The sequence below is a fragment of the Dryobates pubescens genome, chromosome 16 (genome assembly GCF_014839835.1).
Source record: "Dryobates pubescens isolate bDryPub1 chromosome 16, bDryPub1.pri, whole genome shotgun sequence".
NCBI lineage: Eukaryota > Metazoa > Chordata > Aves > Piciformes > Picidae > Dryobates > Dryobates pubescens.
In genome coordinates this window covers 17,452,666-17,741,023 of record NC_071627.1, presented here as the reverse complement: position 1 = coordinate 17,741,023, position 288,358 = coordinate 17,452,666, and the positions used below count along the sequence as shown (strand labels likewise).

General features: G+C 42.0%; 1 protein-coding gene across 1 annotated transcript; it reads right to left on the bottom strand.

Annotated features, from left to right (window-relative positions):
• Positions 1–69,572: 69,572 nt before the first annotated feature.
• MSX2 (msh homeobox 2) lies at positions 69,573–74,346 on the bottom strand. The gene is made up of 2 exons (XM_009904711.2): positions 73,992–74,346; positions 69,573–70,213 (listed from the first exon to the last, which is right to left on the bottom strand). Exons 1-2 carry the CDS (start codon positions 74,344–74,346, stop codon positions 69,789–69,791), a joined length of 780 nt encoding a protein of 259 aa, XP_009903013.2. The 3' UTR covers positions 69,573–69,788.
• Between the last annotated feature and the right edge of the window lie 214,012 nt (positions 74,347–288,358).

The following is a 288,358-nucleotide window of genomic DNA, read 5'->3' as shown; positions in this document are numbered from 1 at the left end:
AAATACAACCAAACTGCCATGGCTTAGCCCCAGCTGCCTACTAAGCCCCACACAGCCACTTTCTTGCTTCCCCCAGTGGTACAGGGGAGAGAGTCAGAAGAGTAAATAAGAAAATTCGTGAGATGAGATAAATGGTTTCATAGGTAAAACAAAAACCATGCACACAAGCATGAAAACATGGAACTAACTCATGACTTCCCATAGGCAAGCATCCGTTCAACCATCTCCAGGAGAGCAGGACTTCGTCAAGTGTAATGCAACTGTGACTTAGGAAGACAAACACCATAACTACTAATGTTCTGTCTTTGTTCTTCGTCTCCCAGCTTTATGTGCTATGCATGATGTCATGTGGTATGGAATATCCCTTTGGTCAGTTGGGGTCAGCAATTTTGTCTGTGTCCCCTCCCAACTTCTTGTACACCTTCACTGCTGGATAGAGAGAAGGGGCAGAAAGGACTCTCTGAGAGCACTGATCAGCAGTAATAAAAACATCCCTGGGTTATCAATATTGCTTTCAGCACAAATACAAAACACAGGACATGCCAGCTACAGTGAACAAAATTATCTCTGTCCCAGCCAAAACTAGCACACAAACCTATCTGGGATTCTCTGTGGCTCTGCCACTGAGTAGCTATGGAAACATGGGAAGATCCTAGATCTCTTCCCTTCCCAGCTTTCACCTGCAGTTCCCAGCTCTTTGTCAAGCACTTTGACATGCCGAGTTACTGGCATTACACAAGTGACAGTGAGTAATTGTAATAGACTTAATGGTCTTTAATGAGGCATAAGCCATTTGACAGTGAAAATGGATTAATCAGATCTAAAATTTCAAGTTTAATCATCTGTAGAACCAGGTTAGCCCAGCAAATTGGTTCTGATCCTATCTTGTTTGTTCCTGTAGAGAAGACAATCACTTTGTAAAGGTCTGTATAAATTAAAGAAAAATAATAAAAAGGACATTTCACATGGTGGTATAAGAAAGACTACACTATGTTAAGAGAATAATGTTTTATTATGCAGCAGTATTTAAGATCTCATGAAATTTCTGCTTGGAAATGGCCACAGAATCCCTAATTTTTTTCAAGACAATTTTGCTGACATTTCCCAAATCCCTAAAGTACTGAATAAATACCTGGGAAAGGAAAGCAGATGATATTCTGAGTGTGAAACTAAGTGCCCTGTTGTCAACTGTGTACAGATTATATAGGTCCCTACAGGTGATTTTTAAGACATGGATTAAACTCATGCATTTTTATGATCAGTCATTTGTAAGTTCTAGTTGTGTTGAAGGCTTGTTGTGTGCAAGGATAAAAGGTATGATTTTCAGAGAGAAACATCTTTTATCAGACAAACCAGATATCTTTTCAAGCACAACCGCTCTTCTTTAGTAGTTCTTGCTGGTTCCTCTTAAATATTGCAGTGTGGTATGTTAGCATTACCAGCTGTTTCTCTGTGTATAATCTCAAATCACCTAGTTGCATGCAGAATAGAATAGAATAGAATAGAATAGAATAGAATAGAATAGAATAGAATAGAATAGAATAGAATAGAATAGACCAGGTTGGAAGAGACCTTCAAGATCATCGCATCCAACCCATCACCCAACATCACCTAATCAACTAAATCAAGCACACTATCAAGTCTCCTCCTAAACACCTCCAATGGTGGTGACTCCACCACCTCCCCAGGCAGCGCATTCCAATGGGCAATCACTCTCTCTGTGTAGAATTTCTTCCTAACATCCAGCCTAAACCTCCCCTGGCACAGCTTGAGACTGTGTCCTCTGGTTCTGGTGCTGGTTGCCTGGGAGAAGAGACCAGCCCCTGCCTGTCTACTTCCACTGTTTCAGCCATGCTCTTCTTTAGGCACTGCACATGACAAGATGCATTTTTAGATACAGATGCTCAAGTATTCAAATAAAAAAAAGGCAGAGAATTGTATTGACTAACTTTTGGTCAATAAGCATAGAAAGCTGACAGATCTGCTCAAGCAAATGAGAAAAGCCACCCATTTTAACATGTCTCTGGCTTCTCACAGACCTCAGGTTTATTTAGGTTATTGCAGTGTCTCTGACAAGTAGAAGCTAGAGTATCTATGGCATTTGGGATTCTTGTAATGCAATCTGTTAGGAAATATTTAAGGCTATTGATTGTTTCATTTATACCTACCAAAACCACCAAAGGATAGAAGTCAAGAACTGAGCGAGACTTAGCCACCCTCAGTACAGATGGGATTCAGACCTGCAGGCACTGGGCTTTGTGCTGCACTGCCTGTTACTGACTTACTGAGAACAAAATGGTTCTGCTATTTTTAAACAACACTGTCTTTTGCCAACTGCTTAATCTAGTAGACTCTGATTTTCTTCTCATGGAGATTTAAATGCTGAGAGTTTTGCTAAAGTTAATGCCAGCAAACATAATGCTTAAACATTATTTTCATATATGAAAACACGCAGATATCCCTTAGGGGGCATTCCTATTTGGTATAGCATTTGTATGTCACTGCAAATAATCAAACCATATTATTTTAATCAAAGGATAAGAACAGATAATGTAACAAAACCTCAAGGAACCAAACCATGTTTAATGTCAAGAGACTGAGATACAGCTCAGTGTTCTTAAATGAAGGCAATGGGGATGCATTTGATAATGCTTTCCAACAATCCAGTAAGCTCCAGTTTAATATGAATAAAGCCACTTGGATAAAAACTGATGAAAGAGAGGTTAAATACTAGGAACAGACCTCACTGCATCAAGAACAACTGTCCATTCATTTAAAATCAGTATAAAAACAGTGGGCTCAGTTGTAATTACATTTACTTTGGATTAACTCTGGAATAACTCCACAGAGGTCAACGTAATGATACTGGTGTTAAACAAAGGACAAGAGATCAGGATCACATTGAGATGTCTCCTGTTTCAAATACTCCTCTCCTATTCCATCTGCATGCAGGATGCTCTGAATTTTTTGTAAATGGATCTACAACATGTTAAAGGGTTTGTGCACCATTAAGCATTAACATAATGAAACAATTCAAAACAACACTAATTGTGCAAACTGGGGCAATTTCAAGCCATATATGATGGAAATACTACTCTCTCCTTAGAAGAATTTTGAGGTTCTATACAAGGTGTTTCTAGTGTAAAGGTTTTGTTTCCTTTTGGTCTGGTTTGTTGGGGCTTCTTTATTTTATTTTATACGTGTAAAAACAGCATCATTTTGCCCTCAGATATCATTCTTATACTTTCACCCAATTACTCTTCCTGAGCAATCTTTAAATCAATCAAACCCTGCAAACAATTAAGAAGCTCTCTCTCTGAATTGTGCACCTTGTCTAACTATTCATGTTACATCCAATGGTTCTGGAAAAAGCTTTCTAGAGCAGCTTCAATTTTAGCAGAGCTTAATAATCACTTGGTACAGAATGGATGGCAGAAAGGGGGTGATTTGTTAAAGTGATATACGCCCTCCTGAAGTACTTGCTGAACAGATGGAACTTATGTTTGTTTGAAATCTTCAGGATGAGGCAAGCCTATGTGAAGAGCCAAGACCGATTTGCCAGTTTACCTCAATGCAATAGAAACACAATCAAAGTAGTGGGTTGAGAAGAGTGAATTCAAACCCTCCTGTGAAAAGGGGCTAATCATTAGCAGTAGTTATCTGTGGCATGAATATTTCACAGGATTTTTGCATTAAAAGTAAGCATACTACTTCTCTTCCTCCTTCTCCAAGGCTGTCCCACGTTTCTTTCTTTATCCTCTCTAAGGACTGCAGCGATTACTCAGGTCAGCCCAGCAATGCCATCCTAGCAGTCAGCAGTATTTGGGAAGATGGAGCAGTGAACAAACCTCAGTGCTACTGCACAGCTTGGAAGTGGGCCACTGAGGGCTACACAGAGGACAAAGCCAATTACAAAATCTAAGTCAGCACCCAAAAGGTCAGGAAGAAATCTCTGTTGTGTTAAGCAGTGGGTAATTGTTGAGGTATTTTATGACCATTGGAATCCACCAGAGCTAGAAAATGTAACAACAACAACAGCAACAACAAATCTGGGGTAGATTTGTGTTCCAGAGCAAGTTTTTTTTTTAATCTCTACATAAAAAGGTATAATAACACTTTGCAACATCATATAAATATTTACTTGGTTCTCAGAGTCAGCCCTTGATTAGCGTGCATATAATCCCTTAATGTAAGCAATGAAGTTCTCTGCGTACTTCACTGGCAACAAAAACAGTCTTTGAAATACTCTCAGATGCAGAAAAATACATTTTGCAGGTACAAAATGACTGTAAGAGCAGCAGGAATGGAGATAAGGCTTCAGAATTATACTCAGCCTCATTTCCTTTTCACAGCACACATGCAGAATTTGGAATTCACATAATAACCGTAAGAGAAATGAACTTCTGTTTTAAACCCCTGTTTTCTACCAATAGCATTTTCAAGCACAAAACTTGCGAAGCATTTGTGAAAGTTGGATTCTCCTATCAAAATACCTCGAGATTTGTGAGGACTTTCATGAGGAAGAACTTCTGTAGAGGTCCCATCTTTGGTAGTGATTTGGTTTGGTGTGGCAACGAATTTTTGAGAAGCACTGTTCTGATCACACAGCTCTAGGTTTCTTTTTCCATGCCTCATCTAAAGAAAGCATTGAAAACATGACTTCTCTGAGTGAATCAATTGCAACTCTGTCTAGTCAATTAAAATCCCTTCAACTGTAGCCTCTCTTTTCATCAACACCTATAAAGGAAAAATAACAATTTGGGGGACGGCATGGGGGATGCCACTGAACCGTAAACTTTATTTTCTAAGAAAGCATTTTGCTGCAAGTGAAATGCATATGTTAGAGGTCAGCTTCTTTAAAAACAATTTACCTATTTCCTTCTTTCTGTCCATAAGTGGAATAGCATTTATACCATTAGCTAGGGCAATCTACAAATGAAAGAGGAGGAATTAGTCCTCTGATTGCGTGACAGTTAATGCCACTCCTTCTGCCTGAGCTCCTGAGCTCAGTCCTGTGATTACACTTACTACTAATGCACTGAGGATCTCATTGGCTCAGGGTCACATTCAGCTACCACTTTTCCTCCACCATGTAGGAAGGTGTAAAAATTTCCACCTGAAAGAGGAAGGGACATCGGTGTGGAGGACACTCAGCCAGAAGTTTGTCTTCGTCTTTTCAGTACGAAGGGGAGAAAGAGGCTAAATAAAAGTTCTCAACTGCATTCCTGCTTAGTCTAATTGCACTGACCTCAATAGATGTGTACATGTTTACTCCATCTGAGGATCTAGCTCATGATTTATAAGCTGAAACAAAATTGTCCTAACAGCCTTTATTCAAAATTATAGATTGTGCAACTCGGTTCTGCAAACATGCTAATGAACTACACAATCCCCGAAGAAAACATGTATGAATTAACTGCCTTTGCTAAAGAGGGACTGAATTTTCATCCACTGTAAACTGACCAGATGTTTTGGTCCAGTTGCACAACCCCTCCATTTGGAAACTCGCTGCCATCCTCTTTTTGATCATTTCCCTGAGAAAACCATCTGCTCTCTGTTTTCCCCTTCTTCTGCTCTTTGTCTCCACAGGCTTCCCTCAAGGCTTCCCTCTGCACAGTGTTATTTTGAGCCTTGAGTCTAAGGAGGATATATGGTAATTTCATCTACTTTCAAAAACTGGTCAGGCAGGATCTGTTTTCCCTGATGTAACTCCATAAAAGCCATAGGGATATCTTCTCAAAGTGCCATGCAGACATCTATGCTTTCCATCCAGCTTTTCCTACTTTCATGCCTCAGATTTGTGCAGACACCTATAGCCACAGGACCCCTAGAGACCCAAAAAGAAATCCAGCACATTACAGTCTCCAACACCAAAGAGAACACCCCAGCATTGCCCATTGGTTAATGAAATTAGAATCAGGTGAGTTACTGGAGCTGAAATCACCACAATTTTATCTCTTCAGAGGCTGATGATTGTGGAAATGCTCTTGAGGAGCTTCCTGTTGCCAGAATTTGTTTTATCCTCATCTGAAGAAGCTTCAGTGACTTTGCAAGCCAAATGTCAGTGAATGGACTGCAAGGTCCACTTACAGTTACCAAAAGGGCAACTAATGGATGAGAGTTGAGAAACGATTTACCAGGGAAGGTTTGGGCAATATCTGAAGTAGAGTTGCTTGTTTGCATTACACTGCAATGTCTGTGTTGGAAGTAATCTGCATGCCTCAGAGGGGTGCAAGGGATATACACATTTATTTTTTAAAATGGTAAATAGCACTCTGAAGAAAACTCACATAAAATTGTTCACATAAAACTTCTCCCTGCTATGTTGTAAAGATCGTTATAGTGTCCATCATTTTTACTGTGATCCGTGGAAATGAAGATAAACTGAGTATATTTTATCTTAACAAAAAGCAGGAGGAAAGTGAGGTGACTGCTGAAATTCCTGGGCAGGCTTCTGGGATGATGAGTGGGAAATGTTGCTAGTCAGGCCACCCTGAACTCTGCAAGGAGCCTTGTGGAGGTATATAGTGGGAATTCTGCTGCAAAATTCTGATTCCAAGAGCAGCAATGTGACTTTTGCCAACCAGCTTCAGAGGACGCTCAAATTAGATGCATTCAGGAAAGCTCTTTATCACATATCCCACTAGCAAGTATTGATGCATTGATTTAAGCAGTTTATTTTTAAGTCAGTAACGATCTTCATTACAGAAACAGATTTGATCAAAGGAGTCATCTGGACAAAATATGAAAGGCAAAGAAGAAAAGTTGTAAACTACTCAACTGGAGGGACAAAAAAATCTCACTAGCAAAAGTTCCATCTTCTGCCTTCTGTGTAATTCCTGTTTTTTTTTCCAACCTCCTCCCCATTCACCTCATCCTTGGAAACTACCATCAGCCTTTTGGTCACAGCTTAGTCTTTTTAATGCCATTGATGACAATGCTGCACCCATATTGATTGTTGAGTTTAATTAGCATGGAGTGCACCGGGAGGAATGAAATTAGTTTGTTCAGTTTCATTACACTCATGGCATTATGTGATCCAAGTGTCAATAAATTATCTTTTTTTTATTAAACAACAATAACAACAAAACCTCTCTTTATTATCTTAATTACAAAAGGCTGCACCTCTTGGTTGCAAAAGAGAACTTGCACATTAATAAAGGGATGTAACAGTAATCTCTCAGCAAGGTTGAATAGGAAAATGTTAATCATCCCCCCATAAAGCACTACTCTTGGCATATTTTATTTCAGTCTTAGAATGAGCTATCCACATTTGACCTCCTCAGCAACGTAAGTTTAAAGAGCCCACAAGGCCATGTGACAGAGCAATCCATTTGTAGAGTTTATTAAAAGCATACAGGTATATAGTAATGAAAAGTTACATAGAGTTACTGTTTATGACTGCCTTAGGCAGATTAGGTGGAAACAAAACAGCTTGTCAAGCCATTGTGTTTCATGGAGATTTTTGCCTGCTGAAGTGGTGTCCAGATTCAATTTCTGGTAAACATGATGGCCACATCCTTAACTTTGACATTCCAGTATGAACTGAAAGAGAGCTAGAAAATAGCAGCTGGTAGAGCATCTTCAGAGACTTCTTGCTCCCACCAAAATACCAGGTGAGTCCTGGGGATGCCAGACCATCTTGAAAGAGTAGGAGCCATACCTGCAGGTTGGTATTGTTCTGTGCTTTAGCACAGGGTATAGGCTCTGTGCTTGCAGAAGAGAGGGCTTTATACTGAGGTGGCAGAAGAGAAAGGAACAGTAAAAAAAAGAGAATGGTTGAGAACCATGAGTCTCAAAGAGAGAACCCCTAAGAAATGGCTCTAGCTGAAAGCAAGACTTTCTTTACATGCCATTATTAAATTAGGGTGCTAGCTGGTTTTCTTTCTGAAGGCACAGTACTAGTTGGGTTTAGACTGATGCAGAGCCAATCATGTTTGCTTGAATTCAGGCCACCACTGTTGAAAGGTATCTGTGAAACAACCTAACAGAAAACACTTCTAGTTTTCTTAAGATGGAAACACAACCTCTTCACACCACAAAATCTGCATCCAAAGTGAAGCCCTAAGTATCTTCAGGGGGTCAGTGTACATGACTTACCTGTTTCCCAAGATTCAGAGTTCTGTGGCGTGTCATTTCACAGATGAACAAGTCTCTTCACCAGGTAAAGGTTTCCGTATCATTCTTTTCATTATTAGCTCCATTTAGAAGATGGTTCAAAGGTCAATGAGGACTCAAGCACAAGCCCTGTGAGGAGAGGAGCTGGGGTTGTTCAGCCTGGAGAAGAGGAGGCTCAGGGGAGACCTTATTGCTGTCTACAACTACCTGAAGGGTGGTTGTAGCCAGGAAGGAGTTGGTCTCTTCTCCCAGGCAATCAGCACCAGAACAAGAGGACACAGTCTCAAGCTGCACCAGGGAATGTTTAGGCTCGAGGTGAGGAGAAAGTTCTTCACTGAGAGAGTTGTTAGCCATTGGAATGTGCTGCCCAGGGTGGCGGTGGAGTCGCCATCCCTGGAGGTGTACAAGAAGGGATTGGATGTGGCACTTGGTGCCATGGTAGAGTAGGCACGAGGTCTGTGGTGACAGGTTGGACTTGATGATCTTTGAGGTCTTTTCCCACCTTGTTGATTCTATGATTCTATGATTCAATATACTTTTCAAAACTAACTGTACATATTGCTGGCTGTAAACTAACAAACCAAAGGTTAACTAACATTTGCATATTTATATTACTTTGGAAAACATCTCTATTCCCAGTATCAGTATGGAAACATCATACATCTAAATGAGTTTACATATTCCTTTTCTTTCAAGGACTGTGTTAATTTAGTGTAAGCAACATTACAAAAAATAATACAAATTAATTGGAAATAAGGGTGGAAGACAAATAGAATTAACCAGCTTATTGGGAGTGGAATAGTCCCTGGAATAGGGCTTTAAGAAATCAAAAATGACACAATAGATTAATAATGCCTGTTATTAATTAGCTTCCATCTTGTCAGTAACATATGATTAATCAACATAATTGCAAGTCATGCTGTGAGTAATGCAGAAGTTTAATTTGTATAGGCTTGGTGATGAAGTAAGCCAAATGAGTCTTTCACCTTTGTTCAAAGGCTTTGTTTCAGACAGAGGGTTAACTACGATTGTCTCATCCTATTCTCTCTTGGGGCACATCAAAAAAAAACCTACCAGCAAATTAGAGAAGTTACTGGCACATACTCAGAAGTATTGTGATAGAAAAAGATGTGTCAGGGGGAGCTGTGCATGGGAAGATTATGAATTACCAGGCAGGATTGCTCCTGAAATTCATCTCTCTTTTTTTTTGGTCTAAAAAGTACAAGTGAAAAAACCCAAACAACTATTTCAGAGCAAATCAATAATCAGAGATTTAATATTGATTAAAAAAAAACCCAAACCCCACCCATCTTCAAGTAGAATCTCCAGAAGTAAATCTACCTGTGTGAGTATTACCCTGGAGTGGGGTAGAACTGCATGTACTAGTGAAGACAAACATTATCAGTCAGAAACAGAATTATTCCAGCAATACCAGGGTACGACAAATGCTGCTAAATTAATTTGGAAATGCACTATTCAAATGACACTCTGGGAAGAGTCCATTCTGTTTCAGACACTGCAGAAATCATGGGTTTGTCAAACAGAGAAGCATATAAATGCTGTGAACAGGAAATAAAGATTCATTCTGTAAGTATCAATGTCCAAACATTAATGCAGAGCTGTTGCTTTGAAAAAATGGTGAATAGTGAATAGTCTTCAAAAGCTGCCTCATAACGCTGGATGAACCTTCCTGCATTCACATATTTAAAACCAGACTGACAGTTTGGTTAATTTTCTTAAGGAAAAAAAACCCTTATCCTGCCAGGAGGAGGAACTAAGAGGTCTTGCGACACTGCCTTCCATGTGAGCCCACTGGTGGCATTGACACCAGCGACAGGAAAGCACATGCTTATGTCTGTGCACACACAGAGAGATGTATGTTGAAAATTACTTGGGGGAATAAAAAAATAATAAACCAGAAACCTGCATGGAAAATTGTTAGAAGGGAAAAAAAATTCAAAGCCAATGCTTTTTTTCCAAAGCTAAGAGATTACTTCTGTTCCTTCTGTTCCACTAGGCTACCACGCTACTGTTTTTAAACTCCAGGCACTCCAGCTGGAGCCCACAGCCCAGGATGCTCAGCATCTTTCCATGGAGCAGGAGACTGTGGACATGAAGCAGATGACTGATAGCTCTTGTCAAGCATCACAACAGCAATCCCAAATGGCAGTACTGACTGAAGTTTCATCAATGTTTTCCTTTTCTGAGGAACATCTCTTCTGGGGGGGAACATCGAAGGAAAGATTGCCGAAACAAACCCCAAAGCGGGAATTTTTCAGGGAAAAATAGTTTGCTGGAAAAGTAGCTTCCTACATAAAAGGTGCTGCTGTTCTCCAGTAACTCCAACTATACCTGGTGGTGAGTGATTTTGTAGTGCTCATTCAGCTCACCAGAAATGCAGGCAGAGCAGGCTCACACTGCAGCATGGAAAGCTAACACAGTTCTGAAACTGTGGTGATCCAAAGCAAGAGAACAAGTTCCTCAGGGTCATCCTTAGAAAACAAGATACCTGTCTACTGTCAAAACTTTATTAAATTAAGTATACAGCAACATACCTCAGACACAGATTACAAAAAGACAACCACCTCCTGGCAGATTAAGATAAATTCAACCAAGAGAACAAAAGTAATTAATTTTTTTTTTTGGTCAGGTTCAGGCATAAAATCTGCTAAATTTTCAGGCTTTACAGATTTGTAATTGGTTGAGAAAACACCTGTAGAGCAGCCATGCTGCTCTTATCCAAAGGAAGAAAGTTTAGCTACTGAAAGACACTCAGCAACCTGACTGCATTAAAGCGCTACCAGATCTGCTGTAATTAATTTTTCTTGTCATTTAATGAAGACAACAAAGCTGCATTAAAATAAGTTTCATCAAAGTTCATGAATTAAAGTGCTGTGCATTCTAAACAGTCTGTGGTTTGAGAGCCTTCTGTAATAAATAACAAGGAATGTGCTTGCACCGAGGGTGTTTGGGCCAACATAATTGCTATAAAAATAATTACCAGCAATTTTCCTCTTGCATTAGATCAGTTGATGAAGAAGAATAACAAAACCCTTTTCTTCTCTTTGTAGTTCAACACACGCAAAACAATAGCATTGAAATTCAAATCAAATGGGCAGATTCAACCTTCATGGGAGGATCAGCTGATAATACATGATTATTTTATTTTTTTAATAGCTGTAGTTAAGTGCTCACAGCAGAATGAAGTCCAGGGGGGCTTGAAATGTGCATAAATGTTTCTTTCTAGCTCCTTTCTGCGTTTTGATTTTAGAGGGATTTCAGATGGGATTGATCAGAGAGAAACCTGTGTCCTGGTTAGTTAGCTCCTTCTTCAGACTGCTGTGTATAGATTCACATTGCTGCTGTTTGATGCCTACCTATTCTCAGAAGAAACAAATTTAAGTTTCACATTAAACTCCATACCAGCTGGCTGGAATGTTCTTGTGCCATCTGCATTAAAACATAGTGAGGAAACAGCTAAACCTAGTCTCAATACTAACATTTGGCAAGGAGCTGGGGGTGGATGGCTGTAGGGGGAAGGGGTATTCTAGTAGTGAGGAGAATTCCCTGGACCCCAAACACTAGAAATTTTCTGAGCTGGGATATTATGAGAGACCAAATAACCTTCTGGAAAGAGCTTCTGCTCTGAATAAGTAGTGCTCAGTGCTCAGACCATCCAGCTTCCTAGGGAAGTGCCTGGCAGAGGAAATACCTGTTTGGAGGTATTATTGCAAAAATCTGTAATGTCTTGAAAGGGAAACATTTCTTCAGAAAGCATGGTTTCAAACTGGTATTACAAGAACCCACAACTGCCTTTGAAAAGCCCAGAGCACTAGTGGGGATCAAAAAAGGCTCTTCTAGTTGTGAGTGGGTCCTGAGCAGACACCAGCTTGGACCGGTGAAAACTTTTGCAGTGATTTCAGCAAATACAAAATCAGACTTACAGGCTTTGGGTACCAATTCTTCACAGCTGGGAAGGAGGGAGGTGACTACACTTGCAAGCAGTTAGTCAAGAAGTGCAACCACCTGGAAGCTGTGAAAGGGAGACTATTTTTGCTGTGTTTCAGTTACACGGGCACAAGTAGCACAGAACGCACCAAGAACTTCTCTCCTGGAAGCTGTGCCAGTGCAGTGCACAGGATCTCACCTAACCTGGCTTTAGACATGTTGTTTCAGAGGTTGCTGGGGAAATTGAGCAGCTACTGGGACAACTTGCTGGGGCAGTTGTCTTCTTCCAGATAATGTGCAACATTGAGAAATGCTGTCATTCCTGGGAATTAAGCTCTAGTACTGGCTGGGCACCTTGCATAAAGAATTTCCCTACTGCAGAGGTAACTATCAGCTTTATGAAAGCTGCTGATGGTTCAAAACTTCTCCTTGTCAGATCTGCAGCCAGGCATGTATCTGAGCCATTTTGCTCCAGGGAAAACCCAGATTTTTATAGAAGTGCTCTTCCTCATCCAAAATACTGAGAAGAAAAAAAAAAATAAAAGCGGGGGGGGGGGAGGGGGAGGGGAGAAAAAAAAAGAAAACCAGATGGAAAAGTGCAAGGATTGGATAATTAGGAGTCACAGAGCAAGAGAAAGCCAAAACAATTTCTCCCATTTCTATCATGTGGATAAGATCCACATGTAACAAAGGAAGTAAACCAAAAGAAACAGATAGTCATTCCAAGTCAAACTGTATATATTACATCATATATGACTTCTAGAAGCCATGATGATATATATGGAAGCTATATAAAATCTTGAATCTCATATTAAATACACATTCTAGGTGCATGTGTGAAGCTTTCACAAATGTAACTCACATTTATTTCCCTGACTTCCAACCTGCAACTGGGTTTACCAAGTGTATGGTTCATGTTTGCTCAGGAATGCAGTGTTGGAAAGACAAGAGTGGATATTTTGCTGTAATTTTTTTTTTTCTCTCTCCAAGTTATTGAAAAGATTCAAACTTGAAAGAAATTGGACACCTAGGCTCACTTTGGGTTTCAATTTTATACCTGGGGATTAAGCCTCAGAATAATCCTTTCTTCTTCTTTTTTTCTTTTTTTTTTCCTCCAAAGAAATGAAAATGATCCAGGGACCAGATTTGAAAACACTTGGATATGATTTACAGGTGCAATTATGGCACTTAATAAGCTGGATTACATTCTTAAAGAGTTGCCAGCACAGAAAAGCAAGCCCAATTAAGAGCAGACTCCAAATCTGGCCCTTCTCCTAAGATTCCTGCACTGTTTTTACATATAATTCAAATATATTCTTCATTAGCCACTTAGCCCATAAAGGATTTGAGGGAGGAAAGGCTGGGTTAGTCTGCAGCAGAGGATTGCAGAGTCCCAGCTGGCACAGAAAAACAAAGGAAATTATGCCTGTGCACACCTAAAGATTAACAATAAACTAAATACCTTTAGCCTTTGAGGAGTGGCAGGTCAAAATCTCCTCTCAGCAGCCAGCACTGTCATTACCATAAACTACAGACCATCCCAGCTCTAATCCCTCAGAATTTGGGAATAATGCAGACTATTACCCTTTTCAAACTGTTTTCATATGGAAGTGAAGTTGATATAGTCACGCTATGTATATGTGAACTTCCCACATGCATGCATATGGGTCTGCCTCCTAGAAATCTTTGAAGCCCTGGACTAATATTAAACCAGTGTTGACAAAAATTTGGAAGGCAGAAAGGTATTCCTGTTTCTTCCCTGATTTTGTGCAAGGTGGCTGCCCAGTAGTATTCAGCAATACCATCACTGGAGGCAAAGTTCTACAGAGGCACCAGGTAAAGCACAGGGAAGACAGGACAGAAATGTCTTTCCCATGGGAAATATACTGGTTAAAACTCAGCATGCCACAGACTGCTTAACAGGAACCTGAGAGGTGCAGACCCAACAGTCCTGCCAGCCTGGCCCTGCAGTCCTCTGCAAGCAGCAAGTTTTTCCTGTGGAAAGCTGTGAACCCAGCTCTTCCTTTAGTGCCCTTCCAGTAGGCCTAAAGCTCTTGTGATGGGAAAAAAAAACAAAAAAAACCAAAACAAGACACCTGAGAACACAGCACAGGCTCTGATCTTTGCTATGTCACAAGAAGCTCCCCTGAAACACAAATGCTGGCGGCACCACAGCTCACCATCACAGAGCAGCTGTCCCAGGGCCCACTGGTCCTTTTGACCAGTTTTACAGCCCTCCAAAGTCATTATAATTTTCTTATTAATTCCTTGCACTGGGTCAGAAGTTTCAATAAAGCAGCACAACCAGCACCACCCCACAGAGCACCAGTGGAAAAAAATGAGACAGTTAATGCCTGTGGTCACAAATCACACACTAGCACTGTTCATTTTGGAAATGAACTCAAATTAACCAGGAACCACTATTAGGGAATGATTTATTATTTTATTTTTTTTTAAGTGTTGCTCATTTTTTCTCAGCATATGAGAAAATAACATTTCAAATCCATTCAAGGAACCCCCCCCCAAAAATGATCACTGCTTTCAAAGCCCTACCTAGCCAGAATTGGTGCAGACAGCAAAGACAAGACATTAATAGCAATTATGGCTCAATTAGCTGCTGTCAGATCTGGCCGCCTAGGTGTTTGCTGTTGGAGACAACTGCATACATTTCTTCTTTTTTACTGTGCATCTGAACTATTAACTTGACATTTAAGTTCATTTGTACAGTAATTTATTCACGTCTCTTCTGGTTTTGGTGGGAAGGACAGGCAGGCGTGCTCTTTCTCATTGTTAAATTTTGCCTGCTTTCTTAAGAGCCGGAAGGCTCACAGATATACTGTGGAAAACTCCAAAGAAACTCTTTGTCATTAAAGGTTTAGCTGCAGAAGGGTGTTTTCAAAGAAGCTTATTTGTTAATATCTCCTCTTCTGTGTGAGTAACACTGTAAAGCCCTTAATGTTTAACTTCTTTACATCTAAGGCGTATTAGTCATGGCGACAAAAAGCTTCATTTTCACTAAGGGCTTAAGCCAGGCATGATGTGGTCAAACTTAAATAGAACAAATCACTCCCTTCCGAAAATTAAGAAATGTGACAGGAAATGGCAGGAAAATAGCAGATGAAGTTTTGAAAATTAATATATGCATAGTTTTTAATACTGTGACAGTCACCGTTGTATGAGCCTGTTCCAGCAGTCCATAGAGGAATACAACTGCACATCACTGTGCCTCTTCAGTCCCTAGAGGGCAAGAGGTGTGATCTGAGGGGCATCAAGGTTTGGATTGACTTTAAAATATCTACTTGTTTCCTATGACTTAATGTTTGTGAAACTAAGTCTTTGCTGTCTCTTGCCCTTCAAGCAAAAAATACTAAGTTGTGTGATGGTTTAAGAGGTCATAGCCCATTACCATTTACAAAAGTCTTTCTCTGACACAACAAGGGTTTCTTTATGTGAAAGAAGTGTTTTACCCAGCCTTAGATTCATTTTGGTTTTTTTGAGCAAGGCCATATTTTGAAGATAACCATGATAATCCCACAGATGCCTCTGTAAAGTTGAGTGTTAGGTGGAGTCTCTCAAAAACTTCCTTCTGAAAGACATCACGCTGCCCTACCCATGTGCAAACTGTCAAAGACCTGGGCAACAGCAGCAAAGTTATTCACTGACAGGATGAGAGTGTCATCAGTGTGTTTGGAAGTTGAATACATATTGGTGTTTCAAAAGATGGGCATGAAAATCTGTTTCCAGAATTCATTTCTCCCACTCTGAGCACAGCCTGTTGCACCATAGCCTCTGGTAACTGTCTCTCAATTTGTGTCCAGAGGACGGTTTTGGAAGAAGCTATGTAAAATAGTCCTTCCAGTTACGCTAAAATAAACAAAAGGCAAGGACAAGGGGCCAGAGGAATGAAATCTCAATTATCTGCTACTCCTAAATACTTCCTGCTAGAACAATTTGTAAGTTGACAAACTTAATTAGCTTCTTTACCAATATTTTCCAGATGTTCAGATTTTTGTTGGACTACTTAAACCAGATGTTTTCCATATTTAATCATATGACTGTGGCAATTTTTTAAAGTCACCAACAGACCAATAGGCTACGAAAACGAAGCTCATCCAAGCAGCTAATGCACAGAGCAGTGCAATATATCAATGAGCTAATCTCCAGGAAATGTGATTGTGAACTGTGATGAAGTCATGCATATGTGACTATGGAAACAAATAGCATAGTGGTCAAACAGTAAAAGAAGCAAAGGTTTGCACAAGCGGTATCAGTGGCAAAAGCTCATGGATTTTAATGCTGTCAGCTTTGTATTAAAAAAATAATGTAGGATTTGCAATGGATCTCTGGAGAGCAATAAAATATTGCTTTTTGAGACACTGAACACTTGAGGCAATAAATAAATAAAACTGAATCTTTTCCCCCATGATGGTTGACAGTGGAAGAGAGATTTGACACAAGCTACAAAGAGAAAGAGTGCAAAAGCCATTTTCTTCTTCTTTTTGATAAACTTAATACATCCAAAAGGACAGTATTTCATATAATTTTTCATCTTTAAGACAGGGGAAGTAGAAGGGGTGTCATACAAGACATGACTACTTCCAAGTAGCTGCAAAAGTAATTGCTGGCATGAATTCCAACTTCTTTCCGTTAAATGTTTCACTGGCTAGCATCATAAGCAATGTCAGGCAAAACTTAAGGCATCATTATTTGTGTTGCTGACAAACACCAGAAAGTTAAAAGCCAGTGAAGGTTGTGCTGTCTCTATATCAAAGTCACACACAAGCTTCAAATCAGATTGCATGTGGAGAACTCTCAAACTTAAAAGTGCAGGAATGCAAATCAGAAGCCTCCACGCATCAACATGAACTGAATGTTTTCTTTCTCATCCACTGGACTGCATCATTACACTCTTCAAATGTCCCTACCTATCTTTTCCAGTTCACTGTTTGTTGTATAGACTCATACCCCAAGCTTGTGCTGATCAAGATGCAAATGAAGTACATTTAGACTGCACAGAGAAACCTGAACTGGCTACGCACAGATCACCTCCTGGACCAGAATTTGTAAAGACACTTGAAAAGGTGATGGGGTGTTTGAAAACAGCACAGACCCAGCAGAGCCAGAGCCATGTAAACAGAAGTGATGAAATAGGGTAGGGTGCATCAGCTGGAATAATCTCTGTCATACCCTGAGCCTATGGATCCTTTCTGCCTTTTTCTGTGGGGCAACCCCAAATTTCTGTTGTGTTCCTCAAACCTACATAGCGGAAGAAAGAAATGTGAACAGTACCTCAGACTCTCAAGCATGGACAGAGATTAGAAGGGAAAAAACCAAACCAAACCAAACCAAAACAAGCCTTTGAATTTTCAGCCTTTTTGAATTCTTCTGAAGTTACAGGCTTACAAAGGTAATAATGAAAACATTATTGCAGGGTGTGGTGCTACATTTTACCCTGGGAATTGGAGGGAGGGAAGACAAAAGAGACACAAAAGAAAAATATTTCTTTTATTTGAAAAAGCCACATGCATAGAAATATAAGGAAATTAAATGATGAGTGAGCTACTGGAAAGGTCTCAATTTTCTTTTAAAAAGGGCATCATCCCTTCCATCAAACCTGGTAGCAGTTAACAGAAAATGTTTTAGAAATTGGTCTCATCTATCACTAATAAAATGTGCTACATTCTGAAAGGGTTGTCATTTTCCAAACAAGGAGTGAATTCTTCCACCTCCTCTAGGTGAAAACAATTAACAAAACCAGAAGGCTAATGATATGTAAATTGTCTCCATGGAAGAGTGGTTCATTTGCAATTCTTTCTCAAAACATCTTTCTTAAAGAGATCTCCAAACCAAGGTCTTCCCCTACTCTACAGTCCCTGGAGAAAGAGGTCTTTTTGTTGGGCATGCTAATATTCCTCCTACTATCTCTGGAATGCTTCCACTGCAAAGCTGCTTACCAGCTGAATGATTTAATGATTATTTCAATGCAAAATATAGCGTCCACCCTCTTGACTATATTATTAAGTTTTATCAAGCAGCTTTCAGACATGGTCAGACCATCCTGCCAAATTAAATTACACTCTACAGCAGAACAAATTTTGAAGTGTAGGATTAAATGGCTGCACAAGAAAATATTTTGCTCTAGCAACAAGTTACTGTGGCGTGTAAGGGGCAGATCGACTCAGTGGCACACAGACTCTGAGGAAAAAAGCATTTGAATAGAAACTATTTCATGGTGACACTGACAGAGCTTAAAAGCCTCCTTTAATACCATCTGCACGCCCTTCTAAAATCTGCACTGTGTTATCATCTTGAAATGAAAGACACTAGTAACTCCGAAGAGCAAATCATAAATGCATTTTACTGTGGTTCTACAAGGTTGTGTTTGAAACCTGCACTCAGCAGCCCTTCCAACGCTGATCCTAAAGTAGAAGCTGGGGGGTGGGGTGGGGTTTGAATGCAGCAACCACCATTTATGAATGCCCTGACCATCATATTTAATTAGAAAAGAATTGGAATAAGAGCTGGTTCATTTTTTGTCATCTCCTTCACTTCGAACACTGCAGGACATGGATCCAAGTGGTCTCTCTTTTACAGTGCCTGTCAAAAAGTAAAGGAAAGAAAGAGAGAAAACACACACTCAAAACCAATGTGAACTGTCCTGGCTTGGGTTATCTACATGATAGTTTCTTCAATATTTTATACTAACTAGTCCTTTCTACAGCACATTCTTCAAACAAAACAAAACAAAACCAAACACAAACCAAAGCAACTAAGCTATGGTTCTGTAGCACACAACATGTATGAAGTAGGGTCCCTTTGACTCTGCCTGTATAAAATATTCCTTATGGACACAGTGGTGTGCTATGAAATAACAGCCCTGGTCAGTGAGACAGAAATTTAACTTAGATTTGCTAGAAAAGGCAGCAAAATAAATTCTTCCCACACAGCATCATCTAAACTGTTGTGAGGAGTCCAGTTTGCAGTAAATTCCCAGCAGTTAATAGCCAATCTTCCCTGCTTAGCTTAGAAACTCCTTGTTCTCTGTGTGTGTATATTTGGAATAGTGTGTGTGCCAACCTGCACATTTATCAAGGAGCAGCCTTTCCCTGTCAGTGCTGCAGTAAGCTGCATGCCCACCTTCACCTTGCTGCAAAGGTCTCTCTGGAGCAGAATCGTCCATGAAGCTATTCTCTGCAGCCTCAAGGTAGCACAGTGTTCGTCAGACCCTCTGCCCCACTGCACATGTTACCAGTGCTGTGCCTTGCTGAAAAGCACATTCAGTCCCACTCTGCAGGACTTACTTCTCCCAGTGACTGGTACTAGATTTTTTTTTTTTTTATGCAGCTGCCAGCGTGTCTTGTGAAACATTTGGGGAACTTTGAGGCTCTACAAAAGTGTTTAGAGACCATTTCACAGTCCTACTGGTGCCATCTACTGCTGAATTTCATCTCTTGCAGAGTTTGCTTTCAAGAGAGGAGCTGGAGGTCCTGCCTGCTCCCAAGAGCACTGTACCTGCCCCTCTGTATCATTTTTAACACTCAGACAGAAATGCAACACAAATTGCACTTGCACACTCCACTGCCTTGCAGAAGTAAGCACCTCCAGGGACAGCCCTGTCCTGCTTTATGGCCAAGTAGCTAGAGTAGTTAAAAGTCTTTCAGATGTGAAAATACCAATTCAGAGAAACAACACTGATGGAAGATATGCCCAAAGAGCAGACCTACCAGAGTTTTTCTTGCATCTCTAGCTTGTCACCAAACTTTCTGCACTTTTCTTTGTGTTCCTAATCTGTTCAAAATCTCAGTCTTGAGAGACCAATTTTTTTCACAGCCAGTCAGAATGATGGATCTCCTCTGAGTCAGGTCACATTGCAACACCCACCTGTGCATGAAAGGTACAGAATGCTTCAAGTCAGCTCAGCTTAATGAGGTTCAGGCACTAGACTCTGGCCCAGGACAGTAAGGGGTCAATACTGTGACCCAGAAAAATAAACAGGCATTCACAGAACTTGTGCTGTCACACCTGAGGCTGAGCAAAGGTACAAAATACAACATCCACCAACCAGACAGTTCCAGAGACTCTGTTCCCTAGAGCTTTCAGCATAAGCCAGAAGGGCTTACTTAAAGCTTTTCTGTCCTCCCACCTAAAAGTGCTCCTCATCTCACAGTTCACAGGGAGTCAAGCTGTCAGAATATCAGACAATTTCTGTTCTAGCTGCTTTTAGACATTTATAGCATCTGTAGTTCACAGGAAAGAGCACAACCCTTCACCCAATGGACTGGAGGAGGAAAGAATTGCATGTAAAACATAAATGCCACCTATTACTCTTTGAAGTGCCAAAAGGTGCTGTTAATGAATCTCTTTTGTGATCCAGGAGTACATGACGACTAATGGGATCAAAGTAGAATTATTTCACCCTTCTGCCTATTCAACCTGCAGTCTGTCTTTGAGTGCTTTTGTTGGAGCACAGTATAGAGATCCAGATGGAGGTTTGATTGTTTTATGAAAAAGATTATTGGACATTGGCTGCTTAAAATAGTAGGGGACTAGGTTAGATCTACGGGGCTGAAAGATGTTATGTGTTGGGATGGAGATGGCTCTATAAACCTTCTTCCCAAGTGCAAATGCTCCTGTTTGCCTTCAATATTCTATGTTCTTTCCTCATTCAAATAGCAACATGTCATTCTCCCAGTGCCTCGATGTGCGCTAAAGGGACTGCTCCAAACCCACCTGAAGCACTGGTGGTTGCTGAAGTGCTCGCACCAGTCAACAGCACATCTGCTCCAGTTTCTTCAGAACGGCTGGAAGCTAAATTGCCAGCAATGCTTATGATGAGTTTATTTGAAAAGGAAGCCCTTAAAGTCTCTCACTGGAAAGACAAAGAATGGTCACATCCAAAGGAGATAGATTTTCATTCCTTGCTTTCCTGTTACAGCTACATTTTCATGAAGAAAGAGCAAAGCATGAAGGAAAGCTGTCTGGAAGGCTAGCGTGCTTGGAGGTGCAGATAGGAAAGGATGCTTTGCTCCTGGACCTTACTAATGTGAGACAAGCAGGAGCACAAGCAGTGCTCTAACCCAGCTAAAATCCCTAGGCTGCTTCGTTCTGGGCTGAGTTCAGCAGTCTCCACCTTCCATCCCCAACCAGCAGCTGTTTATCTGTTCACAGAAGAAAAAGAGCAAAGGGAGCTGAGACACTGTGTCTCTGATGCCACAAGTGTGTACTCCAAATGCTTGTATCTTATACATTTAAATAATCTTGCTTTGCCCCGGGCTCTGCAAACACTGCTCTAGACAACAAGCAAATGAAATTAGAACAGCCGAAATAAATTATCTGTTGTTGACAAAGCCACCCACCATGGGCTGGTTCAGGTGGGCTGAATGATGCTGAGAACTTAATTGTCTGCAAAACTAAGCGCCAGATAATTGAGGCTGCTTAAATTAATTTCAGAACAACAAAAAAGGGGTGAGCGTCCAAACAAAATCCCAGAGTTTGCAACCGCGATCTTGCAGCCGGTACACCCTCTAGTGGCAAACAGCCTTTCCTCTGCCTGTAGGATCCAAACAGATGGAAGCTTTTCCTTTTTATTCCTGCAAACACCTCTCTGCCCCTGGGGATCATGGCTACACCGTTCCAGGAGGAACATTCCTGATGTGCTGTGGTTCACATGTTGCTTTTGTTATACTGCTCTGGATTAGTTTTGCTACTGAATGTCAACAAAAACACAAACGAGCAACTTGGAGCAAAAGGCTCAAACCCAAGTACAAATGGAAAAGGATTACTTTGCTGCACCACACAGTCCAATAGTAAGCAGCCCAGTAGAAGCCTCTTAGCTAAGCTGTGCAATATAATAAACTTGATCTCGTTTTTAGAGCGCCAGAACTATGCAAGAGCTGTATTTATTGCTTTGCAGCAGCACAGTCAAGTGCTGAACAAAAGGCAAACACCAGAGCCAGCTCATTTAGTTCACACAAAACCCAAAGCTGCAGCAAGAACTCCTCTTCTTCCCCATCTGACCTCAATCTGTACACACTGACACTTCTTTGAAGAAAGTCATGCTCGCTGTTTGAAGAACCTGGTTATTTGGTTTAGAAGCCAATGAGAGCCTTTGGTACATTCACCATTACCTGCATTCCTCTCCAAATGAATAGCTCAAACTTCCAGGCTAATAACAGCAATGCTTTTAAGAGTCTGCCCCTTTTGTGAATGTAAGGCTTCATCTGCCACTTGGGAATTTCCCCCTTTCTTTCTATCATAACCATTACATCTTTGATACAAGAATGTCTGCAAGCTATTTTCTAATGGAAGCCTACAATATTTGATTTTTTAAAGAGCAATCTGCTTGTTCTAGGCTCCATACATTCATCCCAGAAAGAGTCTTTGTAGTGTAAACCCCGTTTTTTAAAGGAAGGCAGTTGATTCTCACAGAGCCCACAGCCCTATAGAAGTCCCTCAGAAAAATTCCTTTATTGTTTTCACAGCTTGCTCAACAGAGAAAGCCCACAGCAGAAATCAGCACAGCACATCTATGTAAAGCCTGTCCCCACTCTTCTGCTTAGGAAAGTGTCTCCCCTGCTTAACTCCATCCCTGGATGACCTTTCTTCGGGACTCTTGAGCAGGTAAAGAAACTGCTCTTCAGGGTCCCACTTTCCCAAAGTTGAGAACCTTAAAAAAGACCCTTAAAGTCTGATGGTGAGGTTCTTTTTGGACAACCTCCTAAGAAAATTTTGTATGGTAGGATCTTCATATATAGGGAAGGTAGTTTGTAACCTCAACATCCAGCATGGCTAAGGGACATTGTCCAGTCAGTTTGTTTAGCATAAGCAAGGCAATCCAGGAGGAAATTATATGTACAAAGACAAATCTGGAATAAGACAGGATTTTTTTTTAAAGGAAAAAAAAAAACCAAAGCCATAATCTGTCAGCATTTCTTAAGTTTCACTGTCATATCCAAACCTTGGTTGCTCTTTCCTAGCCAGATCTTATCTTACAAACCACATGCTCTCACTCAAGATAGAGCCATAAAATGCCTGGCGAATGAGGTATGCCTTGCATGGAGCCTTGAAAGTCAAATGGTCAGGTTATCCAGGCTGCAGGATAATGACAGCTTCCAGAGAGGAGAACTGTCCTGTGTCCATGCCTGGTTATCAGAACACCAGAGCTGTAAAATTCAGCCCTCTATTTGATCCGAGCATCCTGACGTTAACATACAAGGAGTCAGTTGGTCTCCAAGGAGCGCCGAACCAAAACATAATGAGTTTTAAAGCTCAAACCACAAACTCTGAATTATGCTCCACCTGCATTTCATAAACAGGATTATGCTGGACTAGCCTATTTTGAAATATGACCACTTCTCACATGGCTGGGCTGCCTCAGGCCTTGGATGTCTGCCTTCATGAGCTCTTGCTAGTTTGTTCCACCTTCATCATCGACTCATGTGAAAGAATGGTCATTAGGTTTCTTGTGAGTTTTCCCTCTGCTGTGCAATGAGTATTACAGAGGTTTCTAACAGTGGTTTTTATCAGTATCAGTTTCTACTTAGGGTTTGGGGGTAAAAATTTGGACTGATTTTATTCTAGCCTGTAGGACATCTCTCATTTGAAGAAAACCTTTCCCATCTGGAACAAGGATATACTTTGCAGCCCTTCAAATTTGGGCACCATTTTGACAAGTTATGTTATTTGACCAAAATGGTCCGTGAAATGTTGGCTAATTGCTACAAGATTTAAAAAGGAAGAGAACAGACCTGTTCAGTTGGGTTACCCTGAAGCATTTTTACTCAGAGTGGCATGGTGGTGGAACAATTCAAAGTGTGCCCTGCTCACTGAACACCAAATTACTGTGATTATTTTCTAACAGTGAAAGAAAGAAAAATATGTAAAGGTAATTATGCCATTTTTCATTGTTTTCAATAAATTTAAGCCTCTAATTACCCAAGCTATTTATGGGAAGGTTTAGATGAAGTGTGTTAGTTCTCTCTTTCCTCCGGGCTCAACAGTTAGAGGGCATGTTTCAGTAATCCCAGGTTATTTTCACATTTTACCTGTCCCCTTGCTCCACTAACCTGTTTGCATTGAGAGAGCTGTATAAAGAATTTTGCAGCACTTACTAATGCTATTGATACAGAAATTACTTGAGTCTGTTTCAGTTTGTTAGCCTGACAACAGAATATTGTGTTTCCAGGAGCAAGTATTTACCATGCAAGATCCTTCTTAAATTCCTGATTTTTTAATACCCTCCCCTTGAATTTCCATTAATTTCAAGTAGCAGTTTGGTATCCAGTTGATTTCTGTATCAGCTTAGTAACCAAACTATTAACCCAAGTGAATCAAAACCAGATCCTAAGAGTGGACATCCTTAAGGCCCTTAAATGGGTACAGGTTAATTGGAAACTGGCTTTCTAGAAAGATTTTTCTGCCTAAAGAGAACCAAGTTCAAACCCAGAGATGAGAGAGGATGTTTCCATTTTCAGGTGCTTTCATGAGTCTCTTACTGACACACCAGACTGCAAGTGCCTCACAAGCCCATCTACCTTCATGGCAAGGTGTGATGGGTAGCTGGGAGTAAGGGGCAGTGCTGCTGAACAGGACCTTTGCAGAGGCAATGGTAAGATTTATGCATCTCATCTCTTCAGCCACTTTAGACATCCCTTCTAGGTAGGTGTCTTTGGCATACAGGTCTCAGGGACTCCCCTGTTGTCACATCAAAGGATCAGTGGAACCAGGCTTAGACTCCAGGAAGTAGAGAACTCTCTACAGCGATGTTCCCTACGTTTCTCAAGAGTTTTTCATCCCAAGGCATCAACACTGCATGTAGGTTATTTCACATACAGGTTCCTCTTTAGCAAGCAACTGTAGCAGGGAGACAGACCGACTAAGGGACAGCACACATGAGTTTTCAGACAAACAGGCAATCCACATTGCCTGGCCTGGAGGCCATAGGATGAAAAGATGCAAAATACATGCATTGTAAGCAAGGCCAATAAAAGGCTTAGAGTAGCTACTGGGCTGTGCCTCCAGTTGAAATATAAACTCTGTGTCATGGATTAGGCTCTAACCAGAATAAACTAGTAATCAGATTTTCAGAGATAGGGATCTGTTTTATATGGTGCTAAGCACTCCGGCCTTGATCAAGCAGATTATTTCTGAACGACTTTAAATCAATTGGAACAGTTCCTGGATAACCCAAAACCTCATTTATGTGCATCTGAAAGATTGCTCCAATTGCATCAGATGGTTTAATAAAAAACAGTAGCTCTACCTACCAACCCTGACTTGCTTATGTCCTTAGACCATCATGGTTAAATTGCTGCTACCACTGTAACACAGTAGGGCATGTATATCTGCAATCATATGGAGCCAATTAGGTGACTCATTGACCATTAACACCCATCATTTGGATAAACACACCTACATAATCCTGTAATTTAAACTATTGAAGGGACAGGTCTGAGGGAACATAGCAAAGAGTTTATTCCCACCAGAAAGACCACGGTCCTCCTTCACTCCTTCCTCTACAACCTACTGGACTCCTGGTTCCTGCTCTCAGCAAACCTCCACGAAGCGAAGAAGTGTCTCATCTCCTGCTAATCCTGGTCCACACAAAGGATGCTTGAATCCTAACAGCTCTCAGTGGTGCTGTTGGCTCCCCCTCAGATGAAATTTTTAATGAGTTTTAAGATTACCCTGGAAATCAGCCAAAATTTAAAAACAAAAAGTCATCTCTGTGTTTCCCATAGTCAAAGGTTGTTAAGGCTGCAAAGACAAACAATAAAATTTAGGAAAAAAACAGTATTACAGTTTGTAGGAGCCTTTTGATCTGCTCTCTCTGTACATACACTGTACATATAAGATCACAGGGCAGCTGCCTTTTTGGTGCCCAAGACAGAATTGCTCTGGGGTTTCATCAGGGATGAACATCAAAGCAAAACCTTGTCTGTAAGATCTCTGCTTCATTTGCTGCAGTCGGGGAAGCTCTCTGGTGAATGAGGCAAAACGTTGAAGAAAGGACAGCTTTGGGGATGAAAGCAGTTGCATATTGTTCTGGAAAACTGATTCTATCCCTGTCACTGACAAGGATTTCCTTTAAGCAAAGTGATTTCCTTAAAACAAACTTATTTCTTTAAAGTGATCATCCATTATGTTGATCCTTTTAGGGACACAACACACAATTTGTGTGTTAATTTGCAGGAGTGCCAAGCACTAGTACTGATAAAATCAGCAGCAATTGCATAAACAAAATGGTTAGTTGCAGCCCAGAGATATGGAGGAGCCATTATTTATTTTATGGAGATAGATGGTTTCATATGTCCTCAGAGCTCTGGATAAGAGAAAAGACCATCAAAGAATCATATATCTGACAAGATTAGCACTTTAGAACTTATGGTTTTCTTCTTAGGTGAAGAAGTCAGTCTCCACAGGAGAAGAAAAGAACGCAAAACTCAAATATGGGGACACAGTACAACAATTTCTGCTAAATTAGACAAACTCTTCTTTGAAAAAAAGTACTTTTAGAAAGGCACAAGAAATTGTTAAATACCTTCACAGGCAAGAAAAAGAAACCAGTGAATCCACTGTTTATTTTGCAAACTGAAAAACATTTGGGTTTGTTCACCCAACTATGAACAAAGTGTATGTTCCTGATTGAGTGACCCCTTACAAGGGCTATCCTTCATATGAAGAAACTCAGGGCTCAGAGTTCTAACTGCCATGCTCCAAAATGGTTATTGCATTTTTAAGATCTGGATCAGCCTGGGCTGATTGAAGAACTGACAGCTGATCTTGCTCCAAACCAGGCCACTAAACAACCTTCTCCCTGCACTAAGTGAATTCATTTTTGTGGATCCCTTATTTTCCTTGTTGTTCTGACGCAGTAAAAAGTCACTGCGGCCAAATCAAAAAGGCACAACTAACTTATTTGGTTTGGCAGAGGTGATTGGTTAAGGTTTTAAAACAATATTTGACTTAGTTTAATTTATTTTGAGTTTACATTGTTATTTTGTCCATGGTTTGAAGTCCTGGACAGTTTTTCAAAGAACACTTTTACGTTATCACCATTTTCATTCCTGCTAGTATTGATCAGGCTCCAGGGAAATAACAAGCCTTTCTCCTGTGTGGAACTGTAAAGGCAAAATAGCATTCTGTTGAAATACATAAACCTTTTGCATCTCATGATATTCTGAGGATTATTAGCAGGGGCGTATCCTTTAATAACTTTGAAAAATGAACACACTTATAACAGCTGAGAAAGGTCCTAACATACAGCTGTAACAGGATATTTGCTGGAATTCGTGATTCACTTCTGAATTTAGAGGCTGGATGAGATTAAACATTTCACACAAATGGATCTTCATATTGACATATCTTGGATTCTGGCTTTTGAACAAAAGTTAGGCTGATGTCTATAATCTGAACGCTGTTATGGGCAAAGGAAAGGGAATTGTGAAATTGCTTTCCATAACCTTTGTTCTAATTAAGTTTCCCCTTTCTCGTTATAATAATGGATAGTCCACAAAGACTTTAAAATTGGTATTTGTTTCCTTCACCCTCTGAATCTGTACTGTCCCATTATGTATGCTACTTCAAGCCATATGGCAGAATAAAGGGTACAGCCAAATACAGGCCGGCAGAATCAGACTACATTTACAGGTGAGTGTATACCTGGGTGAAGCTGAATTCCCTTTGTGCAAATCTGGAAGTGCTCTCAGTTGACAGCCAAATCCTGCACTAATTGTAAAATCTATACCACTTGCAGCAAAATTAATACCTTGAAGGTGCATACTTGAGGTCATCAAAGAAGTCCTTTCCTTTTACAAAGCTGTATGGAAATGAGTTTGTTGTGCAAGCAAAGCCATAACTTCAGCACAGACAAGGATGAGAAAGTGCTAGAACTGTAAAGGTGAGCAGGGCATTGACACAAGGATTGACATGTGCTCTGTTTATCTTCAGCTCCTGCTTGCCTGTCCAGATCCTCATCTTTCCTCCTCACTCTCACAATTTTGGGGCTCAGGGGTTGGCTGGTGGAGCCACAACTGCAGCAAACTGAAGAGCCATGGTAGTGACAGGAAGAGTAATGCACAGAAAAGAAGAAAACACTTCAAAAGTGAAATGCAAATGGTGAGCAATTAAGTAAGGATAAAATGGACTGTTTTAGCAACAAGCTTGCTGATGGATTGCAGTTGCTCTGAACTGCTCTGAGAAGATTTTTGCTGACATTAGTTGGTGGTTCTCTTCCTTCCATCCTTGCTTCTACAGGGACTGCTGAAACTTGTACGTTTCCTCGATTTATGGCCCCAGAAACCTTCAAATCCACAGTGCCTTCTATGTTGGCTCAGAGCTATGATACAGAGCTCCCCATGGCCCAGAGACATACACATGCTCTAACCTTGGCTGAACTCTTCTACCATCAGTCTTGATAATTGATGGAACCCAAGGAGAAATGACTGCAGTTTAATAACATTTGATGGTTTCTGGGTGACTAGTGGTGTGTGACTAAAGCAACATTTAGGTTGGGCATTACCCAATGCTTTTCAACAGAGGCCACAAGGGTAAAGGAAGGCAGGAAATGTGGAGGAAGAAGGTCTCAAAAAAGGGGAAAATAATTTCTCCATACCCCTATCCTGAGTTTCTTCCTTGCAAATATGGCATTTTCTGACCTGCTGATGTGGCAGATGATAGGCTATGGAGAGTGTTCCTCAGGTCTGAAATCATTGATTAAAACTTGCATAAATAAGCAAAGCAATTTTACATCTGTCTCCCAGGTACAGCAGGACTTAAATCTTCTTGTCTCATTTTCTGCTGACATAAGAGCAAAAGTAGATCCAACAATAATTACAGAAAATCTTAAGGAAACAGATTTATTAAGATCCATTATGCTGGTGACCTGTTTGCAATGTCTTGCAGGACCCAAGCTCAGTCATGTGGAATACACACTCCCAAAGCCTCAAATACACCTAAAAAAATGATGATATTACTTCTTAACTTTGCACTGCCATTATTCATATCTGCCATGTGTAGATGTATCATTGTTCATGACCACACATTCAGTCAGATCACACAGAGCTGATCAATATTTAGTGATCTAAATATTCTTCCTTTAGCCTACCCATATTACTGACACTGCATTACTATCTTCAATCAGCATAGCAAGAAAGTCAGGCCAGGTCTCAGCTAGAGGAGGTTTTTCAATCTAGCTATAGTTGTACTGTCCCTTGAATAAATGCTGCTCACACTGGCCTCCTAAACTGTTCAACCAGTATGGTATGTAAGAATCTAAATGAGCTATCTGTGGTTTATTCTGCAATAACCATATTCTAATGACATAGAGACAAAAGCCCACATTTTTGCACTGACAAATTCCCAGGAGATGCTCCTCTCTGTATGAGCAATTTTCCACCCTACCAGAAATGATCTGGTTCCAAGAGAGAGTATCAAAGATACTACAACCTAGAATTTAGTAACAACAAAAATAATACAGATTAATATTCTGCCTCAAATACATAAAGTTGGTATCTTTCCAGCTGAAGGAAGAAAATACCAGTGATTGATAGTGGCTGAGGACCATTAACATGCAGATGGCAAGCTCCGCTGACCAGCAGCATAAGGCAATGATAGCTACCCAATTGTAACCATTCCACTGCAGAAGTTCAGATCTCTTCAGTCCTTTGCAGCTATATAATAGGTATTTGGTCCAGAAAGTTGGTAGGACAACCCATATACTGGAAGCTATGAAATACACAGCCCACAATACTCAGAAAACACCTACTGTAAAACCTTTGCAATAGACGCCGGAGCTGCTTAATTCATAAGAACAGAGCAAATGATACCACCAACTTCATCATTTCCTGCAATACTGGAGAATGTTTTTCCCTTTCTGGAGAGCATTTTCCCCTAACCTAAAGAATTTTGCCATCATGGAAAGCAAACTATAGGATCCTAAGAAATCTTAGAGGATCTTATGGCCAATATATTACCATGAGCTCCGGTGAATGGAATGGTGCAGTGGAATGGTACTCACGGCCAGATTCTTAGGAGCTCAACATGCAAAAGGGCAAGTTGCTTTAACATCAGACTGCTTCTTCTGGAGCCTAGCTGGGAGCTGATTTCTTTTGAAAATCTGGCTGCAATAATGTACACACAATGTTCTTCCAGTAAAAGAGCCACTGTTGGCTGCATGTTTAATTTATGTGTATTTAATCATCCATGATAATACAGTTTGTCTTGTTGAATGCAAGATGTGAGATCAGACTGCTGCCCATATGTAGAGAACAAATTCACATTAACCACAGCAACACATATGCCTAACTTGGCCAAATCTTTTAGCCAAAATCTGGGGATTGCTAACATATCAATATGGAAGACATCTGTTCTTCAGGATATAAATTATGATGCTTTTCACCATATTACTTGTGCAGTTCAGTTTATGGACTAAAGCAGCTTAGCAGAGCTTGTTTGGATGGATGAAAAAAAAAACCCCATGAATCATGAGTGAAATTCCCATAGCTCTTGTTTGACTGGCACCTAGTTACTCTGGGCAATGTGAGTTAATAGAGCTAAACTAATAGTCAAGATGAGCAAGCCTTTCCTTGCTGTGTGCCACCTGGAAACACGGGTGACACAACTTGTCTGTCACAGACTTGCTGCCTTTATTACGTTCAGTTTAATCAGAGAAATCAGAACTTCTGTAGAACAGCTGTTGTAAAAGCACTTGTATACATTTCACTGGACAGTTATGAGTCTTCCTTGCATTATTTCAATGGTTGTGGCAAGCATTTCTCGAGTGAAGCAATTAATTAAGTTGCTGGCTTGAAATAGACAAGTCCTGTGCCTTGAGTTTAAATTTTCCTTCTTTATGCTATTTATGTGCTGAATATTATAGTGCTGGGGCAACACATTCCCTCAGTACTACTGGAAATGTGTGCTCACTTTCAGGAAATTTCTTGCACTGCTTCCTTTAAGCAGCGTTGCATCTCCAGCCTGAAATCCACACTACTGTTCCTCACAAATAGCTGTTAATTCTGAAGTACTACATATACTATCTGCAGTTGCCATTACTTCAGCTGAGCAAGACCATCACATATGGATGAAAAACATTCCATGTCACTTTTATGGTGTAAGAAAAGCTAGCAGTGCAAAGCCTTAATTTGGTGTTAGCTTGAGTAGAAGAAAGAAATTCACGCTGTGGGTATTGCCAACTATGCTTTGTTAAAAAAGGCAGGAGCTTACCATTTATCCAGCCCAGTACTATGGACTTTATGCTCATTATGCAGGATTTGCAGCATAAAATGTAAAGTCCAGATGGGCAGTCCCCAACTCCAGTCCGTATTCAACTGGAATATATTTACCAAACGTCCTTCTTCTTGAAGAACACAGACAGATAAAAATGTTGATTTTATTAACATTCTTTGCTGTAGATGCTCAGCAGAGGCTAGGGTTAAGATGGGATGGGAAATGAGGGAGTGTTGTATGCACTTTCCTCACTGCAGATACTTTGGCAGGAGAGTTTGCAAGCAAAGCACAACTCATCCTCCAGCATCAACCCAGAGCTCAAACCATGGGGCAGCTCAGAGCAGAGACCCAGGCAGTTCGGGTCTTATGAGCCAGGTTTGAGTCTGGCTGCAGTTTCTGTTAAATGGCATTCATAGGAACTGTTAATCCAGAAACTTCCTCTAGCATGACAAGTGGCTTTCCCTGTGCATTAAGGAGACCTACTGAGAGTATGAGCTGTGCCGTGGTGGAGCTAATGAATATGTAGTGCGAGTTCATCACCTCCTATCTCTGCAGCTTTGAGCATCTCTGTGCAATTCCCAGCTTTCCAGCATTTTTGAGCCCTTGAAAACTGACATGTCTCCTCACCTTGCTCAGCCTGTTTTGTTGGAGATTCAATTCTGTGAGCTTTTAAGCTCAAGAAGTTTCCTTGGTACAGAAGAGGTGAGTAGCCTTACAGCCGTGAAAATACCTGTCATTTGCTTCAGTGTCCAGTCCACCTTCAGCTCCTTAGTTGAAGTAGGAAACATCCTGAACACAACAGGGTTAAAACCAATCTGACAAATGAGGCAAAGCATGGAAAATATGAAGACAGCTATTTGGTAGCACATCTGAACCCTAGCACAGCAATACCATCTGCAATCACTTAGAGGTGCCCCAGTAAAGCACAGCCCGGAATGCCTGGCTAATAAAGTGTCAGCAGCAGGGGGATTACGAGGGAGATTTACAAGAGTGCATGAGTTTAGTTGCTGCTGGAGACATCCGATACACTCTGTGTTTGATTCCAGGCTTTGAGACAGCAATGAAATAAGCCTGCGGACTTGTGTCGAAAAGTATTCCAAATCGAACACTTCTATGCTGTGTACCTGCAGGAGTCCTGGCAATGCTGCATCTCAGTGCCCCGTTTCCAGGTGGCCCCCAGGCAGGGACTGCTCGCATCTCATGTTTTAAACAGCAGCAGAGGTAGGCAGAGACACAAACTGCCTGACTCTGGCTCCTGGGATGACAGTCCTAAGGGAGGACTCAGGGTTAATGCTCTAATGTGACACAGCAGCTTACTCCTTTACTCACTCCCTTCTTAAAGCTTGTGTGCAGCAGAGTATAAACTCTTACATTTGGGCCAAAACTTGGAGGAGCTATGAGGAGGTAAGATCTGAGGACTTTTTTTTTTCAGGCTCTTTTCTGACTTTTAAATAATGGTCTTAAAAAGACATGTGATTGTTATTTAAAACTAAATTAGATGAAGCATGAGTAAACATACTGTAGTGAACACATCAGCCCTGGAAATTTGATTAGGGGAACAAATGCTGCTTTTTCAATTTATAAGTGATGAACATCCCAGCTATGTTTTCAAATGTGTTTTCCTTTTATGAAGTGGACTTTCCAGGAGGCAATTAGAATTATTTGGGGAAAAAAACAAAGAGCAAAATATTTTCCCTTCATTGTCTAGGACAACATAAATAAGTACCAATTTTATTACTCACTCCCTTAGTAAATAAAAGGAGAAAATATTTTGTGCTTTGTTTCTGCATCTGACACATTGATGTAAAATGGGTAATAACCTCAGCCACAGCTATGTCACTTATGACAAACCTGGCCTATGGCTCCACTGGAATGACCTATATGATAAAGCTTTGTATGTGCTGAAGTGTTTGCAGGATGAAGCTCCTCACCACCTATATATCAGACTGCCTCTTGGCAGTTCATCACACTGACGGTCCAGCAGCCCAAGTGCCCTATTGAAGATGTGAGGGACTTTGAAAGCAGAAAAGGAATGGGAACAAGGAATGCACTTGCCCAACCTAAGAAAGTAATTGGAGATATTGTTCACTTTGGATATTCATCAAGCCTGGAGGTGAAATTCTGGCCCCATGGGAGCTGGTGGCAAACCTCCATTTATTTCAGTAAGGTCAGGATTTCACTAGTGATTTATGGAATGAAGGAACATGACATTTTAACAATCAGTTTTAGTAGCTGGAAGTGTTATTCATTGCAGAGGTAAAGCATTGTTTGATTTTATGTGACAGTGTACCTTTAAAACCAGGCAGCCTGCAAAGAAAGTAACAATATAAAATGCAGCGCTTAAATTACCTTATGATGAGGAATGACACCAGGGAATGAAACCAGCAAATGTTCCCTTTCATTCCTATCATACTTTCAAAAATCAGCAGATATGAAGACAGTGTTACTGGTAAATTTAAATCCCCTTTCCTTGGCTTTAGAACTTTTTGTTTGTAGTTTCTTTCACTTCTGTCAAAACACAAGGGCTTGGTTTTCAGTATGGATTTTTCTGAGCAAGCACAATGATCCATGAACACATGTGAGTTGTTCATGAGCTGTTACATGACGGAGAAGAAAAACCAGTCCTCCTATCCAAACATATGTCTGGCTGAATACATGCATTAATAATACCTATAATAATTTTTTCATAAACACTGTTGTTAATGCTACCATTCATAATCATTTCAGTTTTCAGCTCCAAGTTAAAACAACAGCAGGGAAGTTGCACAGTAGGTCTTGGGACAACTTCAGAATTTTTCAGCTCTTTATAGAAGAATCACTTGCTTCCTGTAAAAATCTCTGTGACTAGAGTTTTTCTGCTGTCATGAACCAAGAGGTGCTCTAAGGAAGGACATAAAAGCATATTTATAAATAGACAATAATAGGTTTTATTATAATAGCATGGGTTTATTTCTGATTTGATTTCCCTTTGCTCTGTTTTGTTTTGGTGTGGTTTTGGTGTGGGGTTTTTTTTTGAGAGTATATATTTATCACATAGAATGTGACTGCAGGAAGAAGATTGGAAGGTAGATCCCTTTGAATTCCCTGGCTACAGATCAGGACCAGAATACATTTATCCCATAAAAGTAGATAGATTTGCCTGTTTCTCCATGCTCAGGGTAGATGCTGGTTTGATGTTGAAGCTTTTCTGCAGACTTTCTGAACATTGTCAGCTCTGCTGGTTGCTCTGTGCCTGCCAGATGCAGCCCTAGCTCTCCAAAGTAACACTCCCCTGGTTACGGCAGCAAGACAGAACGGCACAGACCCAACCAGCTCTCAAACATGCTTTGGCATTTGAGAAGTTCAATGCCCATTTTTATCATTGCCTCTTGAAATCAGCATTTTAAATTGGTGAACTTGGCCTGAAATTTGCACAGAGCTGATGGATAGGACTGTTGGTGCTGTGTGTGATGCTTTCTTGGTAAGTTTGTTTTGAGGATTTGAGCATGCAGCTCTGGAGACAAAAAAAAGCAAAGCAAAGCAAACAAAACAAAACAAACCCCCCAAACATGTCACAGTAATGGGAGAAGACCATGGTTTTTTTAAGATTTCTTTTCTTAACTGAATGTGTTGGGAAATTAGCTTCTAAAGACACAGAATCAGGAAAGCCCTTCATTCTGCTTTAATTTTTAAGTCAGCAGTGTTCCCCATTCTCCTTTTGCATGCATGTTAGCTTTGTTTTTGCAGCCCCACTATCACGATTCTTTGTGCTAAGCCGTTCCCGATCATCTGTGCTGCAATTTGCATCAGCACAAGACAAAGGATCCAGCTCTGTCAGAGGCTCAGAGCTTCCTCACTCTTAATAAGCACTCTCCGGGCCAATGCAGCCGATGATTCAGAGGATGCAGCCTTGCAAGCATGTTGATTTTTTTAAATTGTTCCTTTCTACCAAAGCAGGAGCAATTCAAAGCAGTCACAGGTATGCCTGGATTCACTCAACAGACTGGTTCTCCCAGTCCTTCAGAATCGTCATTTTGTAATTGTCTAGGAAAATTTATTGTTTCATTCCAAACAATGGGGGAAAATAAAAGCCTCGTTCAAAATCAAATAAGTTTTAATAACCAGCTTTGCACTACGGCAAACTGCAGCCTGATTACCCTGGGTTTGCATTGACCAAAAACATCAGTTCTGTTAGTGGGTAAGTGACCCCTCCAGACTTTAGATAATTAGGGCTGGTTGAAATTTCCCGCTTGAAATGTTTTTATTTCTATTCAAAATGACCCCTGGGAAACAGCCAAAACATCCTTAGAAGATTTAACTTTTCTTTGTCAAAATATAAGCTTTGTGATATTTTTACTTTGACAATACCAGAAGACTAAATAATCTTATTTATTTATTACTTTTCTTTTTCTTGTTTTGCTTCTTTTCCTCTTTTTTTTTTTTTTTGCCACTCTCTAACTTTCCAAAACTGGCCAAGTTTGGGACAGTCATCAAACCTGAAACAGAAGGGAATTTATCTAAAACCCATCCATTTAGTGATACGGGTAAAGGAAGATGAAGTAATACATTCACAGCATCTCAGATCCCAGAAAACTTTGTGAAATATTGAAAACACTGTTAAGTTTTATACTGAACAGAGTACAAGGAATTTTAGGCTTTCAAAACCTTCGGCTTGAGAGCTGCTGAGATCATAATATTCATGTAATTTCTTATGTGTTCAGAAAGAGACCTGTGCTTGAATGTTTTCTTCCATTAAACAGGAGAGGGTGGGGAAGTGTTACCACAGAGGCTTTTTGGTCTGGGGCCAAGTCCAGTTTGGGGTCCTCAGTTTTTTTATACCAGTCATTGGAGTCAGTGGGGTGACTCTTAGCAGAGGCATAGGAGAGGGATGAAGATACTTTGGTGGTGGTTTTTGAAGTTGTACGCCAAACAGCCAAGAAATGCATCCCCTGCTCCTCACCATCCATCGTAATGCTTGACCCTCACCCAAAAACCTGTCCCACTTGTTACTTTCTGCACTTTTCCTCACACCTTCAGTCAGGCTCACAAGCTTCTTCAGATCTCCAAGCTCATGCCCCAGCTACATCATCTCTGCTGTTTTACTGGAAGGAAGTATTTACATCTTCATGGCTCAGTCCCTTTGGAGGACTTTTTTCTCCCCTTCATTTTTCTTCTCTTTTTCTTATTCAGTAGCACCTCTGTGCTGCTCAAAACAGACGTTTGCCAAGCAAGCCATTTCCTACCGTAGGCTGGCAGACAGGCCTCACCAGCGTGCCATGCAGTCTCTCCACTGGTAAGACCAACACTTCTCAGACCTGTGAGTAGCTCCTCATTTTCACCACTGACACCACTGAGCAGTAGGGAAGGCCCTGCTTCCCAGCCCCTGGAGACTTTCTGACCACCCCAAGGCACTTAGGGAGCATCTGCAAACTAATCCAGATTTGTCCGTAAAGTTTCCTTTGTTCTTTCCCTCTGGCCAAGGAAAGACATTCACGCAAACCCAGCTTGATGCCAGAACAAAGGGATTCAGACGAGCGCGGATTCCCAGCGGCACAAAGCGTCGGCACCATCAGGAGATGACACGGCAGCTCGCCGGGACTTCCGCTATCTGATCAGACAACTTCTTAATCAGCAGAGACAGTGCTCGCTGTCAGAAAAAACGTTGCATGAATCAGCTCTCATCTGCGGGGAACAGGTTCTGCTTTTGCAAAACTCCTGGGTGTCCAGTTGTCTCCCAGAGCCGTCGTGCCGCGCAGCACTTTCCTGCCATTCCCAGGCTCTCCGCGGCTGCGGAGGCTCAGCAAGCGAATGCAAACGAGGTTTAACCAAAGGAAATCAAAACTAGCCACGGCAAAAATTACTCTTGTAAGTGGAAGCTGGGTATTCGAGCACGGTGGAAGGCTGTGATTATAAGGACCAGAATCAGCTTTTTCGAGAGTTCAGCGACAGATTAATACCGGGGGGGGGGGGGGGGGGGGGGGGGGGGATAAAAAGAAAGGGGGGAAAAAAAAGGGGGGGAGCAGCCTCTTATTTAAAACATTTAAAAAGAGAGTTTTAAACAACAGATTTGATATCAGAAAAAAGTACATGCCAATAATGTCCATAACAAACATCATCCATTTAGAATTAGGAGCAGAAACTGCCAGCTTAGTTCAAATAAAGACCTGACTTCTCAACTCCTCCTGGACTTCGTGTTTTGCTGAGGTAGCTCATGACCCACACTCTCCTCTAACACAGGACGTGTGTTTGCGTATCACGACCACAAGAGAGAGCTTTAGTGTTGGATGTCGCACACAGCTGTGGCACAGGATTCAGGCGATTCAGCGTTTCCAGCTGTCACTTTTAAAGCATGATGAAGATACCAAAGCAAAACATCTAATACAGACAAGCAAAACAATTCCTCCTTTTCCACTACGCGGGCAAACCCCACGTGTCCTGAAGCGAAAGCGTTTGAGAGGCAGGCTTTCAAAGCTGTGACATTTAGAAACTCTCACTTTATGGCCAGTAGAACAAGTTCCTCTGAAAACCTGATCCCAAAAATTTACAAGCAGCCTCGAGAAGATGAGACTTGATGAGTTATTTGCAAAAAGAAGGTGTGACACTCATTTCAGCTCTATCTTTACAGGTTGGGCTGGGTGATATAATCTTTTATATAACCTTCTCTATGAAATTTGTATATAGCCATATGTAAGTGTATGTATATCTATCTATATGTATGTATATCAAATCTTTTCCCTACACCACCCTTCCCTGCTTAAACAGCCTCCTAGTTCTAGCCTGCTAAGCAGCTAGTCTCATTCCATTCAAATCCTTACCTCAGACTAATTTCTCCCATGATATCCATAAGGACTTTAATAATAATGATTATACTACAGTTCAACCATCTGAAGCTCTCCACCCATCTCCTCCCTATTGTGTGTTACCTTCCACTCATTTTCTCCCAGATAAAACAAACTCTTGAGGGCAGAGGCCTGCTGGCTCTTCTAGTCTTCTTCTGAGTGTTGTAAAAGTAATAAGGCAATATCACACATAAAGCACAGTATTCAAATGACACTGAGTCAGATGTAAATGAGGAAAAGCAGGTCATTCAGAGTTACCTCACCATGAAGTGTCTAGATGTGTTGCATTCCTGCAGCTTCCTGGATATGGCATGTAATGAAAATGGTGAATAATCTTGTGTGTGTATTATACCTTTCATCCCAAAGAGTACTCAATTACTTTGCTAATTGACTGTGCGAAGTGTCTACATGAGAACCTCTTTGCTCATCAGCAAAATGCAGCCGGAGTGCTGGCAGGAGCGCAGGGCCAACACAATTCCCAGAAAGTCTTGAGGCAAAATTAGAGGCTCTGGGAAAAGCAAAACAGAGAAAGAAAATGAGAGATTCAAAGATGACCTTTAACTTGATTTTTTTCTCTTTTAACCCATATTCAGCACAACAACCACTTGATAGTGTGCAAAACCTGCATTTGCACACAGCCACTTTTGGACAGACCCCATCTGCAGGAGCTGATGTTATACTGGGAGTCACTCCTTCCCTTTGCATTGAAATAAGAGTTCTGGGCCTGATCCTGAAACGTGCTGAGCACTTAGAGTTCCCTTGGATTCAGCAGGACCAGCCCCAACTGCAGCACTTGAAATACCACAAGCAGCGGTAGTGCAGCAAGTGGTGGCAAAAGTTGTTACTCGCTATAGCTATGGATTGATTTCTTTTAAAAACACAGCCCCTGGATGTTTTCCAACTAATTTATTTATTTGTTTGTTTGTTTATATATATATATGTAATTAACTATTTTTAACTAATAGGTCAAAAAGCTTCCTTAAACTTGCAGTGGCCTATTACACGTCCAGAAATATGAGAAGAGCAAAACCATTCCCTAGACAGAGCATGTTTTCAGTACCAAAGCACTTGATGATGCAAGTGATTTTACTATCTGATTTACAAACAGGGAAACTGAGGCACACAAGGTGAAATGACATATACAAAGCCAGTCATATGCTAAAAGGTGTCAACACTAGCTTTTGAAAAGATGTGCATCTTCCAGACATGTAGAGTACCAGTGGCTGCTTCAGAAAGTGCCTCCATCTCTTCCTCGAGTCCTACTTACAGCAACAGGATTTTGAACAGTTAAAGGAATCTCTGCATGGAGCCAGATGTATCCTCTCATTTTATAACATGCATATGCATCTTCTAACAGGCATTGTCTATCTCTTCATCTGTACCACACTCATCAGATTACACTATCTGAAACTTCTTTTTTCCTCAAGAGATCATAAAAGTTTCAGCATCTGCTCAAAATGTTTTGTCGTGTTTTCAATTTGACAGACTGTGCAATGGCTCCAAAGATAACACAGTAGCTGCCAACGCTTCTCATGTGTTGAGCTGAATTGTAGATGCCTGTCTACAATGGCATGTTTCCTCAGTAGCTTTAGATACTCTGGAACAGAATTTTCCAGTCTTCTCAAATATGTAAGGTACAGGATGGCCAGCAGCTATTCAGGTTACACAACAGTGACATTTTTGAAAGCTGAGAAGAGGCAAAACAACAGTCCTTGTGGTGCAGAGCCTCCATCAGAACCCTCCTCCAAAGCATTCTTGGTTTCCTCACCTCTGTGCTCTGCTCAGAGATCTGAATTAGTCCCTGCTTGCTTCTTTGCCTTCTTTCTTGCTCTCGAAGACTGGTTTTGCTCAGTCCTGTGGCTCTGGCAGGAGACTTGTGGCCTTGAACTGAGGATCTCCAGCACAGTCTCTGAAGGTGCTGAGACCGGGATGCTCAGAGAATGAGTTGTCAAGAGCCAGAACTGCCTGAGATGTTTTCTGCTGCTACCCAACCCAACATAACTGCCCAGTAATTTCTCCAGCTCCTGGAAGTCCTTCTGCCATCACATGGAAAAGGACTGTTTTCATTTATACATCTCTGGTGCAGGCAGTTCAGCGTGGAGGCAGAGGGCAGGGTGCAACAGTAATTTACACACTATAAACTTTTGTAGGTTTTATTCACCTCATTGGTCTGGTATTAAACAGCATTGCATGGCAACTGTGTAAGCTGGGAGCAATGGTGCTGGCTGTGGACTCAGTGCATGCCCTGCCATGCAGCAGTTTACACCACCCTTTTCTGTCAGCTTTGGCAGAGCAGCAGGCAGCAGGAGAGGTGGTGAACAGAGGAGAAGCTTGGGATGGAAAAGAGCTGGGAGCAGAGCATCCACCATATAATCAGTCTTATATATTTATTACTGTAATAGCTAAAACTCTGCTAGGAGCTGAATGTATGTAACTTTCTATATGCAAAGATGCAGTCCTTGCCCAAAACCAAAACTATGCAGAATCTGCCAGGAGCTAATGATGAAAATAAAGGGAAAGCCATTAGGAAGTGTAAGACAGTGACTCGTGTGAAAGATGTCTCAGGACAGGTCTTACCTAATCAGTGCAAACCCCCTTGGGAACAGCACTATTTTGTCATCTATCTGAGGGTTGTAGAGTGTGTTAGAAACCTAGAGCAGTAAAGAAAGTGTGATTCAGACTGTTTATCTGAATCTTACAGAGTACACAGTGATTTGCTTTCAGGGAACCCATGTATTGATTCTTTTGTGCCCTGTATGACAGGCTGAGTTTAATAACAAGGCCAGAAAAATAAAAGCAGAGTAAACCAGACTTCATTTAGGGGCATCATCAAAGGAGCAAACCTGCAGAGGAAATGCAGAGATTTACCATCTGCAAAAAACAATGAAAAGTCTTCTGCTGGAAAGGCTCCTGGTCCAGCAGCTTCAGTTCCTGGTGGGCTCATTCCCTTCCAATTCCCATGAGACAGGTCCCAAGAAATACTGTCCTGACTTAACAGGTTAGGACAGTGTGAGTTGCAGATAATCTTTTTAGAACTTGATTTCAGCCAGTAGAACAGGTAATGAGTTAATCCACAGGCACAGGCTTTATGCTTTTTTTTTTAACCTGTTATATCCAGCTAGCAGCAGAGGGTTCTGTTGTGAACCCTGAAGACATTCTTGCCTAGATGAAATTGCACTGAATAAGTGTCTTGGGTTTGGGGTTTTTATTGCTATTATTTTAGGCAAAGAAAGGGAAAATGTCGAAGTATTATTAACAGCTCAGCCTTCTCTGGACCAAAAAACAACTCTAACATAGAACAGCTGCATCTGAAAACACCGTTTTTAATGCTCCTGCGTTGCTTCACCTGAATAATATCATTCAGGGCTTTGTTTCAGGGCTTAATTTGTTATGGGAAGTTTAAAAAAAGACGTGCATGCAAACAACCCTGTGGAAACTTTTGCCTACAAGAAGTGTCAAGCAGAAGGAATGTTATTGATTGCAATAGATTTACACCCATAATGAATTTGGCCGGCTGGTCAAAAGTCTAGTGGGTGTGTAAATGGGGAGGTGAAGTGGGGAATGACGTACATGGTGGTTTATCTGGAGAGCGGAGCCGCAAAATGTTGTAGTTACACTTAAGTTTTATTAAAAATGCCATTCTAACGAGCTCTAGTGGCCCCAGCACATGGAAAGTGGCTTGCTGTGTTTTGAATGGCACTGAGTAACACCCCAGGGCCTTAAATCAGTTCAAGATGTGTTGGTGGCGTCTGATGTTAAGCACAGAAGGGAAATTCAAAGCAATATAGATTTAACCTAGGGACCCTTCTTTTGCCTGATGCTTATCAATAATGCAAGCGCAAGTAAAAGCCAGGAGAAATTTGGTCCTGAAGCAGAGTATTGTATGAATGTGTCAGTTTATTAGTAATATTTTTACTGTGGGGTTTGGATAAATCAATCCAAGCAGCAAGACACTGAAATGTGGGCAACGAAGAGATAAAGTCAGATATTGTGTCCTTTCTGCAGACACCGCTTGATGTACTGTGCCCAGGGAAAATGAAACTGGGGGGGAGGGGGTGGGTGGTGCAGAAACATCTTTGGGGTTTTGGTGTTTTTTTTCTACAGGGCAAAGAGAGGAAGAAGAAACAGTTATGGACTGAGTGAGCAGCAAAGTCCAGCTACGTATTTCAAGTCAGGGAGATGGTGGAGGGATTTGTTTCACAGTGACAGCTGACCACAGGGGACACTAAAGACGGGGGGGTGCAAGAAATTTAGAAGTACTTTTAAACCCAGCCATAAGGAACTCAGCTTTCTTTGCATGTATATGCAGTGCCTTGCTAAGAGGTTTAAATGGAGTACCTGTGTTATGAAGGATGGATAAGACAAGCTCTATGTATTTAATCCAGGGCTGTGCTTCCAAACCTTGTCATAGCTGGGCTGTTTCTACAAGTACATCTCAATGTTTCATCTGTTTTGATGGGACAGTGAAAATTATGGTTTCAGGGGTATTACTACTGCCAAGAAGGTCTTGCCAGATACTTGAATTTCACATAAGCTGCACTTATTTACCACCTGCCAGAATCAAACTTCACATTCTGGGCTCTGTCATGAAAACCAGAAGACTGAGATGCGCCTCTAATGCCATGATAAACTTAGATGGTTTAATTTGTCAATGGCCACAATGACAGCAGGAATTTGAAATCTGCTGAAACCCTGAATGTCCTTTGCTCTCCATCTATGTGGTCTGGAGAGAGACCACTGAGTCAGGAACAGCAATCACTAACTTATGAGATGTAATTAGATGGGAACCCCAACAACCACCTAATGAAATGCCAAGGACTTGGCACAAGTACCTCTGATGATACAGTGAAGGAGTCTTAAACTTTTACCTTAAGCACTGCTTGCTTCCTTCCCACACTGACAGCTTTAGCAACAACGTGACTTAGAGTGTCTAATTATAGGATAATTATTGTTGTTGCATTTGTAAAGGTCAGTCAGTAGAAGCTAGGACCCTAAGGGAATGGAGGCAAGAAAGGTGAAGAAGGAAGTGGGAGGAACAAAAGTTCATGGACTTCTTGACAAAGTTAAAACAGAGGGAGAAATTATTTTTCTCTGTAACTGGACCATGATTTGTAGTCTGGTAACATTAATGGTTTGTGCTCACAACTGAAGCCAATTGTCTCCTGATATAAACATGAGCTAAGATTCAGACCATGTTTCTTGCCTTTCTCCATACCTATGATGCCAAAGAATGAAGCCACTGTGGTGATATGGCTAATTACAGATAGGTCACTGCACATGAAACTGTTTACTCTCCTTTCCTGCTTCCAAACTGCCTCAATACAAGGGTGGCAGTTTCTCGGCTGAAGCTTGATTTTTGCTCCTAAGATTAAGATGACAGTAAGAACTGGTGAAAGGAAAAAAGAACAACTGCAAAGACAGCTGGCATAAAAGCACAGAGAAGGTAGACTCAGAGACTGGATAGCATAGTATTATTCCCATGTTCATTGAGTACCATCTAAGAAAGCGGGGAACATAGCTCAGATTGATAAATTCAATCTGCTTTCAAATCCACAAGAAAGAAATCAGCCATGCTCCAGACACACAGCTGATCTTATCTTGTCAGTCTTTTTTCTCTCCGAGCTTTCTACCCATTTTTTTGGCAGAGATATGAGGCCATCAAGCAGAGGATCAACCACGCTTTTCAGCACATTTGACTCTCAGGGAAGGCTAACATTTGTCACTTGGGTATTGAGTGTTTCCTGTAAACTATAATATATTCTCAGACACTGTTTCATTGGAAGGAAGACTTCTGTGATCCTAACCAGTATATAAATAAAGCAACATCCACCTCCAGAACTTCAGCTTCCACTAAGAGAAAACACGAAGCAAGACTGATGGAAAGGAATAACTGGCAGTCATCAGGACAGAAGTAGGAGTTGGACTCCTACCCCCTGCATGAATATTTACCTGATCCTGGAACAAAAATGAATTTATTTGATGGCTACAACAAAATCATAAATTGGCAGCAATAATGTTGTCAGGAATCTTGAAACTCTCCTGTGCAAATGGGATTGACACACTTCATTTATTTTTTTTGTAAGACTTCAAAGAAAATAGGTCAAAATTCCTCACTGCAATTAGTTCAGCTTAATGTATGCATCTTTGATCTGTTAAAATACAATTATACTTTTCTACATTATCCTCATTTCATTGAAACTGGCAAGATGTGAAACTGTGGATGAAACTGAACTTAACTGAGGTTCTCCAGGGAATTACCGTGTTATAAACCTGTGAGGTGACAGCCAGAGTTAAGTCCGTTGCCCATGAGCTAATGCAACTTCTTTGCTCCTGCAGTATTCATTCAGTGTTTCTGTCACTTCCACATTAGTCAGATGGAAAATCTTTCTAGAATTGGAAGTGCATAGATTTTATGGTTGTCAAAAATAGGTTGAACATTAGTTTAGCTCAAATCCACCTGTACGATTTTAGCACCCCATAGCATTTGTTTCCTAAGTACAGGGAAAATTCCAGGCATGGTCTTCAGAATATTCATTTCAGAGCACTGTAGGAATTGACTTTAACAAGAATCAGCAAATCACTCAGACATAAATTCAAGCCCTGTTGCTGTCCTCCTCAGACCTCCTAAACTTTATTCCTAATTTCAGCTGGAATTCTAGGGACATTCCTAACCTTCAGCACTGGACAATATTACACAAGTAAGGAGAGGAAGTCATCACCATAAAAGTAAGAGCAAGAAAACCTTTAAAAGTAAAAAATTAAGAGCTAAAATGACTCAGTGGGGAAAGTAACAGAAAGGTTCTGGATAGATTGGTGAAGTCAAGGAGAGAAAAACTTGTATCCAGTTTTCATGATTCTTAGCAAATGTATGGGAATGAGACCCAGGATTAAGAAATAAACTCTTTATATATGTGTGAATAGGATAAACAAAGTTGATCAGAAAGCTGAGTGAGAAACAAGTATTCTCATTTCCAAATATCAGAAGTTATTTATAGAAAGCTTTTATATATATATACATACACACACACACACACATATATATATATTGTTTTGAAGAGGCTTTACATGTAAGAAATATTTACAGCTGTCACCTTACAGATAAAACTGTAGGGGAGGGAGATTCTAACCTATGTTTGGCATTTCTGAGTTCACTTCAGGGCTCTCCCTTGGTACCCTTATGTCTGTGTCTAAGTAGGGAAAGGGAAAGAGTAAATGACCCAGGTAAACAAGCATGTTGCACAATGCTGCATCTGGAAAACTGTGTCAGCCTTTAACTTGTTTAACTGGCCCTCCTATGGCAGTAACACATCATTACCACTTTCCGGTGTTTATTAATGTCATTTTTATGGTTTATTTGTAGCAAGGTTCAAATTCCATGCAAATAGATGCTTAAAAAAAAAATAAATCAGGGGTTTCATAGTCTTCATTATTATTACATTGTTAACAACAACAACAAGACTGCCTTGGGTATGGATGGGGCGTAGAGGCTAATGGAGCAGATTTTTTAACAGATTTGTGGTCTTACACAGGATCCCTACCTCATCAAATTCCCCCCAAATCACATAGCTACCAGAATAAATATTCCAGCCAAACCTGCCATTTCAGACTGAAGATGCTCAATTCTGCTGTACTAAGGGGTTTTCTCTACACTGAAATAGTCAACAAGCTCTGAAGAAAATTAGTGGAGATTCACTCCCAAGCGTGGTCAAATGTCCAGGACTCCTCAGAATGAGTAGTCATCATTCCTTTAATAATAGTGTCTAAAGCAAGACTGTCACTCCCAAGCCACTCCTGGCCTGCTGGCACAGACTGCTGCAGTACGCAGTAATGTGATGTGTCTGTTCCCTCTGAAGGAAAGGATGCTGAAGACTCAAGCATCCCAAATGACTAAGCACCCACCAGAAAGGAAAACTAGATGATTAGTCATGAAACTGAGAGCGCAATCATTCTCTCTGACTTACCAAGCTCAAACTTAATATCCAAACTCTGTGGTGAGCAAACAGGGATCTCACTGGCATTTTTTGCCTCTTTTTAAAAGTTCTCCTGTGAGGCCTGACATATGAATATATGAATGCCATCTTCTGCTCAGCCTAAAGGTTTTCTCTACAGGAATGCATAATGAAGCATTTTTTAAGTGCTGTATTTGATTTAATTTGAACCAATGTATTCAGCGAGTTCTCCAAATACCTAGAAGAGGTACTGAGACTTTTCCTTTTCCCCAGACAACTTCCAACATAGTTTCACTGTTAAGTTCTCAGCCCATAGGTTGACCATGGTCTGGTTTCATAAATGAAATCCAAGCCTCAAAGTGGGAATAGGTTACAAGAGGATTAAACAAGTGACTCTTGTTAGTGGTATGAAGATTCATCATTGCATCCCAAAGGGACAGTCTTGTTGCAAAACTTGTTTCTCCTTTTAGTCTTCTCATTGCAGTCAAAAGAGGGACAATGCATTTATGGAGCTTTCTTTACAGCTGGAGCAATCTGTAGTATTGGTTCTTGGTAGTAAGACTGAGCTGGGACAGGTAGGGGGAACCAACTGGGCAAAACCTGTAAAGGAGGACAGCACTAGGCTTATAAACTGAGGAAGCTGTCTTCTTCCTACGTTCATGGCTCAGTAGCTGTCTTCTTCCTACGTTCATGGCTCAGTTTGGACAGAAGACTGTAATGATGTAGATTTTATTGTGGAAAGGGGGCTTGCAATACTGTCTAGAGCACAGCCTGAAAATTCAATAGAGAGGTTTGCTACATCCTAAAAAAACTTGGATAGATGGGAGTTTTGCTTTAGCAATTCTAGTCATCTATTTCAGGACTTCCTTTAGCAGTTTACATCGGGTTTTGAAGATCATTTCCATCTCAGGAAAAGAGTTAATCCTAAGATAGTCAGTTAAATGCTGTCAGAGAGCTGTCACTATGACTGTGAGAGGCATTTCCTTAGACTGAAAACTGTCAGGTTTGGCAAGTGAAACTACTATTTTTTGTTATGGCATCTTCAGTGCAAATATTAATTTTCTCTTTTTGGGTTACTTGAGATACCTATAAGCCCACAGATCTTCACATACTGTTTTCACTCTGACTTCAATGTAAAAGGTGCTCTCAGCTGGCAGGAAGGAGAGGCACTTTGACCTTATGATAGCTGAATATATAATTTAGGCTCATGTTTCTCCTCTTGTTTCTTGTTAAGAAATCACATTTCTGTTTCTATGAATATTCTCTGTGCCTCTTCCCAGTTACCTGCCAGATTACTCAACAGTATAATTGAGTATAGACAGCCAAAAGAATATGAATGAAGACAATGAAAATAGGCTGAGAATTTTCAGGCATGCCTCTCAGGTATGATATGACCCCCTGGTCTGGCTGAAGGCTGCATTGGTCAAGAAGGCAAATGGCATCCTAGCCTGTATCAGGAATAGTGTTGCCAGCAGGAGCAGGGAAGTCATTCTGCCCCTGTACTTAGCACTGGTTAGGCCACTCCTCAAGTACTGTGTTGACTTGCTGGAACGTGTCCAGAGAAGGGCAACAAAGCTGGGGAGGGCTTTGGAGCACAAGCCCTATGAGGAGAGACTGAAGGAGCTGGGGTTGCTTAGCCTGGAGAAAAGGAGGCTCAGGTGAGACCTTATGCTCTCTACAATTACCTGAAGGGAGGTTGTAGCCAGGTGGGGGTTAGTTTCTTCTCCCAGGCAACCAGCACCAGAACAAGAGGACACAGTCTCAAGCTGCACCAGGGGAGGTTTAGTCTGGATGTTAGGAATAAGTTCTTTACAAAAAGAGTGATTGGCCATTGGAATGTGCTGCCCTGGGAGGTGGTGGAGTCACCATCACTGGAAGTGTTTAAGAGGAGACTGGGTGAGGCACTTGGTGCCATGGTTTAGTTGATTAGATGGTGTTGGATGATAGGTTGGACTTGATGATCTTGCAGGTCTTTTCCAACCTGGTTAATTCTACTCTACTTTACTCTACTCTATTCTATTCTGTTCTTTCACGATGTAAATGTCCATTTGCTCACAGGCAAGCACAGGGAGTTTGCAGAAGTTGTGCTAGGAGGACTGAGGCAGGGAAAGAATAGCAGCATGTTGTAAGGCACAGTCCTGGCTGTGAAGGCAAGATGACCTATGTATGTCTCCTCTTAGGATGAAATAGTGCTGGACCTCCTCCCAGATCCATCAGCATTCCATCGGCAGCCTTACTGACTTCACTGTGACTATTCAGACTGGTTAGAAGGCTTACAATCTGACCCTAATTTCTCTACTGCTTAATTTAGGGACTTAGTCAAAATATTTTAAAACCCTAGACGGTTACTACCAATTGCAACAGAAAAACTTTTCAAAAGTAGATCAAATCTGGCCCTGTCAGCCCTTGCCAGCCAATGTTTTGGCTCTGTGTATTTTTTAAGTTCCTTTCTTGTCACTCTAAATCAGATGATTCACGCTGGTAACATGTTGTATCGCTTATCCAGTAATGCAACCTAATAAAACCCTGCTTAAAACCATTTTCCTTAAAGAACCAGAAGAATTTGTTCCTTGCAGAATCAAACCTGTGTTCTTAATAAAGGCAGATTGAATAAAACAAGCCCTGTGAAGTAAGGGGACTAATTTAACAGCTCGCTGATGAAAATCTGCGGCTAGCTTTCCCCTCCCTCACCCCTTGCATGAGAACAGATGGTTTAACACAAGTTTTGAATGCAAAGTTAATTAAAAAAAAAAAGAATCCATTCCTCTTACAATCCTTGGGCTAAGACTTTAAAAAAAAGTTCCCTGCTAAATCGGAATGCCAATGCTCTTATTTTGAGCTCTGTAATAAGGAAACAGACTCATTAATGTTCTGCAATTATTGAAGTAGAGTGATGGTCATGGATTAGCCCTTGAATTGGGCACGGCAGGCTCCCCTGGCAGCTAGACATCAGAATGGAATTCAAAACCCTCTGTTTGGTTCCATTTTTCTCCACTGCTCTTAATCTGGTGCTGGAAGCAGGTACAGTCACCTTGATGGCAATGCCCCCAGAAGGAAGGAGAAAGCATTCGAAATGCAAGATCATTTCTTATAATGAGAACAGCAACTTACACGTTAGCATTTGATTTCAATGAGCTCTGAAAAACAACAACAAACAACAGCAACAAAAAAACCCCAAACAAACAAAAAAACACCTAAATTATTTCACCTGAGGCTGGGTGCACCTATTTCTGGGATGGAAGGTAATAGTTTGTTAATGACAGCAATCAAAATCAGCAGAGGATGTGAGAAAACTAATATTAAATTAGTTTCTAGTATTGCTGTAAGCTCCTGCCCCAAAGACTTTCCACTCTGAAAAGACTCTTTAAATGACTGGAAGGAATTTGGGGTAAGTTAAAAGTAATTGTCTGAATAAAATCATCTTGGCTTGATGCATTTAACACTTTCACACGTCAAGCATCAGAAGATCTTTAAACAACCAGATGGGCCTGAGAAAGTATTTTGTTTTACGTCTCTTATACAACCAATCCATCTCCCAGCCCTGTTCCTCAAGACTAACTCTAGATGAAAAGTCCTCCATAAAGACTCAAAAATGATTTCTCCTGTCATTTTCTTCTCCCATCCCAAACATCCTTAGTACCAGCTCTTGAGAAATGAAAAATTCCCAGGCCTACAGGGATGGCTTCTGATTATAACAGGAGTCCAAATTTATGGTGACTTTGCATAGGATCAGGTAATTCTGATCTTGTTGGGATCCTAATCACAGTATGACCAAAGCTATTAGTTAGTGAAGTCACCCTTCCATCCTTGTTGAAGTGTAACTTGGAGGGAGATCTAATTAGCTACTGTCCTTCTAGTTACCTTATCCATCTTTGATTATATCTTTTACGAGCTCCAGAAGCAACACTGAAAAACTGAAACAGGTACTGAATATTTGTTTCAGAAATTGTACACACAAAGCAAAAAGGGTCAGTCATCCAAATGTAGGCTGTGAATAGAATGCAGAACTCTAGAGTCGGGGTTGCTGTTGTCGTTGGGTTGGGGTTTTTGTTGTTGTTTTTAATTAGTCTTTGTTTTTTCCACCACTACTTCATCACAGATTGCAAAACTCCAGGGGTAATTAATTGCAGAGACAAACTCTTAGCCTACTACAGTCTAAGTCCTGAATAGCATCCTTGAACCAAAGAGATGGCTAAACATTATTGCATGCGCCTGTGAGTAGCACCTACAATCAATTACAGATGCAAACACCAGAAGCAGGCCTGGCCCTGATGTGAATGGATTGAAGGTACCATGTATGTGACCAAGTGGATGGAGTTCAACCTACCTATTGCTTAGCCCTGACATTTTATGGAGTCAACGTTTTCACAGTTTATCCTGAACTGAGCAGCCTAGGAAACAGCTTCAAAGAGACTAAACACCATCTACAGAGGATAGTTGCTTAAATATTGTTAATAGCATGATACCCCTCCAGCTCAGGCATGCCTGATGCTCTGCCTGGTGTTTTAATTGGCACAAGGTTGCGTGGTAGTCATGATTTATTGGAACTAAAGGAAGGATTTTGACTTCTAGTCTATGCTTCTCCTTCTTCATTTCTCCTCAAGCTATTTTTTCCCATATAGTAGTAACTAGTGGGATTTCTGATAAACTGTTCTTAGGAAAAATGTGCTTACATAGGGCACACAAAAGATGCAGCTATTATGGCTAAGATGGTAGCTGGATAGCAAACTGGGGCAAAGCAGTATTAATCTCAGTAACTGGAAGCTGTCTTTTCATTCTCTTCCTTCTTCCTCACCTGTACTCCCCTTGTGATGCATCTTCCACTTTGTTCAGAACAAAAATCAGTGGCTTCCTACCAAAACCACAGAACCATTAGCAAGACTCAGCAGATTGCAGTGAACGTTATCAACCAACACAGGCTTACTTAAAATTTACAACCAAACCCTAGCACTAGTTGAGTTTCACATGATGAAATGCTTAGGCAAAGAAGTTTGTCCAAGTTCCATTTACTGCGAAATATCCCCTCTTCCCAGCTCTCTGGCCAAACTGTTAGCCAAAGCACATGGTGCAAGATGCTACTGGGGAACAAGGGCTTTGCTGTGCCCTCTCTCCCTTTCCCCAGCCCTTTTCACTTCTCTAGATCTGGTCTTGAATCAAAGAGTTGTTCTCGTAAACTGTTTCATCATTTTCAGAATCTCATACGAACGAAAAGGATTTTCCTTGCCACAAACACTGTGGGTTCCTACTTGACTCTCTAATTCTGGGCCTTGCCTTGCTAATCCCATTTCCCAAAAGGCAAATTATTCCCATGAATGTTAGCTGTGGGCTCTGCCTTATCTGCCCTGGTCTCCACTGCTGTTATCTCAGACAGAGCTCTGTAGTTGTGGTGAGTTGTGGCCAGCTTAAACACAAGACAAACGTGATGTAGTACATTTTCTCCAGCTCTGCACCTCCTTAAACATTCACAACTCAGGCAGAAAAAGTAAGATGCATGTAGACGCAGTGTCTTCACACAGAATTAATTCTTGGTAAGAAAATCATACAGAAGAGGTGGCTGCAGATCTGTCTCTCTTCAGACAACAGTATCAACTTAACATAAATGAAGGGCTTTCTTCCAGCAAGTTTGTTTTGTTGTTTTTTTCACTGATTCATTATCATTGAGGAAATAAGTGAATCATCTAGGATAAAGCAGGGACTCATTGTGGACCTTTGTCTTTTATCAGATACCTCCTGACAGAGCCTGACTGAAGCCACAAAACTGAGATCTTCACCTGAGCTTGCACCCTTCCCCAACTAGTCAAGAACTGTTCAGAGATTAGGTTTGTGTTTTGGCCTATCATAGAAGCTACACATAACACAGGGCAGCTGTGAAATATAGATCCCAAGCCAAAGTCTGATTTATGAAAACCTCATTCAGAGCCGTCTGTACGTAATGTTTTGGGCTGGAGCCATCTTTACCCAAAATTGGCACCAAGTGCCTCTTAAAGATTCCATAAGATTTGGTTTCTTTTTTCACTTGTTTTGGTTTTCTCTTGCTGACTTCCCGTATTTATTCTGTCTGTGCATATCTTCACTTGAACAGAAAATGGAAATGCTGAAATATCCTCAAAATGACTTTGTTTTGCTTTTATTGTTAAAGTTTTTTCAAGCTCAACAAGAAGGGGGAAAGAATTGCAAATTTTACAAAGAAACCTATAAGACAAGGGAGAAAAACTACTTTTTTTCCTCAGAGATATCCTTACTATCTTGGCAACATGAAAAGTGTGGGGCTTCCTAAATATTAAATGGCCTATAAAATGCTCAGGTTTGACTAAGGCTCTGAACAAAAGACCTCGAACATGGGTTCAGACACAATAACCCCACAGTTATCTCAGTCAAATCATTATTTGTACCTCTCAGAATGAGGCATCACTCTGCTCTGGGATGGAGAAATGAGGCATCTCATACTCTCCACAAAACCAAAAATATCTGCTGTTAATATTGTTGGGCAATAAAAGAAACAGTGATGAAATTGTGGAGTTTCAGTGCTGGGGGGACTGAGATCCTTCCCGGCCTCTAATTAGAGCCCACATGCTCATTTTTCTTCGCTTGCATATGTGCCATGCAGAATCCCAGTCCTCTGCTGGGCAATACAAAGAATTAGTGCACAGCTCATTCAGGGTATTCATGCCATAAAGTCAATATTCTGCCAAGAGGTTGTGACTCACACCCCCTAAAGAGACTGAGTATCCTGCAGCCTGCTTCCAATGCAGAGCAGGGTGCCTGGTTCTTCTTGTGGGACAGTATTGGTCTTGACCATTGCGAAGGACAAGATTTAAAGTTTGAGTGACTTGAAAAATGTTTCCTTTTCCTTGACAGCATGTCCCCAAATATGTTATGTGATCTCTGAGAATGCTGCTGCAGGCTAGATTTTGTGTACTGGGAGGTAAGAGGGCACATCTCTTTGGGGGCATGGGAAAATAATTTGACCAGTTTGCCCTCAAAGCCCCATCCAGCAGCTGAGCATTTCCACTCAGGGGAAGATGAGAGGCGTTTCCATGAACCTGAAAATGTGACTGAAATAAAAAATGACTGTAGAATTCTGCATGGATGAGCTAGTGTTTGCACTTTTAGGGTGCTGCCTTATACAGGCAAGACCACCATGTCTGAAAAATCAGGAACAGGTTTTGATAATCTGTGTATATTTGCCTGCAAGCTTTAAACTCCACTACAATGCACTTTAGTTCTTGGCCTCTTCTTTAATCCTTCCTAGAAAGTTAGCAGGTTTTGCTACAGCACATGGACTGTACAATAGCATCAGTACAAAAGCTTTGTTTCCTCTTAAGGAAAATTTGTGTTGTAAACAGTGATCAAAAGGAAAGAGAAACAAACAAGGGTAGCTGTATGGAAACTGTTTGAAAAGCTCTTTGGTGTGTTCACTTCCCTAAGCCCCTGGTGTTTTGCTGTCGTGGTTGGCCTGTAATTTTCAGGCACTTTTGGAAATTATGATGAATCATAACATTTTCTAGATCTCAGAGGAAAGAAAAACAGTAAGAGCCTGCAGTGGCATTTCCTAGTTAAGTATACGTTTGCAGCACAACATAAAGTGCTGGGTTTAATAAACAGCTGCAATTCACTTATCTTTCAAATGGATCTCTATAAATACACGTTGGAAAGTACCTTTCACCTAACTGCCCATTAGAAGTGAACTACAAAGGAAAAGGATTGTATATGGGATGCATTTCTTATCTCTGTGAGAGCAATGCATTGCCTGCAGAGACTTTTTTTTTTAAGCAGAGGATATTTAATGGCAGCTTTTAGAATTCTGATAAAACTAACATGTTTCATTTTCCTCCTGCTAGAAGAAGGTTGGGTAACACTTGAAACAATGACAATCTGATGCAGGCACAGGTGTACAAAGTAGATGTTTGAAATAGTAGATGAGATTCCTAGCTAGGTATCTCATCCTGCTTCACTCTTTTACTATAAGACAATTAATGTTCCATACTATGGGACTACTGGAAAAGCGTGTGTTAACTTATACTTAGCATGCCAGATTACTGTACATTCAGGCGAACACACTGAGCATTTGAAGGGTTTGGTGCCTTGTCTTTCCCTTTTGGAAGAGAAAAGGAAAGATCTGGATCATATTCATTAAGATTTGCTCTTGCTGAGCACAGAACAGGCAGTCAGTACTTACTTAGAAGTGGATTATGAGAGTCCATTTTTTATTGATATTTTGCCACCATGAACTATTCTAATATGCTGCTTTCCTTTCAGCTCACTGTGGGCATGACTCTAATGTCACTAGTGGTAACTATTGAGTGGGATCAACCACCTTTGGAGACTGCAAAGGTCATCCTCATATCCACTGCTCAGGGAGCCCACAGTTACCACACAGTTGGAAGTTGGTTTGATCTAAGGCACAGCTCAAGAGGAGATTTCTGGTCAGAAGTCTGAAACACAGTAAATGCCTGCCCGAAAGTGCCTGCAAAATTAGCCACTGGGATTTTACTGGGCAGTTCTGAGTTCCCATATCAGAACTCTTTGCTCAAAAGCATTTCACCCAATACATATTCTTTTCTGAATATGGTGTGAGTTGTTATCAAAGCTACATCACTGCTGTCATCACACCACTAAGTGAAACAGAATAGGTTTTCATGCATTTTACGCCTTAAGTTTGAGCTAATAATTTCAGGCTTGCTGACTGCCCCAAATGGAGGTGTATGCATTTAGATCTGTAGCCAGAACAAATTAAAACGAGGGGGAAACAAAGTAAAGAAAACCAAATATTCTGACTTCCCCAATTACTTCTACAAAGCTGCTAGGGCTGCCACCATTAAGAGATGATACTCAAGCATTAACCTGGCGTTGTCCTCGTGATGGCACCAGAAGCAGACACGTGCGTCATCTCAAGGAACACAGCAACAATATCTGTTGTTAAGCTTGGAATGATTCATTAAGCTCAAAGTGATGTGTCCTATTTAGTAATGACAGCCAAGCTCAGTTAAGTTCCAAGTTCCATCTGACATCACTTTGGATGCTTCTCCAAACTTTATGTGACCCTCCTGGCACTGTAAAACTTACAAAATTGGTTTTCTTCATACATTTTTATTATAATTTTAGTTCTGGATGGGGCTGGATGCAAGGGTGAGCACAACCTTCCACTTCATGTGCTGGCACTCCTGCTTCTAGATGCTTTAAAGGGAGCAAGAAGAGGGAAACCATGGGATGACTTTGAGAAGTGGCAGGAAAACCTGCATTTTGATAATGTTTTGGGCTAAAGATCATTTGAGGGGCAAAGGGAATGGCTGTTTTATTTTATCTGAGCTGACTTCTCATCTGCTACTTGAGCCTCTCTAGTTTTTCTCCTCACTAGGAAACAGCTTGGCTTTAGCCATTGCCTGACTGATGAAGTCAGGGTCAATTTTTTCCATCTGGACTGCATTAAGCATCTTCCATTTGCTCATCTCCCTCCCCCCAAACCATGCCTCTCTTCTAATGCTGATGTGCTGCCAGGCATGTTCCATTTCACCCACAGCCAAAAGGCAGCTCCAGTAGGATCTCATTAATTCACACTAATGATGGGGAATTTGGCAAATTAGTGAACTGACTTGATCCTGCCATTATTAATAGCTTTGCCATTGACTTTGGGCAGAATCAGGTCGATTCTCTGAATTGATAGCTCTCCTCAGACACCAAAAAGATATTATGTTTTATGAAATAGACTGACTTTTGTTTGGATGATTAGAGTTTAGTGCTATGCTGCTGCACACCATGGCAAAAAGCAATGGACTCTGATTAATGTGATGGCTCGCAACAGCTTTTCAGCTATTAAATCTCTGTGGAAAGGAAATGAAAGCAAAAAGATGAGGTTTTCTTCCCAGTTAGTAGAATGCAGGAACTTGCACACTGAGAGTCACTGTATATCTATTTGGCCATCAAAAGGATCCCAGCAAGGATTTAGCTGATAGGACTCTGCCAGAGATTTCCAAGGGACTGGGGTGAAATCCTTGGCTTTTTGTGCCTGAGCTTCCTTATGGAAAAAGAAGATATTCTTTCTTTCCTACTGATCTTATCTGTGTCACTGGGCTGATATCTTAAAATCCAGTCCAAATGAACTCTGGGTCTTGAGATGCTCCCTGAACAATAACAAAGGGAAATCAGTGATGCACTGGTCATTTCTATCATCTCTCCTCAGCTGTTACAGGTTATGTATGAGTTTCCAGTCCAGCCATGATGCAGTCACATGAGTCCCAGAAATATCTAATATAACTGTGCCAGTGTGAGCTCAGAAGCCCCCAGCAACTCTCATGTTCTCATAGTATAAAAAAAGGAGTGAGTTCAATAGCAGCAGCTGAAGGTCTGTAGGAGTAGAAATTACTTTGCATTTCTCAAGGTTAATGGGTTTTAATTTACAACGAGCAAAATAAATATACATATGGGCTTATTCTCTTGAGAACACCAAAGAAGAGAACTAAGTTCCCCCTTTGGTGCTTTCCTTCCTAGAGGCAATGCATAATCAACTTTAGGTCTTCTCAACAGTTTGAACTAATAAGACAAACAATGAACAGGAGCAGGTGAAGCACAGACACTTCACCTTCTGCCGGTTTTTGGGAGCAGGGTGAGGCAGACAGTTGGAGACGGCAATCTTAAATCACCTCCATGACACAGAGACTCTGTGATCAGGGGAGAAGTGAGGGTAGGGTGAGGCTAAGATACAATGAAAATGATCTGATGTTTCTACTTCCCTCCAATATCTGGCTTTATTTCATAGGCTTGAGCAAGACAGTGGGAACTGGAGCTGGAATCCACCTTTCTATAACTCCAGACACACAAGATGGGAAAGAACCGTCTGGTCCCTCAGACAGACTGTTGCTAGGTGGTATCCCCAGAGCTTAGAGGAATATAAAAGCATTATTCCTCCAGGAGCAGTAAGGAGGTGGGGACTTAGGACTGTCCTCCTAGAAATCAGGAGGCTAACAGTTATTTTTTACCTCTGTGACAACATCAACACGTGGTGCTTCCCAGTATCTGTACTTCTATATATTTAAAGGAAGGAGGCTTACTAGTATTCTTGTTATTCTGCACAGAAAAATCCTTTCTGGGAAACACTCTTATAGGCAGTTTCTTGTCTCCTATGACATACACAATCTTTCAGTCAAAAAGCATACTAGATCAGTGCTTTGTAAATACACTCTCACAATCCCCTGTTTAAGATCAAGACTAGAGGGATGACTGGGCCTTACGCCATCACATGTGAACATGAATGAAGTCAAAGTCATAACATACCAATACTGATTGAGTATGGTCAGGATTTTTGTTTGCATGGCTGGGAAGTTGTGTGTCAAATGAACAGACTACTTTGGACATTTAGGGGAACTTTTGTGTTTTATAATCATTGCTGATTCCACTTTGTGCTCTGTGATTTGATCTTCGGCCTCTGATGCTCCTTCACAAGTTGGTTCCCATTCCTCTTTCTATATATCCTAGAGAAAGCAGCCCTTGGCTGGCTCCATGTCACACTTCTGTCTGCTCCTTCCCATGCATTTCTCCACATTTGTAATGCTTTTAGATTATTCCAGTCTTGCATATGGCAGACTTTCATGGCATTCCCTGTTCTCATTCCTTCTCTTCCTTTCCCCCTGTCACCTCAAAAAGCAAAATGTCTTAAATGAAGGGAAAAAAAGGGAAATCTGCCAGAAGGGATTAGCTGGAGTATGTGTAGGCAGCTGTGTGCTCTGGAAGGAATTCAGTCATATTTATTTTCCCTTGTTCTATTTTTCCTAAGTTTTCCTTTCGTTTATCCCCAATCTAGCTGTGTCTGGTGCTAAATTTAGATGCCGCTCAATGAGATTCTTCAAATCTTGAAATCCTGTGTCTGGTGAAATATTTGCTAGCTTGACTGCCTTCATTAGGCTTCATAGTTAACAATCCAGCAACATAAAGTAAAATAATTCTCTCCCCAAGGAGCTTTAGGACTTGGCTTTTCTTACGGGCTCAGAAAACCTTTTGCATCTTGTTCACATTACAGTTTATTTTCGGAACTGTCAGTGCTGGGAGTATTTTCAATCACAGCAAAAACATTTGTGATTTTATTTTTAGAAATGACAGCTCAGATTCCGAGACAGCCATGAGATGGCAACCTGGCTAGCTGAACTATTCCAAACTGGCCCAGTCTGACTTGGCATCGGCAAGGAGGAAATGTCTCATTCTGCGCTCAACTTGCCAGGGAAGGTCTCATTGCTTTTGTAGCAGTGTAAAATGACTGGCTGCTGCCCTTTGCTGCAGAGTTATGAATCATGCTCTCTCTGGAGTAGGAAGTTGAGTGTCTCCTCTGAATAAGTCTGTTTGCCTTCTACAGTGTCACCCACATTTCTACCGGCATCATAAGCTTAAACCTGCAAGTGTGGCAGCACACATCAGCCTCAAAAGCAAGAGCCAGGTAGCATGTGGCTATTAACTGTATCAAACATGAATTAACAGAACCTCTTTCCAGGCTAAATTAAAGGTGCAAGAAGCAAAGATGCCCTCTTACAGGCAAAGCTATCAGCTTGAGTTCCAAAGTTTTAATAAAACTCTTTGCCTGTTCTTTGATCTATTTTAATACTTTAAAAAATGTCAAAAGCCTTCTTTGAGGCTCAGCAAAGTAACTGGGAGAATTTTCATTCTTTCTCCCCTCCTTGCTACTTGGCAGGATTTGGATCAGTCTGTTAATATGTATTGTGGCTTTCCACATGACTCAGGCAGAGATAACACAGAAAATTATGAGAGCAAAGCCTCTGTTGTACAAAATCATGGACCACTCATCTTCCAACCTCCTGGGCTACTACTAAGGTAGCCCCAGGGAGATGTTTCTGCAGCATGCTGCCCTGGATGATGCTGTTAACCACAGTATGGAAACTGTCCCAGAAGACTCTGCCAGTGCCTACATCTGCCCTTTGATGTTCTGCTGCTCTCCAAGTCATAGGGCAGTTGGCCAGAAAGTGGCAAAGGACAAACTCACTAAGTATTTCCTCAAGCAGCAAAACCTATGAAGCCTACTCTTTGATAACTGTGCTTTATAACTGCTGTCTCTAGTAGCCAAGGTAGAAACTGCTGGTTTATTTGTAATGTTGTGCTCACTCTCACTTAGCTTCTCTGGTGTTTCTTAAGAGTTGGGCTCTGGTTACAGCCTTAGTGAGGATTTAACACGATCTGCCTCTCTGCTACCCAGCAGTCTATTTTCATGAAAATCGCAGCAACCTGATTATTTCTGAGACCTCTGCCCCCTTGTCAATTTTCATTGGAGTTGGCCCAGGAGTTCAAAAGGCTGTACCAGTTTGATCATACAATTCAGTCTTCTTTAGGAAACCAAGCTAAGGAACAAACAAACAGAAGTCCTTACAGAAATAATCCCTTGTCAGCTAAGGGAGTTTTTTAATCAACACTTTGACTTCTATGAAGATTTTTACCTTCACTTCCCACAAAGATTGTCTTACAGATCAGCCACCAAATGTGCAGAAGTGGCTTTGGAGTGACACTATTACAAGCAGGTTTGCAGTGGGGTTAGCCTGTATCTTAGTGGGAGCCATAAGATGAGCAGGGAGCAGGGAGCAGGGAGCAGGGAGCAGGGAGCAGGGAGCAGGGAGCAGGGAGGTGCCTCTGTACTCTGCATTGGTTAAGCCGCACCTTGAGTACTGTGTCCAGTTCTGGGCTCCTCAGTTTAAGGACATTGAGACACTTGAACGTGTCCAGAGAAGGGCAACAAGGCTGGTGAGAGGCCTTGAGCACAAGCCCTATGAGGAGAGGCTGAGGGAGCTGGGATTGTTTAGCCTGGAGAAGAGGAGACTCAGGGGTGACCTCATTGCCCTCTACAACTACCTGAAAGGTGGTTGTAGCCAGGAAGGGGTTGGTCTCTTCTCCCAGGCAACCAGTACCAGAACAAAGGGTGAGGTGAGGAGAAAGTTCTTCACCGAGACAGTCGTTCGTCATTGGGATGTGCTGCCCAGGGAAGTGGTGGAGTCACCGTCCCTGGAGGTGTTCAAGAGGGGATTGGACGTGGCACTTGGTGCCATGAGGTCTGTGGAGACCGGTTGGCCTCGATGATCCTCGAGGTCTCTTCCAACCTTAGTGATACTGTGATACTGTGAAACCAGGGTGAGATCCAGGTGTCCGGCCAGCATCACCTGCTGCAGAAGATGACCACTTGTGGAGTAATTAGCAGGCAAGTTTAACTGGAGCAAAGCTCAGAGCTGAACTGTTCCATGGCTGGGGCATGCAGAGGGAGACAATTTCACCAGATGGACAGTTCTTTCAGACATATCCACCCAGCTCAAATCTTGCACAGAGCTCCTGTGTTGGGTGGTGCAGGAGTATCAGCTCCATCATTTCTGGGAGCCTGAAAATAGGTATAAAAACCTACACCTCACTGTGGTCCCACATGGTTTCCTGCCCAGCTTGGTGGAATTGCTTGCCCCAAGGAGTGCAGGGAGCTCTCCGAGTCACCAAGGGCACACAATTCAGGTGCTGGGAGCAGAGCTGAGCAAAACTCTCTGCAAATCCCAAGCTTTGACAGATTCACCTCAGCGCAGTGTGACTGCAGAGCAGGAGCACCTCACTCGGAATCCTCCAGGTCAGCAGCCAACTTCTCCCTTCTCCTTCACTTCCCCTGCTGCTTTCCATAAGCACTGACAGCAGAGCTGCTGTAGGGGCAATTTTGCAACCTAATCCAAATAAAAGACTGCATTTGCCACTGAGAAAACCCTGGACAAGAGCATGCTTGGATGGTCCAAAATCATGTTTTGGTGTTAACTGCAACCCCCTTTGTGCATCTGTCACTTCCCAAGCATTTGTGGGTTTTGTTTGTTTGTGGGGGTTGGTTGGTTGGTTTGTTGGTTTTGTTTGTTGGTTGATTTGTGTTTGGTTTTTTTTCCCCCCATCTTCTTAAAAAAAGAAAAAAGGTAGTCATGGAATGGCAAATATGCCAAAAGGGATTATTTATGCACACTCAGCATTATTTGATCTCAGTCAGTTACTACTATATTCCAAACAAGACACTGGAAACCCAAATTTTCTCCCTCCTTTTTGGGGGGAGAGTTTTTTGGTTTGGTTGGTTGGGTTGGGTTTTTAGGAGACTGGGATTTAACATTTTTTCCTGTTGTCAGAAGTGATGATGCCTCATTCCACTAGCCAGGGTACCCCGCGTTTGAGGGACGGGCTGCCCTCAGGCACTGAGGGGAGAAAAAGCTTGCACAGGGCTCCGGGGTTTACCAGGCTATAAATAAGGTGATTGGGAATGGCCTCTTGGAAGGCAGTGCCCACCTCTCGCCTCTCCCCAGGGAAAGGGAACAAGTTCTCTCTTTTTTAATCTTTTATTTCCTTTCTTGCTTCTTACTATTACTTTTTTTCCCTTTCTTTTTTTTTTTTAAAGCATAGCTTCCCCTCTGTAAGAGGTGTACGTTTAATTATAAAAGGGCCTTTTTCTGTTGTAATCTGTTTCCAGTTCAATTCCTTTGCTGGATAAATCCCTTAAACGTGTTGTCATTCCTTATTTATTGATTGCAGGTATTTGGGGTTTAATTGAGCAAGTCGGTCGTGGCCCAGGGCAGGAGTGGCGCTACATGAGCAATTAAATCTGATTAGCCCGAGCCCTTTAAGCCCCAGCTGGGTGATTGATAACCGAGACCAACATTCTTCAATTGACTCGCTACATCAAAAAGGAGAAAGGCTTAGAGTAGAAACGCATGGGTCCAACATGAAAAATAGCAAAGGAGCCGAGCAGATTAGATTTGCAAAGAAGCTGAGCTAACGGCGGAGGGAGTAGGGAAAGCAGTCCTGGGGAGCCCATAAAATAAATCCCTAAGTGTCTCCTCCTTTAAAACTCAGCCAAGATAGCTGCCTTTTTTTTTTCTTTTTTCTTCTTTTTTTTTTTTTTGTGCCCCCCAAATCTCCCCTTTTTTTTTTAAAGGCTGAAGTGACCCAGACTGGAGCGAGAAGGGGGAAAGGCTGCTGCTCTCGGATTTTAACACTCCGCAGCCCCCGGAGCTGAGCTCCATCCATAAAGCTGTCGTCTGTTTGTTAGTGTGTTTGTCTGTTCCGTCATTACACTTTTTGCCCGGTAGTTTAAGAAAATAAACTAGCAGGGAGAACAGGAGCGAGTAACCCCCATTTATCAAGCTGATGGATGTCCCGTGTCTCCCTTTGGGGGCGGGAGGGGAGGCAGAGGGATGTCCCTGCCTGCAGCATCCTCCCGCCCCTGCAACCCAGGGAGCTGGTACCCGCAGAGAGCTTCGGGGCAGGGGCACTCCTGAGGTCTGGAGCACAGAGATGCTCCGAGTCAACGCCTTGAGGGAAGTCGCAGCTCTGCTCTTCTCAGACGCTGAGCTTGCTGATGTTCCAAGAAGATCTAAGGAATCGGCTCTGCTAAGTTCTCGGGAGCAGCTACGGAGAAGCACTCCCCATCACACACACGCACGCCCCGAAGCAGCCTCGTTTTCCGCTTGACACCAGAACAGAGAGGGCGGGGGGAGGCGGGGGAGCAGGCAGTTCCCTGATCCGCCGAGCCTCCGCGGTGCCAGACCTCGGGGATCTCCCGCCTTACGCAGGAGCCACCGAGCCGGCAGCGCCTGCCTCATCCCAAATTACAGCGAAAGCGACTTGATGGGAGAAATCAAAGCAAGGGGAGAGGGGGCGCGGAAAACATCGAGGAGGGGGAACGGGAGGAGGACACGACATTGCAGACCCCTCAGGGCAACCCTGAGCAGGGGCGGGCGCCGGAGGCTCGGTGGGGCGCGGGGTGCCGGGTGCTACCCCCTCGCGGGCACCGCGGGGCCGGGGAGGCTCCGAGGCCGCTCCCCTCCCGCCTGTCGACCGCCTTCTCCCTCGGATCAAAACAGCTTGAAAGCAGCAGAAATCACTGGGGAGGGGAGGAGGACGTCAGCAGGAGCTGGACTTCTAAAAACCGTTCCGCCCCATAGGCTTTAATATTAAAAACCCCCTAGGAGTCTCAGACACTGTATTAATTAGTGCAACCACCCATGAAAAGTTGGGTTTGGAACAGCATTCTTTGCCCTGTGTGAAACAGCAACCCTAATAAACAATTGTTAACTTGGCCTATTGCCTCTGGTAAATTACACAGCATTAAAAAATAATGCTTTTCATATTAGGCAGTAATTAAAGGTTGGGACAGCTTTAAAACAAGAGGGGGAGGGGGGGGGAATCAAAGAAAATATAAAAATGTTCTTTCAAGAGTTATGGGAGGCTAATAAAGTATGTCTGTTATAGTGCACCACTTTGCCCCCAGCTACAGCCAAACTGGAGCCACTGCAATTGCCTCTCAATAAGATAATGATATTCCTTTCTCTGCTATTAAAAGGCTCCCAGTGCAAACTTAAAATGATTTATTTAATTTAAGAAATTATGAGGTGTAACTTCAAAGCGTAAGCCGTTAGTAATGGAAAACACCAGGTTGTTTAAAATTATAATAATAATTGTTTGGAATACAGTGACATCAAAGTGCTTTCATCACCAAATAAAATATAGCACAGACCCCCAAATCCAGTGGAGTTTATTGAGTAGACATTTTTTCGTGTGTTTTTATTATTTCCTTATCAAGAGACATTATTTTAGCAGCTCCTTTTCTCAGCTTTGATGTTTTGACAGTCTTAAATGAATTTTATTGCCTTTTTTTTTTTTTTTTTTGGCTGGGAGATGGGAGATTATTCTGACTGCTTATTTTTCATTATGACTTTTTTTTTTTGTTTTCAAGAACCGGTTTGTTATTTAACACAGCACCTTGATAAGCGCGGTAGAAATGAATTGGCTATTACAGGTCATTAAAAAAAAAAAAAAAAGGCAAAGAATTCTGTTTTCAAGCAATCCATTACACGTCTGGGAAAATATTCTTACTTAAAACAAACTTTGAGCTGAACGTTGGCATAATCAGTTTAATAAAACGGGTAGCGCATACTTTTAAGGAACTTGGGTGTGTGTTTTTTTTTTTCCTTTACGAGATTCTTGCTTATTCAAAACACAGCAATCTAAGAAATACATATACAGAACATTTTGCCAAAAACTACTTGCCTTTACACTCAGAATATCACGGAGTGGTTTTAATTTCCTTGAGCAGTATTATAAAACATTAATCGTACGTACACTGCTTGAAACTTTTCCTTCCCAAGCAAAGGAGAATTATTCAAATCCCCTTTAAAAAAAAAAAAAAAAGGTAGCATTTAAAAATACACTACAGTTGCAGCTTTATAGACCGGTATTTCCACTAAAACAGCAGGGACAGAATTGCTCTCGTGTTAAAAGACTGAAATATAATGGATGGAAAGATTTTTATTCCTTTCGTGCAGCTAGTTGGGAACTGCTGGTAGCACCCGCTAAGTGCCTTATGGATTACGGTGGGAAACACGTATCAAGGGACTAAAGGAGTCACACCCAAAACAAAACAATGTAGAAAGACCCCCAAATTCTTCCCCCCTCATTCCGCGCTGGCGTCCGGCACCTAAAAGGAGCGGGAACCGTAGCGGTTCGTCCCTGGGTTTCCCAGTGCGGCGATGAGCAGTGCCACTTCCCTGAGACCCTCATACATTTCACTAGAAAAATATACCCCCTGCTCTGAAAGAATAAAAAAAGAGAGAGGGAAGGATAACCACTTTGGGGGGCTTGGGGTGTTGGGGGTTTTTTTTTGGTTGGTTGGTTGGGGTTTTTTTTGAAAGAGACTTCCCACGCAAAGAATGTGGGCACTGTCTAAAGTAGGTTAACTTCCAGAAATTATCCCGAGAAAAGGCATTTTATGTGTCCGTGGTGGTCACTGATCGTAGGTACGAGAAGAAAGCAGTCAGACAGAGGGGAGTGTTGGGTTTGGGGTTTTATTTGTGGTAACTTTTTTTGTCGTTTCGCGTCTGCGGGGATAACCCGGGGTATATGGGAGGAGAAATGTGATTTGGAGAAAGTAGAATAGTAACTTCCCTGTCTGCTCAGACCTGGGATCGATGGAAGCTGGATCTGCCTCAGCTGCCCCGCGGACTCTCGCTTCTTGTGCGGGAGCTGCGCGCAGCCGAGAGCTAGTGCGTGGCTCGGAGATTCCTCCCGCAGCCCCGGGAGGAGCACGGGGGACCGGGGAGGTGGGCGCTTTCTGAGCAGGTGGGTAGTCTTTAGTCACCCACTCTCTTCTGCCCTCCGTGGGTTCTCTTTCTCCCGTCCTGCGTGTCCAGCGCTCAACCCCTAAAATTCTGCAGAGCACTAGGTGCGCGAGAATCGTGCATTCTAGTGCTTGTGGCGTTTGTGCAGCGAGATGCAACACACAGTGTGGAATTTGCAGTGTGGAGTTCATCAGCAAAGAGATCTGTGTGCGCGCACACACGCGCTCATACCCTCACGGTGTACGAGTGCGTGTAAACCCCTGGTGCGAGGGTGTCTGAAGCAAGAAGCAACAGACGGTCGGTCTGGGGCCCGGGATGCTGTTGCAAGGCTCCGCTTGCCTCCTAGATCTGGAGTTTAGCTGCTTTCCGCACTGCCCCCTGCGCTAGGATGAGCGGAGCAGGTGTCCTCTGCTGTGCGGAGTCTCCCGCCACTATCCGGAGCCGGTGCCAGGATTCGGTGCCCAGCCGGGAGCGGCTCCATCCCCGACGGTGAGGCACTTGAGGCCAGCCGAGGGGCCAGGGTCCTGCCGGGTCACCGCCCCGCCGAGCTGGGTGCCCGCTGCCCCCGGCTTCGCAGCGCGGCTCCCGGCGGAGATCAAACCCCTCCGCTTTCGGGCACGCCGGCTCACAGACGCGCCGCAGCCAGCGAGTTTTCCTCCCTCCCCATAAAATGCAGGAATTCCGGGGTTTGACAAGGCAACGTGACAACATGAAATGCAGGCTCCGAGCGCCCGTGGCTTTAAGTAATGAACGCTTGGCCGTAGCGAGTCAGAAAGCCCATTCCTAACTGTTTATGTCAACAAATCCATACCTCGTGAATTAAGGTCCCGGGAGAGCTACTCAGAGCCCGGCTGGCCTGAGCCGCCGTTCAGCAAGTCGGAATTTTAAGGATCGGGATAATTTATCGCGTTGGTTTTAATGTTTATTATTTATTGCGCTAATTATTTTTCACTTTCTATTGGAAATTTAAAATATATAGATGTACCTGGAACAGATGCCAACTGTTTTCAGTCTCACTCAACTTCTAATCATCGCATCTGCTTTGTGTCAGAAAATACTTTAGGAACAATTTAACTTTGCATTAAAATAACTAATTAAAGCCACGCCTCCACAGCCTCTTGCGAAAGTGGAGGAGGAATTTCAGTAAGTGCATCGCTTTTAATGGTAGCATTCTGATTTCCCTGTCTTGCTGTAATTTATTCAGTTACAGATCTGCCTGCGGGGCAGCTCCCATTAGGCCGATGATGAAGTCTCATGAGTAAAGCTTGACACCTCCCTCCTAATAAAATATAATACTCAATTAACTCGGCCTTTCTGAAGGCTTTAATTGGAACAAGTTAATAATGGGCGCAGGGTGAATTGTCATGCCATCCGCAAGCTCGGGGAAGGTGTCACGGATCCGTCCTGCCTTTCCCAGAGCAGAGGTTGTAACCGAGATTTGGAAGCTTTTCCTTCAACACCCCTGTGTTCTGCAATAAATCTGTATCCATTTAAGGATCTATCATAACACACACAAAGCTCTTGCGCTCAAAGAATTTCCAGCGAAAAGATTTAGCTGTAATCCCTGACACAGCTGATTTATACTGAAGGTTAAAAAATGCCGCTGGTTTATTTATAACCGGCCCAGCCCAGCTAAGAAAGTACTCGGGACAATCGGGCGGGGAAGGATTGGGACGAAGGGGGCTTCACCCTGCCCTGGAGTTAGGGGGATAATGCTTAAGAAAGAGGGAGCCCTAGAAAGAAGCAGTTCTATCCGGTTTTTATGCGGCAGTAAATGCTAATTTGAAAAGTCTGCATGGAGATTAGATTCCTTCAGCTTTGTTCCCTACAGTTAAGAACAGAGAAAGGTTAACAGGGAGGGTTTTTTAAGAGTCGGAAGGCGGGTGAGCAGGGCAGGATCCGCGGTGCCCGGAGCTCCCCCAGCCTCCAGCCCAGGCCGCAGCCCCCTTCTCGCAGCCCAGTTCGGGAGTTGTGTGTCTCCCCCACCCCTTTTCCTGCTTGTCTAGCAGAGGCTGGAGCCGGTGGGGCGCCCAGTGCCTCCTAGCCGGGCCGCATGGAGGCAGGCTGGGACCTGGCAGGGGCGCGAGGAGCAGTAGCCCCCGGGCTCTGCCCGCAGGGAAGCTCTGCGGATGTGCTGCCCCCACGGCGTGTGCGGGGAGAGCGAACTGCCTTCGGGAGAACTGCGAGACTGGGAGGAGCAGGGGAAAGGATGGAGCCCTGGTCTGAGCAGCGGAGAGTCAACCCTCCCGGTTGGTTCGACAGAGGCAAACACACCTTCTTCTCCAGCTGGGGTTCCAGAGGTCACTCCTGATCCAAATAAGCCTCCTGAAACAAAAATCTACATTGGGCCTGCATGGGACTTGGGTGTGAGACGGCGAAGTAGCCCTGATCTGAGAGAACTCGATCCCCACTTGCCAGAAATGCCAGGGAAAGGTGGCCTGACGTGCTCTCCGGGCATCACGGCGGCGCATCCTCAAGGGAGACTGCCCCAAAAACTGTGGGACAGTGCTGGTAGCACATAGGAGCCCTAAAATGCAACTGCACTGAAGTGTTGCAGCATCTCTGCCAGGTCCTAGCAGTACAAAATCACCTCCAACTACTGCAGAGTTAGAGACTAGCATCCCACTAAATCACAGATTTGAAGTCAATGCAAAGGCGAGTTGTAGGGAAAGTCCTGAGCAAAGGAAAAAGGCACATGAGCTAAGAAAAGTGATGGAAACATCACTGGAGTATGATGTTGTAAAGAACAGAGGCGCCCAAAAGCGGTTGTTAAAAACAAGGAAACCTCATAAAAGGTTTGGCTTTCGACTTTGAATTGTTGACTTGCAATTCACCTTCATGTGCTGCAAATTTGGCTTTAATTCAGATTGAGAAAGGGGAAATAATCATAAAGGCAACCCAAACATTCCTTTGAACTTGACCCAGCGGTGCAAAATGCACACAGAGAGAAATTACTTCTTACAGAACTCCAAACACTCACAGACCCACACGCGATTAAACATGTTTTTTCTTTTTTAATTTAATTTGAAATAAGAGATAAGAAATAATAAATCTTCAATAAAATATATAAAATTGTACAAGGCATCCCTTTCAAAGGGACTTTCCTATGATGGAAGGTTGGGGCTGAGGGCAAGGGAGAGGAGAAGTTCATCTACAGCGGGACCCAGGCAGGGACAGTGCCTGGGTGAAAACAAACCAAAACCAGCAAAAATTCTTGGCTTTTTTTTTTTTTTTCCTTTTTTTTTTTTTTTTTCCTTTTTCTTCCATAACATACTAAGAAAATACATCCAGGAGAAGCTCTGCCTTCAGTGCTCCGTAACGTTCTCACAAAGTTTAGTAGGAGTAATACACATAATACAAGAGTTACAAGGAGAAGCCTGGGGAAGGTCCTGCCAGTGTTCGGGGAGCTCCCACAGGGACAGACAGGTTATACAGTCTCTTGGCACCCCACTGTCCTAGGAGCAGAGTTTGTTTGTGATGCCTCCATCTCTCTTAAGAAGGGCTTGAAGCATGAGTCACTTACATTGGCATCCTTACTAAGGGAATGAGAGGAAGACTCGGGGGGTTCTCGTTGTTCTTGTTCTGTTGCAAATACTAATATAAAACCCCAAACATCTCCCAGAAGCGTTGAACAATCCTTTATTCACCACCACTGTGGAAATAACCCACGACTTCTCCTCCCAGAAAGCTTCCTTCCCTGTCTCCTGGTTTTCAAAGAGCATTGCAGAGCCAAGATTACCTGGCTGTAGCCAAAAATTTCTAAGCATGCCAATAGGAAGAGATAAAGACCAGACAGCCTAATAACCCTTCCTTGCACTTTACCTCCCCTCACAGTGCTTTACAAACCGCTGAAGCTATTTATACAGACAAAGGCACTACAGGAGCCAATGATGGATATATCTGTGTTCTGCATTTAGGGGCCCTGATGATCATCTTGTTGTAAATATCTGTCAAAGTTTGGGATGCAAAAATTTTCCCTATCGCCAGAAATGCAGGAATTTGCTGGTTCTGAACTTCACTCAGACTCTACTGGGTCTAGATTCTATTTACATGGTGTCTCTAGCTAAGGGCTTTGCTTTCTTTAAAAAGAACCCCAAAAAATGAATCCTTGGCTATATCTTTTTCTTTCCCTCCCCACCTCCCACCCTGTATTAAGTGACAGCAACCTAGGGTGTGGGTTTAGGGCATGCACCCCTCTTACTTTAAACATGTGTTGGGCCCCATCACAAAGGCATCAGGAAACCTTTGCCTCCAGATGAGACTGCTCTTTCACCTGTTCTTTTTTATTTCTTTTTACATGCACTGTATAAAACCCCTACATTTGCTCAAATGTTTTTTTCCTCCTTTTTTTTTTCACCTCCTTTTTGTTGTTTTTACTTTTTTTTTTTTTTCTTTTTCTTTGAGGGTCAGACTCTGAGTGCTCAGAGCACTCTCAGAAGACACCCAACCAATAGCATACAGGATGCCTTGCTTTGCTAATGCAAACTCCTGTACACTCAGGATGGCAGAGAGAAGCGTGCAGAAAGAACAATCAGTACTGGTTGGGGTACTGCCTTCTCCAGGTTGGACATGATCCACCAGGAAGTCTGTCTCACTGTCACTTTGTCTTTCTGATCTTCTTAGGATAAGTGGTACATGCTATATCCAACAGGAGTAGCATAGAGTCCAACAGGTGGGATAGGAAGCACAGGTCTGTGAAAAGGGTAGGATGTTCCATACAGCGAGGCAGCCTGAATGGGAGAGTTGATGGGGAAAGGGAGGCTGAACCCTGATGGCAACATGGGTTTTGCTGCCATTTTGAGCTTCTCTAGCTCAGCCTCCTGCAGTCTCTTGGCCTTGGCCCTCCGATTCTGGAACCAGATTTTGACCTGGGTCTCTGTGAGGTTGAGGGAGCTGGAGAACTCGGCTCTCTCGGCGATGGACAGATACTGCTTCTGGCGGAACTTGCGCTCCAGAGCCAGCAGCTGGGAAGTGGTGAATGGGGTTCGGGGCTTCCTATTCGTCTTGTGCTTCCTCAGGGTGCAGGCAGTGGGGCTCAGGTGTCCTGCAAGGAAGGGAAAGGCCAGTTAACACAAAAGCAGGGAGACCTGAATGCTCTGGAGAGATGCTGCACTTGAGAGGACTTGAACAAGAAGCGAGGGATATGTGAAGGGAACATCCCACCAGGTGATACCCTCAAAAGAAATCTGAGTTTTCTCAAAAGAAGTCTTTTTGCAAGTGGTTCTGGAATTCTTTTTCTGTCCAAACTTATGTTCACAGGAATTCAGCAGATGCCCCATGAAGTGAAATTTTGCCTTAGTGTCTTCAAAAAGACAGCTTGTAAACAAATGGGCCACAAAGGATTTGCAGATACAGACACAGCTTATCACTTTAGGAGTCCCATCACAGGGATTTAGAGCACGCAACACTGCCATCTCGGTAGCTGCAGAACTGGAGGGGTAAGTCCGGCAAAGCACAGGACAAATGCATATGAAAAGCAGGAGACTCAGAAAAGGACAGTGGTGTAAGAGACAAGCCCAGCCCAGACTTGCTCCAGGATTTCTCCAACAAGAGCAACAAGCTAACTCTCTCTCTATTTTTTTTTCATCATAGCTGAAGGAGTGGGGCTGAAAATTTTGTGGCTTAGATAACTGGGAATTTTTCTTGCTATTTCTTCTTCAAGAGCAAGTTTTTTTCTTTGCTTAATAGCGTTTCAAGTATTATTGCCTGTGTATCCACAAGTGTACTTTTCATTAAAGATTTAGGTTTTATGATATTTGCCAACTAAACCCAAAAAAACTCCCACAATACATAGCTTCAGCGTATGTAGCCAGCACAAGTCATCAAATCCACTATCTTCTGTGTTGCCTTACCATCCTAGCCAGGTGCTTGTCAGGGCACATTACCCACTTGTCTTTAGATTAATTTTACATTTCACTAATAATTTTGCAATCTAAAGAATGACTAAAAGCCTGCTGCTGACTTCAAATACTTAGCAATTTGGTTGTGCTTCGAATCACTCCTGTGGCATATGACAAGCCACCGTGGCTCCCCAGCTTGATATAGAAAATGACACAGGCTGCTCTTAAGAGGCTGCTAAAGTTTGTACGTGCTGTAGTGTCTGGTTTAAGTGTTCAATCACTTGTTAGGGTTTCAAATCTCGTTCCCAAACCCCTTTCTCTTTCCTCTTTATTTCTTAAAAGAAAAAAAAAATCTGGAGCACGAAGCTGTTTAAGTGCATGTCATGCAATTAAAAAAATCCCACGAGGTAAGTGTGCAAAAATTCAGAAAGAGCAAGAGGAAAACAGCTACAACAGAAAACTGAAAGGTACTGAAAATGAATAATACAGCCCTCTTAGAAAACAACGTGTCAGCTGCCATCTTACAATCACATGAGGGGGTTTTAATAATTAAGGTGTCATCATGACAGTAAGTTTATTCCTAAAAATTACACTAAGTTAAAACTACACTAAATTAAACTGGCACTAAATCAAACCTGCACTAAATCAATCCCGGATTCACTACCGATCACCCTAATATTCCACTTTCTCTTTTTAAACGCAACCTGTTTCTTTTCTCAAACTGAAGGTCCCCAAAGATCCAGCTAAAGGGGGTGTCCTTACAGTGGAGAAGGGGTTCACAGAGGAACCGAAGCTCCAGGAATCATTCCCTGTCTCAGAGCCTTGGCCGGCTTTCGGGTTTGCCCGACCCGGCCCGACCTCTACGACGCACGGGGAAAACCGCAAAACCATGCTTCAAAATTAAATCCCAGACAAATATTTTTCCCCGGAATACACCCAAGCGTTCATAGTCTTCTTCCCTGACCATACTCCAAGTGACTGCCCAACTCCGATAAGAAGTAGGGGCTGTCGCCACTGCAGCCGCTGTCACCGGGTTTACCCCATCCCAGTCCTCAAGCACTCGCCTCAGTGATTTGTTTCACTGGGTATTTTTTTTCCCTTTTCTGTTTATTCTCTGTTTTCTGGCCAATGTCAGACAAAAATAATCACTTAGAGACTGTTCCCTCTTTGTCTTGCTCAAAACTCTAGCTTTGACAGCTCTTTCGCCAGCTCAACCCTGCCGTAATATTAAAAATAATCAATCGAGGAGTTCTAACGCCGAAACCCTCTGCCGACAGACGGGCTTCCTACGGGATCACCGGTCGTTGCCTCTTGCCTCACCGGCTCAGAGGGAACCCGGCGCCAGAAGGTGGAAAATCAGGAACACGATAGAGGCCGAAGGACCTTCCCCTTCCTGATAATCATTTCTCCCCGCCAAATCCCACTACAATCCCAGGACCTAAACTCCTAGCTACTGAAGTAATTTACAGAGCTATTCTGCAGATCCCTCGATCCACCGATTTTAACAAAGAAATTCGAAGGGGGAGAAAAAAAAAATCAGGAATAAAATTAGGCCTTGCTTAAGTCCGTGGTTTAGAACAGTTTTACAGTTTCACGCTTTTCCAGCACAAACCGGAACCGCGGCTGCACTAAGACTGGTAGGTGATGGCTGCTTTCCTGCCGGGCCCTCTCCCAGCACGTTGGAAATCAAATGTCGGGGCAGAAGCGGCTAAAAGCGATATCGAAGTGATTGTCCAAACCCCAATAATCCCCCCCCCAAAACCCAAACATCAAAAAACCCCCAAACCTAAACCAACCAAACAAAAAAAGCGCACCCCCCAAAAAAGCAACCAACCTCCTCCCCCCAAAAACCCAACAGAAACCCCAAAACCCCTCCCCGCCAAAAAAACCTTAAACCCCACCAACCCAAACCCCCCTCCCAAACAAGATAACCAAACAACCAAACTCCCCCCCCCAACCTATAGGAGCTGTAATAGCACTGAACTTCCTTCTCGCAATACTAAGTTATAGGAACAAATGCTATGAGACTGTCCTGCTCAACAGTTCACGTCTCTGAAGCCAAATGAAGCAGAGCATTTAATTTACATCAGGGAAGCGAGGGATGCCTGGAGGAGCACAGCTCGATCTGCTCGTACAGGTGTACAGCCGGTAAGGGGAAGAAAAAACCCTAGCAATACCGAGATACGTTTTTCATCTTTTCCAAACGGTAGTTTCGAAGGTATTTTTTCCTTTTTTTAAGCAACTTTTTTTCTCCTCTGTTTTTAAAGGGATCTCTCAGAAAGCAAAATGCAGTTCAGCGCAGATATAGCAGAGCGACTCAAACAGCAAGAGTTTAAAGTGAGACCTGTCAGCTTCGACTCGAGTCTCTCTCCCTAAGGCGGTGGGGACGGGTTCGGAATAGATGGCAAAGGCTAAAGAGGTCAGGCCCAGCTCGGAGGGCTTTGACAAGCTGCTCGCAAAGAAGGAGAGATACACAAATACTGTGCCAGGAGACATCTCGGCGGGAGTCAGCTCTCAGACAGCGGAAGGGACAGTTTAACCGAGTTTTGCAAACTGAAGAGAAGGAAACAGAATTTCCAATTCTCGTTGCAAAGTGATAACATAAATGGACAAAGCGACAGTGTGTGTCGGGAAAGGGACCAAGTCCGTGGTAGCTCCTGAAATTTCTAGGTTTTTAAAAGTATTAGATATTTATATATACCTATGTATGTATATGTATAACAATATAACTCTCTAACTCTGCAAATATATATATGAAGAAATATGTAACATAGACATAAACCCCACACATACATACAGTATAATATACATGTATATATCGAGCGTGCCCCTCTGCACCACGGCGACAGGCAGCAGCGCAGCTCGGGGGTCAGGAGCCCGGGGCAGCAGCGATGCTCGCTCGCCCGTCCTTGCTTCCCCATCGGCCAGTGGCTCCCGCACAGACCCGCTCAGCCCTCTGCCGCCGCTTCCCCGGCCACTCACTTGGCGGAGGAGAATATCTCCCGGCTTCTTGGATCCAGGACGTGCCATCCTCCGAGTTCTCCGATTTGACCGAAGCGGTATCGAAGGTTTTTGTAAGTGCCCCAGGTGGGCTATGAGCGTCCCGGGAGCCGTGGCCCGGCAGCAGCAGGTTCCTGGAGGTGCCTACCGCCGCCCCGTCGGCGCTGCCCCCCGCTGCGGCCAGCGGCAGCTCTTTGGGGGGTTTCTTGTCGGACATGAGGGCTTCCACGCTGAACGGCAAGCTGGACACCTTGACTTTGTGGTGCTCCTCGGCGCCGGCCGCCGGGCCCTCTTCGTCGGAGGAGAAAACCTCCTTCGCCTTGGAAGGAGAAGCCATGCCGGGTGCGGAGGGAGGCTGGAGCGGGGCCGCCCGGGGAGCTGAGCTTGCGCTGCGCCTCTGCCCGGCCCTACGCGGGGACTGCGCGACTGAGGCGCTGCAGGGCCGCCCCCCTTTTTCCCCCCTCTAGGGGCTCCCGGCGCTTTCCTCCTTTGGGAAGTGGAGTAAACGCCCCGCGGACCAATCAGAGCCCGAGTTGGGGCCTGACGTCGCGGAGTGACTCACGCCATTGGCTCGGGGGCGGGAGGGCGGGTACCAGCCGGGGGTTTTTATTATTATTATTATTTTTATTATTTTTTTTTCCCGGGGCTTATTTTGTTTGGGGTGTTCCCCCTCCCCCCGTCCCCTCCGAAATGAATTAGTAGTTAATGACACGGGCAGCCAGCGGAGCTGTGCTATTAAGGAGCCGTCCAGGGCTATAATCATACCAAAGCATGAAAAAAAGCCGCCGGGTAATTAAGGCTGATGATTAGGCGAAGAGGAAACTTTAGAAGATCGCGGCTCTGCCTCCTCTCGCCGCCGGCCCGGCTCCTCCCGCCCCCCCGTCCCCCGGCCGCGCCCCCGCCCCCCCGTTGGGTACTGCCGCGCCCCAGTGCCGCTGGCCCCGCCGGATCACGCCGGGCTGGGGTCTGCCCGGTCCTCTACCGGGTCCCTTGAAACGAGGTGCTTTGCAGAGGCCAAAGGGTCAAGGGGGGCGGGATGCAGGACCCTAGCTCGGAGAAACGCTCCCGCCGAGAAACGCGGGTGCCTGTTCCGCGCAGTTCATTTTTCATCCGAAAAGGGCTTTTTTTGTTGCTTGCATTTCCCCGGCAGTAGAATCCAAGTCAGGCAAAAACACTTTGCAGAGGCTAAATCTGTAATTAATTTTTTTTTCCAGCGTCAATTACACACGTGATGAATAGATGAGCTTTAATACATTAGGGACAGGCAGCCCTTAATTATGAGGCATATCAAACCAGTGCTATGAAAGCGATTCTCTCACTTTTTGACTTCCTACCAGTGTTATGAATAAAGAGTATCCTTTAAAAACGGTTTCTAATTACCTTGCAGATAAAAGGAAATGCATATTGTTCTTCTCATAATTATTTTAATCTTACACCAGGCATTATTTCATGAAGTGTCCACAACCTTCTGGGTTTTGTTGTTTTTGTTTGTTTTTGTTTTTTTAACATCCAGGAAATGCAGAGTTTGAGAGGTGTTTTGGTGTCATAATTTATATCTGAGATTTTTAAAAACCAAAATAATCTGTGAGGGTGGCAGTGCATTTGCCAAGATCTGGGGCTGTGCAGGACAGTGCTTTTCCCCAAGCTCTGACTTCAGGAGTGGCTCAAAGTTGTGGGCTCAATCCTGGATCACTGCAGAACTCTGTTCCCCGTGTGGTTTTTGTTCTGTTCCCTCCATAATGCACGCAGGGCTTCACAGAATACACGCAGGGTTTCACTAGCTCATCTTATGCTTAATTTGGTCTCCCTATTTAGCTGCCAGCCACGCAACAGCCTTGAAAGTCCCCAGTACGGCTAACACAAATTATGACTTCCCACTCTCTTCACAACCTGAGTGATTATGCCTTTTCCTAGAGGGCCGTTTGGGAGCTGATTTTTTTTCTTTTCTTTTTTTAAGAAGAATGAGCACTGTGTGGATTTTCCTTCACAGAAATGCAAAAACTGGAAAAGACCTTAAAGATCTGGTTAGGCACGAGATTGCCTCAAGGATAGGGCTGTATTGAGTATGTTGCACTGGGCTCAGAAGTGCCCCCTCACCCTCTACTCCTTACAGCCTTGATCATCCAACCAGACGCCCCCTATCCCAACACCTTCCTCCTGCCCCCTCCCCAATCAGCCAACAAGTACCTGAGCTGTTCCAGCCCTGATAACAACTCACCTGGTGCCATAGTTGGCAAATTGGGACTGGGCCATATGTTCACTGAGTGGGATGGAGTGTGGGAGTACATATATGAGAAGCTATGTTACAAAACCCCACTCATCAGGGGGATTAATAGTAGGGTTTGTGCACTCGCTACTTATTGCTAGCAATGTTACGTATTGAGTTAAGGATTAAAGGTGAGTAATATCTGCAGAGAGAAGTGATGTCTTTCACTGCCTCAGTCCAACTAACCTGGCCTACAACATTTCAGGCAACAGAGCTTTGATTAAGGTTTTTCTACAGAGGTGAAAAAAAATATAGCTGATCTCACAAGGTGATGTCTCTCCAGCTGTTCTTTGTGTTCCCAGTTGGTCACTTCCCTACAGAGCTCATCCCTCTACTGGAAGATGCTTGTAGAGAGATGCAGGACTTCAGTCAGCCAGCCCAGGCCTTACAAGCTCTGCTGCTGCAGTGGGGTTGAGCTTGGCCCTCTTCTCCCCACCCTCCCTTTCCCCCCCTTCCCTTCCTTTCCCTTCTCCATGCTTCCTGCACCGTGACAAGTAAATGAGAATTGATGGACATCCGGGAACAATGCATGTGTGTCAGAACAATGCACTGCCCGTGGAAAACTATTGTGGGACTGCTGAAAATGCTACAGATAATTATACTGCTCTCCCAAAGTCAATGCCCGCTGGAAGGGCACCTGGGGAAGGAGAGCTCACAGGAGGGCAGGTCATTCTGACACAGATCACATCCCTTGGGTGCAGGTTCTCTTCCCAGGTCCCTGGCTGTGGCCTAGGTATGCAAGCTTGCAAGCTGTCCTTGTGTGCTTGGAGAAGCTTCTCTGCACTGCCATCCTTTGGGAGGCTAGAGGAGGAAGGAAGGGGTCCAAGGGACAAGTATCACTCAGCACTATGAAGCATGTAGCAGAACTTGACTCATCCAACCAAGTTTTTTGGGTGCCACAGGGGCATTGGGGACAGCAAAGCATGGCAGGGTTTACTATGGTCTTTGCAGTCTTCAGCGCTAGTGCGTAGTGAGGTTGGAGCATTTTCTGTCTGAAGTCTGAACTTGGAGGTTTCTCTCCACCCTCACCCCTCCCCTCCTTCATTCCCCTACTGTCAGTTAAACGAAGCCCCACACGGTACTGAATGTCAGGAGGAAACCTTGCCGAGACGGAGTTTGGCGAAATTTCTAGGAATTAAGGCTTCCCCCTATCTATGATCTCAGAGTGGCCACCCTGCCTCAGACCAGCGGTGAGTTTTCCCAGCCCAGGGAACCAACACGATTCATCCCTGCGTCGGGCTACCCACTGTGTCCCCGGTGAGACCCTACTCATGGGGACGCCGGTCCCGAGGGCTCGGCAAAGCCGCCCGGCTCTCGGGCCGCCCCCTCCCTCGGGCTGTTTCCCAGCTCCAAGTCCGTGTGCCCCCCGACTCCCAGCCGCCATCAGAAACCATTGCACCGAGCACGGTCGTATCACAAGGATGCCCTGAGAGTCTTTAACCCGCTGTGTCCCTTAGCCTTTCCACTCCGCGCCTCCGGCGCATCAGCCCCCGTGTGCCGGGGCGGGCTCTGAACGCCCCAGTCCTGGGGCTCTCAGCTGGAGTGGGACGGGGAGGGAGGGAGCGCAGGGGGAGGAGAGACGTTGCATACAAACTGAAGCTGTTCGGCAGGCGCCAGGAGCGGGAAGATGAAAGGCAAGCTCCTGGGGGAAGTGGCTGTGCAGTTTGACCGGCTTCAGCAGCAGCAGCAGCCACTGCCCGTCCCGGCCAACTCCGCCTTCTACCTCCCTCTCTCCCCTCCCTGGGCTCCAGGTTATCCCTCGACCCACCTCCTCCTCTCCCTCCCAGCCTGGGGTGCCACAGCATCCTTGCTCCTTTATCCATCGGGCCGTGGGCAGCATCCCCACCACCAGATGCTACAGCATCATTAGTCTACGATAGCTGGTGATGGTTAATTGGGAGGGGCTGTCCAATTTCTCCATCCCTCTCTCCCTTATCGGTGTAAAGCAGGGGGGAGCCCATTTGGATCATTACATGAATGGTGTCCCGTATCCCTAAAGGACCAGCTCGCTGCTCACGGGACAAAACGGCCGCGGGCACTGGGGAGTTTTTCCTCCAGGAAGAACAAGCTCGCAAGCATTTATCCTGCTTTTATGATCGATTTGTTTAATAAACTGTTTTCTGAAGAAAGGCAATTTTTAACGATCCAGCGTGAGGCTGGCGTGTGGAAGTCCTTTACGAAAGGAAGATAAGGCTCCCGATTTGACTAGAAAGAATGGCAGGAAAATGGTATCAGAGTGTTCATCAAGTCTAAGTTTTGCCTCGAAACAAAGCGTACACCAAGGTAGTATTTGACGTATCAAGAGGTTGGGAGACTTCTGTCTCATCGCCTTGCTCCAGATGAGACCTGGAGCCAGGAGAAAGGCGTTGTAATTGCAGATACCGTGCATTTATCTCCAGACGCTAGAAAGGCATTAAAACGAGCTGAACATCAGGGCTTCCGAGGAATCAGGTCTGGTTACCGACTCCTCGATCTAAATCCTCTTCATGAGTCCTTTGGACTCTGTTTCTGAAGCCTTTTTGGATGATGGTTGTTAACTGCCGAGACAGCTCCCGGGAGGCTTGCGATGGGACTCTTCCCCGGAGCATCCTCTGGCCACTCCGAGAGGGGGCCTACATGTCTCACGGTCCCGGGAAGGCTTCACCCGGCATCTGGGGGGAGTGTGCCTGCCCAGGGCGGTGGGACGCGCTGCCTGGTGGAGCCCCGGCTCCCGGAGCGAGGGGAAGGTGGATGCGATGAAGTAAAGTTGCACTGTATTCGGTGCGAGAAATGGGCAGTAAGTGCAATCACGCGTTATAATTGTCCTCTGTGTCACCCGACAATGGTTCCTATTTATTCCACCGGTGTCATCCACTCGTTAAGACAGTGAGTGTACAGTGAACCGTGATTATTGCATAATACGAGCGTCTCCTTTTCCACCCGCCGAGGGTTGTTCTCTCTCTCTACGCAGGTATTTCATTTACGATCAGATATTTATTCTGTTTGGCAAGAGGCAGGAGATAGCTGTGAGAGATCAGATGTTTTCCTGCTCAAAGCAGTTAACAGTTTTGCCCTTAAGGACCGAAAACGATTTTTTTTCCTCCCCGAAGTAATGACGTTTTAAATAAACACATGGGAAAGGTTGGAGGGAAGAAAGCGCAGTCAGAGAGGTTGTATTTATACGCAGAAAACTCGCGATCAAGAGGCTCAGATAGAGACTTGTTTTTCGGAGGCGATACACGGCCCGTCGCTGCTGCCACTAGGAGCGGGACTCTGGGGGTGCTGGTTGCCACGGACAGTGGCAAAGGGTCCTTCTGGCGACCCTGGAGGGCCCCGCTCTGTCCAGGAGAGCAGGGCTGGACCCCTCTTCCCTCGAAGCCAGGGCAGCCGGCGCTGATCCCCGAGGCGCAGGATCGGGCCCCGAGGCGAGAGCCCCATAGCACCTGCTGCCTTCGCGCCGCTCGGAACCGTTATAGGAGATACCTTGAACCCAACATCGAAAAAAATTACGGAGGCAAAATACTTTAGGGTTTGGCCCAAGGCAAACGCAGACACGGGCCCGGCTGGCTCCAAACCCCTGCCCCGTCAGGGGCCGCTCTCCCTGCGAGCAGCGCCCGCGGGCGGGTGGCACCGGCAAGAACTATTCCGGATTTCGCAAACCAATTCCCCTTTTTTAAAAAAATAAGTATTTTTTTTAACCCCCAGGAGAGTGAGAAAGCGGGAAAAAACCTAGGATCTATCACCTCAAAGCTTCTCCCCGGGCTCTGTCATTCCATTTGCAAACGGTTTCCATCGAACTCGTTGCAATGTATTTTAATTATCGCACACAGCTTCTGGCTTCTCTGAGTTATGAATACATCAAAATGTTTTACCCTGAACAGAAAATAATGTGTGGAGTGTTGTAAACTAAAAGCTCCTGCACTGACTTAGATTCGAGCACCCAGTTATTCCCAGAGGCTGCCTGTGCATACCCATCTCCCAGTAGGAACAAGAAGCTGAGTTTGGTTTGATACGTCGTTTTTACTTTTATTTGCCAGTTTTGATATTCATTCGTTTTCAGTGCTTTGCCTGCGTCGCTCCACTAAACTAGGAAATACAGAAGGAATGTAAGATGGAAAATTTACTGAATTACCCCATACTCAAACGGAGCTCCTCTAATCCCCTTATTATTCAGGCTGTACATTCACAGTGTGGAGATGTCTCACACTTGATGCAATTCTCAAATTAAAATTATCTGCTGTCAGTTATTTTTTCCCACTTAGCTTTCCGTCTTTATTGTCCAGATCTGTTTCGAACCCTCTGAATGGTTGCAGCTTTGAGACATAGCGTTTGTCTCCAGTAGCTGCCCATCTCTTTTTGATTATCCAGGCTGATATAATCGATCAATCAATCAATCAATCAATAGCTTTTAAGTCACAGGCTTAAATTTGGTACAAATTGATTGTAAGAGTGGCCGGCTCTGTGAAATCATCTGGCTGGTTTATTTACTTCCCAAACACCACTTCTTTAAAGAAAACGTAAATCTTCATCAGTTGCCTTTTTTTTTTTTTCCCCCCTTAGAAATACTGAAATGAGATTAAGGTCTTTTAAAATTGTTACTTCGTAGAATGAAAGCGAGGGACTGATCCAGGCAGTAATGTGGCAAAGCTCTTTCGGGGCTGGGCTTAGGTCTGCCCGATGATACGAGAGATGCTTTCGATGGGACCCAGCCCCATGCTCGGAGAGCGGCAGTTCCAGCTCAAGCTCACCCACGGCCCCAGCAGCCACCACATTGCACTCCCCAAGCAAGACACTGACTTGGAGCCCCCTATGTCGCGTCCTTAGGCAGCCGGGATGGGGCTGAGCTTAGATCCGGCTGCTGCCAAACCCACGTTGTTACTTGAAGGAATCTGGAGAGAGCTAAAATCTCCAGACCATACGTGCTTTTTTACACCCAGCCCTGTCCTGCTCATTCTCGGCGTTTTCTCACCCAGGGCGCGGGATGTGAGTGGGGTGGGCAGAGAGCTCGGAGGGAGCACATTCCGCTCCGGATTCCAGCCAGCCCTCCAAGGTTACAGGGAACTTTCCCCCCCTCTCTTCTTTATTTAATTACATTCACGGGATTTGCAATTACTCTGATTGCATTTTGAGATGATATTAACTCTGCAGAGAATGCCACCAGGGTCCCGGCCGTGTTATGCAGGGGTGGGAAGTTTATTTGGATGCTCCTAATTCCTCTGTAGATTGTATTGGTGCCAAGTCCTTTAAAGAAGGGCAACAATTTTTATTTGTGTGTTTATATACATATTTGCACAGAAAGCAGTAATAAGCAAAGCAAACCGTGCTTTAGAATAGAACAGATGTTGGAAGAATGTTAATTTAGCAAATGATGAAATTAAATCCATGCAACATTTTTTTTTTTTACAGCTTTATTTTGCACAGCCTCTCAGGAATCAGAGATGAGAAGAATCACTAACTCGTTCAGTTTGCAGGTCTTCGATCTGTTAGTGTAGCTTTCTCGCTTTCTATACATATATTGCTCTTCACGTAAGGTAGTTAGAAATATCTTAACGTTGTCTTGTTTCCACAGTCTCCCTCTGGAAAATGACCCTCTTTCCACTGTAAGTACTAAATTTGCCTATGTACTTGCAAAATGCATTTTAAACAACTGAATTTACAGTCTCTAAGGTTAAAAAAAAAAAAAGTCTCAAGGTGGCTGCTTGCAGAGATTGTGGGGAGGAAGGAGTTTAAGAGAGAGGGTTTGCATCAGGACACTGCAGTCCTGTTTTTTGTTTCATGTAACAGACTGTCTCACGGTCTCTGTGCTTTTTGTTCTTTAATGTCTGCATTTCCTTCTGACTGAGCAATCCCAATCTTTTCCACCGATAAGTTTCTTGGATAGGAGCTTCCCACAGTTCCTCATTTGCAAATATCTCAGTTACTCTACAATCAAGTACTTCCCTCCCCCCCCCCCCTTTTTTTTTTTTCAAAGAGGTGCTAACAAGATTGCTATGCTCGTGGATGCTCTCAGTATTTAAGGATTTGGTTTGTAGCTGGACCCCGGTCCTGTCAGTGGCTTGGCGCTGGTCAGCTTCCACAGTTGTGCTACATAACAATGTGGTTCAAAATATTTCAGGATGCAGGCAACCATCTCAGTCTTGATTTCCTGAGCAGCAGTGACAATGCTGAAGAAACGTGGGAAACAGAGATTTGTACCAAGCAAAGACATTTTTGCAATGTCAGGGTGTTTGACCGTGATAATGGTGAGCTCTGGATATTTAAGGTTCAGTTAATAGAGGTTTTATTTCATTTGATTTACTCCAGATGGTTCTTAGCCACAACACAGAGACTTAGACAGCAACCAGAGCTCCAGCATGCAGGAGTATCTGAGTAATGAATTTTCATTTGGCCCACAACAGATAACAGCCTGGGCAACACTTGGATCTGTGGCAGTTTGGATTCCAGAGCCATACGGTGCACAGGGGGAGGAGGAGAGAGCGAGGGAGGCGTCTGCTGCTCTTTACAGCACAGTGAAAGCCAGATCCATGTATGCCAAGAAAATCATCTTAAAATTATGTTAACAGTTTTCTATGCTGCAGAGGCATAAATTTCAAAGCAACAGCAATCAGAACAGTTTATCAGCCTTGGTCTGCAGCAATAATATTGGCTCTGCTTCTCGAGACATCATTATCAATGTAGGTCCAACAAAGTCAACCTCATTATGACCTAACTCCACTTCAATTACAACTGGCCTAATCAACCCAAGGTCTAATATGTTAACAAAGGCTTTGCATGATCCAAAATTCCCACCAGATGTACTGGAGCATGACCAGTACCAGTGAAATTTGCAACACATATCTATGCTAGCATAAACAACAGCTAAAAATGACTCTTTGTGTCTTCTGAGGTGCTGTTTGTGCTTTAAATTGTACTTGTAATTTATTTATTTATTTTAAATTGCCAGTGTATTAATACATCATTCACAAGTATGAATTCTTAGTTAATTCAGCAAGATTTTGTTTTCCTTTGGTCATGTTTCCAATAGGTTAAGTATATTGATGACTATGGGAAAAGAGGAGAAAAGCCTTACCATGAACATCTACCAGTTAGTAATAAAGGAGAAACTGGCAGGAAACCTTGGAGGTAATTGCTTAAGGTATGATTAGAGCTATTATTGGTGTGGTAGAATTCAAAGAGGGGTAATGCAAAAGGCAGATTATGCTCAATAAATATGAAAGTTGATGATGCCTTCTGGGAAAGACTAGAAGCTTTTCTCTGTGGCAGATATTTATTGCAAATGTGACATTATTCCTAGTGATTATCCCTTTGCTTTTCTTTACTATCAAAAAGGTTAGCATGTAAAATCAGATTTTGGTGTGCATGTGTTTTCTTCTTGCACATCAGTTTGCAGCAAAATGCAAAATGTTCTCTTTCAAGGTGATGAATGCCAAGAAAAGCAGCTTCTGCAGGCTACAAACAGCACAGGAACATAGGTGTCCTTGATTTACCTTCAGTATTCCCACTGGTGCTTGGATTCCAAGCCAGAACATTGCTGCAGGCATATCTAGTGCTGTGAGGGCCAAAGGGTCCTAAACAAATCAAAGGGCTCATTCTTGGTTTTGCCTTGGCTTTGGCATGGGAAGAAAAAGCAGGTAGAATAAGGTAGTAAATGCCCACATAGAATAACACTTGCATAAAGCTGTCTCTGCTGCACCTTCCCTCAGATCACTGTTGGTGACCCCAAGAAGTTGGTGGAAATGGTCTGATTGGTGCATGTTCTGCTCTGACCATCCTTGACTGCAGCATGATCCTGTATGCACAGGTGTGCCATGGCTTTCCAGCTGGCTTTCCTCATCCTGGCTACATGCCTGGAAGACTGTCAAGGCAGGAGGAATGGGATGGCATGAGGAGCACAACCACACCTGGAAGGAGGGCAATTTCACCCTCTCTTCCTAGCTCAGGATCTATTCCAAGAAGCCCATGGCCAGGGAGCAGGCTGTCTCCCCACTCACCTCTGTTGCCCCCACGCTGGCTTTAAACACTGCCTCCAGCCCTGGGACTGATTCAGCAGACGCTGGAGTGCTGCCCAGGTGTAAAAAGGAGAGGTTGTGAATTCCCATCTTGTCTCTTTGGTGCTTTTTCTCCTGCTCCCAAGAGAATCATTGTCTGCTCCTGGTTTCCTAGCTTGTGCTAGGTTGCTCTAACTTCCACTGAAGGGCTGGTTTCACAATACAAAGAGGGGAAGTCACTTCCAATTATTCAGAACCAATTTCACTACTCCCTCCAACAGTTTTTCTTCAGTCCTTCTGCTGGCTATAGACTGGCTCTTCTGCAACATGAGTGGTGTAGGTGGTCCACTCCTGGAGGAAGGGAGGTGACATTAGCACAGAAAAGATGAGGAAAGAGGAGAATTTTCTAACCAGCATAGAGCCTGTGTCTCTGTCAGAAAGGCAAATCAACTCTTGTCTCTTCTCTCTCTCTCTCTCTCTCTCACTCTCTTTTTTTTTAGGTAAATGTTTCCAACAACAATATAAAAAGGCAGGAGAAACATGAGATCATCCAGTGTTGGATGGGAGAGAGACAGACACTCCTTCGTGTGTATATTCTCCTGCTAGCTCTGTGCAATCTTTAGGGAGAAGCATAAATACTGAGCAATTTTATTAACTGTCTCTTCCATGGGCTTGTTCAGGCCGAATTGGGATTCTGTAAAACAAACAAACAGCATCTTTCTTTTTTGAAATCAAGAATGTAAGAAAGCACAAACAGGGCGATATTAAGTTTTCCAATTAAAAGAATTATCTCACATAATTAAAATCCCCATCACCACCTCCCAAATTCTGTGGTGCAAGGAATGAAAAGAAGCGTAAATGCGAATGGCAGCAACTTCTTCACTTGCACAATCAAAGCCAAAAGAAAAAAGTTTAGAAAAAGGAGGGAAAAAAAGGTGATGACAAAAATTCTGTTTTCTCGAGTGCAGCTGTTGGTAATAGCACAAATGTTTATGTTTTCTAGGCTGTTGTTCCACTGAAGTTTCTGGACTGGTAAAATGGAGATCTGAAAAAAAACCTAATCACCAATCAAAGGGGGAAAGTATAGTTGTGACTAAAGGGGACCATCAGAAGCCATTAACAGCTTTTCCAGCCCTAAAATTTACTCTGGGTATCCAGAGTAATGTGTGTTTGTTACTTCTGGAGTGATGTGAAAATAATTTGCCACTCTCTGAAAATGTTTGTTTCATTAACTATATTCTCAAGATAACTGATGAGTTAAAAGATGAATAGTGCCAGGGTTTCTTTGGTTACCTCCAAACAGACTCTTTGTATTGTCCAAATTATTTCTTCATCAAGCAATAGCATATGAACCTTGAGGTCTGATCCCTAACATTTATTTTAGAGAGTGTGTGCATCTCTCTACACATGTATTACACAGTAATCACACAGAAGAGAATCTCTGCTGCTGAGATCTCAAATCATTCCTGAAATTATACAGTCTTGAAATAAAAGCTAGTTAACACAAAGAGAAAAGCATGAAAAGGTTATTGTCTGACATTAGCTTTATAAATTGGTGTCTGAAGCAGAAACTAAGCTGTGGAGCTCTGACTTCCATTTGACTGAATAACTTTTGAATCGCATTTCCCACATCCAAAGCTAGATCCTACTAAGTTAGTTGCAATTTGCATTTTAAGTCAAAGGAAATGCAATATCCAGTCAAATATACATTTCAATTGAAGTTGGGTTGATTCAGTCTTGCCACTTGGAAGTGCTTTGAGCCAGCAGAATTCTCCACGGGAGTTTGCAGGAGCGGTATTTAACTTGCATCATATGTGGCAAATTGCTCAGTGCAATTTAGGCAGTATTAACCTAAAGGGAAAAGAAAGGTCTGTCACTTAAATCAGGGCTGACTCCTTCGTACAGCGTAGTAATTGGTAACTTTGCTTTCATCCTCCTCTCGTTTGTTTTGTCATGTTCGACAACTTACACATTTGAAAATTAATGGGTTAATCACCTGCATAATGGCTTTATACCAAACGCCAAAAGGATCTTCCTGGATTTTGTTTGTGAGGTTGAATAAGCCTCTTAATTTGCCCTGCTGGGAGAGCACCTTTATGAAGCAGGCTGGCTTCAGGAGGGAGAGGTGCTCCTTTCTTTTTCAAATTCTGTAAATGCTGAAAGCAAATTTTCCTGTTGGTTTTGGCATTTATTTGAACAACAAAAATCAGGCAGCGTGCCTAGTCACTTCATTCAATTTGTTCCCCTTTAAAAATCAGCTTGATTCATTTTTCCTCCCCCATCAGTTTAGTTATAGAGATGGATTCAAACACACAGTTTAATGTGCACTGTGCTTTTTAACTTTAAAAAAAGGGGAAGTATTAAAAGTGACTTTCCAAGGCATTTATCAATAAATGAGGTGAAAACATCCAAACAGTTTTGGAACACAGATTAATAAACACCTGGATATTTTGATGCTGGGAAAAAAAAGAGACATTATTTTAACAAATATTAAGTTATGAAAATCGCCAAGTAGCTCAGTACAGTGTTTCTAACAAGATCTGGAGCACCTTGTGTTGACTGACAGGGCACAAGCTTCTGGAAACATCTAATTGTAGCTCTTCAGGCTCGGTAGCTTATCACAACCATTTGAATAGTTGCTCTTACACGGATCCAAGAGTAATATGATACCCAGCCTTACACCCTCAAACCATAATGTAAACTTGTTTTTCCATGAAGCAATTAGAAGGATACATTTAGACATATCCTTAAAATAAACAACATGAGCATATCTGAAAACATTAGTTCATGTTGTAACTTGTGGCTTCTTAGAATGACAGTTTACAGTTTCTGGAATACCAGAGAAAATATTGTTCAAAACGTGCAGGGAGCATGCATGGAAAGTCAGGTCACAACCAGACAGATGCAGGCATTTCTGTTCTAACCCTGATTATGCGCTATGATTCCTCTTCTCCGGTTTGCAACCCAGGATGGGGGAAGAGTCAGAAGAGAATAAAACTCCCCCATAGTTCAGGCCCTGGCACATTTATTTGTTTTTTCTTTTTTTTTTTTTCTCTCTATGTTATTGTAGCCAGGAAGGGGTTGGTGTCTTCTCCCAGGCAACCAGCACCAGAACAAGGGGACACAGTCTCAAGCTGTACCAGGGGAGGTTTAGACTCGAGGTGAGGAGAAAGTTCTTCACCGAGCGAGTAGTTCGTCATTAGAATGGGCTGCCCAGGGAGGTGGTGGAGTCACCATCCCTGGAGGTGTTCAAGAGGAGATTGGATGTGGCACTTGGTGCCATGGTCTAGTCATGAGGTCTGTGGAGACAGGTTGGACTCAATGATCCTCGAGGTCTCTTCCAACCTTGGTGATACTGTGTGAACTACTAGTGCTATTCATTCATTAATACAAACCCCTCTTGATGCCATATATCTGTTGTACAGGAAACTACCTCATGATCTTATACTGTTTAATTCTGTTTCACCCAATTTACAGCAGGAATCCATTGCTGCCCTTACAGCCACTGTAAATCCCCACTCAAAGCACCAAGAATCCCTAGAAGAAGTCACAACAGCTGGGGTCTGTGTCTGGGTCGCTCCTGCCCTGCAAAAAGGCCCTACCCTGCTTGGTGTCACCTTGGTCAGCAGCTTGTGCCATCAATGAAACTTGCTTGATACGCCTCTGGAGTTCAGGAAGAACAAACCACTTGTATTTTCCCAATGACCTCCTAGCCAGAATTAATTTAGGGTCCAGCCCTGCAGAGGACAGTGAGCTCTCTAGGAGGTATCAGCTGTCCATGGTGCAGTCTTGGGGACTGTGTGTAAAAGCCCTGATCCTAACCTAAGCACATAAACTGCTGCAGTTATGGAACTGTGAAGCTGTTGTCCAGGGGCTGCAAACGTCCAGGCCCAGCCCTTTCTGACTGTATCAGCATCTCCTGCCCCTGCTCCTTTCAGCCTTTTGGTGAAGGTCATATTTGCTTCTCAAAGAAGCAAATGCTCTGGGGGTAAAATCTGCTTCCAAATGTAAAGATAAGCTTCAAAAAGATTCTTCAAAAAGAATCTCGGTCCATTTATTGTATCTCTGTGGCCAATGATGCAGCATTTCCACTCTTAAACCACCAATTATTATTTTTTTTTTGCTTGCTTATTTGTCCTTTTTCAAGACTTTTCAGATGCCAGTGTAACCAGAGTTTTCCTGTCAGAACTGCTACACTGAAACATCCTTCAGTGGAGCCAGTGTACTCTGTAGTTTCTGCAGTTTATAGCACAGCCATAAAAAATTGCTCAAGGCTGAATCTTGGCATATTAAGTGTCATCACAGAGGTAATTGCTTTTCTTTACACACCTAGGAAGGGAAAAAAAAACAACCACCCAACAACCAACAAACCAACCTCTGAAGCTGCCAAAAGGCTATCATGTCCAAACACCTACACTTCCACGGAAGGTTTTCTTGGCTTTTATTCTAGTCTTTCTCTGCCCTTTTTTTTTTTTTCTCCCCTCCTCTCTCAGCTGCTTTTGCAATTGAGTGTAAGCATCAGAAAACAAGCAAGGTTATTAACCCACAAAAATGTGTCCAGTTAACAAAATGTCAGGAAACACAATGTCTAGGACAATGTGTCCTTATTACACCCTTTTCTAGCACAACACTCTGTGGGCTATTAGAGGAATGAGTAAAGCATGAGACTGAGCTTTCAGTATGGCTCTCTCATTAATCCATTGTCAGCTATGACAACAGAAACATTCTAATTCAGTTTATGTCTTTAATCCTTATAACTTTGTTATGTGTCCGTAAACTCAGATTTACACAGATTAAACTCCGAGATAAATGAGGGTGGGGCCGCGCCGGCTTTTCAGGTTTCATTTACTGTTTGTCTCGCTCTCCTTCACAAATTTGCACAAATTAGAGCACAATCCACTCCTGAAAACTGCTCTGGGTTCCTCACTCTGGAAGAGCTCTCTAGCACTGTCACCCTGCCTGGCAGATCCTAGCTTTCAGTTTGAAATTGGCACAAAAATATCTCCAGGGAGTTATTCAGGCTGCTTGAGTACTTGCAAGCTGAAACTGGAAGACTGTGAATGAAGAGAATACCCTAAAATAAAAATCCTTGGCAAAAGAAATAATAAATAAGGTGTAACTAACCCAACCATGTTTCTGGTGTGAATTTGACCATTTCTCATAGTCATTTGGCTATGTTTTTAGACTTTTTCCTTTTATTTCCTTTCCATGAGTCAGCCAGTTACTTCCCAAACTGTTGTTGTGAAGCGTTTTGAGCAGCTGAATGTCCCCACTGTGTGCTGCAGCCTGCATTAATCCATCATGTTCTGGTTAATTTTGCGTGGCTGTCACTTGTTAAGTATGTTTGGAGAAGGCTACTGTGGAGCTGATCTGTCATTTAATTATATCTCAGACTTGCTCTGTTTCTCCCATCCAGCTGTCTCAGTTGTGCCATTGCACTGCAATAGCTGAGAGTGTGGTGCCAGTATTTCATCTCATCTTGCTGATAGATATATTGTTGTCTGTAATTAATTTTATTATTTTTTTGGCTTTAGTACGTCAGAGTTTCTGACTTGAGTGATATGGTAGGAAATAACGTGGATCTCTGTCCACAGTTTTTAGGCTGTGATATTGAGCATGAAATTAGGATGCTATATGCAAAGAGGAGCATGACAGCTGTCATCTTCTGGTGTAGGGTTCAGAGCACGTTGCTTCCGGTCCTGGTGGCTCTTGCTCTGCTCTTGGTTGTTTTTTTCTCTAGGACCTCCTACAAGCGTAAAAGCTCCCTTTAGATCCCTCTTAATCCAGCCTGGGCCTCTCTGGCGTTGCTCTTGCCACATTTGCCATGGTTGTTATTCTTTTCCAATCCTTAAGAGATGGAGTCGTGGCTCAGGAATGAACACCACATCAAAAAGGTGCACAAGAAACCAATACAGTTCTTTCCAAGAACACTGCATGCTTGAATACAACCTTAAACACTCACACCAATTAACATGCAGATTCCAGTCTTTCCCATAACTAAGTAGGAACGTCTTAGTCTGTCAGCACTTCAGGAAATTTCATCACCTCACTGTCCACTTCTCTCTGCAACTCATAAAAAACCCCAACACATTAAATCTTGCTGCTTCTGACGTGAGAACAATCCCCGAGTTTGTCTTTTCTGTGCTCTGGGGGTTACGGTGTACCGACTGCTACTTGGCAGCTTTAAGGCAAGAATATACTCTCTCCCTTGTCCCAAAATAGCAACTTGTTTTCTATGGCTACCAGTTGCAGAGAAGCCTTCTGAAAGTCTTCTGAAAACCCACCAGATACTTCTCTGCCCCCAGATAAACAATCTCCATTCAAATGCTTTTGTTTACCGTGACCTACATTTGAATTTCTTGTGAGGAAATATTTGTAGTTAATACACCCAGCTGGCCAGGTACCAAGATTACACCACATCGAAGCTATGTCCACGGTTCAGATAAATCAATGGTGGTACAGATAGTGGAGCCAGGGTATTTACTACAACAGTACAGAGGATGGGCAAGTTCTGCAGATGGCTCATGAGCTGCAGAGCAGAAGCCTCTGAGAAGTGTTTTGATGGAAGGCCAGAGATGAACAAGGAACTCTGCTGCATTTCAGGAAACAATCAGGGGTTTCACGACAGGCTGTGCCCTCATAAGCAGATAGTCAGGTGGAAAGGAAAGGTAATTTTGTGGTTAATGCTGTGTACTCTCCCACAGGAAACATGGGTGAATTTTTAAACCCTGAACATTGTCCTTTGCTTTAAATAAGTCCTATGACCTCTCTGGGCCTCATGTTGTCAGGTATGAAATGGGAACAATTGTATTTTCTTTCTCCTACTCTTTGTCTCTCTCGTGCTCCCTCCTGTTTGTTTTAGCCATTATATGTTTGTACAGCGCTTAGCACAATGAGATCCTGTTCTTGTTCGAGACCTCAGAGAACTCTATAACACAAAGGTTGAGTTAATGAGAGAGATAATAAACCTCACTGAAGAAAAAAAAAAATTCTTGTCATTTTTGTTGGAATTCCAATAATGACCAGCTCTGAATGACTAAACCCCAGGTGACTCATACAGCAAGGCAAACATGCAGTAAATATTTCATAGTTGGCCTTCAAACATGTTGCTTTTAACTTTTTTTTACTTAAAAAACCCCAAACACAACAGCAGCAGCAGCCCACTTTCCAAAGATAACAAGTGCCCTGCTTTTCTGAAAGGAGAAAAGAAAAAGACACCCTCTTTAGCGTAACCTGATACTTCCAGCTCTTTTCTGCTTTTTTGGGGGGTTATATGACATTCTGCTGGTGCTTCTGAGATGAATAAGGCAAGATAAGTGCTCTCATCTCGTGACCCAGAAGTCGGTGTTGCACCCTAGTAAAACATGACGTTTCTTGCAGGGACGAGTCTCCCACCTTACTGCATGGTTTGGAATTGGCCAGCCGTTGAGATCCCCCTCAGGCAGGTTTTCTCATCCTTTGTTGGGAGCAAGTTTTGACAACAGCAATGCTAATTGATTAAACGTTCTAATCAGAGATTACAGCCGAAAGAGAGATAACATTTTTATTTCTTTGTGTCTCTCAGAACATTAGCCTGCAAGGATCTAGCCACTTTGGCTGTGGAACTATGTCAGGCTGTATTAATTGACTTGCTTCCCCCTCTCCTTTTCTTTCACACTGAATCCCTGGGGTCAGGTATTTAAAAAGCTCATTCACTATTTACGATATACCTTTCACTAGGATTCAGATTAGGGGGGAAGTCTCTTAAGAAAAGCTTTTGCAACTTTTATATCCTTTCTTCTTCAGTAATTTTTACATGTAAAGCCAGCTGGCATTCACAGTAGGTGTTGGGAAGTGTAAACACTCTCACTGAGGAAAATGTCATCTCTTAAGCTTTGGCGAAGGTATTGGTGGTGAAAGGGACTGTGTCTGGAACTAGCATTATTTCCCCCCACTATTAAACTTACTTGCACAGAGATTGGCAGAAAGGAAAAGTGAAATGAAAGGATCACCCTATGCTGAGACAGAACAGAATATTCTCAAATAAGGTCTGGTAGTTAATTTTTTATTTATTTAAAAACAACAACAACAACAAAAAAAATCTTTTCCAAGGACTACAAGAATCAGGTACATTATAGGGTTCCAATAACTTTTGTAATATGAATAGGTGTTTTTTAATTTTTATTTCAATTTGTTTTCCCAGATTGAATTAAATGGTTCAAAAGGTGAATGAACTGGTGAAGGCGCAGGCTCTGGGCACTCTTACAAGCTCAACCTGCCATTGAAAACAATTTACTGTGGACTCTGGGCATGTCACTTCTATTGCCTGGATATCACCTATTACAGAGAGAGTTATAGAATAGAATAGAATAGAATAGAATAGAATAGAACAGAATAGAATAGAATAGAATAAAATAGACCAAACCAGGTTGGAAGAGACCTTCGAGATCATTGCGTCCAACCTATCATCCAACACCATCTAATCAACTAAACCATGGCACCAAGTCTCTTCCTAAACACCTCCAGTGATGGTGACTCCACCACCTCCCTGGGCAGCCCATTCCAATGGCAAATCACTCTTATGTTTGCTAATGGGCAGCTGTGGTGGGTTGAAATTTTCCCCCAGCATTAACTACCACAGCAGACCTCAAATCTTGATTCTGGTTCCTTTTCCTCTCAATGCACCGTCTTTGTGTGGTTGATATCTTTCAGGTTTCAAGGCAAATTTATTGCAGCATGTTTTCAAATCATGTTTCTCAACAGGGTGCTTGAACAGTCAATGATCTGATCTCTGCATCAGCTTTAATAAAAACAAACAGATAAACACCAAAAAACTCCAGCCAAAATCCCAACTGCGATGTATTTTTTGACACATAGAGAACTGACCAATAAGATTTTGGGCTTTAATTTCCTGAAGGATAATGCTGGAAGTGCAGTTGGCAGAGAGAACTGGTTTCCTTCCATCCTCTGAATAATTTACCTTTTTAGCTTCCTTCCATCCTCTGAATAATTTACCTTTTTAGTTGCACAGTGAAATGTTTGAAGGAAGTGGAACTTTTGCAGGATTTCACTAATATAATTAGATGCTCAGCAGTGGCTGATACTCAGATTGGGTTTTAGATACTGATACGTCTAGTCATATAATACTGTCATGTTTGTAATTTAACCCAACTGTCAGCTTTCCCTTCTCTTGAAAAAAGGCCAAGATTAGATGATTAGAGAAAATTTTGCAGTCCAAATATGTTAGCAGGAAAACTCTTTAGGAATGTAAGAAGGCAGGAGATAACAGAAACATAGAAATATGCTTGTGAATAGGAAGGGTAATACTCAGGGCCAGATTTAGATCTTTATTAGACTATTGTAAATCTGGAGTAACTCCACAGACCTCAGTGCAGTTGCTTTGACCTTGCAGAAGATTACAGACACACAATGTAAATCACCAGAGAGATATCTTTGTATCTTTATGAGAAGAGGTGGGTTATAAATACATAGAGATATTTATGCAAACATATGTGGCATGAAAGCATCCCAATGATTGTTTTTATATGAACATGTCCAACATTGTTTAATGCAACCACCATCTCTGATGCATTTACACTGATGTCTTCACCCCCTTGGCCTCAGAGACTATACAACACTATTACTATGTTAGCATTCAAGTAATAGCAAAGGGATTCTTGGCAGATATTTTTTCCTCTAGCTACCAGGAAAGAAATCTTGCATCAAGAAAAGCATCAGATGTGTAAACTACATATGAAACCAAGATGCTGATTTTATTTTTACTGAGGAATTATTTTAACTTTCCCCCCTGCCCCCCAATTTTATTTTTTCCCTGTCATGTGATCAGAAGAAATCAAGGCCAATTTTAACACTGTGCTCCCATGTGCTGACTTAGGGATAATTCACAGTAGTTTTCCAGTTTCTAGTTTAGTTTAATTAGTTTTTCCCATCCAATATTTTGATTGTGGAGCTCCATCTGTGATTCCAGTAATTAAAAGCCTCCCCCCTGCCCACAGCCACTCTCTTTCCCTGTGGATATTTTGGGTGGCACAGGGCATGGGCATTCTGCTGGTCTCGGAGGCTGCTGCAGCAGCAGTGCTCCTGGGACTCAGAGAAGCAGATGAGCTATGAAAAAACAAAGTGATGCATGCACAACATGAGCCTAGAAGAGAAAAGGCCTTGGATATGTGATTTGACCGATTTAAAAAGGAGGTTTGTTGCCCATATTTGAGATTTTGGTATTTCTGAATGCCATTCTGTGTCTGCTGCCCGTGAGGAAGAGGAGCTATTGCCTGAAGATCACACACCTAAATGAACACCTTTGTCACCTTTCCATCTCTGCTGTGTCCTGGAAACAGACACCCAGTGGGCCAGGAACTCCATCTCTCTCTTTTTATATTTCTGTTTGCTATAGAAGGACACAATATTAGATGATACTGAATTACTTCCTACTGCAGTAAAACTATTCTTTGCCTTTTTTTGGGCAATTCTTCTTGAGGTCACTGGATGAGTTTTTTTCTGAGGACTGTTTGGGTCTGGAGCAGGACAGGGTGCTGCAAAGGATACATGACCCCTTTTCTCACTCTTTTACAGAATCACAGAATCGACCAGGATGGAAAAGACCTCAGAGATCTTCAACTCCAACCTACCACCTAACACCATCTGCTTAAAAGCAGTCTTCCAAATCACATGACAGATTCAGAGAGGGTGCAGAAAGAAACCTAGTTCGAATGTGCTCCTTTTAGATGCCCGATCATTACCCAAAGCCTCACTGGTGTTTAGTGCATTGCAGGAGATTTTTCTGTAGGTGGGCAGCACTAATGGATGTTACCTATCTGCCTTGATGGAAAACATAGACAATATGTGAGATGGAATTCTCTTGGGAATGTGGCTGTGATCAACTTTTCCTTGTAGTGTCTCCAGATGAATTGGATTGGGCAATCCACGTGACTGTGGGGTTTTTTGGGGTTATTTGACTGTAAATGAGTTGGGAAAAGAAGATATTACCTTGGAAAGAATAATATTTTTTCCCCTTTCCATCTCTTTCCTTGATTTTGAATTTTCTCCTTTGTTAATAGCCACATATGTGAGGACCTTCTCTGCTCTCTCTGGAGACCTCTGCTTTGGGTCAATTGGTAACGCCAGAAACAGGAGTCATGCTGCAGAAATGAAGAAGGGCAGTGTATTGGGAAACTGCTGTGGGAAGGCAGTTGGGAATTTTGAGGGAGAGACTGCTTCATTCTCGTGTGACATCTCTTTTCCAAAAGCTCTATCAAACCACATCACTTAAATATAAAGCAATGCAGCGATGAGTAATACCTTTGACTTATGCCTGATCTGAAGTTCAAAGTATTTGCACAGTATCCTGTGGCTGGAAGAATTTGTGCATACAGTTCAGGGGTTCTGTGTTATTAGCAACAAATAGTAATAAGGATAATACAGTCAAAAAGGAAATAATGGGAACTTTTTTGTCTCTGTGGTAAAAGCAAATTGTGTGGAGGCAGCTGTCTGCTGTGCAACCTATAGGCAAATCCTGGTAGAGCTCTTCTGTAATTTCATTTCTTTTTTCATCTTAGCATTTTTTTCCCCTTCTTTTTATTATTTTTTTTTCTTTTCCCAGGCAAGAGGAATCTTGCACTTTATTTCATTTTTTCTTTTACCAGCTCTGATTAATGCCCTTCTCAGTCCCCTCCCACCCTCTTTGAGTTTTTCATTTTAATGGCACACAGCTCAGATTTTCTTTTTCCTGGGGGAAATAAGGCTGTTCGTGGAATCTACCTCCACACCATTTGTGCAGAGTTTTCTAGGGTGAGTTAAGGGCAAAATCTCCACAACATTATTGCACCAGGTTTGTCATCTCACATTTCATAAATCCTTGAAAATAAGCTCCTGAAAAGCAGGGATAAAATGACATTTGGGAATGGAGTAAAATCACAACCTAAACGTGAACTCCAGCCATGGTGGGGAGTTGGGTTACCAGCTCCTCCGTCTATTTAGAATGGCTTAGATCTGGGCTGGAGCTGTTTGCTTAGCCCTGTTATGAACACAAGAGTTGAACTCCTGGCCCCCTCCCTCATAAATAAACTGATGTCCAGGCTAAAGTCAGATGCCCATCTTTTCTTGAAGTGACATCTACAGCTCACATCCGAAAAAATCTCTGGGGTGAGGAGGGTTAAGAAATATAAATCTCAGAAAATAGTTTATTAATACTATGATAGAAGCTCATGCCTATGAAAGTCAGCAGGATGGATTAGGCTGCCTGTGTGTACAGTAAGAAGGGTTTTTTCCCCTTCCTCCCCTCCCACCCCTTTTTAATTAGAAGCAGATTTAGAAAGTGGGACTTTCCTGAACAATCAGCCACAGTAAACCTTTAATCTCAGTCACCTCCATGAGAAAAGAATAGGAAATGGATGTGCAGAAAGATAGGAGGGAAAACCGAAGAGAATGACAAAAGGAGGACAGGTCACTGAACTCATGCTTTTGAGACTACTGTTATTATTTAGCATATGTTTATGTGCTGGTGTCTTACACAGTTCACAAAGCCTTTCTCTGAACTATTATCCACTGTGAGATATCAGGACCCAGAGTGCAGGGGTGCAGAACCACAGACACAGGCTAGCTGAAATTTTTTGCTATAACAATCATCAGTGTGTGGTTTTGGTTTCAGTTGTTTTTCAGGTTATGAGCACTTTTTGATGCACACAATTGGTGGCATTTCTCAACATCACTTCTGAAAATAAAAATCTGTTATAAAAGAGTCCCATAGGGAAGAGAGGTATAAACAGCTCTGAGTGCTGGTCTGGGTCCAGAACAGCCAAGTTCTGCATTCTGCTGCTGGTCCAGGAGCAGTCTAGGCTGAGTAACATTGCTGCATGGGACCACAGATATACTGGCTGTAAACCAGGGATAATGATAACTGAAGCCCTCTGCAATGCACCCAGACATCTGGCAGCAAAAAATCAATTATGGAAAAGCTTAGCAGCAGTGTTACTCAATGTCTCTGGTCTATGCAGATGTCTTGTTTGTTTTTCCCACCCTCAGCAGTGCTCCAGCCCTTCTTACTCCGTCTTTGAATCACACCTTCGTGCTTCACCATAACTAAAACTGTATCTACAAGCCATGACCTGCATCAATAAGCTAATGGGTTTTTCAGGTCTTGTATTTCATCCCAAAGCATGGTCTCTGTAGGCCTGGCCTGCTTCATCCTGCTACTCCGTAAACTGAAATGTGAGAATTTGGAAAGGGTCAGAACACCCCAATGAAGTCACATGGGTCAAATTTTCAAATGTCTGGAAATTGAGTGGCAGAGTAAAGGGTATTTTTGATAGAGAAACTTTTACATTTGTTTGCTTCTCCTCTGTCCAGGTAGTTTTTGTACCTGGGCAAAATGGTTTTGCCTTGACGGACAACTTGCCTGGGTCAGTTTTTCCCTTCCTCAGGGTTTTGATAAGGTAGATGTTTGTGGTATGAACTTCTCTGGTCTGTAATGACACCTTTTCTTCCCCTGGGATCTGCTGAATTTGTTGCTTCACTGCATCCAACATTTCCTACATATTATTTGGATAACCTGTTTTTCAGCCTGCATAAATGCAGCAAACTCCTCTGCCTGCAGTGGATGAGCACCATTTTTTGCAGACTCAATGTCATGCTTTTCTGTTCTTTCACATTCTAAATACTTGATTCATTAAGTCCAGTGTTTTGCAGAAATACACTGATGATGAGCTGCCACTGAAAACCTCATGATATGGAAGTTCAGATCCATTGACACAGACAGTCAGGTCCAATGAGGCACACATTACCACCAGAACTGGCAATGAAACAAAGCTGCATCTGGATCCTACTTCAATGATTTCCACTTGGAAATCCCCCAAGGCCAATAAAGCAAATATATTAATATGATTAGCTTGAAACAATCCCAGAAAATGGTTTGTGTATACATCTTGGCACAGCTTTTGACAAGTCTAAAAGATAAAGCAGAATAAATTTACTTCAGTGAACGGGTGTGAAGTGTTCAATTTACTTAGTGCTGGGATTGCATTTGACTGCAAGCTCTGTGCTAACATTATAGCTGTAAACTGGGAGGAGAAAAAAACAAACCAAAAAAGGCTCAGTTTTAACTCAGTTTTTCTCCACAAAATACACTCTTAATTTATTCACTTAGCACCATTTGACCTGATAAGTGTCTCATAAAACAAACCCATAATGAGACAAAAATTACTCATATGGAATTAAATTGCTCATCATCACTAGCCTCTGGTTCTTCTAGATTAGGACTGAACTGTGATTTTTTACCTCAAAAACCACTTTTTCATCTCTAGACATCAAAGTATGCAGTACTTTCGAATAAATCCTGTTGGGGCTTTTGAAAAGAGGAGGCAAACATTGTGCAGAAATAAAGAGCTGTTTGTTTCTCTCAGGGTTATCTTCTATGATAGACAAAGAACCATTGCTTGAATTCATATGAGTCTGTTCCAGCCTTCTGCTTAATCCCTTAGGACTGTTTTTTCCCCCTTTCCTAAATATGTGTGAGCCTGGGAGGAGGAAAAATTAAGACATTTCCTACTTAAACATCCACTACATGGTTTTTGTCATGCCCCCCTCCCTCCTCATTTTTGTAGGGCAAAACGCCCTTGTGATGGGTGACTCTGGGTACTCAATTTGCTTCTTTTCTCCTTTCTTCCAGGTTTTCACCTGCAAACCAAGCACCACTGGTCATCTGAGAAGTACCAGAAATTTTCTGGACAAAACTGATTGTATGAGATTTCACAGTGAAGTTTTGAAGGTTGGAAGTGGGTAAGTTTCCCAGCTCACAGAAATTTGACTCTGGTATTTGCAGTACAAATTTTATTTATTTATTTATTTAAGTTTCTCAGCCTGCAAGTAGCTTTGAAATAAATAAAGGCTTGCACTGTAGCTCTGTGTACTGTGTCCAGTTCTGGGCCTCTCCATTTAGGAAAGATGTTGACTAGCTGGAACGTGTCCAGAGAAGGGCAACAACGTTGGTGAGGGGCTTGGAACACAAGCCCTGTGAGGAGAGGCTGAGGGAGCTGGGGTTGCTTAGCCTGGAGAAGAGGAGGCTCACAGGAGACCTTATTGCTCTCTACAACTACCTGAAGGGTAGTTGTAGCCAGGTAGGGGTTGGTCTCTTCTCCCAGACAACCAGCACCAGAACAAGAGGGCACAGTCTCAAGCTGTGCCAGGGGAGGTTTAGACTGGATGTTAGGAAGAAATTCTTCACAGAGAAAGTGATTGGCCATTGGAATGGGCTGCCCAGGGAGGTGGTGGAGTCGCCATCCCTGGAGGTGTTCAAGAGGGGATTGGACGTGGCACTTGGTGCCATGGTCTAGACATGAGGTCTGTGGTGACAGGTTGGACTTGATGATCCTTGAGGTCTCTTCCAGTCTTAGTGATACTGTGATACTGTGATACTGTGGTGGAGCTGCCATCATTGGAGGTGTTTAGGAGGAGACTTGATGGGATACTTGGTTGCATGGTTTAGTTGATTAGATGGTGTTGAATGATGGGTTGGACGCAATGATCTCGAAGGTTTCTTCCAACCTGGTTTGGTCTACTCCTATTCTATTCTATTCTATTCTATTCTATTCTATTCTATTCTATTCTATTCTATTCTATTCTATTCTATTCTATAAGGTGTCTTTTATTCAATTAGACTACGCACCCTATTAACATTCTTCAGTGTTGTCATAATTCCTCTTTTTTATTTTCTTTGGGTTGTGTTTATTTTTGAGTGAGAATTAAGCTGTCAGCTGTGAAGAAGCTTCAAATTTGTTCATAAATCATTTTGCTGCAGGCTAAAGTCTGACATGGTGTAGATAAACATATTTTCTCAGGGAAAAAAAATAGAAAGAAAAGACAAATATAGTATTTCCATTCCCCCCCTTTAGAGCAGAGTCTCTGATCTCTCCAGTTTATGATTACACCAAATTTTCTCCCTACTACATGACAGTGCATTGTTGTGTTGTCAGGGTAAAGCGATTGCTGTGATGTTGAGATGTGCAGCCAGATCAATAGTGGGACAAGCTCAAAATTTGACAAAGGATTAATTTTCAATTCAGATTTCTGCTTTGTGCTAGTATTAAGCTGCCTCCCCTTCCCACCTGCGTGCATGTGAGGCTACTGGATTTTTCAGGATTATGACCTGACCTTGAGAACCCTGCAGGAGTTGGTGAGATCCATTCTTGGGCAGAGCTTGTTAGATTCACCCTGGAGAGGCTGCAGAGTTCCCTCTCTTGTAGTTTGAACATGCCTCGCTGTGCCAGAGCTGTTGATTTCCCATTGAAGCCGAAAATTTCTGACAAGTGACTCATCACCGCTCCAGCAATATGTTACATTTGATCATTGACTCCTAGAGGGCTTTTAGCAAGCAATTAGGCGGTGGATGTGAAAATAATTTGTATGTTTGCCGGTTTGTTGTTTGTCTCCAGCTCTTCTATAATCAGTTATCTCCCTCCCTTCCTCTGTGGGCAGGAGGGGCCAAAGAAATGGCTTTGTGGTCCCTCTGGGCAGGCTGGCTTTGAGCTCAGAGTTGCCTGACCTAGGTATTCTGCCTTTCTGGTGTACAACATGTGCTCTGGAAAGAAGGGAGAGGGTTCTTTGGAGCTGTCATGCTTCTACTTGTCCTCTCCCCCAACAAAATCCCTCTCCACCAGCAATTACCGCTTCGCTGCAAACAGGCTGAAAAGATGATGTAAAAATTAAATTACTTAAAACATTTTTTTTTTTTTCTGGAGCTAACACTTGGCTTTATATAAACTCAGAGACAATCCTATAAGGCACTTAGGGCAGATTATAGGTTTGGGCAAAGCTAGAAAATTGCTGCCATTATATTGTTATTATTAACACCTTGTAATTAGCCCTAAGGAATCCTGAAGTTCTCTCTCCTGATTTGGCTTTAATGAAGGAAAATTGCTACCTTTGCAAGTTGGATGGCGCCCGCTCTGATTAGTCTTAAGTATATAGGACTATTATTTTGAAAATGTTTGTTGTCATGTGAATATTAGTACTGCATGTGAAATGAGGGAGAGGAGCAGGCTGGGCTCTTCTGTTTCTTGACTACGGTAAATCCCACATTCACTTCAGTTCTGGTCATCCCATCAGAAAGCAAGAATGGAAACCTTGTCAAGGTATCCCCGCCACAAGATAATGAATTCAGGATGATCCTGTGGCAAGGGCTGCCAGCTGCCCTACCTGCTGATTGCATTGGCTGATGGAGTAATTGTTGCATGGAGATAGTTTTATGATTGCTTTGAGAGTCTGAATGAGATCATGCATGAGTTAGCACACTAAGTGCAATAAAAATGATTTTATTTGCATGTCCCAGAGCCTTTCCTGATTCCTTTGCTGCTTTCACAAGCAACGTCTTCCCAGTGAAATGAAGCCAACATTAATAAAACATCCCTTCCATACATCTCCACTCCTCTCCTCCCACATACTCTATGCTTTCATTACCATCTCTGGGAAAAAACTGACATTAAAGAAAATTCATCTGATCTTATCTGTAATTAATTTGTATTTTGATAATATAGAAGAAGAATTTTTGCATGTAATGACTTACCTGTTCATTATTTCTCTCCTTTGAACTCCTGTGACCGCTTAATAACTCATGCCAAAGCAGAACTGATTATGACATTTTCCCCACCCACCATCCAGGAAGGTTGAAGGTGTTGCCTCTCATACTTGGACAAATTGCTCCAAATAATGACTTTGTGCAAAATTAGTCATACATAATTGAGAAATTCTATAGATGAATAGGAAAGTAACTTGAGATGAAGTTATCATTTTAATGTTTTTTTAAGTTAACGTGGGATTTGACATACCAGTTCAGACCAGCAGTCCACCTATGACAATCCACTGCCTTTTGTGGGAATGGGATCAAAACTCCCTCCTGCTAGGAGCAATGAAAGATTCTTTGTTGTCATCTCGGAGGGTACAGAAAGGCCTGGAGGCACCAAGGAGCGTGGTGTAAAATGACAAGAGCTGTACTGACTGCAGCATCTGAAATGGCTCTCTCCCTGGATGGTTGGTCTCGGCTCTCAGGCTGGTGTCCCTGTTCTGCTGGTGACAAGACAGCTTTCCCAGCTGATAGGCTCTACAGCCAGTAATAATTTCTACTGTTACCTGTATTTGTGTAAAGTGTGTAAAGTGTCGATAAGGCATAGTGTCACATCGCACTCCCAGCACATTGAGACTCTCTCAGCATCAACCAAAGGTTCATTAATTGGCTTTAAAGTAATTCCTGAGCTCCCTGGACACATATGAATTATGGTTTCATACTCTCTTCTGCCAACAATTTTTTGTTTGTTTGTTTTAATTTCTGTCCTTCTTCCTCATCCCCAGGAGAAATCTGAACCCTTTTTATTACTTTTTTCCCTCTTTTTTTTCAAATATCAGGTTCAGCAAGCAAGTCTCTTATGAAAGATAGCTCATGTTTCATGATAAAAGCATCACAGGCAGGACCAGGGAAATCAAATCTAAGATAAATAAGAATCAGGTCCCAATTCTCCTATAACAAGTGCAAACAAAATGTACAATGTCACATCAAACAGGAGACTTACCTCCCTCTTTCCCCAGGGAAATACTAGATTACACTATGAAAACTCTACCTTTCTAACTGCCTAGGCCTGAAGAGCAACACAGGCATTTGGTGATCATAAAATTATCCAGTACCTCTTTAAGGAGCTATGGGAAAAAGGAGGAAAATGAAGTCAAAATTCCAGGAAAGTAATGGGATTATTTACAGCTTTTCTGTGTTAAGAAGGGGAAATAAGAAGTCTAGAAAGAGGCCTGGGTTCCAGAGATGTACAGAGGCAAAGCTCAGGGTCTGGGGCTTCTGCTCTAGCCTGTTGTAAAGCCATGGGTCAGTTGAACAGGTCAACATCTGAAGGTCTTCGGATTTCAGAAGTTTGGCTCTGGCCCTCCTCTTTATCTTCCACTGGTGGATTACCAGAATTGTGCCTTGTCTGACACACTTAAAAACCAAACACACTTACTCATTTTTCATTACATCAATGACATTTTATGCCTTGACTTCATCATAGCAAAGAAAGGACTTCTTTAAGTTTAATTCACATGCATGTTGTATTACCAAGGTTACAGTCTCTCTCCTCTCTGTTTTGCTCAGATGACTGAATGTTGCCCATACCACAGTACAATCTGCCTCCAGCATATTGAAGCAAGAAAACTTAGGACAGGGCAAAAAATTAAAAAGAAATATTTCTCATGTGCTAAATGGAAGAAGTTTTGTGTTCAGTATGAAGAATCAACATGAATATGGATGCAGACTGAATGCAGGCTGCTCTTGCAGTTCCTCAGTGAAACTGCTGGCTCTGTTTCTGGGTGCAGGGAAAGGTATCACAGTATCACTAAGGTTGGAAGAGACCTCAAAGATCATCAAGTCCAACCTGTCACCACAGACCTCATGTAGTAGTCATGTTCTGCTGGCAAAATGAATGATAAACACGATAAGGACAATGATGGACAGTCGATCGACATGGCTATCTCTGAGGTTAATCAAAGCTGAGAAGAATGGTTTCAGTTGGTTTGTGGGCTATTAGCCCAGGCCCTTATTGAGAATGGAAAGGATCAGAGAGAATTTATTGAATCATACAGGGGTTTTGATGTGTATAACACTTAAAAAGTGCCTGCTTGCTGCCATGGTGTCTTTGGTGTTATTCAGTTAAAATAATACAGTGAAGACCAAATTAGGCTCTACTCACCTGCCAATCTCTAATCCTAAGAGAGCTGGCCCCAGCAATGTTTTAAACAAATACCTCACCAGCTACCAGCTTCCATCAGGAATCATCATTACATTTTTTTTAAGTGATTTAACAGGTTGTAGACAGAAAATGGAATCTATGTGCATCATAAATCAAACCAGAATGAAATATGGAGCATATGAGCTTTTAATTCTTTGGCTACCTAGAAAGCTTTTTAACACAGGATGAGAGAAACTGCACACAAGTCCAAGTCAATGGTTAAAACCTTGAACAAACAAACCAGTCCTTATAGTAATATTAAGGCTTGTGATTGGCTTTTTATCAGTAACATCCCACATTAGCCATATGCAGCCTGATGTAGAGAAGAGAAGGAAATGGTACAGGGGGTCTGTGAAATGAAACAGCATTTTCACTGAAGCATGTTCTTGCTGTGTTGTCAACTGTGATTCTCCCATGGCTGCCGGGAAGGAGCTGATTCACTCAGCTGAGTGGGTGGGTGGCCAGGAATTACAGATTCATTTCACTGCTGTTCAATTAGGCATGTTTTCAGAGAAACTGAGTGCTTGTGATGCAATTTGTAGTACAAGTTCTGCTTCCCTGAGCAGAAATACTCCCTTTCCACAATTTGAGCTGACTATGGGACAGGCAATGCTGTGGTAATGTTTCAGGTGGTGTTAGTGCTGTGGTGGGTGTTCGGAGTCCAGTGGGGATCCAGACTTCTTTACAGTCTCCAGGAGCTTGTGTCAGAGAGCTAGAATTCATCTTTGCAATTTGCAAAAGCCTCCCTTGCCCCAGCAGCCCCACAGTCAGCTGGCTGTTTAAAAATAGCAGCCCCGTGAAAGGACAGAGCACAGGGAGTCCAACCATGGATGGCTGTCCCACAACTTCGTTGACTACAACCTCATGGAGGGCTTTTGGCACTCGACTTTCACCATCAGGAGAAGTGCACGTGCATGCTGGGTGAGAGACACCAGCAGAGGCAAAGGTGTGATTAAATGTTCTGTTAGAAAGGTGGAAAGGCCCTGTCCTGCTGCTCCAAAACAGCTTTCTTAATCATGTGCTAAAATAAATTTTTTGGCATCAATGACACATCTCTCTTCCTTTGAAATCAAAGGACGGTGGTAATATCTGCAAATCTGTCCCTGTGAGTCTCCTGGAACATGAAGTCTTCTTAGTACATAGGCAAGCAAGACAGCCTAGATGATTTGCCTATCAGTTAGGCATCAACTTACCTGGAAGAGTCACATCAGTGTGTGAAAAAATGAAATCTATAGGCTGCTCTTTTGTGAAATGGGACAGAGAGAAAGACAATGAAGTTGGCAACACGATTAAGTAAATGCTTTCCCGGAGAAAGTATATGGGGCACATATTGATAGAATTGTGTTAATATGGGACCTCTTGGTAATTTCTGAAGATCCAGCCCTGGAATTAGTTATTTCTTTGGGATCATTTCTGGGACTTGAAAGCAGGATGTCATGGATGGTAGCTTTTCTTCAGTGTCGGCAGCTGTGAAGTTGATTGTTATGACCAAAGCTCAGACAGCAAAAGGGCAACAAAGACCAACTGGATTTTTAAAAAGAGCTCTTAGACATTTTGGAAATGTAAAAAGACCATCTGTCTAACACACAGAGCCTCCCTGTTAATTTTCTCTTTCAATTGCTCTTGCTGTTTGCTTGTTTCCAATCCCAGCAATGCATATCCAACCACCGCTCTGCAGAATGACAGAACAGTAGTTTCAGTGTCATGGTTTCAGTGAAACGAAAGCAGCTTCGGGTGCTAAGCCCAAGAGCTTGGTGATGTAAGTTCCAGCAGCAATTAGCTGCTTCATCTCCTCTTCCAGCTTCATGAGTCAGCTGCACAGATCAAGAAGGAGTATTAAAAAAAAAAAAAAAGAGCCCACAAAAGACTTTCTATAAAAATTCACAACAATTATTTTGCAATGACTAGAAGCTACCAGGGATGCTATAATTGTAACACGTTGCAGGGTGTATAATGCTGTGACCTTTATATAAGGCGTGTTGCACTGTGATCTTTCCAAGCACAGAGGAGAAACTGCAAACAAAGGACTGCTCAGACTTCTGAGACTTTCCCCTTTCTAACTTATGATTACCTCATCTGTTTACACTAGGTGAGGAGAGATTTTGTGTGCTTTAAGTACATGTACTGCTTAGTTCTTTGGCATAACCTTCTTTTTATAGCCTCTGCATCCTTTAATCCTGGCTGAGCTTTGTACCTGCCTTTCTGCCTCTCTGTCTGCCTGCTGGAAGGCACTGGTTCTCCACTATCCATGCTGCATTGCAAACACATGTTTGAAGGCACCCATCTTTGTTCCTATCAAGAACTGGAGGATGGCCGTGATGCTCTGATGAGTATCTGTGCTCCTAAGTTTCTTAGAATACATAGAATACTTCCTAGGTGACAGATATTAAAAACTAAGATTTGCACTTCCTCAAAGTACAACAGTAATTAAAAGCATATATAACAAACTGCATCCCAAACTAGACCACACTCCTAACTGCTGATTTGAAGAAATATGGTTAAATTTTCCTTTAGCATAAATAGCTTCTAATTCTATACTCTACAGAATGGAAATTCTTCCAGATATTCTTCTTCCCACCACCTTCACTCCAGCCTCTAAACCATCTATGCTGTCTTTGATGCCAACTGAAAAAATAAGACCTATTATTACGAGTAGACAACAGGCCAGGGTTTTTTATCACACAGGCAGGAAAGCAATGAGGGCAGGCAACGTGAAGCATATGAACTAAGGAAGGGAACCCTGCTGAGCAAATTATTTGTGACTATTTATTGGGAAAAAAGTTTTGTTTTCTTTGTTTCCAAATCATCCAGGAACTTTTCTTCTTCTTCTTTCCCCCCCCCCCCCCCTTTTTTTTTTTTTGTTTTAAACAAATTTGTGCATTGTTTGATGATTAGGAACATATGTCTACAGCAAATGTCATCCTGGATCAATCAGAAGTCCAGCAGGCCAAGGGGGTGGGATTTCAAAAGTGCCTAAGTGAGTTAAACATAAATTCCAGAAAATTTCCACTAGACAATTTACTCCAAATCCTCATTAGTCAGAAGTTCACATAAGCCCTGAAGAATGTAGCTTTATAGCTCTCTCAAAAGTCTTATTTGTTTTTTTAATCTTGATTATTATACCTGGCTATTCCTCTTAATGATACAAACACCTAATACGTTTTTGAATCCTGCTAAGCTTCTGGCCTCAACAAGACCTTCTGGCATTAAGTTCCCTGGGCTAACAGTGCATTTGCTTTGTACACCAGTGAATCATAGTGGGATTCCACTTCTGGTGCCAGATGACTGGTCACATGCGATGGACAAAAAGATGTCAAGAAATCCAAGGAAATGGGAACAGCTGGGCAGTCTAGACTCAGCCAAAGTAAGAAAAAAGGATGAAAGAGATGAATGGCAGAATGTCAACACGCCTAAATTCCCTCTGGAGGTATCTTCATCTCTCCCTTGACTATAAAGGGAAGCTATGAGCATCTGTGTCTAAATTTAGGTGAGATGAATTTGTCCCAAGGATCTTGTTCTCCCTTCAGAACATCTTATGTGTCAGAACAACATTTTCCACCTTCATATTAAGGAATAAACAAACAAGAAGTAGCTCTCCAAAGCTTTGTAAGCATGGTGGGGTCCTTTAAGAATTGTTAGAGGCACCTTAAAGCTTGATACACACCCGGGTCTCCTTTCTGGTTTCTGCTGTTCCTCAAGAGGTTCTCCAGGAAACCTTTTCCTTGCATCTTCTGCCACCTTCCCTGCAATAGTTCAGTGTTCACCTTTAGAGAACAGAGGCTTTATTCCTCACTTAAATAATCCAGCACTGATACTTTTACTTTCTGACACTGAAGCTGAACCTGACTGACATGGGCATTAGGATCAAAGGTTAAACTCATGTCAGTCTGAAAATAAAGATGCAAAAGGAACAAATGGCTTGACCAAACTTCCTTCTTTAAAGCACTGAATGTTCATTTAACATTAGATGGGGAACTTCAGGTGTTCAAAGGAGATATAAAGGAGAGGTTTTCACCTGCTGGCAGGTAAAAAACCATGGAAATAATTATTCTTTTTCTGACCATTTACTATGTTTTACACCAGGCCTTTTTTTTCCTTTGGCATTAGGAGTGCTAGCCTTTGTGATTTAGGCATCTGGCCTCAAGGTACAAACCCCAATTTATAACACAGGGGAAGAAAACTTTAAATATACGGAACCTCTTTCTTTCCTCATTTTCCCTTGTGTTGCTAACCCCAAATAAATCTACGTTTTAAACTTGAAGTTCCCCCGCCAAAGAGGAAAGACAAACCCAAAATGAATGACTAAGAAAATGAGGGATGTATAACAACCTAGGCTGGAAAGGAAAAAGAAAAAGAAATAGAATGACTGACTTGCTAACAATGGATCAAAGAGATAAGTAAATAATGCACAGAACTCCCCTAAGCTTCAGCAGCAGTGCAAATAACCTCTAACATGCATGAATCTGGAAGATACAAGCTGAAAGCTTCCTTGAGTGTTGGGAAGGGTTGAGTTTTGAATCCAGCTGGCATGACAAGAACCTTGCCTAGAGTGAGGTGTTTTTTGAGGTCAGGGCTCTCAGATTTACTGCTTGAAAAAAAAGAGTCTAGTAAAGGGGAAGATGGGAGACCTCAAGGAATATGGCAGTTTTTCCTATGTTTGATGTAACTGACTTTGGCAGGATTCTTTCAAGTTGAACTGACACTGAAAACATGTTGAGATTTGACCACCATTAGCCCTGAAAAAAGGATCTCTTTGGCTGTGTATTAAAGCTTTGATATAGGATTTGACGGCAAGAGAAAGGGAATTTCTTCTAATGTGCCCTTTTTTAGCCCTGTACCCTCTGAAAGCTGATGGCAAAGATGATTCTGCCCCCCTTGATTCAGCTCAACCTCATCCCAGTTCAATGTGGGGCCCCCAATTTCTATGACTACACAGTAAGGGGTAGCTGCTCAAGGTTGTGTGTTTGGCTTCATATGAGTCAGAGCTGTAGCCAAAGACTAATTTTCTTTACAAGAACTAAGCTTTTCCTTCAAGCAGCCATCCCTCGCCCTTAATGAAGCTTAAAACAATCTCTATCCTTTAGTTATGTGAATTCCCCCTCTTTTTCATCTTCTGTTTTGCTATGCTGCAACCCACATTTTCCAAACAATGGAAAATTTCTCCCCACTGGCACTCTGGAGTAATTCTCCAAGATAACAGGAGGTTAGGGAAACCTTCCCTTCAACAGAGTACTACATATCTATCTATCTATCTATCTATCTATCTATCTATCTATCTATCTATCTATCTATCCATCCATCCATCCATCCATCCATTTATTTATTCATCCATTCATCCACCCCTCAGGGCGCTCAAATCATATTTCATTCTGCTTTAGATAATTCCTCTGATTTGCCACAAATATCTGAGCACTTCACATCCTGACCTTGAGGTATGTTTACATCAGGCTTTCTACGGTACTCTACAGATCAAGGACGGTATTCTGCTTCTGTAGTATCTCTTGATGTTGATTTGGAATAGTTGTAACTAGCATTCATTTGCAGGCAATGCAAAGGGATCAATGTACCTTTCTCTGAAGTGTAATCAAGTCAGGAGTGTGGCACCTTTGCTATTTAGCAAAGTATGACCACGTTCCAGGAATGGAAGGGAACAATGGTAGAACCATACAAGATGCAAAGGGGACTATGGCAGGCAGAATGCAATTTGCTTCAGATGAAACTCTCAAACTCTTCCCCAAGGCTGCTGTTATTAATCTTGAGGAAAATGTTATGGGACTTCTAATGACCATAAGTAGTCCAACCTTGGTCTTCTAGAATGCTAAAGTGCCACTAGCTCTACCGTGCTGTCAATATACAGACAGTTCTGAATTGCTCCCAGGAGAATTTACTTCCAAAGCAGACAAAACCTCACAAACCAATAACCAAATAAAAAGCTTTTGTGGGCTTTGTAACCAACTGGGTGAACTTTTACTAACAAAAAGGCCCAATGACAGATGATGTGTCTTTGTTGCTGGATGTGCCAACCTGGCTCTGCCCATCTTCCCCTTTCATTCCTTTGCAGAACAGAGAAGAATGGAGTGACAAGGAAGAGTTGGACAGCCCTTTGTCTAGTTTGTGGTTATCAGGTTGTCCTTCATAGAGGATATTATATAGACATTTTTAAGCTATTTTATTTAACTATGATTACTAAGGGAGTATAGTCACTTCACCACACCTCTGTTCCCCTGGGGTGAAGAAATTTTCTTAGAGAGAGATCATGTCAAAGAGTAAGATATGACATTTGCAGCTGTAAGTTGTATCACAAGACAGTCCATCAGCCTGAGAAATCTGAAAAAATGCTCTGAAAACTGTCTCAGGAAAATAAAAAAACAGAGAGAGATATGCAAACCATTATTATATGAAGAGGGAGTTTTCAAGAATTTGTTCTATTTGTGTGTGTGTGTGTGTTTGTAATACAGGAATTTAACATACTGACTGCCTTAATCCCATGCTGGACCATGGAGAACAGTTTATGTCAGGATGCCATCGTAATGGGAAGGCTTTCTCCACATGCATGTGTCTTACAGGGCAAGTAGTTGTTGCTCTCTCTCAAGGGCAAGCAGATGAGCCAGAGGGAACTCTGTTCTGCTGGAGGAGATCTGGCGGTGAACACAAGAGCTCCTATCGAGGTACTTTGAGTCCCAGAATGTGGGCCTGAGCTTTGGACATGCTGCCAGCTTTGTGCAATCTAGAAGAGCTGGCTGAGTACACTATTACATAATAAATGAATTATGATTTCTCCCTGCTTCCCTTTCTCTCTTTTTGTGGTTGTGAAAAGTTCCTGATTTTTTCATTTAGTTCCTTGTTCAGAATCTCCTCTCCTGCATTTCTGATCTTGGACCAAAAATTGCTTGAAAATATTTCTCGTTTGGTACCCTCACATCCATGTATTTCGCTCCAGGGCAAAATTGTTAGGGTGCCCTTTAGCCATAGGTCAGACAGGAGAAAATTAGATCTTGTACGTATTTCCTGGCTTTACCTCTGGCTGCAGGAACCAGGCTCAGTCACACCACAATTTCAGAGCCACTAGAAGGGTTAATAGCCAAAGCAAAATATCCAAAGTCATGTTTCAGTCCTGAAACATATTTCCTTCTTGATATGTGCATACTCTGGGAGCTGCTCGGAGTGGCATGAGGGAGAACTGTTGTTTCCTTTTAGTTCCTCAGAGCAGCAAAAATACCCAAGAATTTGCTTACTAACAACATTCTGTACAAGTCACTTAAAATGGCTGCTTCCAGTCATTTTATTGTTAATTAGACTTGTTCAGGGTTGAAAATGAAACCAAGCATAAGTGCTGGGAACCAATTCAGAGCAAAATCTCTCTCCTTTTCAGAAACAGATAAATATTCATGGCCATGCCTCATTTTTTCCCCCATTTCTCCATACCTGTGTCATGGGTTAATATTAAATAAACAAGTGTCCTAACTCAACTTATACAGAAAGTGAGTGACTTTGGGAAGTTGTATTTATCAGGATGTATTTATCAATGCTGAGATGGCTATTCTCCCCTTGTGCTTAAGAAGGATTACTCAACAGAGCATTACAGGATTTCAGTCACAATCCCAAAGCCCACTTGCACTCTGTCTCTTTACATTTGTAGAATCATTTGGCTGTTGTCTCCATTTGAAAGACCCAGAAAGCACATGGATGAAAAGAAAAGAAGGGGTAATTTCAAAGGTAGCAATATATAAAGGTAGCAATATTCAAGGTAGCAATGTATCCATCAGGTCCTTATGAAATTACAACAGGTCTTAACATTTATAACTGCACCTAATCCACTCAGGAACGTGGTATCCTGCATCCCTCAGGCCTTTTGGGACCAAATGTACTTCACACTACTTCCACTTGATAATGGGAGAGCTACTGTTTGCAGCAAGCCATCGGTGTTCAAGGAGAGCAAGGCATCAGGGCTTGAAACAGTGGAAATTAGTCACATTTGTCCATAGAACAGGCTGGATTATGCCTGCTTTTGCAACAGGTGATTGCTGCTCAGCACAAAAACAGAACAACAGCTGCAGGGAATTGTTATTTCCTCATTAATTGCATTTTAGGGCTCGCTGAGGTTTTCTGTGCTGAACATTCCCAGTCCCTTGAAATGCTAATCAAAACATTTGAATATGTTGCTATCCTGACAGTGCACTTGAGGAGGTTTTTAAACTGACCAGCTGTCTAACTGCTCCCTATAAATCACTTGTCCTGACCTAGCGGTACATTTTTCTTCTCTTTCGTGTCTATTTGCCGTTTGACACAGGAGCCTGTGCTGTAACTGCTCATTTCATACCAGACAGTGTAATACCCTTGCAGCCTGCCATGATTGTCAGGTTGATTTCATTAGTACGATAAGATGCATAGACTCCTTTTTATCTCTTGTATTCTCCTTCTCTCTCTCCCTTTCTCTGTAATTTGGGTCTTTAAAGTCCCTGCTGTCTCCTGATCTACAGATAATTGTTTACTGTAATACTAGCCAGGAAAGGAGCTGATAAACTCCAGATGTAGCCAGGTCTTCAAATTCACTTTCCTTGCTCTAGGCCCATGGCTAGGGACCTCAGATAATATTTTGCTGCTGCCTGGGGTCCTCTAAACCTGCTAATAAAAAGAGGCCATTTAAGATGGACAATGATTGTGTCACATATGACTTGGGTGTCTCATTAGGGTTTCTTTTCTGCTTGGGGGATTGTTTTGGTGGTTTGTTTTTGGTTGTGGGTTGGTTTTTTTTATGAGCTTCTTCCTAGCACCAGTTCTTGTTGCCTGCCTGTATCTGCACTGTACTCTTTGAAGTCTTATCATGCTTCTTAGTGACAGGAGCCAGGATGCTACATGTTAACCCCCACAGAGCAAAGAGATGAGACTTCTTTTCCCTCTTAAGAACAGAAATAATTCAATCACTCTTTTCTGCCTTGCTTGAGCTTGTGGTTCACACGATTCTTCACACAGTAATATTTAGAGAAGGCAGATTGTCAGGGGTTCATAAACAAGAACTGAGTTATTGCCTCCAGCTTCAACAGCTCATGAAACAATACCATTCACAGATTTGATAGCAGTTCCCTAGTTTATTTTTTAAGAACTGTACCTTAGTTTTACATACCTCTGAACTTCTCCCTTCCACCCAGCACTGAGAAGCAACATGCTGCCAAAGAGGCAGATCTCCTATCTCTAGCCTCATTTGAAGGGCCAAAAATAGTCCAAAAGGCCCTGCCTACATTTCCACTGTGAACCAAGTTTATAACCAGTTCACGAAGAGGTTGACTATAAATATTTTTTGTGCCCACACACAATGTGGTTAATACGGCTAGTAGTTGTGACATCCTTACCTGGCACATGGAGATCTTCCTATGAACTGGCTTGGCACATTATTTTTTTGCTGTGAATTCAAGACCACCTAACCACACCTGTGTAACCAGTTTGTCTTGCTCCTCCATTCTCCATACCTGGGTGTGGTAGGATATCCTTGGATGCCTTGTCTCCCAAGCTGCCAGGGCAAGCCAAGGTGTAACTTTTTTGAGCGTTCTGGTATGTGTCCAAGGCCTGTGAGATATCTGCCTGACCTGGGTACAAGCCTTAGGCAATATCCCTGCGGACAAACCACTGAGCAGCCCGTGCACTACACAAACACCACATGATCTCTTTCTGAAAATACCTGCCATGGAGATGTAGGCAGATGGGTGTTTGTGTCACAGGAGAGGATTGAATCCTAGTTAAAAACAAGCAAACAAACAAACAAACAAAACAAGACCAAACCAGGGGGAAAAAAAAATCAACATGATCAGACTTGTTCTTTAGCTAGAACCTGGTGGGGTTTTTTTTATGACTTGAGATTTGCAGCTTGATAGTGAAAAATCCAACCTGAATTTGGATCTGGTCATTCAAATCTTTGGGAGAGGACTGAAAATCTCAAGTTAGGTACAAATTTTATAAAGGTGTCTTAAAATAATCAATTAGCCATTTTACACAAATCAGACCAAAGTCTTTCTGCATGAACTCCCCATACCTTGAGGTTTTGGAAGGCTCTAATATCAAGGCTAGATGAGAAGCCTCAGTGCCTTCTGCAGGATGCCCCTTGCTCCTTTGCCTGAAAGCAAGAGAGGTTGCCAGCCAGTTGTCCTCCCTCTCCAGTGGCATACCTGAGAAAAAGGCATCTTTCAGGAACAGGGAGTGAGAGTTCAACAGCAGATCTATTCTGGGAGATACCAACCCTGTTTTCCTGCTTTTCAGCCTGTCCCCTTTCCTATTCCCCCAGATTCCTCATTGCAGGCAGCATTATCAGACTCCACATCCCGATTATATTTCCAGAATTCTTAAACAAATATTTTATTTCTGCTTGCTGATGCATGAAATGAGTCTACAAGTGCATCACTTTCAGTTTAGAAAGAGAGCCAAGTTCCACTAGTAGAGGAAGCAGAAGAAATGACAATCACAAAAGTGATCAGCCTACATTATCTCAACTAGGCTTTTACTTCCTCTGTGAAGGCATCTTTTCCTCTCTTTCTGGGACTGTTTCATTTCACTGCAGGCTTGCTCAAGGCAATGAGATCGTGCTGGACTGGGTAGCTGGGCATTTCCAATAGGTAATGAATGACATAGTTTTACTGCTGAGGAGAGGAGCTGATGGGTACAACTGTCTCCTCAAAGGCCAGACTTGCTACCACCCTAGACGTCAGCAAGACTCACCTTCCCTAGCCCAGTATTATTGAAACCCTTTGCTTAGCTATCAAATTAAATAGAAACGGATTGGTGTAACTCTTCCCTCGTAATAATGCTGTTTCATTGCCTTGTAATCCACTTTTAATTGGGATTTGCTTCCTGGCAACAGCATGTAAACAAGGAGATGGTCAAAGGTGGCAGGGGGAGGGAATAATGCAGAAGTAGGTTCCCCCCTTGGTCCAGCTTCCCCTCTTTAAAATTCCACAGTCTGGGTTGCTTCCACAATTGTTTTTGGAAAATGCCTTTCCTTTCCCCCTTCTTCCCCCAGAATTAAAAAGGGTCTATTCTCCTCCCCTCTTCATGTAAACATCACTTATCTTGTTCTATAGGCAGCGCAACTAGCAAGAGCAAGTACTCACAAAGTGTAAATTAGCTAGTGACAATAAATTGTCAGATTGCCTCTGAGGCAGAAACAAATGAATAGCTTAGTTTATTAATCACATGGCACCTTCACCTTTGATGTCTTGATGTTCCAGTTTTGGTGCTCTATTAAGCAACCCTGAGTGACTGCTGCAGCAGCCTCCACTAAACCAGAAATTTTGTTGGCAGCACATTTCAGGACTTCAAAGGCGGTAAATTACCTTGAGATTGTTTCATTAAAGCGCCCTTCCCAGTGTGAACAGCAATAACAGGAGAATCGAGATCAAAGAGCATCCATCTTTCTAGATTTGTTACATAGAAAATTACATGCTGAGGGTGTCTTTTTCACAAATCATGTCGCCTCCCATTTCAGCAAGAATGGTTCTAATTAGAGCAGAAGCCTCCCTGGCTGTGTGGAGAGTTATGATTGTCATTAATACAGCACTGGAAGCTTTTTCCTCTTTGCACTCCCCAGACCCCTACCCAATTCTCTGCAAAGCTAGCAATGTTTGTGATGTGCCTCTGGAGCCTTATTAGAAACAATTATGCTGATTAACTGATTACAGGCAGCTCTCTACAGATTCCTGGGAAGAGCTTTTCCTGGGATGTGTATTTGTTTATTTTAAATATTCTTTCATTTCCCTTCCCCCTCCACCCCCACGGGCTGTCTAAATTCACATAATCCTGGGCTTTGCTTTCTTCTGTCTAATCACCAGGGATGAAATCTAAGCAAACTGCTGGAGACAGACCAGAGAGAAGGGACTTCTGGAGGTCCTCCTTGTACATCTTCTGTTTGATGTGACATACCAGGCGCAAGCCAGATATGAAGGATCTATAGCCCAAATTCTTGTGTGATTTAGTTTCATTTTCAGGCACTTGACAGTTGGCTTCAGCCTTCAGGTCATGCAAATCCTCTGTAACATTTTAAATCCCAGCAGTACCAGCTATGAAACATACAAAAACCAGAGACATCACCTGTTGACCTGTCCCTGTCAAATAGCTGGTACCTGCTCAGAACACCATTTGGAGAAGCACGGGGTGGAGCAGCCATGGGCAGGCAAGCACCAATCCCATGGTATAACTGTCTTTTCTTGTCTCACTCGTTGTGCACAGGTGTGGAAAGAGACAGCTGGATGGGCATCACTACACAATTAGGGCAATTCTTACTAACCCTGAATCATCGCTTTCCGAGAAATCCCTTTATCAGCAGACTGCAGAACCTGTACTGCTGACTTCCCTTCCTTGCAGCCACTCCTTGCTGTCCTCTGCATGTCTTTTCAAGCACAAAGGCACTGCTGTTGTCTAGCATGGCATGTACTTCACGATTTCACAGAAACAATAGCAGTCCATAGCGAATCTAACTACTCCGTAATGACGGAAATTCATTCTGCTTCAGAGCATAGCAGGAGAGGCATTCACAGCGAAATTTTCCTCAGAAAGGTTCATCCACCTCTAGATGCTTAGAGTTTGACTTCTGCCTTCAGAATCAGCATATTTACACCTGTTCACTCTCTGATTCATTTCCCAAGCTTTACTCACTTAAATCTGATGGGTTTTCCACCTAGATAAACATCTATCACAACACATGAATGAGGGCAAAAGCTACCCAAGTAAAGCCTCCTGGCACAGATCTCTGTTGTACTGTGAGGAATGGAGGCATCAGTCTGGTCAGAGAGAATAGTAAGTGCTTTAGAAAACTTTCTTGGATGCCTCTTGCAAGTTTCTTCTCTAATTAAGAATCTAAGAAACTTTGCAGTTTCTCTGAATGTGATGACTTTCCAGACTTTTAGACCAGAGCAATTCCAGAAGTGCCTGTAACTTTCATTGTGTTCAATGGCATCGTGTGTCCTGTTCTTCAGACTTCCTAATACATTTTGGTTTATTTGCTGCTGCATAGCCCACAAAACCATTAGCACCTTGGCTCCATAAGGAAATGTTATAATTTAATACACTGTGTGGATGCAGGATGTAACTGGGAAAAATAAGAGAGATGTATGCCTTAAATGTCTCTCCCTTACATTCCCTGAAACAAACATTCCTGTTGGCAATGTCCTGCTGGAAAACTCCCATCAGATGTGCGTGAAGAAAGTTTCCTTATCAAAGGCCAAAGAAGTATTAATGTGCCTAATGCTCTGACAAAATAATCTTAACTCTCTTTCCTGGCTGGAGTATATTGATTTGATATAAGAGATACCACTCTACTCCAGTCTGTTGTGAATTTGACCTCTGATTTGCAAATTTCCCAACGCGAGTAGATGTGAATGAAACATGCACAGCCAGAAGTGAAATCATTCAAATGACTATATTTTTTTTCATACTTATTTGTAAATGTGAAATAGGACCAGGAAACAACTTTAGTTCAGAATAGAAAAAATAATATAACAAATGTATTAATTTCCCACCAAGTTAAGGACTTGTTGAAAGCGGGAAGTGGTATAAAAATGCAGCGTTAGAGAGACATGGGCATTTTGGTTCACTCTCGTGTTTTATGAGACCTCTTTTTGTTTTGGTCAAAGATCACAAGCAAAGCAAGGGACGGGGGCCACAGAACCGTGGGAAAAGCAGCAGTGAAGACTGTTGTGTGAAATCCAGGGGAATCTCTTTCACCAGCTCTGCAGCGCTCTGAATCCAATCTGCTGGATCCTGTTCCACAGAGAAGAGATTGAGAAGAATAAGCAGCATGCAATGATTTGTTGGATTCTAGTGAAGACATACCACGCCTAATTTCTTTGTAAAAGCAACATACACAGCCATTGACCAAAATGTCTTTGTCATGGCTGGAATTACGCCAGAACTATCCTGGTATTTCAAGAAGGATTTGTGTTGCTTTTTGTCATATGAGGTCAGAATAAATTAAGCAGGGCCTCTGACAGCTGATTTTCAATGATAATCTTTATGTTAGGATTGACCTGTTTATTCAGCCCAGTCAATCTCTCATCAAAATGACAGCCCAAGAGGACCGCAGTTTATTATCCCCAAGGATGCATAAAGATCCCATCAGTGGAGACAATAAAAGCTGATTAGTACAAAATTAGAAAATAAGGCTGAATGAAAAGACAGCAAAAAAGATCAGACCTTCTATCTCTGCTACAACTTAGGACAGAACCTGTTGATACCCAAACTGCAGATGTCTTGTGTTGTAAAAGGCCTTTTTATTGGGCTGGCTCGCAAATTTCTGATGTAGGAAAAGTGTTGGTCCTCCCCATCTCATAGGTCTCTTTTCTTTGTAGGACTTTGGGTTATGCTCTGTTGTCACATCTGGGTAAATGGATAGTTGGTCCCTTTGAAGGTAGTGGAATGGCATTGTCATAAACCTGATATATAAAAGTAACATGAAAGGCTCAGAAACAATGCCTGGGAGATAGTACTGTGTGAGAATGTTTCAAGACATTATATGAGCTCTATAGTGTGTAGGGTTAGAACAGCTGGCAACATACATGTTGTAGCTGCAGAAGTATTTCAGTACAGTTGTGAGTAGTAAATTCTGAAATGTACTTGTCAGAACAGCTCCTGTAGAGGCTGATTTTTTGTTTATCACTTTTTTAAGTGCAAAATTTACACATGAAATAAATAAGAAAACCCTACAGTAGTCTTTCTAATTGTGGTTGAATAGTCATGCTGCTAATAAGTGCACAATATAACTGTAAACAGATCACAAATCTAGAAACATATTAATTTATGTTACCTTTGTTCTCATTCCAGGAAATACAAGGATTTGATAAGCTGACATTGATTTAATAGTCTGAAAACTGGAATCAATCTTTCTTTTCAGCCTTTTATTTTTCCTCCTGTTGCAAATTACAAACACATTTCTACTTCCTGCAAGCTGTGCATATATTTCCATGGCCATCTTGAAGACCTCTCCGCCTCCTGCCCCCACTCCTGCCTAAGCAAGGAACATCTTGTTAATTGAGGTTGCAATTCAATGTTTAGTGAAGGAAACCAGCACAATACAGTTAAGGAAACTCAGCTTCACTGCGTGTTCATTCTGCGGTGGCTGATTACTGGTGTGATGATGATGATGATCAGATGTCGTTTGAGAACTGAGATACAGTGATTGGTTTTGATAACCTGAAATTAACAACTGGATTTATAGCTTGTAAATATTCCTTGTGGTGAATTCTCGCATTGCTGGCGTAATCCCCTCTTCCTGTACAGACCTCATTTATGAATCCCAAACCAGTGACATTATCCCCAGGATGTAAGACAAGACTCTCTCCTGTAATGCACACTGCATTTAGTAAGTAGTCAATAAAGTGACATTCTCAGACTTTTTATGTGGACTGATTAAATTGTACATGACTGTGACAGTTAAATTTACACACACTGACCAACTGCTTGGTTATAAAACTGCAGGCTCTTACTTGCACAAGATTTCCACTAAAGTGTTTCTCCTCTGTGGTAAAGGAAAGCTCTCTTATTTTGGGTTTTGTGATGTGATGCAGCCACTCAGTGCCAGTTGGGTGCAATTCACCAGTAAGGCAGTGGCAGGATTTCCTCATTAAGGGGTGCCCTCAGACAACACTGGGTTAGAGTGACTGCACAGTGGGCACAAAAAGCGGACCCCTGCACCACTACAGAGCTCCTTTTGGCCCCTTGTCAGACATCCATAGCTGAGATAAGTTAAGGCTCCTGTGGGCTGCTTCATCCCAGCCTTGTGGAAATGGTTCTGCTGGTCTGGAACTTCAAAAGGGGATGCAAAGTTCAGGTGGCTGTCACCCTCATATACACTTCTATCAGTCCCTTTGAGATCTCATTTTCTCACTGCCTACCTCGGAGAATATGAGAATCCTATCACATCAGCAACTCTTCCTGGAGCTTCTCTCTTAATGGAATGATTATGAAATGTTTTAATGCAGATGAATTATTCTAATCTGTTGGAAAATATCTTTAAATACTGCTTGGTTTTGGTTGCCACATAAATTAAAAGTACAAGCACTGAGATAAGAGTTCTAAACCATACAGCAATGAAGATGTCTGTTCAGTGGGCTCCTGAGACAATGGGGTGAAATACATAGCACTGACTGACTTTTGGGAAATATTTAGACCAACATTCAGATCTTTAGTAACACTTCTAATCCTCCTGACTTTGCTTGCTGATAGTGATGGGGAGTGAGACTTTCTAGTTAGGAAGCTGACAGATAGAACAACAGCAAGAACTTGGAAAATCATCCAGCTAATCTTACAAAATCCATTACTGAGGCAAAGAGCAAGGCATGCTAATGTGAAATTAAGGAGCGTGGTAGGAATTGTCCCACCTGATTCACTCTATGTTGCTTTTGCCAGATGTGAAATTCTTGACTGAACAGCATAGAAAAGGTTTGACTGGTGGCCCTTTCTCAACAACAGACCCATTTGTTATTTTTCTAGAAATGCTTTTCCTTCCACCAAAGAAGCTGTACTCTTTAAAACAATATCCTGACCCTTTCATGTTGCTGAGATTTACAACTCTTCTTCCTGGGGCCACCATCAGAGTGCAAGGCAGGCCAGTCTCAGCTTTGGGCCATGCCATATTGAACAGTGACAGATAGATCATGGCCTAGAGGCAATTCATATTTCTTGAGATGCAAAGTGCTTCCCTAGCACGCTAGAGAAGGAGTGCACTCTATGGATAGCCAGGGAGCTGCTGAGGGCTTGCTCTAAATACTGATGTGCTCTAAAGGTTTTGAGAGGACTCTAATTAAAGTTTGATGTGCTAAAAGATGGTGGTGTTAGCAGGTGCTGGTGTCAGGAGGCTGAATAAAAGAGAATTATTCCAGGGAGGGCTGATCCTTGCTGAACAATGTTGGAAAGAGATAGAGCTGGGCATCATAGAAAAAAGACAAGTACAAACATTTATGGGATATTATGTCTAAGATGAAGGCAGCTGTCCCTTTAAAACGCACAGAGTAAAAATGAACGATGCAGTATTTAAATGATTGTCCTGTTTGAGTACCTGTTTCACATGTTGAATACTTTGCAAAGGTTATGTGCAAACCACTAAAAATGCAGGGAAGAGTTATTTTGTAAAGTATGCTTGTTCAGTAAAGTGCAAGTATGATTTCTGCTTGAATAGTTCACTGAAATTTGGACCGTTGCAGGTCTCAAAGGTCTGATTCTCTTTTCAATATGTGCTCAGAGCAAGCTAGTGGAAACTCTTCCTGGCTTGGCAGTAGGGAGTTAAAATCTTTCATGCTTACTCTGCCCTTAAAGAGATTGTCCTGCTTTTTAAAACTGCAATGTGTTATTAACATTTTTCTTAATTATCTGCTGCTGTTAATGCACAAATTAACTTGTCATTGTCCCTGTCAGGAAATGATGGAGCAGCAGTGTATTTTTACAGGACCGAGGAGCCCACGAGTCTGATGCACTCAGTGGACCTGCAAATTAGCATGATAATAGAATTTATAATCTGTTGAGGCAAATAGAAACCAAAGCCCACGGTGACATTCATATGTGGTAAGACTGGTTTGCTGGCCAAAACAAAGTCTGCTTGTGTTGTTCACATTCTTGAAGAATCTGAATATTAGAAGACGTCTAAGACACAATGAGGGAAGTTTCCAGACAAGATAAATACGGATGGAAACACAAGCTGAGAGTGAAGAATGGGGCTACTGTAGGAATTTCAGCACGAAAAAATTGAGCGAGTCGTGGGAGGCACGCCCAGTTGGGATTCTGGTTTTCACAGGCTCTTTGCTTGTCAAACTTAATATCAAGTAAAATAACCTAATTTGACTTGGCGAAGGCATATAGCATATAGGCTTGATATCCGTGACAGAGGCTTTTGAAGTTTCTTATAAATAGTATTTTCCGTGCTTTGGAAAGAGATGGTTGAATAATAAACAACTTTCCCAATCCTGACTCCTGCAGCTGAATAGCACAAATCGTAAGTTGCTCATTGGCAAAGGAAATCCTTTTGCTCAGCCTGCCTGCCAAAGAGGACTTAATAGTGTGCTCAGTCTTAGGCATGTGCTTTAAGAAGGCCTGACTAAGGGTGTGTCGCATTTTTAGGGGTTTTGTTCCTGTTTTTTCCTGACCCATGACCTCATGGAAGCATGCTGTGGGACTGTCTTGCAGGCAAAACATGTGCTTTTGCTCCCCTGACTCTTTTTTCTCCCAACCTTTAGCTCTCTTTATTGTGGATTGATGTGAAATGTGAATGTGAAAAGAGAACTCGTTTGTCCATTAGGAAATTTATTATTACTACTACTATTATTATTACTAACATAATGATCATTATTACCATTATCCCTGATTAGGAAACAAACAGAAATAGGCTGCAGAAAGGACAGTAAAAATATTTTGAAGGAAAACTTAGACCCAAGACAGAAATGCATTAATATGTTTGAGATGTGGTATGTTATGTTTGGAAATACAGATTTAGGCACTATTAAAAGAAACACTAACTGGAGGATGGTGATGGGGAATCAGTCAAAGCACGCTTCCCTCCTCTACCCTCTTCTCTGTGTCAGATTCAGCACTGAAATATCACAGTATCACAGTATATTAGAGGTTGAAAGGGATCTCGAGAGATCATCAGGTCCAACCCCTCTGCCAAAGCAGGATCACTCAGGGTAGTCCGTACAGGAATGCATCCATGTGCAGGTATGGAGGTACTGTTCCCATTTCAATTAATAAGCTACATAAAATTACTTTTGAATTTGTATTTATTTGGTGATCAGAGCAAAATAGGAGTGGTGTCAGCTTGCACTAAAACAATGATGCAAACGAATGCCCCAAGAAACATGGCTTGCAAAAAAGATCTGGGCTTTTTTCCCCCCACATCTTATGAAAAGTGGCAGATCCACCTAGGAATAAATCATCTCTTTCTTTTTCCTTTCCAAAATGTGCTTTCTCTTACTATTACTCTCCTTGCCCCTGTCCTTCTTGCTCTTTTCTTCTGCCAGTTTGTAAATGGATTTATGCTCAGCATGTCAAAATGGAAGGGAACTCAGAGTTTCCTTTTGAATCTCATCCTTAGTATTTAACTACTTGGTTTGCATACTTTAATTGGCCTGATTCCTGCAACTTTTACCCTATTGATAATTGATAGACTGTTCCTTCCTTCCCAATTTCCTTTATTAGTTACATCAGGAAGTTTATTGGTGTTCCTTGCATGTAACTCAAGAAGACGGGTAGCGCCACGCTTGTTTTCAGGCCTATGTAAATTAATACTGTCCAGAAGTCTGAAGGCAAAGATCAGCAAGCCTTAAAACCCGGAAGATATCTGGTTACATGCCAGAGGCCTCCTCTTCAAATGAAATGACAGGAATCTGGGGCTGAAGGACTTCCGTTTGCTCTTAATGAACTTGAGTGGCTCTTGCCTACAACCAGAAATGCTGCGCAGACAACCAGCTCCTGGGACGCGTCACTCCTGGAGCTTGCAGTCTATTATTACTTTTATTCTTTTGAGCGTCCCCTTGTTACGCTGCAAGCCTAAAGACCAATCATGTAAAGCATGAATAATAAAGGTTCCCAGAATGCTGCTGTTGCTGTCAAAAGTGTCTTTTCACCAGGGTGGAAACAGAAAGTTTCCTTGCTTAAACCTGATGTGGCTCTGTGGACAGGTTCGGTTGATTCACGTTTCTGACCCAGACTCAGGAGGGTTCCTGGTTTGGCACAGCTGGATTTGAAAGATTTGCCAAATCCACCAGATCACCAAATCCAAATATTTTCTTCTGCCATTCCTGCTTCACTTGAACCAAGATGCTGGTATATGTGTATGTGCCTTTGCCAAGATATCAAATAACCATAAGTCTCTAATGATTTACTATCTGGGGTCCCCTACTGATACACATGCAACTATAAATACATTTACTTAGGAATAATAAAGGGCATTTAAAGCCACAATTAAAAAAAAACCACCCCAATGTATGAGAAGTTACCCACTCAAAATAAGGGTGTGTGTCTCTCAGATGTAACAATTAAATGCTAACATGGTGTAATACAGTAATACAGGCACACAGTGTTTCATTCCAGTGGCAATCCTAATTATAACACTACTTATTACAGGAAATTGCCTATTGAACCACTCTGCCTGAAAACCTTAACAGAAAACCTTGTGTATGTTTGCTTACATAGTGAAATAGAATGCAGAGCTGACTCCAAACAGCAAACCTCAAGATCTCCTACTTTCCTTTAAATCTTCCCTTCCCTCCAAAACTGCAGATGGCAGAGAGCAGCACTGTGGTTTATTGGCATCATGAAAGTGAGGCAAGAGCCTGGTTACAAAAGCCACTGGCATATGATAAAATGATGGCTCAATCAAACGGTCGTAACATGCTCCAAAACAGGCTGGAAGGGCTGTGTTCCAGCAGCAGCAAGGAAAAGAGCCTGTCAACACCATGTCTGTATTTGTCCACGTGAATATTAATGATTATAAGCTGCAAGTGAACTACATTACCTGGACTTGTTGAAGTGGCTATAAAATGAGAACTCGCCTTCCCCTCTGGATTCCCAGGATGCTTTTGGAGAGAAACAAGTCAGATATTTATGAATTAAAATGCTTTCAATTCCATCTCTCCCAAGAGGGAGATGAATAAAATTTGATGTCCTTTCATGCTAAAAAAATATTAATTTAGTGCTTTTTTTGTTCCCTGAGAATGGATTGAAGTGGACTTTTTTCTGAAGTTTTGCATTTAATCTCTAATATAATGAATTACTTTATTCTTCAAAGCACATAGTTTTCCAGTTAGCAAAATATCTGGAGGCATCTGGCTTGGGCTTTGGACAATGGGATGCACAATTCTGGTCTCTGTCTTGCTCAGTCCTTTACCCTCCTTGACACACACTTGATTACAGGCTGGAGAAGATCTTGATAATAACAAAAAACTCAGCTGTATAATAACAAGTTCAGGCACCAGTTCAGGAAAGCCTTTAACCATGTGCTTAAACTTGTTGCTTAATCAGAGCCAAAAGAGCAGACAAAGAACTCAAGTAGAACAATACATAGACTTGAGAAAATCTCTGCTGGGGGCTTTGGTTTCTTAACTGTCTGTGTACTCCTGTCATTCTATTGACCTTCAACATCTACAAAAAGGCAGTATGATTTACTGGACTAAAGTTGTTTTACAAGGCTCAATTGAGGCTTGAAGTTCTTCCCAACAACAAACAAGTGCTGCGTCAGCAGCTGGACTCTCCTGCAGGAGGGGAGACTGTGGGACTGACAGCTTTATACTCCTAATGCATCTAATTAAAAAAATAAAATAAAATTACTGTATTTTATCCCAGAGTAAACAGCATTTACTGAACAATATCAGAACATATTCTTGATACTGCAATTTTCCCCAGATTCCTGCTTTTATTGCCTGGAGCACTGCTCTCAGAGTCTCTTTATACTTTCTTGCCACTCTTATTATAAACCTTCTAGCAACAATTTACTGACATTTGATTCTAATCTGATCACCCCAATGTACTGAAACACTTTGTTGTAGAAGCAAAAACTTTTGGCACTGGTCTAGCCTATCAAATCTTGAGGTTTGCTTCTTTGACTTTCCTGCTGTACTGGCATCTTTCTGTTGATCTGATTGCGCCAAAGGTTAAGGCTGGCCACTAATAGACCATATCCATTTAACTGGACAGATTGGCACGTGGAAAACTCTCACTTGTGGTGCTACAGGAGCAGAATCACCACCCTTCAGTGTGGCAATTCCATGCACTGGTTTTTTTTTTCAGTGGTGATGTGGAAGGAGGGACAACTTGGAGGGTTATAATATAGTACATGAGAAGTGTTTCAGCTCATTCAAAGCCAGTTAAAAAGTTGGATCTCGAAGAATGTAATGATTAGGTGCAGAAACCTTAAAAGGAGTATTCTATTGTCTTTTGGTTTTAGTGATGTTGATGCACTTGGTTACACCACTGAACTTGCAGGACAGATTCTCATTTTGATGCTAGGAGCAGCTTTCAGAACTGAGTTACTAAAAAGTGATTGAAAGGAATTACTTTGCCTGTAGTTTCTTAAGACATTTGTAAGCCTTCCTTATGTTTTTGTATCACTGTGAAAGACATGGAAGTTTAAGGTCATGGTTAGACATAAATGACTGTGTATGAATCTGATTCCTTGTGGTGATAGATTAAATGAAATATCTTTGCAAGTGATGTAGCAGTCTGGATATGCCCATTTTGTCCTATGATTAACTACAGTTTTCATGTATACAAGCACTTGCCTTTAATCATCTGTGTCTCCTCCTTGCCTCTGTTCCCAATTGTCACATTTCTACTTCTTTAGCCTGCATCAGCCATGTTTAATATGTACTAGCTTTGTTTATGGATATTTTTTACTAATTCTTATTTATTAAAATAATTACTTTAATTAATCCTAATTGTTCATCATTAATCACTCAGTAATATGCTTCCATTTGCTTGCACATGTATTTTTGTATTAGTCATTACAAAAGCAAGACATAAAGTAAATGGTATAATTACTCACAAAAGACCGGCAGCTCAACCAATAAAAATCAAAGGGGAGAAAATAAAATGCTTTCAACATTCCTATATAGTAACTGGGACATCCTGTGTCACAAATGACTTTATGAGCTGTCTGGAGGTGGGATTCCCTTCTAAAGCCCCAGGAGGCTAAGAAATGAAATGAGAAACCGTCTTACAACTGAGCTAATGCTTCCAAATTTACCTCTTGCTCTTTGTCAGCAAGAGAAGGAGAGAATGTAAAAAGTATCAGTACCCTACTGGACTAAGACAGACTGCCTGGAAGAGCCTTCAAGGGAATTAAATTTGAATAACAATGTCAAAACTCCCCCCCCCAAACCCAGCCTTCAAGAGTTTTGTATTTTCTCTTTGAAATTTTACTTGGAGGGGAAGAGAAAATAATGACCTACTATTGTTAGTCAAAAGCTCAGAAATGTTTTAGTATTGGTGGCTACCAAAAAAATCACAAGACTTAATCTGTCTGCTGGGTCAGTTCATGATCAGACAAGTGCATGGGAGTGAGGAAAGAGGAAGCCTTGATGAGAGCAATGGTAGTGCCATCACCCAGGTGGGTGGTTATCTCTCCTGTAACTCTAGCCTTTCCCTAAAGCCAAATGTAAAACTAGCATAAGCTATGAAGTAGCACGCGAAGGCTCTGCAGAACTACAGAGAGAAACTCTGAAGAAATGTGTCTCCAGGGCAGTCCTGGGCTGGCAAAGACACTCTGCCAGAACAAATACAGACTTCTTTAGGCAGGTCTATCATCTGCTGTATGTTCTTCACGCACATGGCCTCTGTTTCCTAGAAGAAAACAGTTTTGTTTTTCCCATTAGCTGGAAAATAGCTTTCATGTCAGAAAGAAAAGTTCTGCTCCACTAAATAACTCTAAAGCAGTTAATGGTCTTGTGATGTGAGCCCAAAAGGAAGATTAAACTCCCAAGTGCTTACTCTATTTCATTGGCCCAAAGTGACTGGGGTACTTGGGCTTCAGGGAAGCTATGCTGCTGCTATCAGCTGAGAGCCTCATCCTAGCTTATCAGTAATGTACTGATCTTTCTATAACTTTGTGATATTGCAATTTGCCTTAGTTAAATGACAGTAACAAATTCTTTATTCAACAACTGCTGTTCCCACAGTTCTAAAGCTTGTTGACTTCATAGTCTCTGGGTAAATTATTTGTAGCTTAATCTGATGGCAAAGTCTCAGTGGTTTTGAGGAAGTTATATTAACAAAAGTTTTGTCCCGGATAAAAAGATTTTCCTCTCTATCTGACAAGGTTTAAATATCTATTGATGTAAGTACAACCTGTTTTCTATAGAAATGATGGCAGTTTAAAGTCAGTGAAGCATTTCTCAACTCACCTTCCTTCTCAAAACACTGACCAGTGGGAATTCTGTCTGCAAAAAGTATGAGCCTCTTTCCCCACATTTCCACATATTTTTGTCTTTGGTTGTTAGGCATTCCAACAAAGACGTGGCTCGTTGCAGTTTTTAGTGGCTTCTGTGATCTGGGAATCTGACCTGCCACGAGAGTTGAACAAATCCACTTCTGACACATCTACAGTCTGGAGTCACACCACAGAAAAGTTTTCTGTATTATGTCTTCTCCTTCCCTTTTGACCATGTGCTGAGTGAATTCACACTGCCTGTCAAAACTGGTGAATGCAGTAGGAGAAAAATAGCTTGTCTAGATAGCCACAACAGGATGGTGAAATTCTGATGACCCTCTTATTTGGTCTTAGAACAGGGCTGTCTTACGACATAAATGTGCCTGCGTGTGAAGTGAGGGTGATCCTGTAACATGAACCTGTAGCTCACAATATGTGTCCTGAGGGCACCTTTCCCTGGAACCTTCATACAGATAGAGCTACCAGGCAAGGTCTCTGCTGGTGGAGTTGTAGCTGCACTCTGCAGAAAGCAGCCTACCACTTGGCAAGCCCAGGGACTGAGCCCAAGAGTGGAGAGATATTGGACATTCTTTGTTACATCTCCACAAGGAACAACGCAATAGCTGCTCTTTTCATTCAAGTGTATAATTTTAAACCTCCATACTTCTTTATGGACCCCATGTGATGGAGACCATGTCTCTGCACCCTGATATAGAATCTATAGCCCAGCTACTGCTAAACATGTCAGATGAAGTAAAAGACAGGAAAGAGGAAATTTTAAAGGAGTGAATTAATGACTAAATTAGTGCTACAGCTCCTCCTACAAATCCTCACTTACAAGCTCAGCAGGTTTTGCTTGTTTATCCACCCAGCTTGTCCTGGAAAGGGACCTCCTACCTCCTCCTTCTCTATTGCTGCTGCTGTTAAGAGAGGTTTTTGTAGTATACAAAAGCTCTGATTGTCCTCTCACTTATACTAATTTTGCAATTGTGTAAATCCATTGACCTGAGCAGAGTTATTTTTGATTGACACTAATATATGCTGGAGGAGAGTCAGGTTTTAAATATCTTTGAAGGCAGACAAGCTTGGAAAAAAAAAGGTCTTATTTTTAAGCTCCATAATTGTGATGATGTCCTTTTGTAGCCATGCTGTTCATTTGTTATTTGAAGTACATTTGTCAAACGTTCATTCAGGTCAGGTATTTGTGTGTCCACTGTGTAAATTTAACTTGTTTGTAGTTTTTTCTTTATAAAAAACCTCACTTCAAAGTTATTTTAGAGCTTTTAAAGACTGTGAAGCCAAAGTGAACACATATGAATGGCTCAAGCTCCTAGAGCTCCAATACCTTCCAGGATTTCTCTTACCGTGAAGTGAAATGAGTCACTTATATCTTACTATGTGCTGTGATCATTCTGTTACCATAAGGCAGCTAGACAAGAACTCTGTCAATAATTTACAGTCATACACTGGTCCCCATAAATTTGTGTAATACAGAGTTTCATATGGATAGTCTTCAGTTTAATCTCTTTTATGAAGGATTCAGTTCAGGTGAGCTGTGTAAAACACTTTGTCTAACCACCAAAATGAGTCATTACAGTTTTATAATTGCTCTTTTCTATTTATTTCTCCTTTGTTGCCATTAGGTCAATTGCTTACCTTTGGGCTTCTTTTAACAACAGCAAAGCCCTTGCCCTATGAAATCCTTCATTTTCTTCCCCACCATGTACCATCAGGCAAAGCTAAACACTAAGTTCATTTCACCTTGAATTACTGAAGCAGCTTCCTGAAAATGATTCCATAGCTTAATTTTTATGGACATTTTCATCCAAAACTTTTGGACCCATTGCTGGCTTGGCTTTGGGCAAGATTACAACAGAAACTCCAACCACTTCTTTTCCAGTGTGACAAGGAAAGATTTGCAAGCCTGTCCATACAGCAGCCTTTTGCATACTTTGGAGGCTGTGGTCTCTCAAGCAAGTTGCCCAAACCTCTACTATCTAAAAAGTTGTTGAACTGATGCTGTACACACATATATGTGTACAGCTTGAAAATCTGAGTGGAAAATCAGAAGTTGCACCAATACTGTGACCTACACTTTAAAAGGAACATCTCATTCATCCTGTGCTGTTAAAATTGTGCCTAACCAGTAGATGTTAGTGCTAAGCTCCAAAGTCAGAAGATTTCTTGTGTAACACAACATCTATTGACGATGACAAATGTGCTTTCCTTAAAAAATAGTGTGGCTCATACTTGGTGTGAAACTGTTAGTGAGCTGACTTACTGTTCGCTGTAGTTAGAAGAGATTATGCTAAATGTGGCATCATCTTCTGGAAAAATATACCAGAGAACACTTGGTGCTGTTCCAGCTCTGTATTAGTCCAGCTGAATGTGCAGTTAGCCAATATTATATATAAGTTTAAAATAACTGTGCAAATTAGGTGTATAATTGCATGCATAAATTGTTGGAAAATCTGGCTTTTAAATTACACATCATAAATAATAATAACCTACTGAGATGATTGCTGTCAGTTTACCTTACCCAAACTGTGTTTCTCTTTGTCCAGCATAAGAATCAAGTGACGCTCTCTGAACTTAGCAGGGAGCAAACGTCAAATTAGCCATTAAAGTGTTTGCTCACAAAACATGTCAACAAGCTCTGGACGTCATGGCTGCAAGGAGCTGTGGGGTCTAAATCATAACAGACAGACTCTGTCAGCTGCTCTAGTTGTGTTTTTGTGGATGAGAAAGCCCCTGCATCATCTACTTCTGGAACTGGGAGGATGTACAAAGAGAGAATGTCTTTGTACCTTTGTTTGCATCACACAAGCACGAGATTAGTTGAACTGTGGTCTGACATTTAGAGCTTTTTTTTGTCAGCCTCATATTCCTTTATACTACTCTTCATAACATTTCAGACTGACCTTGAAGTCATAAAAGTAATGAATATTACATTCAAATTACAGTTATTAATTAGTTATTTTTAAAAAATGGTGAATGTCTATGTTTAGAAATGTGATTTATGATTATAATTCCTGTTACTATTATCTCACAAACTTCACAGTCTGAGTGACATAGTGCGGAATAATCTCACCGGGATCCTGACTCAGCTCAGTGCACAATGCCAATGAAACAAAAATAATCGGCTTGAAACTTAATTTTAATACCAGAATAGACCTGATAGAGATTCAAGATAGATCTAATTGTTCACATAAAAGCCACTTTGGAGGAGTTTGTCAGCGTGTGACAAGAATAGATAGCTCAGACCACCAAGAGAAGTGACTCACAGAGGACAGAAATAACACTTAAAGCACACACCTCCAATTACTATGATATTGTCTATCTTTTAATAATGAGAACATCACAACAGGGAGGTATATGAGCTTTTAATGACCCTCAGTAAATGAGTCTGCTTGCAAAACAAGTGCGTGCCCTTTTGTGCTTATAATGGCTTGACAACATTTTGTCTGGAGGGCTGTGAAATTTTCCTAGCCTGGCCCGTTAATCTCAAAAGCAAACGTTGTTTTTCAGTGAGAAAGCTGCACAAACTGACTCTCCCTGCTTGTGCACTGCCAGAGCTTGAGCCAAGCGCTGAAGTGCACTTTGTCAGAGCCCTGAAGCAAGGAGCCACAGAGTCAGCCATTAAAATGTATGAATCTCAATAGCTCTTGAAGCCAGAGTTCTGAAAAACACAACTTTGGTCAGCTGTGGATCTAGTGTGGCATTTTGCTATTACTAACACTTCAGGACCCTCCATCAAGTACCACCTAATACAAAATTCATGCTTAGGGTTTCAAGGCACTGTTCCACTTGTACAACTGTGCAGTACTTCCTTTCCATCCTCAGTCACAGGTAACACTGGCTCTAGCACAGTTCTTGGAAAAGGGAGGAAAAGGAGCCCCCATTCACAGTGAGTGTTCCAGTTGCAGGTAGGATTTAGAAACTGAAACACATGCATTGTTAGATGTCAGAACAAATAATGAATCACAGGTATTAATGGGAAAGCGTGTAACAGCTTTGCCTTGGGTGTGTGCGTAGTGATAGAAAGTCTAATGTATTTTAAAATTAAACCTGACCTACAATCCTACTCCAATCTCAGATCTGTACAAAGGCATTAATTGGGCTTATTCAACTAATTACTTGTTATTAAGCTAGTGCAGAGACTGCAAAGTCTTGGACAAGTAATTATTTTCTATAGATGACAACTTGAGTTCTGGCAATATTATCTGAACTTAAACCTTCAGAAGCTGAGCATGCAGCAGCCAAGCCTATGAAGCAAAAAGATTATGCCAGTGTTCTCATGGTTTTCATTATGTTATGGAGGATGAAATTATGCCAAAAATGTTATGATACTGTATCAGAAGTGGCATGTGCTTTATCTCTGTAACACCCTGTGTCTTCAGCAGTCAGTTCTGACCCAGAGCACCAGCAGGCAGAGATGCCCACATCTCACTTTGTAACCCAAATGCTGAAAGAGACATCAGCGATAGGAGCCCTAGAACCAAAGTTTAATTTGTCTGTGGAATGGAAAAATGAAAAGATTTTAACATGTGTTCACTATGAGCTGCTGACAGCACTCCCAGGTATGAAATGTTAGTCACCTTAGGTTTTGTAGAGGTAATGCTCCTGCATGACTTTGGGTGGCTATGGCCACTCAGACAGATGAGAACCAAGTTTTTGTTCTATTTTGGGGGTTAGTGATGGTCCTTTTGTTAATGACAGGAAGAAATGATGCTAAGTTTCCCTTTTTTCTAATGGGACAGTACTTAAAAAAAGAGAAGTTTTAGAAATCTCATGGGAAGCCCACTGACCTACACATGGTTTAAAAAGTTGAAGGGCCTTGCTGTAATAAGATCAACACTGTCCTTCTGACTGTCCTATAACTGATAAATAATATTGTTAACTGCATAGATACAACCTTGAAGTGTCTCAAAATGAAATATTTAGCTAATTTTTTATGTATAATAAGATTCAATGATTTGTTTTCCACCAAACATTTTGGTTTCATAGAATCAGAATTTTCCAGTGTAAGATTCTTCACCTGTTTTCCCCTTCTCCCCAGTGTGATACAACAATTGCACCTGCTGGTGATAAACCCACCTGTTTCTGTAGCTGCACTCTTCTAGGTACTCAACTATTTTTCAACCACACTCCCTCTCAGGTCAAAAAATGCTATTCTTATTTGGTGACAAGGAAACTGAGTCACAAAGGAGTTAGGTGATTTTCCCAATGGGAACAGGAAGTATACGAAAGGAGTAGGAACCTAATCCTGGCTTGCCAAGCTCATTAACCTGGCTCTTCAAATGTAATGATTTCTTACTAAGTTGACTGAACTGAAAACAGTTTTTCAGCTGTGCCTTTGCTATATATGAGGGGAACCATGCTGTTCTGAGCTTTGAAAAGCTTCAGAGCTCTTTGGCAGGACTTTTCTATCATTAAAAAGATTTAAAATGAGGACATTTAGAAGGTGAAAAGCTTTTTTTTGCAGTCTCCTTTCCCATTTTTTCCTTCTGGAGTCTTAATGACTTACAAATGTTCTGGAGTGTCTATTTTCGTTGAATTTTGGATTGAAAGTCTTGTTCTTGCACATTGCTGCAGTAAAGTGTTTACACAGAAAACAGTTGAGTCTGGAAAAGTAACAATTTGTTCACAGGATCACATAACATATTTGCCCAAATGGGCTCTTGGGAGTGAAAGCAACCAATCCAACTTCTCTCTGCTGTGAATGTGCAATCTCTGATTGCTTTTTTCACCAATGAAATCTTCATCCTGCTTGCAGTGCCAGCTGTAGTCTGTCCTGCTATTAACAGCAATGGCAATAAAGGAAAAATAAACTCCTTTTAGTCTGTAAGGCTTTTTGAGAGCAGTGCAGAGCAAACAGCTCATTATGCTTGCATGTCAGCATCTTGAGAGAAATGCTGGCAGCCCAGGGAAAGAAGGAAGAATAAAAATCCCATCAGAAAAATATTCTTTCCTCTGTATGATCCTTCTTTGCAACTCCTAAATTTAGACTCCTTTATTAAAGGGAGTGAGCAGCGTGCACACTGAGCTGTATGTGGTTTCCCTGTTTGTGCATCCAAGGTATGACACAATAAGGACAAATATCCGGAGGCAGGTTCAGAGACACGGAGTCTAGATCTTTAATTAATAGCTGGAGATCAATTGCATAATACCAAAGCAAATAGACACGTGCATTTATTATCTGAAAACAAGAACTCTGCAATTACAGTCATAAAGAAAATGTCAGAAAACAAGAAGCAACAAATACCCATTGTGGAATTAATAAGAACAGTAGTTCCCCTCCAGTGGTCACTGAGTAAGCAAACATTCTGGTTAAATAAACTGAAATGGAGCATATCTGGGCAACACACTTATGTGCTGGGTCAAAGCAGAGGTTAAATAAAAATTTGTTTTAAAAAGACCCCAAAGAACACAATATGACTCCCTACCCCACGCACCACATGTTGTTAAAGGAGCGTTGGGTACTTTCATGAGTGCGCTGCGTGACTTTGAAGTGGAGCTGTATGGAAAGCAGGGAGCATTCGTGTTTACCCCAGGCTCCTAGCAACTTCCCTGCTCACAATTAATCTTTGGCACCGAGGGTGTATTGGCACTCAGCAGCCAAACACAACTCACCCCTGCCAACACCATGGTGACGGGCTGACCCCTTCAGAACACATCAGCGTTAGGGTTTGAAAAGGGGCAGATTTTCAAGGTCAATGTTTATTTCATGCAAAACAGCCACCTGAGGTTTCTGAGGTGCTGATCCTTAATTGGTCATTACAACAAAAGCATAGGAGTAATTTCATATTAGACTGGTGCCTCAGCATGTAATCTCAATTTAGGTCACTTCATGACCAATGGATTTTTGCAGCTTCAAATGAATACTTGGATGTCTACTACATAGTTAGATGCATGCAGCCACTTAGGGATAATTACTGTGCCTACCTTCTAATAAAGAACACAAACTTATCTCTAGCAGTTGAGTGTGGTTGGAAAGATTTGTAGACCATATTCTCACAACTTTATAGCTATAAACACAGTGCTTTTGGGGGCTACACAAATAGCCCTGTATACTCATGTGAGAATGAAGCACATATTGACTCTAGGTTCCCCCAGCAGGTAAGGGCAGAAACTATTCACAGAGGTAAAATGGAGTTTGTCACTGTAAAAAAAAAAAACACTTCTGCCCAATCTAAAGACAAAGGCCTAGAGAGGCTGAAAGGGAGCCAGCTGCACTCAGAAGGGCTAACACAAATGATAAGGCCTACAAGGAGTTGTACTTTATGCAGATTATCCTCCATGCATAGACATTCTGTACAGTTTTACAAACGCTGGTTTGAATCTCTTGTAACTCCTTCTGCCACATCTCTTTACATTTCCAATATACCTAACTAATCCAGTAATTAACCATAAAAATAAATTACTTGTATAGATTATGTAACAATAACACGGCAGTGTGAGTCACTTCTCTTTGTTCTCACTCAGTAGTGAGCAACAACATGGGCTGATTAAGTAGGTACCAGAGGTTCAATATGGAGAAAACTCAGATCTCAGGGCTAGATAATTTGGCCTCTATTTGTTTGCCTTTGTTCTCTTTTGTTTCCAGATTAAAAGGGCACCATGTACTTCTAGTTTCTCCAGGTAAAAGACACATCAGGTAGCTGTTCCTTCAATGGCAACTGACCAGAGGTGGGTTAGAGTCTACACAATCATTACTCACCCTGCCTTTACAGTTCAATTTAGATGGACATAGCTGGAATTTAATTTGCCCAACAAGAATTAGGAAATACACCCCACTGATCTGCAATGAGAAATAAAGTCATCAATCCAGTGCCACAAACATCTCAAATCTTTCATGAGCAGTCAGAGGCTTACTGTGGAAAGGACACAATCTCAGGCTCCGTAACCACAAAAGCAGTGTAATGACTACCGCCAGTGATGGTCTGACAAGCTTCTGTCTGCTGGGTACATTGCTAGAACTGCACAGACCCTTGATAGCTCAACCCTTGCTTGCACACACTCCTGGTATATAGGTTGATAGAGGACAAGGACAAGACCTTGTGGGGAACAACTGTCCCATTTATAGGTGAACACAAGATTGCACGGCCTCAGGAAGACCCTGGACTACCCAAAGCCTGGGATATTTCTGGCATGGATGAATGGTGTTGGGGAGAAGTGAGTGTGAGTGTTCTCCTGTCTCAGAGAAGGATGGCATTTAGAATAGAATAGAATAGAATAGACCAGGTTGGAAGAGACTTTCAAGATCATCGTGTTCAACCTGTCAACCAATCCAACCCACCTAATCAACTAAACCATGGCACCAAGCACCCCATCAAGTCTCCTCCTGAACACCTCCAATGATGGTGACTCCACCACCTCCCCGGGCAGCCCATTCCAGTGTCAATCACTCTCTCTGTATAGAACTTGTTCCGTGGGTCTGCAGTTTGGCACTGTAGGATTCAACAGCTGTACTTGCTCAGGCATTATTTCCAATCCTACTTCTGTCCCATTCCTCTTCCCATTTTGTAGGTATTATCTTCCTCACTTGTGCCAGCACAGATGTTTCTGGACCTGGTCATGGAATGAGATCAGGGAATTGGCTTGGCTTAGGGAAGAACTGCCAAAAAGTGCCTGTTTATTTGTTTCACTCAAATATTTTCAGTCATTTGAGAGACATAATTGAGGAAGCAGCAGGGCAATGGGATGGGTGGCTGAAGGCAGGGAATGAGAAGGCAGTGTGTCTTAAGCTAGGACTTCCACTCAATCCTTTTTTGTCAAATACATGGCCTGAGAATCCCTAATGGGGATTGATGCTCTGAGCATTCCTGGTAAATCTGGCTGTGATTTTATTCCAATTTATTTTTGTTGCCTTTAATATGCTACTACCTCAAAGGATGCTGAGAATCAGTCTATTAAAGCATGAAGCCTGTTTCAAAATGAAAATTCCCGACAATAAGTAATCCCAGGAGGCTTTCCTTGGTCTCACTGCCTTAAAATAATTTAATGTTTTTGAGAAAGAACCCCAACAAATAAGGAAGTGCTACAATTTCACTTTCAACCAAAACGAGATTTTTTTTTTCCTTATGTAGAGATGGGCCAACTAGATGATTTTCAGATTAAACATCTGGATCAACTTTCAGTTCAAGTTTTCAAAGGTAGCTTCACGTTCATTGAAAATGCAGTCAGCAGTTCTTAGAACAGTTCATTATCAAGACGGCAGAAATCTCCTAAAGTGAGCTGAGGCTCACTCCTGGTGGGTTTTCCACCACTAGGAGAGTGTGATTTTCAGACTTGGTCTAATATAGTCTATCAAAATCAGGTTACTTAAAGACAGCTTCATTTAATCATCTGGAAATTGGAGTGCCCAAAGTCATCAGTCAAGCTGAAAATGCTTGTGCTTTTAGCTGATTTGAATCTGAGTTTGATTATAAAGATTAGAGTTTGAATATCTAGACCCCAAACCTGAGACAGGTTATCAGAGGGGTGTTCCTAACTCTGATTTCTTTCATCTTTATTTCATCTGTAGTTCCAACTCTGTAAAATCATAGTTCTCTGAATCAGAATTACTATATATTTTATGTAAATGAAATGATATTACGGTGCCAGTTGGCTCTTGAGTCAAACTAACTAGCAAAGAATTTAATTATATCCATTATTAAATGTTTGTGCTCCACGGATCCAACTTAAAAACAACAATGAATTTACAGATTCCTATTACCATCTGTTGCACTCTCTCCAAGTCTGGCAGGGGGTGGAAACCTTGCTGAATTAAAAATATTGCTATTTAAAGTCTTCCATGTATTCATTTCCTTAGACATGTGAACTTGTTCAGTGGCAGAGCCAGCCTTATGGTTTCTGTAACTTTGCTGGCTGCTGAACTTGGAGCTATTTGAAACAGTACAGAGGATCCTCACAAAATGTTATATATATATATATATATATATATATATATATATATATATATATATATATATATTTAAAGCTATATCCTTCAACCACAGACCTAAATGGACAATTTTTATTTATTTACTTATTTATTTTGAAAGAAGACTTGAAAAGCTGAATTGCAAAGAGTTAAGAGATGAGAAGAGGTGACGTGCCAGAGTTTCTGGCTTCACTGCAGTCTAGAGTTGTTGCCCGGGCGATTATGTTCATGGGAGGTCTTTAACTGGCAAAGCTGCCTGCTCAGTTTCACAGGCGCCACAGCTACTTCATTATTTCATCAAAGTTCATTATGCTGGGGAGGGTACCACCAATAAAAAGAGATTACAAGTGTCTCCAATGAGCCCTTAAAGACATAATTCCTAGTTTTACCTTTAGCCACATCCCTGTCTGTGGTCCTATAATGCATGGAGAGATTTGCACCTATGATATGGACTATCCCACATCTTAATTGAACCAAAAAACTCCTGGAGAATTTGATTCAATTTGTCTTGCGACAGAACCTTCTTTTGTTTTCTGTGGAGACAGAGTTCTTCATCTCAAAAAGAAATCAGAACAGTTTAATCATGTTTTCAGGGAGGTGGGAGTATTTGGGAGGAATGAAACTAAGCCCAGCCTAGATCTAGACCAAGAGTGATCTGTAATAAATGTTGATCAGTGCTACTTAATGCTCAAAGAACTTCCAGGGAAGATTGATTCAGTTCAGGGGGGAATCAATAATCATGGGCCATTTGTCTCTGTGCTTGGTGAAACACATCTCCACACTTTGCTTTATGAACTGCCAAGATCTGGTCCTGACAGTCCCAGCATTTTTCTGCTTTTATTCTTGTTTAACCCAATTTCAAAGTACTATTGATCTTGATTTAGATTTTGTATATCCAAAGATACATATCAGCGCGTATCAGCATGTTTGTGCCGTACTTTTCTTCCTACAGGAGTTTATTCCTAGCCAACAGCAACTGGGAGAACATAGTGCTCTATTTCTGTTAAAAGATGGAATGGGATAAAAGCACCATTAAGACCTCCATTTACTTCCACATTTTGCTAGGTTCTGCATTGCTGTACATATCTAGGATCAGATGACTACTTGAAATTCCTCTTTGTTCTCAGAGAGTAATACTACAAAGCTTAATGCCGAATCCTTGTGTCCTAGGTATGTGTATGTCTTGGAAGTTCATCACTACATAACTTCAAGAGAAGCGTTTTAGACAAACTTTAAGCCAAAAAGCCAAGGTTTCAAAGGTAATTTTTCTCCTAGCTCATGTTTTAAAGAGAAGTTAATAGATTTTATACTCCCAAATAATCAGAAACAACAGACAACCTGACTGTGCTGGGTTTCTTGTGCTCCAAGATATCTCTGTGTTTGTTCAGATCAGACTTGGCATCAGTGGATCAACTCCCAGTTTCACTGGCAAGGCTAAGAGCATGATTTTGCCTGTTTCATGAGCTAGGTGAAAATTGTATCTGGACCAAGATATGTAGGACAAATCAGGTCACGTCATCATAACAGCATTCTTTTACCTCAGCTTTCAATGCTACCTCCTAGAACTATGCAGAGCAATAATACATAAGGAAAAAGCAATAATACATAAGGAAAAACAACTTCAAGTGCCACTCCGAAAAAGAAAACCCAAACAACCCAAACCTCCAACCATTTATTAATCCAGAGTGCATTGTGTTCATAAATTGCATGTACCATGAAATTTTACTGAAAGCCCAGTTTATTAGAATAGGACTGTGCATTTATTTTAGAAAGAGACATGCAATTTTCTGTGCAGGGCTTCTTTCTTCTCTGCCCAGTGCCTCTGACTCTCCAAGACATTCTGAACAGTTGTATGTTGGACAAGACTGATCAATTTTTATATATCAGAAAGCACAGACAAATCTCTGCCCTCACAGGCTCATAGCTTAAGTTTGTGATGAGCTTAAGGAGAGCCAAAACCTGATGAACACACTGGAAAACAAGGTGCACCACCAGTCCCAAGAAGGTGCAGTCGTTTTTAATGCAAAGGCACATATCTTTCTCTGAATGAACGGGTTAACCACAGCTATTTCTGATTTGATTCTCACTGTTTCAACTATGAAATGCATGTCCAGACAATGAGACTGAGAACTGACAGAGAGGGAGCTGCAGACTGCTCCAGTGAATCTACCAGCTACAGGTATTGTTCAGGTGAATGTTAAAATTGGCATGGATTCCTGAGGCAATGAATCACTGTTCTTGTGGGCTTCAGTGTCTGCTTTGAATAATTTCTTTACTAATATTTGAAGCATGTTGGTATTTTCCCTTATTAAAAGTGTTTACTGCAGGAAAGCTATGGACCCTGGAGTCTTAACAATGCTGGATGCACTTTGTTCTAGTGGGCACCCAACTGCCCCCATTACCAATCTATCAGGTAGAAGAGATAGGCCAAGACACAATGTCTTTAAGGCCAGCTGGAAACATGAAAGTAGAGCTGGCCCACCTCTGCTCTCTTCTACTACAAAACATAACCTTCCTAAGGTGTGGTAAGACAATTTTTCCCCCTTACTGATAACTTTACCCCATACTCCAACACTGCTGTTGAACAGAGTGTGCTGGGTGAAGTTCACTAGCTGCTGATGTTATCACTTATTATGCTTAGTATTGAACAATAAATCTCATTTCAAAAGTTGCACCACTTTGAAATAGCGAAGCAGAAACTCTAGTGCTGGATCATCTGTTCTGGAAGGGTAGGATTGTTTTCAGTCCAGTTTGTTTTCCCACATTTCCTGAATTAAGGGAGCAAGTGACTAGAGAAGTTTATTTCCCAAATACTGACTCTCAGCACATTACCTCAGCTGTGTGACTTCAGGAGATTGTGTAGGGAAGATGGCACTCCCATACACACACATGCTGAAAAACTCTTTGTGTGCCTTGAAATCCAAGCACAGGAGTGCCTGATTTCCCAAAGTGAAGGCTGTATGGTCTAAATATCTTGGCATTACCGCTCTATTCATTATTATCTGATCATTTCTCACTCTGTTTTCTCAAGTATTTTATTTTTTTTTGCACAGTCTATAATTATTTCAGTCCAGCTTCTTTTTCATTTTGATCCTTTATAAACCTAGTCATTATGCTGCCTCAGACTGGCTTCCCAAAATGTCAGGATTAAAATGGGGCATGAAAGCTTATGCAAGAGTGAGTCAGTGGAGCAATTTGAACCAATAAATATCAAAGCAGTCTGTAAGAAGTAAGCAATTCATTTGATACCACATCTTTCAACAAGTCTTTAGAGGATTTTCCTCTGCAGGGTTACACCCTGATATTTACGTCTTGATCTCTCCACTGTGCAAAAGTCGTCGTTTCCCTCATTAATGTGATGCTCTGTCAGGCAAGCATTTCTGTCTGCAAAACACATCAGATTACCCTCCATTCTTAGTACTCAGCACTGATTTGCAGTGCTAACTGCTATCAAAATAAATATTCCAGAGCCTTGGCTTGTATCGCTGTCTCTGCAATTAGTGATATTTTATTAGTTAATTAATTAGTTGGTGTCAGCTATGGGCCAAGGTATAAAGAATGTGCCAATATTAGTTCTTTATGTCAGTGTAGGTAAATGAGTTGTCAGGAGAAAAAAAAACTTTGATATAGTACTGCCAGTATAACTTACTGAGTCTAATAGGGTACAAAAACAATGAGTCTGTTTTCACAGATATGTCCTGCTGCTACTGCTTTTTTTCCTCGCTGCTTTCAATCTGATGAGTGTAACAACTCTTGCCTTTGATTTTTTGCCATGAACTCCTTGCACCATTGTCTTTCTCTCTTACGTTATCCTGTTTTCTTGCCAAGGCTATGTTTTACTTTACTCCTACCCAGAGACTATTCAATAAAAGCTAAGACCCCTTCAAGCAAAAATGCAATATGGGAGAATTGCAGCTCTTAAGAGCTGCTGAAAAAGGTAGCTGGATTTCTCACACAACATTTTTGTCTACAGAAGTCCCAATTTAAAGGCTGCTTAAATGCCACTTGTCTGAGGATGAGGATGGAAAAGTATTGTTTTATACATACCAACCTCTGTTTCTTAATAGTTAGACCATTCACTCAGTTCAAGGTGTGCCCCGCGCTTCATTTGCATATTATCTCCATTCACCTCATCTGGTTTATTCTCTGTCTTACAGGCTTTTCTGTCTTGTGTGTTTTTGCATGCCCATGTTTGTTCCTCTCTATCTTCAGGCTGTTTCAAAGAGATCCATTTTAGTGACCCCTGCTTTAATTAACAGACAATGTAAAATAGTATGAATTGTTTCCTGCTTGCACTTGAATTCTGTGCAAGCAAATTAGATACACATGAGGTGTTTTATAATCAAAAGCAAGTAGATTTATCCATGAGAACATCTATTTCCTCAAGTGGAAATGTTTGAGAACTCCTGATATATGGTTCCTTTTGCAATGTGTGTGCTGTAATTTATCCCACCAAGCAGTATTGCATACTGCATTTAAATAGCTTTTGCACAAGCATTTCTTTAAAACAAAAAGAATTGCCTATTAACAGGAATTGTCACAGTGTTTTCTATATCAAACACCAAATTGCATTTAATACTATTCTTATGCCTCACTTTCTGAGGAAAGAAGCTCATCCTTTCTCTTCATATGCATGTATTTCTGTCTGTATTTCTACCAATAATTGAATATACAAATTTATTTCAGTAATATTTGACAGCAAGGTGGAAGGCTGAAAGGTAACTGATCTCCAACAAGTAGTGAGAAAATGGATAACCAAGAGGAGAAAAGAGTCCTTGTTAGTGCTTCCATGGGCAGAAAAAATAGTGGTGTGAGCTTTCACATTTATTAGACCTTAAATACCAGTTCTGGAAAATGTATTTTATTTTTTCTTCATGCTTAAAGGACTTTTTGGTTAAAAAATATTCTAGCACCACAAGGATTAGGTTTCATTTAGGGTAAAAGAATATTCAATATCCAGTTCAAGATTAAAGGTTGACAAAGCCTTAACAACTTGTATAGAGCACCGAATAACCCCTGGAAGTTGAACATGCCAGAGCTTTAGGGACGAGCGCCTTAAAGACACCTATGAAGTGCAGCTGTCAGAACACTGGCTGCTTTTTCTCATTCTTTGTTCATTGTGTACCTCACAACCCACCCAATAATTAGAACTGGCAGCTTCATATTGGTGCTTTTGTGTTCACTCTTTGTTTACCTATGATAATATCACAAAATACATATACATTTCGTCCTCTCACCGTTTGTTTTATTTATTTTTAATTTGGCTCTGGCCCTGTAAGTACTAATACAAAATCACTAACTGTACAATAACTGTACCATGCACTTTGTAATGAAAGGGTATTATTAGTATTTATTTATTTTTAGAAGATGTGTAAGCAGAAAGAAATAGGAGAAAATCACCTGGATGGTTTTGGGCAGAGAGAAATTTCCACCATCCTGATAAGAGCTGCCTGACCACAGAAAATTGCAGGGGCAGAAGTAAATGATGCTGCGTTTTAGGAAAATCAGTCACTTCTAATGAAGTTCAATGAAATCTCACCTGAATTATTCTGAGTCGTGAAAAAGTAAAATGGACATTTTGAGCACAAGCCCTATGAGGAGAGGGTGAGGGAGCTGGGATTGTTTAGCCTGGATAAGAGGAGACTCAGGGGTGACCTCATTGCCCTCTACAACTACCTGAAGGGTGGATGTAGCCAGGAAGGGGTTGGTCTCTTCTCCCAGGCAACCAGTACCAGAACAAGGGGACACAGCCTCAAGCTGCGCCAGGGGAAGATTAGACTCAAGGTGAGGAGAAAGTTCTTCACCGAGCGAGTCGTTCGTCATTGGAATGTGCTGCCCAGGGGGATGGTGGAGTCACCATCCCTAGAAGTGTTCAAGAGGAGATTGGACGTGGCAGTTGGTGCCATGGTCTAGTCCTGAGGTCTGTGGAGACAGGTTGGACTCGATGATCCTTGAGGTCTCTTCCAACCTTAGTGATACTGTGATACTGTGACATTTACTGTGTGCTGAAAATTTTGTTGTTTTGAGATGAATTGAAATTGAGTAGTTTCATGAAGGCAGTGTCTCATACAGTAAAGATGAAGACAGGAGTTATTCACTGGAACGAGTTGCCCAGGGAAGTTGTGGATGCCCCTTCCCTGAAGATGTTCAAGACCAGGTTGGTTGGGGCTTTGAGCAGTCTAGTCTAGTGGAAGATTGGCATGGGGGCTGGAACTAGAAGATCTTTACAGTCCTTTCCAACCCAGACCAGTTCACAATTCTGTGATTCTATAATTCTATTGCTGCCTTCACCAAATCTGGGACAACCTATTGCCCCAAAGATGGCAATATTTCACAGGGCTCAGCCAGTTACTCTGTTTCGTATAGTTGAATGGAATGACATAGAGACAAGTGACTCATATGGATATTTGTGCACCACAAATCATGGTGTTAAAAGAGGTGCAACCATCTTAACTTCTGCTAAACCTGTCCCAGTCACAAAGGTGCTTCAGCACATTTACTGAGCCCTTAAGGAAAATAAAATATATTACTTGTTGCAAATATTGTGTAGACAAAAACCCCAACAGTCCCTGCCTTGCTCATAGGAGATGACTTGATTTCTCCTAGCTATAGAAAATACATGGCTGTGATGTTGAGTTTTCAGAAAGACTGGGTGCTTTCCTGTATCCTGCAACGTATCAATGCACCACCTGAGAACAGGCAGCACTCACTCACCTCACTCTTTCCCTTTCACCATATTTTTGGAAATTCTCTTACACCTGGCTTTCCCTTACAGGATTTCCTGTGAAAAAGGGGAAAAAAATAAATAAAAGAATGAAATCAGCAAGGTCTAATTAGGAAAAATACATGGCCACTGTATTTTACAGTAAATCCAAGACAGGAAAAGCAACAATCTGTGATCCAATAAGAAAATCTGAAGGCAAATGGTTATCTTTGCTCTATCTTGACAGTTGTTTTAAGAAGGTATGCAAGAAGCTCAGGGGTCTCCTTCCTTTCATACATGCCAGATGCACTTAAAAAACCATGCCATGAAAACGCTTTATGCTGCTATATGATTAAAGCTGGATGCTTCACATAAGCACAGGTTCATTTATTTTCTTGTGCTTATTAAATCTTTCTCCCCGTAAATGCAGCACTTTTTGATGGCAGAATTAGTTTTCCAAAGACTTGCAAGGAAAACAGTTCATCTATGGAACTTAAAATAAAGAAGGAAAAGATTCTACAATTATTTTTTCCTTCCACATCTGACTTTCCTTGTCCAGAAATATTTAATAGAACATTACAGACATTCCTCATTAAATTAAAATTCATAGAAATCTTATACAAGGGCTATATTTGAATCCATTTTATGGGCCTAATGGTATTTTTTTCCCCATGTTTTTCTTAGTAACTGAAAGTTCCTTCTGTGGTAGAAGCTGCCAAAACAGCAAATACAGAAAATTCCCCAGGGAATGCCACACAAATTCCACTTCTCAGACTGGCTGCCGTTTCATATTGATCTCAGTTATGATGAAGTATTAATTTGTACACAGTTGAATGACCATATTTTTTTTTTAAAGACATCTTATTCAAATAACTGCGAAGCCTTGGCAGCTCTTACAAAGATGAATTCTTGCTTCACTCTTCTGTGAACCAGGTGCTGGCACTAGCTATGTTAAGGACAAGGAGCAAGATCTCTTAGGTCATTTAACTCCGGTCAGCACTGTCACAGAAAACCCTGTGATGTATTAATCTAATGAATATGTTGGTCTATAGACCTTAAAAGTTAAACTTGTAGCTTTCATTTTCAAAATGGAAGCTTATTTCATAATGTCCCTAACCCTGACACCTAAGATCCTCCTCACTCAGTGCTTTATTCATTCATGGGCAATTTATTCTCAGTTTTTCACGTGTTGTCATTTTCTTTTAGAGCAATAGTTATCCTTCCCTCTCTGTAAACTGTTCATGTTTATAAGGAACAATCATATTCCCTTCCTGAGTAAATCTTACTTGATTTACTCTGATTTTAAAAAGATCTTTTCTTACATAAAAGCTACTTTTTCCTCCAATTACCCCAGTAGTATATGAGGTCTTCTAGTGACAGCAAATGTTCTCTTGAGAGAAAATTGTACTGACAATTAATGATTTCTTAAAAAGAGACTTTTCACATGAGGTTGGTTTTTTTCTGAAGGTGGGCAGAGCCAGGAACAATTGCCTGGAATTTCCATTCTATTGATATGTATTTTCATTTTCTGTAAGTTTCACCTTAATTTTGACCTTTTGGGTTTTAACAGATTTGCTTTTGTGATACAACATTCGCAGGGCTATTGGTATTACCCTAAATTCCTGTTCTGTAATGTCAACCTTAACCCTAATTTAACAGAGTTGGTTGTCTGGGTTTTTGAATAGGAACAACAAGAAATTGACATTTTGCCAATCATACATTATAATCCTTCAAGAAAAAACCTTAAGGCAGCTCTGTTGTCTCAAGCATAGCAGAATCAATTGCTCAATTTGTGGATCTCTGCTTGAGAAGTTAAGTAGATGAATTATCATTGCCTACAAATGATTTTCTAAATCAAACCTAAGAAGTGGGTGAAATTACTAATGATGTCTTATTAGAAACACGAGCTCTATAGAGCTCAGACTCTGTAAAGATTGACTTTTCTGCTCCTTTCTGATGCAATGTATTACAGCACCAGTTTGGATGAACCATTTGGAATTATAATGCCCCAGCTGCTTTGGGATCTACTCTTCTTTTAGTACCCAGCAGCTGACAGAGGAACTACGCCATTTTTGTTCACAAACTTAAGATTTAAATGTTTGACAGGCAAAACGTGACATAAGAACTCTGCCTCTGTGCCTTGTGGCTGTCAAAGCACCTGTGCCAGTATCACTTACTGAACCTCTTACCTGATACAAAACCGACAATGATATTTGGGTGTACATTTAAGTGATCTTACTGATGAGGCCTTTGACTTAGAAATGGGAGAAGTGGGTTTTTTTCTGAGATCTATTTCTTCAGCTACCTTTTCTCAGTATATTTAACTTCTTTCTCTTCTTCTTTTTTTTTTTTTTTTTGTCATTGCAGGGCAGCAAGGGAAACCTGTCTCTCATTATCTAGTTGTACACTGGCCACCACCGGGGCCTTGATCTCAGCTGGGGCCTCAGGCACCACAGCAGTACAAATACTAATAGCACAGGGGAGTCCTTTGGTGAATATTTTTTGTTATAGATTTTGTAAAATGCTTTAAGGAGTCACTTTCTGATGGACCTCTTTTACAAATTTTCCCATAAATCAAATAAATATGGCAGTAGGGAACAGACTTTAAAAAACTAAACCATTGGGGTAGAGAAGTCAGGCAGGCATATGGGAAATATCTTTATGCTGCTCAGCTGTAGTATGTGTCTACATGGAATACAATTAGAACAAAGCTTCTTTTTGAATTCCTTTGGTATGAACTGCTTGTGAGTAATAAGACCTCAGTGTGTGCAAGAACATTATTACAAAATTATTCATCAATAAATCACTCAGCAAATAATTCTCCTTCTCTGACATCCTGATTCCTAATTACCTTGCTGTCTTTTGTTTACTAATGGCAGCTAAATCCTTAATCAATTGCCTAGCAGGGAACCTGCTGAAGAAAGTGGAAAGACACTGCAAAGCAAGCAGCTTGTGACAGTCATAAGAAAGAGTTTGAGAAAGGCCACAGTGGAGAAAGGTTTTGATGGCTTTTCACCCCTCTTTTCACCCTTCACTTCTGGATTTCAGACAATCTCTTCACTGATCTGTTCTTATTGCGCTGTCCTCAGGCATGAAAATGGAGGAATCTGTAGTGGTAGAGGATGGAAAAAAAAATAATGGACTGTGCTTTCTTCTCAACAGGCTTTCAATTTGTATAAGAAATCCTTCTATGAGGCGCACTTTTGAAAATATTGGACTGCCATGGGAGTGAGGCACTTGAAAAAAAGATTGGGGAAGAATATTCAGGAGCCATAATCCTATGAGTGATGCTTCCTGCAACCAACATCTTGCTTTTCTGACTTCATATCACAGTGTACCTTGAGGCAGCATCACATCTAGCACCTGCCAGCATGCCTGACTTTCCCTTACTGCTGGAGCAGTCTAATGTCCTGAAGTAATGTCCCCTAATCAGAAGGGCACACCAGAGAAGCAATGGTTTTACATGTCTCTGTTCTGTTCAGCTTTGCAGACTCCAAAAACCTAGATATAAGATGCTACACAATTAAAGCAGCTGTAGCAAAAGTGGAGTTACTTTAGTTTGGGCCAAGCACATACTCTATGTCATTACACTGGTTTAAAGACTGCTCTGAGGGCCGATGGGATCCCTTGCCTTCAAAATATAAACACACTCCATCTTCTTCCTATCTGTGTGGTAGTAAAGCAAAAGAGTCAAATGGATTTATTATACTAAAAAGTGCACTCCTTTCTTTCTCCCCAGAGAGCACAGAAATGCACCTTACATTCATTTCCTTTTCAAAACATTAAGGATGGTTGCCCTGTTTCAGTTGGTTTCTAGGCACCTTTCCACCTCAATCTGCCTTGCCAAAACCATCAGATATCTCTGTCATGTGAACTAGGCAGCGAGCCAGCAGGTCAGAGCTTACACAATTTGTGGCGCCTACTTAAAGTGTCTGAGATTCTTACCAATCAGTCTGAACCTGAGGGCAAAGTGTAATTCTTTCCCTCTCACCCATATTTATAAAATCACACAAAGGTAAAGTATGACACTGGTGGATTGCTTTGGCTTTTTATTTTTCTGTGTTGTGGAACTCAGAAAACTTTCTATCTCTTTGACTACAGGTTAATCCCTGCTTTGCAGTGCGGTTGCAAAGCAGCTCGTGTGACAACTGTCAAAATAAGTAGGTTGAGTTAAAAGAGGCTATCTCCAGAAGCATTATACTTAAAGCAGATTACAACATATGAGGGCCTTACTCAGGCTTCAGTTATTTCTCAGGCAACATTTTCATTGAGCTGAATCTGAGGGTTCTTTTGCCGCCTAAGGATTTTTAGATATAGCGCAACGCAGACTGGCTACACAGGATTTTCTTGCAAATACACGCCTTTTCACTAAGCACACATATCAATATAAGGCTTTTATCACTGTGAATTTTATTTTTATTGCATTTTCTCTCTCCTTAGCTGCAAGCTGCTGTTTCTTTACATGTAGCTTTACTGTGCTCTTCCTCAGAACATTGCTGCATCATTTCTGGGATGACCCAAAGACACCCATGCTCTCAGCCTGGCTGTTGATCATCTTCCCAGCCTAAATTTTTGCATTTTCTGATGTGCAACACCTATCAGCTCATTTACTAGTGTCTTGAAAGCATAATGAAAATGGAAGAATAGCCCTTCTGCAAGTCTATAATTTTCTTCCTCTTCTGTTTGAGATCACAGCACGAGATTGAACGTAATGTGCTACCTGATTATTCTGCAGCCTCTCTATAGCAGGGCCTATATGGTTCATATTGTTTCTACAGTGCAATGCAAGGATTTGGCACTTGTGGTTCAGTAAATACTCCTAGCCCCAGACACACCTGAGCTGGCTTTTGGTGCTGGTGAAGCTGTAGATTTGCTGGGGCATCAGGCTGCTGAGCAGCCCTGGCCATGTTGCTTGCTTGCTTGCCTTTAGATCCAGGCTACACCTTCAAAGCAGGACTTGGAGCCATACAGCAGCAGTGAGAAACACCATTGCTTGCCCTTCTCTCAGGAGATGCAACAAATGTCCTGACTTTGCAGGGTGTGTTTATTAGCTTGCCAACCCTATCCTCCAGGACAGAAGCTGTGAAGCATCAGTCTAGCTCTTTCTCCTCATCCCAGGAGCAGCAAAATTCATCACTGCTGCCAGGTTAGGGAGCCCTGAGATTTCCCTGTGTTCCTAGCACCCAAGTCTCTGGATGGCTCCTTTTCCTCCTGTCCTCACAAAGCGAATTCCCATCTAGCAACCACATAATTGAAACGTCAGATGCAGTATTTTGCCATGCTCCTTTTACATATGCTCAATACATTTAGTCACACACACAAAAAATCTCATGTATGGAAAACACATGTGTGCTGCGTGTAAGCCAGCATTTCAGCTCTGCGTCAAACTACCATGGATATACCCCACAATTCCAGGAAACCTTTTCGTTAGGATATACACAGAACATATAAACAAAGTTATAAAAATCAGCTGTGCTATTTTGCTTCATTTCATGCTTCAGTTGTTTGGGTTTCTTTCACCCAGAAATGGATATTTCCCCAGGCTCCTAATGGTGTCATTTATCCTTCAGCGATACACTTTTTTCCCCCTCTGCAGTATTAATTTTTGCACCAGAGCTGTGCTAGTGTTAGGACGGGGAATGAAAGCCACAGCAGACATGTAAATTACATTTTTTCAGACATTTGCAGGAAAGGATAACACTTCTTCAGTTTTCTAAGAACATTTAACAGCTTTTATGACTGGAAAAAAAACACAGGGGGCAGGCTGAAGCTAGGCCTACATAAGCCCAACAGAGCCTAGCAGAGACCTAGCAGAGGTCTAGTGCGGGGTTGGTGTGGTAGAGTAGCTGCCAGGATGGTGTTAAAAGGGAGTAGCACTGCCAACACACACCGTGCAGGGGGGAAGGAGGGATTTAGAGGGATTCTGAGAAAATAAAATGAGAAGTGAAGAAAGTTGACATTCAGCACAGATGATCTGCTTCATCTCCTCCCAGCAGGCTTGCTCCTGGCAATGGCACAGCAGCATTAACACCTCTTCTTGACAGCCCTTTTTCTGTCAGGGGCACCAAACTAGCTGTAACTGTGAATACTTGAGTCCAGCTTCCTTTCTGCCTCTATTCCTCCATCATGGGATCATGTAACTTGGAAATTATTTTCTTCTCTTGTGCAAATATGCTGTACTGATGCAGAAACTGTGCCTTGAGGGATTTGTGAGGGATTTACAGACTAATTAATAAAGAGTAAAGGGTAACTGTTGGAAATACCAACTTGGTAGACATCTCTGACCCCTGAACGGGACAGAAAGATGCAGTACTTGAAGGCTGGCTACACCAGTTGTTTCTGGGCTCCCCTGTCCCTCACAGATGGCCAGATTAGGAGCATGAAGTTTTATCAGCACAGCTACTAGAGTGTTTGGAGACGGCAGTGCAGGACAGGGTTACATCATCTATGTTCATGTTTTTCTTACTCATGCCCAGAAGTATGAGGAAATACTCTTCTTCAAAAGAATATTTTACATGTCAATAACCTGCTTCATCCAAGATCTCAAAGGGCTCTATATACAGTCATTAAGGGCAGTTCCTATTGCACTGATGCTCACAGGGAAGTTGGTAACTGAACTCAGAATAATACACCCCGGAGACCTGACCCATTGCACTCTTTCTTAACCTGCAAATTACATTTTCCTTAAAAACAAATAAATGACCCTAAAAATCCCTAAGAAGCTTTAGTTACAGAAAGAACAGCAAGAAAGTCAATCTTGCTTAGTGACATCACAAAGCCCATACCTAGGCTGGAACTATTGGAAGTGTTCAAGCGCATGCCTGGAAATTTATCTGCAACCATGTGGCTTTGGGAAGCCATGGCATGCCCAGCCTATTACTTGCTTCAGTAACTGGGTGCAACTAGTTCAGCATTTATAAAAACAGCAAGCTGGCTGGGAAAGAAAGATGTGTGAATTCCTGGGAGTACAACATTTCTCCGATATCTGATATTTCCTCTTTACTGATATGATGATATCTGAGGCTGTAAGCCTGGAAAGTTCTGGCAAATCTTGCTGGCAGACTGGCAAAGTATGACAGTGTTCTCTTGATTCTGAGCACAGATACCTTAATAGTGTGCAAGTGTTTTACTCTTGGGACACATAATAACTCAGTGCATGAGGATGGGAAGCCAGAAGAGAAAAAGGAATTAACTGAAGTCAGACATTTCTCTCTTTTCCTACACTTTCACTGTTTTGGTTGCCAGAAAGGATAGTACAATTCCTTCCTTACAAGGCTGGCACAATTGTGATGCACAGTCTTAGGAGAAAAGGGTGGAGAATCCCTAGAGATAAAACAAAAATCTGTGTGTATGGCAGATGTGATCTCACTCTGAACTGATTCTCCCTGACATAACGTGTGCCCACCTGTTAGTGTTTCAGCTACTGATAAAGTGCAATACTATGACTCTAGTGTGCAGTTTCCAAGGACTTAGGCTACAGCCCAGTCAAAGCTTCAAAAAAAGGGTCTGCCTTTGTTAGAGTGCACATATGAAGACTATTTAAGTGGGTGACCTGTCATTGTCAAAATTCTTGAAGAATGTAGGTAAGAAAACTTGCTTATGTCTGAGGTGTTCAAATTTGCAGACAGCCGTGCATGTGAGGTTTGTGCTCCCAGCTCCATTACTGTTATCAGTATTTGCAAGTTATATCTCTCTATATATTCCTAGATGACTTCCTATGAAACAAAATGACCACATTTATGCAACTTATGACCCTGAGTACTCCCAGTTCTATTTCTGGAGTATGGTGGTAAAGCAGTTGTGAATTACATAGCGACAGAGGTGCATGCCATAAAAGAGATATGGGCTTGAAACAAGTGACATGTCTCCATGTCTTGTTAAACCAGTAATATGATAAAGAATATGATTACATAGGTATTACAGGAACTTCAAGAAGCTGGGAACCTAAGTCTTACCTTTCCATCCTTGAGGGTAAAATAGAATGACTGTAATAACTTTAATGCCATGCTACAAAACATCCACCATTCTCAATTAGAAGGCTCACCTTGGGGACCAAACAACAAACTATGAAAACCATCTCCTGGGCCTGGAAGTTCCAAACAAGAATTTGAAATGCTTTTGTTAAAGGAAGAGTCCGGAGTGAGATTATGGCATCCCTGCCAGTGTCTGACTTTTCTGATGCCTGACTCATCCACAAAATGAGCTTGGAGGTGAAGATATGTAATGCAAATGTTGTAGTTAAAGTTGAAATGAATAATCCCAGAGCCTGGAAATCCAACCATTCACATAGGCCTTGTACAATGATTAAAAAGATCTTTCTCCGGTGCCTGGCTAGTGCATCTTAACTCTGCCCCTTTGTTTGCTGTTGACACTGAGGACTTTCTCTTCGTGACATTGGTACTAGAAACAGGTTCAGTTCTTATTCCTCCATCTTACAAAACAACTCTTTAAGGATGCTATACATTCTGACATAGACTGATGTAAAAAATATGGTTTTGGTCTTGTTTTCCCCCTTTCTTGTTACTTTTAACTAAAAAATTCAGTCAAAACTTGACAAATAAAAGTTTAGCTCCTTGATTGATGCAAAATATGCTGATCCAGCGTGACCCAGTAGTAGATCTCAAAATGAACATGCAGTGTTTCAAACAATTTTTATGGTACAGGGTCCCTTCTGGTTTTTTAAAATGCAGGAAACCAGAAAAGAGGCAAAGTGAAATGAAATGATCCCTTCATAGAAAGGCTCCCATCTGAAAATTGTTTTAATCCAGGGCAGCCATGGGTACAGTTTACATAATAAAGAGCAGTTTTTCTAAAGTGTCTGTGGTTATACTAAACCAGTGTAGAGGTCCTGATCAAAGCTGCCTTGCAGCCAAAGTCATTAGCAACATGACAGCACGCTTTTGTGAAAAGGACTTTCTTTCTCAGCTGGGATGGCTCAGACCCACTCCCAAGAAAAACAAAGCTAAGCAGAAAAGAGGGTGTAAAATCAAGACACCTTTTCTATTGCTTCAGTATTATGTACTAAAGACAGAAGGAGCTTGGACAGAGATGTGCACATTTAGGTAAATAACTGAGCCTCCAAATTCAGCCAGAGTTACAGCTTGGCAGACCTGGTGTGAGCAACCATGAGACTGGGGACTGCCACTTGTCTGTTGAAAGCTCTGCTCCTGTAGCTCCTCCGCTTCACTTATCAGTTGCAGGGAGAGATAATGCTCAAACAAAACAGGCCTTGATCTCTGCTGAGTATTTTTTCCAAGCTGTGGAAATAAACTGAGAATGCATTCTCCTGATCACAAAACTGATTCACTTAATAAAATTTAAACAAAGCTGCTTATTTTAACATTCATTATTTCACTAGCTCCAGTTCCCATTTGCAGGCATTGTAGAAAGGAAGGTGCAATAATGCAATCTTATGTTACGGTCACATGAGAAAGAGCGACAAGGAGCAGGAGCCTGTTGAGTTTGCAAAGTGCTTCCCCTAGGTGATTCGGGGCCAAGCATATCTCACCCCACTAGGAATTTTTTGTTTTCAGGCTGCCCCTTAGTTTTTTTTTCATTTTTCCTCCCTCCCCTTGGTATGTCACTTCCAAACATCAACCAAATACTTCTATGGGCAGAAAATGAAGCCGCTACGGGCCTTGTTCTTTTGAACTAGGGCCCGATTTGATTGGCGTCTCCTGACTTTTAGTAAACTGTGTGTTCTGAAGTGTGAGAGAGATCCCTGCAGCAATAATGTCCATATCAAATCATAATTAAAAACAGCAGTGCGGAATGTGCTGAGATGTGAACTGTAGACCTCCCAGGCCTAAAGCCCAAATTGCAAAACAGGACTTTAAAGGCTCATGGAAGCTTTAAACATCAGACATTTAATCAGGACTAGTCTGTAGGGATGATTTCCAAAAAAAGAAACAAAATCACACCACCACAGAGAATAATAACAAGATCTGAGTGTATATTGTAGCAGGGAGACAGTTTCTTCACAAAGGGGTCACACGCTGTGCATCTATTTTTCCATCTACCAATGACAGCTTGAACATTTTCAAAGACATCTGCAGTGGGAATTGTATCAAGCCAAACCTGGGGGAGAGGGAAGGAGGTTCTGAAGCAAGAGTACAGGATGTTTGTGATCCAATGGCAGCTTGCCATGAGTAGGAGGGCTCCACCCAAAAGTATCAAAAATAAATTAACACACCTATCTTTTCTTAGACTTCTTGGAACCTATACAGGTACTTCTGTCAGCCTTCCTATTACAAGATCTACTTACACCTAACTGAGGTCAGCAAGAAGGTGAACAAATAAACAGGCTTAAGAAAGGTTGACTGCCTTGGGTCAGGCCAAGGAGCTGTCAAGCTCAGTATCCTGATAGCTAGGGAAGAAAGAAGGAAAGGGCAAGTGTAAATGAAGCAATCTGCTCCTCTTTGAAAGGGGGATACATCACTCGCTCACCAGTGAGACCAATGAGTTGAAGCAAACCTGAACTGAAAAAATGTTTGACCTGTTATCTTTCTTGTGAACCAGAACAGGATTTGAGCAATCTCAGGTACCACTGATGCCAAGCCAGGACTGATCTTAGAGTGTGGGATTCTGATGACGAGCTGAAGACAAATTAGTTGGGCACTGAATGAAGTGTTGCCTCTAGATTGTGTATCTGCTTCATTGATAGAGGAGAGGTACTGTGTACACACCTTCCTGACCCACACTATTGAATAATCCCAGATGCACTTCCTGATGGGTTAGCTGACCAGCATGAATCAGCCTTATCCTTTATCTACAGGTACAGGAGGCACATAACTAAGCACTGGCTCTGTTAATGAGCTGGGAGAGAACTTTCATTTTAAGGCAGGTTGTTGGATCTTTTTCACAGTTCTTTGTATGTGCTTGATGACTTTCAAAGCTCACAGTGACACAGAGCATTTTTTAGGTCTAATAGTCAACAAACTGATTAAGAGAGTGATGATTTTATTGCATATTATAATGCCTTCCTGTGAGATCCTAGTATTGTTGATGAGGACAGATTCTTGCCTGTGTAGGTATGCTGAAGTACCTGAGCAAGCTGTTGAGGAATATCAGAGATACTGACATCTGACTGTGGATATTTGATGGGCAAAATTTGAACTGAAGCTTTCTTAAGGCTGAGGTCCATCATAACAGGACAGTTATGTTTCCCTGACCTTTCTACTAGTAAAGGTGGAGGGTAGGGAGTAGATTTGATCATATTAGGAAGACTCCCTGGTGCCAGTATTTGTCTTAACACTTAAATGCATTGATTGTCCTGGTGAGTGCAGTCAAGGATTCCCATTGACTGAGGCAATTACTCTTAAGTCAGAGCAAGAGTGGAGTATAACTTGGGAAAAATAGGACTATGTTTTCTCCTTTTTAAAAACCCACCCCCTATGCCCCCAAACTGTAATTTAATTTCTCAATTTTGTGGCTTTTAAGATAAACGTTTTCTTCATGATACCCCAGAGAAGGCTGTGTACAGAAGTATGTATGTTCATCAACACATGGCAAAAAAATTCCTGGTCAGTGTTTACCTTGCCTCAGGGCATCAGCCTCACTCTGCCAGTCTTTCAAATTCTGAGGGATAGAGCAGCATTTAGTTTGCATTTAATCACACACTAAAGTATTCACCACAGAGATGGTATTTAACAGCAAAAAATGGTTCTGGAGGATTTCCTTGAAGAAACTGAATACCCATCAACTGAAACATGGAGAATAGGAGAGTTTGGAGGAACAGACGAGGCTGATGCCATATGGGGCCCCCTGTTCAGTGTGCTGGTACATAAGATACAGGAGAGAACAGAAGTTAGTTCTTGTGTTGTGTGAAATAAAGTCAGAGAATCTATGAACTGAAGATGGGGAAATTTTCCCTTCAGGTTCTGTTCCTTAGCAACCCACATTTGTTCAAAGCCAGATCTCAACCACCTTTAACTCTTGAAAGCATCCTACATCAAAAGGAACCACTGAAACTGGCACCTAGAGGCAAAAAGAGGACATAGGCTTCTTCAGCTAGAAGTTGTCTCGCCTTCTGGTATGTCTCAAAGAGTGAGACTGATTAGGTCTGGAAGTTACCACTTGGATTCGCAAACAAGGTATTACCTAATCAGGCATGCACATCCTGCAAAAACAAAGTGCAAGGTCAAAGATTTCCAAATATTGTCTTTTCTGGCTACTCAACCATACTCTTTCCCAGATTCAGGCAGAGCTGAATACATGGCTACACTGGAACTAGACTGTGACCAAGAGAAAAGCAAGTGGGACATAGGAAGTGATGAGAAAATGGAAGGAAGGGATCATGGGTATGGCTGTAAGAGGCAGGGAGAGAAAATGGATAGATGGGTGTAGCCACATACCTTATAACTGCTCAAGATAATGATATTACAAGAACCACAGCTTGAACTTCACTGTTCAGGGAAGTGATTTGCAGACTTGTTAGGATTCCTGCTTTCAGCCTCTTCTCAGTGCTATTACTCAAGAACCTATTTTGATTTCTAAAGAATTCCCTTTTGTATTTTTCAGCTTTAGGCCTTCCTTACCATTTGCTTTTTGTAGGAAACTAGGTTTTGGCTTGCTCTTTGACTCCCCATGGTAACTGAGAGGAAATAGGAGAAGCAGATGCCAAATGTTCCTTTAATATCATTTAATAATAGGAATCCTGTCTTACTGAGTGAGAAAAGTGGGACAAAGACTGTGAGGGCATCAGAAGAGGTAGTGCTAGGACTGAGGGTCTCAAAAGAGGTCTATGATTAGCAAGAGGCAGATAATCTCAAGTCTGACCCTTACACATACAGTGAGGAATGTTACTGTTGGTACATGATATCCCCCAAGATTACATGGGGCAAGAGAACGATGATGACATAATTAATTGTTATGCATTTACAGCACCTAGAAGCCACAGCTGAGATCAAAGACAAAATCAGCCTTGCGTTCCTACAGTAAAAACAAGCACAAGGTGAGAAAGAGAAATGTCATAAGAGTGAGGGAACACAAAAATGAATCCCACATGTGGCTTTCAACCATTCGAGATCAGAGTTCTGAGCAGATGGCCCTCACCTCCAGCATACTTTCGCTGCCACCATTGTCTTGCAAAGAGATGTTGCTTCACCTAGGTCTGTGTATACATATATGTTTCCCATGAGTTAATTTTTGAGGACTTTGGGCTTGTCTAGTTTCCAAAATTTATTTTATTGCACTTTGTTGGAGGTTCATATGCCTATATAGTCCTTGCTTCAAAGGATGGTTGCATGCTCTATGCCCTTCTCCCACTTCCCTTAATTTCATTTTTTTCCTATCTAATAAATGCAGACCTTCCTGTTCCAATATGGCGCAAATTAGGTTGAACTAGAGGTGCTCAAACTAACTCAGATCAAGCCACCTTGAGTGCTAGGTTTTGTGAAGCTTTGTTGCTGTTTAGCACTCTACCTAACTTATTTGGGCTTGGAAGAAATGGGATCTATCTTCCCCAGAAGAAAGCCACATTAGTAATGGGTTGTTGATGTACTAGTTAGTGTTTTCAGGTCCAGTTTATTAGCTAGTGCTGCTCTCTGCAAAACTCATCCTCCATCCCTGGAGGGAACTAGGACAGCAGGATGCCTTCTATACCACACCAATCTAAAAATAATCCACCAGAACAACAGGCAGCAGAACAACTCCTGCAAGATGTTTATGTCCTAAGCTCTTGGCCAACTTCCTTCCTAAGCTGCCATATTCCCCAGCCTGTCTGAATCCCATCTACAGCTCCAGGAGTTTCCATCTCATCTTGTGCACAGTCCATGAATAACTGCCTTGTTATGTATATGCACGGTGGAAGGGTGGGGTGGAAAAAACTCTGGTAGGAGCCTGTCTTGAGCTTGCAGTAAATACTTACCCAACAGAAACGTCAATGAGATTTGGCAGCTATGAGAATGACTTCTGGAAAATCGTTTCAGGTTCCTAGGAAGTGAGGGAGGCATTTGGTAATGGGTGGGGATATTTTTTCTTTCCCCTGCCATTTCTTGTCAAAGAAAGGGGAAGATCTAATTCCTCATTAGTGATCTAAGGAAATCCCCTGTACCTAGAAACAATATCCTCTTCACCTAGTCTGTGCTTGTACTGTCTTTAGAGAAGTCTCAGGAGGAACCCTGAGTAGTGTAATACCAGATCTGTCACTCTCCAATGGTCCCAGTAGCTGTGGGAGTCATAGAGGCTGCCTGTTTAGGAATGCCAGAGAAAGGCAGAGAGCACAGTGAAAGATGTCAGGAGATACCTCTTTAAATCACTGAAATGTTTCTGTTGTTCTAACCCTTTTAACTTCTGAGTAATGCAAACAAGGTAAAGAAATATTTTGGTTCTCCTTTCTTCACTGTATTCTGATGCCTTTCTTGGAACCAGCCCATGACTATTTACCTAGCAGTAAATGAAATTAGAGGATTAAGCCTCCCTCCTTAATTCATAGTAGATGAGTCTTTCAGTGCAATACATTTCTTTTATTCCACTGTAAAATTTATAAGCACCTGGTTTACAATGCACTGAGTATTCCTGTCTCAATGATAAAGGATGTCACTTAATCTGGGCACTTCCGTGGTAAAGTGCTGTAGAACCTACCCAAATCAAAACTTCATTGTTTCTTGTTTCTTTTTCTTTTTACTAAAAAATTCCTTCAGTACTTAACCACTTGTTCACAGATGTAAGCTTGTGGTATCTGAGGTTGTGTGAAGTCATTGTTACACTGCTCAGTTTCAGGTACAGAACCCAGATGAGACATAGCACAGACAGGTCTCTTGGAGAACCAGAGCGATCAGAGGTTTAGAAAGCCCAACGTGAAGGCAGAATGAAGGAACTAGTCTGGGCAGGGCATGAGACAGACAAATACCATATCAAGCTAGTCTTCAGCTACATAAAGGATTTCCCCAAGGAAGCAAGCTCTTAAATGTGTTCCATGTTCAGATGGCATTAGGCAAGAAGTAATGGGCTCAGAAGGAAAAAGAAAGGTGGGGAGGCTAATTGATCTCTGTCACTGGAGAATCTTATGACCATCTTGCTTGAAGTGCCAGCTGTTATTCCCAGCCCATGAGGTATAAAGCCACCAAGTAGCCTCACCCTTTGCAGAAACCACCTGCTTTGAGAAGGTGTGCAAGGGTGGGAGGCCTGGACCAGCTGTATTGCAAGGGACAGGCATTGGGACTTCTTCCATCCTTACAGCTCTGTGATACACCCAGAAAGAGGGCAAAGAGCAGTCTAGCCTCCATTAGGTGCATGAAATTTGTCAGGAATAGGTGTAACTAGTTATTTCTAAGTACAGGATTAAATCAGCACTTGGGAAACATTTGCTGTTGTACAATAGCATTATTTACTGTGTGGATTGTTATTGGTATCTTTGCTTGTGGGATCATAAAAAAAGTATGGTGGACTTAGCATCACTTGCACAGCCACACAAAAACCCAGCTGCACTAGAAGAAGCTTTCTTTGGAAAGCAAATAGAGGAAAATACTTAATTTCAACAATGACACCCTTTCTCACACATTTTTTAGTTACCATTTGGGATCAGCAAACTCTCATTCAGTAGGTTATATCAAGTTGGGTAAACTCCCTGAAACTCTGGACTGTTCAGGTTTTAACACCCACCCAGACCTGTGAGCTTTGGAAAAACTCCAGGTCCTACTGGGAGAAGGAACTGAAGCTCATTTCTCTCCCTGCACTATGTGCAAATTGTGCTTGTGTGCCTGGCTCTTCTGTCAGATATTGCCCAAAGTGCCTCATGGCAATGTGAGGGTGCCAAACCAGAAGGACAAAGGAGGCTCCTGTACCATGTACAGGCAAAGGAGCTGCAGTCCATCTGAAGGCTATTTGTCACAACTCAGGAAGGCAGATGGTGTTAGAGAACCATGAAACCTCTGCTCATTTGTGTCATTTAATAACCAACAGGATCATTTATACAAAGAGACTATGACCGAAGGCAAAATTTACACCATCTTGGAATAACATATAGGAAATATTTGCATCTCAATCACCTGGATTGGCTGGGGATAGATTATTTACATATTTTGCAAATATTCTATAAGTTTTATACATATTTTAGATGTATTACATTTAAAGTAAAATGTACCTAGTCCAGAGGACCACAAGCATAAGACAGAAATCTTGTGAGCACATGCTCTTTACAAAGAATCCTTTTAATATGTAGGTGCTGTATATATATATTTTTTTTCCTCCTTATTTCACCTTGCTGCCTGTTTTTTATGATCCTTGCTGCTACACTTGCTGCTACAGGTGAAACAATACATTTGGCTTTGGCCCCCTCTAGTCAGAAAAGCTGATTGCCCAATAGTAGTGGACAAACAAAGTAGTGTAGCAAAGCAGTATTTGCTTTTTACATCGCTGTTGTCATTTTTGATGTCACTCCTGGAGGGTGTGAAGGTTTAAAACATTAAAAGAAGAACAGAAAGCAGAAGAAGATTGTCTCTCTTGTGGAGCACAACTCTCTCTCACACCTGCCCCAGGTTGCTATGATTGCAGCAGGGAGGCTAGACAAACTTAGAAAATATTTTGTAGCTTGACGCAGCTCCGAGGAGCTAAATCTTTTCTGCTCAATAGCTCAACTCTTCTCAATGTGCAGCAGAGCATAGTTAAATCTTTTTGCTCAATAGCTCAACTCTTCTCAATATGCAGCAGGGCATATAAGGAGCCACACAAATTTTCCTTGCAAAAGTTACACCTGCCCTCTGGGTGGTAATAGTTTATAGCTCCTCTTGTTTTCCTCACAGCTTTTTTATTTGCTTAAATGTTTATATGGTGCTTCCATCCTGATGAATCTACAACAGCTTTCTGTCACGTAAAGGGTGGAGGCATCTCTCCAGACACTGATTCCTGTAAACTAATGGCTTTGATTAGTTTAGATGAAAGAGACAGTTATTATAAAACATCCCATACTGGGTGCAGCTATGTGGGTGGATTGTACACCCGTGAAAAAGAGAAGCACTGTGTTAGCTAGACTCAGCACAGTGGGATTTGCTGCTGCATTAGCTCCATCTGTAGTCATCTAATATCATCCATTTTAATTCCATCAAACAAAACCTCTTGCAACACCTGCTGATACACTTTTTAAGGTAGATAGGAACAACTAGTTGTATTTGGCCATTTCAGAAATGATTATACCCTTGGTATACAAACCAAGTCCTCTGCAAATGCAAAGAGCTTTCTTTGGAGCAACTGAGTATTTAATTTTGTTCCCCTCTCTTTTCCATCGTGTCTGTCATTAGAGAACAGAAATGGTAGACAATGCTGTCTGCTAGAGGGATTATTGAATATGTGTGATCTTTTTTGGAGCTGTAGAGGAACAACTGAACAAGTGTAATCTTTAGTAGAGGGATCTCTGGTAGAAACAGAAGCAGGAAGCTATGCCTAATAACTACACATCTGACACAGAAGAAGGCTTTTTTGTCAGTTGGGTAGTAAGGCAGCAAGGCCTTGTCATGTTTAAATTTGTGTGAGCAGAATGTGTTTAGACTGCGTGAGGAGGATGTTTTGGCATTGGGTGATGAGGATGTTTGGTTAAGTCGCTTGTTAAGCTGGGCAAATCTGACATCAAAGAGTGTGATAAGGTATTTCTAAGATCTTTGTGACTTCAGTGATTTTGTTAGTACAGAAATGATACAGAGATAAATTAACTGATAACCAATGACATAAGTTACCCCCAAGTACATTGTAGTGTGTATGGGTCTAGGGGAAAAGGCATGGTTTCCCAGTGCTTTTCCAAACAATTTAACAGCTAACTGCTGGTCATTTCCTTCTGCTGAGCAAGAGTGCTTTATGTGGAAGGGATGAGGTGCAATGAGCTGCTGCTTGGATTCTGGTAGTAAGTAACGTTAGGCAGAAATCAAAAGACTAGTTTAAATTAGCATGTGATGACTTGCAGTGCTTTCAGTGTAACTAGTTAGCAACAGTCTTAGCAAAAGCAGCAAGTATGTAATTAGAATTACCTAAGCAGAAGGTCAACAGCCTTTAGCAGCACAGCTCCACCAAGGAGCTAGGAGAAGTACAGAACACACAAAAGACTTAAGGATGGTCTAAGCTTCTGCTAGATCTCTGTGAAATACAGGAAAAGCCTCAGTTTCTTCATTCCACAATGGCAAAATGCAGAAGAAGCTCTATAATCTACAGCTGTTCTGACCCCTTTGAATTTCTGTCATGTCAGGGTGCTCAGGACAGCACAGACCCATAAGGAGACACTCAGCACTTCACATGATGAGACATCCCTGTACTGCATTTAGTACAGGGAGACACTGATATGACTTAAAGCTTTAAGCTGTACTGGAAATAACCATGTTATAGGACTCTGCTAACAGAAAATTGTGAATGCTCTTTCCATAAGACTTGGGAGCAATGTTATCCATGTTGGCACCCCAGTCAAGGTGTAAGTTTTCTCCTCTTTCTCACCACACAGGGACTGAATCACAGGGCTACTTTGCTTAGCTTCAAATGGTAGAATGTACTCATTCATCTCTTCACCTTTCTACCACAGCAGAAGGCAATGATTTTAGTAGAGCTAACAGAGGAAGCCAGCAACCCTTGAAGTATTAAGAAAGTTTGAATTCTGTTCCAGGTGAGCTCCTCTGTTCTGCTGTGTCAGGGCCCTTCCCCAAGTCCTGAAAACCCTTTTAGGCTTGGACCTAACCCAGTATTCACCAAAGTCTCTGAGAAGACATTCATTCACCTCAGTGGGTATTAGAGCATAAAGGATGAGCAACTCTTTTTTAGTGGTCTCCATTTAATTTTCTCATAAGATCAGCTTTGGATGTAGGTTTTGATTTCTAAGCTGTGGCTGGCCAGGGAGTGAAGGTGATGCACAATAAGGAGAAAAGGGCTTGTTTTCCTAAGCAGCAAAACAGACTTTCTGCTCTGGAGTAAATCCCCGTCTCTTTTATATTTCCAAAGACTTAATGCAAAACATGGGCCAAAACAGCTAATGAAATTCTATTTGTCTTAATGATCCTCTGGGCACAGGAGATCCTTGATGATCAAACTGAGATGACACCTGCCCCTATTAAGTTCTGCTCCTCAAAACTCAGAGACAATCCCGGCAGATAAATGGTATAACATGTTTCCCATTATGATATTACCATAAAGCCAGGCAGCCTTATGTTTACCATGTAAATAATTAGTCACCAGGCAAATCAGAAAAAAAAAATATAATAAAAAAATACCACCATCACCTTAAATTACCTGTGAAACATTTACCTCTGTTTGTCTTTTAGGGCACTTATTTTTTTGCCGTGTGGTCCTGGTTCTTGATTAGTTTAACAACCCCCCTGCATTTTGACAGCAGAAGAAAAGAAGAGGTGATTATTACAGTTACTGCTCTTGCTTTGCCTTGAAAGTCCATTCTAAAGACAGCATTAGAGAAAGCTTTCTTGTGGCTGAGGGATCAGATTACCACAATTAAAGTAAAAAGGTGTGGTGCTATTTACCCTGCATGTTATGACACATGAAAGAAAGTGATTCAGGCAAGAAAAATAATTACACATTAATTTGTGTTTGGCAACTTTATTTCATATACGTGGCCCACAGAGCTTAGATAAAAAGCTACTTTGTCCAGCATGTTCTCTGTGTAAGCTTGGAGGAGTGCTTATATCATTGTACTACCGTTTATGATGAGGAAATACATGAGGCTAACCTCCTGGTCATACACTATGGCACTACCTTGGATGAATTTTTCATCATGAAGCCCCACACTTCCACTTAAGTTTCCACTCATCTGAAAAGTTGTACCAGATTTGACAAAATCCTTGCACATCTGTGGAGAATGCGAGGAGTTTCTGAGTCAGTTCACAGGGCTGTATGTAGAATTTGGATGTGAGTAACTCTGAAGGTGCAGCTCTGAAAATGCACATTCATGCAGGTTTCTGTAAACTAGGGGGGTAACTGCAGTGTGCTTTCAGCACGGCTCCAGAGCAATTCCAGTTTTTCCAACTGTGTAATATGCATGCAATAAATCCTGTGTGAAGTCCTCTTGTGCAGTGGGAAAATATCCCCTTTATTTTGTTGGCAGTAGTGCACAGCCAGGGAAGCTCCAAAACACTCAGGAGGGCTTCAGTGGGGTGACACCAGGTTTAGCAGTGCAGAATGTTAGGACTCTGAGGAATAATGGCATTTCAACATGCCCAGAGTGACTAGAGTGCAGCTCCCTCCGTGTAAATAGTGCAAGAAGCAATAGCTTCTTTACAAAATCAGTTAATGTCAGACAGGGCAGTTTCTGTGCTAGGCAGATGCTGATTTTCCAAAAACAATCCTGAACTGGCATTCCTGCAGGCTGTCATAAAAGGATACCCAGACATGCATATCAGGTCTGTGAGCACATCAGCCTCTTTAGTACAGAAACCACCCTCAAAATGGAAGAAACAGCAAAAGAAGTTTCAGCAAGAAGCTCTGCAATATTATTTTCATTTCTATTTTCAGAGAACTGGCAACATAAGTTTACCCAGTTCTGCTGGCTTCAGGACAAGCTAATGCCGATGGGACAATGTCAACAGCAGAGATTTGGCCTTCAGGAGAATATACTCACATCCCTATAGTAACAATTGAGTTGCAGGGAAATTGCAGTTATTCAGTATGTGAAAAGAACAAATATACAAAGTGTAAATCCACAGAGCTTCATTTTCCCCCAAAGTAAGGTGTGTTTTGTTGTTTTTTTTTCTATTGCATAAATCATCATTACCCTTTGCAAAGAGGCAGTTTTAATGGTAATGAGAAGTTTGCTGTTCTTATATCAATATGTACGTTGGACTGATTGCCCGAGTATGGAAAGGGCAGGTATTTACATCAGTAAATAACATAAAATTTCTGCAAAGTCCAGCCAATGGAAATGAGTTTGTTTTCTTATAAAATGTTGTGGGACCTTTTTTTTTTCTTTTGGTACCTCCTAAAATGCTATCATTTATTCTGTGTGCTGGTTAAAAGTTATATTGATTTAATTTGGCAATTATTGGCCCTTCTCTTTCTGCCAACTACATTTTAATCTCCCAGACAGAAGACACTCGGCTCTTTTACATAACATTACAAAGCATTAATTCTAACCTGTGAGCTACAGAGTCTAGTGAAAGCATGATACTTTAGGAAAATGCTTTTATTGGCATGGTACTGGGATGGCTGCAATGCCTGCAACTGGCAGAGATGCTAGTGCCTTCTGTAAACTACAAGACACATTTTGCAATTAATTTCTGTAGTGGTTAATCTGGGCAATGTATGGCATGTGCAACACAAGCATAGCTGTACCAGGTGAAACTGGAGATCTGCTTTGACCAGCATCCTGTCTGTAGCTGTGGCCAGTAGCAGATATTAAAGGTAGAGCATGTGAACAGGACAAGCACGTGGTGATTATTCCCCAGGATCTGCTTTCTGCCTCCAGCTGTTTGTGTCTTAGGGATATCTTCAGCCAGAATTGGCACCTCCCAAAGCAAGGGCTCTCAGAACATCAAACATGCAGAAAGGTGCTTTCATGTGTATCATGAAAGGCTGCTGACTGTCCATTTTGAACCTCCAGCTACTTCTAAGAACTAAAACAAATGTTTCCCTGAAAAGGTAAATATGCAACTGGTGCATCCATTTCTGAGTGCTTTTGAATGCTTTGTATGTTCTGGCAGGTGTCAGCACAAAGAAACACAATTAAGGTCTGAATCATAGTGGTACACCTGGTAGGTAGCTTCAGTTGCTTAGTGCATACCTGTCCCAGGGACTTGAAAAGTGGCCAGAGTCATTGACAGGTTCAGAAAACGTAGAGGCACCTTCTAAATTCTCAGAAAAGCTTTCAAAAAAAAGAGAAAGGAAGTGTGGTGTTTCTGTTGTGCTTCAGAAAACAAACCCTTCAGGAAGGGAAAAAAAAAATAAATCATGGAAACACGAAATGTAAATTGGATACACTCAAAGTTAATGAAAGGAAAAATCTTTTCCCTTTTTAGTTAATGTCTTAAATTAGAATTTTGGTATAAAAGCTGGAAAACAGATGGAAAGGATAGTTTTCTTTTTTTCTTTTTCTCTTTTTTTCTTTCTTTACTTTTTTAAAAAATAATTTGCTAGTGAGTTTGAGGCTGGTGAATGAGAGCACCTAATAATAGCGTTGGCTAGAGCAACACCTAGCATGGACTGCAGTTACATTAGCTTCTCCGCTGTAGTTCTGCCACTGTATTGCATGGACCCGCCCATGTGTCCTGCAACCACATCTACCACCTCCTGCTGGTCTCTGTTTCAGCCAGAAAACTGCTCCTGCTCCTCTCCCCCGTAGTCCTGTCCTGGCTTACATCTTTTTCTTTGTTTCTCCATTCTCCCTTGGACTTCAGCACAGTCTGTTCCTGACAGCCTTCATGGAGATCTTTTACTCCACCTTGCCCAGTCTGATGCAGCTTGACTTACACTGTCCTCATTTTCTGACCTTCCCAGTTTTTGTCCCCCCTTTAGCTGAGGGCTACTTGTTGTGTTACTGCTTTTGGTAAAACTCACCAAACTGTACATCTGCAATTTACATTGATTAAACTAATAAAGAAAGATTATAAATCTTTGCCTTGAAATTGCCATTCAAGAACTCTTTTTTTTTTTTTCTTTTAAATAAAAAAGGGATTTATCTTTTTCCATTCCACAGCTTCAGATGTATTTCTTCCACTGTTTTTATCAGCCATCTTGCTTGCATAGCTGCTCCCCAGGATATTTGTCACGGCTGGCTTACAGCACACTCTGCTGATTTACAGCAGCAATTAATAACATCATATCTGCTGGGAGGGGATGGATTTCTATCTTACAAGGATGAGTAGTACATGATACCCACAAGTCTGAAAAATGCTGATGAGCATTTTTTCATCCAAATCAAAACACAAGGTTCAAGTGCAGGTGACAAGCTGGAGAGGAAGATGCTGACTGGTTATGGAAGGCACCAGAGAGCCACTCGTAAGCCCCAGGTGGGAGTGGGACTGGCATGCTGTCCTGACTCACTGGTGTCTACCCTTCCACCCGCTGGGTGAGGTCCTCTGCTCCTGTTGGTCCAGCTGGCCCTGCTGGCATCCCACACTGGAACTGGCTGGCCCTGCTTGTGCTCTAATGCTATGGGTGCTGCAGGTCAACGGCTGAGAAGCTGTGAGCAAAGCTGTGCAATTAAACTTGCAAAGCACCAGCCCACACTCTAGACAGCCCTATCTGATTCTTTATGAGCAACCACACCAACACACACTATAGATTGGTAGGGACAAGGAAGGGGAAAAAAAAAAAAACTTACCACATTTGCTACTTTCATTAAGAGCACTCTGGGCCAGAATTTTGGCCTAATTCTTCATATGCTAACTCAGAAAAGCAAATCAGAGCCAAAAGGAGTTGCTACTTTTCTCTGCAGATGCCAAAGAGCAAGCAGAGTGAAAACTAGGGGTTTGTACCAACAAAGCAGCAAGAGACCCTTCTTTCACTCTGACTTTTGATTGCACTTCTGGGTATTCACTCAGTTTAGAGACAGTACTGATTGTCTCAGGCAGTGGACTGTGAAAGCCTACAAGTGCAAAAGAAGCACACAGATCCAGTCGATAATAATAATAATAGATGCCTATAGTAAATGCCCAACAATTGTTCCTGCCTCAAACACTGTTTATTCCAATGCACCTGAGTGTTCCTTGGTAACAGTGCATCTGAACTTCTTAAGGCTACCAGAGCTGTCTTCATCCTGACCCTGTCTGACATTTAAACTCCTTTTCAGCTTAGCACTTTCTTCATGTATTCTGCTTGGCTTTCCCTTCCCGCTCAGCTAATCCACCAGACTCTCTTCCCCCAAAGCTTTCATACAAACTTACCAAAGCTGGTAAGCAGCATTTACAAGAACCCTGAGCTGCCCCAACTGCTGAATCTCCAAGCTTGAACAAATTTAGATTTTCTCTAGTTTTTCATGTGAGGGAGTATCTGTCAGGTGAGGACAGCCTCCAGGAGGTTTTACTGCTCAGTGTCGAGCACACTGTCGATATTCAAAACACAAAGTAGCAAGCATTGACCTGAAACATGTAGCTACCTACTTTATTTTCTGAGTTATTCCTGGGTATAAACTTGAAACTACTAGAGGGACAAGAAAAGGGGGAAGGGGGAACGTTTCCCTGAGTTTTATTGAATGCTTTTAGTTATTTGAACTGACCATAAACTGAAGGTACCTTGGATAAGGCCTGAAATGTTGACTTAGTACACGTATGTAGATCCTTTAATAACCTGGATGTACACAATTGCCTTTCAACCTAGAGAATTATATAACACTTCACATGGTTTTGCAAGGAGTGTACCAGGGAGTATTTGAAAGGATCTGAGCCAAGAAGCTGTACAGACAGCAAGGCGTCTGTGTTGCCACTACAAAGTGGATGTTAATTACCTAAAACAATACATGTAATAGGCGAAGAGAAAAATGCTCTGCATTGCCTTGCCATACCCACTCATCTAGTGCATCTCTAACTGCACAGTTATTTAGCCTGAAGGGATCATAATTAGCTGCTTCATAAATTAATAAGGGAAAGGAGGAGGGAAGGGGGAAAACTACCAGTGCAAGAATGGTGGGAAACTTTAGATAGGATGTTTCTCGAAGAATGTCGTTAGCACGCATAATTGCTTCATTAAATAAAGACACATACAAATGCACGGGGATTCTCCGTCCCTCGAGAGACAAGGGTTGCTTGAGAGGCACTGTGTGGCTCTAGTTGAAGGACACCCTGTAGGTGGCTGGGCAAAGGCCAGGTGACTGCTATGCTGTGCCCAGAATGCTGACAAGCTTCCCAAAGAACACACAGAAAATGGATATGGGTCCATGACCCCTCCAGCACCTTTCATCCAAAGTGCTCAGGTAGTGATGTGAGCACCAGTCTTCTACAGTTTATCACAAACAAGGTGAAGTCATGTCCCTACTCTGCAGGTGGAGAAACTGAGGCAGACAGTGACACACCTTGCTCCCAGTCACTTGGCAGGTCAGGATCAGGCCAGCTGCACTAGCCACCACTGCCAAACTCTGACCAGGTGTAATGAACCTATTGGAATCCTATTTACATTAGTTAATTATGAATTCATAAAAACAATGGGGTTTATTTCCTGTATTATGCAAAGAATTTACAAAGTGGGAGAAGCATTTACCCAGTTTGCAACCAGACACTAGACCCATTTAGCTAATTAGCTGGTTCCAGGCTGGCACTTGGATGCATTCATACATCTTCATACACCGTGACCACAGTCTGTTTTGGAACCAAATCCTTTCACAAAACAGTGAAAGTATCTCCAGAAGTACAAGAAGGGGGCACATGCTCTCCCTTACCAGAGGCATTGCACCATATTCCTCTTTTTTTGTGAGTTTTGCTCCACAGACTTCCACACTTTTAATCTGTTAATCCACAGCAACTCATCTTGGATCCAGAGCCTGCCTTTATGGGCTGTTTCTGCATACTTTTCCCTTAAAAGCCAGGCTTCTTGAATCGCAGGGAGGTGAGGGATGTGACTTGACTGTAGTCCAATAACAAGTCTCAATGATTCAAAGCTAGAAGTGGAATTCAGCTCCCAGGCTTCAAGGAAAACTGGGCCAAAAGGAAACTCTGCTTTTCCCATTCTACACGGGCCAACAAGCTAAGATTTAGGCAAATAGGAAGCATGTCCCACCCTGAGAGATATGGAGAGTGTGCTTTTTAAAAGTGCAGCTGGCCTTTTTTGGTGGTAAATGTTCTCCAGGAGTATGTGGGATTTCAATAGAATGGCATGTGGGGTATTTTCCATTTGATTTTAAAGTATCCCCTGTGCATGCTTATTTGCATTCATCCTTACTGCTGCTTCAACTCCTGAGCTGCTTCCTCTTCCCTCAGTGCTGGGTTTGCTTTTTTTTTCTGTTTTCAAATATATTTATGCTCTTTCTTTCTTTTCTCTTTCTGGCCAAGAGTCTGGCAATTTCTCTAATGAAAATAGTTGCTTGCATCCAGAAAGTAATTTTGCTTTACAAGAGAGCCTTACATTCTTTTTACACTCCATCTCTGAATGCCCATTTTATATCAAGCGCCTTCTGCTCAGTCTTGCTTTGTTTTCTTAGCTCCCTACACACTGTCTCACCATCAGGATGCTGTTGCACTCCCTATTTATATCTTTGTACCAACTGCTCAGTATCTAATCATGATTCTCTTCCTTTTTTACCTCTCTCTTCTTGGAGACTGCTCTGCTTTCCCCATCCCGTCTCAGTCTTCCCATTGTTCTGTAAACTCAGGACACATTCTCTTGCTTTGCCCAGAGGAGTAACTTTCTTCCCAGATTACTGATTTCAGTAATGTCATTTGCAAAGTAAGAGTAAGCCTGAATTCAAGCTAAAGCTTGTGGAAAGTGAATGTCCAAACCTTACTTCAGGAAATTTTTGAAAGTCTTACTCTGTGTGACTTAATTGCTGTGTCTGACTCTGCCAGCTCCCTGACTAGGTCTTCTCTATCCCTTCACCAAGGAGGAAGGCTAGAGAAAGCCTTCCATCAAAGACTGAGCTGGCAAGAACAAGCCTTCCTCCTCCCTCCCCTTTTCTCATTATATATTTCCATGGCACAATAAAGCATTTTCCAACCAAGACTAGTGCTGAACATATTGACAGAGTGAAATACATTGAGCCATTTAGATTTGGGGTTTTCTGGTTGGCTGGATTACTAGAACTGTTGACTTTCAATGGCAAAGTTCCCACTGACTTCAGAGGGACTTGGATTTCACCCTGTGTGTGGTTAGAGCATCTGCAACCTTGCTTTGTGTGAAGCATGTCATGATCAAGTTCTTAAAGGTAAACAAGCACAGGTGGCAAAAGTACAGCAACCTTCAAAATCCTTCTGTCTGTAATAATTAGTTATTAATTTCTTACAGTGCTGTAAAGTGTATACAGTGTACACTTTTAAATAAGATTTGGTGCTCTTAATTAAGTGCTATTTTTTCAGTAAAGTATATGTTTTTTGCCCTGAGGATATCCAGTCTTAGGCCTCTTGCCCACTATGCAAGCAATGAAGAGAGGTTTATGACAAACAGAACTTTTTAAAGATTAATTCTGCAAGCCTGACTAGTTACTTGACAGTGATGATAAGAAACCTATCGTTGTCTGGGGCTGGAAAATCTCCTGTGTTAAAAGCCTTGGAGTGGTTTAGGTCTAGGTGTCTCAGATTCTTGACTTCAGGCCTCTCCTTTATTTCATATATTTAACTTAATTGATTTCAACAGGCTTATGATGACATACAGTGGAGTAGGTGGGTCAGGCTTCTCATTTCTATTTTGATTGTGCAGTATGGTTCCATAAGCATCCAGATAAATCTGGTTTTCTCTCCATGAGCATGAGTCATTCACTGGGTGGTGAGAATGCGAGATTGTCTTCTGGTATTTCCTGCATATAAGAAGTGAGCTTATGTGAGATGAGATGCCATGGCATTACACTCCTAAGAAGGGCTCACCAGGACATGAAAAACTGAGGTATGTGTGAGACACTCCCAAAGATCACCAGAGAACAAGAAATGACCTCTCACTAGCTGTTCCATAACCACAACTTGCACTCTTCCTAGTGTTGCAGTCTGTTGTTGCTCATGGGAAGAGCTGGGAATACTTCTGGCCGTGTCCTCCTGATGTTCTCTTCCTTGGCAAAGCATCAGCTCAGTTCTGCAAGGATAACAATAGACACATGAAGGTGGGTACCATCGTGAAGATCGGTACCATCATCAGGAACTGGACCTTAATGAGAAATCTGGAGCCCACATACATGGGGAATTTGATTATCTCTCTAGCAGACTCCTTTGATTCCTCCTGATGGCCTCAAATTCTACTCAGGTAAAGCATGTAGCAACTTCTAGTTTTGCCTCTGAAGTCATTAGCAGAGGCATAGTCTTGTACTCTAGCATTTCAAGTACCTGAGCAACACTGACCTTCAAAAAATTATCTGGCAGGCAAAGTCTCTGTCAGATAAAAGTTCAAGTAAAGTTCAGAAATTATGAACCATGGACATACTGGACTCAAGCCCAAGCACTTAATTCATGCCAGCATGAGAGTCAGTTAGCTCTTCCAAGTTGCAGGTTCTTGTGTGTGGCAATTACAGTTGCTCTTGAGACAGCCATATATAAGCATGGATTCCTCCCTACTGAAGCCCATCCTGAAAACAGGCAACTGGGCTTTAATTGTAGCACTGGCACAGTATGGGGTTTTCGGTGGACCCCCTCTGTCCTTCCCTCTTCCCTTGACAACCCTGCTCTTCCAGAACCTTGCAATATGCTGCAAAAGGAAGATAATGCTGAGGCACAGCATGGTGTGAGGTCCTTCTTCCTGTTCTGCCTGACAGGCGACACCAAATAGTGTAATGTTGCCTCTCAAGATATCCCAAACTGTTTTAAGCCTGTGAATCAACTTGTGTCTTACTACTGCACGGGTAGATAAAGAAGGCAGACATGCAAAGGACTAAGACCATGGCAGAGTTCTGCATTTAGGGCAGTTTGATTCATGGGGACACTAGTCCTGCACAGCCCAGGAGAATGATCTACCCACGGTCCTAGGATATTCCTTTCCATAGCCCACTGTGAGGCAGAAGAGCTCTGTATACAGCATTCATTTGGAGAACGTATTGGAGAGCAGGCTATAACAATGACTCTTACAGCACAGCTGTGCTATCAGCCCAAATGTCAGATGCCTCTTTGCACCCTGTATACTGACTTGCTGCCTTTAAGATCAGAAAAAAAGAGATAGGTCTTTGCATCTCTCTGTTGCCTTTGCCTCGGGATTTTGAAACACTTTACAAAGCTGCTGAAGGAATCTTCAACTCCCCCTCCCCAGTATGCCCTGCACTGCTGACGCACAGAAAAGTTAATTGACTTAATATAAGTCACACCACATCCTTGGCAGAGTTGTGAAAGGAACCTGGGAGACCTGGGGAGGAAACTTCTACTCTCCTCTGTCTGTGGGGTTTTAACAGCTGCACTGTCAGCTAGGAGACAGATTTCATCAACACAGAAGGGTCACTGGACTCTGCTAATAAACAGCTTTGTGCAGTCTCCATTACACATTTTAGCATATGACAGAACTACCAATAGGGCTGAAAAGCACCTTGGGAAGATGGTTTCAGTATGACAAATGGCTGATTAGATGTAGGGTGGGGATATTACTAAAGAATGCTTATGTCCCAGATGAGTCCAGAACTACAGCACAAAATTTTCCCAATTCATACAGTTAAAGACTTTGTGTTCCTGCCTCAGACAACGTTACAGTACTGAGTTTTGTATTAAAATTCAGGTAGTTGGATAAAAAACCAAAATGGGAGCACTGAAAAAGGCAAGAAAGGAGTCTCCCCTCACAGAAAATGGAAAGCTCTGGTCTCATAAAATCTCTTGTAAAAAAAAAAAAAAGGAAAGGAAAGGATACTGTAAAGTTAGAGAAGGCAGAGAAAGCTTAATCAAAACTTGGGCAAGCAAGACTTGAAAGAGAGTTTGTTTCTTTTCTTTTCTTTTCTTTTCTTTTCTTTTCTTTTCTTTTCTTTTCTTTTCTTTTCTTTTCTTTTCTTTTCTTTTCTTTTCTCTTTTCTTTTCTTTTCTCTTTTCTTTTCTTTTCTCTTTTCTCTTTTCTCTTTTCTTTTCTCTTCTTTCTTTCTTTCTTTTTTTTTTTCTTCCTCCCTCCTGGAGGGATCTTAGGTAAATAAGCCTGGCACAAGCCCTCCTTCTTAAGAAACACGTTCTGAAGAAGGATGAAATCAACAGGTTGAGGTGCTCCTTACAACAGAATTAGTCAAATTAGCTGAACCAGAAGCAGTAGATTGTCATACAGCTCCAAATATCATTTGTGGCTTCTTGGAGCAGCCATGTGACACCTGCGTTTGACACTCAGCAGCCTCACACAAAGGCCTAAAGGGGAAATTATTTGCCTTCCTTTCCTTTCTCTGGCCCAGGAAACGGTCTCCTTTTTTTATCCCCCCGCTGTCACCAAGATTTCTGACTCATAGCACATGGAGATGGTATTAGTCACAAGCTATTTCCTGTTTTCCAGATAACCTCACATGCTGGGGCTTCACGGTCAACAGCACAACCAGGTGGAGTGCAAGGTAGATGAGAACCTGCCTGTTGCCAGGCAAGCATAAAACCCTTCATATAGCTGATTGTTTATCCTTACAGGCATCTTTCTGTTGTTGTTGTTTTCTGTAAAGGAACAGCGTTATTTTGAAGTACTCTATATTCACATATTTGTCTCCCCTGAGTTTTCCCAGACCAACACACCAAACATGTGTTTACTTGTCCTACTTTCAGTACAAATTTGATTGCTAGCTTTTAAAGGTGAAGTTCTTTCCTTGTTGCAAACCTGTCAAGTGCCAGACAACTGGGAAAGGTTCAAAATAATTTTGTGCATCCAGGGCACCAGACTCTTCTCTATTTCACATTTTCTTATGGCATGTTTGCTCAGCAAGAGCCTGCACAAAAGGAAGCCATACCCAGCTCAGTGAGTTTTACTCTCCAGCCTGCTTCAACGCATGGTTGAAGCTGTGCCTTTAGCTATTGCAAGTCCACCTGATGCCAGTTCAACGGGCAAAAAGCAGAGGATGACACCTCCATCATCAAGGACCCTACTTACTTCAGAGAGGCCCCTGCAATGGACAGCATTCAGACCTGCCCTCAAATGGATTTGTATGTGTCCCATCCATACAGGATTTTATGGGTGCAACATGAACAGTTCACTGAACTGACTGCACCAGCTCATGTCCACCTCTCTTATGCTGCACTGTGCTTCTCCTTGATCAGCTCCAACCTTGTGTGCCGAGCAGCTCATTTCCAGCTAGGACTGGCATTGTTGGAGAGGTGTGATTTTGCCTTGGGCAGACATCCCTGCCTAGCTCAGGTGCAAGTAAAAGGAAATCATGGCACCATAAGCTCCTGCTGCTGACCCAGGCAGGTGTGTACAGCCTGTACTGAAATCGAGGGTGTCACAGTTACCAATTACAAAGATAACAAAATTAATGCTCACTCAGGAACAGGACTGTAATTGCAGCTCTGAATTGTGCTGTGAGCTATCCTTAGGCATGTGGGATAGATGTTGCTCCTGATTTATTGCAGTGCACGTTGATAGCAAGTTTGTAGTACTTCCTTCCCAAAATACGTTAACTTTTTTATGTGTATTGTACCCACCCTGGGTAATGCAGGTAGCTTGGAGGGAGAAAATGGTTGCTATTTCACAGCAAACTCTAGCATTAAGCAACTATCTTTACCTAAAAGGAATTGCAGGAGATATGAAAGCAGAAGGCAATTATGCAAATTGCAATTGGAACAGGATTACTCAGGCTAGAGCCATTTACTTCAGCAAAGCGTGCCACGGGTTTTAATGGTATGAGTGTGCCAGGGGGAGTGGGGCTGGCTGTACCTGGGATTTGCCACTGCCTGTACCTGGGAGATGCCACCTCGTGCAGCACAGCAGCCTCAATGCTGCTAAGAGCATGTGTTGGCACCAGCTCAGGCTCCACTGGACAGAGAAACAGCAGTACTTTAGGGTGCTGATGGTCCCCATCTTCACCTCCTGCTTCATCATGCTAAGGAGACTGTAGGACAAAGGAAGCTTTGGTGTAGTGCGTAGGACAAGAAAGCCTATGACAAGCAGGAGAAGAAACCCAGGTGGACTCCTGCTGAAGCAGATGGGACCTTAGCTGTTTGGAAGGAAGATCTTAGTATGTTTTCCTGGCTGTGACTAAGCAGATTTAAAGTGCATTGCACCACACAAGTCTATCCAAATGCAAATATGCTGCTGTATATAGAGAAATAGCCTACACTGGAAACCAGATTTCTTATCAGGAGGAAAACATGATTATGGCTGTCATCTCTGTATGTTGTTCTTGATATATCTCATTCTTCCAGTGTTCCTACAGCTGCCAGCTTGAGGTTTCAACCACGCAGATGAGGTCTTCCCAAACTTTTTTGGGTTTTGAAGAAAAAGATTAAAACTGATGAATGGTGGCTTCAAAACTACCTTAAACTAAAAAGAATGGATAGCAACTCCTGAAGGTTATAAATATGGACTAGTATGTGCTGAAAGTAATTATCATCATCATATGTGGTTAAAATCAGTCACCAGCAAGTTAAAACTAAACATCATGTCCAGATTTGTTGCTGAAATGCCCTTGCTACCGTTAAAGTGCAGATAAAAAAGAGCAAGTATGAGATAAAACTCCCTCAGTTTGGGGTTTTTATTGGATCCATGCTAACAGAGCAGGGAGTTTCACACTCACACATCAGTAAAGATCTGTGAAACTTCAGCTTCTGGTCTCAGCTAAAAGCAGGAACACAACATGAAGATTTTTGAATCTCAAAACACTGATGGCACTCGGGCTGCTCAAGCCATCCATTACTGTCTCTGTGATCTGCACCTCTGAGCTCTGAGTTACAGAGCTCAATCCTTTGGGTACTAGTTTCAGAAGAGAGAGCCTTATCATTAGAGAACAGGAAGAAGACTAATTATATATTTATTATTTTTTTTGCTCATCCAAGCCCTCCCATTTGTGTCCTCTGTGATCTTCAACAAATGACTGAGACTTGAGATTTGAGTTCTCATGTACTCCTGCCTTCATGACTTGTTTGTGCAGCACTGAGCTATGCACATACTGTGAGACATTTGCTCTCACATTCTCTGAAACATTTGCTCTCACATTCTCTGACAGATCTCAGTACACCTGAGGCTGAACACACGTCTTAAAATGGAGACTATAAAACGTCTCTCTGCCAAAGCTTTACTAACTTAAAAGAGGTACAATTATACCTTACCTCTGCACCGGGAAGGGGAATTACAACACTTGATTCAGAGATGTTTTGAATAGAATCACTGGAAAATCTACAGGAGATTTTCTAAATCCTTCTCTGTAAAAGAGTGATTTGCACATAGTCAAAGCTTCTTAAGCACACAGATTGGATGCTGTAAGACGACTCTGGTAAGCCACTAGTTTCATACCCTGTTCAGTAATGGACAAGCCAAACCTCTACATTATGAGTCCAGCATAACATGAATATTGGCAGAGGCTCTGCTAATTATATGTGGGTGCATGTCAGCTGGGATTTTTAAAAAAACAAAGCCCCATGACAAACATGACCCTCTCAGTCCTCTCTTGACAGAAAGTTTTGACCTAAATGAGGAACGTTTCCTCAGTTTACTTAATGACTCCCACACAACCAAGGAAAAGCACTGAGGTTTTGTGATAAGTTTCCTCCTGGTGTTCCCTCCACTGGAAACTAGTGTTTAAAGTGCAAGGAGCTGGCACCAGTTTTTCCTCTGGTGTCACCCTGCAATTTCACCAATTCTGTCAAAATGGAAGCACACAGGGTAGCCACTGTACTGAGTCAGGGTGAAAAACCAGTGAGAGAAAGGCAGATAAAGCCTCCTTCTTAACCTGCCCAAGGAAAGCTGAGCCCCCTTTGGGAAAGTCTTTTACATCTCTGGATGCTGTCTGTGATGTTCTGGTTGTGGCAAAGGTCTGCTCCTTTGAGACACAAGCTCATGACCGTGCTCAGAGCCCAGCAAGTAAAGCTGGGTAAAAGTAAAATGGTCATAGTGTGATGGATAATTTCAGGGTGGTGGTAAAACTATTGGGTTTGAAGCTAGTAATTTGAAGTTGTACACTGCAATTTCAGAAGTGAGAAAAATGTTATTCTTTATTTCCAAGAATAATCTTTTGATACATGGGGTTAGGTTGGTGTAGACCTAAATCTCCATGGATGTAGTTGTAACTCCTGCTTAATAAAACTCTAGAGGTGATCTCTTTTTATCAGCCTATCATCGGTAATTAAGGCATTTAATATTCAAACTCTTTGATGTTGTGTCATTTCTGAAACATAAATAAGAAGTCTTTCTCCATCTTAGAAATGAAGATAAATGAGTTGGAAGGGCAATAACTCAAACATACATTTAAAAGCTATTTGGAGATTTTAATAACTACCAAAAAAAATAACAACTCTTATATTAAAAAGGCACATTGGTAGCAGTCTTGGAAGAAGGGAGCGTTATGACTTACAACTCAGCAGAGAAACCTGGACATAATCAGGTTTACTACTGTTTGTTATTAGCTTTTTGGTCGAGATGATTTGTTTGTAGTGAGAATCTCAAAGCACTGAAATTAATTCTCAGTCACCCTCCCTGTTGCTATCAGATAGAAAAGCAAGTCCTGGCAACCCACGAAGCTGTGCTTGGCGACTGATGCACTGAGATATGGAGGACACCTTACGTTACACATCTTTTTTCTGCCCCTGTATTTAATAAGAAAAGCAGTGGGAATGTGGCAACCATCTGACTGGGCATCTTCCCCATGTGCTCTGTTTGGATGAAGTTCCAAATAGGATGTCTCAAAAAAAGTGCTCCTCTCTGGCCAAGCTTGGGCAAAGCAAGGGAGTAGGTATGAGGTCAGCTCCCATGGGGAGCAGTGCATCAGAGAATGCCCTCCTCAACACTTCTTCTTTCTTCACCTGCACCAAGTGAAGTAAATCTTATCTAGGTCAAACTGGAAATCTCTGTCAGAAGACCTCAGGTTGTGGACCTCAGTCTATTTCTTAATTGTATGGCTTAGCCACATGATCCTTCATCCACACTCAAAGGCACTAAAAGAGGTGGAATTTTTTTCCACCATCACTCTTCCCTCCAGACTGTTAGAAATCTCTTGCTCGTTCTTCTGCTGTGAGGCCCACTTCCACTCTCTTTATCCCTCTGCTGGTATCCCTGGATCTCAGCCAGTTTATATGTGAGTTCTCCTTCTGTTTCTGTCTGCTTGTGATTAGAATGCGCACACACTGAATTTTGTTTTATTCCCAAGGTCTTATTGGTAGATTAGAGGGAGCAGCATGTAGGAGGGAAATCACACAAATCCTCTTATTTGTAGGTTAGGAGTGGTGCATGGGAGGAAGATACAGAAATCCTAGCAGTCATTAACAAGATTTTAGGGCAGGTTCCTTTGGTGAGGTTTGGAAAATCTCTTCTGGCTGCCTGCTCTGCTGATATGTAAGTCTTTCTTTCCTCCACCTCTCCATGCCCAGTCAAAGTATGAGTATCCCAGAATGCTGAATTACCACCTCTCCTCTTTCTCCACCGCAGCACAGATTTCCTTTTATTTCTGTTTTGAATGATGCAGATTTGCCACCATCATTATTTACTATGAGAAAGTCTGAAGCAGCAGCAACGTTTGTTATCAGGGCCTTGCTTTGAGCTCTGCTACAGGACGCTGGTCTGCAGACACCTGTCCAGTCCTGACTGCTGGTTTCTGGCCCTCTGTCCCAAGCTTTTAATTTCCAAAAGGAGTAAATGGATTCTTGGAGTTAAAGGTAGAAAAGCCAATATCCAGAACTCAACCTATGGGGATTTATCCTCTTCAATGTTTAAAAGCACTTGGCTAAATTTTCACATGACTATGCATTCCTCTCTTCTGAATACAAGCCAGCATGATTGATTTGAGTATTAATTAGCATTATTAATCACAAAGCATGGTCTTACTGAAGTTCACAGAGGAGCTGTGAACAGTTAATACATGAAGAAGAACAGGTCAAGTGCCAAAGAGATGACTAGACCCTGCCCTCAAGTGATCATATTCCAAAGGCACAAGTGAAGAAAAACAAAGCTAGACAAGACAGAACATATACAGAGTGGGAAGTGGGTATTCAGGATTGAATGTTTCTTGAAGTAGGTGGGGTCTCAATGGCAGCTTGCTAAAAACAGTGTGGGAGCTTACCTCATGGTAGCATTCTTTTTGGCAGGCCATGAAGTAGGGTTGTGAAAGGCTGCCAAGATGGGTAGATGAAGGAGACAGAAGTATTGGTGACTGATTCTTAAGCAATATTGTAACCCAGTGGCAGATATTCCTTTTTCTCTAGTCTCATCTTGACACCTGTTTCTTCCTGGGCTGGATTAATCACCGCTTGTGAGATTAGGTAAAGCTGCCCAGTTACTTACAAGTCTGGTTTTAATATGGCAGCTTTGTCAGCTTTTTCCTGCCATTTGTCTAAGGTAGTTTTGTTGGGTTTTAATGTATTGGATGAGCTTGTACCTCAGCATTTGCAGCCTTTTCTTTCTCAGCTGACAGCCCCTGGGACATGGGTGGCTCAAGGGAATGCCTGGTGGAAAGCTCTTCTGGCAGTGGAGACTGCTCTGCTGCAAGTGTTGGGTTTCACATTAAGCACCAGATGACTTTCCAATCTTTAGCTCCTCTTGGAGCTCCTCTTGGAGATTAAAACCCCAAAATGCCCAATTTAGCCCCATCTCAATGGGTCCACCAAGCTCAAGAAACCCACCCAGATCAGAAAGATATTCTGTGCTGCAGAGAACAATGTGTGGGTGGCAGCTGAGCTTACCAATGTCTGCTGCATTTGTTTAAACAATTGCTGCATGGCTGGTTTCAAATTTACAAGTATTTAGGAAGTTTTGAGATTCCCAGACTATAAATACTATTCCACCCTCTGCAGGTTTCAGCTAAGATGTTGTTTCACAGTACATTCTCTGGAACGTGTCCAGAGAAGGACCACAAGGATGATCAGAGGGCTGGAGCACCTCTCCTGTGAGGACAGACTGAAAGAGTTGGGGCTGTTCAGTCTGGAGAAAAGAAGGCTCTGAAGTGACATTATTGTGGCCTCCCAGTATCTGAAGGGGGCTACAAGAAGGCTGGGGAGGGACTTCTCAGGATCTCAGGCAGTGATGGGACTAGGGGGAATGGAATGAAGCTGGAGGTGGGGAGATTCAGACTGGACATGAGAAGGAAGTTCTTCACCATGAGAGTGGTGAAGCCCTGGAATGGGTTGTACAGGGAGGTGGTTGAGGGCCCATCCCTGGAGGTGTTGAAGACCAGGCTGGATGAGGCTCTGGCCAGCCTGATCTAGTGTGAGGTGTCCCTGCCCATGATCCTTGTGGTCCCTTCCAACCAGACAGAGTGTCCCAGCACTGTCCCTTTCTTAAAGGCACAGCCTCAAATGGTCACACTGACTGATTCTATGATTCTATGATTCTACATCCAGTGATTCAGGTGAGGAAAATGGTTTCTGCTGTTCTGCTCCTTTGCTGGTTTTTGTTTGGTTGTTTTTTTTTTTCCACTTTGAGCTGAAGAGTCCTTTAGACATGGAATCTTTCATGCTATGCTTCATCCACTTGAATCTTTCCTTCCCAGACTTAAAGCATATAAGAAAAAACCCAGATGTCTCAGGGAAAAAGAAAAAAAAAAGGCCCCCAAACCCCTAGCTTTACATGCACTTGGATCTTTCATTTTATAAAAACAGTCAAGCCACAACCACAAGATTTCACAGATAAGAGAAAAAATGTGGATTGTACTTAATTCAATATTATAAAGAAATGCTCTTACGGGGAGACTGCAAACTGAGCCAAAGCCAGACCAAGACTGCTGACTGATCTGAAAAATGTGAATATTATTCACACTGGGACACCACATCTCATAATGCTCCATGTGTGCTATAGTATATAATTATGAAATGTTTGCATTAAGTAACTTGGGTGCCTAAATACAGATGTTCCTTATTGACATTAATTGGACTTGACATATCTTTGGCCTGCTTTATAACAGTCACCAGAGCATGCATTTCCACTTTACCGTACATATTCTAAAGGAGCTCTGTTCCATATCGAGCTTATTAACAGAGAAAAACATTAGTGCCTTAGCTATCTGTCATGTATTTCACGTAAAAATGCAATTGGTTTGCATTAGAGAGTGTAGTTGCTGGGGACTGACCACAAACGTTAATTTCTGCTCTTTCTTTCCTTTTTTTCCCTTTGTTTTCCTATTTTTTTTTATTATTATTAGATTTTATTGACAGTGAAATCTGTCCTCAAGACACATAAAGTTATTTTTGCTTTCCAGAACTGTCAATGCATTGTGGTGCCATTTGCTCTGCTCTTCTTATTACTATGTCTCAAATGTTGAGTTTCTGAGAAAAGAAAGAGAGAAAGAGAGAGAGAGAAAGAAAGAAAGAGAGAAAGAAAGAAAGAAGGAAAGAAAGAAAGAAAGAGAAAGAAAAGAGAAAGAAAGGAGGAAAGAAAAAGAAAGAAAGAAAGAAAGGAGGAAAGAAAGAAAGAAAGAAAGAAAGGAGGAAAGAAAGAAAGAAAGAAAGAAAGGAAGAAGGAAAGAAGGAAAGAAAGAAAGAAAGAGAAAGAAAGGAGAAAAGAAAAAGAAAGAAAGAAAGAAAGAAAGAAAGAAAGAAAGAAAGAAAGAAAGAAAAAGAAAAAGAAAGAAAGGAAAGAAAGAAAGAAAGAGAAAGAAAGAAGGAAAGAAAAAGAAAGAAAGAAAAAGAGAGAAAGAAAGAAAGAGAAAGAAAGAAAGAGAAAGAAAGGAGGAAAGAAAGAAGGAAAGAAAAAGAAAGTAAGAAAGAAAGAAAGAAAAAGAGAGAGAAAGAAAAAGAGAGAAAGAGAGAAAGAGAGAAAGAGAGAAAGAAAGAAAGAAAGAAAAAGAGAGAAATAAATTGTTCTTTAGCTCCCATAAAAACATAAATGGCCTTTGCACTTGTTTGTGCACATGATGCTGCAGCTTGCCTCCTTCCAGTATCTGGAGAGAAACCCTAAATATTAAAGAAACTCAAGAGTGCTCATACTTATGAACTTCACTTGGCTAGTTCAAAACAGGTTCTTCAAATGGGAACCAATGAAGACCTAGAGGTTCCTCTGAGATAATCTATTTTAGATGTGTCATGCAGCTTTGATTCAGATCTGATTCTTCTGAATCTTTCTAAATAAGCTTTCTTGGAAATGAAACGTAGGCTTGGTTTTGACATTTTCATCTTAATTGGTGATGCTCAGCTGGGCTGTTAATGAGTGGGAGGTGTTTAAGTGGATGTTCATGTTTTTCGGTGATGAATACAGAGATAAAAAGGCATTTGAAGTTTGGTCTAGAATTCAGACATGAAAATTTATTCTCCTGATATTTAGGACAAACTTCTTATACATCTTGTTCCAGGCAGTTCATGGAGCAGGAAAAGTGCCTCTTTCAAAAGAGGCTTATGTAAAATCCTAGATAAAATTGAGAAGAATGGAAATGAAAGTACACAGAGCAGAGAGCCTGTGACTTCATGTAGTCGGATTCCTTCTTTTAAGAGGGGTGGACATCTTGCCTTTCTTGAACCAAACGCTGCAAGCCTGTATGTTTTCTGAGGCATATTCAATGTTCCTAAATTATATATGTCTTGTCTAAAAGACAAATATCTCCCCTTTCCCTTAATGAGAATTTGTTGCACTACAGGAGCCCTTTTCTTTAAAAAAACAACCCAACCCAACCCAAAAACAAACAGAAAAAAATTAAGTGAATAATAGATTTTCTACAGGCTGAGAACTTTTCACTTCACGTTGCTCTCCTTTGTAGCAAAACGCTACTTTCCATTATAAAACTACCAGTGAAAAAAGAAATTAAGTACACATATATATATATATATAAAACATTTTCTTTTTGATGTTGGCATTGCAAATTAATATGGACCCAAGAATTTTCTGTGTTTGGTTTCCTCATAACAATTTAAGCAAGCATGAGATTAAAAGGGAGCTTCCCAAGTAGGTGCAAACGCTTATTATAAAAGGAGAAGTCCCGTGGCAAATTTTCCACAGCACAAGTCATTGTTTTGAAATGTGTTTCAAGACTAAGCACATCTGATGACATCCAAGGCAGGAGTACTGCTGTTTACAATGTCACTGTGAGCGGTGAAGATTGCGGTCTTCAGATATGGGTGGAAATTGTTGATGTGTCTGAAAGGGTCCGTGGGTTGTTTTTAAAGTAAGAAAGATAAAAATGATGTTAATATTAAGCCAAAGAAAATAATCCTTTCAAAATGCAGAAAAATAACCTGAGAAAACTCCTATATGTGCTTGAAGCTGGGTGCTTTAATAGCAAAGACCTTTTCACTTGTGTTCAGTGGGTGAAATGATGCTTGTAGTGTGTACAGACCATGCTGAATGGTCAATAAATACCTGACAAAATAATCTCGGGTTCATCAGAGGTCATCCCAGGAAGTTTTTGTCCAGGCATGTACATTATAATGAAGTGATGACCTGCTGGGGTTCTGTCATTTATGTTTTGTTTTGTTTTTTTGCAAGCGCTTTTTACATTCAGCTCAGGTTTTAATTATCAAAGTGACAATTCGTAACTAGAAATAGGCTAAACCTCAAAGTCATTTAGCGCCTCTCTTATTCCCAACAACTGCTGAATGTTGATGGCTCAGGTAAGTAAATGCTCTGCTCCAAGCTAATTCCAATTCTGTTTACTCAAAAGCTGACCTTCTGAGCTCACCACTGTTCATGCCAACAGGGCAACTGCCTTATCTACATGAGCAAATAGTTCCACAGGCTGTTGGGTTTTCAGCAATATCCAGCTATATAAGAATATAACTTTTTTTTGGTCAAGGTTATTTCCTCTCTTGGATTTTTTAAATTGTTTGTTTGTTTGTTTAATTTCTTTTACCTTGGATGTGATAAAACCCTTAGCAAAACAAAAGAGTCCATTTTATTCCTGCATTTCTTCATGCAAAGTTATCAAGAGGTACAGTTAAGATCTGAGAGAACACAGCCAGTAATATGTCATGACAGTGGTAGCGCTGCTGCAGTGGGCAATTCTATTAATCTTTAACACCTCCTGTGGCCTCCAGCTAGTCACTCTTCTGCAACTGCATGAAGCTAAAAATGTTCTTGGAGGCCACAATAGGCTACTAGCGCATGAACAAAACACTTCAACACCGTTACGCAAGAGTAAACTCAAGTTTACCGCCAGCGCTAGCATATCTTGTCAAGAAATATCAAACAAAGGAATTAGGAAACAAAATACAGTCTTTGCCTTCCAATTCATTATCCTTTCAAGGCATGCACTGATACACTTTGCCTTCAGTTTTGCATACGTTCTGGGAAAACACTAGTAAATTTGGCTAGAATAAGGAGATTGCCAAGGATTCCTTCCAAGTTCAGTGAATGGGACCAAAAGTCTTTAGGTAATGAATCACCTCAGATTCTCCATTATGGCCCCAGCAGCAGTGCTCCTAAGCCAAGATGTAAGGTTCACCTCTCCTCGTTTTGCAGGAGAGGCACAGACTTGCCACTAAGAGGTGCCAAGAATCGGGAAAATAATACACGTGAATTATAGCAAGATAAACTGGACTCATGGCTTTGAGAATGAAAACATATTGTAATTAAAAGATCAAAGACAGCCCAAATAAATCTGCTCTGTTTCAAGGGCTAATGCCAGGAACAGGCTTCCCTTTCCATGATACCAGCAATCTTCTTGTACATGCTCATCCTAAGCTGTCAGTGCCCTGCAGGATGTTATGACTCGACCTCCACACCACGTGGCTGGGCAGCAGAGTGCAGAAGAAAGGATATTTCCTCCTTTCATCCTAGCTCTGGCTCTGGATGGTGTTTCAGTATTGCCAGTGGATTTTTAATGGTTTTTTCTTTCCCGTTAACCATACATCTTGCTAAGCACTCCAGGCAACACATAACTGCAGGTGGGCAGGTGGGGATTTGTCAGAATGTAACAAACACAAATAGAAAATTATGGCTGTTCAAGCCATGGAAGTCAAATTATGACAACTTGTTGCCAGGAGTATTTGTACCGGTGGGTGTGCTGCTCACTGTGTTCATTGTATTCCTTTATGCATCTGCTTTGATGAGAAAGATGGGCTTAAACACAGAAAGTGTCTGCTGAGCAAATGAAACCACACAACTTTCAAAGGATATCACTGTGCTTCCCATGAGCTCTCCTTTCAAAAGGTGATTTCCAAGGCAGACCTACATCTTTGATTCGATATGTCAGACCAGACCTGCATACCAGAAGGAATGATTGGTGATCATACAGATAAGCTGGAACACTGGAACAGGTTGCCCAAGGAGGTGGTTGAGGCCCTTTCCCTGGACATATTCAAGGTGAGGCTTGACAAGGCCCAGGGCAACCTGATCTAGTTGGGGATGTCCCTGCTGACTTTGGGGAGGCTGGACTAGATCACCTTTGGAGGTCCCTTCAGGCCTGGACCATTCTGTGAAGGATTGGATGTGGCACTTGAAGCCATGGTTTAGTTGTCAGGAGGTGTTAGGTATTAGGTAATAGGTTGGACCTGATGATCTCTGAGGTCTTCTCCAACCTTGTTGATTCTATGATTCCATGATGCAGATGTGGGGGTTTTTTGCTTTTGTTTTTGTTTTTAGAAACGTGCTTTGTGTGTGCCTCAATGCTTGCAGTAGAGGAGGGTGGGAAGTGTTTGCTTTTGGAAAAATTAGGCAATTAGTTTATTAGATGGTCTCTGTTACTTAGGAAGCTCCTGGATGTATCCTAGAGATCTATCAACAAACAGGTTACTACTCTAACAGCATTGCCTGTCTTTATTTCTGACAATCTGAAGCTGACTGAGGAGGGACTTGAGGATGAAGGTAGGAAGTTGAGCTTAGAAAGGCACCTTTCAAAGCTACCTGTATTGTGCATTTATCATTACTACTGTACCACTGTTCTCAGTACACATTTTCCCTTTGCAAGAATTCTGGGGCACTTGAGAAACAATGACAGTGCCAAGAAGGGACCATTTGGGACAGCTTATACAGTGGAAACAGAGCCACTCACAGCTTTCCATATACTCTGGACAAGCCTAGCGAGACCACATTTCCTGAAGGGATGAATCAGTGCAGCTCTGCAGCATTATAAAGGAGGTCATGGCACTCGCCCAGAAGCTGCAATAAGTTTCGGATCTGCAACAAGAGCTTCTCATGCTGAGGAAATAGAAGAGGCAACCCACAAAGGTGTCTGTAGACAGACTCTCTACAGGACATCAGCTGGTGCATGACTTCACCAAATTATTCATTTTGGGGGCTGCTGTGAGTGATTTACAGCAAACTAACAGGATCCTGGAGCTCATAATCACAACAAAAGGCAGGGGCACTTTGCAGATAGCTAGAGGCAGCTGCTGTAGCAGCATTTTTCCAAGCGAAATAGAGGCCGTCATTAGAAGATGCAAGGTGTGACTCTGTCTCCACTGCTTGCTGTTACAGAGCTGCCTGCTGTGCTTCACATTGCCACTGGTCACCTGCCCAGGTCCATGCAGTTGGCTGAAAACACTCTTAAAATTGCTCAGACAGCAGAAACTGCTGCTTTGATCTTGAAAGAGACAGTTCCCTTCAATCCTGCAGGCATTCCTCTTCCAGTGCCAAGAAGGAGAGTAAGATGGGAGCACCAATTTTATTTTTATTTTTTTTTAGGCACCATAAAGTCCTCAAAAAAAGGGAAGTATGGGGTGGGAGAAGAGGCTTATTTTGTTATTTTGAAGGAAAAGTCTCGGGGGCAGCAATTTAAAAGGACATTGAGAGGACTCAGCGTCTGCCTCTTCCTGAATTTTGGAAAAGGAGTCTTTTGTTGAAAGACACAAAAAGCTATAGTCTCTTGGCTTGTGCTAGATTTTTCCTGCAGAAATGAGCAGTGCCTGAAAGGGGCACAAGCCACTGCCTTGTTCAATGCTGTAGCTGTTAAGGGAACCTGGGCAAGGTTACTGCAGAGGTGGAAGGGAATGAGTATTATTATTATTTCTCTACATTTTGACCCCATTAGGCATTCCAGGCACAGGTCAAGTGCAGTAGTTTATCTTCACCCCAGGGAGGATTCTGATCTCTTGTCTTTGATCTGTTCTGTGGTGATGAGTTTGATAATGTTCTCATCTGAGAGCACTAAAGCAAGTCAATAAATAGCAAAGAAAAATTCTCCACTTATACCATAAACCAGAACAGGAGAAGGGGAGGAAACCTTGAAGTCCCTATTGTGTGTGGTTTTTTCCCTTAACAAGCAGTGATGGGAGCATTAAATATGATTTCCACTTAAAAACTCTCTATCCAAATACTCTGTCTTTTAAGTGTCATTATACTTGATCAAAGGGGGTCCAAATAATTACCATTAGTCAAGAGATCCTCATTTCCAAATGTTTCCTTGAACTTTCTGTTGTTTGCTGAAGTTCTAAACTTTCCAGCCAGGGTCTGCATGTCAAACTACACAGCAAGAGATGAAAACAAGAGTAAAAGACTGTCTACAGACATTATTCCTGATTTCAGTCTCAATTATAAACCACAGGCAATTCTATATAATCCCTGAAGAAAGGGGATGCTTTTACTTGGGCTGCCTCAGAAGCTGATCACAGACAAAATGTGGCTTCCAGAATCTATCTGGCTGCCCTTATGCTATGAGAAAAGGTGTTAGGATTTGTTAGCCATTGTAATGTGCTGCACAGGGAGGTGGTGGAGTCACCAAACCTGGAGGTGCACAAGAGGGGATTGGACGTGGCACTTGGTGCCATGGTTTAGTAGTCATGAGGTCTTGGGTTACAGGTTGGACTTGATGATCTTTGGTGTCTTCTCCAACTTTACTGATTCTATGATTCTATGACCACTTCTTCTTACAGTGGGATATCTCTGCTTGGCTGGCCTGGGCATTGAATGGAGGAGGACAAGAATCAGCTCTTGAGGAAGACAATTACCCCAAAGCCTAACAGAGATATTCAGCTCCCAGAGGACCGGCCACTCAGCTGACCCCTTGCAGAAGTGGGAGAGACAGACAAAATGATTGCTTCTTCCTCAATGTTAAGATGGAGAAGATGATTAGATGGTGCTCTACATCTGCCCCTGAGAGCCAAACAAAAAGGTTGCTTCTTCCTCAATGCGGTTAAGATGCAGAAGACAATTAGATGGTGCTTTACATCTACTCGTGCTCAGGCAAGAATCCAGAATTAAGTTGTGTCCTTCACAAACAGGGTATTATCAATGTGATAAAAACACACTTAAAAATCCTAGTCTGTGTTAAAAATAACATCAGTTGAGACAAAAATATAATTGCAGGAGTAGTTTTATTCCTCAGCCTAAAAGAATCTTCTTCTTCTGACTTAGAAATGGTAAATTAGCTGGACCAATTAATGATTTATTTTATTTAAGATGTTTTCCAGATTCTGGGTGTCTTCAGTACTTTAACTTTTCCTTTCATCTACCTGAACGTCTCAGTTCCCAATCCAGGACAAAAGAAAACGAGATTCCACTGGTTGAAATTTCCACAGAAAAGGTTTAGTTTCTAAATTTTCAATTCTGACATTTCTGAATGAAAAGATTGAATTGGGAGTTGTGGTCTGAGGGCTTGCTGGGCTACATGTCACAGTGAACTGGAGGAAGAACATAGCACCTGACAGAAAATGCAGTGCATATTGAAGAACATGGCCAAGTCAGGTCAATGAGTGTCCAAACCACATTCAGATCCTATGAGACAGCACATCATTAAAGCAAAACCTGGTTTTGCTTGCACAATGGTTCAGCCACCCAAAACTCCAAGGATGTCTGATTCTTCCATCCACATTTATGGAATACAGAATACAGAATTAACCAGGCTGGAAAGGACCTTCGAGATCATCGAGTCCAACCTATCACCCAACACCATCTAATCAACTAAACCGTGGCACTAAGTGCCTCATCCAGTCTTTTTAAACACTTCCACTGATGGTGACTCCACCACCTCCCTGAGCAGCCCATTCCAATGGGCAAATCACTCTTTCTGGGAAGAATTTCTTCCTAACACTCAGCCTAAACCTTTTCTCGCACAGCTTGAGACTGTGTCCTCTTGTTCTGGTGATGGTTGCCTGGGAGAAGAGACCAGCCCACATCTGTCTACAACCTCCCTTCAGGTAGTTGTAGACAGCAATAAGGTCTGCCTTGAGCCTCCTCTTCTCCAGACTAAGCAACCCCAGCTGCCTCAGCCTCTCCTCACAGGGCTTGTACTCCAAACCCCTTCCCAGCTTTGTTGCCCTTCTCTGGACACATTCCAGCAAGTCAGCATCTTTCCTAAACTGAGGAGCCCAGAACTAGACACAGTACTCAAGGTGTAGCCTAACCAGCACTGAGTACAGGGCAGAATGAATTCCCTGCTCCTGCTGGCCACACCATTCCTGATCCAGGCCAGGATGACACCTGGGCACACTGCTGGCTCATGTTCAGCCTACTGTTAACCAGTACCCCAGCTTGTAGTGCTGCATGGGGTTGTTGTGGCCAATGTGTAGAACCCGGGACTTAGACATATTAAATCTCATGCTGTTGGACTCTGCCCATTTGTGAAGCCTGTCAAGGTCCAGATCATCACTGAACCATGTCCCTCAGCATCACATCTACACAGCTTTCAAAGCCCCCTGGGGATGATGACTTCACCACTTCCATGGGCATCCTGTTCCATAGCTTGTCAGCCCTTTTGGTACAAGAATTTTTCCTAATGTCTAACCCAAACCTCCCTTAGCAGAACTTCAGGTTGTCCTATCACTTGTGACTTGGTAGAAAAGGCTGATACCCAGCTTGCTACATCTCCCTTTCAGGTAGTTGTAGAGAGCAACAAGGACAAAACATTACTGCCCCATAGGAAGGCTGCAATGCAAGTTACTGATGAAACGAAGCTATTTTACCAGCTATATGGAAACAGACACAAGATACTTCAGGCAGCCTTGGCTCTGCCTTCATAGAACCATATAAAGATGCAACGATGTGTACCATGAGGGTGGTGGAACACCAGAACTGTGTTACCCAGGGAGGTAGCCGAGGCCCCATACCTGGAGATGCTCAAGGTCAGGCTCAAGAAGGCTCTGAGCAACCTGATCTAGCAGGGAATGTGAGCCTGGCACCTGTGCTATGTTCCTTCATGATGAGACCAGGACATAAGAATGGAGTGCCCACACTCTACGCAATGGTCAGTGGAAAGCAGGCAGGACTTAAATCCTGCACAGGGTTTATCTCCCAGTCAGGTTTTGTTTATGTGAAAACCAAGCAGAGTCAGGAACTATTTTCTGCCCTGACATTGTCTAACCATGTAACTCTTCTTAACCTACTATTGGTTGCCTAAAACATCTGAGCTCATCTTGAGACAGATCTTCAGATGTCATTAGAGGAGAAAGCTGCCTTTTGAATTTGTCATGGTGGAATACCCTGGAACTGAATCATGGTGGCACATCCTAGAATTGATTCATGGCATTTTGTGATGGATAAGTTCCTCCCACTATATCCAAAAAGCAAGACAGGCCAAGAGGACAAGAAATTGCTTCAAGAATACAATCATAGACAGTAATTTCACAACAGAAGAAGAACAGAATTTCACTTCCATCTGGTTAAAGCTTGCTGTTATTAAATTACTGTTCTGTAAAGAGTTGAGCTTATTCTTTGTGAAACTGAGAATCCAAGAGAGAAAAGAATAGGAACAAATTTGGGGCAGATAATGAAGTTCTTTCATCCTCGTGGAGGTACCCAAACCTCTAGCAAGGAGCTGAACTCTCTCTAAAAAGACAAATAAATCCTCACATCAGCAGATATGTGCAAAATAGTGCAAAATGGAATAACATCAATTTCCTATTGCCCAATTTCTTTCTCACAAAACACTTAAAACTCATTTTCCTCTCCCTCACTCCTGCAGTTCTGGACCTTGTGCAAAGGAAGTCTGGACATTATTACTATAAGTGTCTCCCTCAGGACTCAGACTTACAAACATTCTCTGATCCCATCTAAACAGGATAATGTGTTGGGATGTTTGTTTATGCCACACTGTAATTCACTCTTTGACAGAAACCAGTTTCAAGTGACTTTTTTTTTTTTGGCCTTCTCCTTGTCTCAGAACCAAACATCACCTGCAGGTTTCCCTGCATAATTAGATAACAATAATAGCAAAATGTCTGCCAGTAGCTGAATAGTTGTGCCAAGATCATGGTCTTGATGAAAAGGCAATAAGGACTACAAGTACATGCCACTGCTGCCACAGAAGGTGATCCTTGTAGTGTTCTCTGGGTACAGATAGGAATCAACATTCCTTCATCTCCAGCAGCATGGCTATTGCAGTGGCTAAACCTCACAGATGCTTCAGACAGCTGACTGTGTCCATTGCTAGTCAGGATCCTGTATTGTCCCTCTATCTTCTGCTGATGCTGACTGTTTTTCTTGTAATTTCCTGCTGCTACCCTGTAAGATAGCTGTGGCTGTAAGAATGGTGGTTGTCTGGAAAAGGCAGGATTATGAGGTCCTTCTGAGTCAGCCAAGGCAACTCAGTGGTGAAAGCAATATTGAGAAGCAATGACTTGCTTACAAGGGCATTCCCACCTTATTTCTGGCAGAGCTTTGCTGACATTGGAAACCGTGAGAATTTGTAGGGAGGGAGAAGCCATGCAAATAATACCAAGCAGTAACTAATATATTCATGTTTCAGGAATATGGTGAATATCTGGCCCTAAAACTGCATTTCACAAGGGAATGAAGAGACAGAAAACACCTACATGTCTAAAGAGGCTGACAAGTACACACTGAGCTCCTCAGGGATACTTAAACAATGTGGATCTGTCTCTCTCTGGGATTTCCACATGCATCTAGATTTCAACATTCATCAAAATGCATCTAAAACTCCTCTCACAATTTTATTCATCTGAAATTCAGATAATAGAGATTAACAATTCAAGTAGGGGTTTGGGTTGTTCAAGGTCATGGAACAAACTGGGAGAATGAGTAAGGAAATACATACTTCCCCCCATCCTTATAAGTAAACCACTAAAAGATGTTAACCAAGTATAAAAACTTTCAATAGCACTCTAATGTATTTGGGGACAAAAAAGTGATCCTTTTTTTTTTAAACATCAGAATATTTCTTCTTTTAACCATGATGTACCATCATTTGCTGTTCCTTGATAATACCTTTCTCTTCATTTCTCAAAAGAAAAGTAATAGACAGCTTAAAAACACATCAGCAAAGCAATATTTATCCCAAGGGATAGTAACATTTCTTGGAGATCTGAGTGTTTGCAGTTGTAAACAGCTTTAGCCTTTCCCTTGGCAGGTAAAGAAATGGCAATAAAACTCTCCTTGGGCAACTGGTTGGTAGGCCCCAGAGCTCTTGCATTTGCCCATGCTAGTAGCAGACAAGGCTTAGGGAAAAGAGAGAGGTGATTTCTTAAAAAGCATTCAATATTGGCATTGCAGCAAGCAGAATGAGTGTCATTCTCTTCCTGGGCTCAGAGGAAAGTGGAAATTCTTCAGCAGCTCTGAGTGATTATGAAAAGGCTGATCCAGGCCCTTGGTCAGTTTATCCATGGACTCAAACGAAAAAACAACCTAGATCATTCCCAGGCAATGATTATTGAGACTTCAGTCTGTGACCTTCAGAAGGATAAACACAGAGCAAAGACAAGCCTAGTTCTAGTTCTCAGAGGAGAAGTCAGGCTGAAGCCTCTCTCTCTACTTCATTTAAACTAGATCTGAGTTCATAGAATCATAGAATCGATAAGGTTGGAAAAAACCTCAGAGATCATCAAGTCCAACCTGTCACCCAACACCGAGCTGAAGCATCTTTGCACTTCCTTGATCCCAGGAGATCATTTTCAGGAGCTGCTGTATGAGCTGCCTTGTAGTTTTTGATATAACTTTAATTGTACTGCTCAGCCCTCTGATGAATTCACAAAGAACTGAGATCACTGAACAAACTGCCACAGCCAAAGGGGCACCAAGAGACTCCCTGTGAAAACATCACTCGGTAAATTTCCCCAACAGCAAAGCAGGTCTTCCTCCCTTCTGGACACTTTGGCTTGGGGTTGAAAGCAAAAGAATCAAGGTAAATTTTTGTTCCTGCTGTAAATGTCTGGCTGTCTGGCATTCACCAGAAAAGGCAACAGACTGCTCCATGACATTTTAATCTTTGGGATCTGCTATGGAGCTGTCAATGGCTATTAATATTGTTTGTTCATATGTCCTTTCCTGCATGTGCTTCTGTAAACATATTCAGAGCTCATAAAATTTTAATTGGGAATAAAATAAAATAAATAAGGCAATAATCCGAACCTTCCGGTCCCTTTTGGCCCAAAGCATGTGCTGGCTGTTAACTATTTCCAGGCCATTCACAAACAAGTGCAAATTTATCAGAACAAGCATCCTTATTCAAGCCTTTTTTTTTTTTTTTTTTTTTAATGATGCAATGAAAAGAGAAACACAGCCCAGTAAATCATATAATTAACACAAGCTTGGTGCTTGGCGTGTGAAATTAACCCAGGGAATAAACAAGTAGCTGGGTTAATCCCAGTGAAACTCTTGTTGTGCTCCAAGAAGTGCTGGATGCATAGGCACGGGGATGTTGCCTCTCCTGCAGAGGGGCAGGGGGGTGCTCTCTGCAAAGGTACAGCCAAGGCAGGCCCAGCTTAGCCACAAGTCTTGGAAGATTTTTGAGACATCTTCATATGTCTGCTGCTTTGCTGTAACTGTTGCATCAGGATGGGGAGAGAGAATCATAGAATCATAGGATCAACAAGGTTGGAAAATACCTCATCAAATCCAACCTATTACCTAATACCTAACACCTCATGACAACTAAACCATGGCCTGAAGTGCCACATCCAATCCTTTTTTGAACAAGTTGGAGGAGTCAAGGAGACACACCTTTTAAACCATTTTGTAGAAAATGGTGGTCTCTGTGGAGCCTCTTGTCAAATCTCTTGGGCTTAATCTAATGAAATTCATAAATGCTGAAGCTGTTCATAGTTTGTCAGAAAAGTACTTCATCAGGATGAAAAATTTCAGTGCCACTAGAAGTATTTGATTTATCCCAAACAGCCAGGATCTGAAACTTCAAATCAACACTTGGTGTGATGAGAGCAGAAACTTTCTGGAGAACAGTGGTCACCGTGAAATTCTGTGAAGCAGTGGCATCAGTGAGTGCATGCTGGCAATCTGAAGTAATGGTTTAGTTGATTAGATAGTGTTGGATGATAGGTTGGACTCAATGATCTCAAAGGTCTCTTCCAACCTGGTTAATTCTATTCTATTCTATCCTATCCTATCCTATCCTATCCTATCCTATCCTATCCTATCCTATCCTATCCTATCCTATCCTATCCTATCCTATTCTATAGCACCTACCTACTAGAAAGGTTTATCAAAGGCTGTAATGATGATGGCTTGGCGAAAGATTAACAATTTGCTTTTAACATAGACTGTGCTAATCAGTCTCAAGCTGCACCATGGGAAATTTAGGCTTGAGGTGAGAAGAAAGTTCTTCACAGAAAGAGTTGTTGGCCATTGGAATGGGCTGCCCAGGGAGGTGGTGGAGTCACCGTCCCTGGAGGTGTTCAAGAGGGGACTGGATGTAGCACTTGGTGCCATGGTTTAGTAGTCATGAGGTGTTGGGTGACAGGTTGGACTTGATGATCTCTGAGGTCTTTTCCAACTTCATTGATTCTATGATTCTATGAATCAGTCAAAAGTAGTAAACAGGTGGTCTGTAATTTACCTCATTAGCTGGATTCTAAAGAAAGGCTTCTGACCTGGTAGACAGCCATCATTAATCTCAGAAGGTGGCAAAACTAAGGAAACTGAATTGTCTTCTTTCCTACACATGGCACTCAACCTTCTGCAGGGGTGCCGTGAGCACTGCAGCCTATGGTTACTTTGGTCAAACCATGGCAGTAGGGACAGAGAAGTGAAAGAAACAGCACAGGGGAAGGTTTATTTTCTCATTACTCACTCTGGTCTTTCTTTGTGGACAAACTGCAACACAAGCAATTATTCACCAAACAACTTATAAAAGATGATCAAATGCCTGTGATGAAACATTTCATACAAAGTAGTTGTTAGGAGTAAGGAAGAAAGAGAAGAGAAACCACACACATAAACATTTAAAATCCATTTCAGAGTGAGTCAGGAAATTCTAGAAACCAAGGGTTTTATCTTAACTTTACATAGTTATTTGTTTCTTCTGATATATGAGGGGTACACTCTGAAAAAAAAATGTCTTGAGAAAAGCTGGGATCCTGGATTGCTTAAGTGCTATCATGTACAATGAAGTCATTAAAACTGCTTGCAACCAGGTTTCCCCCTGACCTGCTAGCTTCAGTGCCAAATTGCAGGCGAGCATTCAGAGGTAGAAAACAAGCCCACGGAGGGAGCAGCCATCCTGGAAACAGCTTTCTCTATTTCTGTTCAGTTCAGTGTCCTCCTCATCTACCATCTTCCTTTGCATCTTTTTTTTTCTCTTTTTCCCCTAAGTAGCCTGCTAACAGCTTATCTTCAACAGCCTTCTAAAAACAGACCAAAGGGGATGTCACAAACTTGAAGCAGCAGTCATCACTTCATCTTAACTGCCTCTTCAACCTAGGCTGTCTCAAGGAAAATACTTACGGTGGCCAGAAGCTTGGGTGTGTCCTAGGAAACATATCAGGTGGCACAGGAAAATGAAAAGATGTTTTCAGAGAATGGGGAAGGTGTCTGCAAAATGAGAAGTGGTCCCTACTCAGGGGTTACTCAGCTACTCCACAGCACCTACTTGGAGCTGTGGAGAGCAGGTAAATGTCAGACATTACTAGCCGTGAGGTGATTTTTCTTTCCTTCCTTAATCTATATCCAAAACTGCTAGGAAGGACTAACTATAATCAGAAAAATATAATGGGGATTGGTGAAAGCAGCTTTCATTATGTCTGACTTGGTCTTTGTGTCGAATCTGAACTACAAAGTTATTTGTCTCCTGAACTCCACAGAAAGTATTTTTTCTGATGCACTTCAACCCTTCTGCACAGCCCCTTTGAAGTTCCAGCCTGGTGCTCCTAAACAGCTATACCTGCCCAGGAGACTGCTCATCTACCCACCCTGTCCTGCTGTCCATAGGAAGGCCAGGACTAGAGATCACAGCTTTTATTAAAATGGGCAGAACTATTTGGATCCTTTAAGAACAAAAAGGCCTTAAAAAACAAAGGATTAAAAACCATGCAAAAAAAAAAGAACAAGAAGAAAGGCTACTACATACATGATGTAAGCTCACATTGCTCTGATCAGAGTTTTGCAGCCCTTGGGATGTTTGTGGGTTCATAAAACTCCAGCTCCTGGAGTCCTGTGATTATTTCAGAATTACAGCTAACACTAAAAAATAACAACAAAAAACTTTTCCAAAGGATTTGGGAGAGGGCTGTAAAGCCCAAATAATAAGTACTTTGAATTCAGACAGCAAGCAAAAAGAATCTATATTGAGTTTCTTGGAACTCCTGCAATTTCAGTTTTTGAGACTTGTGCCATTGTATTTTTTGTCACTTGGGAGTAGTGTCCTGTGAATATTTAGGTAGTGCTTGTATAACTCCCTTTCTTCTACTTCAGTTCTCATGCAAAGCTGTTAATCCTGGCACAGAGAAGTTGCACACAGTTGATTGAGATGTATGACTCGTACCTTGTTTTTAAAAAGGGGGCAAGGCATGACATTGTGCATTTTAGAAGTACAGCCTGCACTTATTTATAAATTAGAACTAATTACAGGTAACCTGTCTTTGGCTTAAGTAAAAAGAAAAATACAATTTTCAAGTCTTGGCAGACGTTCCTGTGTCTTCCCATTATGATCTCAGTTGGCTTTATCAAGTGATACCACATTATAATTAGCTGAGGTATATGCTACAATTCAAAGGAGGATGCCCAAGAGCAGGAGCTGAATCTGAAGAAGCCTCAAGCAAAGAAGCTAATAAAAGATACTATTTCAATTAGGCAATTACTTGTGAAAGAGCTGAGGGAGCTGTACTGAAGATATTTCTTAATGGACTCTTGAGCAAGGTAGATGGGATCCTAGGAAAAATGAAAGCATTTTGCTCTCCTGGACAAAGAATTTTCACTGTAGTTGAAATGTTTCTTACGAGTTCACCTTCTCATAAACAACACCAAATGTTTCTGGATCAGCCATGGGAAAAGCTTTCTTCATTTATTCCTGCATTCTTAACAGAAAAAGGACTTTCTTAAACGTCTTTCTTTGGAAACAGACAAAGTCTCCATGTTAGGATAAATATCCATATTAAATATTTTCATTACTTCCTGGCTCAAGAGTAGTCAGTCTCCCTCTGACAAAACAGGCATTTCTCAGGCTAGCATAAAACTCCAAAACATTCAGTCTTTACTCCCTCCACAGCTCACTTCTGGCCTTTATAGGAAAAGCTGGTAAGCTTCAGAATCTTGAATGCTTCACATAAGATTAATATTATCACAAAGCAAATCCAAATGGGTGAAACCCCTTGAAGAACACTTAAGGAACTAGAAAAAACTTGTTTCTCTCATGGAATACCTGCACGAGTCTCATGTCCACCTGAGCAGTTTTTGGCACCTGGAGCATGCAAACACTGTGGATGCAGGTATAAGCTGGGAATGCATCAATATCAGGAGGAGTGCCCACTCACCCCTTGCTTTTCACCACATCTTGACTGGTATCTTGTGCTGAGCTGCTTCTGAAAAGTAAGATACTCAACTTCTTGTGTAAACTTTGTGTCAGCCTACTGAAGCCCACTAAAAGAGGTCTAAGGTCATGTGGTTCCTTGGTACTGTTGCCAGTGTCACCCTAATGGTTATGGGAAAATTACTTCTGATGGGTTTAGAAATGGTAGCAAAAAGTAACAACATATACAAGACAAGGCTTCATGGGAAACATGCTCTTACTGGCTACTGTCTGTTAAAGAAGAGCTTCATGTTTACTATTTTTAAGTTGTTCTCATTTAAAACAAAGTTATTTATGCCAAATAATACCTTTGCTCCTTTTAATCCAAAGGTAAACAAATAGGGTCTGCTGAGTGCGCTCAGCAAGCTCAGCTGTGGCTATTTGCCATATGTGGCACAGCCACTGGGTGTTCTTGTTCCTAGGGAAACATCTTGGAGAAAAACTGGAGGGCTGGTATGGCTGGAGAAGCCTGTCCTGTTTGTACAGCAGGTTTTCAACCCAGACATGCATTTGGCTGCAGAAGTGCTGCACTGTCCTGTGCCCGGTGTCCTCCAGCTCTGCTGCAGCCAGACACCTCTGCCTGTACTGCAGTCCTGCCGTGACTCCTGCACATGTATGCCAGCTAAGTGTTAAGAAATGCTGTGGGGATTTTACCAGGGTCCTTAGCTCCTCACGTGCAGCCCTAAACACCTTAAAGACAATATGACACAAAGTGTGAAGCAACATCTCTGCACAGCTCAGCTCTCCCTCTGCACAACTCTGTCCCTCCATGGAAGGAGGAGGGACACTCAGGTACTCTGAACTGCCCTCTGGAAATCCTTCCTTCACTGTTCTGACAGGATAGGAAGGCATTCAGTGTAAGTACCTAAAGACAGATGGCATAAATAGCTCCCCCTGCATCTCCTTAGAGGGAGACTTTCAATGTCTCCAAACCAAAATGTTGCCTGAGATTCAACCTAAAATTAAATAAAGCCTTACTGTTTGATGCTATAAAACAAACATGGCAGCTCTTTGACAAGACTAGCAATAGGTCAGGCTTATTTGCAGAAAGGGAAGGCTAACATCAGCTTGTCTCTGTAATATACTTCTTTATAAACAGCTACTTTTCCAAACTGATTGCATTTGAAATGCTGCAAGTTCACTTGACCTCCACTCTCTTTGGGGTTAAGTACATCCTTGGGCTAGAGTTTAACACAGCACTTTGGGAATGTAAAGACTTAGGGTGCCTTTGGCCTTTCTACCAGCTCCATAATCTACTTACAAGTTCGTCCTGAACTTTAACCCTTTGGAAAAACGTTTGCTCCACTTAAGCAGGGACATTCTGGCTCTGCCCTGTGAGGGCTGGAGCAATGAGGAAACATGCAAACTTTTAAAGGCCAGGGAGGCAAAGAAGGGGAGCAAGATTTTGCCTGACCACAGAAGCTTTGATTCCTCCAACTACACAGCAATTAATATCTGTGACCCACAAACCCCATGAATCATCGGAGTAAATCAGTGGTTCGAGTCCAGCAGGGCACAGAAGCCCAAGCTCTGATCCCTGCTCTGATGGGAAATGAGGGCTTGTCTCTAGACACTGAGTGCTCACAATGCAGTTTAAGATGAACATGCATTTCCTGGCAGACATTACTGTACATATGCCTCATCCCTTGCCTTTCACACTAGCATTTGTCCTCTTACTCTACCTCTCTTTCTCTGGGATCGCACAGAAAACGTATCCCAGGTTTCCAGCACTCAGAGATAGGCATTTATGTGGGATATGGAAAATTTATATTTCTTTGTATGTGACCACAGAAGTGGTGTTGGTCATCTGTCCTCTCACACATCTGCCCATCTGGGCCCATCGCTTATGGCACGGCTTGGCAACTCCATTTTGCAGAGGAATGGCTTGCACTGATGGGCTGCTCATTCTTAATGCTCTCTTAGGATTTGGAGAATGATATGCAACCCAGAGGGATCAGGCTCATCATTTATATTCCAAGTTCTTTTTTGTTGCTAGTGATCCCCATCACATTTTCTCAGACAACTTATATGACTTTATTTCGGCTTGTTACTAGCAATAGACATCCTGAAGCTCTGAAGTTGCCCAGATTGTATTTCTAATTCACACAAACTGTTGTTTCCAAATACCACCAGAATGACAAAACCCAGAGAACATTCCTGAGACAGTTTTTGTACTAAGACTATAGGCTGTGCTCAAGAACATATTTAATCTGCTTACCTATTTGTGCAGCAGGGAAAGTTAACCGTGCTGCCTGCTACATCATCAATCTGAATTGCCTTCTGTGTTGAGTGTCCTCTTTGCTGCTAGTGATGTGATAGATGACAGAAAAGCATAAAGTCTTTTTATTGTCACTGTTATTTATTTTTATTCCTGTGTGGCTTGGAAGCACATTTCATGGACACATACTCCATAGACGTGTCCAGGTAGGGAGCAAAAGGCCTTTACCCAAAAGACTCCAGCAGCTGAGTTATCCCATTCCATTACTAAAATCCCTTTTGACCTCTGGGCTGAAGAATTTGATATAGATTCTTTTGGGAGATTAAAATTTGAAAACCCACAACCCTGTTGTTACAGCTGGAGCTAGCTACAGCTATACTTCAGATCACTTCTGTTTTCCATAGCATTTGATTTCTTGCCTCTCCTTTCTTTATATGATAGCCAGAGCAGAGCTCAAAGAGGGTAAACACTGACTCTATAGGACATACTGGGTAGAGAAATGAACAAAATACCCAAAAGATCTCCCTAGCAATGTTAACAGGTCACATGTGCGGTTGTTACTGACATTTTTCTCTGCATAGGGTTTGTGTTGCAAGGTTTTGCTACTGGGCATGCCACAGGGGTGACTTCTGTGAGAAGCTGCTAGAGACTTCCTCCATGGTCAATGGAGCCAATGCCAAACCCAAACCCATCAGTGCCTCTGGGATCACATATTTAAGAACAGGGGAAAAAATGTTCAATGGCAGCTGGAAAGAGGAGTGAGGATTTGTAAGAGAAACAACTCTGCAGACATCCAGATCAGTGAAGAAGGAAGGAGAAGAGGTGAAGAAGAAAGGAGAAGAGGCGCTCCAGGAACCAGGATAGAGATTCCCTTGCAGCGTGTGGTGAAGACCACAGTGAGGCAGACTGTCCCTCTACTGCCCATAGAGGTTAGTGGTGGAACATACCTTCACCTGCAGCCCATGGAGGACCTCATGCTGGAGCAGGTGGATGCCCAAAGGTGTGATGAAGTGATTGCAAACCCCATTTTTTTGATACTCTGCACTACTTTGGGGGAGGAGGTAGAGAAATCTAGAGTAAAGTTAAACCCAGGAAGAAGGGGAATGGGAAGGTACATTAAGATTTAGAGGGTTTTTGCTCATCATCCTATTGTGATTTGATTTGTAATTAATTAAATTAATTTTCCCCAAGTCAAGTCTGTTTTGCCCTTGATGCTAACTGGCGTGTGATCTCTTTATTTCAATTTATGAACCTTTTGCTACATTTTTTTTTCTCCCCTGTTCAGCTGAGGAAGGGAGTGGCAGAGTGGCTTTGATGAGCACCTGGCACACAGCCAGGGTGAACCCACCACGTCCTCTCTTATTCCAAAATTAACTAAGATGAATATTTACTCAGCCTCCACATTACAACTCCCTCCTGTGCTGCATGCTCTCTTCTGTATAGAAACATGTATGTGATGGTGGTCCTGGAAAATTCACAGTCTGAGAACAGCCCTCTGGCCTATGGTTCTGTCCCAGTGGTCCCAACAGGTCAATCCTTGGCACAGAAAGCTAAACTGAAAGCTAAACATATGTGAGGTGGTCTGCACCAAAATCCAGACTTTTCATATAGCTTCCCCTAAGCTGATGGATGTTCTTCTTGGATACTGTGAACAGGGGCAATGTTAATGGCAGCTTCTAGACTGTCCAAAGTGCCCCACTGATGCCTAGAGACAGCTGTCATCATCTCCCAGCATTGTAAGAAAGTCTGAATTCTGCATTCTATGGTTTGAGTATAAACTTGTCCAGAAGACAAAAAATTCAAACTTAAAACCAAGACAAAATCACTTCCAGATGGCAAAAAAATAAATAAATTAGTATTCCACCTATAAATTAGTTGCCAGTTCCATCAGATGTTTTGCATCCATCTCTGCTAAGTGTATCTGACAATACAGTATATAAAATAGATGTATTCCATAACTGCCAGTACCACCCTCTTTTACAAGAGATAGCCTCCAGGAGTTTGGGTGGGTCCAGGAAAGAAAGAGAAAAAAACAATTTATTACTCTGTATCAAAAGGGGGTAGGGCAACCTCTTTCCCAGGATGGCAGACATATATGTAATGCATAATAATTATTGTTTATTCTTCTAATATGGTAGCACAATGCTGTCTCATTGGTATCACAAAAGACAGCAGTAGTTTCAGTGCAAGCCTCAGCTTTTCATTTATCTCATTTGGTGATGGGTGAAGACAATTTCTAGGCAAAGTCGTGGAGGCTCTGGCCAAACTCAGCAGAGACAACTTTCCACCAGGACCCAAAGGCTAAGTATTTCCACTGATTTCCACAAGAAACAGATCTCCCTGGGGCCCAGACCATTCACTTTGCAAAAGAAATGGTGGAAACATTTCTAGTTGCTCAGAATCTTTGCCAGAAGCCTGTGATGGACAGGTCCCAATATGGTTTGACTTGGCTTTGCTTGGCTAGCGCCGCTCCGTTTTCATTTGTCTTCATTTGGTTTTGGCTAGAGTGCAAAACTGTGGATCTTTTCCAAAGCTTTTGCATCTTACAAAATACCCAGACATTTCCCTCAAATAGACTCTTGTGCAAGTAGAAATGTCAGTACAATTTTAGCAATTGCCCATTACTGTCTTTTCAAGTAAAATCCTCACTTTCTTTTCAATTACACTCACAATCCATCTGATTTGCTTCTTCCAAACATTTCTGTCAACTTCTATTGAGTGAAACACAGCTAGAAAACATACCCTGAGAACCTTCTTACAACTACTTGGGTAGAGTTTATGCCCCCCCTGAACTTTAATGTTGAGATTTGTTTTCACATTTTCTTTTTTTACAGTGCTTCATCACAACCAACTTGATGTTTGACCATGAACAACGAAGTACCAAGTCATTTCAGAGCTTAGTAGAAGTAAACCGATGTGGAGCTAGTCCTGTCTACAGGATCTAAGCAATCCCAAGAACTGAACACATTTGTAAAATATCAAGTTCTAGAAAATGTTAGCTCACAGTCACTATAAAAGACAGGACTAGCAAGGAAATGCTGTGATATGAACTGCCAAGTGAGGAATAGTTGCTGTATTTTGCTGGCTCACAGGATCCCAGGATGTTAGGGGTTGGAAGGGATCTCCACAGATCATCAAGTCCAACCCCCCTGTCAGAACAAGACCATAGAAGCTAGCACAGGTCACACAGGAATGCATCCAGTTGGGTGTTGAATGTCTCGAGAGAAGGAGACTCCGCAGCCTCTCTGGGGGAGCCTGTTCCAGTGCTGTGTGACCCTCACAGTGAAGAAGTTCCTCCCCATGTTGAGGTGGAACCTCCTGTGCTGTAGTTTATATCCACTACCCCTTGTCCTTTCACAGGGTGCAACTGAGCAGAGCTTTTCCTCTTCCTCTTGACACCCAGCCCTCAGATATTTAGAAACATTAATTAAATCCCCTCTTAGTCTTCTCTTCTCCAGACTAAAAAGCCTCAGGGCTCTCAGCCTCTCCTCACAGGGCAGTTCTCCAGTCCCTCAATCATCCTGGTAGCCCTCTGTTGGACTTTTTCAAGTAGATACCTGTCCCTCTTGAACTGGTTCTCTAAAGACAGTGAAGAAGACTTATTCCAAAGATACCAAAACCTCCATTCCTAGTTCTGAGTGATTATTTTGTATTTTAAAGGGTAGGGAAATAATTTTAGCCAAGCAGATATATTCTTAATGCTTCCATAAGCACTTTGCAGTACATTAGTTAGATTTTTCCCTTTAGTTACAAGGAAACATGAGCTACCTCTAGCATAACCTTTTCTTGCCAGAACCCATATCAGCACACAGGGACCACACCACATCTAGCTGAAGCATACGAAAGATCAAGCATCACATTCCCAAAGCTAAGGGGCTGCGGCGTCTGCTTCATCTAAATATCCAAATTGCTTGAATGTCTTGGAAGATCTCAAATGCACATACTCAAATTAATCTTCTCAGATTGTCAAACTGCCCTGTGGCATAACATGTTTGGCATCAAATTTGTTGAAGTGACAAGGCCCTTGGTACAGGCTTTGTTTCCAAGAGCCAGGAAGCAGAATACGTTAGCAACAACAAAAGGTGAAATATCAAAGGTTCTTTAGAGTTAGCAGCTTTAAAGCTTTCTCATAAAGCTGTCCTGTGACCCTCCAGACAAAATGGTGATGTTTCAATCATGTCATTACCTGAGGCAGATTACAATTTTTTTTAATTATTCTTCCCTTCTGCTTTCAAAAGGCTTGTTTTTAAGTGGGAGGAGAGGAGGCTGAGCAGTGGAGAGGGTGTGTGCAGCTGTACCATGAAAAGTACATTTCAATACACATAAATACACCCAAAAGCTTTATATGAGTTGCAACATCCCAGACTTTGGTGCTCCTGAGGAGAGTGCAAAAGAGCAACCCTAAATCAGATAAATACTGCAGTAAATCAGGTTCAGAAGAGGGGAATATAGACTCTGGTTTATTCAAGTGCTGGGAGTCAAGGAACAACAAGTGGGGTGGGAATTTGTTTTCTTGTTCTGTGCTGGCATGAAGCTATCTAAGTTCTGCTCCCTCAAGGGGCCTGGTGGCATTCGCTTTGGGTGAGAAGAGGAGAGAAACCCAAATCCTTCTGTCTGAATCTCAGTTTCTCCCATCTGTGGGTAAGCCTCTGCCTAAGAATTCTTCCTAGGAGGTGAGACAGGCTATCCCTTTCCACAGACATTTTGGGTTCAGCTAACTGGCATTTTCTCATGAAAAGCACCCCCTAAAATGCCCAAGTTAATAGACATCCAGCATCAGTCAGGAAACAAGTCTATTTCTTGCATCTCTGGCACTGTGATCTCCCAAGGAGTTAATTTAATTGTCCTTGGTTTTCCCCAGAGATAGAAAAAAACAAGTAATAACAACAATAACATTCTCTTACTCCTTTGAGGTCCTGAAAAAATGAGCTCTGCGAATTAACATAATTTTCCTGACATTTCATGCTCTTAAGGTTGGTTTTTCCTTAGAGAAAGGTTAACTGGGGATGAAAACTTAAGCTCTGACCCAATATTTTGCCCCAAACTCAGCAGAACGTTGTCCAGCCCACATCATTATTTGCTGCTTAATGAAACCTCGTGCACATCCGAGAGCACCGCTGGGGTCTGACAGGTGTTCGGCACAGGGCTGCCTGCAGCGCAACAAGCACATGGCTCTCTTCAGAGTTTCTTTCTGCTCTTATTGTTTCCAAAATGATGTGTTTACAATGCCTTTCAGTGGGAGGACACTGGAGGCTTTGTTATATTAGGTACTTATTTTTAGCAAAAGCAGGGTGCCCTTTTTGTTAACAGGCTAACACTGCATTTAAATTATCACCAACATGAAGGATGCTGCTGCTATGCGTCACTCCACAGCTAAAAATGCCATCTGTGGCTGGGCTATTCTCACTACAATGACAGGAGGAGGTATTATCTACCTAGGGTATGCAGCTACAAGCTTTAATAGCTCACAGCTGTTCTTTAAGGTGGAGAAATTACTTTATTCCCAGTTTATTGAAATATAACAGAGGGCTAAATCCTCAGAGGTATTAGCAGTTAAATCACGGTGAACTCAGTTAGAGGCAAGCACTTACATACTGGGTGAGCCAAACATCACACAAGCAGGCAGAGGAGGAGAAGAAACCCAACTTTTGGCTAATATTGCAAAAAAGTACTGCACTGTATTTGCCTCTCTTGAGCATATCTCCTGCTTAGCCAGCACTTGGCCATGGACTTAGGGTTAGCTAACTCTTGAGACAGCATTCAAGAAGAAAAGGCACTTACATTTCTTCACAGAATGCAGAAGAGCTAGAAGGAAATTGTGCATTCCAATATACAGCAAGCTATCACAGCACTGCAGAGCTATAGAAATGCTGGAAGAAGAATAGCAAGAAAAAGAAAGAAACCATGGCAAAGAGCTGAAGAGGCTGATTCATGAGCCACGTGAGCAGTCAATTTAGTTCAAGAGTGCAAAGAGTGAAGATAAAAGTTAGTCAAAGAAGTCAGTGTGGTGCAATCCTGTGGCCACAACCATGTCCTGTGCCCAGAGATGGACCCATATCAGAGTAACGATCAAAGCAGGGACAGGGGTGGTCTTGTTTGCCCCTTATCTCCCAAATATCATCAGCAGAGGAAGGAAATTATCTGGGGGAATAAGAAGAAATCTGGTTTTGGCTGTTGGGCCACTTTAGTGTGTGTGATCTCTCAGAGGAGTGCTGTATATTTGTAACTCTGAAAATGCCCTTAGCATTCGGGGGACCTTACACACCAGATTAGGAGAAACTGGCTTGAAGTAAAGTGGCTTGTCCATCTTTATCTCCTGACAGTCTGCACTATGCCCTTCTCAGTCCAAACAGAGGAAGAGACAGGATCACAGAAAACCTTTTCTCAGGATGGTTGCATTTGAACTTCAATGGGATTTTTCTTATTTTCCTTTTTTTTCCCCCCCTTTCTTTTATTTTTTTTTCTTTTCCCTGCTTGGCATGTGACTTTTTCATGTTGAACTAAGGGGGTCTAATGAATGGAAAACTGAAATTGGAGGATTTTCATTATTTAAGGAAATTAACCTCATTTAAAGGAAATGAGTGTTCAGAGACAGAAAGGAAAGTCATAATTTAAATTATTTCAGAAGCTGGCTTTCCTTATGTAACATATTATTAAACAGTGGGGAAAAGCTTTCACTAGGCAGCCTCAGGGAGCACTCAGCAACTATAAAGGGGGTTCACATGCATGGCTCTAATATGTTAATAAATTATGCTAATTACAAGCGAGGGATTAGAGAAGGGGAAATCAAATAATGGTGCAGTAACTGGGCCTCTTTCAACTTAATTTGCAACATTGCCTGTCTAGGCTCCTTGTTGAGTTACCAAGTCTGTTTTCTTCTCTCAAAGTCTTTGCACTCCTCTTTTGTCTATGGGAAGATCATAGTGTCACCATTGAGAGATAGTGGATGAAAAAAAATGAAGTGTGAGGGGAGCAAAAGCGAGAATGGACCTTTCTTTGATGAGATTCTGGTGACTTAAGGCTCAGAAGAGACAGCAGAAATCCTGCTGCTTTTGCCTGAAAACCTAGTTGAAAAAATGTCAAATAGTATTTATTGGATCATGTTCCATTTCTCTTCCTTTTAGAGCCCCTGTAAGGCAGGAACTCTGCAGAGCTGCTGAGGGGAGCATGTGCCCTCAGCTGCTAGCTCTTACTGTCCTGATAACCTTTTATTCCTTTGGCTGATAGAAAGTGATTCCCATATTTCAGGTATTTTTCCCTGAATGGTGCTTTTCTTCAAGATGCAATGTCTCTGGTCTTATTTGGAAATGGAGCCATCCCTTGCCTGGGGCCTCCTTTATCTCTATGGGAGACACATTTTGATTGACTTCTTGGTGGCTTTTGGATCGTTGATCTCAATTTGTTTGATAGATGTCTTCCCTGCTGTACCCTTCTTTTATCCTTCATATGAACATCTTAAGCGGTTTGTCAACTCTGTTTACCTTTTCCTTTGTGATTTCCTGAAATTTATGACAGGAAGAATTAGAACAAATAAAAGAAAAGTCAAGATGTGTTTCTTTTGTACTTCTGCAGTTGATCTGGGTTATGGAATCCCATTGTCTGTCACATTCTGGCTAGAGCTGTATGTTCTTCAGGGAAAGGGTAGAGGTCAGAAGGAGAAAAAGCTGAGTCGGAGTAAGAAAGGATGACACTGATACAGAGATGGGCAAAGTTCGTGCTCTGCAGTAAGAAAAGCACTACCCAACAGTTTCACTACCTTACTGGGAAGAGCTAATGGAAATAGACTCAAATGAGCATCCACGAGCCCTAATTTTCTCATTAAAAAATACAGAGTAGAAAAAATAGACCTAACCCAACTGCATTTAATGTTATTAATAAGACACTGCCTTTTACCCTTAGGAAAGGGACAAGTATTCATTTTCATAAATTCCTTTTTAATAGTTTTTTTCCTTCTTTTTTCCCTCTCCTTTTTTTCATTTGCTTTTTCTCTACTCCTCTCTTCGGCACCCCCCCCACCCCACCCCCCCATCAGCAAGGGGGGTGGTGAAAGAAAACAGAGACAAGCCAGATGCCTTTCAGTGCTTTGATCAGTTCCTCTGCAGACAGCCAGGCTGCCTCCTAGCACCTCTTTAACTACAGCTTGCCAGTAAGAAAATGAGCTGTTTTAACTCTGCAATTACAGTGCCTGCTGAATGCCTGTCATCACAGCAATAGGAACCTGATCTGAACTGTATATCCACTGGAGAGAGAATTACAGCAACCAGGGCAGAAAGTTAAATACCCCCTGTGGCGGTGAGACTCATATAAACGAAAAAGCCCACATCCCAGGCCTCCTCTGTTGGTGTAAATATATAAAACACCGACAATAGGACACAGAGCTGCTCGAGTCAGAGAAGGGGGAGCTGTAGGGTGATGCCATCCCGTTGTTTGCAGATGTTCTTGGGAATGATAACTATGAATGCCTAAGAAAAGAGAGAGTTGGAGAGGGGGAAGGGGAGGCAAGGCATAGATGGGGTAAAAAATCTATATTATAAGCAAAGACATATGTGCACTGGGTACTGCTCTATTCATGGCACAAATATACATGCATATATGGAACCAAGTCAGAAGGGAGTTTGCCTTTCAACACCATCTCTCTCTTGTAGCTCTGCTATCGGCATACAAATGTGGATGGGGCTGGGGAAGCTGTGCAAATAGACTCCGTCCCTCTTTGGAGGGTAGAGGTGTGAAAATTTGGTGACTTCACATAGATGTGGTCATTTGGGGAATACAGCTGTGATTTCCTCCTCCCTGGAGGTTAAGCTTTAATCACTAGATTGGCCTTCCCTTAGGCAGACAGCGACTCGTTTGAACCCCTGAGAATATTGTATAATCCTATTGTGTGCATTCATTTTTAAACCACCCTCTGTTAAATTATACAAATTAAGGAAAACACATAACCTATTTGCATTCATGGGCATTTTATGTACTGGCATTTCTTTGGGAAATATGCAAACCAGTTGCAATTTGGGCATGGTCCAATGCATACTCAATCAGACAGCCCAGAACTCTTGCCTTTTAAAGACAAGTTTTAGTGGTGTCCTTGATTTGCAGTTTGTTTCATTTACCTTGAAAACAAGTGGGTAGCAGGCACTTCTTTAAGGCCTCATCATTCACAACAAATGATCTACCATACCCATCAAATGGATATGAAATGGATATGAGATTAGAATAATGCATCTTTAGTTTACTTGAATATATGGGAAAAGGTGGTTTATAAGTAAGCAACTCCAGCCAGAAAGTTATTAGGTAATAGCTATTTTATAGAAGTATTTTATCATGGATCATGGACTGTTAGAGGAATAAAATCAGATAACTACTTCCCTAGGATAAAAGCCTAACCATCCTGTCTTACAGAGTGTGTTTCTATTTCTTTCAACTTAGACTTTTACTGGAGTAGTTTTAATACCTGTATGCTTAGCTTTCTATTCCAAAGTGTGTGTTCCCATCCTCAGTTTTCTCAGAGGTGAGTTACAAGTGCTAATTGCATCCTGATATGTTTACAAACATTAAATGTTCAGGCCAGTGTTTTCACACTGAAATGTCAACATGTGAGTGCTATCCTTAGCTACTGACTGCTGCAAGGGATGGCTTTGAACCATCCTTCAAGAGGCCCTGGTATCTAATGAACAACATGACATTGATGAGAGCTGCTTTGGGAACTCAGTGTTTTATTTGCACTGGTTGAAGCAGAAATCCCTTTGTTAAACACTGTAGGCCAGGGTGGCTGGAGGTGTGATCAGTGTCAGCCAGTGGGCTCATGGCAGAATAAATATATCTATAGCACTTGCCAAGGCAGCTCCTTAGCCTGCTTCCCCAAGGACAACATGAAGAGTTTTCAGGTGCTTTGTAGGACAACCCTCAGGCACTGCTGTTCCAACATGCAGCAAGAAAAACTTCCTAGGAAACCTGATTTTGGACTGATTCCTTGTGCTACCTTTCTCAGGGTGGCTGGTGGTACTTCTCCTGCTCCATGAAAAACCTGCATCCTCAGTCCCAGTTCCTGAGGGGTGGCAGTGTGTGGCACCAAAGGTACAATTCAGACTACTGCTTTAGCTGGTAAAACTCCTGGATTTGCACTGTGCTGACTCTACCAAGCTCAGGGTCAGCTCAAAGCCAGTTTTCACATGGTCTAACTCTCATCTCAAACTGCTCCTTAATTTGAACTCAACATGGGGGGCTGGAGGTTGGATGCATCTAGCATATGTCAGACAGCTCAATCGTCTTCTCATCTAGAAGGCAGGGCTGCTTTTCAGAGCTGCTCCCAAGTGCCAGGACTTCTTTCCTCTTTTACCTGCAAATACCGGCGGCATTGAGGTGCGCTAATGGTGACAGGCTGGGGAGAACGTCCAGTGAAGGCAGCGGCTCTTTGCTGTAGACTCAAGCTCCCTCTACTGAAGAAAATGAGTAAAACAGGAGTTAATCACCGCAGCTGAGCTGTTGGGACTTGCTCCGGTGTCAAATTAAGCGACAATACAAAGCCCTTAATGGTCTGCCTAGCACATGAGGAAGAAGAGATATCCCCTTGTGAAAATATAGTTCAACTAAATAGATCCACACCCTTGCAATCTGGCTGCTGTGGGATGTGGGGATCGAGGCTATTAGTGTAGAATACCACAAGTCCTCTCCTTTATAACTCTAATGACAAGGAACTGCTCTCATCATCTGAAAAATTACCTATTCAAAAGGACAAGTGGCAAGTCATACATGAATTACTATCATATGTTATAATGTATACTCCAAATATTTACAAGACGAGTCTGTGCTCTGCTCTCTTTCAAGAAACCACATGTATTTACAGATATAAGGAAAGGCAAAGTTTAGCCAATAACAACTCATCCTTATATTAGACCATTGAAATACTGTGGCTGAAGCAGTTTCCTTGCAGGACTAATGCATCCTCATGCTCTTGGCCTCCATATTTCAGCTGCTGAGAGGTGTAGAAATATGATGCAGATTGCAGTGATTACTGCTCTTTTGATAGCTGCGGGTTACTGCAGGCAGCATTAATTTGTTCTAGCATAAATGTCTGATACTGAGACACTAAAAGCTGAGCTAGTTCTGCTGTTCTCCCTTTGTAGAGGCATACCTCCACATAAGAAACTATTTAACACCACAGTTGCTGTGTGCAACTGCCTTTTATTTGTCATTAGATGAGGGTACAGAAGCAGATATAACTGACTGGGCACTTTACGTATGAGCCTGCTTGGGAATTATGAATGGGTCGTAGCAGCTGCTTATGTTATATGATGTTCTTACCTGAAAGCCATTGTTTTCGCATGAAAGGAAAATCAAAGATGCATATAAAGGCACTGGAGATATTCCTGACTGTGCTATAATTTTTGTCACCCTTTGTCTAATTATTTATGATGTTTGACTTCTGGGTTTCGGTTCTTCAGAAGAATTAGATCTCCAAAGAGATCCAACCTGAAAACAGATGTTTGTATTTCTTTTTTTCATTACATGCTGGTCTTTGATGAATAATGAATTATAGAATAGGAAATGTCATCTCTTTTATCATGCTTCAGGTACAGCCAAGATGGTTCAGGTGGTGGAAGTGAGCCTTCAAAATTCTAAAATTCAATATTCTAAATATAAATTCAATGGTTTCTGTGACTGTAATCAAGTTACAGTAATTTATATATACATATGTGTGTGTGTGTATATATATGTATAAATAATTGTTGGTTCCTATTCCTGTATATTTTGTACTTTACTCTTAAAAGTGTTTAAGGCAATTAGGTACAGGGTCAGGATATGATTTCCCCTGCCTACATGCTATATGAGGATACAAGGGGATATAAGCTGTCAAAGGAGCATGGATGCACTGATTTTTGAGTGTGAATGGGGAAAGATAACTCACCAGAGGAGAAAGTACTCTGCGCTGACTTCATATCCACTATGTTTGTACCCTCTTGCTTTCAGGGTCAAGATATTTTTTTCAGTACAGATTTTACTCTGGAAGATAAATAAATATTCCAAAATAATTTTGTGTGTAAGATGAAGTAAGGTATTTGCATTTACTTGGAAAGGGCTGGCATTTTGTCTCAGTTAATTTACCCAAACTCAGTTGCTGCTGTTCCATTAGAGATAACTTTCTCTGAACCTAGTCTTTATGTATGGCAGACTAATTCTTTTCTAGCAGGGATGCCTGTGGGGAAATCTAATCCATATGCTCAAGAAAGAGAAACCTTAAAAGCACCTACCTTTCCTCCATGCTGTTGGCCTAGTTCTTAACTCCACAAGTCTTTCTCACTCCTTTCTTAAGAGCATCAAAAGCTTGTGAATGTAATTAAACACTATGTTTCAGTTATGTTCATTCAGTACCGGATCACAAACAACAGAAAGGGATTAAGCAACCATACAGCAACAATAAATGCACCCTTGTTCAGCAAGGAGTTTACCAGATGGGGTAACTTTGCTTGCAATGTTTAACAAATTATTCTGATTGACTAGAAAAACCACAAGTGTTTTTGCACAGGGGCCATGTGAAAGTGAATCAGATTAAAAGGATTAGATGGACTTTTTTACCCCATTTCTTTCCTTGGATCTAACTTCTCCATGCCATTTTTGTGTGGCATAATCATAGGCAGTTCAGTGGCAGGAAGAACCAGGAATGTGTTACATAGCCCAGTAGAGACTTTTCTTTTGGATTTAGGGTAACTTAGCTGTATTCAAGACAGCCAAAATTGTGAGCATCCAAACAAACAAAGGTTATTTAGGAGGTGGTGGAGTCACCATCCCTGGAGGTGTTCAAGAGGGTATTGGATGTGACACTTGGTGCCATGGTTTAGTAGTCATGAGGTCTTGGGTGACAGGTTGGACTTGATGATCTTTGAGGTCTCTTCCAACCTTATTGATTCTATGGTTCTATGAAATGAGATTAGATTAGAGTAATTTGATCATAAGAATCTCTACAGAAAGCAAGGACGGGAGTGAAACATTTATTGGTCTGTCTGACCGAACCCTTAAGTAGCTGTTTAAAGCTGAAACCTAACAAATTCAGCTGAGAAGCACACTGCAACATCTTCAGTGGTACCCTTATCTAGAGATGTGAAGGCCTAAAGCCAGGAAAGGGTGTACTCCTGACAGGCATGCTCTTTCTAGTCCAAGTAGATACTCTGGGCCAGACAAAAGTTCCTCAGGGTGCAACTCTCCAGCATTTACTATGCCAGACCAAGAAATCAGATGAGATAATCAAGAAGGTCCCTTCTGGCCTTAAAATCTATGAATTTACGATTCATTTCATTTAACTGCTTTAATTGGAGGTGTAAGATTGCACAAACACCTCATGAAGTCGGTGATAACTGTTTCAGTGCAGCACTGTGTTTGGGAGGCTTCCATGCAAAGTGAGCTTTTGAGGAAAAAAAAAAAGAAGCTTGGAAACCCTGGCCTCCATGAGCAGTGTGGTTTGAAATCAAATACATTTTTAGACACCACAGACTTGTGGTATTTAATATAATAATATTAATCTTGTTCAGTGACTACCTTTCATCTTAAACAGCTCTCCTCGCCCCAAATGAAGCTCGTATTGAATAAATTAAAGTTGATGCTTGGTGTGAGAGTACTTTCTTGGTTCTTATTTAGAGAAGCTGGTTTTGCTCTGGAAGGTACCATCTACAGTTCTTTAAAAGGATCCCAAATCTCACATGCCATTATTTCCTTGATGTGTACCAATGGTCCTTTTCCCTCCTGCTTCACTCCAGTTCCACCACCTCCTACATCTGCTTATGCACAGTTTCCTTTTGCTGTGGCCTTCTGAGACACTCCTTTTGCACCACAGCTTGCTCTGCTGATGCACCTTGCTGCTCCCTTGAAAACCACGCTGCTCCTTCAGCTGTCAGCAGGATGAATTCAGCATCTGGCAGAGCACAAGGACCTGGCAAACCTGTGTGATTTCCTCATGAAACTGCTGCCAAACATTTGTCAAAGGACTTAGTCAGAGTTGGGGACATCACTCTTGGATAAACCAGAGTGTTTCTCCAGCCTCAGAAACAAATGTTGGTCAAGGTGCCTCCTGATGCTTGCTTGGATAAGTGAAGTAATGTCCTTTAACTACATACTCAAAAGTGCTTCCATTTTTATAGATCATTCACTTCCCAGCAACTCTGCAGTGGGTCAATGCTCTTTTAGAAATAGGTCTTTGTGGTCCATAGTCTTAGTGCAGGTTTCCTGTAAAGAAACCCACATCACAGAGTGGTCAGAAGCCTCTAATGAACAGGCCAATCCCTTGAGTTTTGCCACACTTCAAGGGAGGTACAATAATTAGGAGAGGGCTTTCAGGTCCTGGAGACCAAAGAAACTTAATGGATGTTAGAAAAGGTGTCACACATAGGTGCTTCTTATTCTCTGCAAGGTGGATGCAGAAATAGCCAAGGGAGAGGATAAGGATCATTGTGGAGAAGCTGCAAGTGGTGTGTATAATTTTGTAATTATCTTGCTTATATCACTAAACTGGGTCATCACAATGTGTTTCCCTTTGCTTGGTCCAGAAAACTGTTGCCCAATGTTCTAGCCAGAGGGATAATGTGAAAAAAAAACACTTGACAGTGCTGACTTCCCTCAGCACTGCTTAATTCCATGTTTTATTTTTCATGGCACTGGGCCTAAGTGTGAAATTTGTATCTGGATCAGCAAGTGGTGGTTACCTGACCACCTCCAGCCTCTGCATGAGCTGTCAGTCCTGCAGGCCCCCTACTAGCTATGGGCTTGATCAACCTGTCCAGAGTGGCCTGTCCTCCCACTGATTGCTCTTGTGTCTCAGTGTCACCTTTGGCTGAATCCTGAGTCCGAGGGCCAAGCCTTGGTCTTGCTTCAGCCTTGTCCTCTCCTTGCTCAGCTCCTAGCATCTGCAGGATTCCTGAACAACAGTCTGGTTTCTGACCTCTTTATTCCCCTCCCTTTTTGACTGATAAAGTCTTTGACTGTTCTTGATCTTTGTTTGCCTCCATCAGTCTGCCTTATTCCCTTCTTCATGCTGACTCAGCTCTAACCACTGGTCAGGAGTGCCCACTCTCTGGATAAGGAACTGTAGTGAGATGTCTCCATGTATGAACACAGTCTTTCTGAAACTGGCTGCCATGTCATTGATGTTTCGTTACGGTATTTAATCTGGCTCTTTTCTCTTGCTCCTGAGCCTTCTCTACCAGGCCCACACTGTTTCCTCATGACCCAATAAAACCTGCATGCTCAGAACTAGCATTACTGCTGACAGCTTGCTACAGTCACTGGGGTGCTAATTACCCCCTCCCAGTTTGATGCCATGAAACTCACAGGATGCATCATTACATCGGAGATTAGCACATTCAGACAGGCTCCCCTCCCTCTGGGCATGTACCTGGTAAGGGGACCCTGAACTAGCAGCCTCTGCCTGAGAAGAAAGAGCAGGAACACCCCATGGCCAGCCCTTCCCTCCTTGTTTAGGGATAATGGGTCAGGGACAGCTGAAACTGTATTTAGGACCAAGTTTGGACTCATCTGAAATGCTTTGACTGTAAACTCAGCATTTTTCCTAGCTGAATCTTAGTGTCCCCTCACTCTCTTTTTGGATTGTTTTTCCCTACCATGTTTTTCTAACCAGAGGTTAGTGCCTTTTTTAAAGGCCATCTCTGCCTGTGTGGCTTCTGGGGGAATATGAATTCCAAAATACCTCCCTTGGCCTTGCTGTCAGTCATGTTTCATAGGCAGTATACAGCCCTGGCACATAAAAGAATGAAATCCAACAGTCAACAGTATTCTGGGGTGTATTAAGAACAGTGTGTCCAGAGGTTGAGGGAAGTTCTCCCTCCCCTCTTCTCTGCCCAGGTGAGGCTGCACTGGAGTGCTGTGTCCAGCTCTCGACTCCCCAGTACAAGAAGGACAGGGAACTACCACAGACAGTCCAACAGAGGGCCATGAGGATGATCAGGGGACTGGAGCATCTCTCTTATGAGGAGAGGCTGAGAGACATGGGGGTCTTTGGCCTGGAAAATATATATAAATATCTAAAGGGTGGAAGTCATGACTCAACAGGTTTCCTTTCCTGACCATTAGAGCCATGTTGGAAAAAGAAAGCTAATGTAGGAGATGCTGAATATCTGAATATGCTGTAGCCAGTCATGCAGGCATGACTTATGTGAACCTTGTGTTGATCCTTGTCTACAGATCTGTATCTCAGCTGCAAATGATTCCCATACTTGTGTCACTCTGGGACAATGACCAGAAAAGAGATTGAAATTCGAGCACATAAGGGCAGCATGTTGATAAAATGCAATTTGGGTTTTTTCCCCCATCTGTCTTACAGACTACAGGGAGTAATTAGAAGATAATCTCTCTTAATTCTCCAATACATAAAGCAATAAAACAGATGCCAGGACTGAATAATCATTGGAGCTATGTTACACCATCTAATCTCTTTCCAAAGCTGTGATTTTGCTAGAAGGTTGCAAAACCAGAGAGATTACTCTTAGTATGAAATGCAGTGGATTGGGTCAAAGGAGCCATATCAGCTTCCTATACGTTTGGAAGAAACTAGAAGCCTGGGTTTGAAAGAGTAACTTGGGAACAGATCAACTGTGGTCATGGTAATCTTCAACATAATTAGCACACTTATGACTACTACATTTATAATTAGTACATTTCTGTGACTTCTACTTACGCATTTTCACAGAGAAGACTGTGGTTTTTACGCCCATTTTACAGAAGAGCCAACAGAAGTTCAAGGAGGGGGAAGTGTTTGCCTGAAGCCAATCAAAAGCATCTGGTACTGAGTGTGTTCCTTCTCTTCTGGACCACTACTTTTCTGGCATGTGAGGCACCAACCGGCTGTGGGTGTAACTTGTCTGTCTGGATAATTGTTTGATAATAAATAACAGATCAAAGGGAGATACTTCTTTGGATGCTCAGAGTCTCTGGGAGGGTGTTAGTGGCAGAACATAAACTTAGAGAGGGCATAACCAGTTGCAGTATTAAAAAACCCCGAAATTAATCCCTCAGAAGGCAAAAGACTGAGAAAACCGGATTTGCACGGGCTGTTCACATCCAAATGCAATTTTATCTCATGCAGTAATGTGGAGGTGGTTAGATTGCCCAGCTCTAATAGGACTTGCATGACATCTTACACATAGAGAGTATATTCCTTAGGCAGCGCTGCATAATAAGTATCTAATTATTATTATGATTACACTTGGCATTTTTAATAACGGCAGTAATTGGGTGATGTTGATGGCCTCATTTTAGGATTCTGTATTTGGCCTGAAGCTCCAGTCATTAAGTGCTGGCTGAGTAAAGAATAGCGTATCATGAAATATATTTCACGTCCCAGATATCTGCCAGACTGGAGGGCGAATGCTGACAGTGTCCTTAAAGCTGGGAGGGGTTTATGTCTTAGTGCAGGTACATAAGGCCTCCCTGACGCACAGTGATTTCTCATGGTGCTGTCCTCAGGTCACTGGGAAAGCTAATTAAACAGAATGCATTTCACTTTGATCAGCTACTTACAAGTATATTGCAGTGATAAGATCGAATGAAGCTCTGCTACTATCATAATGTGTTTTAAAATGTGGAAGGGTGTGGGTGAGTATTAAAAGCAATATAACCTAATGGGTTGAGTCCAGGACTAAACCTTGCAAGGCACGGATCTAAGTCACAGAAATTGGTCTGGCTATCCAACCAGGACATGGAGGCTGCTATTTGGCAAAGAATTTTAGCAGATGCATAGGTTGCCCTTAGAATAGCACATAAGCAAGCCGTTGACTTGAGCCAGATGGGATGTAAACTGGTACTTAAGGGTAAGCATATGTTTACATGCTTATTAAATGAGAACAGGTTGCCAAAACAAAGCCTAAGAAAGTAGCTGGGGTGGTTCACTAATCCTAGAGGATTTTTAGTGAAATAAAAAGGCAACTGCTCTTCTCTCTACCCTTGTCTCTAGCAGTTTGTCACTCCTGTCTCCCAGTAACAGAGATGCAGAAATCTGCAAGAGAGTTAAATTCCTATCAGGTAGATGGAAGTCAATGTCTGGGCAAAAAGAAAAGCCCAAACTGGACTCCTGTTCCCTCTGCACTGCCTTTTGAATATAATAGGAGAAAGGAGGGTGTCACCCATGAATCTCCAAGTGATTAGGAATGCAGCAGCATTTAATACACACTGAGGTGCATGCTAAAATTGTGTCAGTACTCACAAAAGGCCAACATCTGACCTACATGGAAGCACCAGTGCTCAGGGTGAGTTCCTGAGCTCTAGTCCATAACCGAAGAGCCCAGACAAATCCAATCCAGAGTAAATTATTAGTATTCTACTTAGCCAAAACTCCACCAGAGGCCACTGTTGTTAAATGTATGTGGGAATTTTAAGGCATGCAGTGCTCAGACTCTCCCCTGACTGCCCTAGCAAGTACAAAAGGCATTTCCTGAGGTTTTAGGGCTTTCTTTCCTCACCTTCTCATTTTAAGGAATCAGGTATTGTTTCTGAAATACACATACACCTCTCCCTCTTTTTTTTCACAAGCCAGCAGTTAACAATAATGATTTTTCAGAGAGCACAGCACATGCTGGAAAACCATCGTTAGGTGACATAGAAACTTGCAGAAAATACAGAGAGATGTGAATATAATTGAATTAAGAATAAAAAGGACACAAGGTACTTGATACTTTATTTGCTCACTAATTTTAACAAGTATTGAGCACTACTTGAACAGATCAACTAAAATAGGAAGGTGTCATACACCACATGTATCTTATTAAAACAGAGCTCTCAATCCTCTTCTTCATGACTCTTGTCATATTGGGCTTAAAAAATAATGTCATAGTAATTTGCTATTATAAACATCCTGGAGCACTCAGGATGATTCATGGTATAGAAATGTGATTAAACTAAAAACACCTTTAAGGAGAATAGGCTTCCAGAGGTGACTGTAACGTTGCAGGGTGCCTATTAAAGGCTGGATGTTAGGAAGAAGTTCTATACAGAGAGAGTGATTGCCCTTTGGAATGGGCTGCCCGGGGAGGTGGTGGAATCACCATCATTGGAGGTGTTCAGGAGGAGACTTGATGGGGTGCTTGGTGCCATGGTTTAGTTGTTTAGGTGGTGTTGAATTGGTTGATGGGTTGGACGCAATGATCTTGAAGGTCTCTTCCAACCTGGTCTGGTCTATTCTATTCTATTCTATTCTATTCTATTCTATTCTATTCTATTCTACTCTATTCTAAAATTCACATCTTAATGTTAATGTCATTCACTTAGACCTGGTGAACCTGGTTAGGTACTATGGCTGGAGGAAACAAAGTTTCAAGGAGATATTGAACTCTGACTAAAAATAATGTTTTTGGAAGAAAAGTGGGACTGATGTAGGGCTTGTTCCAATCACGTATTTGGGGCTGGAAATGGGCATGGGGAAAGGAGATTTTTCTCCTTAACATGAGACAGCGCTGAGACAAGCAATCCCCTTCTAGCTGAAGACTATTCTTATGGAAATATTTAGGCTCACAAGAAGTAATATTACTGATTAGTCTTATTTCTGGTAACCTAAAAGCAGTTAATATTATTTTTTTTTATGTGTGGTTTTTTGCCTATTTGTTTTAACTCTGAAGCCTAAAAATGACAACTTAGACATCAGGATTTATTTAAAGCTGCTTCTCTGCTTGCAGCAAGTGCAACAGAAGGAAGGCAGTTTTGCTACAGGGCATTAAACAATAAACTGTAAATGACACTGTAGATGGAGAGCTGTGAGTTTGGGAGGGAAAGGTGTTTAATTTAACACAGAGTCTGATAGAGACAGTAGCCTGTGTGTTTCAATAAGATAACAAATTGATATTGACTGGTGTTAACACATTAAAGATCTTTGAATTCTCCAGGATGCAGGACGTTTAATGCTGCAAAAGAGCTGGCAGCTCCTTTACAATCTTTACAAACTGCCTGGGACATTCTGATGGAATGATCTGCATTACAGAGCTCAATTTCCTGTCGGCTGCTGATGAAATCACTCTCTCTCTCAAACTGTTTTTCTGCCATTTGACTCAGGCTTCTTGGCTAGTTGGCAGATTCTCTCTAGTCATCAATAAGCATTTTAATTAACAAAACCCTAAATGTGAATTGAATTTGCTGGGCAGCTAGAAAGGATGCGGCTCAGCACTAGAGGGCAATCGAGATACATGTGACACCTAATATCTCCTTAACACAGTTTGGGGGGGGTGGGTGGGTTGGTTGGTTGGTTGGTTTGGGGTGTTTTTTTGTTGTTGTTGGTTGTTTGGGTTGGGGTTTGGTGTTGTGTGTTTTGGGAATATTTTTTGTGTGTGTGGTTTAGTTTGATTGTTTGTTTGTTTGTTTGTTTTTCCTGGGGAAGGGTGAAAAATTGAGCCATGATGTCTGTTTCGGGCCAAACCTTGCACTGTGCCCCAGCAAGGTGGTCCCCAGGTGAAGCAGACATCTCCAGCAGCCTAGCTTGGGAGATCAGGGACAGAAATAAGATTTTCAAGGAAGTAACCCCAGGCTGGACTGAGGGAAATAAGGATGATGTCACTGGTCTCCCTGGCTGGGTGGAGAAGGCAAGAATAAAATGGGAACACGTGGCCTCATCAGAGAAACGGGGTGTATGTGTGTATGTGTGTGGTTGGATATATGCAGTTTGGTGACAGGGACAACCTCCTAATCTGTGTCCAGATACCAAGGGCAGATTTATCCCAGAGGTTGGTGCTACAGTGAGGTGTAGCTGCCATCTTGCCAACCCGGTGCAGGGTGTGATGGTTTGATGTGGTACAGGCAGGTATTAGCCAGCAATGCATCCCTTGCTGGCAACATCCCATCAGCTGTGCCAGGGGCTGCAGGCAGCCCTCAGGTCCTCAGTGTGGATGGCTCCAGACACTACTGCAACAATAAACGTTAATTAGTAGCAATAATAGAAATCATTACGTGATCCTCAGGCCTTAAAAGCTATGAATCTCTGATGAGACCTGCATTGTAGTAAATCCTTCAGTATTATTCTCTGGGCCCCCTTATTTAAATATTTGCCTAGTGCAGCAGATAACCCTCATAAAATGGAGCAATCTGTCAGGAGGAAATAAATGTAATTTCCCCCTCCTCCAGCCACCCAGCTGCCTGTGATCCAGTCTGTGCTTTAAACATGCAAAGTGCTGTGCAGCATTAAGAAATTCTGCATATACTTTGGTTGGAGGGGTTTAGGCCCAGCTGTGTGGTTGTGAATTCACAGCATCTTCACTCAACACACAGACACATGTACAACCCACCCCCCATCTCCATTACATCTGTCTGTCAGGGGTTTCTCACTGGTAATTGTGGAGAATCCTTCTCTGGTTAGCTCTGACCAGAATAAAGAAAGGCTCTTTGCATTCCCTGTAGCGCTTGCTTTGTGCAAGTGTTCAGTCAAATATACTGCCAACGAGCATTTGGGAGGGAACAACACATGTGAATTCAATATGCCTGAATAGTAATGGAAGTCAGTGATGCAATCTAAGAAACAAGCAGTCAGCCCCAGCGCAGATCAGTGCTATTCACCCGCTGAGAATTAATCACTGCAGCTCAAGATGTGTGATACCTTCGACAGCTACAGACTCATTCCAGACCAAAATGTAAGAAAATCATTCTCAGGTGCATTTAAAGAGATTTCATTGTGCTTCAGCACCAAGCTAGTCTAGAAGCCATCTGCCTAGCTTGAAAGAAAAGCTCCCATGGGCAGCCCAGAGTCAGTATGTAGGTTTTATTGCTGGTTTTTTTTTTCCACAGGTTTTATTGGAGAGTGGTTAGATCTTTCCATGTGTCCTCATTTCTAATGCAAGATAGCATTTGTGGCTGAGTTATTCCGTGCACAGGGACCATACAGGTGGCCCAGGCCCAGAGCTCCCAGACATTGCTTCAGCTGATCTGATTCTTAGTTCTCTAAGTGGATCATGCTGAGCATCAGGCCTGTATATCATGTTGTCTTGGTACAGATGATCAGATCTCTGTGCTTGTAGATCTCCTTCTGTAAGGGACTCTACCATTCTCTTTAAAAAAAGATTGAATACTTAAATTGCATGACCTACAAATGGGTCAAACCACACCTGGTGTATTTCTAAGTTTGAAGAATCTCATTTTGGTTGAGTATTAAGATTAATTTCAGAGTCCTTGTGAAGGAGTTGGTGTCCAGCACAGTGAAAATAATTGAATTTTCCATTGCATTGGACTAGGAGAACACTTCCAGTCAATTAGCATGTCCCAGCTGAGCAATGGAAATCTGTGGTAATGAGCAGTATCTCTTAAAGCACACTAAGTGCTTCACCTGTGATCATCTGACCATATCCTAAAGCACCTCATTTGAAAGCTATTAGGCTCTTGTACGAAACACAATGCACATTCTACAGCAAATAAATGTTCTCATATTCCCTTTCAGTCTCTAGCTTCACGTCTTTGCTTATTCATCTGCCTAAACTTCCTTGCTCTCCCCATCAAGCCAAACCCTAAACCTCCTATCAGGGGACAGGGCTGAGGGGCACTTCTCTGGAGCCGCCTGGCTACAAGCTGATCGACTCTGATGAGCTCCCCTGCCACTTTCCACAGGAGAGCAAGTCATTAGTCCCAGTGTCGCAGCCAAATTCCAATCTAGGTCATTACAAGCAGTTTAATTTCCCCCAGTGGCTTCATTTGGACACGGTAGTCGTCACTTTTCTCTGAAACAGTTATGGGAGCATAGCTGCACGCTGATGACAGAGGTTTTTTCCCACATCTGGCTGCTTGTCAGAGAAAGAAAAGGCTTCTTCAGGACAGACAGACTGTGTCAGACACTTTGTGGAAATCCTTGGCATCCCTTGGTACTCCACACAGAGCAGAATACTATTTCTGCACACACAGCAGCTCTTCCTTTTTGACAGTGTTGTCTGCACTATGAGCTCAAGCCACATTTAAGAACTGTCTTGTAAGTGGTATGGACAGAGGAACACATGTACAGCATAGGCTGGGAATGTCACTTGGAGGCTCTGTCACATCTAGCTGCAGTGTTTGCAGGGGGGCAGCTGGCCTCCATGCCAACTACACCCCTTCCCAAGGCTTGTGTTGTCAGTGGCTTTGGCCCTGGGAGATGTCTGGTGAGCCATAAAGCTGGATTTAATCACAGGGTATATTTTTGGAACTGACTGAAATCCTTTGCCCTGCTGAACCATGAGTCCTATTTCCTGCAAACTATTTCTCCACCATCAGCAGCAACCTTTTGGCTCTGATTGCTTAAGCAACCTGAAATTGATGAGGCTTTCTGGGGCTTCAGAGCAAGAATACAGAAGAGCAAAGGAAGCTGCCATACCCTTTGCACCATGTGCCCCCCACAAGAGAACTCAGGCTACTGTGTGTTTTGAGCAAGTTCATAAATAATGCAGAGCATTGCACACACCTAGTTGGAAGGAGACAAAGCTTTTTGAGGAGGTTTTTGTTGCCACCGTGAAACATCAAACTATATCATCTTAGCTGTCTTCACAAAATGTAGTTAGAGGTAAAACCCAAAAGGGTGAAGGGAGACAGATTTTAGCCCTGTGTTGCTCCCTCCCTTCTGCCTGTTTGACCTTCTATGTTGCATTTATTCCATGTTTTTTTCACAAGGCCATGGATTTCCAGGAGACTATGCAGAGTCCCAGTTAGGAAGCATTCAACCTTGATGAAGATAGAAACCCTACTTCTTATTCTTCCTGACCTCAAGCAAATTGAATCCTTCTGTCTGAACTTACCTATTATTTGGGTGCCTGGGAGTTTGAAGTCAAATGGGACTAGATTGTCATGCTCTGGAGTATGTAGGTAGTGTTTTGCTCCTCTGAACTAATGAGTGGAGTCTGACAAGAGACCTGAATATTTCTACGTGTACAGCTGTTCCTACACAACTTTCTCTTTCAAGCTGTAAGGATTCAGGATCATCATGCTGCAACCTGCTTTTGAGACTGCATAAAGCAGACAAATGCTACATGGCAAATATTCCATGGTTGCTTCCTCTGAGATTGCATTCTAGACTGATGTCAAAAAAGCACAGGACACACCTGTTAAACATTCCTTTGAGAATCTGTCAATGCCAATGCCCCAGTCTCTGATCAGTGGGAAAGCAGCAAGCCTCCTGGCATGTGTATACATTACTCTGTAACTACAGCCTGTTGCTAGTATGCTTGTAGGGCTTCCTTCTCAAAGCAGCCAGCACCACTACAACTAAAGGTCACTAGATACAAAAGGAAGAAATGGTGCCCACAGGCAACAACAGACACAGCTCCCTTCTTTTTATGAGAGGTAGCTTCTTTCAACAACTCTGTGGATACTTGTCTTCACACAAGTGATTGCCACCTGAATGCAGAAGACCTAGCTGTATTAAAAATGTGTTTATGTATATACATGGGTATGGCCTACTTACATATATGATGTAGCATTAAACCATACACACACAACAAAAGTCCCTGGATCATTTGCTCTCCCCATGTTGTTTTCATCCCATCTCTCCTACTGTCCATCCCCCCACTGCAGTGGGGGTCTGGTGGTATTTCACAATCCAGTATTTGCCCTTTTCCTAAACAGAAAGGCATATCTCATTTTTCTTTATAAACAACAACAACAAAAAAGGACTTTGGCAAGTCTTGCTCTGCAGTTACAGAAGAAGGCACTGTCTGCAAATAAATAGATGCTAACAGCACAGCCACCTATAAAATGGCCCTTCAAGTTAGAAGCAAAGCATGCTCCTCTCTGCTGACTGAGATCATGAGCTTGAACAGCTAGTAGAGCTCTCCTGGACATGACTGCTGCTCTGTCCCCATGGCTCTTGCTCTTGGATGCCATGGAGTAAAGTCAGAGATTTTCTGATGGTTTTTGCTTTAAGCTGCAACCTGTTGAGAAATTGGAAGTTGTTTCCTCTGATGAGTTTCTGGACCCTGCTGTAGTGCCATCAAGTTGCTGTTAGAGAGAGAAAAATAAAGGGAATGCCTGGGTGAAAGAATTCTTTCTGTTGAGCCAAATATCTCATGAAGAATAAATTTTTGACCAAAACAATCCAAAACACATTGCTACATTTTTCTCTGTTGTTGAGACAAAGCAAGCCAGGAATATAGGTGCTTTTCTGAAACAGGAAATCATGATCCCTGGAAAAATATGGGATCATGGTTTCCAGACCAGCATGAGAATATTCCATAAGGCTGAGATGTTGCCACAACTGTACAACTGACACTTAGAAATACACCTTTCAGGTGAACACTGCTGTGCTACTAGACCTACTTAAAGTTTGGTGGTGGTTTCTGTTCAGGAAAGATTTTATGTTGCTTTGCAGGAGAGTCAGGAATCATTGAAAGTCAGATGTAATCTTGCTGATTAAGGCTGCACAGCATGAACATGTTCTGCTTGAGCATGATCCTGTCTCATCATATAACAATCTGCATCCACAGGAGTTGTCCTGAAGGGTGGATTGTTGAACATTTCCATCTGCTAGCACAGGAAAGACTGGATGGGGGCAACCAGTTTGGTTTGGTAATGGAGATCTATGTACTGTCTTATGGCATTATTCATGTACAGAGTCACAAAATAAAGAAATTGATTTCTGCAGTGGAGAATGGAGGCTACAATGAATATGGCTGGGTTTGAGCCATGGTTGCTGCTTGCTCGAGAAAGGACAAGGCCTATAATACTCATCTTCATATCTCTTCAAACATGAACATCAGTCTGCTGCGTTGAGCTTCAGATTCAAGGCCCTAAGGGACATCTCAGAAAAGTTTTCATCTTCTTTTCTCCACCATTCTCTCTGATTTGTTGCTGATAAATACTCTTGTCTTTCCATCCATTTCTGCTTGCTAAATGCTGAGAGAGTACTTCTTGGCTAGATGAGAAATTAACCTTTTGCAGCAGAGGAAACTGGGCCAGATAAATGTTGCAGGATGAAAGAGAAGCATCACTATGAAACAAAACATTGAGCTTTTTTATATTCAGCTCCTTTTGGAAGTCATTCCCCAGAGCCTGCACAGAGAGACATCATGTTACTGTACAGCCTGTTTCTGGTGTCAGAAGACAAACAGCCCAATAGTTAACATCATTTGCGCTCTTGAAGGCAAGTTTTGTTGTTCAGAAGCACAGAACAAGTAAAACATTATTCTCTCTGAGTCAGCCATAATAATGAAGTAAAAGCATGTCTCACATATATTTTATGAGCCCTCATTTTTGAGAGCTTTCCCAGTGTAGCTTGTTGAGCAGCTGTCTTGCTGTTCAGGGTCCTGTCTCCCTCAGATGAACAAGGCAAAGAGAATTGTTCTTCCCTGTGTTTGCGAATGGACTTTGGCATTCCCTGTCTGTATCATTAAATGAAGACCTGGTGAGTTGTGAAAGCTATCTATTACATCATTCCCTTTAAAATAATTTTTCTGAAGGGGGGGATTGTCTTCTCTTGCAGAATGGTTGTGTTGTGCAATGGAGTCAAAGTAATAGAAACCGTAGACTTAAAAGACTTCATATTACCATCACAGATTTTGTTCATGCATTATTACGCTTATTAATGTCTATCACCAGGACATATGGAAGAGCAGTTACACCAGTCCTGTTAGATCATCACTCAGGGATTAGAAGTGAGTAAAAACTGCAAAGCATTCTTCATAAATATTCATTGGAATCGTTTATAATGCAGTTTTACTCTGAAGACAGCCAGGCATCATGGCTGGAGGTACTGTATTGATTTTCTCCTACAGGTATCAAGATTAAATCTGCTCAGTGTACCAGTCAAGAGATTTCTTTTTGAAAGGAAGCTCATGTGGAGCCAATCAGCGATGTCTCTGATGAATTGAACCTTTCAAAAAGTGCTGAATCACAAAACCAAATGTGTTTTTGTAAATCTGCTGGATTTCATATGATTTTCCTCTGGAACATTACTCACACCCAGCCTCAAATTTCTCATCACACATAGGGCAGACACTCAGAAGTAGCTTGAAACGTGGAGGCTTGGTTATTAGCTATGAATTTGGTAGAGCTGGATTTGGATCCCTCATAAGACTGCAGAGAAATCAGGTCTTCTTCCCAGCTGAGTGATTCAGTTAGGGCAAGGAGCTGAACAGGAACCCATCCTTCTTTGGGCAGCATCTTTCACAATAATCATTTTTCCTCAGTTGTTCTCCACATCTGTTCTTATCTCAGACATATCCTTAGTTAATTAAGTACAATGAATATTTCTTAATATAATAGGAAGACTAAAAAGTCAGTCTAGTGATGAAAACCAAATATGTGCACCAGTTTGGTCAGTGACCTGACTTCTTATGCAGTAGCTGACCTGTTCAAAAGCTGTCTTTTAATGCAAGAAGTAATAGCAACGTGATAGGGAATACCTTGTGAGCAAGGTAATGAAAACAATGAAAATACCAAAGGACAGCACTGTTTTATAAACAAACTATAAGCATTCAATATATTTCTTCCAGCATCACCTAGAAGTCTAGCTGGAGAGTAGATTCTGCTGGGTAAGGGGCTGTAAATCCACATCTGCATTCAGTAAAACAAAGAAATGGATGAGCAGGATGAGGGGCACAAGGTAACAGGGACACAAGATCAATGCAATCAACAGCAGCAGACTCTGCATACCATCTGCCTGGTCCTCTTTCCTACCCCCATTAAGGCTCACTTTCACATCACACAGCTCAGCCGTCTGTTTTCACCCACCCCCCGAGTGACAGTCTAACTGTGTTTGACAGAATATATGTTGGGATTTTTTGCCACCTCCTCCACAAGCCCTTTCCTTTGTCCTCTTTTCAGCAGTTCTGGCTTCTGCCAGCAGATTATGCTGACAATGTAGTGTGAAAAGGAAATTAGAAATGCACCAGTGTTCCTCATATAAGCAGAGCCACAGCTTGAATGAAAACATTAATTCAGATTAAAACTGAATCACTTCACTATTCTTTTTTTATTTGTTTAATTTATTTTTTTTTGGGGGGGGGTGGGGGGTGGGGGGTGGGGTTTGCATGTGTGTGTGTGCACTCCTGTGTGTCCAGCAGGGATAGGTCTCTGTATATGACCTACCTGATTAATGGAACAACACAGTATGCCAATGTAATTCCTACAACGAAATCGGAGCATCGTGAAACACACAGAGGAGAGGGAGTGAGCTCTAAGAAAGAAAAGCTGTTTCACATGCTTTGCCTTACAACTGCATAAGGGCTATGCTGGAGACAGCTCAGCCTGACTCCTAAACTGGCTGTTAAGGGTCTCAAGCAAGCTCTGCCCTTGAGCATCAAATACCAGTAACCTCCTGGTGCATCACCTCTGAATTGTCCCAGCCAAACCCAACAAGTGAGGGGCAGGTTTTGAGGTGTCTTTGTGGAGGCTACCCACCCAAAGGAGCTGGCTGCCTTTCCAACTCTTTCTTACCTCACATGCAACTGCTGCTGTTTTCCTTCCATAAAATGCAACTACTATTCAAACCATCGAAGGGAATTATAAGATTTAATTTCTCAAGATTTATGTGATCATGGTGCAGAAAAAAAAAAAGCCATATGGAAAAAACACCTGCCAACTAAAATCTAGCCCTAAATGCAGAATATGATATTTCCTGGAGTGGGTGAGAATGAAGTGTCAGAGGTTCTAGTATGTAAAGGCCAGAAGGGACTAACCATTAAAAGAAGCAGAACAATCTTTTTCCAAGGTCCTTCAGAGACTGCTTTGTGTTGAGGGGAGAAGTGCTCTTGGGTTCCTAAGGGCCTCTGGTACAAGCAACCTGCGATCAAGCATGATGAAAAACAATTCCACAGCATCCTCTCAAAGTATCTAATGGTGTCTGTGCCACTCAGCTGGGAGTAAAGAGAAATGAAAAAAAAAAAGAAAGAATAAAAGTAAAAGCAATAGCAGGACAGGATGGGCCTCAAACTGATTAGTCAGAACAACAAAATCATAGCATAGGTCCATGACTCACTTTGGACTTTCTGCTAAAAAAAGTCACATTTCCTTAGCTGTTGCCATGGGCATCCCACAGAGCTGCCCCAAAGTCAAAAACAACAAGAGAAGAATTGCACTCCCTGTGCCAGGTTGATTTTAAAAAGCAGTATAATTAGAAAGAAATTAAATCTGATCAGGTGGGGGAGGTGGGGGGCACTTCATGTTGTCCATGGGTAATTAAGGAGAGCAATCACGTGGTACTGCAGGCAGCAGACGATCAAAAGAAGGGAAAAAAAAGATGGTAAGAAGAGAGGGGCACAATCAGAAAAGGCAGTACCCAGAGGAAGCGACAGAAAATCCATCTGTTTGCTGCCTGTTGGATTCCACCTAGAAGATTAGTTCCTGTAATATGAGGCTTAGCTTCTTTCTTCCAAGTAAATAAAATTTCTCTACACGGGAGCAGAAGATTAGCTGCAAACAGGACAGCACTAAGGTCCCCACTGCCCTGTGGCTTCTCTCTGACATTTGTTCCTTCCAGATGTTCGAGGGAAAAGTTCAAGAACACATTAAATGAAGACTGATCCTTGCCCTAGTCCATCTTCCTAGCTAACTGAGGCTGTAGCCATCCATGGATTTATCAGCACCTTATCACAGAACGGCCATGCTACACTTTCCCCACATTAACTTGTCTACTAATTTTTAATGTGAGTGAATGTGGCATCCAGAATATCCTGCAGCAATGAGTCCCAAAGTTTAAAGATGTCATAGGCAGGAAAAAATTTCCTTTGGGTTTAAAAAAAAAAAACCAAAATATTTTTTGCCTTTGTTGTTTGAGGCTTCTCCATTAGAAATCTGCTTTGCACTTTCAGACATCATCATTGCCTTTCCGTGTGCTTTTTCGTGTTCTTCTTTATCTCAGGGGAACCAAAGCTATTCATAGATTTCAAGCAGTCTGAGCAGTGGTTAATTACATTTCCTGGTATGTCCTCTATTCCTTCCCTAATAATTTCCAAAATTCTCTGCACCTTCTGACTCATTCCCACTGAGCCTTGAGCTAATGTTTTCATAGTACCCTTCAAAGCAGGTCCAAAGTCTCTTTCCTGAATGCTAATAGGCTAATCTACAGTTCATTACTGTGTAGGTTATAATTACTGTTGTTTTTCCCAATGGTCATTATTCTCCAGTTCTTAATATGTGAATTTCATCCTCTGTTTTATCACCCAGTCCCTCAGTACTTTGAAAAGCTTCTGCAGGTCCTCACATTTGTTTCAGCTTCCTCTGCACTGAACAAACTTGAGTCATGAGGAAATGGTATTACCTCAGCTCTTTGCATATCGTTTGTGAACATCCTGAATAACTCAGCCCAAAGAACAGGTCCCTGTGCAGTGGCACAGAGTAGCCTGTCTCCATTGTGAGACCACTGTTCCTAGCTTTTGTTCACTTATTAAATCACAAAAGGCCCTTCTCTTTTATCCCATGACACCTTAAGTCTCTTCAGAGCCTTTAGAGAGAGAACTTGTTAAAAGCTCTTGAGAATCCTAGTGCATTGCAGCAACCAGATTGCTTTTTTCCTACGTGCTCACGGATTCCTCAGAAACACAAGAATATTTGTGAGGTGTGTCTTCTCTCTGCAAAGCTTTGTTCTTTCCTATTTTGTCATCTTTACTCTCTAACGCCATTCTTTAGTACAGTTTTTGTCCTTTGCACCCTAAAATCCTGTCATCCTGCAGTTTTCCAGGCTCCCCTTCCCTGGAGCCTTTAAAAAAAAAATTAGATCAATCACAAGCTAGTTGCAAACTTCATTTCTTCTGTGCTGAGAATGATGTAAACCACAGATTTACATCCCTCCATTAACAGCTGAGCAATTCTGTGTCTGAATTCCTTTAGAACCCATGAGTGAAGCCCATCTGCTCCTGGCAATTTGTTATTATTCATCTTGCTGATTCATCCCTAGACCTCTTCTATCAGCAGTGTGGTTTGAGGCAGTTCTCCTGCCCTGTCCCCCATAGAGAAAGGCTCTTGTGAGGTACCCTGCTTGAATGCTGGAGCTGTGAACATTGGTGTACATAATTAATCTTCCTTGTGGGCTCTATTGCACTTACTTGCCCTACAGACTCCTGGGAAGGCTTCTGGCTCCTGATGTGCTCGGGGCAGTGTGTATTATAATTTTTATGCCTTCAGCAAGCTGATCCTCAAAATCTGCCACACTGCATGACTACTTTTTGCATTCTTGAAAGTGGTTGTCTTTTTCTTTGTATTTCCTCACTAGGGCACAGCTCCCAGTTTGCTACCTTCACTGAGGTAATGTGAATATGCAGAGTGAATTGCATCCTTTTTTGTACCTCGAAGAGCTACTGTGTTTCTGTTGACCCTGTAACATGTACTCAGGGATCATCTCATACTGCTTAAACAAAGAGCTGAAGCTCTCAGAGATGATACAGCAGTGATCAGACCGGACAGCCAAGTCCTCTATACACCCACGTCTCCTGTGCACCTTGCCCTTTGCAGCAGAGGCTGGTAGCTTGGTAGCTACACGAGGTATGAATACACCATCCATTCAGCTGACTCCACAACACAATGGTGGTAACTAATGCACTGAGTGTGGGAGTTTCATCTCTGTCTGAATTGCTAGAGACTCCTAGAGACAATGGTGGACAGAGCAAGAGGCTGCTGGAAACTGCAGTCAAGTAGTGAATGTGAACAGATGAAAACCCACTAAGGGTAACTTTCTGCATATCCTTGGGGTGACTAAAAGAATGACTCCTTCTGTTGCCCCTGTTCAAGGCTAGCAAGTCCATAGTCTACCACTATGCAGAAATCCTTTTATGTACTATTAAAATGCAGTCAGCTCTGCACAAAGCAGAGCTGTCCTTTAATGGCATCCATCAATACTATAAAAGACAGGAGCTGAAATGAATATAATTTCTAATAGAAATCATTAGAATTCTAAACAAAGACATCTTTTAAAGTACAAGAAGAGCAGGGCAGATGAAGCAAAAAAAAAAAAGAGAGAGAGAAAAGTCTAATTATATTCATAAAAACTCTGCTATTAGGGAACTTGTACAGTAAGAGTTCATCTTCTGTCCTTGAATTAAAAAGGCGAGCAGAGCTAATCCATGAAACTAAAGATCCTTTTACCTTGCATCTATATAAAATATTCCTTCATATTTCAAGGTGTCCTCTTTTTTCTTTGGAGGGAAGCTTAAAAAAATAAATATGGTTCAAACTTTTTTCAAGGTCTTACCTTTCAGAACATGCCCAAAAAGTCAGTGCAGCCTGAAACAGGCAATGGAAAGCAAGAAGGAAAGGGCAATATGTTACTTTCAATACCTGGAACAAAACCTGTTCTTTCTAGCCATTTTCTCACATTAGTGATGGAGGGATGATACACTGTTTATAAGAGTTGAAGAGTTGGTGTTTGGGGAATAATGAGATGCTCCCAGGTGACAGGAAAGCTCTGTCCTTGCATATTTCAGTCTTTAAAGCCCATTCTGCCATCCTATTTTTAAATGCCTTGCTCCAGTCTCAGGCCTCTTTTGGGAATATACATCTTTGATCAAAGGTCTGTCCTGCCTTATGAACTCCTGCTGGCAAAGAATTTGAAAGCAGCTTTGCTCCTTTGCAGTCAGTCAAGGCAGCATGTCCACATCCCAGATCTGAACATTGGAGCCTTTGACTTTGGTAGGCAACAGTCACACATGCAAGTTAGCTCCTCTGTGTGTTCTTGTGACAGGCTAATTTGGATATGGGCTTTTTGTGGACCATATACAGTCCTAGCTCAAGGCATTAGGTCATGAATTCAGTAGATTTAATCATATGCCTACATTTCGGTCACTTAAGCCTATCAAACCCCACTTTTTCTCAGCATGTGTGTGCATTTACAAATGTCTATGTATATAAACATCACACAGAGAGTGATGCACAAGCTTCCTACTGCCAGAGAACCCACTTCTGTGTACACAAAGCAACTGAAACACAGACAAGAGGTGATGTATCAATGCACTTCTGTGACCCCGTGTACTGTTGTATGTGAATGGTTCCCAGTGCTGAATGAATTTTTAATGAATTTCAGTGTTGAGAAAGGAGATAGAGACTTTCAAAATCTATTGGCCAGCACATTTTTTCCACGCTCGTCTCAGAGGAACTATGCCTGAACGCGGTATTTGGCAATACAAGGAATGGCATCAGTCTGCCCTTCCTTCATCTGAATTTAGATGCTATTTACTGACCATAAAATAGCCAAATTATGCCATGGCAGAGGAACAGAAAGATATCTGTTTAATTTTAGCAATAGATTTTCTGAAGCTAATTTTGTTCAGATAAGTGCTCTGTTGCGGGTGCATGACCACACGTTATATACGCGAGCAATGCCAGGGTCTAAGTGGAAGTTACTGTGTTCCAAGTGAAAAACCATCATCATCCATTCAAAAATGTGATCACATAATGAGCAGCTCTGAAGTGGATAATTTGACTTTATTCAGAGATGGCTCAGCACCAGATAATACCTGACCCAGATCTCTTTCTAGCTCATCTAAAACCTACTATTGGCCTGATTTCATGCACTGTTTCTTCAGGTGACCTCTGACAGGCAGGGGCAGAAGAAATGAAATGAAACACAGCATTGACACTCATTAATTTCAAGGTTCTGATGTAAACCTTCATTTTCCTCCCACTAGGCTTGCGTGAGCATTTTCCATAAGGAGAGGCTGATTTGTAAAGAAGAATTTGCCTGTGTGTAAAATGGGAAATACAGGTTTTAACAAAATTTCAGGATATGGCATATCTTGAACAGGAAGTCCAGGGAACTCTGGTGTCCATTGTACAGAGATGAAATTTGTAAGCCAGTAAGACTAATTTAATAATAATAATAATAAATCAATACTGGGAGATGTTATCAAAGACCCAGTTGTTGGCTTTCCATTTATTTGTAGGCATGGAAGAACCATTTGTTGTGGTTCCATTTGCTTGTAGACAAGTTTCTGGAATAATAATGGCAAGTCATGACTCAGGCACTGCTCAGTTACTACAGAGGACTTGAAAGCCATAGTTCATTTTGTTGAGCTGCTTTTCACTGGGAGGAAAAAGAAAAGAAAGCTTTCTCACTTGGAAGTTGCCTTCAGGGTAAGATAGAATAGAATAGAATAGAATAGAATAGAATAGAATAGAATAGAATAGAATAGAATAGAATAGAATAGAATAAACTAGGTTGGAAGAGACCTTCAAGATCATCACATCCAACCTATCATCCAACACCACCTAATCAACTAAACCATGCAACCAAGCACCCTGTCAAGTCTCCTCCTAAACACCTCCAATGATGGTGACTCCACCATCTCCCTAGTTATTGAAAACTGTAGGCTTGCTGGATGGGATCTGCAAAAATGTCCATGGCATCTGCAAAAATGTCCATCATGGATATAACTCAGCCTCAGTAATATCAGCAGAGATTCACCAGATACATGAGGGCAGCAACAATTATGTCAGTCCTGAGGGCTCAGTAGAAACCTTAAATTTTTTTGTTATTTGAATGAAACTTTAGGAGCATGGGAAAGGCATAGGATCCTTCCAACATCTCTGACTATATTGATCTTTCAGTGAGGCAGAAAGACTCTGATCCCCATTTCATGACTGATTTAGTTTAGCAGTTCAAAGCAGCCCACACCGTACTGATGGGATCAATGGGCTGTTAGTCTCCATAACTGGTCTGGGAAGGTGGCTGCTACTGCTTTGGCTTCCATGGCACGTAGACCCAGGGCTCCTGCTCCTGCACTTGTCTCCAGAAATATCCTCCCAGCTTCTCAATGGCAGAAAGGCAGAGATGGATCCACAGCTCAGCTTTGGAGGTTTTGTGCAGTTTGGAAACTCAGCCTGACTTGCAACAAACCTTTTCCCTATATGCTCAAGAACTATTCAAAAGGGATTTTGTTTGTTTGTTTGTTTTGCTTTTAGGTTGGTATTAGTTTAATATCACCTTAGCCCAAATGTAATGAAACTTGATAAAACCAAACTCAGATTGTCTTTAGTATCATTTTCTCCTTTTTATTTTTGCTCTTTCCAGTGTCCTATCCCACTACCATTATCCTGATTTCTGCATATCCCCAGACATCACATCTCTTCAGCTTATCATATTAGCAGTTCTGAATGGCTCTTCCTGCACCCAGTTAAAAAGGGAGCTAGGTAAACTCTTTGTTATGGACAAGCACACGGCTAGCACATCATTAATAGCAAAAACCTCTTCAGGTTTTGCATATACCTTATTCATACAAAAAAATAACCTAAAGAATATAGGTGTAAAGAAAAAGTGTGTAAACCTCAGCAATAAATGTTTATTCCCTCTGTTTCTCTTTGTTTCACTAAAATTAAACTTTCAAATGGCATACAAGAACCTAAATCAATTTAGTGAAAAATTTAAGCTCCTGCTTATCTTTGAGCATCCAAGTAATTAATCAGCTTTGGCTGTTACTCACTGGCTTCAGACACACAAACTTCCCTCTGCCTGGTAGCTCACTGCCACGCAACCCCAGCGATAAGAACACAGAGTCTTGACCGGAGAAAGTGCCTTGCATCCATTTTGAAAGAAGATTGCAATCACATCTGCCACCAGGTTGAGAGGGCTCTGTGATGGGCAATTGCTTCTCTCTAATGTATGTGTGTCATCTAACAACTCAGTCGTGAAGATGGGCACTAGGAGCTCCCTGCTTTCTGATGCAGGAGTGGATCATTTCTCATGAAACCCACACATCACCATATGTGTCTGTAGACCAGAGGGCAAAAGGGGAGAGTTATATTGCTGACAAATAATTGCAATGTGTCTGTGAAACATTTGCAACAAATCATCAGCGGCATTTAGAAGAGCTGCTGGGAGGCCTGGAGCTGTCAAAGCAGATAATGGCCTGAAACACTGCTGGCTAATAATAACACCGGGCTTCACCTCACCATGCTTAAGTGTAAACTCAAGAGGGGCTTTTTTCCTGTTTTTTCCCCTCTCTGCAGCTGCTGACTTTACATTTTGTAGCAATGTCTCAAGCAGATCCAATCTCTGACCTTCAGAAGACATGACCCAACATCTCCAGCAGCCATACATTGCAGCTCCACCAGTGTGAGGCACCGAAAAAGCCCGACACATAGACCAAAACTCACCTGGCCACCTTGGCCACTGGCTGCACACCCTGCAGATGACTGTCACACTTCAAATACAAGGCAGGGCTCTGGGGCATCATGGTGATATATGTATTCCTGGTACATCAGAACGGGGCAGGTTTATCTTTATGTACGCTTATGTACTCTGCAAGGAGGTGGTGGAGAAGACACCATATGAGGGTACCAAATTTTACCTTACTTCCAAGTTTGTTTCTCCAGCCAAGTGCAAAAATGGCCTGAGGGTCTTGAAACCTGAATGAATGCTCAGACCCCTGAGAAGAATTTGGCTCTTGGCTCTTGATATTTTCCTGCTGTGACAGGGGTGAATAATCAGGTGGAACTTTTCACTCTGAAAAACAGGGAGGGAATGGCATAAGGTTCAGCACCACAAAGAAAATAGCCCAACCTCCACTGCCCAACCTCCACTGAACACCAGTGAGGAAACAATCTTACACCACTATGTACAGCTGTCTTTTGGCATTAACCAACCTGCAGCTTACTTCAGGAGTGAATCTGGCCTTGATATTTGTGTTTGGAGACAGTGCTGGAGAAGAAAGAGTGTAAAAAAGCCATAAAGCATTGTGGCCAATTAGAACTGTTTTCAAAACCTCAGCAAAACATAAACATGCTCAGCACTGCAAAATTAAAGGAAAAAAAATGCTTATTTTTTTTAAACCCACTATTTTTAGCTCCACTCACCTTGATCAAACACAGCCAGTGAGCATGAGGGTTTTATTGTACCTTAACCACGTCTGAAAGCGTGGAAAATTACTATTCAGACACTAGTCACATCCCATAGTTAAAAAATCAGGGAGATGTGAGTGAAGTAGTGGAGAGAACCCAACTGCACAGGGATAAAAGAGATAAATCAACTCAAGGACCTGTGTTCAAACTGCTGTGAAGTATAATGGGTTTCATCTCTATCTGAATGCTCAGACTATAAAGGTACGGCAAGGAGGTAATAGCAGCACTGAGTGTAAAGCATCACATTACTCGTAACTGCAAGATGGCAGTGTTGTGGGAAACAACTGGCTTGGGGGAGCTAAAGGTAAGCAACATGCCTCATCATTCATCTGGTAAAGTGCCTGGACTTATGCCAGTGCAGTGTGGGTCTAATTCACAGTAAATTTCTAATGTCCACTAGACCCAAATGTTGTTTCATTTGAGAACTGGAAGATTCAGTAGAAATACAACAGGGTATTTCCTCTGGCTAGACTGTGGAGGGAAGGAGGCCTGAGTGACAGATGTCCCCATACAGCAGCAGTGTCATGGGGACAGCAGCAGTGTCATGGGGACACCAGGAGTGTCATGGGTCAGTTTTCTTCATTGTGTCTATTTTGCCTCTTTGGTGCCAAGGAGCAACACAGCAGAGCTCTTTTACTGGCTTCGGGCTCGGCTGAAGGGCACAGGGGACTGAGTCAAGTTTCACATGTTTCTGAGGTGCCCCCAAAACCTGCAGATGTGCTATCAAAAATAACTGATCTTTTTTTCTCTCCATTTCCCAGAAGGCTGAAGTAGAAGGTTATGGTGTATGATGCTTTCTCACTTACGCTGAGGCTGTCCAACAGGGCATAGCAGAAGGAAGCAATAGTGGCAGATAAGGTAAGACTTAATGGTCAGTTAATTTTGGCCCATGATGTCTGCATTCTCCCACTGTACAGGCTTTGTCATTTTAGCTGGGAATCCACCAATACTGGTACCACATCCTGCAAAGCATACTCTTCCTCTCAATTTTCTTTTGCTGTGTATGCATTTCTGATAAAATTAATCTTTAAATTAAAAAAAAACAAACCACAAACCAACACCCTTTACCTAAATTCCCTAAATTTAGGTATTATTCCCCTATTTTCCCATGCATGGGACCTAATTTATGCAAAAGACTTCATGTTTGATTTTGGTCAAGGCACTTGGCTTTGCAGGAGGGAGATTCATCTGACCTAACTTCAGCTATCTAAAATTAGGTGTCTAGTCCAAGCTTTCTGTGTAGGCTCCTGCTATTGTCAGAGAGAGAGAGACAGAGGCCCCCAGAGGGTGCTTCATCTTCTCCTGGCAGAGGGGCCCAGGTCTCTGCTTCGACAATCATTAATCTTCGATCTGTGCTGTGCTGCTTGCCCAGCAGGACACATCTGATCCAGATCAAGAGTGATTTATGCTGGCTTTATGCACAGATAAACTCCAAGCCAGCAGATGAGGGCAGCTGTAAAATGAGGATAATTCGTCCCCCTCTTTCATTCTTTTGCCTTCGCTGTCCATCTGCATTTTAATCCAGCAAATATTTATCCATGTTTAATTTTAGGCGGATTCATAAAAATAAGCAAGGCACAGAGTTCCTGCAGCACTGAGGCCCAGGACTGGAAATCCTCAGATTAAAATCTGCTTCTCGGCACGTTTCTGTGCAGCAAGCGCTGTGCAATTCCTGCTGAGACTTCTAGGTCCTGAAGTACTGAATCATAGTCATCGACATCAGCACCGGCTGACAATCACGCATCTTCCTGTCGCAGATAAAGAGGAGTAGGTGATGTTTACAAAGCTCCCCTCAACCTCTCAGCCGCTCGCCTCCCCAGACTGAAATGAATTCAGCACAGTCTCCCTTCAATGATTCAGAGGTGGGAATAAAATAATGGGTTTTATCAGTCTAATGCTTGCCAAAACGCATGCCAGCATGCCTCTCTGATCTAGCCACAAGGATCAGCCAGATAAAGGGCGTGTGACAAGTAGGAACTTTGCAGAAACGATTGGCCTTGGCAAAGCATTAACGGGCAATTAAAACCTCATGTGAACCCATTTTGCCTCTGCATGTTTGCAGAGTTAAAACATTGCCTTCAAAAGAAAACAAAACAGGACCAAATAGGCCTCAGGAGCTTAATGAGAATTTTATTATAACACCTCTTATTTACTAGTGTGGAAATGCTCAGCTCTGTGTAAATAGCATCCTGTTTCTTTCCCCCTTTTCTTAGTTTTTTTAGCTAATCAGCTTGAAAATGCATTTGCCATTAATCTGATAATCACTGTTTCCTTTAGCAATGATCAAACCCTGGCATTCAGATTAACTTCATTTGAAGATATGATCTGATTCATTTATTCTATCTTTTTAATTACAGAATGCAATTTAGGGATAATTATCCCATTTACGGAGCTTAAGGTGAGTTCACTATTCACCTTGGCCGACGCTCGGGCCAGTTCTTCATACAAATCTCTTGCCAGGTGAGATGATAAAGTGATTATACTGTTTTGGGCTTTCCTTTTACTGTTTCTTTCATGGAAGCCCCAGGAGCCTTCAGCATTATAATGACCCTGCGTGTACAAAAGCTTGCTCACAACATAGAGATGCCAACCATAGGGACCACGTATGTGAATCTTCTCACCTAGAATACATAGAATACATAGAATAAACCAGGTTGGAAGAGACCTTCAAGATCATCGCATCCAACCCATCAACCAATCCAACACCACCTAAACAACTAACCCATGGCACCTCTGGTGCAGAAGCCCATTTCTGCACGACCTCTTCAAGATCTCTCTCTCTAGGAGGAAGAAACAAGTGCTCCCAGATTGTGATTTTTCTGTTTTCAACAGTTGCCCTAGGATGAGAAGAAACAAGTGCTCCCAGATTGTGGTTCTTCTGCTTTCAACAATTGCCCTAGGATGAGACAGGGTGTGCTCTGGTGGTCTATCTCTCCCTCTCTCTGCAATCTACAAAAGGAGTCTTGACAAAGAGCTTGCATGCAAGATTCTATTACAAACCTCTACAAGAGGACAGACACATGCCATTCTGTGTGTAAAGGCAGAAAGCAGCCTAAAATGGCCAGGTTTTTAAGCAGAAGAAGGTTTTTAAGCACACTTCATTGATTATTGTATAGAGGAGAGGTGTAAATTCCAAGTGCCAAAAGGCATTTTGTTGGCAAAACATTTAGAAGTACCTGCCTGTAGTCGCTAAGCATGGCATTATCTGAGAGTACCAATAACTCTGATTAGGACATTTAGGTGCTTGTGCTGCATTTGTAAACTGAAGTAGAATTGGAACTGTCCCGATAGTAGGATGCAGTGCTGAGCTCTGCTTTGATATCACTGCTCTCAGCAGTTGTCTGTTCTCAGGGAACAGCAGGTTCCTGGCTCAGTGCAGCAGGAGTTCTGGTTTGATCTCCAAGTCCAGACAGCTTCTTTTAGGATAAACAGGAGCTGGAAACATGGGTGTATTTCCCAGTGAGCCTCAAAGATGGGAAGAGAAAAGCAGGTTGAGATGCACATCATTTTGTTTCAGGTAATTCCTGATTAATAGTTTTGCAGGGAGCATCCCAGTCAAAAGGAGTCTCAGGTTGTCTACAAGGGCTGAGAAAAAGGGAAATACAACCTGGCAGTCAAGTCGGTCCTCAGATGCCACAAGTTGCCTGGGAAGGCAGCATTTTGTTCTAATAAACTGACTCTTGTCTCAGATAGACTCTTTTGGGCACTCAAAGGGGGGAAAAAAATCTTGAGTGCACAAAAATGAGAGGGTTGAATTGTGAAGGCCAGTGGCAATGCCTATTTGCAGGCCCTGTATTCTTCAGTGCTTGCTTTGATTTTTTTTCTCCTGATGTTCCTCTCCTAGTGACAAAGGAGGAGAACATAAAATCAATTCCCAACTGCAAACCTACATGAAGATGACAGAGAAAGTGTTAACCTATGTACCTGTTAATGTCTCTGCTGCCATAACAGGCTGGAGAAATAGTAGTTAAGTACTAGTTAAAAAAATTCCTGTCTGTATGGAATCCTAGACATTTCAAGGTATCTGCAGTGATGTCATTAGCCCACCCTTGAGAAAAATAAGCTTTTGTCTTCAGCTGCTATGACCCTGAGAAATTCATCAGCACAGCTGGGTTCTGCGAAGGCATCAAGTCTCATAATACATCAGGACAGTCAGCTTACTCTTACCTGCATTTAAAAGTAATTTTCTTGTCCTTAAATAATCTACACATGTTAATTAGAAGCTAGTAAAGTAGCTTAAATGGTGTGAAATTAGAATGAATTATTCATATTATTTCTTGGCTGCAGGAGCTGCAGATAGTGTTTTTGTTTGGGGAGATAAAAAAAAAAAAAGAAAAAGAAAGAAAGGAAGACTTAAATAATGAGAAGATGAAAATTCTTATTAATTTGTTTTCCCAAGAATAGAAGCTTTTTGTGTTGAACAGGGCTTCAGTTTAGAAGAGCACTTCAGAGAGGGAAAAAAAAGAGCCACTCATTTAGCCAGTGCATGTTGATCGATCTTTAATCACCGACTAGCCCCAAACTGCTCTCAGAGATATCAGTGATGCAAAAATAGCCTTTTGCAGGCCATGTAGCCCATGTTCTCTGCTCACAGCAAATTGTTTCCTAAGCAAGGAAAGTAGTTTGGAGGTTGCTGATTTGGAGTGGAATATTACAAGTTTCCCTTTTCCTATGAAGCCTTTCTGCAAGGAGTGGAACCAATGGGTCCTTTTCTCCTTGGGAGCAGAGGCCAGCTTTGGTGATGTTCTTTGAACACAAACCCATAGAAGTGGCCCATGATTCACTGAGTTTTTCTCTTCTCACTGGGAAGAGCTACAGACTTAGATCTTTCTATCGCTTCCAACCTGGGGCTGAATAAGTAGTAAGGACAGAGATGAAAAGCAGAATTTAGAAATACTAATTTAGCAGGTTTTGACTTAGAGCAACTTTGCTAAAGCAAAATTAATAAGACTTAGATAGGAAGATAATTAGCAGAAATGCAATTAAGCTTTCCCAACAGGAACTGTCTTCAGCTTCTCAGCCAGAACACACTGTTCGATCTCATCAGGTAGAGCAGTCCCAGTGTCATCCAAAGTGTTCAGCTAAAGAAAGCACATCCTCATTTATCTGTTTGAAAACAAATTTTTAATCCAGCAGGGAAACTATCACAAGAAAGTGAACACAGAGGAGAAGAAATTCAGGAATAAGAGCCAAGGAAAAGTAGTAGAGATGCTGCATCTGCATTTATCTGTAGGGGTATAATAGTAATGCTTTGTAGTACCCAAAGATGTTGTAAAAGTCTTTACTGTGTTATAAGAAATTCCTTTCTTTTAAATGTCAAATCTGGCATTTACTGGTTTTATTAGTTAGTTAATGATTTATGGCTGCACTCAGGATCCCTGGAAGGCTGTGTATCCCCCATCACCTACTTTATTTTCGCTTACTCCCTAAGCTTACGTACAGTGAGAGACTTTTGCCCAGCAAAAGGGGTAACAGTATAAATACAAAAAGCAAAAGGAGAAGGGATGCACAGAGATCTGGCATGGCTTTTCCAGAAAGCAGAGAAATGCATTGGTTTCATAAAAAGCTTCACAGGAAGATGTGAAATTCCAGTGCAACAACCAATCCAGGGCTGTGACACAGTTGATGGTCAGCTATGGTTCCCCTCGATGAACACCAAGCAGCAGCCTCTATTTTTTGTTAAAGGGATGAATTACTTTGCTTTTATGTACCATGAAAGTTTATTTTGGGGATCATTGTTCAAGAGTAGAAAGCACATGGGAAGTTCACAGCTAAGTGTACCCCACAATAGTGTGTTCATGTTCCTGTTCCCAAACTGGTAGATAGAGGAACAGACCCAGTTTCAAATCCCAGTTCAGTGCCCGACTCAACAGACCACAAAATTGTTTTTTATATAGGCAGACATATAAAGATATGGATGGATGGCTCAAAGCCTGATTTTATTGCCATATGGACATCTGAAAATTAGCATTTTAAAATGCAAAGGATTTTAGCTGCTGCATATTAATGAGTGCAATCTTCTACAATGAGGCAATAATGAAATGACCTATAAAAGCAGTTAACATCAGTAGAAGTGAGATAAAGCTTCAGTGATAAAAACCCTCCTATGACTACAGAGCAAGCAAACTTTCTCACCATAACTTGCCCCTCCCTATACAGTGCAGCCATCTCAAATATTATGGAACTATTTCTGGGTCAGATAACTAACACAATGCTGTCTGTTCACCTAAAATCTTGAGCTGCTTTATGGCATCTCATCTTGTAAAACTCCTGCACCTCAAGGGGGAAACCTCACAGCACTGTCAGAATCTGTCTCAAATCTGGCACCTTCTGCGTGTGGACTGACATCCTTAGTGCATGCATTTAAACTATCTGCAGAGGATCTTCTTTTTCTCTCACCCTGCTAAGATTTGTGATTTGCCATTGGGTTTTGGTGTTCTCACACGTGCCTACAGCATAACAAGGTGCACTTTCTAAGCTATTGTAGATATTCCTTGTGACAGCAAGTGAAAGAGATAAAAGATGCAAAGCTACACCACTGCATCAGGCTCACAGCAGCAGAAATTAAACATATGTCTCCAACAACATAAAATGCATTGGGTCAAGTTCTTGGCAGTGGGACTCCCACAGAATTCTGGAAACCACAACCACAATCTTTGTGCCTTGCCAAGTGCCTGAGATATGTGATCCTTTGGGGAGTGGAATGTAACTTCAGATCTGTCTTCTCTCCAGTTATTTTAGCTGATGCAGTGAGACATAACATGGCAGAGAATGTCCCTGATGCTATCATATTTTAAGTCTTTATGCAGTGACAAGTAGACAATTCAATAAACCTGTTGGGTACTTGGCAGAAATGACAGTGCAAGAAACATGGTTATCACTCAGCACTTGCAGACTGGTCTCTTCTCCCAGGCAACAAGTACAAGTGGACACAGACTCAGGCTGTGCCAGGGGAGGTTCAGACTGGATGTTAGGAAGAAGTTCTACACAGAGAGAGCAATTGTCCATTGGAATGTGCTGCCCAGGGAGGTGGTGGAGTCACCATCATTGGAGGTGTTCAGGAGGAGACTTGATAGGGTGCTTGGTTGCATGTTTTAGTTGATTAGGTGGTATTGGATGGATGGGTTGGACATGATGATCTTGAAGGTCTCTTCCAACCTGCTCTGGTCTGGTCTGGTCTGGTCTGGTCTAGTCTATTCTAGTCCTATTCTATTCTATTCTATTCTATTCTATTCTATTCTATTCTATTCTATTCTATTCTATTCTATTCTATTCTATTGTGTTCCGTTCCATTCCATTCCGTTCAGTCCTTCAGCGTCTGGAACCAGCATGGATGGAGCAACTGCAGGTTGACTAACTTGCAGCAAGTTATGAGGGCAAGTTGAAAGATTTAAATCTAGTTCCCTGGAAATCTGGATATGTCAGCAATTCCAGTGAAATTTAAAGTGCATAGAATTATACTGAAAGAAAAGATTGCAGGCTAATCCACAGACACTGACAATGATTATTTTTTTTTCCTCCTCTCTAATTAATATACTTCCTTCCTTCAAAGTGCTAGGCTGTTTCATTACAAACTCCAATAGGGGACACTTTGATCTGAAAAATAAGGGGGTTTAGATCTCTGCTAATTAGCAGCTGTCCTTAAAGATTATTTTTTTTGCATTACTTTGATGAAAAAATATCATCCATCATGTCTACAATCTGCTTAGACTGGGAAGGTCATAGAACATTTATTTGACACGATATGACATATCATCTAGATGTCAGTGTGTTGTACATTGGGGGGGGGGGGGGGGGGGGGGGGGGAAGAGATATGAAAACAAAAGTTTAAAAATACAATCTGTAACAATTAGTCCAGTCACCCAGAAAGAAGACTTTGCTATAACCAAAGACGTTTTAAAAGCACAACCCTTCCTCCATTTGATAATCAAATGAAAGGCAAATGCAACCAAATTCCATAAAATTATCTTAAAATCATAGAATTGTTAGGGTTGGAAGGGACCTCAAGGATCATCTAGTTCCAACCCCCCCTGCCATGGGCAGAGACTCCTCATACTAGATCAAGTTGCTCAGAGCCACATCCAGCTTGGCCTTAAAAACCTCCAGGGATGGGGCTCCTACCACCTCCTTTGGCAACCTCAAGCCACGAAACTCCCGTGAAAAGATATCACAGCAGCTTCAGCTGTCAGCCCTGTGGGGACCTTCCCTGCCACTGGAAGGTGGTAACAGTGCAGGGGTGCCTTGCAATCTTTTAGTGCTGCTGGGCAATTTCTGTCTTTGGGGTGTTAAAAGGCAGCATGTGGCTGGTTCCCCTCTGTGGGAAGGAGGCTGTGGTCTGGCAGTGTCTGCTACCCATTAGAAATGCAGTATCATGGTTTTCCTGGCTTGTAGCTCTGATTAGAGAGATGCTGTCCTCTCATCTCATTGACAAGAGATACACCACAACATGTTATTTTACATATTAAAAATGTGCTTTAAATGTCTTGCACTCATTCTAGCACTTGTCTGCAGTACTTTTTGTTATAAGATGCTCCAAGTATGAATAATGAGGACAGAAGGAGTAGGTCAAGGAATCAGGCGTTACATATCCAGAAGAAACAGGAAGGAATAGCATTTGGAAAACAAAATTATTTCCTTGAATGAGCTCTTGACATGGATGAGAGCTAACTTTGCCAACCCAGATGGTGCTTCAAGGAACAGTGAAGTTAATTCTCCCTATTGCTAAAGCGTAATGTAACCTGTTTGTCCTTTATCTGTCCTCGTTATGTGGTGATGAGATCAAAGCTGACATCTGGCTGCAGTTTTGCTGAAACTGGGCAAGTGATACTCTCTACTGAATTCATAAAGAGAAAATACATTTGGAAAGAAAAAGCTACTGGGGCTGCTTCCCAAAAGTTTTAATGTTCAGAAAGTATCTTATGTGCTGTAATAACTGCTGCTTCTTGTGATGCTGCGTTATCCTGAAAGGTAATGGATTAAACATTAATGTTATAAAACATTTTCATCGTCTCAGCCAACTACTGCCCAATTTTCATGCCAGCCTGGTATTTACATCTGTGAAAAGAGATTATAAAATGCAATTGTACTTCAGTGTTACACAGTCCTTGTTATGCTCCAGTTGCAGAGGATAGAGGCTCCTCTAATTCCAGCTCATTCTCATTCTCCAGTGCAAGCTGCCGTGATGCACAAACTTCATTCTTGAGGGCTGCAGTTCAATGTCAGTATGTTGTTCTTGATAGATGGATTGCGTCCAGCCTAGCAGAACTGTGTAAAACACCACTTAAGGATATGTAAAAGAAAAGGAAGAGAATCGTGTCCATTGTTTATCAGAACAATTTTTATAATGCACTGTGCTAGCTAAAATGTGCCTTCTGTGCATCCTCTAGGCGAAGTTAAAGGGCCAAGGGCTGTAAGAGCTGGGAGTACTGGTTTGGGGCTGACTTCTCAGTACCAAATGAAGTCCTAATTTGGCCTTTTAAGTTGCATTCAATCTTCATAGCCTCATTTCTAAATTCTGTGTTGAAGTAGGAGGTGACAGTGCCTCCTAGAAAATGCACTAAACATCACATTTCTGGATTTTAACTATTCAATATAATTTTGGGATGTGATGTGTCCTTATTAAGGAGAGTATTTATAGGTGTGAAATTCACGATTTTCAGCTCTTGAGCAGCACCTTTATTTCAGTGGCATCCTTGTGACTGTTAATGGCTGTGGTTACTTTGAAGCAAGGGTTTCAATGCTATGAATGTTAGTCTGCTTCTCCCTAATAAGGTGTTGGACCTTCAAGGATGCTCAAGTGGCCAAGGATTTGTGCAGGTGTAAGTGTGGGCACATCTGGGTGTTCACTTGGTGGGCACTGTACCTTGCTAGGCAGCCTTCTTTGACAGTGCCTGGAGCTATAATATGGAAAGGGTGGTCTTTTGGCCCTTCTATGTCACTTAGAGATGGCTGGGAAATACTGTATAGCTGCAGTGATGAATTTAAGGTTCTCACAATTTCTGCATAAAGTTCATTTTCTATTATTTTAATTTTAAAAATGCTACTGTATGGCAATCTTCAGATGTGCTGACACCAAATTTTCTGAGTATGCAAATAGGGTCTTAAAGGATCATTTAAGAACTGCCAAAATTCTGAGCATGTGAATAGGCTATTACCCATCGTACTGAGGTGGTAGAGAGGTCTGAAGGTGGTGCTGAATCCTTGGAATGTTGGAGTAAGTTGCTTGATCTCACAGAAGGTAATTCCTGGACTACTGAAAACACCTTCTACTGCTCTTCTGCTTTGTGAAGGGACTCTGCAATGATGGTGACTACACAATGTCAATCTGGTGACTGTCCTTTATGTCTACAAACAAATTATGCTGGTGGGTGTGTAGACAGCACATACTTAGTGGGCTAAATTCCTTCTTGGTATCCTTCTTGTACTGAAGCACCTTCTCTTCTGTGCTTCCCTAGCAACACTAAATAGCGATAGGAGAAGCAACAGTGTTTTGTGTACCCCAGACACTCCCCCTAGGGAGATAGAATGTATTTTATTAGATCAACACAGCAGTGCATATTCTGTTTTCTACAAGATGTGTTTGCTTGGAATTTACACCACTTCTCAGGACATAACATCCCAAGTCTGGGAGATTGATGACCACAGAGTCATTTTTCTGTTTCTTCCTTCTTAGGCTTGGGTTTAGAACTTTATTCTCTATAAAAAAAGGTTGCTGTTCTCTCTAAAGGATTTCAAATATTCTGTGAACTAAGCTAAATCTCTTAGAACAGCTCACTGAAGTTTGTCAGCTTCCTTGGAGTATCTACAGATGATACCATACCAATCTCTATTGCTAGACAGCCTCAAGCTGATTTCAACACTTAATCTAGGTCTGTAAATTGTGAAATATCCATCTTCCAAGTGAGACTGGATCCCAAGGCCAGGCTCTCTGAGGTCTGGAAGAATTTGAAGCTGAAGCTGTACTTTGACTTAAAGCTATCCTTCTAATACTGATGCAAAATTATCTTGGGAGGAACACAGAGTGGTCTAAGGAATTTAGAAAGATCCTTGTTTCTCAGTGTTTAGACACATTGAAAGCCTTTTTGGCTCCCTTCCTTCTCTTTTATTTGGCTTTCATAAGATCTTAAGATCCATTGCAAAGAGAAATTCTCCTTCAGTCCTTTAAAAAAGCCATTTGAAGGAGTAAAAGCAAACAGCTTAAAAGTTTTGTTCATTTTTCCACATTAAAAAAAAAGTAATAACTCCATCATGTTTAACTAAGTTGTGGTGAAGTAGCTGCTGGGGATTTGCTCATGTATATGTTGAGATATTTGCAGTAGAAGACTGAGTTCTGCCATAGGTTGGAGGGTGGTATCAGGGTAAAGACAACAGTTCCCACAACAGATGTCCTACATGAGGAAAGACCTCATTTCAGGCTTTCTTAGGCTTCTGGTAGCAGCATAAGAGGGATATTCAGGGCTGCAGCTTCCTCAGGCAAATGTAACCAAAATATGAAATATTTATCTATGTAAAACTGCTTTGTGAAAAAGCTCATGAGGGTCATAGCTATTCTTCTGCTGATCTTAGCTTGGTGTTTCCTAAGCAAAGTTGGCCAAGTGTTTTGTGTGCTGTCTGTTCATAGACCATTAACATGTAACAAAGCTGCCTTATTAATTCTGAACAAGCACCCTGCCTCAGAGAGTGTTCCAAAGATGGATTTATATATATACACACACACACATATATATATAAAGCCATGCCTGGGGCTGGTTCAAGTCTTGCTTTTCCTTTCTGCATTGCTAACTCCATCACTGACTTGGTTGCTTCTCATGCCTTTTACTTGTTCAAGTGTGGCCCTCAAAACCCAGCATCTAAGTATCACTTGGAAAACAATTTGCTGCTATTTACTTGTGTTCAGGTTCTGCTCAAACAATCCAATGGCTTTCTGAGGCTTAAGGATGTGCCTTGGGATCAAGATGTAAATTACAGAGCCATTTCAAATAGCTGCTTTGCATTGCTCAGCCCTAAAGAAATATCTCAGAAGAAACTCCCCCCTATTTCTCACAGCTGGTTTACTGCATGGAGCAAAATTTTCCATCAGGCACACAGGATACACATGATCATTTAAGAACAAAGGGTAAATAAAAATAATAACCAAAAATAAACTGAGAGCATGCCACCTTGTTATTTGTCCTTTAATGTTTTCAAAGCATTTGCATTTCAAAACACGCTAATCTGTCCACTTTGATTTATTTTTATTGAAACACAAATCAAACTCAAAGCCCAAGGGAAGGGGGATGTTTTTTTTTTCCTTTGTATTTATTTTTAGCCTGTGGCAGAGAAACAATCTTAATTTCTTTTAAATGTATTCTGCACTCCTTTGTTCTTGCTCAGTCAAAACATATATGTGGATTTCGATGAGTTTTGTTCAACCCAGAAGTAACTGAGGACTGCAAAAGACGCTTTTTGACTGCGTTTGTGGCTCCATAAATCACACCAAGTGTCAAGAAACTGCCCTGCTTCCATGATTACATGGGAAATGAAATGTTTGTGGAGAATAAGGAAGCCTAAGGGAAGAAGTTCTTTGATAATTCCATGACAAGTAGAGGATGCTAGTGACTGACTGGGCCCTTTGCTCCAGGGAAATCCTGAAGGGCTTCAAGCAGTTGTCTCCAGGCTGTTTTCTTCATCTGCACTGGGTACAAAACCAGCCAACAGCCAAGTGCTCAAGCTCCTTACAGGTGAGGAGCGACTGCACTTAAATGCTTATCATCAAACTAAAAACTCCCCTAGAATCCTAGAAAAGGAGCTGTTTGACGTAGGTGTAATATGGACATCTATTTTGGGGGGAGTGAGTTCAGTTGACCCAGATGGATTTCAGACAAGACCTTAGGAACCCAAGGGCTGTCCACCAGGCTAAAAAACTGCCTCTGCCAGTGAATAGGTAGCACTTGGAGGCTGCTGCAGTAGTTGTGAAGATCAGAGCATAAACATTGCTTGCTGTGGCTTAAGGGTTCAGCAGGAAATGCTTCCTTGTTTCTATATTTCCTGGGATTTGATAATGTTCAGTGCTTTCCAGGAGGCTGTTTCTCTGGTTAATAAACAAACAAACAAACAAACAAACAAACAAATAAAAGAGTTTAACAGTGAAAGGATCCAGAGGTCCTTCAAGTAAATACCTCTTGAATGCTGCCAGATCCTAGCTCTGGGGCAGGTTTGCACTGTAATGCAATGGATGAAATGAAAAATGGCAGAAGATTCACATGTATTTGAGGCAGAAAACTACAATGCCTTTTAAATGTCCTTTTCCCCTCAGTGCTGCTTTTCTAAGTCGAAAGCTTACCTTAAATCACATTTGACTTAATAGGCAGATAGCATAACAGTGCTCATGGCCACTGCATGTATTTCTTATTCCTGTGGATTGCTTCCACCAACAGGTTAGAACCAGAAGACTGAATATATCAAAACCAATTTATTCACCTCTGCTATGAGAGGTATCTTCCCAAATTGCTAAACCCCTGCCCCATCTTTTCTCTTACCTCTATTCACCTGACTTGTCTGAACACATAATAGGTGAACTGAGAGGAAAAAAAACATCCCATCTTTCCCCACCTCCACACTCTGCATGTGAAGAGCACTGAATACTTCTCAGATCAATTAGTATTTTTAGTGCAGAGGAGAATGATAGTTCTGTCCTCTTCAACTATGGATGGAATGGGAATTAGGTAATTGCCTAATTAGGAATTAAGGGATGGGAATTCAGGGAATTAGACTAAAGACTTTATTTTTGCCTGTTGAAGCCTGATGTTTCTTGTTACCATCCTTAATGCTTTTCTTATGGCTTGTCCCATGACAAAACACCTGTTACCTGTGAAAAGATTTTGAGGGCAGCCAAGTACCGTCTTTAGATACATTAAACACTGAATGTAGGGATGCTAATTCCTTCATGCACAGATTGGTGTTTACTATGTCTCCCTTCAAATTGCTTCCAAAAGAAAATGCAAACACATGGCAGGCTATGCACTGGTGTGAAAATATTTGTTTATGAGTGTGCATTAGTGTGTTGCTGTATGGAAGGGAGTGTGCTTTGCTTTATGTATGTGCACACTCAGTGGGCAGCACACAAGCAGGAATGTGCAGGGAAGATTATCAGCCAGAGCACATGATCTCTGAGGAAGAGGAATAAGAGAAAAATCTGACTGGAAATTTACAGCTGCAGCTGGTGACACTTGAACTGTGTCGGTGTAACCTCAGTAACTCTGCTCTCTGGAAGATGCTGCAAAGGACTAACCCATTTCTTCTTTCTAATGAATAATGGAAAAGGCACTCCAACATTACTAATTAGCAAGGATTTTATTCTAGAAGACTTTAATAAGGAATATTAGTAAGTATCAACTTGAACAACATTTTGGAAGCATGGAAATGTGCAGAGAAGCTTAAAATGAAGGGTTCTGGCAAAAGCTGCCAACAAAAAAAGGTAGAGAAACCTTCCAAAGTACTGCATGCAAAAGAAGTTTGTCGTGCCTGATTCCCAGTTATGCTCCAGTGAGAGGCACTGAGATCCCTTTCATCTAACCCAATACAAGCAGAAAGCACTTTTGCATCTGATTTCCCAAGAAGGAATGGGCATCCCAATACACTCTGGTTATGCAACTTCAGTTGCGTGCTACCTTCTGGGACTGCTGTATGGGCTGAACGTTTAGTAAGACTAATGTCTTAGGACATGAAAGGACACCAAATAGCTCTTTTCAGACAAGATGCAACTAGATATCAAAAAGCCAGCAGCAAAAAAATGGGACCTGTTTAACCAGCAGACTCATACACAGAAGTGAGGTGCTGCATTTGCAGCATTAGTGCTTGGCTCTCTGCCACTTGCATTAAGAGCAGATTGGCCACTGTGCACATACTGTTCTCCTTCTACTACTACCTAGTGTGAAGTAAGCTTTATGTACTCTAGATGTTGTTGGGTTGTCTTCTAGAGATAGTTGTGTTGATCTCTTGCAGTTTCTGAGATACACTCCTGTTAAAAAACCCAAGTTGTTCAAACTAGGGATTTAAGATACAACATGGTCTGTTGAAATGGTCCTGCAGGCAGCCCAGTTTTCCTAATGTCTTTGTCCCTGAGTGGCTCACCTGGAAAGTGTGATGAGAACAGATCTTTTAATCCCTTCTTGAAATTTTAATTACTCTTCAATATCTTCCAGTGGGCCTGGGTTTAGCCCAGGTTTTAGCTCTGATGATGACATTTGTGCATTTGCATAGGCTTGCTGGTGAAATGTAACTCCAGAGATCTGGGGAGGTGGATGTGTCAAAACATGGCAACTAGGGCACAGCACTGTGATGGATGGACCTCTTGGATATTAGCTTATTAAAGAAGGCTTTTCTGTGCTCCATGAGTCATTCCAGGACCCATTTGAAAGGGCTCTGCCAAGTAAGCTAAGTTTGAGAGACACTGAACAATTTTGAGGCTAGTCACTTTTAATTGCACCCATGATCAGCCGTGGGCAGACCACTCACCTCAGGGTTCTCAAGTAAATTAAATTGACTGGAGGTGCTCAGTGTTACTAAACTAAGGAAGTGATGGTGTGACTTAATGTCATAATAGAGTTAGTGTGCAGCTAGCTTGGTGTTTTTGGACGTAGGCTAGAATGTACTCAGATACCAGCATGTCTTTGAAATATTGCATCATCTGCTGCATACTGCAAACACTACATGTTGCAAGGCTAGAGCAAGCCAGGTCTATGCCAGATTCACCACTGCCTGGTCCTCCTCCCTGTATTTTTTTGTTAGTTTTTCTTCTCTCAGGCATGGGCAAAACAGTATCTCATTTGGAATACATTAGATGTGATGTATCACAGTTTGGAGTCATAATGCAAAGGCTCCTAAAGATTAAATCTTCCCTCTGCTAGATACTTACATGCTGTATTTCTCACAGGCCTTGTATCTGCACTTCCACCTTTGACTGAAGTGCAGAGAGAAAACAGCTCCTCTGCTTACAGATAAACTTTGACAAAAGGAAGGGGGTTGACTTTTGATTTAGAGCTAAGAGCTGTGCTCTACTGCTTTGTGAGTGCCCATCATTTGTCTTTAGGCCATGAACAAACACCTCCATTTCATGGACCTTTTGCTGTATCTTCAGTTGCTAGCAGTACATTCAGCACAAGAAAATTCCACTAGTCCTTCAAATAATGCAGTGAAAGCTGTGCTAAAATTTGAGGGAGGGGAAAAAGAGTTCTGCAAAACAAGCAACTCTTTGCTAATTATGTCCACTGAGCCTTTAGGTAAAGCTTCACAAAAAAGCTCTTCAAGAGGTAATGTGATTCCAGAGAGGTTTGCTTGCACTGGCTGATGCTCCAACACAATGTGGAGGTGGTACATTTAGAAGAGAGGACAACGGGATATATTTGTTCTGTATTAAACAGCTGACTTTGATGTGGTTGGGACTCCTAGATGAGGTCCCTAATGCATTTGGTCCAGGCAGCAAGATGGTTGCTAACATGCACCATCAGGCCTCAGGGAATTTGCCATGAAGTTGTTTGAGTGTCCTCTTTCATTCAGCTCTATGGCTGCCACTGCACAGGACTAATCTAGTCAGTTAAATCTCCCTGAAATAGGTGGGGTGGTGACCTGTAACTGACTGTGCTGTGAGGGAATTTGCTTTGCCTTACAAAAAAAGGCATGTTCTCATAAAGAAGCCCTAACAGGAGTGTGCTTGATGGTGCACATCATAGATCAGTCTAAAAAAACTAAGTTATGTACTGTAAGGTCCTTTTGGAGGGAGCTTTTAATCTGCAGAGGTGGATTTATCTGGTATGACAGCTCATTAGATCTAATATTGGGCTTCCTTAAAGCTATCACTGGAGAAGACTCTCCTGTGGAACAGTTCAGCTTAATCAAACACAGACCTCCAAAGCAGGCCAGATGTGTCTGCCCTCCCCAGTCAACTTTGTAGGTGTCTAAAATTAGACAAATGAGTCCCTACACTACATGTATCTATACTGTCTCACAGTTGCTGCTGTTAATAACTTGGCAGCAAGGTGCCCTTGGTCCTACTTACTCTGCATTTATAAATAAATATTTGGTGTCTGACTCAGGCCCATTGGCTGGGCTGGTTATCTGAGGTTTGAATGGGGCCAGCAAATGTTTTTCTAAGATTTGCCAATCGTTTATTGCTTAGGAAGCTAATCAAAATGTCAAGCTTAGTTTGAGCCCTGGCCAGGCTGAGGGCAGTTCTCTCCAGCCCCACATTCTGCATGAGATCCAGGGAGATGCAGTCATGAAACACTCTGGAAATTCACTTAGGTTTAGAAGATATCCCACCTGATAAATTATCACAAATAACTGCTTTTTGTTCATAGGTCCTCCTGGTAAGAATTTTTTCCTAAGCCTAAGCAACTTGATAATGGATTTCATTGTCCATGGGCTAGAGATTTTCTCTGTTGGAGACCACACTTCAGTGCCTCACTGCTGTTCACTTACTGTAAACTGAACCAATAACAATCATAATAATAAAAAGGTTTATATTATGAAATGGGGGGAGGAAAGTTTGGCTATTTAGTGTATCATTTCTTTTTTATTTGCCTTGCAAACCTTGGTCTTATTGGATAGCTGCCTGTCACTGAACTCTCAAGTTTAATGATGAAGAAAGGAATAGAAATGTGCTTTTGACTAGGTCCTTATCTAAAGGCTGTGATCTTTGTCAGGATTGACAAAGCTTGTATTCATGGCATTTATTTATGCATGCTGATATGTAGAGTCTGGGGACAGGCTTCTTCCACGGCTACTTTCTTGAAGACAGATGTCAGTGCTGTTCAGAGAAAGGTGGTGGTGTGGACTGCAATACTCTGACATGCTGTCCATCTTGTCATCTTGAATATTCCTACACTGAAATAGCTCCACACAAGGTACAACTGGAGAGCTATGCTGTTATGCCTGTTTATGGTCTGTACTGTGGTCTTTTGAAGCGAAGAGGTAGCCATTTCCAAGCAGAGGTTGTTATTACCACTGACCTAATGTTGTTCTACAGCCTTGTGCCATTTCAAATTGGCCATCACAATCCAGGAGTCAAAGGCCAGGAGGAGGTGACATCAGCCTGACACCTGATTGCAGGATCACTGCATCCTAAAAATATCAGAGGACCAGAAAACTAGAGGGTGTATAAGTAAAATAAAGAAGGCTAAGTCTGTCACCCTGGAAGAATCCCTCCCACTGAGCAGAGAGCAATATGTTTGAAATGTTTAGACCTCAAAGTACCTTTCCTAAGTCATTTCCCATCCTCCTATCTACAGAGGAGTATCACTGAATATTATCATGGTCTGCTTCTAAAAATCCTTGTGACTGGCAGCTGCCCATAGTTATTTCCAAGACTGTTTAGTCCCACCCAGAAGTTAATGTGGCCATGGGTTAGTTGATTAGATGGTGTTGGGTGATAGGTTGGACTCGATGATCTCGAAGGTCTTTGCCAACCTGGTTAATTCTGTGATTCTGTCTATGGACAGGACTGACTGTGGCTGGTTAGCTACTAAACAGATGGGCAATCTGCAGGCTATGAGGCATGAAGACTGACTAAAGAAAACACATATTCTGTGAGAAGGGATGCTTTGGATCTAAAGCAAAAGAGATTTCTGGTTAATTTACAATCAAGTGTAAGAGCTCAACATTTAGCTCAGTGCCACCTAAATACATCAGTATCCACCCTAATATACATGAATAAAAACAAGTTGTAGAAAGACCTTTCCCTGAAGCATGACAACAGCTTAATGTCATAATTCTGCTATTAGTGTAAATATGAGATTAAATTCCCATCTCTCCTTTGATTTCCCTCTCCCCCAAGGTTTATTATATACCTGCTAGCAATAGCTGTAGTTAAGCTAATGAAGCCCACCAGCAGAAGCTCTAAACCAAATCACCCATACTAAGCTACCCTCTGATATTTCAAGGCCCTTTAATATTTCTCTGCTAAATATGCATGGAGGCTTCTCACAAAAGCTGCCATCAGGAGAAAGTTATTGCTAACAGGGACAGAATTCACCATTTCAAGCCTATAATGATTCAACTGCAGGGCAGTGCCACTGCTGTGCACAAAACCACTTTCAGCCTGGCCGTTAGGAGTGACTTGGCTCCATCTTGGCCAGGCAGAGTCATTTCTGGAACAGCCTCCATGACATACAACTCAAAATATGTATTCATTGGCCTAAATTGGTTGGACACCAAACTGGGTAGCTTCAGAAAGGAAGGAAGGCAGATAAGTCTTTTATTATGGCCCTGTGGAAACAAATTGAATTCAGTCTCAGCAGGTACCACTAGATGTAATGGTCTGGGCTGTCTTGTTTATACTGCTGGAGGGAAGTGCTTTACCCTCACTGGTCATTAATCAGGATTAAAGAGCCCATTTCATTAGTTACTCTGCTGTACAGATTTCCCCCTCTTGCAGAGTATTTTAAATAATATGAATCAACATTCAACTTGAAAACATTAAAACACTTGGCAGGAAAATTTCAAATAAGTGCATGAAGGGATATAAGAAGGAGGATCAATTTAACTGGAAAATGCATTACCCATGTACGTCCTAAATAACTGCTGAGTGTGGAAAGGCCAATAAAAACAAACAAATCAATGGAATTAATTAACCAGGATGCAGTGTGGTCTAGCAGAAGGACCACAAGGATGGGAATAAATCCCCTTGTGATTTCAGCCTGTACTCCAGGACTGAATAACTAGGTATTTAGGCTTCAATTTCTTTTTAAAGCTGTCTGAAGGATTTAGGTGTTCACATCAATAGGACTTAGATCCTTAGAAGCCTTCCCTTGCTTCACCTGTACCACAGATAAGGGTATCACTTCATCATTTTGCTTCCAAAGTGTGCTCAAGGCAGGTAGTGAAAAATCAAGGACATCAAAGGCTGAGGATTTGAACTCTGTTCTGGTGGAGGCAATGGCAACCCCCCACCTCACCATTAAACAGGAGCAGAATGTAGTTCCATCTTCAGCACTGCAAAATTAATGGTCTTCAAAATTACTGTTCTTTGGTTCACAGTTTTCACCAAGAAATGCAAGCAGGTGCAGGGAAATCTGGGCATCCTGCAGGATTTAGTGCTTGCACCACTTGTAAAATCCCTTTTTAGATGAAGCCTGCTTTGTATTTCATCTCCCTAAAGGTGTCCAGTTTCTATAAGGTTGGCAAGGTAATACTGAATTGATCAAAATCCCTCCCTACCAAAACCTGTCCAGCATCAGCAGAACGTCTTGTTACATCCCAGCTATGAGACAATTCTTTTGTAGAGTGCATGGATATCCAGGGGAAGTGGCATCACAGCTGACCTAAAAGAGGCAAGAGACTTGCCTAGTCTATTGAGTTGCTCCTGGGTTTTTTACATTAATTTGACAGAATTTTCACCTGGACTTTAAAGCCTTTGCAGCTTTAGACATAAACTTCCAGAGAGTATAAAAGCATGACCTGTAGTAGTGGTACACTTCAGAACCAGACCAGTGAAAGATCTCATCTACAAGCACTGTCCTATGCATCCATCCTTCTTTCAATTCAATCTTTAAAAGCAGCCCTGTTTCCTCAGCAATAAATCCATTTCCAAAGTGCTATATTCTTCATGCTGTGTTTATTCAGCTTGGCTTAAAATGCAATTTCCCCAGAGCTGGGATCGCAGCTTAAGGTCTAACTCTGGGCAAATCTAGCGTGCTGTAATGTCTTCTAATGTATATCAAAGTGCATGCACAGAGCCAAGGTCTGACAGAGGCTGGAACTGACTGAGCCTCTAAAGCAGCAAACAATTTGCAAGCCTGGCAATAGATTACTCCTACATTTATCATCCCAAGATACCCCATTTACAGTCCAAGTTCTGTGAGTTTGTGCCACTCTTTTGACATCCTGAATGGTTTTTACTAGTCACTCCTTTGCACTTTAATAAAACAATCCATAATCATCTCTCCAGCTCCTCTAGCTTGGCCCCAACTGGCTGATTTCTGCAAACAAATAGAAGCTTCACATTTCATCTCTGCCTTGCCCTGCCCTTTTTTGGCCAAAAAGAAGCACAGGTGTTTTCTTTAGAAAGGCAGCAGGACATATCTAGAGCAGTCCTGGGTGTACAAGGCTGTACAGGACATTCTGTGATTCTGTGAAAACAATAACCATGCCACATGAGGCTGAGTGATCTCACAGGACCTGTTTGCAGCTGCATCATAGAGCAAGTCAGATAGAGTTTTCTAGATATTTTTTTTAAATGCTAACCTTGATCAAGGTCTTGCTGAGGTAACCTTTAAGCTAAATCACCTGAAGCACTATAGCATTTTACCACTGTAGGAATGTAAGAAACGTGTTGTAAATGCCACAGAGCCTAACTTCTCTCTGCTGGAGGTGACTAGAGACATAGGCCATGTTATATAACGAGCCAAATCTTAGACCTGTTGAAAGTGCTAGCAAGCTTATGACTTGTGTATAGCTGTGCCTTAAACTGTTGGCTTTTTACATGGGATGACAGCTTGCCTTACAGGTGGTTATTCAGTGATTCACTTGCATTTTGACCCTTTATCCTGTGAAATACACCAAAATCAGAGACATCACAAATTCAGACTCTGCTTTCTGACAGCTCAGACTCATCTTTATGAGCTGGTTAATCTCATAAATGCAGTTTACACTGATTTGAGTTGAGATATATCAGATAATCTAGAGTCTCATGGCCTAAGAGCATCCCTAAAACATCCAAAGCTCCAGCAATGGAGTCTTGCAATCATAGATCTGGATGCCCAATACAATACAATAAACTCATTGTGCTTCATTCTAAACTGTGCCTAATCTCTGTTACTAGTCAGTAATTCAGATACCTATTTGTGATTTTTTTTGCATATGAAAATGAGTGCTGATTAGTGTGATCAAGGCTCCGGGAAAGTAGGTGGGATGAATGGATTGCTTTCTTCAAAGCTCTGTAAAACATTCCTTCCTCTGACAGTCATTAAATCTAAAAGGTGGGAGCATTAGTGTTCAAAAAGCCTAAGCAAGGTTAAATACTGCTATGGTAAAGCCTGTGCAAAAGTAAGAGAAAAAACAAACCTGCTTGTTTTGGCACTGAAAGATCTCATCTGGATCTTGAAATCAGAATTTCTGAAAAGGAGCATCTGTGGCATAAAGCAAAAGGGTTCTAGTGCATTTTCAAGTCTAAGCAAAGCAATAGTTACAGAAACATGCAGAGGATGTGGATGGTGTCCTTTGGAGAATGTCCTGGGGCTGGTCATCCAGGCAGTGGTTGCCCTAAGTGTCACTGCCTGCAGACCCCAGTGTTCATGAGGCTATATGAGGACACCACATACCTGGAAGCCTAGTAGTACTAATTTATGAAGTGATTTGGTGGGATGTCAAGTTAGCTGGAGCATGGTGTTCCCAGCCACCCTGCAAAGCACCTGTTCCCAGGCAGATAGCTTATGGAATGCACTGAGCTCGTGGCAATTTACACTTGCATGTCTTCATTTTAAGGACTGCAACACTCTGGTTTGGTTATAAACAGATATTCAGTGCCATTGGAAAGAAAAGAAGCTGTTAACACAGCTAGCACTTTATCAGAAGTCTGAATGTTTACATAAACTGAAGAGTTTAACCTGGTTTTTATTAACATTTCTCTAAAGCAGGGTTAAAATGTTGTTGCACACAGAAAGATAGGAACACACAGAAAGATGTACTCTTAACTTTTCCTAAATGCCTGCTTATATTCTAAGCCTTACTGATAGCCACTATCTTTCCAGATCATATCTTTGTTCACTTCTCTCTTCCGGATGAGCCTTATGCTCCCACATCAGGCTGCCCAGTGTGAAAAAGATGCTCCTTGTATGCCATGGGAAGGTGGTACTTCCCATCTGGATGTTAGGAAGAAGTTCTTCACAGAGTGACTGGCCATTGGAATGGGCTGCCTGGGGATGTGGTGGAGTCACCATCACTGGAGGTGTTTAGGAAGAGACTGGATGGGGTGCTAGGTGCCATGGTTTAGTTGATTAGATGTTGGGTGGTAGGTTGGACTCGATGATCTCAAAGGTCTTTTCCAACTTGGTTAATTCTATTCTATTCTATTCTATTCTATTCTATTCTATTCTATTCTATTCTATTCTATTCTGTTCTGTTCTGTTCTGTTCTGCAATTAAAGAGCATACTTAAAGAATTAGAGGATATCACCAGGCCAAGGCTGATTTCTGGATTCAAACTGACTGTGCCCTTTACAGGGAATGGATGAGCAAGGTCTGCTTGAGTTTTTGCTGGCTAAAGGTGAAGAGATGTCTGCAGAGATTCAGACAGATCCTCAGTCAGCCTTTTTTTTTTTTTTCCAGTAGATGGATCAAGAAGGCCTGTTGAGTGGGAGCTTTCATATCTTGCACATGGAGTTAATCCTCTTTGGAGGGTGAAAGTGAGGGAGAAAGAGTCTTCTAATCAGAGGTAACAGAGTGAAGTGAGTATGGCAATGGGAGCAGCCTTCAAAGGCTGACAGAACTGCAAACTGCACATTGCATGTCCTATCAGACTTTCATCTTTCTGGTCTCTATGTAGCTATTTTGAAGCAAAGCAAAAGGGTCTCAGAGCTGTACTCAGCTCTGACTTCACTGACAGCCTCCTGTACCCCTTTCCTTTCTGCTACAGTGACACTTGCCCTACTCCAGTCCATATATGAGTTGAAGGACAAACAAAATGCATTTGATAAAAACTGAGCTAAAGATCAAAGGTAACTTTGCTTGGAGCACTGAACTGTGAATCTTGAAAAAGCTATATTAGCATCAACAATGGGATTAATTAGTCTCTATTTGAAGCCTTTCAAACACAAATATACAGCCAGCTCACTGTAATTTCAGCTTTCCTTATTCCTTCCCAATGCCTTGCCAGTCCTGCACCCCTTCTGAAAAAGGTATGCTATTTTCATATCAACTCGAGCTCTATTTTGAGAGAGGGGAAGGAATAGGTAAGCAGGCTGAGCAACCAGGCTGTGTAAAGCACAGATAACAGAACAAGCTTTCAACAGTCTCCTTTCAAGCTTTTGTGAAAACCAGAGATAAGAGCTGAGCAAACTCTTTGCAGGAAATTTGTAGCATGCAGGAATGGAGCGTGCTGGTTCCCCATGATGGGATGTCAGGAGAGGTGCTCCCTGGGTGAATGTGCCCATTATAGACAGGGCTATCCAGTCAGCTTTGCCTCTGGATTTTTTCCCCTGAGTAGCTCCCCAAAAGTAATTTCTTCAAAGACTTGGTCACATCCTTCAAGAGGCTCTAGCAGTTCTCTAAAATAGCTACTGAATTATTAACTATTTTATAGACAAAATATCAGTTACCCTCAGTGTTTATGTAAAGCCACACAATTTCCCTCCCCTCCCCCCCCCAGTTTTTCTAGGGCTTGTGATGAAAACTGTCATTTATTAAAAGAACATTCATTCCTGAGTGTTCTCCAATGCTAAATCCTTGTGTGCATGAGTTAGGAGCTTAACACTCAAGTTTTAGGCATTCCCACACAGCCGAATGGTGAACTACAAAATACCCACAACTGCGTGCAGAATTGGCCCAGTTTTAACTGTGAAGCACAGGAGTCATATTCAGATCTAAAGCTGAAATGTGAAGTGTGGCATTTTCTTAGTTAACTTTATCCAGGCAACAAGGTTAAGGGACAGGGAAGGTTTTTCTTGGGGGAAGGAGTGGGCAGAGGGAAGTGATACAGGAGATGTCTGTCCTATCGCTCTCTGCAAATCTGTTTTAAAGTGGCTTCACTTCTCTCCTCAAAATACACCTTCCCGTGAGACCTGTGTAATAAGCAGAGGAGTAGCACAATAGATGCTCATCTCCAGAGACATCTGTTCAAATCCTATCTTCAGATCATAATTTTAAAACTCTGGTTCATGTTATCCTAGTACCCATGTGTGCTTCATAAAAACAGCAGACGACTTGCAGTCTGTTCAAGCAACCCTTGTGCCTGCAATGAGATAGGGCAGAATTAGGGCAGGCATGATATGGTTTGCTAGCATGCTGGCAGAGCTAGTGCTATTTACTTGCTGATAGACCCTTGACATGCATAAATAGTTTTCAGCTTTTCTGTTAGCCATATTTTTTTCATGCAACCTGAAAGACCTTAATATCTTTTAAAACTCCTTCTCTGCTTTTGGGGAGTTTATCAGAGCATTGTGGTCTAAGATTTGTTCTCAGAGAAATTAGTTAAGAAACAAAGGAAACAAACTTACTAGCCGTAGTCCAAAATCTTGGAGCTTCAGAAAGATAGAAGAGGAGGGAATCATATTTCTCAAGGCTATACTAAGAGCACTAAAGGAAATGCAAACTGGCAACTGAATATCATTTTTCCACTTGATGTAAAAATGTCTTTGTTAGAACTGAGGTAACTTCAACATCAGTGCCCACATTAAGCATAATTGTCATGACTGAGGCTTTTACTCATTCTACGTGGATGCTTTAGAATTTACAAGTGGCTTTCATACAAAATAACCACTCCATACTTGCAGTTCATCTCAAAAGCAGACACTGGTGAGTACCTAGCAGAGATCTGTATGAATATCCTAGCAAAATATGTGTGAAGGTCTACATCCTAGGCTTAAGCCAGCTTTGACCCGGAGGGGAGGTTCATCTTGTTCATGAAAAGTAAATATCTTGCAGTGGCAAAGCTGTCAAATGCAAATTGCTGCTATCTTTATCTATCCTGCTCTGTTCAAAAGTCCCTTCTATAGCACTCACCTTTGCCATGTTTCAGAGTAGCATCAACACTGAACTTGGTCTTGCAACCCTTAACAGTTGATATTCTTAAGGGTGAAGGTAGATGTAATTCTGTGACACTGTAAATGTAAGCACCACTAGGTAAATCACTGAAGTTCATTCTTAAGTGCTTTGTTTAATGAGCCTTAATCACTTTGCAAAAGCTTCCTGTGTATATTTGGGTGAGCCAAAATTAAATCCTTTTAGTTAGTTTGCTTTCAAGCTGGTGCTTTGAGAGTACTGTATTTCTCACTACTGAGTCTGCTACTTTTACAGTGTGCCTGTTTAATACCTGACTGTAGAATTAGATATGTCATCGGGCCAGCAAAATCTGTGCTGCACCTCATAAAATACCAGCCTCCTGTTTAAAGTATTTTGTGCACAATGACTTCTGTGGAAGGAGTAATCTTGTAACCCTGGATGCTGAAGAAAGCAAAGGAAGCAGAGAGGCAGTAAAATGACTTAACCAACCCTGCAACTACGTCCCCTTGTGGCTCAGAGGCACAGGAGCTGCTTGTGGGAACAAGGTGACACTTGGGTCCCCAGAGTTAAACACAGTTCCATGATCTATCGCAGAGAGACTCCATATACATGATATAAAGATTTTAAAGGACTTGTTTATATTTAAGTTTAAATAATTACTGGGGAAAGGTCATATATAACTGTGACAGAGCTTATAAACGTGAGGAAAATGTCTTGTACAAACCAGCTGAGCCCCGTAGAGAAGATTTTGTGCCCGATCTCTGGAATGTGAGGAATGTCTTGATTCCTCTGCAAAAAGAAGGAAGTTAGTTAACTTCTGCATTAAACTTGTCTGCTGTTGCTGGGAAGTCTTTTTCTATCATGCCAGTATTTCAAAGTTACTTTATGTAGAAGGCAGGCAGGTTGAGGAGGAGGAGGAAGAAATTCAAGTGTTATAAAGAACACAGGTGATATGATTCAAATGGCAGGCTAAGAGCTCTGGCAGTAAGATTTGGGATGACATGAACTGGGCAGGACTGTTTGTGCTTCCATTAGTGAAATCTGCTCTTTGATCCTGCCATGGTATGATGAGAATTTCACCTATAAGCATGATACCTTAGATACTGTACAGATTTAAATGAATTCTGATGGTGAAGGTCAGGTGAGAGCCCCTCTGAAAAGGTGTCCACACTGGGACCTGAATGATGAGCAGAATCAGGGCTTCTCAGGAAGAACTGAGAAAAGTGGGGTTTTGGTCAATGTCTACTAACAATGTATTGTTGGCATCAGCTCCAATATCCTGATGGCTCTCTGGAAGAGCAATGCCAATTGAAAATGCAGTGAGGAAGTTTCCTACTGACTTTAGGGACCTCACTGGTGTTTCAGAAATCTGTTTGAACACTAGCTGGTGCCATGGAAACATTTGTGTACTTATTGTAGCTACTACAAAGGGATGAAGGACTTCCAACTTTTCACAATGTTGATTCAATCAGCAGGCTGTGCTGTAAAGCACTTAGTCCAGTCAACAGCCTCTGCAACTGAAGGCGGTTGGGTGCACTCAGAGTTGGCCAAAGCACCCTGGGCCCATGCAGATGTGGCTGCCCCATCTAACTTCTTTAGAAAGCAATTGTATTTGCATATCAAAAAAATAATTGTGCTTAATGGGAATGACAGATACTTATTACTCCTCATTTCAAGCACAGGACTAATTGTCTCCTGTCCCTAGTAAGCAATTTGAAGAAACGCCGGTGGAGGAAGACTTAGATAATGAAGCTCTTTTTATCTGACACTTACATGTAATTTACTTTTAAGTCAGCTCCCCTGGGAGGTGGCACAAGCTGTGACAGTGCAGAGAAAATTTTAATGGTTTTGGCAAGAAGTCAAAGCAGAAAACTGTCCACATTTTAGTCCAAGGACCCCAGTGGCTAATATTTCATAACAACAGGGAGTCAAGGGGGTGTTAAATGCCATGTAGCAAACTGAGGTCACTGTGATCAAAAGGATCTGGTGGGAACAGATTTGCACATCTTAAATACCTGCTCATTATGTTCTTTCACTGTAATTAAATATATATATATATACACACACACACATATATATATACAGAATGTACAGGAATTGCTGGCTTCTGATTGACTCCATCCCAACTCTAGGAGAAAAGAAAGCAATTTCCTTCAATGTATCAATACATAAGTTGTTACTTTGCCATAGCCTTTATATTAACATACATTATTACAGAATCCCATTACAGAAATCAGTCTTTTCTATGGCTGCTGGGATTTAAAGGGAGTGTGAGTTAATATTAAACAGTACAATGTTAAAGTAGAATTGCTTTGTCTGTACTAGAAAGTCAATATTTTTCCAGCAATGTGCCCAGGTGGCCAAGAAGGCCAATGGCATCCTGGCTGGCATCAGGAATAGGGTGGCCAGCAGGAGCAGGGAAGTCATTGTGCTGCTGTACTCAGCATTGGTTAGGCCACACCTTGAGTCCTGTGTCCAGTTCTGGGCCCCTCAATTTAAGAAGGACATCGAGACACTTGAATGTGTCCAGAGAAGGACAACAAAGCTGGTGAAGCGTTTGAAGCACAAGCCCTATGTGGAGAGGCTGAGGGAACTGGGGTTGTTTAGCCTGGAGAAGAGGAGGCTCAGGGGAGACCTTATTGCTGTCTACAACTACCTGAAGGGTGGATGTAGCCAGGAGGGGGTTGGTCTCTTCTCCCAGGCAACCAGCACCAGAACAAGAGGACACAGTCTCAAGCTGTGACAGGGGAAGTCTAGGCTCAAGAGAGAGTTGTTAGCCGTGTTGTTAGATTGTGCTACCCAGGGAGGTGGTGGAGTCACCATCTCTGGGGGTGTTCAAGAGGGGATTGGATGTGGCACTTGGTGGCATGGTTTAGTAGTCATGAGGTGTTAGGTGATAGGTTGGACTTGATGATCTTTGAGGTCTTTTCCAACCTTATTGATTCTATGATTCTATGGTTCTATACATCTAAGTACTGTCCAGTGAAGCTGGAGTAACAGTGATGCTTGGTAAGTGAATAATCTTACTTGCCCTCAGACCTTCAAACATGCCTTGTAGGAGTATGGAAGAGATGGACCTGGTCCTTAGTGAAGACTTTGAGAAGGGAATGCATTTGCAGCTTTGGCTCTTGTGTTAGATGTTTTCTGTGACCAAGGCTATGTGAAATAAGAAACAGTTGGTCAGTTCTAGCTTCTTAATGATTCCTGGTAGGAAAGCACAAGCAATAGGAATTAATCTCTAAAACTGTACCATGACACCTTCCCTGGTTACAGTGCACCACACAAGCTCTTAAATCAGCCTAATTTCATTCAAGTCTTACTCTGCAGCTGCTGTGAAATTAAGTCCCTGAAGAGAATATAAGTTTGGAGGTGTAAGAGGGCTTAACAGAGAATATTTCTTTAATTGTTATTATTCACCACTCGGAGTCACTAGAGCAGAGGAGCAATTAGGGAATTGTGGTATATTTCAGTGAAAGCACCACTTCCCTCCCTCCCCTCTCCTTCTTTTTTTTGTGGGATCCATATTTCAGAATTTGTCACATTTATAAGCCCCAGGAAGAATCTCATATGCAATAATCCCAACCTAATCATATCTTAACTAAGCCCTTTCTGCTGAGATTTATGCTGACTGAAAGAAGGCAATAGTAAATAACCATAATAGCAGGCAGAGTGAGACTGTGGGCCTGTACTTCGTGACTTTTGTAGCTAGCACCCCTTTTGCAGCTGGTCTGGGAATAATTGGTTCTTTCTTTGCTGCTACCCAGGAGGTGAAATTCCCAGTGCACTGCAGTAAACAATTGATTTGGGATCCCCAAAACATATGTTCTGGTTTTGCCATGGCAGGGAAGCGTGCCAGCATCACCCTGAAAGAAGAGACCACATGAAAAAGCTGAAGGGTACAGCTTAACTCACTGTTCCCCAACAGAGACTGCACAGGAAGGCAGGGGGAGGGGGGGAGGGGGGGGGACAACAATAGAGTTTAGGCAGCCTGATAGATACAGTGTACAATCATTTGGGCTTAAAATATGAAGCTGATGTAACCACTCATTGAAGCAGGAGTACTGTGTCCAGTTTTGGGTCCCTCAGTTTAGGAAAGATGTTGACTAGCTGGAACGTGTCCAGAGAAGGGCAACAAAGTTGGTGAGGGGTTTGGAGCACAGCCCTATGAGGAGAGGCTGAGGGAGCTGGGGTTGCTTAGCCTGGAGAAGAGAAGACTCAGGGGAGACCTTATTGCTGTCTACAACTACCTGAAGGGAGGTTGTAGCCAGGTGGGTGTTGGTCTCTTCTCCCAGGCACCCAGCACCAGAACAAGAGGACACAGTCTCAAGCTGCACCAGGGGAGGTTTAGGTTAGATGTTAGGAAGAAGTTCTTCATAAAGAGAGTTACTGGCCATTGGAATGTGCTGCCCAGGGAGGTAGTGGAGTCACCATCACTGGAGGTGTTTAGGAAGAGACTGGATGGGGTGCTTGGTGCCATGGTTTAGTTGATTAGATGGTGTTGGATGATGGGTTGGACTCGATGATCTCAAAGGTCTCTTCCAACCTGGTCTATTCCATTCTATTCTATTCTATTCTATTCTATTCTATTCTATTCTATTCTAATTCCATTCCATTCCATTCCATCCCACCCCATCCCATCCCACCCCATCCCATCCCATCCCATCCCATCCCATCCCATCCCATCCCATCCCATCCCATTCCATTCCTTTCTATCCTATCCTATCCTATCCTATCCTATCCTATCCTATCCTATCCTATCCTATCCTATCCTATCCTAAAAAATGTCTTCATGAGCCTGTACTCTCCAACCTGTTTGACTCAAGTGACCAGGTGAAAAGCTTACACTGCACTGGCCTCAGAGCAAACTATTTTTATTTGGCAGCCACAGTTTTGGACCAGCATTCTTTGTCAAACAAACTTTGTTCAAAGTGCAAGCTGCAGGATGCCAGCAGAGATGAGGGAATGACTTGGGGGCAGAAGAACAATGGGTAATGCAGCATGTTAAGGATCTGTCAGCAACACTCAGTTTCCCAGGATGAGAAGAAGGAATATAGTCATAAATAAACATTTTAATACACATTTTGGCATCATGTAGTTCTACTTGCAGAACATATGTTCTGTATGCATTGCTCTAGGCAACTTAAGCATGTGGATGTTATTTTATCCTTCTTTCTAAACCAGAATGTAAGGTGCCATCTCACATGGGATGATGGCTCAAGCTCACCTGCCAGTGTGTAAGTCAAACCATATGAAGGGCATGGTCACAAGGACTGGGCTGTTTCCACTTACAGGTGTTGCCTAGCCATATTTCTGAACTTTAGCTCTTTTATTCTATTTTAAGGCAATCCAGGAAAGGAATTACTTGTGTCATTTTCTTTTCCTCCATCATATCTCAAAAATATCAGTTATGTCCATGAATTGAGAGACTCTTTGAATAACTGCTCAATTTAGGGGAAACAGAACCTTCCAGAACCAAACTGAAAGCTACTTATTTGTTTATTTTTTTCCCCAAGAATTAATTAGCCTCAGTTTCCCTCACTACTGCCTCCAGGAACAAACAGATTAGGCAGAGCTGACACACAAATGCCTTTTATCTTGTTACACATGGCTCTTTGCAGCTGCCTGTTGGATTCATGCTGTTGAAAGCTGAACTTTTTATCTTCCAGTTGGTAAGAATCAGTGGCTTTTTGCTCTCAGGCTGCACAAGAACTCTTTTCTCCAGGCTACCTTAGAAAGACTGAACTTCCCCAGTATCAGTATGTAGCACTGATAAATTCACTATCTGTGGTTTTCCATCTGTTAGCTGCTCCTCAGTCTTGATATCCTGCTTGGTGTTTGAAATTCATTGGATAGGATTTTGTAGTGAGCAGACTTCAAATCACTGCTGCTTTGCTTCTTGAATTTGATTCAAGAAATAAGGACAGGTCAAGAAATAAAGACAGCTTCTCAAATGCATTTGATACAACAGAAGACCACTACACATGCACAATGGCATAAGGCCTGATTCTTCTTTACTTGTATGGTAATGTTAAGCATTTGCTGCATCTCTGACATAGCCCTGCTTGAATCACCTTGTCCTTTAAACAAAGCATGGGTTAGTCTGGTACTTCCCTGAGGATTCCTCTTCGTGTATTGCTTAAACAGAAAGATAGATGACAACAGAAGTGAGAGCAGAACAAGTCAGAATGGCCATCCTTCAGTGAAACTCGCTGTCCTTCCAGGTTCAGTGACATCCCAGGGACCCTCAGATTTGTATGTTCACATCCATGAAGGTGGATCGAGGGATAAACATGTACATTAAAGCTTCTTTGGATGTGTTGTTTCCTCTTACCCTGAGCTCCAGGACGTTCAGAGCAGTACACAGAGACTGGCTTAAGGTTGTTCATGTTATAATCTATTTGCTGAAGTCCACAGAAAAGACTTGCTGGACACTGGCAGACCCTGAGTTCCCCTTGGCTCCTTGGGGGAAGAGATCAAAGCAGTTTGGACTTATCAGGGTCACACGGTTGGGGGGACACTTTGGGAAATGTTCTGCTGCATTGGAATCACAGTGAAAAGCATTGTCTGGAGTGGGAGGATCTTCTGTAGGTATTATCTCATTTTTGGACAGCAGCCCCAAAGAACTGGGGTGCATCCGATGGGGTGATGCCCTAGGAGCCCTCTGAGAAAATTATCTGACTGAAAAAACGCTGTTTTCAGACTCTTTAGGTTTTACACTGAAATCCTGCTGCTTGTTTCAGAGATGGTCCTGCTGCTGCTCGTCTTTCCTTGGTGGTTTTTCATTCAGCTTTTCTTCTAAGATCTGGTGTAAAGTCAATTGCAATTTTCCTGTGGAATCGAACAGGGCTTTATATCAGCACTTAATGGATTTTACTAGCTCTTTTCCTAAAGCAGCCACAAACACATTAGTAAAATACATCTGATAATTTAATCATGCCCTCAGATCACCACATCTGAGGGACATCATGCAGGAAATGCAAGGTTTCAGTTACGTCTGACCTGGGAGAGGCCATTTCCTTACCTAGAGCAATTAAGCATTGGCTGCTTGAGGTTTTGCCAGCTCTGTTCTGCTTTGGTCTGCTAAATGCAGTGCCCCTACCTGGTTATATTGGTCTTGGGACATGTAAATTAAAAGTGAGAGGGTGAAACATGTACTAACCTTAATATCAATCTGTCTGGCCAATATGGGTGGCTTCATGCAGATTTCTTTCTTGTGATTTCTCCTTTATCACAGAAACACCAAGGTTGGAAGACACCTCAAAGGTCATCAAGTCCAACCTGTCACCACAGACCTCATGACTAAACCATAGCACCAAGTGCCATAGTCCAATCCCCTCAGGGATGGTGACTCCTCCACGTCCCTGGGCAGCACATTCCAATGGCAAACAACTCTCTCAGTGAAGAACTTTCTCCTCATCTCCAGCCTAAACTTCCCCTGGTGCAGCTTGAGACTGTGTCCTCTTGTTCTGGTGCTGGTTGCTTGGGAGAAGAGACCAACCCCCACCGGCTACAGCCTCTCTTCAGGTAGTTGTAGAGAGCAATAAGGTCTCCCCTGAGCCTCCTCTTCTCCAGACTAAACAACCCCAGCTCCCTCAGCCTCTCCTCATAGGGCTTGTGCTCAAGGCCTCTCCCCAGCCTCATTGCCCTTCTCTGGACATGTTCAAGTGTCTCAATGTCCTTCTTAAACTGAGGGGTCCAGAAGTGGACATAGTTCTTACAGATCATGAAACAAAGAGCTTCTTTTTGTTGTGTATATCAGTATTCCCATTCACTTCTGCTCCTAAACACCTTAAATCAGCACCATAGTTTTGGGGAACTATATTTTTCATTTTCACTTCCTCCCCCTGCTTCCCCTCCCCAGTCAATAAGCCTTTGTAGCTAAGTCTTCTTTCCAGGTGATGAGCAGACAGTAGCTGCAAAGCAGTTGCATTCAATGATGCTTAGGAGTTTTGATAAGACAGTGTATTTTTTATTTATTTATTTTTAGAGAGAGAGAGGGGCAGTGAAATCCTGCAAACCCTGAGGTGCTTTTCTGTCAAACAATATTTGAGATTCAGGATTTTGTGGTGGAACCAAGAGGTTTTTGCTGAATAGTTGAACTTGCCAGGCATTTATTTTTTATGCAGAAAAGGTGCTGTGCAAGTCCTCATTGGGGGGAAAAATAAAAATGACATAAAATATTTCCCTATCATTAGGTTGCACTGGTGGACACTGTGCAGCATTTCAGTAGAGGTAAAATCTTCCCAGTGGTGATTAATCTTTCGGTCTCTGATTAGCTGAGTGACTACCAGTTTGAAATCGTAATAAAAAAGCCTTCATGGAAAAAGAGAGAGAAAAAGAGAAGGGGCAGGGGGAAGGGAAATATAATAAAGTGTCAGGATGGTGTGGGAAATTCCCTGGGGAGCTGGCAAACGTTTCTGCAATTAGTGGTGTGAAAATGGTAGATTTGTTAGCAATTTCCACGCGTTATTAAAAGCAGCAGAAACAAGAGCTGCCCACCGTTCTGTCTCCTGACAGGGACAGTTTCCTTCTATTTTCCTTGTTTTGTTGCCCAGCTGGTCACTTTATCTGACACACTGGCTTTGTTTCAAGCCTGGCTGGGAAAGTTGTCCTGGGCATCTCTGAGCATCAGCTATTTTTTTGTTCTTTTTCTTCTCTTTCTCCCCAGCCAACTGTTTGGCAGTCATGTCTGAGAGGAGATCACCCCTGCCCCAGTCCAGATAAGCTAATCCCCTGTTTGCCTAGCAGAGCTGGGACTTGGTGATGGCTTCAGGTGCCGTGAGAGACGGTTGTCCCACAACTTTTCTGTCTTCTCTGTATATTATATTAATCCTTCACAAGCTTGCCCTCAGCAAACTCAGACAGAGATAGGATATGTCCGTGAGCAGTAATCTTCCCTTCCTGCTCTCATAGCCAATTTGGTCTGTCCACATTATCTCCCTGCTGCAAACAGGGGTGGTAATATATACCTACCCACTCCTAGAAGCAGGGGTGACCATATATACCTGCCTCCAGAGCACCTTTCCTTGTGCCAAAGCTGAACCTGCTCTGAGCATATTCTAGGCCCCCCTTTTCCCTTGGTAAGGGGCCAAGCACCAGCCTCTCTGCACTTATTGCAACCTCCTGATCCTTCACACCACAAATAATTATATTTAGTTTTCAGCCCTCAGCACAAGGGATCCAATATTGTACCTGCTGCACTCCATGTTGCCCTTTTCCCTCAATCTGGAGTGCTTTGAAGCACAGCTAATGAGAACTTAATAATGACACCATCTGGGCACTAAACTGCATCTTCTCACACGATTTGTCCCACTAACAGTGCTGGTATAAGAAAGTGATACATGCACAAATATGATATAACACAGAATTCTTTCATTGCTGGCACAAAGAACGTCCTAGAGTACAGCTAGCTGCTCTCCCACCAGGGTTTGTACTGGTATGCCAGTAAACAGACTACACAAAGCACTGGCAGCTTAAGCTTTAGGGAGTAGCTGGCTAGGAAAGACCTTGCTGCATTTCTGGAAAGCAACAACAAAGAGCTCTCTCTGGACTACATTGCACTAATGTAGCCTCTCTGCAGAAATCATCTGTAGAGAAAACAACTTAAATCCAGCCCTTCCTCTGGAAAAATATCACCTGGTGCAATAGAAGGGTCTGTTCTAGCCTCCTGCTTCAGATACCCTATGCAGCTTTGCAAAGTGGGTCCCAAATTCTCACCGGATGAATTGGGAGGGAGGAAGATGTGAAATTCAGGTTTTCCAAAAGATGGGGCTAGAGGCTTCCTTCCCCAAGAAAGATGCTGCCCAGCTGGCACCCTGGGTACCTACCTCTGAGCCCTAAAGCAGCTCTGGAGTCCTGCTTAACAACAGATAGCGCTGGAAAACATCACATTTCCAAGCTGCCAGGTTCCAAGGAGCTATTTGTTAAAAAACAAGTGCTGGCAACTGTAGAGCCATTGTGTTTATACTTCAGCAAGACAGGACAAGACATGTTGGGCCTCCTGGATATATATGTTAGAATTCAGTTTTATTCAAGCAGGAGGAGAAAGCATCCTGTGTGCCTCTTTATTCAATAGAAGCACAACCCAAAAAATAATTAGGTCAGTTCAGCTTGAGGAGGAACTGTAATTTGCTAGCAGCTCAGCTGTTAAAGTAAAAATTGGTTTACTATGCAAGATGAAAACACACTCCTGGAATCACCCTATACAATTAGATCCTATACTGCTGCCCAAACAATGTTTTCTTGACTAGTCCCACAGATGTCCAAAATCACAGACTCACAGAATCACCAAGGTTGGAAGAGACCTCAGAGATCATCAAGTCCAACCTGTCACCACAGACCTCATGACTAAACCATAGCACCAAGTGCCATGTCCAATCCCCTATTGAACACCTCCAGGGATGGTGACTCCACCACCTCCCTGGGCAGCACATTCCAATGGCAAATGACTCTCAGTGAAGAACTTTCTCCTCACCTCCAGCCTAAACCTCCCTTGGTGCAGCTTGAAGCTGCATCCTCTTGTTCTGGTGCTGGTTGCTTAGGAGAAGAGACCAACCCCTTCCTGGCTACAACCTCCCTTCAGAAAGTTGTAGACAGCAAAATGGTCTCCCCTGAACCTCCTCTTCTCCAGGCTAAACAATCCCAGCTCCCTCAGCCTCTCCTCATAGGGCTTGTGCTTGAGGCCTCTCCCCAGCCTCGTTGCCCTTCTCTGGACACGTTCAAGAGTCTCGATGTCCTTCTTAAACTGAGGAGCCCAGAACTGGACACAGTACTCAAGGTGTGGCCTAACCAGTGCTGAGTGCAGGGCACAATGACTTCCCTGCTCCTGTTGGCCACACTATTCTTGATGCATGCCAGGATGCCATTGGCCTTCTTGGCCACTTGGGCACACCGCTGGCTCATGTTTAGGCAGGTGTCAATCAGCACCCCCAGGTCCCTGTGAGAAAAGGCAAATGGCTCCTTGTTCTCTTGTACTCACGAAGAAGTTTGCATACCATTGGTTTGGGGCTTGGTAGGGTGTGTTTTTTGCTACTCTTCAGAGAGGAATAAATGTTACTTGTCACAGTCCAGCTCCTCCATCTTCAAAGCACCTTGACAATCTAGAAAATCCAGATGAATTTCTTCTGAAGTTGGGTAGATCTGCCTTATGTGTAACATGATTTGTCTGGCCAAGGTAGAGAGGGATTGACAAAACTGCTGCGTGGAAGGGGAAGCTTTCTATACCAATGCTTTTGCAATATAGATCTTACAAGTTGACAACAGGGCTTAATCTTGGAATAAGCAAAGTTAAGTTTCAAACAGTTGCAGTTCATCTTAGTTCACAGGCTTGGAGTCACATGTTTTACAGGCAGGCTGTATTATAACAAACTAGTAAAGCTAGCAGCTTGAATTTTCAGGGCTGTTGGCTGTGATGTATTCTCTAATACACTGCTAGGTTGTTGGCTCCATATGCAGACCTTAAAGGCAAGCACATACATAAGCTCTTGCAAAATCAGATTTTGTTTGGCTTCCAGCTCCAGCTGTGGTAGGAACTGAGTACCTACTGCTTAAGCTGCTTTCAAAATCCTATCTCTTTCTGCATTCTCTATTAACATGCTGAGACAAAACTGGTAACAAGATATATTTGCCCTGAACTGTTTCTTTCATGGTGTATGTGTTAGCACTGAGAGCAGTTGAGTCTTTCTTCATATGGCCACTGTGTTCTACGCTAGGTGCAAATATTGCTGCACTGGCACAGGCGAAGATGGAAAGAAAAGCTGGTGTCAACCTTAATTCTGTATTTCCTGGAGGCTTAAATTGGTTTAAGACAGACCTTTCACACCACTCAGATGACTTTTGGATTTCAGCCTTCAGGGAGAAGAGGTCAGCATGAGTTTTACAACAAGTAATTTATTTGAAAGAATGCTGTCAGGGTTCATAGGCCCAGAACTTGAAATACTCTGCTGTTTGCAAAGTTCACATAATTCTTTGTATGCTGTTTCTAAGCAAATCTATCAGAGCTTGTCTTCCTAAAAATAAACCAGCAGATGTAGCCCAATATGTCTGAGCTCCTCTAAAATATATGCAGAGTACACAGTATCTGAGGCACATTACTACGAAGAGCTGGGAAAAAACATGCCTTAAAAGTGTTTATAGGTATCTGAGCATGTAAAATCTGGTAGTCTGTGAACCTTCACACTGAAGACACTTCAAGCTGAACCTTTCTGCTGATACTGATGGACTTGAATCATAAGTGTCTGCATAAGCACTAGATGTGTTTTTTGCAGAAGTGTTCCCTGGCTGCCAAGTTTGGAAGGATATTCACGCTTTCCTTTCCGTTTTATCTGCTAGGCTTAGTCATGTTCACTGGCAGAATACCCAGGAAGAGAACTTCCACTTTGTATTAAATGTCAAGAAGCAAAGACAACAGGAAATGTCTCATTGACTGCTCCCAAGCAGAGTGTTGAATGAAAACTGGTCGCTACTCAGGCGAACCAGCGAACAAAGCATGTGGCAAATTTGGTGATGCCAATTACTCCACAAAGGGCAATGGCTAAGAACCGAACTCAGAAGCGGTGTAGTCAGGAAAGTGAAAGTTTGGGCAATTTAGAGATGGCTGTGGGCAGCCCTGGCAGCTCAATGTAATTGAGGAAGCTGTGTGGTCATGGGTAGGAGGAAATTCACCTTGAGTCCTGTGTCCAGTTCTGGGCCCCTCAGTTTAAGAAGGACACCGAGACACTTGAACGTGTCCAGAGAAGGGCGACAAGGCTGGGGAGAGGCCTTGAGCACAGCCCTGTGAGGAGAGGCTGAGGGAGCTGGGATTGTTTAGCCTGGAGAAGAGAAGGATCAGGGGTGACCTCATCGCCCTCTACAACTGCCTGAAAGGTGGTTGTAGCCAGGAAGGGGTTGGTCTCTTCTCCCAGGTAACCAGCACCAGAACAAGGGGACACAGTCTCAAGCTGCGCCAGGGGAGGTTTAGACTCGAAGTGAGGAGAAAGTTCTTCACTGAGCGAGTTGTTCATCATTGGAAAGGGCTGCCCAGGGAGGTGGTGGAGTCATCATCCCTGGAGGTGTTCAAGAGGAGATTGGACGTGGCACTTGGTGCTGTGGTTTAGTCATGAGGTCTGTGGAGACAGGTTGGACTCGATGATCCTTGGGGTCTCTTCCAACCTTAATTATACTGTGATACTGTGAAATTACTGCCTGGCAAAAAAGTGGTGTGGCCCCACACTGAATCTGGAAAGAGCTGAAGAAAACAAACCTGACCTCCTGGGACACATAATAAAGGGAGATAAGCATTTAAGGAAGAAAACACATTTGGAGAAAAAAAAAAGTAAATACTTGAAGAGCATCTGTGATAGCAAGAGTGCTATTTCTAGTGGAAATGTAATAAGCCACAAGATTGAATGTGTATCATCTTTGCACTGTGAAGCAGGCTGAGATTGCTTCCAAGGTATATCAGAGAGATTTGCACAAGCACATGAGTAAAAGCAATGTTGCCTGGGCTTCAAGCTCACTTTCTGCTATTCAGTACATAAAATTATCTAAATCCTATCTTGCAATTGACAGGCACCAGGACAAGGTCAGTTCATCACAGTGGAGCAGTGGAGGAAGGGAAGGGTTACTCTGATATATACAGCTTAGACAAGAACAGATTTGCCAGGGTTTCAGCTGATCATTGCTTCTCCTATCTCAGGATGTTAAAAGCAGCTCTGTGTGGGTGACTGTGTGGGAGGCACATGAAGAGATGGAGTCTTTGCTTGCCTAGACTGCAAGGCAGAAGGCCATCGTGAGGTTGAGTAAGGCTCTGCTTTGCCTGTAGGGAGTGGAATTACTACAGTGACTAACTGTAGGGTCCTGAACTGCAATTTAGACCTCAGCCATGTTAATGACAAATTTTCCTAGGAGGAGGACAGTGATCAACCAATGAGTTTGGGCAGAGAAATTTCAAAAGGAAGATGATCAAGGGTGGAAAAAAGATTAGTCTGTAAGGATGCAAAAGCCTGAGGGGTAAAAATACCCCAGATAGGTAATGCAAACATGCATTCACCTGAAATTTGCATTGTGCAATCTGATAATCTCACAGTTAGGGACGAAAAGACTCTGAAATCATGACATAATCCATTCTCCTGTCTCAAAGCAAGATCAGTTTTACCTCTGTCACTCCTGGCACATTTCTGTTTGTTGCTGAAGGTCGTTCAGCAATGGATCCTTCGCAGCCTTTGCAGGAAGTCTTTCCAGCTTTGCTCCCTATTGAAATCTTTTCTGAATACCTAACCTAAAACATACTGCAGTAATTTGAACCAATTCTTGTTAGCCAGCACAAATACAAATAAACTATCCCCTTGTCATTGTAGCTCCTTCAGTATTTGAAGACTGCAACATTTTCTCTCAATTTTCTCCTTTATGCACATCAATCTTTTGTTAGAGATGTGAATTTTCTAGGATGCAAGGCTGTACTTGTTTGTGCCTGTGCTTTCTCCACTTGATCCATTTCTTTTATCTCAAGTCTAGCATCCCAAACTCTGTGAATACCGATTAGTTCAGCTACAGCTTTTCCAGGAGTGAATAGAAATAGTTCAGGGTTCTCACAGGCTCTTTGATCTGCGTGTGCCTGTTTGATGTTGGTCTGTGAAAACTATTGTTTTATTGTGATCTGCTATTGCTCCCCAGGTCCTTCCCAGCAGAGCCACTCTCTGGTCTGCTGGGCCTCTCAAACAGTGTGTTCTAGAAAGAGAAAGGAAAAATGCATCTTGTCACTTAGTGGTAAGGATGAAATATCTTCTTTGCATCTGCAGGCACTTTTTTCCCCCAGTAAAACATAAGAGTTCTCTTCCATCAGATGTTCATGGTATCCCCCCATAATATCCCCAGCGACCAATTTAAACAGGTTCTGCAAGAAATATGTAACTACTTTCAAGCCAAGAAATAGGCCTCCCACTGATTAGCTGAGCTTTGTGGTGGTAGCTGTTATCCCAGTAGGAGACAATTAAAGCCATTCCTATGGGTATGTACTGTTGTGGGATGGGAGGAGGATTCATCTTGCGCAGCTGCAGCCGTGCGCACCTGCAGGGGACTCCAGCTCCCTCTTCAGTTGGTGGAGAGAAAAATGCTTCTATGGAGGACAGTTCCAGGTTATTTTAGAACTGAAGAATCATTTAGGATGGAAAAGATCCTAAAGAATGAGCCCAGTTGTTAACCCAACATTGAAAGCCCACACATCTGCGTTTCTTCTAAATCCTTCCAGGGATGGTGATTTCACCACTTCCCTGGGTAGCATCTTCCAGGGCTTGGCAACCCTTTTAGGGAAGAATTGTTTCATAATGTCCAATCTAAACCTCTCCTGGCACAACTTGAAGCCATTTCCTCTTGTCCTATTGCTTATTACCTGGGAGAAGAGACTGACACCCACCTCACTCTAACCATCCTTAGGATGTCCAGTTCTGGGCCCCTCAATTTAAGAAGGACATTGAGACTCTTGAACGTGTCCAGAGAAGAGCAACGAGGCTGGGGAGAGGCCTCAAGCACAAGCCCTGTGAGGAGAGGCTAAGGGAGCTGGGATTGTTTAGCCTGGAGAAGAGGAGGCTCAGGGGAGACCTTATTGCTGTCTACAACTTTCTGAAGGGAGATTGTAGCCAGGAGGGGGTTGGTCTCTTCTCCCAAGCAATCAGCACCAGAACAAGAGGACACAGTCTCAAGCTGCACCAGGGGGGGGTTTAGGCTGGAGGTGAGGAGAAAGTTCTTCACTGAGAGAGTTGTTTGCCATTGGAATGTGCTGCCCAGGGAGGTGGTGGAGGGTATTGGACGTGGCACTTGGTGCCATGGTTTAGTAGTCATGAGGTTTTGGGTGACTGGTTGGACTTGATGATCATGGAGGTCTTTTCAACCTTATTGATTCTATGATTCTATGATAGTTGTAGAGAGCACTAAGGTCACCCCACAGAGCAAGGGGAGGCAAGATTAAATGCCTGCCACCTGGTCTGATGAGCAAAAATGAAGAAATAATGGAAAAAGAAGTACGAAGGGTTAAGGAAGAAAGGGAGGAAGAGTCCTTCATCTAGGTATTAAAGGTTTAACCCAGTAAATCTCCCTCTTTCCTCTTATTTCTGGGATAAAAATAAGAGCACTGGGAAAGCTTAAGGGCTGGATTTGAGAAGACAGCCATGAGTGTAAGGAAGCTCAGACACAACTGGGGACTACAGAAATCCCTAATCCTCTTTTCCTTAAGGGAAGGAAAAAAAACAGACCAACAACCAAAACACACAAAAACCCCCAACCCCCTTCCCCCCCCCAAAAAAAAACCCCATACAAACAAGCAAAACAAAAAAACCCCAACCCAACCAACCAAAAAACCCCAAACTCAAAACCCAAACAAAAAAACCCCACAAAACCAAACCACTTAAGAAAATTATTGTGATGTGTCTTCCTTTTGAGATGACTGCAGTTTTAAAAAGCACTCTTATAGTGGGCTTTGTTTACTTAACTTGAGCCAAGTCTTTCACTGGCAGGAGCAAATGAGGCACTGGTTTTGCCCTTGTCATGCAGATGCTTTCTGTGATCACCACAAGTACCCGGGGAAAGTGATCTTTTCAAGGCTAAAATTGGTGTCTAAGGGTGATTAACCCTCTGGAAGAGCCTTCCTCTTCTCAGAACCTTTACGGGGAATCTGTCCCACTAGCTCAGATGAAGAAGAGATTAGTTTTCATGCAGGTAAAAATGAATACTACCCTCACATGAGTACCTACAGTTCATCTGTGTGCCAGCTCTACTCTTCTGCAAAATTCCTCTTAGTCTAGCTTTCAGGTTTGAAGTGGAGAGGGGCTTAATGACTAGCAAACCCGAATTCCCTCAAATCATGAGAAAGCCCAAACAGATGGAATCATGTCTCAGACTTCTAAATGGGAACCATTACCAGCTCCAGAATGACTCGGCTCCAAATTCAAAACTCCTGAAAACTGGATGAGGGTTCCCAAATGCAGTGTTGATTTCATTTTGTTCCTACATGGATCCTGCAGCCAATCTGTTTTTCTATAGTTTATTCAGCTTCTGAAAAGTTCAGATGGGAGCAGAGCAACCTGAGTGTGGGCTGTACAAATTCTTGATGCACCATGTTTCCCCACGTAGATCACTAAAATATAAAGGCAGAGAAAAGTGATGCTTGTCCTGAGCACCCTTGTCTTTCAGACGTGTTTTCCCTAATACCTGGTTCTCCTGCAAAGGATCTAGGATTGGGATCTCCCTTAGCAGCTTTCACACTGTAGCTGACAAGCACAAGAGAAAGCCCCCCGCAGTGTGTCTGGGGATGCGTTTTGCACCCTGGAGCAGGGATGTCAAGCTGTATTCTCAGCTTCATGGTGTTCATCAGTGGCATGAAAGATCCAGGAATCAGACTCTGACTGGCAGGGCTCACTAATGTTTACATGAGACAGATTGGAACATAGCTTTGCAGCTGTATTAGATGGTCTTAAGGACTAACTTTCCCATAAAGGTGAGAAAATGAAGCTGCTCAGGAGATACGCGCAGTGTATACCAAGAAGCTGTTCTCAAACTCAGTTTTATGGCCAGAACTGCATTTGGATCAGGTTCCTGTTAAGACAGGAAATACTGTGCTTATTGCAAGGTAAAAAAAAAAAGAGAGGAAAGGAAAAAAAAAGGTGCCTGTCCCATAATGTACTTTGGGTTATTTGCATTTTATGCCAGCAATAAAACACAGCAGATTTACAGGGGCTCTGCCAACCTGTTTATTGGGCTAAAAATCTGACTTCCCCCTGCTGCTTTGTAATAAGCAATAAATGAACAAACATTGTTCCCCAAGCTGTGCCCATGCCAGCCACTACAACCCAGGATGCTTCTCTGCAGGGAGAGGCTGAATAAGAAAGAGACCTCTTTGTCTAGATCAGACGTGCTGGCGAAAGTAATTTTGGGCAGAACGTTAGCTGGGACTGATGACAACTTCAGTGCCCTCATCCAGAGAAGTTTCTCACTCTCAGGAAGGTTGAGTGGAGTTAGTCACCTCATCTGGTCTGTTGGTTTGTCTCATAGGCTGGTACAGTGCTTGTGAGCTGCAAAAGGCTCAGAATCTTTCTGTTAAAGAAAGAGAAATAATTCTTCTTTGGAACACAGAAAAAGTTTTAAGAACAGATCTTCCTTCCTTCCTTTCTTCCTTCCTTCCTTCCTTTCTTTCTTTCTTTCTTTCTTTCTTTCTTTCTTTCTTTCTTTCTTTCTTTCTTTCTTTCTTTCTTTCTTTCTTTCTTTCTTTCTTTCTTTCTTTCTTTCTTTCTTTCTTTCTTTCTTTCTTTCTTTCTTTCTTTCTTTCTTCTTTCTTTCTTTCTTTCTTTCTTTCTTTCTTTCTTTCTTTCTTTCTTTCTTTCTTCTTTCTTTCTTTCTTTCTTTCTCTCTTTCTCTCTTTCTCTCTTTCTCTCTTTCTTTCTCTCTCTCTTTCTCTCTCTCTTTCTCTCTCTCTCTCTTTCTTTTCTTTTTGCTTTTCTTTTTGTTTTCTTTGATACAAAACAGCAGTAGTCTGAATCTAAATGTTTGTGGATTGTTTTCATTGCAAGAAAGAAGCCACTGTTGATCATTAACATCAACAATTTTGTTAATCAAAAGACATTTAGTGATTTAGAGATGAAAAGAAAAATCTTTTTGGTAAAAGGATTGGTCTTCTCTTCAAAGTTCCTCTTCAAAGGAAAGAGGATTTTGAAAAGGGAAACAGAAGAAAAGATTTACTACCAAAACCCACACTACCATTTCCATATGCTGTTAAATATAACTGAGATTATAAAAGGTAATCATAAGAAAATGAGAGGCCATGCTGCAAAAATGTAACCCCACAAGAAGAAAGACTCCTTGTGCCAATGTTTTTGTAAACAGCAGCTGCTTAAATGAAATCTTAGTATACTACATGCATATAAAAAACAGCATGAGTGAGTAAATCCAGATACAGTCAAAAGGACTACATCCAACAATATCTGCACAGACTTGCATCCAGCAAAGCTTTGGCTCTGCATCATCATTCATAGAATCAATAAGGTTGGAAGAGACCTCAAAGGTCATCAAGTCCAACCTGTCACCACAGACCTCATGACTACTGAATTATGGCACCAAGTGAACACCTCCAGGGATGGTGACTCCACCACCTCCCTGGGCAGCATATTCCAATGGCTAACAACTTTCTCAGTGAAGAACTTTCTCCTCACCTTGTGTCTAAACTTCATCTGGCACAGCTTGAGACTGTGTCCTCTTGTTCTGGTGCTGATTGCTTGGAAGAAGAGACCAACCCCTTCCTGGCTACAACCTCCCTTCAGGAAGTTGTAGACAGCATCATTCCTTCAACTTAGTTCTGTTTCTTCTTCCACTGCAACCAAATGTGCTGACTGAGATTTCTTCCACCTAATTTTAGCCACCTAATAACTTAGCACCCATTGTAAACTGGTGTTCCATCTCCCCTCTGTGGTTAGTGGGGCTAAATGAGGGAATGAGCTTCTGGAGGTACTTGGTTTGAATATTCATGTCAATGACACAAGCTACAGTCATTTTTACACTTCTGGAGGCTGGGAGACAGGATCTTTGTGCAGTGACAGGGAGAGCAGGGAGACTTTCCTTTTAATTACATGTATTTTGGTGTTCATGTGGCTACCACAGACAAAGGAAAAGGCAATTCCTTCTCCTGGAAAGCTGAAATGGAGGGACCCCAAGGCTCTGCTTCCAGCAGGACAGCAGTAGAAGCAAGAACAGTTTTTGCCTCTCAGTTTCTGCTACTTCTATCCTTACCCAATGTAGTTCTATTCCTATTCCGGTCCTTCTACCTCTTCCCTCATTTGTTCACAACTAGGCTTTTATTTGTGCCAGGTTTCAGGCACAGTTTTCTCCCTGCTCAGATCACCTCTGTCCCTGCTCTGAAAACAGGTGGACAAAAATTATTTGATCCTACCTGAGCTAAACATCTTTGTAGTTCAGTAAACTCCTTGGAAGAAAAGCAAGGAGAGATGAGGTTCTAGCATCAGTGAGATTATTAGAGCTTTGCAGCTTAAACCAGCAGCTGGGAAGAGCAGCTGTGGAACACAGCCTGGATCAAAAGACATTCTGTATTCTGGTGTCCCCTCAGAGAAGAATAGAATATGACCTATATTAACTAGATCTTATCCCTCAGCTGTCAAATGCAGAAGAATAAATAGGAATATGGCTAAAGGATGAAATATGAAAGAACAATGCATATAGGAACAGCACTAGAGAGGCAAAATCACAATTTAATCCTTTGAGCAAGGAAAAAGAAACAAAGGACAATTGATTAGTATTAGTAATATACCCAGAAGAGCATCTAACCAGGAAAAGAAATGCAAAACAAAGGAAGAGTCACTAGCAGGTGGTCCATACAGCTGCACCAGGGGAGGTTTAGGCTGGATGTTAGGAAGAAGTTCTTCATAGAGTGATTGGCCATTGGAATGGGCTGTCCAGGGAGGTGGTGGAGTCACCATCACTGGAGGTGTTTAGGAAGAGACTGGATGGGTTGCTTGGTGCCATGGTTTAGTTGATTAGATGGTGTTGGATGATAGCTTGGACTCAATGATCTCACAGGTCTCTTCCAACCTGGTTAATTCTATTCTATTCTAACTTGCCCTGCAGTGCCTTCTGCTGCACAGCTACTGCTTCACCAGCCTGTGGCATCTCCTGGTAAAAGCATTATTTTATATTTTTTTTTTTAAGATTTGCTTTGCTAGTGTGTTGGGAAATCATCATTAGAGACCTGTGCTTTCCCTGCTAGAAGCCATTCTTCAAGTCAGTAAATCAACCTGCAGGTAACTTTTGTCACTGAAGTTTAGTCATAAGGATATGTATACGATAATAAAAGTTTGGGGATACAAAAGAAAGATGGGAAGTAAATTAGGCTGAAAATCTGTCAGGCACAAAGTGCAGATATGCTACAATAATTTCCTGCTAAAAAGCTTCATGCTGTTTGGGTCAGGATGAGTGCAAGCAATGAGGTTCATTTGCACATACTGCATGAAAGGTAGCTCCGGCTTACCCTGCAGTGTGAGTCAGAGGAGCAAGTAATTGAACTAAAAATAGTTCAAGAAGTCTGCAAAAGGTAGTCTGTGGTTGCTATGTAGCTGAATGGCAAGTGTAAGTGAATGGGACATTTTAATATCAACTGCTCTTATATCCTGCAAGGTCTACTGAAAATGAATGCAATGACAGTGCAAATACCACAGCTTGATGTCCCATCTTCCTGCGTCCTAGTTCTGAGCATCACATAAAGGCACGGATAAATCATTGTAAATACCAACAAAACAATTGCTTTCATGAAATTGCCAAGGTGTTGTTAGGACAGGCTGTTCTGTTCATGTGTCCTCAGGTACATGAAACAATACAGCAATGGAGAAAATAATGTGGAGAAGTTGCTGTGCTTATATCACAGAGAGGGGGAAGGAAGGACTAAAGTGATAAGCCTTTGAGACAGAGTCTGAGACACCAAACAGAAGAGTCACATACTCAATGAGCAACATAATTGTCTCCAGCAATAAAGGCAATAAATGAAAAGGGACTGAAGAAGGGTGACAGACAAATGGAAGTGCAAAACAAACCCAGAAAACAAAACAAAGATTGAGTCAGTCCGTGGGGGTGTGCACGCAGGTGTCTGTGTTTGCAAGCACAAATATAGAACAGGAAGATGCTGATCAAATAGAAAAGATTTTAAATCTGCAAAACATTCTGAAGCTGGAAGAATAAAAAAAGCAATTGAAATAAGAATGTAAGTGGAGGAAGCTGTAAATTAAAGGATAAAAAGAGAGGAATAACAATTGGGAGATTACAACAGTTTCAGCATTTTTGTGAACTCCAGTGAAGAAGGAGAAGAGAAGCTTTAAAATCTGAAAGCTTAGAATTTTAGGACAATACTTGGAAGGTCTTTTGCCTCAAAAAGTCATGAAGGAACTGTAGAACTCCCTGGGATAGGGACCCTTCAGGGCACCCTCTGGCCCTCATAGCTTACATGGCTCAGCCATTTTCATGCAGGCTTCTTCTGCTAGTGGAAGGCTAATGAGCATGCAAAGTGTCACCAGCTTGTCTTCAAAGGTCCTTCCTTGGCCAATTGACTCCCCAGGCTATAATGCTGGCATCTGTTGATGCACTCTAAGTATTGTGCTGGTGGTGTTTGGACATACAAAGACCTTGATTGTTCTATCTGAAGAGTTTTTCCATGAGAAGATTTTGAGCCTTGAAAAACAGATTTTGTGGATTTGTGGTCAACTGTTTGTGCTTGCGCTGCCCAAAGACATCAGAAGATATTTATGGTGTCTCCCTGGCAGCAGGAAATGGAATGAAAGCGTATCCAGAGCTTGGCTTCCTTCTTTGCAATACATTGCTGCATGCTTCTGGGGTGAAACAGAAGTGTCTGCTGCAGATGGGAGTCCTTTGGGTCACTTGCAAGACTACAGTGAGCCATAAAGCTCATAGATGTCTGTGGCCTGGTGAGTAGTTGGGGTAAATTGAGGAAGACAACACAGCTCTTCAGGGATGGTCTTCTGCCTGACTGCTGTCTCTGTGATTAGATGACACCACACATCATCACGAGTGGCTCTGTGTCTCTGGTCCCTTTGCAGGCTGCCTGTGTTTAATGCAGCCTGAAAAGGAGCCTGTGTCACACTGGGATCTGTGCAAGAAATACAGGAGTAAGCAACTTCACCAATATCTCTGCTTTCATGAGCACATTATCTTCAGGTTGGATGCTCTGTCAGGAACTGCTCAGTATCAGCTTGGCCTAATTCATCAGTTTAGGCTGTTGATACAAGTTAGAGATTGGGTCTGCTACATGACTCAACTCTTCAGGAGCTGACAGACACAGCAGTTCCCCAGCTCCCTGAATTATTTTCAGATGCCTTAAAAGTGTTCAAGCACAATACAGATTGTGACACAGGAGATCTCTTTACAAAACACTGAACTCAGCCTCCTCCTAGCCTATTATATATCCTGTCTCCACAGAATACCCTTTGAGACAACATACATCATCCCACAAAGCTTAGTCATGTGCCTATCTCTGATTCAGAGGAGCAGCCTGAACACCTGAATTGAAGCTACCTGTTTGGCATCTTCCCACTGCTTTTCACTGTGCCAAATCTCTCAAAGCAGAGCTGGAAGTGACCTGTGACTAAGGGAAGGACACATACTTGTGTGGAGAAAATGAGGATGAAGCTCAGTAGAATGCTTGTCTGTTCCCACCTCTGTGCTGTGGCTCACTGTCACCTTGCTTTTGGCAGCACAGCCTTACACAGGGCTGTGCTGTGAAGCAGGTCACTGAAATGATACAGGCTAAAAATAACCTGCCAAGAAAAAGAAGAAATTGCTCTTACTCTGATCATTTTCAGCAATGTGGTCTCCTAAGAAGCAGTTTCTTGATGGGGTAGGGCATACAGGAGAGAAGCTTTTAGGTCTGCTTGTTAGCAAAGTGAGCCTTCTGTGTGACTGCACTCTGAGCAACCACCACTTAGTGTGCAGCAATCCCATCCACAAGACCTTTTTGTCACTTCATGGTTAATTAAATGACCTTCTGAAGCTCAACAGGATGTGAGAGGATGACTCATCTGTAATTTCAGTTCTCAGAGTGATCTGGAGGAAAAACTGCCCTGCTTCCCACAGTACCAGAAAATTGGCATCTCCTTACATCCTTACAGCTTTCTGTCTGGATTCATTCATGAAGCTAAGGTCCTGTAAATGTAAACCCATAGTATGGTTTCTGGCACTGAAGTTGTACTAGTGAGCCTGCATTGTTGCATTGTTACATTCCACCTGTAATTTCAGGGGTTTATGGAGTTCTTCTTTATTTCTTTTCATGAAATGCCCTGAAAGAAAATCTATATCCTGCCTGCCATCCAGCAGATACTGAATTTCAATGGAGAATTAAGTGATTCATGTCATCTCTACTGAGTATAAAACACTGGGGATCTGTCTGACACAATATAATCAAACTCTGGCCCATCCATAAGATGTCCAGAGGGATTTCTTAAGCATTAGACATCTTTTGGCACCTCCGTTGCTCAGGCATCTTTGATGATCCTAGCAAGCAATCCCAAAACATTAGACATAAAACCAGCTTAGAAGTTGGATCTTTGTTTCACAGTGGGTATCAATCATTAGTTTTCTTCATTTGTACTGTATCAGTTCCCAGCATTTTCTGCTAATCTTCTTGCTGTTTGTGGAGTTTGCTGAAAGGACATCCAGAGGAAAGAAAGGAGACCACCCTCTGCACTAAGCAGTACTGTGCTTTAAATATATGCCTACCTAAAAGTGAAAAATGTAGACTAGGTAGGTAATGAAGTCCTTGCAGCACTTGGATAATTGTACTTGTCTCAAAAACAAAGGGAAAAATAAGCAGATGTGATGAATGGCTCAATGCAAATCCCAGGCTATCATTTGTTGAAGTTAATAGCAACTAAATGTTAGTAAGGTGGCTTGAAAGGAACAAGGGTAGGAATGTCTGCTAGAGTTTAGATATCCATCAAGCAAATGCGTGTGGTTAGTGGAAAATGTCACAAAAGAAGAATAGTTGATAACATGCAAGGTGTAAGGTAGAAGTCACCATGATTTAGTACTCTGGTGACACACCAACCCCCACCCAGCTGGCAGTCATGAACCCAGATATTTTGCTGTCTTTCAATGCTGTATTCTACAGCCCAATTTGGTGCAATTTGCTCATATAACAGGCCAGGCTAAATACCATCCACATACAAATGGAGAGTGAAGATTTTATCCAGTGCTTAAGGGCTCCTGGCTCTGGTTGCATAATGGAAGAAAGCTTGGGAAATTTGTGTTTGCATGGTCACCTTCACAGTCTGTCCCTCTGTGCTCTCAGTGTTGTCACACGTGCCCATCTGCCCATTTTCCACAGTGAGATCTTCCAGTTTCTTGTCCCACTGTCTGACCCATGTTCATGCAGCCTTCCATAGAGGTTTCTGCCTTGACAGATCATGTTTTAAAGACCTGCAGAGCTTTCTGCAGAGCTGGGGGAGGTGGTGAGAGTGAGCTAACGAACAGCACTCAGTGGAGGATTTTGGGGG

Excerpts from the sequence above, each read along its gene's own strand:
- MSX2 (XM_009904711.2), bottom strand. The coding sequence starts at position 74,346 with ATGGCTTCTCCTTCCAAGGCGAAGGAGGTTTTCTCCTCCGACGAAGAG. Across the intron at positions 70,214-73,991 it reads GAGATATTCTCCTCCGCCAA|GACACCTGAGCCCCACTGCC; the intron begins GTGAGTGGCCGG and ends CCTTCCTTGCAG.